This window comes from Anolis sagrei, chromosome 2 (assembly GCF_037176765.1).
Source record: "Anolis sagrei isolate rAnoSag1 chromosome 2, rAnoSag1.mat, whole genome shotgun sequence".
In the NCBI taxonomy this organism is placed as follows: Eukaryota; Metazoa; Chordata; class Lepidosauria; order Squamata; family Dactyloidae; genus Anolis; species Anolis sagrei.
The window spans coordinates 280040584-280328224 of NC_090022.1; the positions used below are offsets into that span (position 1 = coordinate 280040584).

A 287641-nucleotide genomic window follows, 5' to 3' on the forward strand; every position below is an offset into this window, starting at 1 on the left:
CTTACTTCTTGGGAGGAGAGCAATGTCCAATCTCGATAAAATAGTAAAGAGTAGAGACATCACAATGGCAACAAAGATCCGCATAGTCAAAGCCATGGTATTCCCTGTAGTCACCTACGGATGTGAGAGCTGGACCTTAGGGAAGGCTGAGTGAAGGAAGATAGATGCTTTTGAACTGTGGTGCTGGAGGAAAGTTCTGAGAGTGCCTTGGACCGCGAGAAGATCCAACCAGTCCATTCTCCAGGAAATAAAGCCTGACTGCTCACTGGAGGGAAGGAGACTAGAGGCCAAGATGAAGTATTTTGGCCACATCATGAGAAGGAAAGGAAAGCTTAGAGAAGACAATAATGCTGGGGAAAATGGAAGGAAAAAGGAAGCAAGATGGATGGATGGCATCCTTGAAGTGACTGGATTGACCTTGAAGGAGCTGGGGGTGGTGACAGCTGACAGGGAGCTTTGGCGTGGACTGGTCCATGAAGTCATGAAGAATCGGAAACGACTGAACAAACAAACAACAAATATATATAAATAAAAATGTAATGTTCATTTGTGGGATTAACATAACTCAAAAACCACTGGGTGAATTGACACCAAATTTGGACACAATACACCTATCAGGCCAACGAATGACTATCACTCATAAAAACACTAAAAAACACAGCAGAAAAGACTTAAAAAGTGGGGGGAGGGGGAAACCCACATTACAACACATGTGCAAAACTACACACACACACATATACATACACGTATACAGAAATATATATACACAAAAACACATATACACAGACTGGGCCACAGCAACATGTGGCAGGGGACAGCTTGTTATATGTTTATATTACATGTAATATTACTAATACATAGTATAATGACATAGTGTAATATATAATACTAATATTGTTCTATGGCAATAATGTAATACATTGTATTTACATATTACTTGTAAGCCGCTCTGAGTCCCCTTTGGGGTGAGAAAGGGTGACATATAAATGTTGTAAATAGATAAAACCACTTGGATGGCTGAAAGTGAGGAGTTGATGAGAAGTCTTGTAACCAAACTGAAAGAAGAAAGGGCAAAAGCTGGGTTGCAGTTAAACATAAAAAACCCCTCAAGATTATGACAACCAGACTGATTGATAACTGGCAGTGTAATGATGCAGTAATAGGGAACCTACTCCACTGACCGGAACCAGGATGGCGTCTTGAGATGGTTTAAAACAGCTCATTTTAAAGTAGATATGACTGATTGTAATGTTTGTGTATATTTATAGTTATTTTATGTCCTGGCATGGAAGGTTTGCTGTTTGCATATTGTGCTCTGCCCTGAGTTCCCTTTGCTTTAAGAAGAGCAGAATATAAATGTTTCAAATAAATAAATGACTGGCACAACCTGGGGATCACAACCACACAGTGAAGGCATCTGCCCTTGTGCTTTGCTATTCTGCTGCCGAATAGGCATGCCCAGTGTGGAACACATCTGACCATGTTAAAACAGTAGATGTGGCTCTTAATGAGACATGTCGCATTATCATAGGATGTCTACGCCCCACGCTGCTAGAGAAATTATACTGTTTAGCCAGTATTGCACCACCTGATATCTGAAAGGCCCAAGGCGTTGACATATCTGGTCCATCCCCTTTGGATATCCGCCAGCATGCCAACACTTTAAATCAAGAAATAGCTTCCTAAGATCTACAGAGATACATGTAGGAACACCTCAGCAAACCAGAGTCCAAAAGTGGCAGGCTAAAACCCTAAATCAGTGGCTGATACCAGATGAGAAACTCCCTCCTGGGCACACAGAAGACTGGGTGACTTGGAAGGCGCTGAACAGACTGCGCTGTGGCACTACGAGGTGCAGAGCCAAACTTAAGAAATGGGGCTACAAAGTTGAGTCTACGACACGTGAGTGTGGAGAAGAACAAACCTTATTACAATGCAGCCTGAGCCCTGCCACAATGGAAGAACTTCTCATGGCAACACCAAAGGCACTCCAAGTGGCTAGCTACTGTTCAAAGGACAAGCCCCCACATTGGCAGTCTTTAGGAGGAGCCTGAAAACGTGGCTGTTCCAGTGTGCCTTCCCTGAATAAAGGAAACAATTCCCTGCAAAATATCCTGAGAAGCACTTTAATTACCCGTTGGGCTGCTCTCTACTTTTCGTTTAAAATCCTCCTACTAGATACATCCTCTGATCGTGTCCAGCATTTATTTTTAAGTTTTAAATATTACATCTGGATATCCGGCCATAGGTTTTAAAATCCTTGTGTGTTATTGTCTTATGTGTGAGTTATATTAATTGTATTGTTTATTTTGCTTATTCCATTGTTTTTATTGATGTGATGTTGGGCTTGGCCTCATGTAAGCCACTCCGAGCCCCTTGGGGAGATGGTGGCAGGGTATAAATAAAGATTATTATTATTATTATTATTATTATTATTATTATTATTATTATTTAGTATAACGCATAATGTTTGTGGGTTTTTTTATATTATAGCTGTATTCAAATTTGTTTCTGACACGATAAATACATCAGCAGAACATATGACAGTCTCCATGGCACAACATTAAAACTCTTAGCAGGCTGGGATCCAAGAGAAGATAAAGAAAGCATAGGAAGATATTTTTACCTAATTTAGTGCTTGCTGCATTTTTCCAAGGCATGTAATGAATAAAGAAGATGTAAATTTTCTGCTGTGTTTCCAGTATATTAATGCTTCACACCAAAACCAATGATTTCATTTTTGTTTTCTTAATTGTCACAGATGGAAACTGTTGCTCTCTTTTCTGTTCTGCTGATACAGAGCTTAGATCAATGAACTGTTTCATTGAAAACAGATACTTCAATGGGAACATCTTCAAAGCTGTGCTTCATGTATTTTTTTGTTGAAGGCAACACACATTTTAGAAGCCAAGTTAGCGTATTTAATAAAAGGCAACCCAGAAATGTTGTTTGACAAAATTTTATGAGCCCAATCCTCAGCTGTTAATCTTTATAAAGTTATACACAAATTACAAAAAAAGTATTAATAAAAATGATTAAATGTCCACATTATGAAGTCCCAATTAATCATTCCTCTCCCCTTTCTGGCCTACTCTCCAATTCTACCAAGTTTCTTCTTCAACTTCCTTGCTCGCTGGTGAGGCTTCTTCTTTTTCAAGCTAATCTTTGGCTCTGGTTTCACGAGTTCTATCGTTACGGGTTTTTCTTCAGCCGGGACATCAAAAACCTGTTCTGTTGGATCTTGTGGAATAAGAACCTTCTCTTCCCCTTTAGTTAGTCTCTGCAAGTCTTTCATTTGTTGCTTCTCTCTGAATTTTGCTGCTGTGGCCAATCTTATTGCCCGCCGATGCTGAAAACAGAAAATAAACCTAATTAATAAATCAGTTATGGCATACCCACCCAAGTTCCAATTTAAAAGTCAAACTACATTTAGCTGAGCTGTACATAATGACTTGTGGGGAAAAAATCTCAGACTTGGATGTGACAAGGATTGAAACCAGGACTTCCAATGCACAAAGTACAACACTGGAGAGCTGCATCAATTCAACTGACAACAAGCTTTAGTGTTAGCAGCCATCTTAATATAAATATCTGTAGCTGTGCAAATGATGTTGTCTACAAACAACTTACACAACACTGTATGACTGTATGATACACTTGCTTTAGGTGGCTATATAAGGACACATTTCCCCCCATCCTTGCACTAAAGCATTGTACCCATAAAGCCACAAGCATTAGCTAGACTAGATTGTAAGCGGATGTTCAGTCAGAGATCTTACCATATTTGGAGACTGGTAATGAGGATTTTCATACAGTGTTGGTCCTCCAAAGCTGCCCTGGAAGATCTTAATAAGATTTAATACAAAACGAGGCCCAATTTCTACAAGGGCTGTGTCTTCTTCTACTATCTGCAAAAGAGTGGCAAGAATTTATAAGCAAACCACCTACCACACTAATGGGAGCATGAACAATTTTAGATTAAATACTCCCAATGTAATATTAACTATCTGGACATAGTCAAATTTATTTATTTATTTCGAGATTTTATATTCCGTCCTATCTCAACCTCCAAAGAGGGACTCAGGACGGCTCTATATCTTTATATCTTTTCCCAACTATACACAAGTACACACCTGCTAAATTGCCTTTCTTAGCATACATGACATTGGCTCCAGATTGTCCTTGGCTCCATTAAATGGCTGCTTACATGTTTTGAAGCTTTAACAGTTCTAACTGGTCCAAAAAAAAAACACCTCAGATCAAACTGGGATAAGGGAAGCTTAAATGTGGACTAATACAATCCACATTTAAGCTTCCCTTATCCCAGTTTGATCTGAGGTTTTTTTGGACCAGTTAGAACTGTTAAAGCTTCAAAACATGTAAGCAGCCATTTAATGGAGCCAAAGACAATCTGGAGCCAATGTCATGTATGCTAAGAAAGGCAATTTAGCAGGTGTGTACTTGTGTATAGTTGGGAAAGAGTCTTCCCTTACATACCAGATCAGTATAACAACCAGGCTTCTTCCTTAAGCTTATCTGAGCCTCTCTTTAATGTAGATACACAATTTGTTCATAAGCGTAAGGTGAAACATTTACAGGGGCATGTAGATAGTTTACATTCAAAGGCCAGTCTGTGCCAGACAAAAGCACTTAAGGTAATATTTCAGTTAGGTGTTTCTGAGGAAGTGCAATTCACATCACATAAGGAAAAGAACAAACCTGGTAATTTCGAAACCAAATCCTATTATCTGTAACAGAAAATGTGAAAACATGATCCACAAATGGCTGGCTTTTGGGATGATACTGCGGAGTACTAAAGATCTGAAAGAGAGAAAGTTTTTGAGAAATCAAGATGCTTGGAAAGGCAATACATAGCCCATATGTATTGAAACTTGAATGTAAGTATGGCTATTTTGGATTCTGCCGTGGCATGACTTCACACTGACGTGTTTGTCTTACAGAGCAATGGCGTAGTAACAATGCAGCGCATATCTACATTACAACAGTAGACACAGAGATGAATTCAGAATTGGCAAAGTCAACTAGATTCCTTTCAAGTCCCCAACTTCAATCTTCTGATTGTTAGTTAAAGACCCAAGTTTTGCCAACATATATCAATGTTTAGCAAAACACAATGAATCTTAAAGACCATCACTTTTTATTCAACATAGCATTGAATTCTGTCCATAAAAGCTCACACCAAAGAAATCTAGTTAGTATTTAAGGTGCTGCAAAACTCAGACTACATGCCTGAAAATGTCTACATTTAACATACAGATCATCTAAAAGCAGAAACATGAGATCTGGTTTGGCCTGAGTTTAACAACAGACCCAAGCTCATCCAATATACAGAGAAGTAGCTGCTTGCATATCAGACCCGTTTCATTTTTTTGCATTTTTCTGCAGAAAGGGTGCAGGGCAAGATGTATTCCTTTAGCCCTCCAGGTATTTTGATCGATAGGTTCTTACCACTGGATAAACAGTAGAGACAGATAGGATTGAAACCCAAAACATCTGGAAGAACAAAGTTCTTCTCATGCTCCACTTCTTGGCTATTTAAAATACACAAAACACTAAAGCTATGTTCTGATCAAAGGAGGCACACACTGAATAAAGTTCACTCCTGTCTGTTCAATTCCTCTCCTGCTCTTGGAACAGAAATGCATTCCCCACCAGCAGTTGTTCTCACTTCAGCACTATTATTTAGTGGTTGAAAGGGAAGAAGGACATATTACCCTTCTCCACATAAATATTTGAAAAAAAATTACAAGGATCCCAGTTTCTGCCATTACCATACCACTATGCACTGAGAGCATGCTGTTTTCTGAACAATAAAACAAAGAAAAACAGTCATGGAACAGGAAAAAAATTAATCTGAAAGCTGCTGAACACTGACCTGAATAAACAGCTCTTTCAGTAAAGCGTAATGTGGCTCCCGATCAAAAGCCTGTAAGAAAACATGTTTTAGATACAAGTGAAAAGCAACAGTATAACTGACCATAAAACAATGAAAAGTTACTTGCAGATCTATACTTACGGGATCAAAAGACAGAATTGGTCGGGAGCCTCGCAAACAATTTCCAGTCATCTTCAGCTCAGCTAGTGTGTGAACTGCAAAGATATTAAGCAGAATAAAGAACAATCAATTGGTTCCGTTCCATTTTAAAATAATAAAACAAAAAAGGGAACAGTGGTACAAGTGGTTTGGACAGAAACATTTACGAATTGTGTCTTTTAGAGTATTTAGGAGTGAATTTGGTTAACAGCTGAGAGCAATAAAATATATTTGATGAGACATCTGAACTTACTGTTCTGCACTAAAAATTTGGCTGATGGTCCATGGGGTACATTTGAAAGCCTGAAACAGATAACAAACATCATTAGAGAGGGAAATCTAATTTTCTTAAGTTACGCAGTTTGGTTCAAGGTGTAGCCATCTAGCCATAAATAAAACCAGTTAAACCTTACCAAAGTTACTGAGGTGTCACATAACAGAAGGAATATCTATCTACCAAGAGTGACCTTAAAAGTGCTGTAAATAAGTATTTGCTTGGCTGAACATGAAATATCATCAAGTGGACACATCAACTCCCTTTCTATCCTGTGCAAATTTATTAGATCTTTAAAATTACATGGCAGGAGACACAACAGCAAAGAAGCCTCAGAGCACTGCAACCCAATCTGTATACTGGTTATTTCCTCACCCTTTCAGGAAGAGGAAAAGAAACAGCTCCATATACCACATTCAGAATTCAGCTTTAAAGCATCTACAGAACACTTCTCTGCTAGCAAATAAAATAAATAATAGAGAAGCAAACATGTTTGTTTCTTGGAGCTTCAGAAAAGTTGAGAACTTTCTTTATTATGCCCTCTCACCTCCTCACCCTTCCCAGAATGGCAGAAATGTGAGATACCTTCAGAAACAAGTCCCATTTAAAGAATGGTCAAAGTCTAATTCGAGTTCAACCAAGGAAACCAGAGTGTAAGGGCCTTTTTAAAGCCACCCCACCTTACTTCCTAGCTATGTTTTAAAAAGAGGTCAGTCTCCCTCAAAAGGGAGCAGGGCCAGTGAATCATGATATTTGGAATTTGTTTCCTAATTTTCTCACACATTTTAGGTTATGTTAAGAATCTACAAGAAGAGAAACAGTTAGGTATCCGGCAAAAAACAAGGTTCTTTCTCCACTTTTTACTTCTTCTCAAGCCCTTTCCACACTGCCCCTATATCCCAGGATCTGATCCTAGATTATCTGTTTATCCCAGAATATCTGGCAGTGGAGACTCATATAATCCAAATTAAAGCAGATAATCTAGGATCAGATCCTGGGATATAGGGGCAATGTGGAAGGGGCTCCAGAAATGTCTGTATATCATAAATTAGAAGATACTGAAATAAACTTCCCAATTTAAATATTTTTCTCACCATATGTAAAGATCCTGCTTCTTTTTCGCTTCAAAGAATATGCATTTGTTGCAATTTTTCATTTCACAAACCTGTATGAAGAAGAAGAATCAAAATCACTGATTCTGAAACACTTTAATCAATCCAGAAGCAAATGATGATGTTTTTCTGGTTAGTCTCCAGAGTGCAACAGAAGAGAGTCAATTGATGTAGATGCAGTTTACATGTGCTGTACTAAACAAGTGGTCTCCAGTCATTCATTTCTTAAATTCTGCTAATCACTGTATTAAAGTACCTGGGAGCCATTATGATATGTTTTTAACTGTCATGTTTTTTAACTGTCATGTGTTTTAATGGCTTCACTGACAATAAATGTTAAGAACATAAAAAAGAGAAGTGTTGTTGGATGTAAACATTAAAACTCCCAAATAACTCCATTAGGAGTAAAGGTTCTAACACCACTGAGCATAAATTTACTGCAACATGAACTGTAGAACACAAAAGATTTTTAAAAAAACTATAGTAGCATTATTTGGAATAGTTTTATTGCTATGACTAAAACACCAGTGTCCCATCAGTGATAATTTACTCATTATAAGCAAACTACGGTCATTGACAATACTAATACTTGCTATATTTTATTTACATGTTCATTCTTCTTATATTGATGTTAACTCGGTCAAAAGCCAATGCAGGGTATAGTAGAAAGTTTAGGGTATGGACAGGAGCAAGCTGAATTCCAATGAACAGTCAGTATATTCAAGGTAGCTCTGAGAAAACAGAACTAACATAACTTACCTCATTAATAACAAAGAGCTTGTCTTTTCTATCCATTTTGGTATCTGCAGAACCAATGAAAATATTTATTAAACTAACTTAAATAATATTGTTCAGCAGCTTCTACTTTCGAATTCAACTGCTGGGATTACATGTATACAGCCCTCTCCACAAAGCACTAGTGTTATCCATCAGATTTGTGAAGCAATTGCCATTTTTTTAAAAAGATCTTGGCACATTCAGCCCCAACAGCTGGATCTAGAGAGACCCACAAATGTGAAATGAACCTCATCCAACAGAATATTCAATGTTACTTTTCATGCCAAGGGTATTTTGAAAGGCAGGTGAAGCAGCTCAACTGTGAATGAAATAGAAACAAAAATAGCAAGAAATGGGAACTGTGCAGACTGAGGGCTCTTCACACTGCCTCTATATCCCAGGATCTGATCCCAGATTATCTGCTTATCCCAGGTTTTCTGGCAGTGGAGACCCATATAATCCAGTTTAAAGCAGATAATCTGGGATTAGATCCTGGGATATAGGGTAGTGTGGAAGGGGCCTGAGAAGCAGTGCTTTTGGATACTTCAACATTTACATATTTTTAATTAAGAATCATGTCTCTAGGAGACACAAGTCTTCATCAATAGCTACTTTTGAAAGGGGGGCAAACAGAGGTTTGACAATGTGAGAAACAGAAATTAAGTGACTAGAAAATGCTAAAGGCACCGAAAATATGCCCATTGCAACCCTTGGATCCTCCGTACCTCAAAGTAAATCAAATCTATTAAGTAAGCCTTGAACTGTATTTTAGCACCCTCTGATAAAAAAAAAAATGTCAGCAATATTTTTGCACAGATGTTTGTACACATAAGTCAGCATCACTGAATCAAAGAATTGGAAGATCCCACAAGGGCCTTTCCAGTCCAAACCCCTTCTGTCATAAAGGAAAAACACAATAAAAGCACTCCAGACAAATGGCCGTTCAGTTTCTGAATAAAAAGTTCAACCATGTTCTGAGGAAGCATATTCCACAGCTTAACTTAACATCAGGATATTCTAATTTTCCTGCAATTTGAATCCATTGCTCTGTGTCCTGCTGTCCAGAGCCACAGAAAACAAGCTTGCCCTCTCCCTCAATGTGACATCGGCAAAAGTATGATAGCTAGGACCCAACGAACCCTATGGCAGTTGCACAACCCACGTCGGAATTAATGAAGGGAAGTCTGCTTGGACTGTTTCCAGCTGCTGGGGCTGCTTTCTTCGAAGGGCAAAAAGTGTGCTGGTGGCCCGGAAGGTTTTTACAGGCCCTAGTGCAAACAGAGTGGCAGGCACGGGATCCCACCAACCCTTCCCCTTTTCTTCTGCTTTTCCCCACCCGCTTTCTGACAGTGGAGGAGCCAGGGCTACGGGAGGGCTGGATGTGTGAGCCCTACAACAGATGTGATTGGTGGGAACGAGAGACAGGGCCTTCTCAGTGGTGGCCCCTCGGCTATGGACCGCCTTCTCTAGGGATATTAGATTTGCCCCCTCCCTCCTAACATTCCGAAAGAGAGTTAAAACCTGGCTGTTTGAGCAGGCATTTGCAGACACAGTATAACTTATTAATTAAGACTCATGGAACAATTGGACGACGTGACGGAAAAATGATTTTAATGATGGGACGCTGAGGACTTGTGCTTTATGGCTTTATTCTTTTATTGCTTTTATGTTTTGTATTATACGTAATGTTTTTGACTGTATTTTATGTTCTGGGGCATTGACTGCCGACTGTAAACACCTCACGTCGCCTCCGGGCTGAGAGGAGTGGTATACAACTATAGTAAATAAATACTATATTTACAAATATAGTAAATAAATATTATTGTTTATTTATTTAAATAAATAAATAAAAAAACACAGCTCCTCCTTCCCTTGCAGCTGCATCTCTGACTTGCTGCGCTGTCTCGCGCACGTCTTCCCTTCATGAATTCTGGCCCACGGTGCGCAACCAGCGTAGGGTCCCAGCTATCATACTTTTGCTGTTACATTCTTTCAAATATTTAAACACGACTCTCATGTCTCTTTCTCCAAGCCTTTCCTCATAGGGCTTGGTTTCCAGACCTTTCTGCTTACTAGAGAAACACCACTGGAGAAATTACACTGTTTAGCCAGTACTGCACGATCTGACATCTGCCATGAAGTAGCAACCAATAGTGAAAGGGCCAAGGTAGTGACATCTCCAGCTCATCCCCTGTTTGGATGAGCTGGAGTCAGCACATCAACGACTTAAATCAAGAAATAGTTTTGTAAGATCTACAGAGACACTCGCTGCAACACCTCAGCAAGCGAGAGTCCAAAAATGGCAGGCTCAAACCCAGAACGTCAATCAATGGCTGATATGTAATGAGAGACTCCCCCCTGAGTACACAGAGGACTGGGCAACTTGGAAGGCGCTGAACAGATTGCGCTCTGGCACCACGATATCATAGAATCAAAGAGTTGGAAGAGACCTCATGGGCCATCCAGTCCAACCCCCTGCCAAGAAGCAGGAATATTGAATTCAAATGCAGAGCCAACCTTCAGAAATGGGGCCACAAAGTGGAATCCATGACCTGCGAGTGTGGAGAAGAGCAAACCACAGACCACCTACTGCCCTGCTACATGCACAATGGAGGACCTTCTTGCAGCAACACCAGAGGCACTCCAAGTGGCCAGCTACTGGTCAAAGGACATTTAATCCTATGAACCAGTTAGGACATTAAGATTGTCTGGGGAGGCCCTGCTCTCGATCCCGCCAGCTTCACAAGCACGCCTGGTGAGACGAGAGACAGGGCCTTCTCAGTGGTGGCCCCTCGGCTGTGGAACGCCCTTCTTGCGGATATTAGATCGACCCCCTCCTTACTGGCATTCCGGAGGAAAGTAAAGACCTAGCTGTTTAAGGCATTCGACTAAGCAGTGTGACTAATTGACTGATTATCGGAACACGGAATAATGGATAATGAGTTTGGATTCTGATTTCATTGATGAGACCTGATGGATTTGTTATATTGATGTACTGATGTATTGATGCTGATGTTTAATGATTTGTGATGCTATTGCTTTTAAATGCCTAATGATTTTGTATTGTGTATACCTAAACTGTTGTAAACCGCTCTGAGTCGCCTAAGGGCTGAGAAGAGCGGTATACAAATAAAGTAAGTAAGTAAATAAATAAAATAATAAATTAATCAACTACCAAGCTTGCAAACTTTGTGTTTTGTTTGTTTGTTTGTTTAAAAATGCAATGCAACTGTTCGGTCTGCCCCTGACACGATAAATAAACAGCTTACTAGAAACCAAATACATGCAATATCTGAAATTACCTGCTTTGGAGTGAGGCATCAGTGTTCGCAGGTCTTTCATCAGGTGCCTTGTCCTAAAATTTATGCCTCTGGAGGAAAAAATGAGCACCCTCTCTTTGTTTTTCCATTTGCCCTGAAAGATACAAGGACGATACAGATCAGTTCTGGGAAGAGGGGGAATCGCCTTGAACATTACATCTCTAGATACCACATGAGGTGCATCTACACTATATGGCTGAATGGTATAGAACAGTACTGGGCCAACTTGGGCCCTCTCTCCAGGTGTTTTGGACTTCAACTCCCACAATAGGCTGGTAGGCTGTTAGGAATTGTGGGAGTTGAAGTCCAAAACACCTGGAGGGAGGGCCCAAGTTGGCCCAGGCCTGGTGTAGGTGGAATCTCCGTCTCACCTGCGAGACCGGGGCCGGGATGTGGTGCTCCTCTGGGCCCGGCCCTCCGGCAGGAACTTCTTTCTCTTCCCTCTTGGCTTTGGCCTCCGGAGCCTTCTTCGCCCGCTTCCTTTTCGGCCCCGCCGCGTTGCCTTGCCCGGCGCCTCCACGCTGCCTCTTGCCCGCCGCCATCTTTGCCTGCCGCCCTCAGAGGAAGCGGAAGTGGCGTCACCAAGCGGACGCTCCAAGAATTCATCAACCAGAGAGTTCCATCCCTAGGCACACACTTCCGGCTTGATCAGAGGCTGAGAGCAGGAGGGAAATATGGGTTCATATTAGGTCGAATGGCATTGTGAGTTTCTTAAGAGAATTTCAGCAAGAGTTGCTTGTGACCTGGGAGGCATCTACACTGTGGAATTAATGCGGTTTGGTCCCGCTTTAACTGCCATGGCTCCAGGGATTTGTATTTTAGTGCAGTGACTGGCAGAGAAGGCTAAAGAGCCTTAGCTTTGCACGTTTCTCAGTCTCTCTGCAATTTATGGCGACCCCATAGGTTTCAGAGGGCTTTCTTTGGCAAGGGACACAGAGAGGAAGCTTTGCTGCTCCTCCCCCTGTCGCTGCAGAGCGAATGAGAGGCTCTTTTACAACTTGTCGTAAAGCAACTACTACCAGTTGCTTTGCATTTCCCTGTCGTGCCTTTTCCACCTTTCAACCAATAGGCTGGCAATTCCTCTTTGGCTGCTACCTTCCAGCTGTCAAGCAGGTAAGGCTCACTTATCATAGAATCAAAGAGTTGGAAGAGACCTCATGGGCCATCCATTCCAACCCCCTGCCAAGAAGCAGGAATATTGCATTCAAATCACCCCTGACAGATGGCCATCCAGCCTCTGTTTAAAAGCTTCCAAAGAAGGAGCCTCTGCCACACTCCAGGGCAGAGAGTTCCACTGCTGAATGGCTCTCACAGTCAGGAAGTTTTTCCTCATGTTCAGATGGAATCTCCTCTCTTGTAGTTTGAAGCCATTGTTCTGCGTCCTAGTCTCCAGGGAGGCAGAAAACAAGCTTGCTCCCTCCTCCCTGTGGCTTCCTCTCCCATATTTATACATGGCTATCATATCCCCTGTCAGCCATCTCTTCTTCAGGCTAAACATGCCCAGCTCCTTAAGTCGCTCCTCATAGGGCTTGTTCTCCAGACCCTTGATCATTTTAGTCGCCCTCCTCTGGACACATTCCGGCTTGTCAATATCTCTCTTGAATTGAGGTGCCCAGAATTGGACACAATATTCCAGGTGTGGTCTAACCAAGGCAGAATAGAGAGGTAGCATGACTTCCCTAGATCTAGACACTATGCTCCTATTGATGCAGGCCAAAATGCCATTGGCTTTTTTTGCCGCCACATCACATTGTTGGCTCATGTTTAACTTGTTGTCCACGAGGACTCCAAGATCTTTTTCACTCGTACTGCTCTCAAGCCAGGCGTCCCCCATTTTGTATCTTTGCATTTCGTTTTTCCTGCCAAAGTGGAGTATCTTGCATTTGTCACTGTTGAACTTCATTTTGTTTGTTGAATTTTTGCCTGGCTTTGGATGCATCTACAGTGTAATATTAATGTAGTTCAGCATCTTTATTAATAACTTTGATCAGGGGTCCTCAAACTTTTTAAACAGAAGGCCAGGTCACAGTCCCTCAAACTGTTGGAGGGCCGGATTATAATTTGAAAAACACATGAATGAATTCCTTTGTGCACTGCACATGTCTTATTTGTAGTGCAGAAAACAATTAAAACAATATAATAATTAAAATTAAGAACAATTTTAACAAATATAAACTTATTAGTATTTCAATGGGAAGTGTGGGCCTGCTTTTGGCTGATGAGATAGGATTGTTGTTGTTGTTGTGTGCTTTCAAATAATTTCAGATTTAGGTTGACCCTGAGCGAGGGCCGGGTAAATGACTTGGAGGGCCATATCTGGCCCCCGGGCCTTAGTTTGAGGACCCCTGACTTAGATGAAGGGTTAGAAGGCAGGATCATCAAGTTTGCAGACGACACCAAATTGGGAGGGAGAGCCAATACTCCAGAGAACAGGAGCAGGATTCAAAACGATCTTGACAGATAAGAGAGATGGGCCAAAACTAACAAATGAAGTTCAACAGTGACGAATGGAAGATACTCCACTTAGGCAGAAAAAATGAAATGCAAAGATACAGAATGGGGGATGCCTGGCTCGAGAGCAGTACGTATGAAAAAGATCTTGGAGTTCTCGTAGACAACAAGTTAAACATGAGCCAACAATGTGATTTGGTTCCAAAAAAAAAAAAAAAGCCAATGGGATTTTGGACTGCATCAATAGGAGTATAGTGTCTACATCCAGTGAAGTCATGCTCCCCCTCTGTTCTGCCTTGGTCAGACCACACCTGGAATCACACTGTGTCCAGTTCTGGGCACCACAATTGAAGGGAGATGTTGACAAGCTGGAATGTGTCCAGAGGAGGGCAACTAGAATGATCAAGGGTCTGGAGAACAAGCCCTGTGAAGAGCGGCTTAAAGAGCATGTTTAGCTTTCAGAAGATAAGGCTGAGAGGAGACATGATGAGGGCCATGCATAAATATGTGAGGGGAAGTCATAGGGAGGAGGGAGCAAGCTTGTTTTCTGCTGCCCTGGAGACTAGGGCGAGGAACACTGGCTTCAAACTACAAGAAAGGAGATTCCATCTGAACATTAGGAAGAACTTCGTGTGAGAGCTGTTCAGCAGTGGAACTCTCTGCCCCGGAGTGTGGTAGAGGCTCCTTCTTTGGAAGCTTTTAAACAGAGGCTGGATGGCCATATGTCAGGGTTGCTTTGAATGCAATTTTCCTGCTTCTTGGCAAGGGGTTGGACTGGATGGCCCATGAGGTCTCTTCCAGCTCAATGATTCTATGATTCTAGTTTCATACTGCCATGGCTCAATGCTATGGGATCCTGGGAGTTGTAGTTTGGTGAGGCACCAGCATTCTTTAGCAGATAAAGCTAAAGACCTCCCATGGTCTCATTGAGCCATGGCTGTTAAAGTTGTGTTGATCTGCATTAATGTGCAAACTTCAGCCCTCTGGGTGTTTTGGACTTCAACTCCCACAGTTCCTAACAGCCTACTTGCTGTTCGGAATTGTGGGAGTTGAAGTCCAAAATACCCTGAGGGCCAAAGTTTGCCCATGCTTGGTGTAGTAGATGCACCCTGTGCCTCCCAAAAGCGGTGAAAGTATAATAGCTTGGACCCAGTGGTTGCATAACGCGGCTCTGAATTAGAGAAGGGAACACGTGCACCAGACACAGCACCATGTGTGCGAGAGACTGCACTTAGTGAAAGATGAAGCTACGATGGAGTCAACAAGGTAGTTTGGTAGAAAGGGGGGGAGGCACAGCCAAGCATACTGATGTAGGCTATCTGGAGATATTCAAAAACGTTGTTGCATTGGAAGGAAGGATAAAAAGGAAGGGAGAAATATGAGGAGCGGTGAAAAATGAATTAAATGCGGTCACTCTTACATTACTTCACTGGTATCCTGCCGCAGCTGCGTCTCTCACTCGGTGCACTGTTTCGCACATGTTTTCCCTTTTCTAATTCAGAGCAACTGGGTCCCTGATGCTCATATAATATTTTATGACTTCTCAATTTAACTATAATGCAATTGGATCTTTACAGGTCTCCTCTGGGAATCCCTGCCCTTGGAGGGGAGACTGTGGAGTGACTTCTCCAAGCCATGCCTCTATCGACTCAAGCAGAAACAGGTGAAGAACAGAACGTTTTGGTAGCAAATCTTGACAATGTCAGGAACCTGTCCAATATCCTGAAAGCCATTCATTTTAAAGATCACGCCACCTGTGTTGCTACTACAAATGGACTCAAAGTGACAGTCGAAAATGCAAAGTGTTTGCAGGCCAATGCATTTATACAGGTGAGATGGCAGCATTTCCTTTCCTTTTAGTGCTCTGGAATGACTTGGATTCAGGAGGAGGAATTAAAGGAACATTGGGAATAACATGTGAAAGTCCTATGGGAGATAGCAGTATCTGGCAAACTAAGGGCCCTGCCAGACAGGCTCTATATCCCAGGATCAGATCCCAAGTTTTCTGCTTTAAACTGGATTATATGAGAGCCCCTTCCACACAGCTGAATAAAATCCCACATTATCTGCTTTGAACTGGAATATGTGGCAGTGTAGACTCAGGTAACCCAGTTCAAAGCAGATATTCTGGGATGTTGTGCCTTGGTATTTTGGGTTATATGGCTGTGTGGAAGGGCCCTGAGTTTGCACTGCCATATAATCTGGGATAAACAGAAAACCTGGGATTAGATCCTGGGATATAGGGCCTGTCTTAAAGGGCTTTAAGGTTCCTTCTATACAGCCATATATTAGGGCCCTTCCACACAGCCATATAACCAAGAATATCAAGGCAGATAATCCATAATATCTCCTTTGAACTGAATTATCTGAGTCCACACTGCCATATATTCCAGCTCAATGTTGCTTTTATACAGCTGTGTGGAAGGGGCCTTAGTCTACAATACCATATAATCCAGTTTAAAGCAGATAATCCAGATTTTATATGACAATGTAGATGGGGCCATAGAGTACTGTACTGTGATAGTAATGAGATAATACGATCGAATGAGGAAAAGGGAGTTTTGTTTAGAAAAAAAAATCCCATTTTCTTTTTTGGTTTTGTTATTCTGAGTTGGGTTACAAGGACACATGCATGGTAAATTGCCAATTTAATTGTCTTACTATAATGTTGGTACCGGTTGAAATTTTTCAAGTTTCTTGTCTTTCCAATTTACAGGCAGGTATTTTCCAAGAGTTTATGGTTCAGGAAGAATCTGTGATGTTCAGAATCAACCTGTCTGTTCTTTTAGACTGCTTGACCATCTTTGGAACAAGTTCGTCCCCAGGTATTTCCTCTATGTGGGTTTTGGTAGATTACATTCACCAAGCCTATTATACAAGATGCTCAACTTGTAATGTACTTAGATGGAGACTGGTGGATTGCATCAGAAATGCTTCTTTGAAATAATAAAATTGTTCCCAGTGCCTAGTGAACAGGTTAAGCAGGAAAACCTTATTTTGATATATTAATATTATTTCTGCCATCTTGGGTCCCTCAAAATGATATCCAATAAAAGATATTAAAAACATGCTTTTGGATCAGGTTTTAAAAGCCAACTTGAGAAACTAAAGGCTAGGTTAAATTGTAGAGTTTGGCTACCTATTTAGAAGCTCATCAAAGATGGATTGTCTGATCATTAGGAGTTCCACAACTGAAGTGTTGTTCCACCATGGAGCCACGGTGGCACGATGGGTTAAACCCTTGGGCTGCTGAACTATTGATCTGAAGGTTGGCTGAACTGCTGACTTGAAGGTTGGCAGTTTGATCCTCAAGACTGGATGAGCTCCCGTCTTGTTAGCTTTAGTTCCTGCCAACTTAGCAGTTGAAAAGCATGTAATGTGAGTAGATAAATAGGTACCACTTTGGTGGGAAAAGGCAAAGAGACACTCCAGGCAATCTTGCCGGCCACACAATCAGGAGATAACAATGCAGGCTCCTCAGCTTGAAAATGGAGGAAAGCACTTCCCAGAGGCAGAGATGAGTACCGCCTCCAGAAGCCAGAAATGAAAGGAGAAATCTTTGCCTTTGTTTGTGTGTATCATTGTATATAATTGTAAAGGCACTGAATGTTTGCCTCTGTATGGAAATGCTGTAATCCGCTCTGAGTCCCGAGGGTAGAAGGGCAAAATATAAATAAAGTGTATTATTATTATTATTATTATTATTATTATATAAAAATCCTGCCTTATGTAGACATCTGCCTAACTACAGGGCCTCTGCTAAAGATCTCAGGTTTTCTACGTGTTTATATGAGGGGAGATAGTCTTCTAGCTATTCCTCCCCAAACTGTTCTTACTGTTTCACACCACAATAACATGCATGTTAATTCAGAAATAAATGTATTCAGTGATGCTTATGGTCAGAGGCATGTGCACAGCGAAAATCACAAAATGGCAGGTGTTTTCTTCTTTGTAAGGTTTTTTTCTTCTTCATTTTAGGAACTCAGACAGCCCTTCGGATGTGTTATCAGGGTTATGGCTATCCTCTGACACTTTTCCTTGAAGAAGGGGGTGTGGTGACGGTGTGCAAAATCAACACCCAGGAACCCGAAGAAATTCTTGATTTTGATTTCTGCAGCACAAATGTTGTAAACAAAATTATTCTGCAGTCTGAAGGGCTGCGAGAGGCATTTTCTGAGCTGGACATGACCAGCGAGGTCCTACAGATTACGATGTCTCCAGACAAGCCTTATTTTAGGTACTATATAGTAGTTATAACTCGCCATTCTATGATCATGATTTAGAACACAATAGTCAGTTCTGCCAAAAATATAGTCATCTTCAGGATGGGCCTTATGCTCTTCAGAAAAAAATGTCCCTGATTGATCCCTGGTAATATGAGAGAACAATCTTGCACATATGAAATACATCCCATTAAGTTTCCTGTATATAGTCATGTATAGGTTTATCTCCTGTATAAGTTGAGAGAGGTTTTGGGGGCTAAACCCCAGTGAGGTTGTTGGGACTCATTCTAACTGTATTTAGGCTCAAAGGTGTTACAGTATGAGCCTGATAAGCAGTTGTAACAGCAGATATCCACAGACTTTCAGACGCTTTGATAATGAACAACATAATAACATTAGAACATCTAGAACTAATGTGGAAACAATTTATAACATGTAGAAGGACTCCTCTCCTACATGCTTGTAGTGAATTAGTAAATAGACAAATTTTCAAGCATTTATTTTATGTTTGGATTGCTGTGAGTTTTCCAGGCTGTATGGCCATGTTCCAGAAGCATTCTCTCCTGACATTTCACCCACATCTGTGGCAGGCATCCTCAGGAGTTGTGAGGTCTGTTGGAAACTAGGCAAGTGAGGTTTATCAATCTGTGGTATGTCCAGAGTGGGAGAAATAATTCTTATCTGTTTGAGGCAAGTGTGAATGTTGCAATTGACCACCTTGATTAGCATTGAATGTCCTCGCAGCTTCAAAGCCTGGTTGCTTCCTATCTGGGGGAATCCTTTGTTGTCAATTGCAACATTCACAGTTTTCTCCGACAGACAAGAGTTCTTTCTCCCACTCTTGACATTTCACAGATATATAAACCTCACTTGCCTAGTTTCCAACAGACCTCACAACCTTTGAGGATGCCTGCCATAGATGTGGGTGAAACGTCAGGAGAGAATGCTTCTAGAATATGGCCATACAGCCCAGAAAACTTACAGAAACCCAGTGACTCTGGCCAGGAAAGCCTTCAACAACATATATTTTATATTTATTGTTTTAGTTTTAGTTTTGGTCCGTTATTGTATGGAACAATTTTTGCATGCTCAATATTTTATTTTTCCCCAAGATTATCCACATTTGGGAATGCTGGAAGTGCATATCTAGATTACCCCAAAGATTCTGACCTGATTGAATCTTTTCACTGTAACCAGACCCAGACAAACAGGTGAGCCAGAACAGTTCACAAACTTCCATGGCAATACTATTTATTTTAAAGTCCTGCTTTTAAAGTTTGAATTCAGACAGGCATTTTGTGTTATTGGCTTTTTTTTTTTTTTTTGCATTTTCTAATGCACTTGCTTTGCTGAAATCTGACCTATATTGTTGATTCAAAAATATTGTGTTGATGAGAGCCGTTCAGCAGTGGAACTCTCTGCCCCGGAGTGTGGTGGAGGTTCCTTCTCTGGAAGCTTTTAAACAGAGACTGGATGGACATCTGTCGGGGGTGCTTTGAATGCAATTTTCTTGCTTTTTGGCAGGGGGTTGGGCTGGATGTCCCATGAGGTCTCTTCCAACTCTTTAAGGGAGAATGTGGGAATTCAAACAGTCTTTCTCATAATTCCCTTTTGGTCGATTGATTTTTGTCAGTTTGAGACCAACCTTGGTCAATAAGCTGTTAATCATTGTTATTGACGAGACACATTTGCTTTTTTACAGATACAAGATTGCATTGCTCAAGCCATCTATTAAAGCATTAGCCTTGTCATGCAAAGTGTCAATTCGGACAGATAACCGAGGCTTTCTCTCATTACAATACATGATCAGGAATGAGGATGGACAGATCTGCTTTGTGGAGTATTACTGTTGCCCGGATGAGGACATTACTGAGCAAGAAATATAACTGGGAGATGCAATTCGTTTGTTATTTTCTTCCTCTATTAAAAGCCATCTAGAATATTCAGTTCTGAATGCAAGAAGACTCGTGATGGTAGGTATGCAGAGCAATGGGAAAGAGACCAAAATTCAAGCCTCTCTTGGATTATAGAAGCAAAATCTGTTGAAATGAACTTGGGTTCCTTGATACTAGAAAGATGAAATAACCTTTCTAACACCTTTCATTTGATGCATTAGACATAGTATTGAAATGCGGCTTATTCCTGGTTATTTAACCACTACCTCAAGTACAGCTGTACATCTTTGTTCAAATACAGCTTTATATCTAATTGTCAAGCCAAGAGTCATTGAATTTTCTATAAATCCCATTGTTTTGGAGGAGAAGGTGTCCTTTAGCTGGAACCAGTAATCAATGTTAAGTAAAAGTAATACTACAGTGTCTTTAGATTCAGAAGGGAGTAAAAAGAATGGATAGTCCAGCAGCATTCTTGGGGAATCACCTATCAAAGGCAAATAGATTGTATCTGGGGAATGTGTAACCCTTTTCCTGGGACACAAACTTCTGAATTCTACATCCATTTGGAAAAGCACTAAGCTTCCAGAGCAGTTTTTTAAAAAAAATATTTTTATTGGTTTCTGGTGCATACAGAAAACAAAACTGACACCAGAGGAAAACAAAACAACCCCCCAACCCCCCCCCCCCCCAGGAATGATGAAAAAAAGTATACAAAAGAGTACGCAAGTTTACAGAATGGAATACAGTCAGCGCTCGTTAAACATATGAAAAATTAACTGACCGTACAGTTATTATACCTTAACATTTATTGATTGAGCAGTTAAAGTTTCCTATGATAAGCAGCAACCAGTTATCAGTCCAATTCCTTTTTTCTCCCCACCTGTCTGAACCCTGCAAATTCTCAGTGACATGCTGCGCCATGCTATTGATGTCAAAACATCCCTGCTCTTTGATGGGCATCTTGCTAAGTGTATACTAGTAGTCCAATAGAATTCATTTGATGGACATCTTGCTAACTGCATAATAGAAGTCCAATAGAATTCATACTAAAATTGCACAGATGACTAAAAATATATAAAAAAACTATATGTTTACTTTTGTTGTTTAGGATATCTTTCCTGGTTTCCAATATCTTAGAAATCTAGTATTGGGAAATCTAGTGTCCCCTTTCTCTTCTGCTTTGAACGCGTAGACGTTTCGTGTACAGCAGAGACCCTGCAGCAAAAAAATAAAGAGTTTTTTATACTTATACAAATTTTGGAATTTATTTTTTAAAACAATATAATAATTTTTATATCATCAGTTGGGAAGCCCCTCCCCACTCTGGCACCAACTGCTCCTCTGGCCAGAGTGAAGACAGAGGGGAGCAGAAGACAGTTCCATCTTGTCTTTACTAATAATATAATATAGTATATTGTATATACATATAATAGTTATAATATTATAATGCAATACAATATAATACTAGTAATAATAATACATTATTATAATTATAATTATATATTTACATTACATGTAATATTACTAATAATATTACAATATAATGGTATAATGCAATTTAATAATATATAATACTGATATTGTACTATGCTAATAATATAATATATTGTATGAAATATATATCTTGTAAGCCGCTCTGAGTCCCCTTTGGGGTGAGAAGGGCGGCATATAAATGCCGTAAATAAATAAATACAATAAATAAGGTTGTTGAAGGCTTTCATGGCCGGAATCACTGGGTTGCTGTGAGTTTTCTGGGCTCTATGGCCATGTGTCAGAATCATTCTCCCCTGACATTTCGCTCACATCTATGGCAGGCATCCTCAGATGTTGTGAGGTCTGTTGGAAACTAGGAAAAGTGGGTTTCTATATCTGTGGAATATCCAGGGTTGGAGAAAGAACTCTTGTCTGCTTGAGACAAGTGTGAATGTTGTAGTTGGCCACCTTGATTAGCATTCAAAGACCTTGCAGCTTCAAAGCCAGGCTGGTTGCAGCCTGAGGACATTCGTTGTTGAGAAGTGTTAGCTGGATCTAATTGATTATTGTCTGGAATTCCTCTGCTTTTTTAGTGTTGCTCTTTATTTACTGTCCTGATTTTAGAGTTTTTAATACTACAAAACAAAATCTGGCTACCAGTATTTTTTCCTTGGCCAGCAATGCCAACTAGAAACCAGAAGCCTGTTCAAACATTGAATAATTCATTAATGCATGCATATTATATTATTTGACCAGCACATAATATGATATGATTTTCAGCACATCCAGAATTCTTTGGTTGCTTGTTTTTTTGCAGTTGTCCACAATGGTCTTGTTGTGCCAATGGGCAACAAAGAATGCAACATGTAGTAGTTTTACATTCACCATTTGCACCAAAAGACATATCTGAATACATTTGCTTTGAATGCTTTTAAATTTTGGAGAGGGATTTGTATCAGCTTTGATCCTAATCAAAATGTTGACTCTTCCAAAACATACAAAATCGCTCTGACTGGTTTTGACTAAAGATTATTTTCTCCCAACAAATTTCCTTAGAATCACTGGTTAAATTGTTAAATGTTCCATAGTTGGAGAAAGATCTTTGCTGAGGTTTCTGATTGACAAGCACACCTTTATGAAGCACGTGAGATCCATGCCTAAGTAACCTCTTATCTGTGATTTTACTTATCCAGTGCTATGCCATAAATACTTACCTCACCAATCTGTCCAGTAGCTCTTGTATCTTTTTAGTTTTTCTATGATGAGAGCCATAAATAGCAATTTGAATCTGCGCACACTGCATAGAAGATAAGTGAAAGATAATATTATTACAGTATTATTGAATTACTGATTTGTTATTTTGTGCATTCCTCTGCATAGGTTTATGAACTTTCTTTATCAGTTTAGATAGAGAAAAATTGAATAACAGGCCTGTGATCTATCATGATTAGGAGGCTGCTGTTGAACTAGCTGATCTTGTAATTCCCTTTCTTAACCAAGGTGAGGTGGTTGTTCACAAACTGATTCATAGACCATGGACGAGTTTCCAGAACCACAATACCCCAAATCAAACAACAACTCTAGCTATAAGATTCTAGAAATTAGTCCAAAAAAGGGACATTTCCAGCTTTTCTTGTCACAGGTCTGCATTTGGATGCTTTATAGTAGTTAAACCCTGACGTGACGGCTTTTATGGAACTGACTGACTGCTACTTGGACAATGACTTAAACCAGCAACTGTTGACTGTTTGATTGTTTTTATACTCTTTTACACTGTTTTATACTGTTTTATTGCTATGTTGTTTTTTAAATTGTATATTTCTGTTCTTGGTTGTGGACACCATGGGGTGCTGGTTTGTTAGCCACCCTGAGTTCCTCTGCAGAGGTTGAGTTAGGACAGGATACAAATGTCCGAAATAAATTAAAAAAATAAACGATCTTAATGAGTGCCACATCAGCCTTATGTTTGCCTTTAATGGGCCACTGAATCCATGGATGGAGAATCCCTGGATACAGAAGGCTAACTATAATGGTATTGTCCAGTATTGTCCAATGGTATTGTTCGGGTCCCCAGATGTTATTACATGACAATTCCCACCAGTTTTGATTATCCACCATGCGAACTGGAGATAATGGAAATTGCAATCCAACAGCAACCCCTCTCAACACACCAAACCAGTTCAAAGTGTTGGGGAAGTCACTGAATGAATAAGTCTACTACATACCTACCTACCTACTAAGAAAGCATGCTACATACCTCTTATGAAGCATATGCAGCATTTATTTGATAAAGGCTTCGCAGGAAAACATGATAATGACCTTACTGAGCAGTCGATAAGCTTTTGTTATTTTCTCCTCTGCCAAACAGATGCATCCCATAATGTACAATCTCTCAGTTGCATTTTCATGAAAATCACTGCAGGGATCTTTCTGAGATCTAAAAGACTCTTTGAGTAAGTCATAGGCTAGCTGGGAAAAGAAAGAAATGAAAAAATGATCAAAGAGCATTGATGTAAGTGATTCCTGTTTAAATTCTCATTTAGTAGATAATCAAGGCAAATGTATGGGAGAGGAGTTATAAAATCCAGCATTGCTGTTATATACTGTTGGGTCTTATAGGTAACACATTCAGTTTTGTAATTATCTCTTTCTTAGGTTTTGTAAAGATCGGGTATAGACTGCAAAGACATGGGAAGTTTATACCACAGGATACTGAATCATTTAATATTAGATCTGCATTCAAAACTAGTCAAACTTTATTTTAACTGACAGTGGCTGCTTTATATTTTTCTCTGATTTGCTCATGCCTCACCAATAAGATAAAAATGCTACATTTTAAGGGGGAATAGGGATGCAGACTGTGGCCAGGAAATCAGAAGACGCTTACTTCTTGGGAGGAGAACAATGTCCAATCTCGATAAAATAGTAAAGAGTAGAGACATCAGACTGGCAACAAAGATCCGCATAGTCAAAGCCATGGTATTCCCTGTAGTAACCTACGGATGTGAGAGCTGGACCTTAGGGAAGGCTGAGCGAAGGAAGATAGATGCTTTTGAGCTGTGGTGTTGGAGGAAAGTTCTGAGAGTGCCTTGGACTGCGAGAAGATCCAACCAGTCCATCCTCCAGGAAATAAAGCCCGGCTGCTCACTGGAGGGAAGGATACTAAAGACAAAGTTGAAGTACTTTGGCCACATCATGAGGAGACAGCAAAGCTTAGAGAAGATAATTATGCTGGGGAAAGTGGAAGGCAAAAGGAAGAGGGGCCGACCAAGGGCAAGATGGATGGATGGCATCCTTGAAGTGACTGGACTGATCTTGAAGGAGCTGGGGGTGGTGACGGCTGACAGGGAGCTCTGGCGTGGGCTGGTCCATGAGGTCACGAAGAGTCAGCGACGACTGAACGAATGAACAACAAGAGATGGCGAGGAGTGCTTCTTGGCACCCTAAAGACATCTAAGGACCGGTATACATACTTCGTAGTGGCCACAAACCTGACTCATGACATTCATGATGATTTCAATCTCAACCAACCCCTTAAACTGCTTTAAACACAATTGGCTTTTTGTAACTCATTTAACAAAAAGTTCAGGGTGGCATTACATAGCACTGTTAATGTTGCAAGTGCAACCCTTAATCCCTAGGACAGTCTTTCCCAAAGTGCCGTCTTCCAGATGTTGTGGCGGTTTATAGCTTCCATTAGCTTCCATGGTAAGCAATGGCCTGAGTTGATGGAATTTGTAGTTCAAAACAAATAGACTACAGAAAGTGCCTGGTTGAAGAAGACTGCTCTAGGCAATTATCATATTGAAACAAGCAGATCAACAGTGCTTGCCGGATGTGAATCCCCTCCTTGCCTTCTTCTGCAGGATTATAATCCAAATAAATATGTAGTTACCTTTCTTTTTCCCGTCCGTGCTAACCATTTGCTGTAGTCTTCCACAACATGAATTGTCTGAGAATGGTCTGTGCCAAGTGCCTCTTGATAAGCCGCGAGACCCTCAGTGAAATATTTTTCAGCAGCTTCTAAAATATGAATGCAATATATGTTTAGTATTGAGCAGTTGCCCGCCCTCAAGAACAGTACACTTGAAAGTTTAATTAAAGGAGATGGGATACATTATTTTTCCTCTTTTCTTAAAAAGTTGAAAGCAAAAATCTAGCTCCTTCTAACATTCATGGCATTTATGGGGGAAGGAGGGGGAAATTTCATCCACCACATGAACCATAATTCCAAAGTCCCAGGCTTTCGCATAAAGCTAAATAACAGGTGTCTAGTATGCCCTCATATATTTCATAGAGAAACACAAGGATATATGTGGCTAAGTAGGTCCGAATTCCTATTTCCATGAATCTCGCTTTGGCAGAAGTGGGATATACATTCAGTCAATCAATCAATCAATCAATCAATAAGTAACACCAGCATGAGGCCAAGATGGCAAAATGGATTAATGACAAAGAACATACAAGCTTGGAGGCAGGTGACTCTTTTCCCCTTGCAAACTGAACTGAATTCATATTACTCTTACGCTTTGAACTAATTTCGCAGCAATTGAAGTTAGCTGTGTGCAAATGAGGAAACAAGAACCAGGACATTTTTAAACAGCTGGAAAAGTGGGGATATCAGAGTATTAATTGGACTATTCCTGCCAAATGAAGATAGTTGGGGAGCTTGTTTTGGGCCTCGGAAAAACCAAGATAAAACCCAAGACATAAGGTAAGGCATGGAGGCAGTATACTATCCAATTATTTAGTGAGAAAGGAGCATACTTAGCCAATTCATGATGTCTTTTCATATCAGTATCTGGCAAAGTTCATTCTAAAGTCATGTGGAGATAGATAGGAGCCAGTAAAAGGTAAAGGTTTCCCTCGACATTAAGTCTAGTTGTGTCCAACCCTGGAGGGTTGTGCTCATCTCAATTTCTAAGCCAAAGAGCCGGTGTTGTCCATAGACACCTCCAAGGTCATGTGGTCAGCATGACTGGAGCGCCGTTACCTTCCCGCAGAACTGGTACCTATTGATCTACTCACATTTGCATGTTTTTTAACTGCTAAGTTGGCAGAAGCTGGCCCTAACAGTGGGAACTCACCCTGCTCCTCAGATTTGAACTGCCAACCTTTTGGTCATCAAGTTCAGCAGCTCAGTGGTTTAACCCGCTGCATCACCAGCCAGACTCCACAGTAAAACAAAACAATCCAATTTCATGTGACCACTTGGAAAAGAAATAAAAAGACTTTTTCCTATGCCTTGCTATTTACTTACCAAAATATTTTTCTTCTCCTGTCGCAGCATAAGCCTTAGCCAGCAACAAAGCTATTGATGCCACTTGTGTGCTGAATTTGTTGCCCATAGCTGTTGAAACCGAATAGGCCTATCAAGAAGAAATTGACATTGGCACTACAATACATAGTTTTGTAGTGTTACTGTCTTGATTCATATTTTTTATTTGTTCCCTGAAATATCTGGCAGCCCATGTTCACATTTATGATAGTGGCACCACCCCCATGATCCCACCATAAAAGTCAGGTAGCCACGCGAACCAAAGGGTGCTGAAAACGAGACATTCAGATCCCTCCTGCATCAAAGCCACAGCATAACAAACAATTGCAGTAGGAGTTTTCAGGGGTTCCTACAATTATGTGTTGCACTGTGACTGGCTGGTATTAGGAATCCTCTTTCAGCTCAACAGCAGAACACCTTGGATTGTTGTGGCTACCTAGCTTTTGAGGTGCGTTTTAGAAGAGCAGATCAGGGGTTTAAGTGGAACGATTCCATGGAAAATGGTGTTTCAAAACGTATGCCTGTTTTAAATGCTGTACTGGTATGCTTGAAGTACTTGAGCTAGAAAGAGGAGGAGGTAATCCTGTGTGATGGGGTGAGTAAATTCTTCATCTTCTTTAAAGACAAAACCGTATGCTTCCCCCTGCCCCCTTTGAAGGATAAAGTTCTTGGTTGTAATTGTTGCAATGCACTTTTATATGTTATCGCTATAAAAAAATACCTGCTGGTTTCAAACAATAAACTGAGTTGATAGAACAGTTTAGCAGTTACCATACAGGATTGACAATTGGCAGAACAAATCTCAAGCTGTTGCTGAGATGTGAAACTCACTAGGTGACTTTAGACCAGTGGTTCCCAACCTTTTTTTGACCAGGGACCACTTGACCAGGGACCATTTTGACCAGGGACCACTCTCCAACATGAGTACCAAAAGGGTTACGAATCTATTTTTGGTCAACTTTAGATTCAGTTTGGGGTGCTGATTCAGAAAATTGCATTGGATAAACCACATCAGCTCTAGTTTCTGATACAAAACATATGCCATGGTCAGTGACAGGGAAGAAGTGGCAGGCAATGTGAAAGGAGTGGAAATAAGATAAAATAAATAAGAGGAAGGAGGCTTGCGGACCAGATTTTCGTCCTCACGGCCCACTGGTGGTCTGCGGCCCATAGGTTAAGAAGCACTGCTTTAGGCAGTCACTCTCTCTCAGACAAGGATTGCAGCATTAATAAAATACTTAGGTCAATCATAAATTTCTATCTAATGCTTATATTTTATAAAGTTCCCTACCTTTAATAAGTACATGATGGCTTCTTCGTGGTTTTTCTGTTTTTGTTTAGTTTTAGCCATTTCCTGATAAATATCTATCAGTTCTGGTGACATCTCTCCTCCAGCTGATATTGTAGTTTCAATTGTCCTCTCAAAGTACCTAGCAGCCAATTCTAACTTCTTACGCTGTAAACTTGCCCTAGAAAGAAAAACTGTGTGATGATTTTTCAAGCAACTTCTAAATAGTTGCTTTTGAAAACATGAAACACATATACTAGAAATTTCATTTGATTCTGCATCTAATGCTGCTTGCTTGGACTATGAAAGACAATCACAGCATATAACACTCTTATTTGTAACAATGGGAAAACAGTTGTTAGAGTATTGTTGTTAAGAGTATTGGTTTGGAATTTGGGCAATCCAGACTCTATTCCCCACAGAGGCTCCATATACACTGCCATAAGATGCAGCTTGAAACTGTCTGGCCCAAACGACTTGTTCGAACATATCTGTCAGGAGAGGCCCTGCTCTCAATCCCACCACTCTCGCAAATGCGGTTGGTGGGAACGAGAGACAGGGCCTTCTTGGCAGTGGCCCCCCGTCTGTGGAACTCCCTCCCTAAGGACATCAGATGGCCACCTCCCTCCTGTCCTTTAGAAGACAACTGAAGACTTGGCTCTCAGGCCAGGTGTTTGATTAGAAGATAGTGATAATAGGAAAGGAATTTGGGTTATGACACTGGATTTCTCAGTTTGATTTTATTGGCATTTTAATATTATCTGGTAAATGAATGCATTGGCTGATGTGTTTGATGTTTTAAGACGATTTTATTGTTTTACTGTTTTATTGTATTCTTTGATGTATATGTTGTAAGCATCGTTGATGCCTATGTGAGGCCGCTCTGAGTCCCCTTGTGGGGAGAAGGGCAGGATAGAAATGTACGAATTAAATAAAATAAATAAATTATATAATTAGTGTCTAGACTCATATAGGCCCCCCTGGTGTCGCAGCTGGTTAAAGCACAGAGCTGCTGAACTTGCTGACCGAAAGGTTGGCAGTTCAAATCCAGGGAGTGGGGTAAACTCCCGCTGTTAGCCCAAGCTTCTGCCAACCTAGCAGTTGAAAAACATGCAAATGTGAGTAGATCAATAGGAGCCACTCTGGTGGAAGGTAACTGCTCTCCACGCAGTCATGCTGGCCTCATGATCTTGGAGGTGTCTATGGACAATGCCAGCTCTTCAGCTTAGAAATGGAGATGAGCACCACCCTCTGAGTCAGACATGAATAGACTTAATGTCAAGGGGAAACTTTTATCTTTTTTAGACTCATAATGCAGTTTAGCTGCATTGAAATGCATTGCTCATACAACGTAGTTTCAAACTCAGTGACCTTGAACTGGTCACTCTCCCTCAGCCTGACTAATACAGGTTTTTCATTTTGGAATGAGAAAGTTCAGTAAATATCCTCACCAGGAACATATATTAAAAATATAAACGACTGTGGAAAGTTTCCAATAAACTGACAACAAGTATATCTGCCTGGAAATTCACATGAAATAATATGTTTCATCTCCCCATGCCAAATAGCTGTTGGGATTGGCAAATAGGAATAAGTATTTGAATGTGACAACTTGTTATTAGAAATCAAATGAAACTACATAAAACAAGAATGTCACGTACCAGAGGCTTACTTTAGATATGGGAATTTCTCCAATGGTTCACGATGCCTATGATCTCAAGTACAAAAATATGAAATGGACGTGACACTAACATCTTGAAATATCTGCGCTAGGAGTTCATTAATAGGACATTCATATCTAGCAGAACTAAGTCCCACTGGGTTTAATGGTGCTTACTCCAGATATAGTTGTTCTTTCAATATGCAGCTGAGCTTTTCTTTGCCAGCTCAGGATCAGGCTGTTGATCTCTTCCTTACCTGCCCAATGCCATCATAAGTTCTCTCTCAGATACTTTAAGTTTAACTGTCTCTGTCCAATATGGTCCTTGTAATTCTTCCATAACCTTTTCTGCCTTCTTCAGATTGCAGTAGGATTTTTTTCCAGTGGAAAAGTCAAGGAAACTTTTAAAAGTAGCTATTTTTTTTTAAAAAAAAATCAAGTGCAAGTGTATACAAAAAAGAGTGATCATGATCTAGACCAGAGGAACTCCAAGGAAGTTATAAAAACATCTTACCCCCACAAGTAACTTTGAATGGTAGACCCAAATAATCATTCTCAGAGATCGACATGATGAGTTTCAAAGCTCGGCACAAGTTTCTCAAATCTATGTGTACAACCTCATTCCGCTTTGTGTCTCCCCACCACCACCACCACCACCCCAGGAGTGAGAAAGGTGGTATATAAATACTGTAAATAAATAAATGAAATAATAAATACTGCAAGGATATTTTTTCTGCATCAGGTTTGCTTCACCCAAGGTATAGTAGATGGTGAGGAGAGTGCTCAAGATTTCTCCTCTTTCTTCTGTAGAAGCTGGAGGAGCTCCCTTCTCCATGAAAATAATATATTTGGCTGAGTCTGCATGTTTCATAGCTTGAATAGGGAGACCTGGACAAATCAACAAGATTACCTTAAAACATTGGTTCTCAACCTATGGGTCCCCAGGTGTTTTGGCCTACAACTCCCAGAAATCCCAGCCAGTTCACCAGCTGTTAGGATTTCTGGAAGTTGAAGGCCAAAACATCCGGGGACCCACAGGTTGAGAATCACTGCTTTAAACATCGGCCAAACTAGAATACACTTCTATCTCTATTCAAAAGGCTTAGTCATGTTATTGTAAACTACAGTTGAGATTTTGCAAATGGTCCAAGAACAACCACTGTCCATTTTCATATACCTCTGGGCAGGCATTTAGCCGGGAGGGGGGGGGGCTTGAGGGGCTTCAGCCCCCCCCCCCGAAATTCTCATGGTGGTTCGCGAAAAGGCCTTACTGGTGCATTATTTAAACTGTTATGTTTATTCATATCATGATCTGATCACCATACTCAATATATCCCATATGCATGGGGGTATTGGGGTAATGATACAAAAGGTTTGCTAGGCTAGACCCTCTTTCACTCAGACTCAGCCCCCCCCCGAAACTCAGCCCTCCCCCGAAACCCCCCCTGAAAAAAATTCACCCCCCCCCCCGAAACGAAATTCTGGCTACAGGCCTGCCTCTGGGCCTTGGGAGGCTGCACCAAGTCCCTTCTAATTTGGATTGGCCAGTCTCATCCCTGAAGACTTATGATGGCACAGATATTAATTTTGAATCTGGATTGGGATGGGAGTTCAGGAGGGGCCTGGGAGCTGAAACAAGACCTTGATGGGCAATATTAATCATCTTAGAAGAAAGGTATCCTTAAAATCTGTTTTGCTGGTTGAATTTAAAAAAAATGTAAGCCTCAAAGAGCTTAGACTTTCAAAGATATAAAATATTTTGGGCATTAATTATTTGGCTCATGGGTCATCTGAATCAATTAGGTAAGTCAGCTGTAAAATTGGAGACTTAGTAGTAGTGGCCTCATAATTGTGGCATTCTCTCCCAAATGATACCTACTTGTGCTCACCATTTTGGCTTTTTATTCAAGTTAGCTTGTTTTGTTGCTGTTCAAGTTATTACAGACTTATGGGCAACCTTAAGGTGATTTTACCATGGGACTGTTTTGGCAAGATTTGTTCAGAAAGGGTTTGCTCTTGTCTTCTACCAAGAGCATGGGATTTGCCCAAAGTCACCCAATGGATTTCTATGGCCAAGTGGGAATTAGAGCCCCGATATCCACAGTCATGGTCCAATGCTCAGACCATTACAACTTAATTGTTTTAAAAACTTTGAGGTGAATGCTGTAATTGGCTGTACAATTTTCTAAACTGCATTTTAGTGATTCCATAATTATGTGTTTTAGTTTCCTCAAAATTCAGTATTTTAATTTTATACTTTATGATGTATGTTATTCATGCTGTGAGGGCTTTGGGTTGAACTACCCATGGTATTTCTTGTTGGTTATTACAATCCAGCAACTGGATGAAATGCCAGCAGCTTCAATTTGAGGTTTTGCATGCTATCTGAATTATTGGATCACATCTCCTAATGGGAATGCTCAATGAAAGTTCCCAATACAGTGCAAAAGTATTGATTAGCTGCTCTAAAGCAAATTGATAACTGAGCAGGGTGACAGGAGGACAAAATCCTCAGGCTGAAAGCTCTCTGTGTCATTGTGATAACAGCAATGATGACCCTAAAGTAAGGTATGGACAAAAAGAAGTTCTCACTAAAAGAGTTGGGCTGTAATTCCTATCAGCTCCAGACACCTTATCCATTGACAAGGAATGCTGAAAATTGTAGTTCAGCAACATCTCAGAGTCCTCATTTTGCATATTCGTGTTCTGAGGACTCACAAATTTACTGTGCATCAGGAAATCTATCAGCATTTCCATTCTCTGCTTGCTTTGTCACTGGAAATTATGGGAGTTATCACCCATGAGAAACTAACATGCGGGGAAAGCTTTTCTTAACGTGCTGTATGTTTTTGCTGGTTTTTTTTTGTGACACACAACTATCCCTTCTGTAATAATGGAATTATGAAATGGCCAGTAGGTGGCAGCTTTATTCCATTTACAAACTGGACCCTAAAATATGTTTCCCATAACTCTTCGAGCTAGGTAAAGTTGCTCTTTTGCACTTTGTGTGCCTCCAAGTTGTTTCTGAGTTATGGCAATCCATCAGTGGGTTTTCTTGGCAAGGTTTGTTCAGAGTGGGTTTGCCTTTGCCTTCCCCAGAGGCTGAGAGAGAGTGACTTGCCTGAAATCACTCGGTGTTACAATTCCCAACATTCCCTACCCAAACTCAGCTTGTTTCCAAGTGAAGCTGCATTACAACATGCCACAGAGGATGAGACAGGCAGAGAGTGAAAGCAAACCCTAAAAAATACAAACAAATTATTGCTATGTGAGACCTAAGAATGAATTTTTACATCTCTGATTCCATTCTAATCATAGAGAGGTATCAGTCATGCACCAAAGTGCTGTTCCAGCAGTCACCAGCCGTCCCCTCTCCAATGCCAGAGATACAGCTTAATGGTGTAACATTAGAAAATGTCGACCATTTCCGCTACCTTGGCAGCCACCTCTCCACCAAAGTCAACATCGACGCCGAAATACAACACCGCCTGAGCTCTGCAAGTGCAGCATTTTCCCGAATGAAGCAGAGAGTGTTTGAGGACCGGGACATCCGTAGGGATACTAAGATGCTTGTCTATAAAGCTATTGTCCTCCCAACCCTGCTATATGCCTGTGAGACATGGACTGTCTACAGACGTCACATGCAGCTCCTGGAACGATTCCATCAGCGCTGCCTCCGGAAAATCCTGCAAATCTCCTGGGAAGACAAGCGGACAAACGTCAGCGTGCTGGAGGAAGCAAAGACCACCAGCATTGAAGCGATGGTCCTCCAACATCAACTCCGCTGGACAGGCCACGTTGTCCGGATGCCTGACCACCGTCTCCCAAAGCAGTTGCTCTACTCCGAACTCAAGAACGGAAAACGGAATGTTGGTGGACAGGAAAAGAGATTTAAAGATGGGCTCAAAGCCAACCTTAAAAACTCTGGCATAGACACTGAGAACTGGGAGGCCCTGGCCCTTGAGCGCTCCAGCTGGAGGTCAGCTGTGACCAGCAGTGCTGCAGAATTCGAGGAGGCACGAGTGGAGGGTGAAAGAGAGAAACGTGCCAGGAGGAAGGCGCGTCAAGCCAACCCCGACCGGGACCGCCTTCCACCTGGAAACCAATGCCCTCACTGCGGAAGAAGATGCAGAGCAAGAATAGGGCTCCACAGCCACATGCGGACCCACAAGGAAACCCATGATGGAAGACCATCTTACTCGTCCAACGAGGGATCGCCTAAGTATCAGTCATGCTTTTCTAAGACAAGGGAATACAACTAGAATTGCTCCAGGGTAAGCTATATTTCAACTGTTTCCTTGATACAATTGCTCCAAGGCCCAGTGCAGTAGGAAAAATGCTCATCAATACTTTGTAAGAACCTCATCACACTGGAGAATGAATCCACTTTAAATCTGGTTTCTGCCACCTGCAGAATTGTGGGGTTTATAGTTTAGGGAGGTTGTTAAAGGCTCCTCCCTAAACTACAAACCCCAGAATTCTGCAGGTGGCAGAAACCAGATTTAAAGTGGATTCATTCTCCAGTGTGATTAAGTACTTTGTGTCATTTAAAATGAATTTTAATGTTTTATGTTCATGACATGCAAGATGTAATTGTACTGTTTTTATTTTAGTTTCACATTTTAATGCATTTGCCCAGTTTTAATTATTTTGTGTCATGCCAGCCTTTTTGAGTCTCAGTATTGGGAGATGAGTGGGATAAAAATAAAGCAAATAATAAATTAAGACTTTGGGTATATCCACATTACACCATTATAACATTTTGAAATCACTTTAACTTGTTCTGGCTGGGTGCAACGGAATCCTGGGAGTTGTAGTTTTGCTGAGGAAATTGAAAGGGGCTATAGTGTTCAGGGATTGGAGAATACTTAATATCTTCCTAAACTACCAATTCTACAGATCATTAGGAAAAAGCCATGGTATATAAAGTGGAATAAAATTGTTATTCTTGTGCAGTGTGGAAACCACATTGGATCTCATCAGTGTTTTATGCTACTTGAGTAAGTAAGGAAAATGCATTTGATTAGTCTGCAGTAATTGAAAACATCCTCACATGTAATTTTCTGTCACTGTCTTTTGTACTTGCTTCCTTATTAATGCATTCATTTATTTTGCTTCTATGCCACACATGTGAACAAGGGGTCCCAATTTCCGTAATTCCTCTTGGCCTTAATTGCCTTTATTTGGCTTTCTCTTCAGAAGTTACAACTGATGTCAGGATCAAATTGTATCTCTTTTTCCGTATTTTGTTTAGAACAACCTGTGGATGCTTTACCTTGGAGCACAAGATAGCCGTGAGCAAGGTTGGCAAATGCTTGCCCCAACCGCCAGTGCCCATTTCCATAGATAATTCGAGTGAGAGCAATACATTGGATTAGTTCTTTGCAGGCATTTTGTGCCTGGGGAAAAGAAAAAGATAACATACAAATTAGATTTGTTGTGAAAAATAAAACATGTGAGTGGGTTGCTGTGAGTTTTCTGGCCATGTTCCAGAAGACCTCCCAACCTCTGAAGATGCCTGCCATAGATGTGGGCAAAACGTTAGGAGAGAATGCTTCTGGAACATGGTCATACAGCCCAGAAAACACACAGTAACCCAGTGATTCCGGCCATGAAAACCCTCAACAACACATAAAACATTTGAGGCCGGAGGAAAGTGTGTATTTTTCTTTCCCAACTCAGGGCATCATTGCATGATGCTGTTCTCCTGCAGCATTTACACAATCACGGATATGCCTTGCATGGACATTGTGCTTGACCCCCCTCTGTCTTCCACAAATTCGCAGCTGTTATTCCTTCCTTCATCTTGATCTCACAACAACCCACTGAGTCTCGTGGCCGATTGGACATTTTGATTCCAAATCTTGATCCCTCTTAAAGATTTAGAAACCACTCGTATCATCCCTCCCATTCCTTGAGGGAAACCTGAGCAAATGTTAAAAGCAACTCTTATTCTAACGCTTCTACATCGTTGAACCCGTCAGCTTGTATCACTGTGCACATGAAAAGGGAAATGTTACCTCTTTTTCTTCAGCAAACCTGTCTGCCTTTTTCTGTGCTTTCATTAACTTATCTAGCGGTGTAGCAAACAGCTTGAACTTCATTTCCTCTCCTTCACAGTTGCCCTTAATTTCCTCCATGTGTTCGATCGTTTCTTATTCTGTAGTCTTAAATGTTATAAAATTGGAGTTAACAACTAAGAGTCAACAGACCAAAAATGTCCTTTCTGCAGAGGAGTAGCAGTCACTACTTCAGAGACAAATAACTCAAGCCGACAAGGATTTTTCATCAGATATAATTTTCAGTCATTCTTATAGAGTTTTTCACACTGAATGAAGATCTGTGTTTAGGTTTTTCTCTATCATATGTAGAGAAGACAATTATGCTGGTGAAAGTGGAAAGTAAAAGGAAGAGGGGCCGACCAGGGGCAAGATGGATGGATGGCATCCTTGAAATGACTGGACTGACCTTGAAGGAGCTGGGGGTGGTGACGGCCAACAGGGAGCTCTGGCGTGAGGTGGTCCATGAGGTCACGAAGAGTCGGAGACAACTGAACGAATGAACAACAATGTAGTTTCTGCAATGAGGCAAATCAAATAATTAATGCATTTACACACCGATATCAATAGAATCTAATTATTCAATTAGCTTCATTGTAATAGAGAAAAAATAAACACAGATCTGCATTCCGTGTGAAAAACTCTATAAGAATGATCTAAAATTATATCTGATGGAAAATACTTGTTGGCTTGTGTTACACGAATATGATGTGAAATGTGCAGACTTTACAGTAGTCCACTATAATGCACCATTCATCATATTAAAAAAATTGATGTGATAAAAAAGACATTTTTAAAATCAGCATAAAAATTGATTTAAACTGTGCTACTCTCATTTCTGATGATTACAAAAAGTTAGATTTTGTTGGATTGTGTAATTGTCATTATAAAGAGAACTAACAGTTCAGTTGTGGTTTGGATTAACCTCTGGATTCAACCACGTTTGTATAAATGACTTTCTGACAAAGCTATCAATTGAGGTAAACTATATGATCACCACCTTAAAAAAGTGGCTGAAATTAAAATGAATACATGCTTCTTTTTTGGAAACTCTGCACCACATGCCTGAGATGGAAGCAGTGGTGTTACCTGCAAATGGTGGGCAAAGAAAAGGAACAAGTGGTTGGAGTGCTGGCAGATGAAATATACAATAGTTGGGCAAAAGATAAACTTTTAGTGGAATAACCTCTGGGAAAAACATACTCATGTGGGAGTATCTCCAACCCAACTAAAAGTACCACCTCTTTACATCCAAGAAAATTCAGCCACCTTTTCAACCTGTTCCAGCAAGTTCAATGCCTCCATCCACTCCTTCTGCTCCAGCTCATCCCTTTTGCTCCCCACTCCACCAAAATTGCCACTTTCTTACTCCTACAAGAAAACAGCCACCTTTTAAATCTGTTCCCAGTGAATCCATGACCAAATAAGAATTTGAAAGTATGTTGCTGGTTGATGTCCTTAGTTTTACTGAGTCTGAATGTGCATATGTGTTTTATCTCATTGTACTTTATATTCTGCTTCATTTTTATGTTTGTTTTTAGGCACTTTGTAAGCTGCCCACAGTCCCTTCGGGGAGATGATGGCGGGATATAAGAATAAAGTAGTAGTAGTAGTTGTTGTTGTTATTGTTGTTGTTGTTGTTATTATTATTATTATTATTATTATTATTAGTAGTAGTAGTAGTATTGCTGTTTCAAACCCAGCACTAAGAAACATCATCATCATCATCATCATCATCATCATCATCATCATCATCATTGCTGTTTCAAATCCAGCACTAAGAAACATTATTCTACTGGTTCTCTTGTAAGAGCAGTTCTGGTCGAAGCTGACCATGGAGTCACTCTGAAGACTGTAGAGATTTCTAGTGAGAAAATTTAAATCAAATCCTCAAATGATCACATTCAAAAAGGTCAAACCTGCAAATGTGGAGGACTGATTATATTGCTCTGGAAGAACTTTTTTTTGTACATATGAGTAATCTAGATCTGCGTCATTTGGGAAAGGTTGGACTAGATCATGGCACAGCTAGTTAGTAGCCAGCTGTATTAAATCACTACTGATCAAGAGGTCATGAGTTTGAAGCCAGCCTGGGTCGGAGTGAGCTCCTGATCATTAATAGTCTACTTGCTGTTGACCTATGTAGCCCGAAAGACAGCTGCATCTGTCAAGTAGGAAATTTAGGTACCACTTTATGCAGGGGAGGCTAATTTAGCTAATTTACAACACCATAAAACCTTCCAGCAGCATGTGTAAGAATGAGGAAGTACTCCATCAAGGACTCGATGTCACAAGTGGACGGTGAAGTGGCAGCTCCTCCTGTGGCCGAAATCAAGCATACCCTCATGAAGCTGGAAAGTTGGAATGTTAAATTGCCTCTGTGTCTGTCTATATATGTTGTATGTCTATGACACTGAATGTTTGCCATGTATATGTGCATTGTAATCCTCCCTGAGTCTCCTACAGGGTGAGGAGGGTGGAATATAAATACTGTAAATAAAATAAATAAAATAATAGTATCTATTGCTGGGGTTGGATCATAGTTCAGTGACAAAGCACAAGCTTTGAATGCAAATCTTTCTTGGTAGAATCATTGGAAAACTCAGTTTAAGAGATGTTGGCAGAAGTCTCTGGGTAAGGCCTTGTTTTAGATGGCACTGGACTGGCATCTGCATGCAACTGAAGTTTGCTCCAAAGTCAGGGCAAGGTCTTGCAGTTCACAGATTTGCTGTCACCTTGAGCTTTTCCATTGTATCCACAGTCTCTCTTCTAAATCTATAGAAACTGCATGCCCTTGATCTCCAAACTTTGTAAGAATGGTCCCAATCCCCATCCTTTTTGCATATCCCCTCTTCCACGTTGGATTATGAAGATGGTTTCATCCCAACCCTATAGTTGCAGGGCGGAAATTGCTAAAGCTATTTACATTAAAGAATTACTATGTGAAACAAATAGCAGTTTCAAGGAATGGTAGCTTTTTAAAGCCATTTGTGATGTTAGGAAGATTTTTGGGTTGTTGTAGCATTTTCAGGCTATATGGCTAGAAGCATTTTCTCCTGACTTTTCATCTGCATCTATGGCAGGCGTCCTCAGAGGTTATGAGGTCCACAACCTCTGAGGATGCCTGCCATAGATGCAGGCAAAACGTTAGGAGAGAATGCTTCTAAAACATGGCCATATAGCCCAAAAAACCTACAACAACCCAGTGGTTTTGGCCATGAAAGCCTTAGACAGTACAAGGAACATTTTTATTTGACTCCTGCTCTCTGACCCAGTGTTGGTTTTCTCTCTCAGCATCTTTTCATATCCATGTTCCCCTTTCTAATATACTAAATATAAAAGCTGTTCCTGGAATGGTATCAAACACCCTAATTTTGATTCCCAACAAGGAAATTGGCTCAGAAGAAGTTCCTCCTACCTCTGCACCAGGCCAGGAACAGAGTGAAAAGACCTCTTCCCCTCACTTGCCTTTGGCCTCTGGTAGCCCTTTGTAGGGTTCACTTTCACTGGGCACGCAAGGCAAAGGGCATCTTGTTCCTTTCCCACAGCAAATCCAAGGTCCCCCTTCCAAGCCGTAGCCAGGGTGACAGCTTGTTGCCGGAGTTGTCCTGGTGACAAAATGCTTTCCTCACGCTTGAAAGAGAGTGCCTTTCTTTCCTTTGTAACCAGAAGCAATTGAACTCAACGGAGCTGGCAGGCTGTCCTCTGTGATGGATCATTAGAACAAAAAAGCAACACTATTTGAGCCATTGAGTCTGTTAGGCCCACTTCCAAATCCAAGCTGTATTTTATTTTCACAAGAATGTTGTAAGGATGTTTGCTTATGGTCTGTCTGTCTTTGCATACACGCAATTGGTATGGTCCAAACACAGCCAGGCAAAATGCAATTTGGAGAGCAGAAAAAGGTTCAAGTTAAAATTTGATATCCTTGGTAACCAACCTTCTATGTACAGTTGGCATCCCATATTTGTTAATTTCACTGTTTGTGAATTTGATTATTTATATGTTTAATTTATATGTTCTCTCAAGGAATCTCTCTCAATGTACTATTCATGGCTGCAATCACAGGGTTGTTATGTGTTTTCCGGGCAATATGGTCATGTTCCAGAAGCATTCTCTCCTAATGTTTCACCTGCATCTATGGCAGGCACCCTCAGAGGTTGTGAGGTCTGTTGGTTGTATTTATTTATTTATCGTGTCATCTGCAACCAGAACAATGTTCTGTTGGTTGTGAGGCCTAGCGGCTTTCAAGGTCAAGCTTCTTACTGCCTGGGGGAATACTTTGTTGAAAAGTGATTAGCTGGCCCTGATTGTTTCTTGTCTGGAATTCCCGTTTTTGAGTGTTGCTCTTTATTAACTGTTATGATTTTAGAGTTTATAGGTATAAATACGTTATAGGTATAAAAGTATAAAAATCAAACAGTTACTGATAATAAATCAGCATCAGCAAGGCTTGCTAAACAAGGTTTTTCTTTTTCATGGAGTACAGCTGAAGTATTTTCTGCAGAGTCTGCTGTAAATACTGCATGTTATGCTTAACACATTTGTGTAAATGTGTGGTGTCCAAAAAACTTTTACGGTTAACAAAATTTTTATGACCCCAACACTGAGCTAAGTGGACCCCTTTTTGGGTCTGGACCCACAGTTTAAGAAGCAGTGCTCTAGAGCTTCCTAGAAAGAACATTTATGTAGACATTTGAATGTTTTTAAATGCAGTGTGTTGTCAAAGGCTTTGATGGTCAGAATCAATGGGTTGCAGTGAGTTTTCTAGGCTGTATGGCCATAGTCCAGATGCATTCTCTCCTGGTGTTTCACCCACATCAATGGCAGGCATCCTCAGAGGTTGAGAGGTCTGTTGGAAATTAGGCAAGTGGGGTTTACATATCTTTGGAATGCCCAGGGTGGGAGAAAGTACTCTTGTCTGCTTGAGGCAAGTGTGAATGTTGCAGTTGGCCACTCTGATTAGCATTTGATGGCCTTGCAACTTCAAAGTCTGGCTGGTTGCTGTCTGGGGGAATCCTTTGTTGGGAGGTTAGCTGGCCCTGATTGATTCTTGTCTGGGATTCCCCTGCTTTTTGAGTGTTGCTCTTTATTTACTGTCCTGATTTTAGAGGACAACTACCATGTCAGACTATGCAGAGAAGCCATTGAGATCCACAAACATGTGGATAATTTTAACAGAAAGGAGGAAACCATGAAAATGAACAAAATCTCACTACCAGTATTAAAAAAGCTCTAAAAAGACAGTAATTAATTGAATTGAATTTAAATCTGACTTTTACAAAATGGTTATATTCATTTTACAATTACTTCTGTGGAGCCCCCGGTGGCGCACTAGGTTAAACTCCTATGCAGGCAGGACTGAAGACCGACAGGTCCCAGGTTCAAATCTGGGAAGAGCGCGGATGAGCTCCCTGTTTCAGTTCCAGCTTCGCATGCGGGGGCATGAGAGAAGCCTCCCACAACGATGATAAAACATCAAAACATCCGGGCGTCCTGTGGGCAACATCCTTGCAGACGGCCAATTCTCTCACACCAGAAGCAACTTGCAGTTTCTCAAGTTGCTCCTGACACAACCAAAAAACAAAACAAAACAAAACAACCCCCCCCCCACTTCTTCTACATTTTCAGTATAATTTTTCTATTCGTAGGCTACAATGTGATCACAAAATAAGGGCAGGACAGCAGTACTGTAATAAACAAATAAAACATCAGTCAGAAAAAGGATTATTTTTTAAAAAACTGTTTATTTGCGAATAAGGTAACTTTTGTAAAATTACATACAAAGGGCAATCACTATGCTATCGTATACAATTTCCAATGTTTCACAAAGATAATTGCAATAAATACACATAACAAAACAAGGTAAAAAGCTATGTTTGTCAGGCAGCCTACAAAACAGTTCCTCAAGTTTTACTATTGGCAGCATTTATTGGCATATTTTAGATTTCTGGATTTGTTTCTGTAACGTTTTCACATTTCTTTGGAGCGTTAGAATTATGAAATATTGTCCAAAATTAACAGGTATTTGTTAAACCAAGGTCTCACACATTCACTCCCACACTGACTGGGTCATATACTTTTAAATCTATGTAAGTTTGGCCATTGTAAAAAGAGGGGCTGATATTTAGTGGATAATGAAATTGGAAGCCTTGAGGCATTCCAATTTCATTATCCAGGTTGCTCATCTCTATGTTTAAGCCAAAGAACCGGAGCTGTCCTTAGACACCTCCAAGGTCATGTGGCCAGCATGACTGCATGGAGCACCGTTTCTTTTCCCTTAGAAGCATTACCTATTGACCTACTCACACTTGAATGTTTTCGAACTGTTAGGTTGACAGAAGCTGGGCCTAACAGCAGGAGCTCACCCTGCTCCCCAGATTCGAAATGCCAACCTTTCGGTCAGCAAGTCCAGCAGCTCAGCAGTTTAACCCACTGCACAACCAGGGGGCCCTAATAACCCATACTACATAGAGAATAACTACAGCCAACGTAGCTCCATCAATAGGATTTTTAAAAAAAAAATTGCATAAATTGAATTGGCATGGCAATCACAAATGGCTATTCCCTTTCAGCACAAAGTAATTTATTGAGGCTTCTGGAGTGTTCCAGCTTATGGAAAGCCCAAATCTAATTGCCAGATCCAACTAAAGTAGATTCACTGAATAAACTTCTGAGTGGTAATCAGTGCTTCAATAAATCTGACTTTCAGTGGGCTGATTTTAGTTGGAAATAGCAGCTGGATTCAGACTACAGACAGCTGGTTTGATGCACAAATGGTGTTACAAATTCTGCTTAAAAGTAAATATTTCCCCTTGACATTAAGTCTAGTTGTGTCAGACTCTGGGGGGTGGTGCTCATCTCCATTTTTAAGCCGAAAAGTCGGCATTGTCCAGAGATACCTCCGAGGTCATGTGGTCAGCATGACTGCATGGAGCACCATTACCTTCCTGCAGAAGCGGTACCTATTGATCTATTCACATTTGCATGTTTTCGAACTGCTAGGTTGGCAGAAGCAGGGGCTAACAGTGGGAGCTTACCCCACTCCCTGGATTTGAACCGCTGACCTACCGGTCAGCAAGTTCAGCAGTTCAGCGGTTTAACATGCTGTGCCACTTGGGGCAGAATTCTCCTTATGGGATTTAAGTAAGAGTCTCTTATTCCCAAAAGTGATATCTCACCATCAAGGTTTTGAAATATAGGACTGCTTCTGCCAGCACCATCTTGACATTAGATGTCTTTTCTAGCTTTAGGTGAAATGCTCCAAATAGAAGAACTCACAACAGCCTACAACTTCCATAGTGCCTTATGAGACATCACTGCAGCTGGAAAACTACTGCAAAATCCCAATCCATTTATTAAAAAGCCTCCAAGCAAAGCATTAGCTCGCACAATTTTTTATTCCACTTGCATGAAAGGGGACACTCAGACCCCTTCCACACAGCTGAATAAAATCCCACATTTTCTGCTTTGAACTGGAACATATGGCAGTGTGGACTTAAATAACTCAGTTCAAAGCAGATATTGTGGGATTTTCTGCCTTGCTATTGTGGGTTATATGGTTGTGTGTAATTGCATTGCTGAGCACTTCCATGTTTGCCTGTAACACTCGTGTAGTTCTATGTACCAGCTGTTCTAAATGATCTTTAGAGGCACAAATACAATTTGGGTTGTTGTAGGTTTTTCCGGGCTATATGGCCATGTTCTGGAGGCAATTTTTCTCCTGACCTTTCGCCTGCATCTACGGCAAGCATCCTCAGAGGTAGTGAGGTCTGTTGGAAGTAGGAAGAGGGGAAACAAACAGGCACATAAAATCACTCTCAACAAAAGATTCCCCCCAGGCACTTCCAAGCCATTGAATGCTAATCAAGGTGATCAGCTGAAACATTCCCAGCTAGCCCCAGCAGACAAAAGTCCTTTGTCTCACCCTGGTCATTCCACAGATATATAAACCCATTTTTCCTATTTCCAACAGACCTCGCTACCTCTGAGGATGCTTGCCATAGATGCAGGCGAAACGTCAGGAGAAAAATTGCCTCCAGAACATGGCCATATAGCCCGGAAAAACCTACAACAACCCAGTGATTCCAGCCATGAAAGCCTTCGAGAATACACAAATACAATTTGCCGGATCATTCTTGCATGACATACATTGAATACGTCTTTGCGGGAAGAAAAAAAACAAGGCTTCTCTGTGGTATAGATGGTACAAGATTTGGCAACAAAAATGAGAGAAGACTAAATATTTAATCATCCTCTTTTATTCTAGGATGTATGGACCATTTCAGTATAACGTTTTCCAGGGATACTTCCACTGCAGTTTACAACACGGCAGGACTAAGGGAGTAAGACAGAGAAAAGGACAACTACCCAAACCTTTCCTTATGGAAGCTTATTGCAAAATAACAAAAGAAAAAAAACCTCCCTGTTACATGGCAAATGGCTTTAGTTACAAAAGAAGTTTTCTAAATTTGAGGGCCAGTAAAAATATATTGTAGAGAAGATCTGTTACAAAAGTGAGGTTCAGAATTGTGAGGCAAACAGTGCTCACTGTAAACATCATGAGTTCATTCAGATCCCTTGTTTACCATTTGGAACATGGGCTTGTTTTTTTGTTTTCCTCCTGAGCTCCACGGCCAATAGCACTGCAAGGATTTGCATAGATAGCTTGACCTACTACTTGATAAAGAAATTGAGGTTGTAGCAGAGTTACCATTTACTGGCTTTTAGTACATGGCTATGCTTTAGGTTATGTGATTAGTACATACCACTGGCCTGGCATTTTTGTAATCCATACATGCCTTGGTTAGATATATTCTAAAAAACGGCATAGCTGGGTTTAGCCAATTAGCGGCTTTGTCGAATAATGCTGGCTTTCCTTCCTTTCGTTTAACAAGGCCAAAAGGTTGCAGAATCAGCTGCGCCTACCATTATAATGGACATCTGAGGGTCTTAAAACATATATAAGGTTGCTTCTCCCTCTATCTTAACAAGGAACTGAAAAATTCTCACCTTCCAATGGTGCAAATATTCATTTCCAAAATGGGGCACTGCATGCTGGGACTTCCATGGTTTGCACCAAAGAGTGATAACCAATGGAAGCACGGAGACACTCTCTAATACTGTAGGTCAGACTTTTGACCTCCCCTGATTTAAAGTAGTTGCAATTTCTGGAGAACTGTGCATGTCTCTACGACGCACAAACAGCACTCTGGGAAACACTAGGGTAAGGGAAGACACGACAACACATTAGCTCCTACAACATAAAAAGGAAATGGGAAGTTTGGCCGGGATCCACGGCGATTCCCTGAAAGGGGCTGCCCATCCGATTTCATGTTAAGGCGAGACTCTAGCTCTACAGCAGCACCATCACGGATCGACAAAAACGGTTTCACCTTTCTTTTGTGACTGAGTTTTGCACATGGTTAAAATCTGTTTCAGCACTTTCTGGACATCTTCATCCATTTGGCCCTGTGGATGGGAGGGGAAACAGAATTTCAAATACTATTCTCACTGATAAATTACAGAAACAAGTTAGATCTCTGAGTGTTTCATGGCTCAATTGGACCAATAAGAACCAGGAATCACAAAATCTTAGAGTTGGAAGGAACCACAAAGATTATTTTGTCCAATGTAGTTAATAAGCAAGACTACACAGTTACAGCACATCTTGAAGAGGTCAATCTAACATCTGCTTAAAAATCTCCAGATATGGAGTGTCCACCACCCTCTGAGGCAGTCTATTCCACTGTTGAACAGCTTTGTACGGTAAAGACGTTCTTTGTAATATTTAGATTTCTTGTAGTAATCTATTGAAGAACAGAAAACAGGTTGGCTCCATCATCTATCTGGTAAAATCCAATTGAACTGGATTATAACTTTCATTATGCCTTAGTCACATCCTGTTTGGACTACTGCAATCCTCTCTATGTGGGGCTGCCTTTGAAGATAGTTCAGAAGCTGCAATTAGTGCAGAGATTGGTGGCTAGATTGCTAACTGGAGCACTGTATTGTGAGAAGGTAACTCCCATGCTGCAACAGCTCCACTGGTTGCTGGTTCGCTTCTGTGCAGTTGACAGATCGTGATTTTGTCAATGTTCATTGTTTCTAAATGCTGGCTGAGATCTTTTGGCATGGCACCAGTGTGCCAATGACCACTGGGGCCACCTATACTGGTTTATGCCAGAACCTTTGCACTTCGATTTTGAGGTCCTGATAACAGCTGAGTTTTCCCTGTTGTTTTTCCTCAATGTGACTGTTACTTGGTATGGCAACATCAATAATTCAAACTTTTTTTCTATTGTTGTTGTTGTTGTTTTTATTACAGACCCAAGTAAGGTGGCCTTTTGCAGTTGACAGATCATGATTTTGTCAATGTTCATTGTTTTTAAATGCTGGCTGAAATCTTTTGGCATGGCATGTTGCCTATATTTAATGGGACACCCAGTGGATAACGACTTGCAGAATATCAATTAAAGGTCCACTTTGCTCCTTAGAAAAAGCACTTCTCCTTCTGTGCCCCCATGCATGTGCTTTCTAAAATGTTTCATTTACTGTTCAGTACTTCTAGATTTTCAACCATTAATGTATTTCTAAGTGACAGCCTGGGTGAAAAAAAACAAAGAAAAATGTTGGAAAAACCATTACCTGTACAGCATAGAGCAGGTGTGTCCTGTAAACAGATACAATATCCTGGTGCTGTTTCTTTGTTTCCTATAAAGAAAGATGTTGAGGAGTGAACACATGCATAATTTTGTCTTTATGCTGGCATTTTAATAGAAATATCATTTCATTTTTTTGGCAAGGAGGCACTGGCTGTGTAATCCTGAATGAAGAATTTATTCGCACACTAGAATCTACTTCATTGCAGTCAGTAGCAGCATTTCTACTGGAATAATAACCACTCTACGTGAGCCTGGATAAAGAACCTTAGATTTAGAGAAACTCTGTAAACATGAAGCAAAAGCCAGGGTTTGAGCTTCACCGGATACATGGTTCACAAAAGTTTGTAGTAAATTAAACTTGTCTTTAAGGTACCCAAATATTTTTGGTTGTTTTTGATGGAACAGATTGACATAGCCAGCCCTCTAGAAACAGACTGTCATTGAGACAGCCTACGAATACTCTGGAAACCACTGCCCATTCTTATGTAAGCAGAGGATACAGAAACCTCCTGAAACCTAGCACTTGTGCCAGGGAAGGATGTCATACTCTACTTGCAGTTATAGAAAGCTGGCTCCACTGTGCATTCATGTTCAGGTTACTTGTCTATAACTTGTGTGCCAACTTAGAAATGTCAAAGTACAAACATTCTATATTCAAGTCACCATTAGATACCTCAAGCAGAGCAAATCAACAACAACAAACACATGTGCAATGATGTAATACCATATGCAACAAGGCTTCTCAAAAAATAAAACTTTAGGAAAGCTGTGTGTCTTTCTCTATCTCGCCTTTCCCCTATTACTGAGCAATTGTGACTTTTAAGCGTTTTTTACTTGCCAGAAGATCTTAAAGAGCAACATGAAATCAGACCTTTCAACTTTCTACAATGATTTGGAAACTATCAACCAGAGATTTCATAAGAGAACCAACAAATTGTCCACTGGAACTCATGGTTTTGCAGCAATGTTTTGCACTGTAACTGGGTTTGCAAGCTGCAGGACTCCACAGAACACACTGCAAGGGGAAGGTAACCATATGTTGCATCTTTAGCAGAGCTTCTACTAAAACAACCCACAGCATCGTTGTCAAAAAGGGGTTAGGCTGAGTTATACAGCCTTCCAATCAATTTATAGAAAAATGTAACTTTGAGGCCATGCTGAATGTACTACAGAGGAAACTTTTCCAAACTTTGATTTTGTCAATAGTTTAATTTACAGCCATCATCAGGTCATGGTGATATTTCAGAACCGGTTCAGAGCAAAGAGGTGCCACAGCAATGACATTATTTCTGCTACCTCACATATTCATACGTGATTTTAAAAGCACGAGATGTCATAGAGAAGGAGATGGAATCTCATGGGCATTAAGATGAAGGAGCCAATTCTCCAGTCGTGCCAGGTAGCAGCAGCTGCAAAACTGAAGTAATTTGCTATTTAAAACATGTGAAGCAGAGTTTGCATTCTGCTGGACCCCAAAGGGGGAGATGGATTTACATGACACATGCTACCATGATAATAACATGGGCAAGCAGCAAGGACCCTCCTTCTAGATTACTCTGTTCTGGTTCATCCATTACCAGGGTCTTCATGTGATGGAACAGCTAACATCCCCATTCACCACATGCGCTATAGTCAGATATATCTGCTGAGATCAGCAAAGGGCCCTACAGAGGTCTTTGCAGATTATGCAATTATTTTGCATCTGGCTACTGCATTATAGCCTGAAGCTTTTCTGCAACAAGTCCCAGCCCTCCACCAGTCAATGAAAAGCTGTGGGGTGGCTGCAAGGCTAAACGATAAGTCAGGGGTAGGATGTGTGTTCACTAAAGAGAGTGAAGAGAATATGAACCCCTGTAACAAAATGCAAAGGCATATGTTGAACGCAGGCCTCCATATGTCACTAACAATGACAGCTAAATTTTTGCTTGAAATCCTTATTCTCTAGCAGTCATTCAAAGTAATGTGTTTTTATAACTTGTTACTTCCAAGATGTGCTCAGCAGGGACATGACAAGAAAGACTTGTGGAAGGAGGCTGTTATACTATTCACTGCTCGTTTATATGAAGTCTACTCTACTATGAAAAATAGGTAGGTGGGGGAATGTTCATCCTGCAACTCCCCATCAGACCTGGCCAACACAGTTAATAGTAAGGAAGAATGTGAGTTGCAGCACTACAACCATTTCCCTAAACATGAGATCTTAATGGGATGCATTCCCCAACATCCGGAAGACATATCACAAGTGCTTGCTGCCTATTGCCTCTTTCCCTAGGTGTGATAGATTGCCTCCCTCTTTGCTGTCCTTTCATCAGCAGCTTAAGACTTACTTTTTTCATTCCTATAGGCTTTTGGGAACAGACTGTTTTGTAAGTTCAGCAGTGTGCTAAACAATTATTTCTTGCTTTTTTAACAAAGTTATTACAATGCCTTTGTGCTCAATAGCAAGTGTGATACATAAACTTTTTGTATGAGTATAGCACACTCCAGCATGTGTTTCAATTCTGTAAGTCCCAGCTATGCGAAAGAGAGGAACATAACAAAAAGGAGTGGCAATGATAATAATGATGATGATAGTCTCATGAGCATTTCTGCATCCTATTTTTACCACACAATTTTCCCCCTGTAATTAGAACATATCTGTGTAAGTAACCTATTAACTTACAGCCAGCTGGTTTTGTAGCTGCTTGACTTGCTGTTGTAGCAGCTCCAGCTGCTGGCTTTGCCTTTTCGGCGTGCCAGATGCATAAGACAGCTGGGAGAGACTGTTCAGTGCTTCCTTCAGTTTGATAACTTCTTTAGACATGTCTGTTATCTGGTGAGAAGCAGAAAAAAAAGGGACAAATTGCATCAGACGGCGATCCTCTGGTTCCAAACAGATCTTATATTTTAGAAAATGCAATTCATTGCTTGTCAACCTTCATCTTCAGTGGCTTACAAGCCAACTTTGGACCATTGTTTCAGTATTCAGAGTTAAGTATTCAGGGTTAAACATTATGCCTATGGAATATCTACATGTCTTCTCTTTCTAGTCAATGAAAGAATATAAATAAAAAATTGAAAAGCCCAAGGCTCATTCCCAAGAGGATGAGTATTCACTATGCCCCATTTATATTAGTTTTGCATGCACTTTCTTCCGAGTTGGTATTGCATAACTAAAACTCCATCTTAGTACTACTAGTTAATCCTGATCTACTGACTGATAATTCTATTCTTTTTTCATTCCTTTGCTTCACCTATTTCTGTAGGTTCAGACAAAGATTCAAGGTGAATATATTCATCATGTGCAGTGCAAAGAAGAAGAATACTTTCTGATCCCATGTGCATGCTCCTCTCCTTCCTTTGCTTAGCCAACAAAATAGGGATGCAGGGTTCCCAATCATGTAATGAGTACTTCTGAATACATATTCAGCACTTCCAATGGGTTGCTGAATACAAGGAAGTGCAGATATGGATTTCCTTTCCAACTGTTGGACATATACACATATATGACCAGTTTCATTTGCTCTTTTATTTTAACAACAGAGAAAGTAATTGTCTAATTTCTTCAGAAACTGAAGTTCATGCAAGGGCCACAATAATTTTTGTCTGTGGGGAACTGTTTAGTGACAGGGTTGTTGTGAGTTTTCCAGGCTGTATGGCCATATTCCAGAAGCATTCTCTCCTGACATTTCGCCTGCATTTCTGGCAGGCATCCTCAGAGGTTTTGAGGTCTGTTGGAAAACTAGGAAAATGGGGTTTATATATCTGTGGAATGTCCAAGGTGGGAGAAAGAATTCTTATCTGTTTGACATAGGTGTGAATGTTTCAACTGGCCACCATGATTAGCATTTAACAGCCTAACAGTTTCAAGGTCTGGCTTCTTACTGCCTGGGGGAATCCTTTGTTGGGAGGTGATTAGCTAATCACCTCCCAACAAAGGATTCCCTGAGGCAGGGAGAACCCCATTTTCCTAGGTTCCAAGAGACCTCACAACCTCAGAGGATGCCTGAAATAGATGCAGGCGAAACGTCAGGTGAGAACGCTTCTGGAACACAGCCATATGGCCCAGAAAACTCACAACAACCCAGTGATTCTGGCCATGAAAGCCTTCGGTAATACACTATTTAGTGACAATTGGTTACCTTAATTACCAGTATGACCAAATGATCTTGCTTTTCAGTCTCTGAATGAACTTTGTCCGGGTTCCAATTCTCAACCGAGAGAATAATAAGTGACCATGATTTGGAGGCATTAGATTTACCAACCTTTTTATCCTTGTCCTCTTCCATTTTTGAGGAATTTTCAGAAGCCTTTTTCATTTCAAGCAGCTCTTCCTGAGCATGATGGTATTGTTGAAGCAGTCCTTTTATCTCATGTTCCTTTGCGTCAAGGATCGCTCGCAGATTCTCTTTCTCCCCTTTCACTTGGAGAATTTCCTTCCTCAACAGTGACACATCTGTAGACAGGTTCTCCTTCCCTTTCATCATGTCCTTCAGTTTGGCTGTCAAGGTCTTGACTTCCACCTCTGACTTGGACCGAAGCTCCTCATAGAGCGACCTGGGCACCATGGCTTCACAAACAGCCTCTTCTTCTTCCAACAGTTCCTTCTGCAGTCGTTGCACCTCACTTTCTTTGTAAAGAAGCTGCTCTTTGAGATCATTTATTTGCTCTTCCATTTCCTTCACTGAGCTTCTGAGAGCAGTGACCACCTGGAGATGCTCTGTGATGGAGACGGAGTTCTTCTTCTGCGAGTCAACCAGGTTCTGCAATTGTGTTGCTTCACTCAACACCTTAGCATACTGAGCCTTCATTTCCATCAATGCACTCTCTGCTTGCTCTCTCTGTAAGGCAGTGACCTCCAATAGCTTCTCATGTTCCTCCAGAGGTATGCCCACTGGGCTGGCATCTTCTGAAGTACTCTTTTTCCTGAAGTCCTCAAGTTCTGTTTGCGCTTCTTTGTATAGCCGAGAAAGTTCACTGACCTGCTTGTTCAGCTCGCTTATTATCTTGTTCTTTGCATCTCTCATTTCTGCATCTTCTTCACCTTGCCCTGACTCCATCTGACTTTTCAATTTTCCTTGCAACCTTTTAATCTCTTCCTGTCCTTCCTTGTATCTCTCAATTAGCAAAGCCTTCTCTTGGTTGATGTTCTCGATAACCAAGCAATAGGAACTCTTCATCTCCTCACACTCTTCTGCCGACATGCTGCCCGCTGCATTCCTTTCTTTCTCTTCCAACTTTTCCTCTAGCTCTCTCACTTTCTCTCTCAACTTACTGCTTTCTTCCTGAGCTTTCTGTAACTCTTCCTTCAACACTTCAATTTCCTCACACGTCGCTCGGAGTTCCTGCAGATCAGCTTCTTTGCTCTCCGAAGCTACCAGGCCCAGTTTCATTTGCCTCTGAACATTCAGGACCTCCTTCATTGCTTCTTCATACTTGCTTTGGGTTTCTTTCAGTTTCTGATTGAGATCAGAGCCATTCTCTGAAATCTCTGAACTGTTCAACAGGTGATCTCTTTCTGCTGCGCCAGACTGGAGCTGATTCTCCAAGTGCCGCCTCTTTACTTCCGAACTGTCCAGTCTCTTCTGGACTTCCTTTAAATTGTCTTGTAGCTGTTTCATTTTTACTTCATTATTGGCTGCTTCTTCCTGAGCCTGCATTAAGCTCAGGGAAGAGGAGTTTATCTCCTGAGCTGCTGCTGCAGAGCTCTCGCTCAGCCCATCTGTAGAGTAATCAAACTCTGTGTGTGTGGAACGACAAGAATCCAGCGTGGTGTCCCCATCTTCTGTTTTGAATCCTCTCGCCTGTAGATACAGCAGATGGCAGTATTAGACTAAGGCATATGAGTCTGACATGCTAAAACATAGGCTTTAAAACACTTCTCAAGCAGGCTGACAAAGAAAAGAAGCTAGACTTCTGCCCCAAGGACTCTGGTAGGTAAATGTGATCTCACAACATCTGTGTATAAGACTTGCCCTGCAGGGCTAATACCAACACTCATTTTCCAATGCAGGTCAAGCAGATGATAACTTCTACTACTACTACTCTAAGGCAGAGCTTTCCAAACTGTGGGCTGTGACAAGTTAGTGTGTCGGCTGCAGTGTGTAGGCGTCCCATGTGAAGATTATGAGAAGCCTCTGAATCTATGTGAAATTGTTGTTGTTCACTCGTTCAGTCGCTTCTGACTCTTTGTGACCTCATGGACCAGCCCACACCAGAGCTCCCTGTCAGCTGTCACCACCCCAGCTCCTTCAAGGTCAAGTCAGTCACTTCAAGAATACCATCCATCTATCCATCTTGCCCTTGGTTGGCCCCTCTTCCTTTTTCCCTTCCATTTTACCCAGCATAATTGTATTCTCTAAGCCAGTGGTTCTCAACTTGTGGGTCCCCAGGTGTTTTGGCCTACAACTCCCAGAAATCCCAGCCAGTTTTCCAGCTGTTAGGATTTCTGGGATTTGAAGGCCAAAACATATGGGGACCCACAGGTTGAGAATCACAGGTTGAGAATCACTTTCCTATCTTCTCATTATGTGGCCAAAATACTTCATCTTTGCCTCTAATATCCTTCCCTCCAATGAGCAGTTGCTACGAGAAATAATCAATACCAATCTGCATGCATGCATTAAATATGCCAATTAATATTAGTAACATTCTTAATTCTCTTAAATAACTATAATCGTTGAACTATACGTTATTATTTTACAAATAATATATTTTTAAAAATAAAAAATAAAGTTTTTTGTCATATATGTTGTTGTTGTTGTTTTGTCGTGTCAGGAGCGACCTGAGAAACTGCAAGTCACTCCTGTTGTGAGAGAATTGGCCGTCTGCAAGGACGTTGCCCAGGGGACGCCGGGATTATCTGATGATATATGTTGTACCCCTCATACATTTTGTTATTACAATTTATGTATGTATCTGTTATCTCTTATAAGGGGCTAATTTAACCTCCAGTTTGCTAGTCAAACTGAATTACTGTGTCACAATATGCTGCATGTCTAAAACGTGTCACTAACACAAAATGTTTGGAAAGCTGTACTGTAAAGTTTATGTCCCAATAAAATATGATGGAAATTTTGGGAGTGAAACCATTTAAGAGTAATGTCAGGACTGGCCCTACCCTACCATTAGGCACAGTGTTTCAGCACTGCACATTGTAGAACAGAGACCTCAAGATCTTTTGGATTTCAACTACCACAATTCCTAACAGCTGGTAAGCTGGCTGGGATTTTGCAGATCTGAAGCCCAAAACCCCTGGAGGAACACAGTTTGCTAAAAACTTCCCTAGACCCATTTCAAATTTCCAAAATGTTCTGACACCTGGTGACTATGCAACATTTCTATTGTTGTTGTGTGCCTTCAAGTCATTTAGGACTTAATATGAGCCTATTATGAGGATTTCTTGGCACAAATTGTTCAGAGGATATTTGCCATTGCCTTTCTCTGAAACTAAGGAAGTGTGACTTGTCCAAGCTAACCCAGTAGTTTTCCATGGCCAAGCAGAGATTTGAACCCATAACTCAGGCTTTCCATACCATTAACCATATTATCCTTCTGGAATGCCTGGAGGGACCAGGAATTGGAGTCACTGTGTTGCAGAGGTTCCTCCAGGCAGGTTCCAGATGATGGTGCTTGGGAATAGCTGCTCCTAAAAAAGGAGCTGTTATACAGCATCCCACAAGGGGTCATTCTATCCCCAATGCTTTTTGATATTTACATGAAACCTCTGAGAGAGATGATCCAGGGGCATGAGATGGGGTGTTATTAGTATGCTGATGACATCCAAATATATTTCCCTATGCCTTCAAAAACAGCCTCAGCTAAGGATAGCATGTCTCTTCTGAATGAATGCTTGGAGGAGGAAATGGGCTGGATAAGGAAAAACAAACTGAAACTGAATCCAGACAAAACAGAGGTGCTTTCCATCAAGGGTCATAATCTCGGGATGTCCTGGATGGGTTACACTCCCACTGGAAGACTGTGCTCCTGGATCCAGCTCTCCAAATGTCATGATAGTTTTAAAAAAATACCATCACTGTTTCATTTCATGAGATGTTCCAAAACATACCTGTAATTTTTCTTGCAGTTTCTTGTTATGCACAGTCAAAGAAGCAATTTTTGCTTGTAGTACTATGAGTAGGTCTTGCTGGTCTGTTTCTGAACTTAGATCCAATAAACTATCAGCACCTTTTAAAATTAAAAGAAAAGGAATGAGAAGAAACAAGTCATTTATTATTCCAGTTTCCAATGCAGTTATTGATTTCTGTCAATTTATGTTAAGTGTATATATTTAAAAATCCAAACAATATATATATACAGTAAAAACAACAAAAAACCTCACAGATATTAGAGACTTATTGTTCTGCAATAACAGCTTACAAGGATGAATGGCAATCTGTCTTACAAATACATCTAGAAGACTGTGGAGGACAGACACTGAAGAGCCACCTTTACTATATCTTACCCGCAGTGCTATCACTTATCCCATCCTTGCAATCGGACTGAATTGCACTGATTTCTCCCTGCTGAAAGAGAGATGCACAAAGTTTTGTTTACAAACAAGAAGGAAAACATCACTGAGACTTCTAATCAACAAGCGCAAATTCCTGAAAAGAATAATGTCTTTGCAAAAGAACAGTTTATCTTTTCAACAGATAGAGCCGAAAGCCAACTGGAGATTTTGCAACATACCAACTGGTAAAGAGGCAGAGGTTGAATTGATTATATTTGTGTATCAAATGTAAACATGCTCTTTCTAGTATTTAGTTGCTGATCTTGTTAAAAACATGCTGGATTTATACAGAAAGTACTTTCTGTAAATGTGAAAGTTAACCAAGAAAAGAGAGCCAGTACGGTGTAGTAATTAGAGCACTGGACTAAAACTTTGGAAGTCAGGGTTCGAATTTCCACCTGACCATGGAAACTGATTGGATGACCTTGAGACCCACTCTCTCAGAGAAAGGCAAGGCAGACCCCCTCCCAACAAATTTTGTCAAGAACATCCTGTGACAGACTAGTCTTAGGGACACCGTTAATCAGAAATGTCCTGAAGGCAGACTCCAACAACACAACCAAGAAAAGATGCTAAAGCAAATGTAAATTAACTTTCATATGAACAGTACGATAACACAAAAACCATGTTAATTATTCTTGGAAGAAGTAGTCATTTTTAATATGGTACTTTAATTTAAATTTATGATTGCTTCAAAAATCTAGTAATTAAAACAACTGAAGAGCATCATCATCATCATCATCATCATCATCATCATTATCAACAACTGTATTTATACCTCGCCTTTCTTATCCCAAAGGGGAGTTAGAGCAGCCTTACAATAGGCAACAATTCAATGCCATATAAAACTCACATGTAAAAATAACACACACATTAAAAACACAAAATTAAAAAGCATATAAACATTAAAATCAATTATTAAAAACCACACATTTGTTAAAAAACACACAATTTATTGTCGAAGGCTTTCATGGCTGGAATCTCTGGGTTGTTGTAGGTTTTTTGGGCTGTATGGCCATGTTCTAGAAGCATTCTCTCCTGACGTTTCGCCTGCATCTATGGCAGGCATCCTCAGAGGTTGTAAGGTCTACCTCTGAGGATGCCTACCATAGATGCAGGCAAAATGTCAGGAGAGAATGCTTCTAGACATGGCCATACAGCACGAAAAACCTACAACAAACCACACAATTTGTTTTTAGTAAAGCATCTCGAGGGTGTAGCAAAGGTAAACGTTTCCCCTTGACATTAAGTCTAGTCGACTCTGACTGAGGGGTGGTGCTCATCTCCATTTCTAAGCAGTAGGCACCTCCAAGGTCATGTGGCCAGCATGACTGCATGGAGCGCCTTTACCTTCCTGCTGGAGCAGTACCTATTGATCTACTCTAGGTCCGCAAGGCTAAAGCAAAAAACGAGCTCAGACTTGCCAGGGACATTAAAAACAATAAAAAGGGCTTCTATTCTTAGGTCAGTAGAAAAAGGAAAAACAAGGAGGCGATAGGACCTCTTTGAGGAGAAGATGGGGCAATGCTGACAGGGGATAGGGAAAAGGCAGAACTACTTAATGCCTTCTTTGCCTCGGTCTTCTCACAAAAAGAGAGTCTTCAACCTCAGCAAGATGGAGTGGATGAGGGATTGGAGGACATCCAACCCCAAATTGGGAAAGAAGTCGTCCAGGAATACCTGGCCGCTCTTAATGAGTTCAAGTCCCCAGGGCCAGATCAACTACACCCAAGAGTATTGAAGGAACTAGCGGAAGTCATTTCGGAACCATTGGCAACCATCTTTGAGAGTTCTTGGAGAACGGGAGAAGTTCCAGCAGATTGGAGGAGGGCCAATGTGGTCCCAATCTTCAAGAAGGGAAAAAAGGACGACCCAAACAACTACCGTCCGGTCAGCCTCACGTCGATACCGGGCAAGATTCTGGAAAAGATTGTTAAGGAAGCGGTCTGCAAACACTTAGAAACAAATGCAGTCATCGCTAATAGTCAACATGGATTTATCAAAAACAAGTCATGCCAGACTAATCTGATCTCTTTCTTCGATAGAGCTACAAGCTGGGTAGATGCGGGGAATGCCGTGGATGTAGCGTACCTGGATTTCAGTAAGGCCTTCGACAAGGTCCCCCATGACCTTCTGGCAAGGAAACTAGTCCAATGTGGGCTAGGCAAAACTACGGTGAGGTGGATCTGTAATTGGTTAAGTGGACGAACACAGAGAGTGCTCACTAATGCTTCCTCTTCATCTTGGAAAGAAGTGACGAGCGGAGTGCCGCAGGGTTCCGTCCTGGGCCCGGTCCTGTTCAACATCTTTATTAATGACTTAGATGAAGGGCTAGAAGGCATGATCATCAAGTTTGCAGACGACACCAAATTGGGAGGAATAGCCAATAGTCCAGAGGACAGGAGCAGAATTCAAAACGATCTTGACAGATTAGAGAGATGGGCCAAAACTAACAAAATAAAGTTCAACAGTGACAAATGCAAGATACTCCACTTTGGCAGAAAAAATGAAATGCAAAGATACAGAATGGGGGATGCCTGGCTCGAGAGCAGTACGTGTGAAAAAGATCTTGGAGTCCTCGTGGACAACAAGTTAAACATGAGCCAACAATGTGATGTGGCGGCAAAAAAAGCCAATGGGATTTTGGCCTGCATCAATAGGAGCATAGTGTCTAGATCTAAGGAAGTAATGCTACCCCTCTATTCTGCTTTGGTTAGACCACATCTGGAATATTGTGTCCAATTCTGGGCACCACAATTCAAGAGAGATATTGACAAGCTGGAATGTGTCCAGAGGAGGGCGACTAAAATGATCAAGGGTCTGGAGAACAAGCCCTATGAGGAGCGGCTTAGGGAACTGGGCATGTTTAGCCTGAAGAAGAGAAGGCTGAGAGGAGATATGATAGCCATGTATAAATATGTGAGAGGAAGCCACAGGGAGGAGGGAGCAAGCTTGTTTTCTGCTTCCTTGGAGACTAGGACGCGGAACAATGGCTTCAAACTACAAGAGAGGAGATTCCATCTGAACATGAGGAAGAACTTCCTGACTGTGAGAGCCGTTCAGCAGTGGAACTCTCTGCCCCGGAGTGTGGTGGAGGCTCCTTCTTTGGAAGCTTTTAAGCAGAGGCTGGATGGCCATTTGTCAGGGGTGATTTGAATGCAATATTCCTGCTTCTTGGCAGGGGGTTGGACTGGATGGCCCTTGAGGTCTCTTCCAACTCTTTGATTCTATGATTCTATGATTCTATACTCACATGCCGCTTGGAGTAGCACACAAGTCTCTATTTATAACAGTGTTGGGCTGCATTTTTACCAGGATCATGTCATAGAAGCACTAAGCCTCCCCCTGTGTGATACTGTGGAACCAATCCATTCAACACAGTAAGTGGGATGTATTTACATTGCACAATCATAGCAGTTTGATAGCACTTTTACTGTCATGGCTCCAAATAAGGAATAATGACATACGTAATTGTTTGAGGGATTTGGAAATGTCTACTGCACTCCCTGTTATACCATGGGAACTCTCTGGCAGAGAAATCACAAAACTACAAATCTCAGAATTCTACAGGATGGAGTCATGGTGTTGAAATGCTATAATTTTGTACTCCGAATACACCTCAGCTATATTTAAGAGACAATCACCGTCTTTCTTTTTACGATCACTTTTGGCCAAAAGGCAACAAAGACGTAGGTACAGTACTTCTGTATTGCCTCCAAGTCGACAAGGGCACTTGGGCTGATGAACAAATTAAAACATTCATGTTTAAATCAGAAGTGAGACTGGACAATGAATATTACCTTGGATCCTTGCTCGGCAAACAACGGCTGGCATTTCCCAGAAATTGGAGTTGAAGTTGTTGAATGCGGAGAGGACAGGTCATTAAACTGAAAAAGATGAATGCATTTGAGGGACACATACTGCTTCTTGGTAGGAGAGGTCATTGCTCTTGGTTAGTTCCAAACAAGCGAAGACTACACATCAGTGATCTTTAGTTGGCAGGAAACATGCAGCCAGAGAGTCACCGAAGTAACGGTTCTGCTCAATATTGAACTTCTGGTTCAATTGCTATGCACCCCCATGCACAAAGCCATTTATACGAGTCCAAGAATTTTAAGCAAGTGGTTGAAAGGCAAAGGCTGTCAAGCATTGGGATGAAAGGGGAACTTTTATAAGCTCCGCTTGCTCCAAACTTAGGATCCTGTCACATTCCCAACAGCCCTCCTGGAAAGCATTAACTAATCAGGGTTTTCAAAATCAGGCCACCCTATTTCTATCCTTGCAAGAATTCACTCATGAGTAACACATTTAAAAAAGGAACTGCGCAACCAGAAGCACCCCAGTCTATTCCCGACCGGACATTTCTGCTCCGTCCGCCACCCCGCCCCATCTATACATAGCAACGTGTTGGAAGTTGGACTTGGCTCTTTACCTGGATAGGACTGACTGGAGGTGGTGGTGGGGCTTTGCGTTTTTTTGGAGTTCCACTTCTTTCTGAACTTAATCTAGAGACTTGATCATGCTGGAAAGTTTCACAGGCCAGAAAAGGGAAGTATGTTAGTTGGTTAGTAAGGTCTGCGTTAAAAAGTTATTTTTTTCTCCTTTTATTGGGAAAAACTTTTAAAAGTTGCAAGAAATGTTCAAAAACCATACATGCCTTTGCTGGTATAGCACACTGCTGTTATGACACATGCTTAACTATGAGCTCAACCTGCCTCCTTCCGATATTCATGCTTCAGCAAATGGAGTGAATAAAAGCACGCACTTTCCCCACTGGATGGTGAGCTCAGATGCAAGGCTATTCATATCCCCAAGCAGTTTGCTAATCTTCCTGACGAATGCCAAACTCTCCCAGCAAAGCCAGAAAAAGGAGGTCTTCCTCCCTCTTATTCCAAGGTCATTCATGCTTCTGATTTTTTAAAGCTTCCCACATTGTTGTGAGTTTTGCAAAACATACAGCTAGATAAACCCCAACTGTTTTGGTAATTGTTAAAATCCTCAAGTTAGGGACAAAGGAACTTGTCATAAGAAAAAATAATACACAAATATATTCTGTTAGGTCAGTGTTTCTCAACCTTCCTAATGCTGCGACCCCTTAATACAATTCCACATGTTGTGGTGACCCCCAACCATAACGTTATTTTTGTTGCTACTTCGTAACTAATTTTGCTACTGTTATGAATTGTAATGTAAATATCTGATATGCAAGATATATTTTCATTCACTGGATCAAATTTGGCACAAATATCCAACATGTACAAATTTGAATACTGGCGGGGTTGGGTTGATTTTGTCATTTGGGAGTTATAGTTGCTGGGATTAATAGTTCACCTACAATCAAAGAGCATTCTGAACTCCACCAATGATGGAATTGAACCAAACTTGGCACACAGAACTCCCATGACCAACGGAAAATACTGGAAGGGTTTGGTGGGCATTGATCTTGAGTTTTGGAGTTGTAGTTCACCTACATGCAGAGAGCACCGTGGACTCAAACAATGATAGATCTGGACCAAACTTGGCATGAATACTTAATATGCCCAAATGTGAACACTCATGGAGTTTGGGGAAAATAGATCTTGGCATCTGGGTGTTGTAGGTGCTGGGAATCAAAGAGCATTCTGAACGCCATCAGTGATAGAATTGGGCCAAACGTCTCACACATACAACCCCTATGATCAACAGAAATACTGTGTTTTCTGATGGTCTTTGGCAAGTCCTCTGACACTCCCATGTGAACCCCCCAAGGGTCCTGAACTTAAGGTTGAGAAACACTGTGTTAAGTCTTCATCACAACTTCTTTGCAGCATTTTTCATTCATGATTGGTAAGATGTACATGTATCTTAGTCCTTGGCCAAGTAAGTGATTAAATTTAATACACCACAATAAACTATTTTGAGCTTTCTGATGTTACATTGAATTGGCTTAAACACAATGCTAAAATAATGTTAAGTTTGGAATACAGATGGAAAATCTCAGCTTTACCGATATTGCTCTACTGCAACTGGCATCATTCCTACTGAGGTCATGCTGCCTGGGGCTCACAGAAGCTGGAATCTTACAACATATGGTAGACCACTGGTTCTCCACCTCTAACTCTTGAGCCTTGGGTCATGTGCTGCTTCATCTACTTTTCTCTTCTTGTGTGGGTAAGGTGGGATTTGAAACTTTTTGCAATAGTTAATTGTTACATCTGAACCTGAAACTGTAGCTAATCTTTAATTATGCTTTAGGTAGGACACATATGTCAAACGCAAGTCCTGTGGTACAAATCCTGCCCACCACATTATTTTATGCGGTCTGTGAGTCTTTCACTGCCAGGGCAATGTAGCTACATTTATTAAGTTTTACAATTACAAATGGCTCTTTGAAGGCAACCATAAGGCTGATGTGGCCGTCAGTGAAAATGAGTTTGACAACCCTAGGTTTATGGGAAAAATTCAGCAGAAGATTGTATGCTGTCTTACTTCCCCTATTCATAAAGGTAAAGGTAATGGGTTTCCCCTGACATTAAGTCCAGCTGTGTCCAACTCTGGAGGATGGTTCTCATCTCCTTTTCTAAACCGAAGAGCCGGCGTTGTCCGTAGACAACTCCAAGCTCATGTGGCCGGCATGACTGCATGGAGTGCGGTTACCTTCCCACCAGAGCTGTACTGGGGGGTGGTGCTCATCCCCATTTCTAAGTCGAAGAGCCAGCATTGTCCTCCAAGGTCATGTGGACAGCATGACTGCATGGAGAGCCGTTACCTTCTTGCTGAAGCGGTATCTATTGATCTACTCACATTTTTATGTTTTAGAACTGCTAGGTTGACAGAAGCTGGGCTAACAGCGGGAGCTCACCCCAGATTTGAACTTGCAACCTGTTGATTCGCTATTTCAGCATCTCAGCGGTTTAACCTACTGCGCCCTTATCCATAGCTAATAACAAACATGATTTGGTACAAATTTGGGGTTTTTATAGTTCCAATTAGGGTATATTTAGAGGAAGGAAACTGTGGTGGAGTTTCAATTTTCCTCGTTATGAGATGCATAACGAGGAAAATCTCAGTTGCATGATGCTTTTATTGTAGGACACCCATCAGCCCCCCGTGTTTTTGCACTATCACCTGTTACTAGTCATTCTGTTCTGATACCATAGCAAGCCAGAGACTGCTTCTGGATAATGAGAAAATAGGGATGATGATAACCTATGGTCCACAATCCATGTTCTATATTCGCATGCATGTTATGCCTTTGCTCAGTGGATTTGAACATCACATTGTTAGCCCAATTTGGTTAAGTGCTGTCCAAACAGCCTCAACTCCAATTTCTGCACACAAAGTGGAATCATACACCACAAAATGGCATAAGAAATCAGCCCATATTAGTAAACTAATTTTGTGCTTCCAAAGTCCTTTGCAACTTACAGTAACCTGAAGGCAAACCTATCATGGGGTTTTCTTGGCCAAGTTTGTTTAGGAAGGATTTGCCATTGCCTTCCATTCAATCCTGATACAATCACAATCAGTTTGCAGGAGCCAATAAAGGAATTCAATAAAGCTGCACATAGAGCTCAAAACATTGGCAGATTGGAATTCCTAAGAATTTCTTTATCTAAAAGTGCAAGTGTCTTAGTTCGTTTTACCTGTTTTGACCTTGCTGGTGACTTGGCATCTGCAAAAGAGAAAGAGAATACTACGCTTTATACATACAATATGAGATATTTGAGAGATATTTGATATATTTACAGTTTAACCTTAAACCCATGGTTATTTAGAAGTCAATCACACTGATATCAACAACATTCAACTTGATATCAATATTGTTTATTATTTATCTGCTTTTATTTTTAATTATTATTTAAAACCTATCTAAAGACCTATTTCTTCCAGCAGGCCTACTCAGCTAATTTGAAGCATGAATTTTAAACTCGTTTCTTGTGGTACTTAATTTGTGTATCTTAATATGTATTTTATAGAAATACGATTTAAATATGTATTTTTATAGAATATATTTTAATTTAAAAATGTTTTTGCGTTTTAATTATGCTGAAATCTGCCTCGAGCCATGAGGAGAAGTAAGTAAGAAATTAAATTATTATTATTTGATACAAGAGTAGTACACAGCAAACAAGATCACTATGCTGGCTTTTGTATTCGTTCACATGTTGGACACTTCCCAAGTGTCTAGGACTGTGTGATATATCAGTGAATAATGTGTGCAGATCCCAGTAGGGTGGCCTTTTGCAGCTGACAGATGGCAATTGTTTTTAAGTGCAGGCCAAAGTCTTTAGGCACTGCACCCATTGTGCCGATCACCACTGGCACCACCTTTACTTGGCTTGTACCAGAGTCTTTTCAGTTCTATATTTAAATCCTCATATCATGTAAGCTTTTCTAGTTGCTTCTCGTCAATTCTGCTGTCACCTGGGATTGCAACATTGATGATCCATATTTGTTTTTTCCCCACGATTGTGAGGTCAGGAGTATTGTGCTCCAATTATCAGTCTGAATTCAGAAGTCCCCAAGTAGTTCATTTTCTGTAGCTTTTTCAGGCTTGTGATTCCACCAGTTCTTTGTCACTGGCAGATGGTATTTGTGGTACAAGTTCCAATGGATCATCTGAGCAACGGTGTTATGCCTCTGCTTGTAGTCCATCTGCGTGATCTTCTTGCAGCAGTTGAGCATGTGATCCATCATTTCTTCTGCTACCTTACAGACTACACTTGGGATCTGTTGCTGACTTTTCAATTCTAGCTTTGATGGCATTTGTTCTAATTGCTTGTTCTCGGACTGCAAGAATCAGGCCCTCGGTCTCCTTTTTCTATTTGTGAGCCACATCCATGTTTTTTCCATTATTATAAAAAAAAGTAAAGGTGAAGATTCTCCCCTGACTTTAAGTCCGGTCGTGTCTGACTCTGGGGTGTGGTGCTCATCTCCATTTCTAAGCTGGAGAGCTGGCGTTGTCCATAGACACCTCCAATGTCATATGGCTGGCATGACTGCATGGAGCAGCGTTACCTTTCCGCTGGAGCGGTACCTATTGATCTACTCACATTTGCATGTTTTCGAACTGCTAGGTTGGCAGAAGCTGGGGCTGACAGCAGAAGCTCATGCTGCTCCCCGAATTCGAACCTGAAACCTTTCTGTCAACAAGCTCAGCAGCTCAGCAGTTTAACCCACTGCACCACCAGGGGCTCCATTGTTATTATTCCTTGTAAATTTTGCTCTCATTTATTTCCAGGAACTGTTATTATTATTTATCCAAACGATATCCTGCTTTTCTGCTTATGCAGGACTCATGGTATGCTGCAGGATTTATAGAGAAATGCATGTAGAAACTTACAGACTCACAACCGAACCTCTGTGTGCTTTATATAATGCATCTATCCTTCAGCAAACACTTTTTGGAGTAAGTTCTTGTAGATTTTTTTGGGCTATATGGCCATGTAGAGGCATTTCTCCTGACGTTTCGCCTGCATCTATGGCAAGCATCCTCAGAGGTGAGGTCTGTTGGAACTGGGAAAAAGGGTTTATATATCTGTGGAATGACCAGGGTGAGACAAAGCACTTTTGTCAGTTGGGCTAGGTGTGAATATTTCAAATGACCACTTTTTGGAGTCTAATCAAATTATTTGTTACAATAGCCCACTGTAAACAATCTATTATAAAACTGCTTTTCATTGTAACCCCTAAACTTGCTCTCCCCAGTTGTCTTCAATTATGCTAAAAGAAGCATTTGTCACAAAGTTTTAATCATAATTCTTCTTGATAACCAATACTGGAAGATTTTGTAGTTCATCTGAAGCTTGGTTCAGTGTGAAACATAACTTTGCTGAAACATTAAGTAAGGCAAGCAAAACAGACTAGGGAGCAAGAGAACGCAGACACAGCTAGTGCCATTTTAGGAAGAGTTGAAGAAACTTAGACATACCAGCGTCTTGAACAATTTTTGACTGAAGGAGGCTCTGAACACTGGTATTTTCAGAGAGCATGGCATAATGTAGGGCATTGTGTCCAAGTGCGTCAGCCAAATTTACATCCGCGCCTTTTCGGATCAGGGCTTCCACAATGCTGAGATTTCCAGCTTCACATGCCAGCATGAGAGCAGTTCTGGAGAAAGTAGGAAGACAGGAAACATAAAGAAGAGAAATGGGGATAGGAGGCTAACTTCTTTAAGAGAACTCCTACAGGTCAAACATATCCAAGTTCAAAACAGTGCAAAAGTCTACCCATCTGATTCACTTCTAGCCGGAAGAGAGCTCACAGACAGAGAAAATGTCTGAGAACAGGACCAGTGTGTATAAACATCTATGGCATGCATACATATATGCATGTATATATGTTTTGTTTATAAACAGCATCTCTTAGGCAGGGCTGTGGAGTTGGATTTGGAGTCAAGGAACTGGAAGCACTTCTGGGCAGTTTGAGTTGATAGGAATATACTAATTTTGATTCCAGCCTCAAAATAACAACTTACATTATTCCATGTCTATTTTGTTGCACACTTCATTGGAATGCTGGAAAGTGTTCTTGTTCAGAAAATGTAATTAAATAAATATATATCCTATGTTTAAACATATAATGTCTAAATGTGTTTTTATTACTACTGTAGTTGTCGTCATCTAATGAGTGCCGGTTGTGAGCCTCCCTGAGTCAACCCTCAAGGGTGAGAAGGATAGGATATAAATGTCTGAAATAATAATAATAATAATAATAATAATAATAATAATATGATTCTAATGGTGAATTGTCCCATGCTACCGCTTTGCTGCAGGAAATTTGTCATTACCAATTAATATACATTTGCCATTTATGAAGAAGTGAGAGTTGGGACAGGAGAAATGGCGATGAGTTATAATCTAAGTCAGGGATCCACAAACTTTTTGAACAGAGGACCAGGTCACAGTCCTTCAAACTGTTGGAGGGCCAGATTATAATTTGAATATATATATATATATATATATATATATATATATATATATATATGTGTGTGTGTGTGTGTGTGTGTGTGTGTGTGTGTGTGTATGTATGAATAAATTCCTATGCACACATCACATATCTTATTTGTAGTGCAAAAAAACCCAATAATTAAAATGAAGAACAATTTTAACAAATATAAACTTATTAGTATTTCAATGGAAAGTGTGGACCTGCTTTTGGCTGATGAGAGAAGGATTGTTGTTTTTGTGGTGTGCTTTCAAGTCATTTCAGACTTAGGTTGACCCTGAGCAAGGACCGGGTAAATGACCTTGGAGGGCCGTATCCGGCCCCCAGGCCCTAGTTTGAGGACCCCTGATCTAAGTTTTGGTGGGTGAACCCCACAGCCTTGATCTTGGGGTGGAACCTTATTAGAATGTGTGTTTCAATCTCTGCATAGGGAAATGCCTTATACTCAGTCAGATCCATGGTCCACCTAATGTAACATCTCAATATTGTTGGCATTGACTGGAAGCTGCTTTTCAGGATTTCATGGTAGATTCTCTCCAACTTCTACCTGTAAGAAGCTAGAGCAGGCATGGGCAAACCTGAAATTTTGGACTTCAACTCCCAAAAATCTCAGCCAGTTTACCAGCTGTTAGGAATTGTGGAAGTTGAAGTCCAAAACATGCCTGCTCTAGCTTCCACAGGTAGAACTGAGAGAGCATTGGGCATGAAATCTTGAAAAGCTGCTTCCCGTCAATGCCAACAATATTGGTATGTTATGTTAGATGGACCATGTCTCTGACTGTGTATAAGGCTTTACCATACGCAGACCCAAACTCTTGTCTCAACTGTATTTAGCTGTAAAGGATTACAGGCTTAGATCCAATACAAGCATAGCTTTTGCATGTTAGCATGTAAGCCTGGAATGGTTTTATCTTGGCAAGATGTCATGGGGATGAGGCCATATTTTGGCCTACAGCTCCCTCAACCAACATGGCCAATGATAAGAGACAGCACACAGAACTCTATTTTAACTTTTGTGGTAATACCTTCTTGGCAAAAAACCCGTTAAAAGCATAGTTGGCATTACATACTTCAGTATACCAGAAGCCTGTTGGGAGGTGCAAAGAGCACACAAAAAGAGTGAAAATATTGAAATGGAGAACTATGGTGATAATGCTGAATTTTTCCAAAATGGGTTTCTCACCAAGAAGAAAGAAATAGCTTTTACAAAGGCATCATTTTGCACATAGCTTTCAAGCCAACGTACCAAAGGCAGTTAAGAGCTAGTTTATTCACATCTAAGTCATGGTGTAAAACACTTCTAGTGAGCGAATGAATAAGATAAACAGCACAAAGTACACAGTAAAGAAAAATAAGCTCTTCTTGTCCAAATATTTTAATTATGGATCAAGCAAAAGCTACTTCTCCAAAATCTGAAAAAAACAGTTAGGGCACAAATCTGGTTTGCATATGTCGGGGACAACCTAGATGTCAAGAGAAGTTACTTTTCTGTTGCTAATACAGTTGAGGTTTTATTACCTATCTTACATTGTCTCTTGTCCCTATTTCTCAAGTGGCTGAAAAAGACTTCTGACTGCATTGAAATCCCTCCAGAGTCCAGACCATCTTAACTGACAGGAGGTGACATCTGAGGCAAAATGTTACCTAATTCAGACAGTAGTAAAGTTTTGAAAGCTTGGAATTTTTTTTGGTACATTTTAGTTGGCCCAGTAAAAGTTATTACTGTTTGGTGTATTTTGTTTCATTTTGTTGCAATTCAGTGAAGTTCATGCAAATATCAGCTATACTATTTGACTAAAACTGAAAAGGTTCCGAAAAAGCCCAAGAAAAGTAAGTTACTTTAGTATTGCATGCCTTTTAAACTTTTTTTTTACTTACAGCAACCCCCCAAAAACAAAAACAAAACTATTGTGGGGTTTTCTTGGCAAGACTTGTTCAAAGGGGTTTGCCTTTGCCTTCCTCTGAGGCTGAGAGAGTACGACTTGCCAAGATCACCCATTGGTTTTCTATGTCTGAATGGGTATTTGAACCAGTCCCCAGAATCGCAATCCAATACTCGAACCACTACATTGCACAGGCTCAGGTTTAGTAATACCTTCCATTTTTGTCCCTGGAATTGATATCTGCTCCATGTTCCAGAAGGTATTTGCATGCTTCTGTGTGCCCATTTTGTACTGTAAGTAACAAAGAGATATTCCCATCCTAGCAGAAGGAAAAAGAGATGAAACACTGTAAGTTAGTCATTTAAGCAAATTTTAAGATATTATGGTTAGTTCAGAAGCATATACAGTGTTCCCTCACTTATTGCTGGGGTTACGTTCCAGGACCTAATGATGTAGGGATGCTCTATTTGTTTTAATATTCATACATTTAATATTCATACATTATTTTAGTAGTTATACACTATTTTAAGTCTTTATAAACTTAAAATAAAGTGAAGGAAAGGAAGAAAAGGCCCTTCAAGGCTGGAGGGAGGACTGAGGAGGGAAAGTGCCTCGGAGAGCGGCGGTGGCAAAACCCCACAAAACAGCAAAAATACCATGATATTTATTTTAAATTAATATTTTTTTAAATCCGTGAAACAGCGATTCTGCAATAAGCGAACCACAAAGTAGCAAGGGAACACTGTACTACAAACCAGAACCATACTTCATATGTATGAGAAACTATCACGTATACACAAAACTGTATTGTGGGGACATTTCTAGAAATGCATGAAAATATTGGTGTGCACAATTTATTTATTTATTTTATTCTGGTCATGGACTGTAATAAATGTTTATTATTATTAATTTGTCTTCTTTTGCCGAAATCTGTGGATTACAATAGATGGGTTTTTTTTAGAAGTTTAACCAAACAAATTGCTCAATCACTGAGTAAGAGCTAGTCAAGGACCAACTGATACTAATTTTGACAAGGTCTTTGTGCACAATTGACTGACTTAGAAGAAGCAGCTATCTGCAGACTCATCTGGTTCCTTCTCTTTCAGTTCAAACTGGTCATTATAAAACACTGACATTTTTAAGAAACGGGCTGAATTGGTTTCTGAGCTTTAGCACAGCTGGTTAATCGCCAGCAGCAATAGATCTTACCAGTCAAAAGGTTGGCAGTTAGAAGCCCGGGTCAGGGTGAGCACCCGACCTTCAGCCCGGCTTACTATCCACTAAGCAGTTCAAAAACAGTTTTGAGCTGTGAGTAGAGAAATTAAGCACCACTTAAGTGGGGAGGTATTTTACGGCACCATAAAGGAAATACAACCGGGATTGTGGTGCAGCTGGCTGAGTGTCAGCTGCATTAAGATCACTCTGACCAAAAGGTCATGAGTTCGAAGCCAGCCCGGGCTGGAGTGGGTGTCCAGCCATTGTGTAGCCTGTTGTCAACCTTTGCAACCCGAAAGACAGTTGTATCTGTCAAGTAGGAAAATAAGGTACCACCTTGTGTGGGAGGCTAAATTAACTAATTTATAAAGAAAAAAGACTCTGGGGAATGTGGAATGCGGAAGAACTTCATCACTGTCGCTGATGGACGATGAAAAGCAGCAGCTCCCCTGGCGGCCAGAAAAAAAAAAGTTAAATAGCCTTGGTGTATTGTCTGTTATATGTTGTTTGTCAAACTGGCATTGAATGTTTGCCATATATGTGTATACTGTAATCCGCCCTGAGTCCCCTGCGGGGTGAGAAGGGCGGAATATAAAAACTGTAAATAAATAAATAAATACCAGAACATGCTGGCAATCAAAGGAAGGAGGAAGTCTGTGATGAAAGGCTCTTCATCATAGAGGATGGAGCGACAGCACCCCCTGTGGCTGAAATTGAGCACAACCTCCAGGACGCCGAAGTTGTGAAAAGTGCTGATATAATACCATCTGTTGTCTGTCCCGTCTGTTTAACGGCATTGAATGTTTGCCGTGTATGTGTTCTGTGATCCACTCTGAGTCCCCTTTGGAGTGAAAAGAGTGGAATATAAATACTGTAAATAAATTTCCTTCCTTTCTCCTCATCCCTTGTTGCTTTCATGTCACAACAACTTGTGGTTGAAGAGTAGGGTAAAAATCGTTCTTTCCAATGGAGCCACTCTCACAGAGCAAGTGTGAAAACACAAAATCAACCACTCATAATCTCTGTAACTCCCATGTTGTAACTCCAATGTCGGAGATCCCTGTTAAGGCAGGCTGATAGTTTATATAGGAGGCGAATCTACTGTTTGAAAGGGGCAATAAGCTATGCAATATACAGATACAGGTTTCTTTTCCAGACACTCTGCAGGCTAACTGGAAGTCATGTAGGGGACCAGCAAGAAGTTAATTTACCATAAAGAAAAGAAAAGAAATTGAATTAACCGCAAGCAACAATCCTAAAAGTTTCTAGAACAAGTTTTCATGAATAGAAATATAAGTAATAGCTTTCCCCCCAAAAATCTCTGTTTCCCGAGAGAATGAATACACACCGCATCTTTGACGTTAATTGGACATTTGTGTTCACACAAGAACTGAATTCCTTGAAGGCAGCCACACGCAGCTTAAAAACAACAAGAGTTGAAGAATTAAAAGGTTAAAAAAACACCTGTCAGATATACAAAAATACAATGAAAAGTATAGCATTACCCTAAAGATTATAAAATGAATGATAGTATGAATGAATGATTTTAATGGGTTATGCCATAACTCAGAGGTAAACAAGTTTTGCCCACCAGATATTTTGCACTGTAACTCCCCTGATCCTTGACTACTGATCATGGTGGTTAAGGCATTTTATATGGCTTGAAATATTTAAAGGGTACTAGGTGATCTACTCCTGTCACAATATATTTGTTCTTCTTCATGGTTTAGTAAGGTACTTAGTTCAACGCAAAGGTGCTTATGAGATACTTAGAAAAGAGCCCATTCAATTGCATTTTTTTTTTGCATTGGCTCCTATAGGTATGTTAATATTAAGAAAAAGGCTTATAAAGGACTGCAATTGCACTCTTATCCTACACAAAAATAAAACAAATTAGGAATGCTGATTGAGCCTTTCAGTCTGTCTCCAGCAGTGACCAACCAAAAATTAAGGTCATCATCATTACATCTGATATTCATTAAAGTTGGAAAAATTACTTATTGGATTACAATTCCAAGAATCTCCAAAGCAATGGGTATCTGGGAATTGTTGTCACCCAAGAAAAGAATGCAACTGGGGAACCATGCTTGTATACTTCCTGGTTGCAAAATTGGGTTGTTCGTTCTTCAACTTGTGTAAGGAGGTATTAAATTCCTCTATATCTCTAGCAATGCAATGATAGAACATGCACATTGATCCAGCAAGTGTACACAGCTTTGCTTTCCCTTTCCACAGACTGTCTTGTGAGGTGCACTGTAATGTTCCCACCCACAAGATAGAACTACCTGCTGCATCACCATCAGGTCAGGCACTTCTACCCTACCTCTTAAGGCAGTGGTTCTCAACTTGTGGGTCCCCAGATTTTTTGGCCTTTCAACTCCCATAAATCCTAACAGCTGGTAAGTTGGCTGGGATTTCTGGGTGTTGTAGGCCAAGGTTTGTCCTAAGGTTTGTTTTAGATCTTCCAATTCCACATATTTATCTTGACCAGAGCTTTCTGCTCCACAGGACCTCAATCCCTAGCCCCAAAGAACTTAAACCATCTTGGGTCCCATGTTGAGAGAAAAGTGGGAGAAAAATAAAAGGGAATCCAATTTTCCAAACCCAAATGAAATTGAAAACATGGACGAAGCAAGGGCAGGGATCTAACAAGAATGTAATGGTACAGGCAAGGTACCTGCATAATGTAAAGCTGTTTTCCCAGAGTTGTCTATGTTCTCAGTTGGACATTTAGCCTGTAGAAAAGGAGACAAAAAAAGGTGAGGTAAGGAAAGAAAAGCATTTTTGTAATAAGTACATTTTCTTTTGTCTTCCAAAGAACAACAAAAAATCCTTCCAATAATCAGTACGAAAAGGGGGAAAAGAAGGGTAAGATGGGGACCATAAAAAGATATAGCATATATGTTGTGGAGCCATGCAAGTTAAGATCATTTGGCTGCAAAGAATTTTCAAGTTTCCTATCATTTTTGGTGAATTGCTTTTATGAAGGTACCGAAGAAGTTCTGAATGGCACTGAAATCTTCTTAATGAGTGCTACTTGAGCCATATGAGCCCCCAGTGATGCATCGGGTTAAACGACTGAGCTGCTAAACTTGCTGACCAAAAGATCAGTGGTTTGAATCTGCAGAGGAATGTCAGCTCCCGCTGTTAGCCCTAGCTTCTGCCAACCTAGCAGTTTGGAAACATGCAAATGTGAGTAGATTAATAGGTACTGCTTTGGCAGGAAGGTAACAGCGCTCCATGTAGTCATGCCAGCCACATGCCCTTGGAGGTGTCTATGGACAACGGCGGCACTTTGGCTTAGAAATGGAGATGAGCACCAACCCAGAGTCAGACTTGACTAGACTTAATGTCAGGGGAAACTTTTACCTTTACTTGAGCTACATAATGTGGGGGACCAGCAGAAGTTTCCTTCCAGTTTTCCAATAATTTAGGAATACAACTGTTTCTTTCTTCCTTGTGGATAGACAGCCAATAACTAGCAGACTAGCACAGATTGCCACTTTGAGCAGCACTGTTTTAGAAGACTGGCACAAATATGGTTTTAGGGTGGAAACTTAGGACACCTCTACAACAGGAATGGGCAAACTTGGGCTGTCCAGGTGTTTTGGACTTCAACTCCCACAATTCCTAACAGCCTCAGACACTTTCCCTTTCCCCCTCAGCCGCTTAAGTGACTGAGGCAGTTAGGAATTGTGGGAGTTGAAGTCCAAAACACCCAGATGGCCCAAGTTTGCCCATGCCTGATCTATACTGTAGAATTAATGCAGTTCGACACCACTTAAATTGCCATGGCTCAATCATTTGGAATCATGTGCATTGTAGTTTTGTAGGATCTTTAGCTTTCTCTTCCAAAGAGTGCTGATACCTCAGCAGACTATAAATCCCAGGATCCCATAGCACTGAGCCATTTCAGGAAAGTATTGTCAAACTCCAATAATTTACAATGTTGAGGTAACCTTGCTTTATTTTGTAGCCTTAGTGTTGAAGGAAGAGCTTGAAAATGCTATTTTGGGAAGCTGAAATTCTCAGAACGCTCCAGTCAGCATGGTTAAGGGAATTCTGGGGGTTGTAATCCCCCCACCACCACTATTCTTCCAAGCACTTGATCTACAAGGACGATGAGCAGATTATCCTTGGCTTGTTAAAAGTGGAAGTACAGCCTAAGCAAGAGATGTGAGTAATGGCATAAAAATGGACTCGAAAATCTGTAGAGAAAACATAAGGTCTGTCTTATGTCTAATAGTTCTTTCCAAAAAGAAAATGAAACCCTTCTCACAGGTAAACATGAGGAAGGTATTTGAATATCAATATACATACAAATATAGAGGCCAATCCATCATTTCAGACACACTACCAAATGCATTAGCAGACAAATCAGACAAGAACTATTTTTAGTTGGGAAACTGAACCATCTTCCAGAATAAACACGGTGTTTGTTTTGGCAACTACAACACTCATTACTCTTTAGTCCCACATTCAAACAGTTCTCCCAGATGCTACATCGTGTATACATACCATATGTATCTATAGTGGATCCCTACCTACTAGATCGTCATAGCCAACATCAAGCTGTGGCTCAGGCTTCAAGATCAATCCTACCTTTCTCTGTTGGCAGACAAAGCTCTGCATACTACACAAAGTATTTTGAGTTTCCTTGCAAACTAGTCTGTTGTGGATACTTTCTTATTGCCAGTAGTAGAATAAGACTATTGGATACCAAACTATTGGATACCAAACCAAGAAACATCAAGGTTGGTTTGACAAAAATGACAACGAAATCCAACAGCTATTTGACAAGAAAAGGAAAGCCTTCCAAACATTGCAGAGAGACATCAACTGTGCTGCTAAAAAAAAAAAAAAGATCTACGCCAGTGCAAAAGCTGAGGTCCAAGAAAGGACAAGAGAACTCAAGAACATCTGGTGGACAAAGAAGACTGAAGAAATCCAACACCTGGCGGGTAAACATGATGCTCAGGGATTTTTCAAAGTCACAAAGGTCATCTATGGACCAAGAAACCATGGCATACAGCCTCTACACTCATCAGATGGAACCAAACTTCTGAAGGACAAAAATCAATTGCACTACGTTTGAAAGAACACTACCAAAGTCTCCTGAATTGCAGCTCCAATGTGGTCAAAGAGGTTCTCTCACAAATCTCACAACAACAAACTAGGGATGAGCTTGCAGTACTGCCTAGTTTGGAAGAAGTCAGCAATGCCATCAGCCAACAAAAAATAACAAAACAAAACGAAAACCAAGTAAAGTAAGAGCACTCCAATCAACTTCTATGCATGCATTATGGAGACTGACTGCATCTTATCCTCAGAAAGCCAAAGTCTTGTTTCACTCCTACCGACATCATTTAACTAGTTTTCAATAACTGAAGGAAACCAACGAAGGACAACTTTGTTTAAGGCTCTCTTGATTCTCATGGTCACAGGGTGCTTTATTAACACGATGAAGGATTTGACGGCAGACTCTTTTAACTCCCCCTTAAGGCTGTCTTAAAGAAAAACTTAAAAGCCTCCTTGTGTTTACCAGGAAATGGAAGTGTTACTGGAGAGAAACAAATGTAGATACTTCACCTGAAGCAGCCTCTTGATGCAATCTGGGTGTCTGTTCTTGGCAGCAAGATGTAAAGCGCTGTGCCCTGTGTAAACAGAAATCGATTTTAGATACTGAAAGTACAGTGAGATGTGTACAAAAATGGCACTTAGAATTTGGAGTAATGTGCAAGGAGTTTGCAGAGGACGACTGTGCCTCTCCAGAATAGGAGAACTTGCTTGTTCTCTGTTTAAGTGTACTGGTGATAAGGTGGTCAGTAGAGACCATGTTGGTTGGAGGATTTGAGGAGCTACAGCTCTCTCAAACTCCTTTTTCAAGTGATGTGTGTGTCCTGGATATGGGGGTAAATAAATGTATGTCAGGGAAGTCTTTTAATAAATAACAATTAAAATAGCTTTTAATTGTTATTTATTAATACGTATGTTATTTTTTTAATTGTATTAAGTTGATAACTCTTTATTGTTTGTTGTTTTTCCTACACTATTTTTGTATCTGTCACTTGTTGTAAGCCACCCCAAGTCCCTTCAGGAAGAGGAGTATAAATAAAATTGTATTATTATTATTATTATTATTATTATTATTAGTGCAACAAAAGTTCGGTATAATAATGTCTTAAAATAGTCACAAAAGGAATCCATTTGCGCATGCAGCTTGCTAAAAATTAAAGTTTAATGCATCTAGCGTGCCAAAAACTCACTACCTCCCTTCAAACCATTGCTAATGGATTAGAATTTGTGTATATCTATCATAATTCATCAGCTTCTCTTTCCAATATTCCTTTAATTTTGTTGCTGCCACCGAAGAATTGCTAACTTGGAGATCTGATCTGATGTCTGGGAAGGCTCAGCCTTCTACAACTGCTTTTGAGAATATTCCAATTTCTAACGTCATATTTGTTTCTCATTTATCCTCTGACATACAGAATACTTTTGGTCAGCATGTGTGTGTCTGTGCCTTCAACCTGCCTGTCAACTTACAGCAAACCCATGCATTTCATAGGGTTTTCTTAGGCAAGGAATACTCAGAGGTGGTTTTTGCAAGTTCCTTCCTCTGAAATATAGCCTACAGCATCTGGCCTTCATTAATGGTCTCCCATGTCTACTCCAGGCTATACATGGGGTCAAAATGAAAATGCTATTAGTCCCTCTCATCAATTTAAGCAGAGGTCCACTTAAAGTATCTGACAAAACCATGCTGACTGAGCTTAAATCATTGCGCATTTAAAAATTTACATTTACAGATCTGCATTAAAAAAAACCCAGTGGTTCTGTAGTTCTTAGACCAAAAAGAGGCTAGCGTGGATTTGAAGAACCTGCACTCAGTTGTCAATTCTTGTAGAATACAGGAACTGATTTCTGTCACTCAGACCTCAATGCACATTTTTGAAAAATTGAGTCCAAACGGTTTTTTTGGGGAAAAGACATGCTTGGGTGCTGTAGTTCATAAGAGGAGTGTGTGATGCTTTTATTTGAGATGACTAGAGAGATCGCACCCTGAAGAGCAGTTACTGATTAGAGGAAATAACCATGACTAAGGCACCTTAACAACTCAATCCAAAATATTCTCTCTCAATCTGATGGTAACTAGATGTGTTGGACATGCTGGCTGGAGGTGATGAGGTTGTAATTCAGGGCGTATTACAATCAGTTGGGGAAGATTGATGTAAGGCACCTGCATATGTTCATATATAAGTCTAGCCTGAAAAAGTCAACTATTTGTATATGCTGAGAAAAATAAAAGTGAGAGAAACACATACAAACACATGCATACCTGTCCCATCCTGTGAAGTTACATCCGCACCATGTGCCAACATGACCCTGATGCATTCTCCATGACCTTTGGAAGCAGCCAGGTGAAAACTGGAAAGGAAAGGAAAGGTTACAACTCATCTGGTTGTACCAGCTCATATGCATCTTCATCTTATCTTAGATCACTACAATATAAAAAAAAAACCAATATGCAGTATTTGCAATACACAATATCCTCAGACAAATAAAACAATGCATGAAATAAATATATGATAATTTATTTTTGGTCTATATCAGTGGTTCTCAACCTGTAGATCTCCAGGTGTTTTGGCCTACAACTCCCAGATATCCCAGCCAGTTTACCAGCTGTTTGGATGTCTGGGAGTTGAAGGTCAAAACATCTGGGGACCCAGAGGTTGAGAACCACTGGTCTATATGGAATGCATGGGAGGCTGCAACTGTAATACAAAAAATACTTAAGAACCTAAGAATTTGTCATCAGGTCAGTTCCAATATCACAAAGACAGTCATTCCACGAGCGACTTGAGGAATTGCAAGTCACTTCTGGTGTGAGAGAACTGGCTGTCTGCAAGGACATTGCCCAAGGGACTCCCGGATGTTTGATGTTTTACCATCCTTGTGGGAGGATTCTCTCATGTCCCCGCATGGGGAGCTGGGGCTGACATAGGGAGTTCATCCACGCTCTCCCTAGATTCGAACCGTCAACCTGTCCGTCTTCGGTCCTGCCGGCACTAGAGTTTAACCCATTATGCCACTGTGGGCTCCTCACAAAGTGGGTGTCAACTCATTAAATGTCCTGCTATGAAAACTGAAATTAGACCCAGTATCACACAGAACCATGAAGGTGGGACACTCCAGATGACTCACGGACAAAGCAGGACTACAAAGGAGAAGACAGTTCTCTTGTGATTTTAAATTCTTCACACATCTATTCTCAGTATTCTCACCCTTACGATTACAGTTGCATTGCTTTTCAATACAGAGCACTCCTTGGAAAAATGCAAAGGCTTTGTAGTAAGCTGTGTAGTTCAGTTTAACATAGATTAAGATGTCTGGGAACCATTGCCACTCGTCTCTTTCAGGAAGGGAGTTGTCAAGTGCACAGGGTTCATATATAATATCAAGCTTACTACTCAATACATTCTTGAGTATACTTATTGCTAACCTGACTCAAGAGCAGAGTATAGTCAGGTGTTTATAAAAGCCTACAAATCGCTATCAGGGGAAAATGAGTAATTTACACACACATGCAATGTTGATCCCTGATCAGCTTAACAGTCCTTTTTAGGTATTTCACGGTCTAGAAACTCTCTCCACAACTCCCACCCACTCTCCCTTGGGATGGGCAGGCTTTTCCAAATTCAACTGCAAGGAGCCTCATTGTTCATGTGGGTTATGGAGCAGAGAGGGTAATTTCCTTCATATCGAAGGTGGAGGGCTGAAGCAAGAAAGGCAATGACTCAGCTCAAGACCACCTACAGAGATGGGATTTTCACCGGTTTTCAAATGCTGGGAGGAAACGCTTGTGTGTTTTGTAAGAAAGGAAGAGTAAAAGTCCTACACAAGAGGAAAGGAATGTTTGAAACACAACGTAACAGTAATTATACAACAGAATCCAAATGGAAAATATGGAATGGCTCTGTACCTCTAGACTCATCTAAAGCTAAATATCTGTGGACTTGGTCATGTACAAGAAAACAAGTGACAACTTCATGAAAAAGTGTCACATAAATATACAGATAATGCACACACACATATAACACAGAATCAGCTTCCAAGTAGCATATTAAAAGTGACAGCACTATCAGTAATGTCATTTTTTGGGAGGTGACACACAATTCACTGCATAAATACAGTTAATGTTGAGTTGTTTTGCTGTAATGTAAACGTTACTTGTTTTTAGATGATCCTTTTGTAGGGGATTTCTTGAAGTTCTGCTATTTTAATGGCTTAAAAATGATGATACATTAACCCAAAATTTACAAATGTTGCAACTGGGTAGGACTGGAACCTGGATCTCTCAAATACCAGTTTAACCACCAATACTGGCTCACTTACCAATTAAATATAAGACTAAAAGGTAGTATCTAAAATTATTTTCTGTGTTGTAGTTTCACTTCGCATTTCCTCACCTCTAATGAAGCAACAGAAACATGCAATGGCAATGCATGTGTTATGAAGGGGGAACTGTCAGTGGTAGGGGGATAGCAGTAACTATAGCAGTGGGACCCTGGAGACCCACTGCAAATCATGCCTTCAATGAACATTATAATAGGTTAAGTCTGATGGGGAGGTATCCAAAAAGGAAAAGATTTTTAGATTTCCATGTTTTGCCTGTCCCTAATGCATATGACCTTATACATTACAGGATAGGGTTCATCATGAGGAAGGATGTGAATTTGGTGGCAGCTCCATGGTATGCTCAGCACCTAGTTACAAACACTACTTCAAGTTATCCTGGGTACTTCAGAGGTAGTGAGGATGCTTGCCATAGATGCAGGTGAAACGTCAGGAGAAAATGCCTCTAGACCATGACCATATAGCCCGAAAAAACCTACAACAACCCAGTGATTCCGGCCATGAAAGCCTTTGACACTACTTCAACTACTCACACAAGATGGCAAATAATAGTTTGAGACAAACCAAACAGCAAAATTTTCAAACATAAGCTGGGCCCCACATGCTTGCTGTTGCCATATATTGGGGTAGACAACTGCCCCTCCAGGGGCTTAAGGACTACAATTCCCAGAATTTCCCAACATCATCTATGTTGATTTTTTTATTGTGTCAGAAGTGACTTGAGAACACTCTGCAAGTTGCTTCTGGTGTGAGAGAATTGGCCATATACAGAGATGTTACACAGGGGATGCCCAGATGTATTGCTATTCTGCTGGGAGGCTTCTCTTATGTCCCCGGAAGCTAGAACTGACAAATGGGAGCTCACCCTATCTCACAGATTCAAACTGGCAACCTTCAGGTCAGCAACCCAACCTTCAGGTCAGCACTCCAGATGGCACAAGAGTTTAACCAATTGCGCCACCGTGGCTCCCATCTATGTTGATGAGGACTGATCACAGTTGTGAGCCAAAAAAATCCTGATGACCACAGTTGCCCACTCCTGCCATAGATAATGAGCAAATTAAGTGTTCAAAACCTATCTCATTCTTTGAAAAGAAAAATAATACGTGTTAAGATGCAATGGAGTCCAATGAAAGAATGCAATTTTGGATGGGAATTGATTTGGGCACAGCTGAGAACGAAAACTTTCTCATCATGGCACAAACAAATTCAAATATATAAACAGTTTGTTCTCAATGTTCCCCGAACCCTCACAACTTGCTTGGGCAAGAAGATACCACAAGATCCCAGCCAAAGGTACAACTCCTGACTTTGCTAGGAGAAGACATGGGGTAAACATTCAAACAAAAATCAAATCCATTAAACTCAAGAGAAGTTTACAAAAAGAAAGAGGAGCTGAAACGTGGAAACCACACTTCTAGGGTGTTTATATTTCAACAGCATTTGCTATAATTAAAACACTTGTATAGTAAAAACTTGGCTAAAGCAATGACAGCATTAAACTTTATGGCCAATTCCTTTGTTTGCATAGGGAACATTGCCAAGTGCAACACACTTCACTGTAATGGCTTGATTTCCACTTAAATACAAACAAGGGCAACAGAGGGCGAGAGAAGCCTCAGTGAAAGCTAAGTAAGAAAGCTCCCTTATTATCCATAATTCAGAGATCTGAGGATAACATGGTATTTGTCCATAATGCTAAATTGCTGAAGGGAAGGAAGATATTAATAAGACAGAAATCAGTTATCTGAATAGAATGCACCTTTTTCATTCTGGGATCTTTTCAGAAGACAGTATTTACTTGTGTGGATGCCTGCAAGATTTCCCAAATCTAATGCAAGTCTGAAAGTATGTCTAAGGAAAACAGTCCATCTGCCATCGTTAATTTTATCAGATTTCTACAGATCACACTAGACCTGAAGATCAACCACCCAGGAAAGGCTTGGCTTTGGTTTGGATATCACCAATAGATCAATCAAATCTTGTTTACAGGTACAGTAGTATAAGCTACTTTGTGAACTGACAGACTCTCAAGTCAGCATAGCCTCTGGCCACAAAGTTTAACAAGCTTATCTGCACAAGGAAAGTGAAAATAACTTCAGTACTCAGAAATCTATAAACTGAGTATCATTGGAATTTGTTATGATCTCGCACCAGCATTCTACATTATCCTGAAAGAATAATATTGTAGGTCTGGAGAACTAGAAAGTCTCTCTTCTGGCAACCCTTCCACACTTTACTCCAAAGTGGAACATCCATGGTAGGAAATACTTGCCTCCGCAGCAGCTAACAATGCCAACCAAACCAGAAGGAGTTTGGTTGCCATTCAATGTCATGAACTGAGTAAGCGTTGCTCACTCAGGCCAATGTGGTCCAGGAAACAATGCTAAAGTGATAACAGGGCAGCTTACAACAGAGGTACAATTCGATGCCGTAAATACATATAAAAACAAAACAACACATACTTTAAAATCACATAATTAAAACAATGAATCACATAATGAAACAATTACTTAAAATCACACAAGCCAAAAACATATACCAGGAGCCATTCCAATTGCCATTTGTATTGTTCATTATTTGCACCGAGACAACGATTATTGCACTGGGAATCACTGTGCAAACGCTTGGTTCCACAACCAGGATTTAACATGACCTTTGGCAGCCAGCCAATGTTGTTCATTTTGTAGAGGGCACAAATCAAGGGTGTATCCACACTGTAGAATTAATGCAGTTTGATACCACTTTAATGGCCATGGCTCAATGCTATGAAATTCTAGGAGCCATCAGCACACAACCTCAATGTTTCCGTAACATTCAGCCATGGCAGTTGAAGTGGTCTCAAACTGCATTAATTCTACCATGTTGAGGCTTTTCTGATTTTCTTAGTTGTGTGTGTGTCAAAACATTGTTTGACAAATCTGATTTTAAACATTACTTTTAGCTTGTTTTGTCTGCTTTGATTTGCTGTACATTTCCCTGGGAGATCTTGGCAGCTGAGAAGCAATAAACAAATACTTATGTAAGTAAATAAACTCTACAATTCTATGAATCTGGGTTGAGCTCTAGATATATTTAGTTTCAAATAAGCACCCTTTGGAGTACATGCTAGTTTCTGAGTGAAATCATCCCCTCTATAAAGCAAACTGTTTTCATCTCCGCTCCCTTCCCCCTTTTTCCTGATGTGTATGTATGCTCAGTCTCTTTTCAAAGATGCAGGATTTGCTTGCCAACAACTCCCCTGATTGATGGCCTCCTGAAGGACAAATAGCTCGACACAAGCAGACAAGATTGGAAAAAGAAAGATGCCAGGGCTGTCAGAGCCTCTACAACAGTGGTGATGATAAACTAGGATAAACCCCAAGAGACAGGAGTTGCTTATCACTATTTTAAGGATAGCCGGCCATATATATTAAGGCGTGCTCCCTTTTTCAGCTGCTATGGCTCTGAGCCCTTGGGCTTCCAGGAGAGTTGAAGGAAAGGACAGAATTCAGCCCCTTCCACTTTCTGCCTTTCACTCTAAGCTCAAGGACTCTTTTCGTCTGCAACTTACATTTCAACATGGCCAAACTAGTTGAAATCTCAATCCCATTCCAGCAACATAATAATACTACTGCTACTACTACTAATAATAATCATCATCATCAACATCTGCCTGCGTCAAAGAGCTGGTGGGATCACAAGCTGAAAAAGTTACAGAAAATGAACTACTCTGGGACTTCTGAATTCAGACAGACAGAGTTTTGGAGCACAATACTCCAGACCTCACAATCGTGTTAAAAAAGAAAATATGGATAGTTGATGTTGCAATCCCAGGCGACAGCAAGATTGAAGAGAAACAACTGGAAAAGCTGACATGATATGAGGATTTAAAGATCGAACTGCAAAGGCTCTGGCACAAGCCAGTAAAGGAGGTCCCAGTGGGGATCGGCATCCTGGGTGCAGTGCCTAAAGACCTTGGCCTGCACTTAAATACAATCGGTGCTGACAAAATTATTATCTGCCAGCTGCAAAAGGACACCTTACTGGGATCTACACTCATTATTCGCCAATACATCACACAGTCCTAGACACTTGGGAAGCATCCAACGTGTGATCCAATACAACAGCCAGCAGAATGATCTTGTTTGCTTTGGATTCATCTTGTGTTTCAAATAATAATAATAATAATAATAATAATAATAATAATAACAACAACACTTTATTTATATTCCACTCTTCTCACCCTGAAGGGGACTCAGGACGGATCACAACACACATACACAGCAAACATTCAATGCTGCTTTGTATAGACAGAACAGAAAGGAGATGTTGTCGACTCAAGTGTCCAGCTGTTTTTGGTGCCAAGGAAGGTGAGTCCAGCCACAGGGGGTGCTGCTGCAACCATTCTCTATGACAAAGGGCCATCAGGACTTCCTTCTTCCTTTTTGGTCACCCAGCATTTTCTGATCTTTTTTCTTTATGGCGTCATAAAACACCTCCCCTGCTTTTTAGTGGTACCTAATTTCTCTAATTATAGCTAAAACTGTTTTCGACTGCTTAGATAAACAGTGAGCAGGGCTAACAGTTGGCAGCTCACGCCAACCCAGGGCTTCAAACTTGCAACCTTTCCATTGACAGATCTTATAGCTGCTGGTGATTTACCAGCTGTGCTAAAACTCCAGCCCCTAATAACATTATCCCTCTTTAGCAAATGTGATTAATCTAAAAGCATTCTCTTTAGGCCAGTTTGCACATAGATGCTCTTTGTTCACTGACCACATCTAGTAAATACTGCACCTGAAGGCGTCATCTATTTTGAGGTCACCACTATTTGTCACTAAGTAGATCAGATGTCACAATAAATTAATTATATAATGCTACAGGACTGGGACAGTTCAAGACACGGACCTGCATTCTCCCCCACCACATATAGCGTTAGTTTTTGGATTGCGTCTATGTCTTGTTTTACTGACTTAACCCAAACTGCATTTAATATGAGCTACAGTTTGCTCATATTATCAACTCAGCTTGTTTTGCACAAGTCATATTTAAAATGAAATATAATCAAGGATTAGATGTAACACTGATTAACTACAACAGAAGCAAAAATGTCTCATTCCTCTAAACAGTAAGGGTGCAGCGATGTGCACATGCAGATGACACATCAAGTTCACATAAACTGTGGTTAGCCTCAACTATGATGTAGGGCAAAGAAGTATCCATATTAAGTAAACTGCCAGTCAACAACAATGTTATTTTAACTTTAAATTTCTTATATAATTATATTAAATTATTGTTCTTTCTGGTATTTAACGGTTTTATTTATATTTCATCTTTCCTCCAACACTGGGGGCTCAAGATGGTTTATACATATACAAAAAATTGAAAATTAAAAATGTACAGAAAGTGGAGAGTGGGGTGAGCTCCTGCTGTTTGCCCCAGCTTCTGCCAACCTAGCAGTTCGAAAACATGCAAAATGTAAGTAGATCAATAGGTACAGTTTCTGCAAGAAGGCACTCCATGAAGTCATGCTGGCCACATGACCTTGGAGGCTTCTACGGACAATACCGGCTTTTTGGCTTAGAAATGGATAAGCACCATCCCCCAGAGTTGGACTCGACTAGACTTAATGTCAAGAGGAAACCTTTACCTTTTCCTTTTTTTTACAGAAAGCCAACATTAAAATGAACTAAATTATTAAACATATTAAAACATACACTTTAAAGGATTTTGAAGAAAGAAAACTCAAAACATTGGGCAGATTGGTGGACGATACATCATTGCATTCCCTGAGCACTCTGTCCAAAAGCAACAATTGTGCATATCCAACATCCACACCATAGGATCCTCATTCTCTTTTGCATCCTTTATTTAGCCCTTTCAATCTGAATGTCCTAGTGAATATTGATTAAAAAAAACATTAATGAGCTGAAGTAATCCTTGGCTCATCTGATTCTTAACTGACTTGTCAAGCAGTACTAAATTACTGAGCACAAATCCTGTCTCAGAAGTTGGCAAACACACAAGAGCTACCATACAGCTGTGTTGTTACTTTGATCTGCACAAAGCACTGCAAGAGTCTACTGATTTTAAGCCAATTGTTGAAACTTCATATTTTACTCAATTACCTTCATGAGAACTGGATGGCATAGCAGGCATTAATACACTACATCAAACAGAAACAGAAGCTTTGAATAAAAACAGAATAATCTCCTTCTTCCAATATGAAAAGAGGCTCCTGATTAAGTCACAGAAGTTAAAGACAGCACCTCATATTTCTCTTACTTAAAAAACAAAAACAAAAGCTTGTTTGGGTATTACATTTTCAACAGCGTACAAGTAGCAATTTCTGAAGCACTTCTCTAGGAAAATATTGAATGGGAGTAAGTGAGGAAGAAAAATGTGTTCGTTATACCTTGGACAATTAATCGAGGGGTGAAAAGAATATTCAAATACATTTGAAAAATGGTCAAATCCCATATTTTCTAAGTGTTGAGAAACCATGACAAAAAGAATCCTGAACTGACGCAAAGCTTTATATTTCAGGACATGCTCCAAAAAAATTGCAGATGGTTGCTTTTGCGCAGAAAACAGCATTTTCCACATAGAAAATGTTATTCAGTGGTTCTCAACCTGGGATCCCCAGATGGCTTTGGCCTTACAACTCCCAGAAATCCCAGCCAGTTTACCAGCTGGCACAGTGGGTTAAACCCCTGTGCTGGCAGGACTGAAGACAGATAGGTTGCAGGTTCGAATCCGGGGAGAGGCGGATGAGCTCCCTCTATCAGCTCCAGCTCTTCATGCAGGGACATAAGAGAAGCCTCCCACAAGGATGATAAAAACATCAAATCATCCAGGCGCCCCCTTGGCAACATCCTTGTAGATGGCCAATTCTCTCACACCAGAAGCGACTTGCTCCTGACGTGACAAAAAAACCAAAACCAAAAAAAAAAACCAGCTGTTAGGATTTCTGGGAGTTGAAGGCCAAAAACATCTGGGGATCCCAGGCTGAGAACCATTGGTTTAAATGCATAAATACTAAGTCTTGAATGGAGAATGCTGTACTTGCCACTACAAATGCTTTAACTGGGGATTTATTCTACATAAAATCCATGCATAGTTGATTTGCACTGAAAAGAGAATTTTCTGCACAAAACAACCATGAATTTTCCACAGAATCAGTGGACTTTTTCTGCACAAAACCATGAATTTTTCACATAATCACACATAAACAGTGTGGTTCTCATATACTTTTCTTCCAGAAGGAAGGAGATAACTGAAATTACTTATTATTACCTTAGAGAAGTAACTGCATATGTGGAGAGTTGACCATATTAATCAGCATTACGACAGAAGCCTCTGACTTCAGTTTGAAATCTTTAGACCTTAGGACAATAACTCTTTTGAACTATATCTCCTGCAATCCATCCCAAAACAAACTGGAAAAGTTTCTTTATTGTATAACAGCCCAACTGGGTCTTCACCCTTCACCTCTATTCATTTCCAACTAGGATCTGGAGCTGCATTTCCCAGACTGTTCAGTAGATGCTGCTGTTGTACAATGAGCTTTTCTGTAGTTGGTTCTTTTGATAACAATAACTTTTGAAACCCTCACTGAACCTGGCTGGAAATTAAACTTTTAAAGAAAGGATGTGTTTAGACTTGAGCAAAGGTTGCAGAGACAGCAACTTGGTTCTTCCCACTCAGAGCCAAGAAATGGGCAGAGAGCTCTTTAACCCTCCTCTACTCTTAAGAGCAAACAGTAATACAAAACAGTTGGCAGACTGCTTATTATGTGATTCAGATGCTTACAACTAATGCGAGCCAAGATGTTGGGGTGGGAAAGAGGGGAAAGAAACCCAAGGGCATGTGAGGAGAATCTCTGTTGGGGTGCAGAGAAGGGAGGGCACAACAAATGAACCCATTTTGTGCTCACTAAAACTTAATTATGCAGTCAACTGTTGGGTTGTCGTTTTTTGTTTCTAAACCATTCTGACAAGTTTAGGGCACGAACATCTAGTCTTAACATGCCTTGGATGAGGAAGAAACTCAACGTTCTCATGCAATGCTTTCACTACTGAAAAACTTGCTCTTCCTTTGAGCTAGAACTTGGCATTTCTTGTTTTGACCAAAATGGACAGCTTTGTTGTCATCCTCTGTGCAATACCTAAAGCACTTTTGAGACATGCTTCTGGAACATGGCCATACAGCCCGAAATACTCACAGCTACCCACTTTGAGACAGTGAGGACAAGGATATGGAAAGTGATGCAAGAATCGGAAATCTACAATGCTGTCAGGGGATGATGGGAATCATGGCCCAATACACACTGTTGGCGCTGGCATGAGGGGAGGAATTAAACTGAAATTGCAATGGTCAGTTGCTACAGTAAACATCCTGACATATGCCAAGGACATTCTGGAAACGGTGGTGTTAAAAAATAAAACATTCCCCAAATTTTATAGTTTAGCATATTTACACCTACAGTTCAGCCAAGAAAGCTCCCACAATTCTGGGAATCTTTGTTTTGTTTTTTATTCAAGAAAGAAAAAAACACAATAGAAAGTAAAATGTTATGATAGCTAATGCTGAAACTACACAGCCACAGTCTACCAATTACAACTAACTACAAGTCAAGTCAAGTCCACTTTGTTACGGTCAAGAACTACAAGCCTACATTAAATCAAAAATATAAAAACAAAACACAAACACTTGTGCACACAAACTAACAAAAAAGAACATTTTATGGGCCCCACATTCAGTATCTAATGGTTTTTAAAATCATTCCTTGTTCTACTGCTTTTAAGTAGCATAATATACCAACATTTGTATATTTTGTAACACACTTTTAATTCAAAAATTCTAAAACTATCAGTTACTTCAGTTATTGTTGTGAAAAGATAATACATGAATAATTCTGGAGAATATTTTTTGGAATCTACTAGATTCTGGAGGAAAGCCTTTCTTTTATTTTAGCTAACTCAATGCAGACAAAGAACAATCTTGCTTGGCACTGAATTTTGGAGACTTTGAAAGCTATTCAAATCTCCTTTCTGGGATTAAGGGTGTGTGTGCTGGATAATCTCCCACTTATGAACTAAGTTTTGGAGAGAGGCAAATGAACGGAGAGATTCTCACAGCTTCTTGATGTCTTCAAAACTTTGGATAAAGGAAGAAACCGAGCCCTCCTCCCCTCTCAATCCTCCCTGTGTCCCAAGTGACTCTGGTAAGGAGCTGCCTAAATAACACTGACAACAAAGAAAAGCCAAATCTGGTAGCGGCCAGTTCTTTGGCTCTTCTAAGTCTCTCTCCACTGGAAAAGTAGACTGGGAGGAAAAGTAGTCATTTTGCAGAGAGCAGTAAGTAGTTCACTTCCTTGCTGTTGTTTGTCTTCAAGCTGTAGCCAACTAAGGGGAATCCTAAGGTGAATCTATCATAGGGTTTTCTTGGCAAGATTTGTTATGCAGAGTTTTTGCTACTGCCTTCCTCTGAGGTCGAGAGAGCGTGATGTGCCCAAGATCACCCAGTGGGTTTCCATGACTGAGTGGGGATTTCAACCAAGTTCTAAAGGGTCATAATCCAATGGTTAAAACACTACACCGGCTCCCCTGCTCACACATATGTGAGTCAGGTGCAGAATAAAAGGAAAATAAATGTGAAAAATTACAACACTTGTATTACAACCTGAATAGGAATTCTCAAGTGTGGAATGCAACAAGGCATCACTTTTACAGTCTGGGGTGACTGTGATAATGGCAGCAAATGCATAGTCTTCCTTTCAGCCAAGAACTACAATGAACTGTATCTGGATTCCCTGGGAAGGAGGCGAGAATGTGGGACAGTAAATCACAATCAACCACAGAGCTAAACAATTGTGATGAGGAGTTTGAATTGTCCCACTACCAAATATAAGGGTGCATTTACAATGTAGAATTAATGCAGTTCTACATCACTTGAAGTTTGGAGAGGCACCAGCAGTCTTTGGGAGAGAAGGCTGCAATTCCCATGATTCCACATTATTGAGCCCTGACAGTTAAAGTGGTGTCAAACTCCCATTAATTCTACAGTGTAGACGCACCTTGTATTTTGACAACCTGCACCCTACGTCTCAGTCACATTTCAGAATTCTAGTAATGAGATACCCCCTTAAGTGCCACAGCTACATCCTGGGATTTATAGTGTGGCGAGACACTAGCAGAGGACTGTAAGTATTTCATAGAACTAGCCATCTTTGGATGCCACAAGATGAAGCAATGGCAGTTAAACTGGTGTTCAAAGTGCTATATTTTAGGGCTGGGCGGTTTCGTTTTGTTAATTCGTAATTCGTTAAAAATTCGTTATTTTTTTTATAACGAAGCAATAACGAACCATTTTGGAGCAACTTAAAAACGAAACGAATTTTTAAATTCGTTTCGTAAATGCTTCGGATTCGTTATGTATTCGTTTCGTTATCGGTTTGAGGTCGTTTCGTTATTATTTCCGCATGTCTGGGGCAAGTTTTATAGTTGTTTTTTGTTTAATTAGTGAAAAAAATAATAATATCACACCAACAGTCAACAACAGAGGGAGAGAGAAGCTTCAGAAGTTCCCCTTGTCCCATTTGGAGGTTTTTTAGTGTATTGCACGGTCGCGTCCGCCATTAACGAATCGATTCGTTATTGTTTCGTATTTGTTTCGTTAATGTTTCGTAATTTTTTTTAACATTTACGAAATTTCGTAAATATCGAACTTTTTAAAAGAAAAAAATCAGAATTCTTTTAAATATCGAAACGCAACCCCCCCCCAAAAACGAATCGATTTTAGAAACAAATTTTTCCGTTGTTACCCAGGCCTACTATATTTGTATAATGTCAATGAATGTATTATTTATTTTATTTATTTACTGTATTTGTATACTACCTTTCTCAGCCCATAGGCAACTCATGGCAGTTAATAGGGCAAAATTCAAGACTTACAATGTCATAAATATAATTAAAAACATAACATATAATAAAAACTAAGCAAATCAATAAAATATAAATTCATAATGTCTCCTTGTTAAAAACATCATCTGGACTCATTGTTCCATTTTCCTATGTCAGTTACTCTGCATTTGTAAACGCTTGTTCAAAAAGTCACGTCTTGACTTTTTTCCGGATTGTTAAAAGGGAGATGGCCGATCTAATATCTATAGAGAGGGCTTTCCACAGCCGAGGGGCCACCTCCGAGAAGGCCCTGTCTCTCATCTCTGTCAAACGTACTTGTGACGAAGACGGTAATGAGAGCAGGGCCTCCCCAGATGATCTTAAGGTCCTAGATGGTTCATAAGGGAGATGCGTTTGGACATGTAAGTTGGGACAGAACCATTTAGGGCTTTATAGGCTAAAGCCAGCACTTTGAATTGTGCCCGGTAGCAAACTGGCAGCCAATGGAGCTGGCGCAACAGAGGAATTGTACGCTCCTGTTAGCAATCTGGCTGCCGTTTGTTGGACTATTTGAAGCTTCTGGACAGTCTTCAAAGGCAGCCCCACGTAGAGTTTGAATCCCTAGTTTGATATTCTAATCTCTATGTCGTTTTATACAGAAACTAAGTAAATTACAGTTGGGAACCACAGATTATGAAAAGCTCTAAATACTTAAAAAAATACTTTACTAAATCTCAAATTTTCCCTACCCACCAACTTTATATTAATCTCTCAAATGAGAATCTCACCATGTTTCACTCTGTCCATGCCTACAGGGGACCTTACCTCTTGTATAAAATTAGATCTGATTCTAAGCATAGCTTAAGCAGCCACCACCAAAACCAGTTTCGTATATACGACATCTGGCTGTTACAGAACATGGGGCCTCATGCATTCATGAGTAGCTGCTGGTTTCAATCTTAGCACTCTTTTGTAGTGCAGCATGTAAACATAATTTGTTTTGTGCTCCAACACAAATTACATTGGCTGAATCTTCTTTGATTTTTCTGCTTATGCAACTGGGTCCTGTTGAGGCAGAATTCAAAACGCTGGTTATGACCTTTAAAGACCTACATGGCTTGGGGAGAGACTCTCTCTAACAGACTGCATCTCCCTACATGAGCCGGACTGAATTTTCAGATGTTCAGGTTTCCTTTAGGTTCCACGCTATCACAAGGAAGTCTAGCGAAGACGTGGGAGGGAGACCTTTCAGTGGCTGCTCCAAGGTTGTGAAACCCCCTTCTACAGAAAGTTTGATCTCCCCCTCTCTATTCTCTTTCTGAGGGCAGACAAAGACCTTTTTATTTCACCAGGCCTTTGGTGCTTTGAAGGGTGTTTTCAATGTAGTGTGCTATGCTTCTATCTGTTAGCTATTATCTGTTTTAACTTGGTATTTTTAAAAACAAACTTGCCTTTTTAATTGCATTTTGAAACTTTTGAATATAGGATTTTAGCTGGATTTTAGTTTGAATTTTTAAGACACATTATCCACTAATATTCACACCTTCCTGAATAAACAAATTGAGAGGGATATTTTTTTCTCTATCCACTAGTTATGCTGTCTTCAAACTTGACAACATGGTGATAATCCATGCAATTTCAATCACAGCTAGCTTTTTAAAGCTAAACCAATTGACAGCAAAAGAAAATAGATATAAATAAAAATGTAATGTTCATTTGTGGGCTTAACAGAACTCAAAAACCACTGGGGGAATTGACACCAAATTTGGACAGCATACACCTAACAATCCAATGTATGCCCTTCACTCAAAAAAACTGAGTTTGTCATTTGGAAGTTGTAGTTGCTGGGATTTATAGTTTACCTACAATCAACGAGCATTCTGAACTCCGCCAATGATGACATTGAACCAAACATGGCACACAGGACTCCCATGACCAACAGAACACACTATGAGGGTTTGGTGGACATTGACCTTGAGTTTGGGAGTTGTAGTTCATTTATATCAAGAGAGCACAGTGGACTCAAACAATGACGGATCTGGACCAAACTTGGCAAGAATATTCCATATGCCCAAATATGGACACAGATAGAGTTTGGGGAAATAGACCCTGACATTTGGGAGTTGGAGTTACTGGGATTTATAGTTCACTTATAATTAAAATATAGATAGATAGATATGATTCACCCACACAGATATAGCATCATAGATTTGAAAGGGACCCCTAAAATAGGACAATGATATGTTGCGCGTTCCAGAGGAGGCAAACCAGACAATCTCCACATCAACACTGACAAAGAAGCAGTAAGAATTACTGTTTAACCATAAGCATAAAGAAATTATATATATTAGAAACCAACACTTTCTCATTACTTTATTTTCCAGATCACCAGACAGGGCCACAGCAATACGTGGCAAGGGACGGCTAGTTGTAAATAAAAAACTTAAGTTCGGAATCATTGACAGAACAGGGGTGATGACTTTATGTCACTCCAGATATCATATGACTGCAACTGTCATCAAGTTTAGATTGGAAACCCCATAAAAGAACATGCTCCAGTGGCGCAGTGGGTTAAACCACTGAGCTGCTGAACTTGCTGACCGAAAGGTTGGCGGTTCAAATCCGGGGAGTGGAGTGTGCTTCTACTGTTAGCCCCAGCTTTTGCCAACCTAGAAGTCCAAAAACATGCAAATGTGAGTAGATAAATAGGTACCACTCCGGCAGGAAGATAACGGTGCTCCATGCAGCCATGTGACCTTGGAGGTGAATACAGACAATGCCGTCTCTTTGGCTTAGAAATGGAGATGAGTACCACCCCCCAGGCATGGGGGGGTGGTACCCGGACATAGCAAGACTTAATATCAGGGAAAACCTTTACCTTTACATTTAAAGTTTTTATATTCTCAAAAAGTATTTTTCAAAAACATAATGTTTTTCAGTCCCAAAATATTGTGGAGTAAGAGCTTTTTAAACATCATGCTGGAGGAGGGGTCTACAGATACCATGGAGTGCCAAAACATTAAATTAATGGGTCAAAGAATATATGAAAACTCAACTCTCCTTAGAAGCCAAGTTGATAAAAAATAAAATGGTCATCCTCTGGACATATCATGAGAAGATGAGACTCACTGAAAAACAAAGCAACAACCCGTAGGAAAAGATGACTGCATTACAGACGGACAAAGGCCCTGAGTCTGCAAGATTGGAACAGGACTATTGATAGAAGGGCAACTTGAAGGTGTCTCATTCATAGGATCGCCATAAATCAAGTAAACTCTACTACAATTAAGAGCTTTTGGCAACTGCTGTGGGATCTCAAGGGCTCTATATGGCTCACAGGTCACATGATTCACACCTCTGATATAATTACTCTTAAATGCCTCCTGCATTTAACAGTCATGAAAATGCTCCTCCAAGCTGTGTCTTGTTCTCACCTCACTAGCAGTGCCTTCTTTTCCATCAGCATATTATGGTTTTGATTCATATCAAGCCAAATGTGTTCAGGCAAGCTTACCACATTGGCCCAGAAAGCTACAATTATCTTTAAATACCCTTGTAATTTTTACAAAACTGACAATGTTCTAGTTTATGCACAGACGTTAATCACTAGAAGACATGAAGCTTTCTTATACGGAATCTGATTACTGGCCCATCTAGCCCTATGTTGTCCAGCACTGACTGGCAGCTCCACTCCACGGTTTCTGGAAGGAGTTTTCCCAGCCTTGTCTGAAGACTTCTAAGTTTGAACTCAGATCCTTCTGCATGGAAAACACCTTTTTCATTGAACCACCCAACTGCTGCCTGTTTCGGGTACAACTCTCAATACTTCTTTATTCTCAAGTGTTACTATCTTATCCGATTTGTCATTGATCCACTCGTTTGGGCTTCACGCAAATGTATCATTTGCCAAAATATATGATCCTGTGCTTTTCTTTTCAATTTCTGGCCAAATAGCATAACCATTGGTTTGTTCCACCAAGTACGAGGTCTGCCCAAGAGCTGCTTGTGGTCTCTGGGTGTCTAGTTCATTAGTCAATATGGCCATTGGTTGTTTTGTTTGTGCTCTATGCCCTGCCCATCTTCTTTCTGCCTCATAGATTTCATTGACCACACCATGTACCCCGGTTACTAGCAAACATGAAAAAAAAAAAAGGAAACAGAGCTCATATTAATGTATTGTCGAAGGCTTTCATGGCTGGAATCACTGGGTTGTTGCGGGCTTTTCAGGCTATATGGCCATGTTAAGGAAACATTCTCTCCTAGCATTTTGCCTGCATCTATGGCAGGCATCCTCAAAGGTTGTGAGGTCTTATTTTTGTGTGATTAATGGCAAAAACTCCATAGGGATGTACTAGTAAACTATGAATAGTAAATTCCCACAAGGATACCATGTTTTATCATTCAGATAAAGTATAATGATAAATTTTAAGGTGAAGACACACAGCATGAGTCTTCATGGCTACTCTATAAGAAAACTGCCAAAAGCTCTATTTGACCCATATATACAAACCAATTCTAGCAGTTTTCTAATTCATCAGAACCCAGTCCTTTGTAAAGCAGATGGGTCTTAGTTTCTTATTTTAGCCCCAGCCCTCCAAAGTTGTGATGTTGTGTTTGTCATTCCTTCCTCATGGTATCCACTATGAAGTCTTCAAACATATCATAGGGTTTTCTTGGTAAGATTTGTTCAGAAGGGCTTTGCTTTTTTACTTTCCTCTGTGACTTTTCCAAGGTTACTCAAGCAAAGGATGAACCCTGGTCTCTAGAATCACAATCTGATGCACACACCACTATAACATACTAACTCGTCTAAAACTATCAATTATAATTCACAATGGTAATGTTCCAAGACAACTCCATACACTCCAAGATCCCTTACAGTTACTCTGGAGATTACAAAAGAGAAGTTCAAGATACTTAGTGCCTTTCTCTCAATTAAATAATCCCAATGCTTTGACTAAGGGAGTCCTCACTCCACTACACCAGTGGGACTATAAATCACTAGGCAGTTGGATAATATGAATGAAATACAAGGATATAATCTGTTTTTATCATTATGCTCTTAAGAAAAAGAGGCAAGGTTACACTTTTGAAATGTTTGCCTCATCTAAATACAATGTTTTATCCCACTAGGCAAGCTAATTACATAACTAACATACTCTGTCGCTTGTTTTTTGATCTATTTGTCACCTCTAGATTAATTATGTAAACACAAACAGAAGAGGAAGGGAGTCAGCTACAGGATCAATAACGCATTCATCCATTGCTGCACCATAAAACAAGCCTGTACGGATCTAAAGTTGCATAATCAAAGCAAACTATAACTACAGTCAGCTAGTCACATCTGCTGGAATTAAAACCACAGGATCCCAATGAAAATGAAAAAAATCCAAATAAAGAAAATACTTTTTTTAACCAGAGAGACTATCTCTAGAAATTTCAGAGTTTTCTAGCATGACACTCTGGCTAACGTCTGCTAAAAGCTGTCCATAGAATTGCCTTTCTATGAGGCATGCTTTCTAGAAATCTCTAGGTCAATGGTTCTCAACCTGTGGGTCCCCAGATGTTTTGACCTTCAACTCCCAGAAATCCTAACAGTTGGTAAACTGGTGGGATTTATGGGAGTTGTCGGCCAAAACATCTGGGGACCCACAGGTTGGAAACCACTGCTCTAGGTCCTCCATCATGACAGGGGAGTTGTCCACAATGTCACTAGATTGCCCACATTGTCACACTGGGTGTGTGTGTGTGTGTGTAGATATTCTTAGAGAGAATATCTTAATCAAATCCATGAATGATCAAATCTGCAAAAGTCAAAACTGCAAATGTGGAGTGATGATTTTGCTATTGAGTGGCAGAATTCATTTTGACCTCCACTGTGGAGTAACCTCACATCTTGACACCACACTGGGTTGGTGATCCAAAGACTTGGTGTTTTGTGTTCAACCTGTTAACAAGATTGTTTACATCTATGACCTAAAGTCATCGTTTTCCATAAGGTCTAAAGCCATAGATAGTACTGAATAAAATGACAGGTGTGGAAAAAATGACGGAGAAATGGATTTAAAAACTTCTATGTAACCAACAAATATAACAGATAAAAATCCAAAACCTCTCTCCTCTCCTTTAAAGCAGAAAACTGGCACATCAATGAAAGTGCTGAGGTGTGGACAAACATGTGTACACACACCTGTGAATGCTTTATTTTTCCACTTGTAGGGAAAGAACAATTTTAAAGATCAAGGAAGCATTCAGAAATGCCATCAGGGAGGAGGGAGCAAGCTTGTTTTTTGCTTCCCTGGAGACTAGGATGCGGAACAATGGCTTCAAACTACAAGAGAGGAGATTCCATCTGAACATTAGGAAGAATTTCCTGACTGTGAGAGCCGTTCAGCAGTGGAACTCTCTGCCCCGGAGTGTGGTGGAGGCTCCTTCTTTGGAAGCTTTTAAACAGAGGCTGGATGGCCATCTGTCAGGGGTGATTTGAATGCAATACTCCTGCTTCTTGGCAGGGAGTTGGACTGGATGGCCCATGAGGTCTCTTCCAACTCTTTGATTCTATGATCTTTCACATGAAGCATGAAATGTTGCAGGACATTGTCCCATTCATTTACGTCTTAAGAAATGAGGTGAGACATTTGACTTTATCCTATCAGATTATGTAAGAGCATATGTGTGTTTCTGTCACAAAGCAGGTTGATCAGACAGAGAACTAAAAGATCTCAATCGCATCTGGGGTTTTATTAAATGCACAACATGGTTCAAATGTAGGGAACCATTAAAACTTAGCAGGATTTCTTAAAAATGATTAAATGCTCTAGAGTGCTAAATATAGATTTACATGTTAATTAAAATGATGATGTTCTTAAAAATAGGTGTTAGTACAAAAAGTACCAACGTGGGTACAAGATATATCGATGCTCTCTCTGTTTAATCATTGTTTTGTTCGCTGCTGGAAGGGGAAGGAACGGGAACTAGGCAACTGCCACACTTCTCAGATTTTATTTTGAAGTCACTGTTTGTTACTTCTGATAAGAAGCATCTCTAGAGGGATGCTCACCTGCAAGAAAAATTAATAAATGTCTATGATTGTAGCTCAAAGGCAACACTAACCAAAATCCCTTGCTCCTATAGCCTGGAGACCCAGAAATCTACTGACTCATTCAGTATAATCCACGGAAAATATACCTGTCCAGGCATAACTCACCATACTTGACTAAACAACTAAAACTCGTGTGCCAGCTGCAACCATACCTTGTGAAGCCCAATTTGACCATGGTTGTCCATGCCTTAGTTACCTCTAGATTGGACTACTGCAATGCACTCTATGTGGGGCTGCCCTTGAAGACGGCCTGTAAATTTGAACTGGTCCATCAGCAGCCAGATTGTTAACTGGTGCGAATTACAGGGAGCGGTCCACCCCCCTGGTTTAAGGAGCTCCACTGGCTGCCATTTGTTTTCAGAGTCCAATTCAAGGTGCAGGTTATCACCTACAAAGCCCTTCTATGAACTTGCACAACTCCTTCGATCTTCTGGGGAGGCCTTTCTCTCACTTCCTCCTCCATCACAAGTGCAACTTGTGGGGACAAGAGAATGGGCCTTCTCTGTGGTGACCCCACAGCTTTGGAACTTGTTACCTGGAGAGATAAGGCAAGCACCCACCCTGGCAGCTTTCAGGAAGAGCCTAAAACCTAGATATTCCATTGTGCCTTTGAGGAATAAATCCAAATCCCCATTCCACAACCAGCTCAGTACAATATGCCCCTCGATGCACTTTATCACATCCTTTAGTGAAACTCACCCAATTGCTTGTCCCATCTGAGATCTCCCACCAGACACACTGCCCTATTCCTTCTTCTCACCTAGCGTTTTTATACTTTACATTTTTAACTGGCCCTGCCCGCTATGTTCACCTTACTATTTTATTTTATTTTCAGTTCCTGTGTTTGACTCTGTATTAATTTTGCTATTTATTTTTATTTTTATGTTATTCTTATTTGATGTTATTATTTGCTGTGTATTTGATTTTGATCTGTTGTAATTTGTTGGGCCTTGGTCTCATGTTAGCTGCCCCGAGTCCCCTTTGGGAAGATGGTGGCGGGGTATAAATAAAGTTTATTATAATATTGTTATTAAACAATGAACTGCTTTCCTCACATGAAAAGAGACATGTTCAAGGAAAGGATGTTTCTCGTATGTGGAAGCTCTTCCATTGTGAGGAAGGATATGAAGGAAAAAGTAGGGCTGAGGACTCCCTTCCTTCCATGTTGAAAAACCATGGATAATACCTAGATAAGAGTACCATCTTAAACTCTTTTTAGATGTTTCCCAGGATGGTACGCAAGACTCACACACAAACAGCATCCATAAGACTCTACAGCAGTGATTCTCAACCTGTGGGTCCCCAGATGTTTTGGACTTCAACTCCAAGAAATCCTAACAGTTGGTTAACTGGCTGGGATTTCTGGGAGTTGTAGACCAAAACACCTGGGGACCCACAGGTTGAGAACCACTGCTCTACAGCTAGCATTTTGGATCTGCCACCTTCCCGCACAGCTGGCCTAACTTAAGATCAGGTTTTCCCCCCATAAAAACCAGAAGTACTTTTTTTCCTTGGCCAAAAATGGAGGAAACAGAAGACTGCATGCCATGCATGGACTTCAATTAACCTATTCCCAAACTATTTAAGAGCTTTGAGTTCAGGCATCATGATTCCATGTCTTAATCCACACAGAAATCAATCGAAGGCAGCAAAACCCAACCATATCAGACTCTCATCCCCCAAGGAACCAGGAACTTGAGTCCATAAATAAAGTTGGAAAGCTGGGCTTTTCATTTTTCTGGTTTGCCATAAATTGTCCAAGAGTCCTTCACACTGGATATGGCTGCTTCTTCTTTCCCTGTCTGACCACAGTTTAAAACCTTTCCTTTTTCCATGTGACACGACAGCATCAAGCTATTTTTCAACCACCCAGTAAATCGATTCTTTCCACTGCTGTAAGAAGAATACCAAAAAATCTCATGTTGCCATTTTTAAAAAGAAAGCAAAGAAAGACAGAACAGAAAGGCTCCAGGAAGCATCTGATCTCAAACGAGAACAACATACACTAATCTCTCAGTTCTTGTGGGTTTTTTCGGGCTATATGGCCATGTTCTAGAGGCATTTCTCCTGACGTTTCGCCTGCATCTATGGCAAGCATCCTCAGAGGGTGAGGTCAGAGACCTCACCCTCTGAGGATGCTTGCCATAGATGCAGGCGAAACATCAGGAGAAATGCCTCTAGAACATGGCCATATAGCCCGAAAAAACCCACAAGAACTGAGTGATTCCAGCCATGAAAGCCTTCGACAATACAACATACACTAATGTTTGTGTAGTTTCAAGTTTGGATTCAAACAAGCAGAATAAATCTTTTACTACATAATTCATTGCAAAAGAGAAGGATCGTTTCACATAACACATGTAACGAGAACTGTAGACAAAAACTAGAGCTACTCAAAATAATGGTTTCTGGACCAGTGCCCACTCCAGAGCCACTGGCTGTTGGACCCTGGCAAATTTCCATGAAAGGAAGAAACAACTCTACCCAATGGGCATAAATATTTTTGACTAATTGAAATAAAATAATTGCTAGTCTCCGACTTCAGGACAGCCTGAAAAGCACTGCTCAAAGCCTATCACAATTACAAAAGGAGTGGGTAGGCATGAGGATGTAATGTATGCATAAAACCAGGAGGAAAAAAACAGCCTTGCCTATAAGTCTATTTTAATGACTATCTTTTTTAATGTTTTAAAGTAATTTGCATGTCATCGTACATTTTAATTTGTAAGCTGTCTTGAATCAAGCTTTGGAGAAAAGGCAGGGTGGTAAAAACAACCCTTCTTCTGGGTTGTTGTAGGTTTCTCAGGCTAAATTGCCATGTTCTAGAAGCATTCTCTCATGATGTTTCGCCTGTTGTGAGGTCCTCTGAGGATGCCTGCCATAGGTGCAGGCGAAATGTCCGAGAAGAATGCTTCTAGAACATGGCCATATAGCCCGAAAAACTGACAACAATCGAGTGATTCCGGCCATGAAAGCCGGAATACAGCTCCCCTTCTTCCTCCTCCTCCTTTTTTTAACTCATCCTTTCACACTTGCACCTGATGTTGGAGGACGATGGAGAAAAGCAATCTTGGAAGGATCTGCTATGGAGAATATTTGGAGAATTTGACAACACGGCTCTTCAAACAAGGCCTTTGATCTTGTTTAGGAATCTTTACTTATTATACTTGAGGACGCAGTGATCATTTAACATTGCACTTTATGGGTCTGATATTGATTGCAGTTGTTTTATATCTACAGCTATTTTTGCATTTTATTGATTTTTAACTATTGTTATGCTGTTATGCTGATAGTCATTGCTATTTTGCTATTGTTTCTGTATTTCTTGTATTTTGTGTGTTTGCACTATTGAGTGCTCTTGTGAGCCACCCCGAGTCCCCTTGGGGAGATGGTGGCAGGATATAAATAAAGTTTATTATTATTTATTATTATGATAGCTGAAAAGGGGGTCACTGAATGCCCAACAACATCTATGTAATCTATCTGATCATACAATTGTATGTCTTTTGCGTTTCATGTCATTATGGCAGACCTATGTTTTGACACACTCGCCCAGACATATTATGTGTAATCCGACCCGCAGAAGACCAGGAATGTTACATATGCACCGATCTGTCTACCATAGTTCATAAAAAGGGAATGGGAACAAATAGGAATGCATATTTCCTTCCCCACACTTTTGTACATATTTCTCTTTGACTCCCTCCCACAAGCTAGTTTTAACATTATTACTAGCTATGATTAATTTCTGCTTCAATGACTCTTCCAATTAGTTTGAGAAATGACTCTGCTAACCCTGGATATAACAGAGTGTGGTTAACTCCAATGCAAACTGGACCTCATATTGTGCAAACCAAACACAAACAGAAAAAAATTGCATGGAAGGGAAAAGAAAGAGCCAGTCAAAAGAGTTATATACTTCTAAAAATGCAATGAAGTCAAGATTAAGAGATCACCTCTTTAAGTTGTATCCCCCATTCAAGTAGCTTTCCCAAGCTCTGTCTGGGATAGTAGGGAAGACCACAGCCTCCTAGCTCAATGCCCCACATCCTTTATGAAGGGCCATTTTCTTACAGTTATAACACGCACCATCATATTTCACATGTCTGCAATATGCAGCTGTGCTTAGCCTTTGTTGTGTTTACTAAGCAGTTGTCATACAACGTAGCTGACAGCTTTCAACTATGCTGGTTCAGACGGAAAATGTCAGCTAAAAATAAATGGATTTTAACCATGACTACTCAGATTTGAATCTGGTCAAGAGCTAATGACTTTTAGGGGGCAAAGAGGCTGCCACTTCCTATCCTGGCTTTTTTTTTTTTCATGTCAGAAGCGACTTGAGAAACTATCAGTCATTTCTGGTGTGAGAGAATTGGCCGTCCTCGCAAACACGTTACCCAGGTGACGCCCAATGTTTGATGTTTTGCCATCCTGTAGGAAGCTTCTCTCATGTCCCCGCATAGGAAGCCAGAGCTGAGATGGGAGATCATCCCGCTCCCCAGATTCAAACCGCCAACCTGTTGGTCAGCAGTCCTGCTGGTACAAGGATTCCTGGTTGACTTTATGTTTCAAATGAAGTCTTTCTTGGCCTTAAAATGGCCCTAAGGACCCAACCCAAAACATGGTGAAATTCATTTCTGCCAAAGAGGGTGTTGGAGACCCAACTTCTGACTTACGCTGTCTTGCCTTCACTGTCATGCTTGGTGGCGCTGGCTCCCTTTTTGCCCAACAGTGATGCCACTTTCTCCGCATCTCCATGTTCCACAGCTTGGAGCAAGCGGTCGTCATTCTTGTTCCACTCATTTGCCTGCAAAATGAGAAGAAGAAAACATAAGAACAAAACTCACCAATGAGTGCATTTCACTTCTTCAAACGATTCAGATCTTTTCTGTTTCGCAAAGAATGTCATACTCCCTCACACTCTAGTAATTCTTCTGGGTGCATGAGTGGAGAGAGGGGCCAGGAAGACAGTTCCATCTTGTTTCCTGCGTCATCGGTTGGCAGCCCCTCCCCTCAGCACCAACTGCTGCTCTGGGACCAGAATGAAGAGAGGGGCCAGGAAGACAGTTCTATCTTGTCTCCTGTGTCATCAGTTGGGAGCTCCTCTCCCAGCACCAACTACTGCTCTGGGACCATAGTGTAGAAAGGGGGCCAGGAAGACAGTTCCACCTTGTGTCCTGTACTGTGCTAATAATATAATATAATATAACATATTGTATATACATATAATATTGATAATATTATAATGTAATACAATATAATACTACTACTACTACTACTAATATGATATTATAATTATATATTTTATATTATATGTAATATTACTACATAGTAATGTATAATACTAATATTGTGTTATGATAATAATATAACATATTGTATTTACATATTACTTGTAAGCCGCTTTGAGTCCCCTTCTGGGTGAGAAGGGCGGCATATAAATGTCATAAATGTCATAAATAAATAAATAAAGAACATGAAAGGCCTTGAATGGAGTAGAAGAAAAAACAAAAAAATTGGTCACTTGTGTAAGAAGGTATCCTGTACCTCACTGGGCAAATCAAAGCCCCATCTTTGGCTATAACTATCATTCTATATGCACAATACAGAATGAGGTGATCCAGTGTTAGTATGTCTGCCTGGCTTTCTACCGATCTTCTACTGCTACCATGGGCAAACTTTGGCCCTCCAGGTGTTTTGGACTTCAACTCCCACAACTCCTGAATTGTGGGAGTTGAAGTCCAAAACACCTGGAGGGCTGAAGTTTGCTCATGCCTGCTCTATTGTTTCATATTGTCTTGTATTTCCTCCCCCATTCTTTTTAAATAACCAATGGACACTTATTCATAGGAGGTAACACCTACTCCATTGGGATCTTTCACTCATTTGTGGTCGTTCCCACTCATGCCTTGCACTGCTTGGCCTTTGCTCCCACCCTCCAACTCTGGCAGCTCTCTCTTCACCTGGACAGCCTTCCTAAACCCTACAACCTCCAGAGCCTTTTCTGCTTTGTGTAGCAGAGTGCGGAAGAAATAGCTGCAAACAATCATTTGGAAAGTGACTTCATACACACTCATGTCTACAACTTGCTGGCTCACGTGGGAAACAGAAAGGGTGGGAATCAATTTGCTTGAGAGTATCTTCACTCCATCAAAACCAAACAGAAAGCTAAATCGAAACTACACACACACACACACACACACACACACACACAAATGAGTCTTTTGGTGTCTTCATTCCAATCTGGTTTGCTGTAAATAAAAGGTAAAAGCAACTCTTTCGTGTCGGTAGAATTCATAAATATTGACACACGCCAGGATTTCCACTGCCATAACAGCAAACAAGACAAGGCTGTTTGAAAGCTCAGACTAACCTTTCTTGCAGAAGGGAGTTCCCTTCAGTATTAATTAACTGCACACTCGGATGCAACTGCAAGCCAAACCTATGTATTAGCTATAGGATCCAAGCCACAAACGTTGAAAAAAAAGAAAAAGGAATAAGCTGCTATAGCCCAGTTGCTTACAGTTTAATCTTATTTCAGGCTCCAACTGCATGTCTAGAACAATGATTTTCAAGTGTGTTTTGGATTTCAGCTGCCAGAACTGTCAGTCAGCTTGGCCAACGCTCAGAAATTCTGAGAGTTAAAGTCCCAAAACATCCAGAAGAACCAGGTTGAGAACCTCTACTCTACTGGACAATTGTTTGCTGAAATTGAGACTGAAGAGGGAGATTTTTTAGGCTATATGGCCATGTTCTAGAAGCATTCTCTCCTGACATTTCACCTGCATCTATGGCAAGCATCCTCAGAGGTTGTGAAGTCTCACAACCTCTAAGGATGCTTGCCATAGATGCAAGCGAAATGTCAGGAGAGAATGCTTCTAGAATATAGCCATATAGCCCAAAAAACTTGCAACAACCCAGTGATTCTGGCTATGGAAACTTTTGATAATACACTGAAGAGGGATAATGAGAGAGTTTTTTGTTTAAGCCCACAATCCTGATGCATCATGGGCATTCTTGCTGGAATATGAACAGTAGTTAAAAAAAAAAACCCCCGAAAAGCCTGGTTTCTTATTTCACTTAGAAATCTCTTTCATCTGATTGCTCTTATTTTCTTATTTCAATCTTGTTCAATTTATTTTGTTTGTGCCCCCCCCCCCCACTAAAAGCATGTGATCCACAATTGCAGGTTTTGGCAAAATACATGTTTAGTACGACCACCATATTCACAAGGATTACATTCCTGGTCTTACTTTAGAAATGCGAAATCATGTACAATAGCAAACTCTATTGATATGAATGGTTTCTGGTACAAGCATAACCTAAAATCATGGTGAAAGACCAAGAAATACCAAGAGATAAACATCTCTCAAGGCATCTCTTGGTCCTTTTGTGTAATTCTATGATCAAAATCCGTTGGAAACATACTGCAAAATCCCACTGGAGGACTTACAAAACACCTAGAGAGGACATATCTTTACAGACATGAGTAAGCAATACTTTGGCTCTGTGGATATGGGGATGATTCTGTACTTAGGACTCAACATTAGTTTACCAGTCCTCCCATACAAAAATCCAAACTGGGTTATGTCTTAGCTTTCTTCATTACGGCAGCAAAATTATGGAAGGGAGAAATGCTGTTACAATGAAAATTAAATCTGTGCTGATTGACTACATATTACCTGAGATTTCCTTAGAGATCCGTATCTACTTCCTGCTCACCCTTGCTTAATGTCAGTTTTTGAAGGGAGCCAATCTTTATTTCCCTCTGGTTTTGATCTCCCTATTTACACAATGGATCAAGTACAATCATGTTGAACTGAAATAATTTTGAAGGCGATTACATTTTCATGCTGTCATTCTGGCTCTCTACGATCAACATTATGGTGGCTGGCTTGTTCATCTTCTCCTAAGCCAGTTGCATATTTCAACATGTAAGCATATATATGGATTTAAACTGATGCATAAATTTAAATTTATGATTTTTCCCATCCATAGCCTATGAAAAACCAATAGTCATAATCCAGTGATATGATTTATGCCATATCTGTAATGTCAAAGCAATCAAACACCTTTGGAGGTATGAGGCTGGGCCATCTAATTGCTCAAATATACTTGTTCAACGAATTGTTCATGTACCAAATCATGGCCAAGTAACACTGCATTTAGGTTTACAATATTTCTACATATTTCATATTCCAAAGTACTTCTTATGATTCAAGGAAAAATACCTTTATTAACTAGAGAAATCTGAACAACCTTCACAACGTTCACTAATGATGGTTGACAATTAATAGATGTGAAATTCAAATCTAGAGTATAAAATGTCAAGGTGTTGCACTCCAGGCCTAGAAATACCTATGACCACCACACCATACATGAGTCCAGGAATATATGCAACAGTTTATTGTAAAACACATAAAAAGCATATAAAAAATCAGGATTAAGAAATAAATATATATAATCCTAAAAGGTTTGGCAACAGGTGATAACCAATGAGTAATCCAAATGTCTCATAAAGTTCCAGAGGTGACAAAGTCCAGGAATAGCCAGAAATCAAAGGTACAGTGTAAGTCCATAAGCAAGAAGGTAAAACTAGTAAAAACCTTTGACAGGAACATAGAAAACTTCCAAGATATTAAAACCCAAAACCAAGGCTTGACTTGAACCAAGAACAAGACAACTCGGGCTTAGCTTCTCATTCTAATACAGTGTTGCCTGAACTGACTTTAAGGTAAACAACTTCTTGTTTAATAGACACTCATGAAAGCATTACATCTCCCATGAATTTTCTCCCCAACTTTCCAATGCAATCAGACTGGTGTAATCTATTTTCGGCTCTGATTTGTAAACAAAGACTTTTGTTGATCTCTGTAGCTACAGGTGGTTTCTCCTGGGAACCCTCCTTATTACTCATGTCTTCACTTGATTCCTTATCTGCTGTTGCTACTTCTGGACCTGCACTTTCCAAACCTTCAAAAAGTTTTCTCACTGAAAGAAACATCATTTCCCAGACCTGAATTTCCCAGACTTGAGAGCGCATCACTTTGTGCCACAGGAAAGCCCACAATACATTATAAATCATCAGTGAAATCATCAGCCTCTGGCTGATCTACAACACAAGGTCTCATCACAAAAAAGGAAACACAAACCTCAGGTATTGCTACTTTACATCACAGCTAAACTGATGTTTTACAGCAATTTATCAATGGACTTTGCTTCCTTCAATATGAGTGGAATTTGGGAGCAAAAACAATGTTGCAATGCTATCTGAAACAGCAATGATATACATTCCAGACATTCTTCAACTCCAGTATTGTGTACTTTTTAAAATGTGCATTCGTGGGAGAAATGGATTATTGTATGTAGATTTCATTACGTTTGTGGGAGTTATCTTGGGATTAAGAATCTATAATGCTGAATAGTTTTTCATACTATTATTGGATAGAAAGCTGACTAACGAAAAATAGGAATGGGTTCCTACACCACAAAACAAAGATTGGTTTTATGTGTTTCAGCAAACATTTTCTTGAAAAAGAACATTACGCATAAATGAAATGAAACAAGCAGGTAATCCTTGTATAAACAAATAAACACATTTTGGATCTTATAGATGCCATTAGAAAGCTTCTTCCAAAATGGATTCTGGAATTATTTTTGTTTCTTTAATCAGCCTCTACTTTTCTCATGATTTCCATTTTGGTGGCAAAATGTATAGTTTTATGATTTTCTTAAAAATGCCAGGGGTAGCTAGTGTTGGCACCCTGTTTCCCCCTTTTCTTTCTAGTTTGCTCTTCACACCTTTATAGTTAAGTGATTCTGGAGGGAGATGTTTACCTTGACTATTGTATGTAAACAGACACATCTACAGTGAAATTCCCATTCTTTTCCAGGCCAAACTTTATTGTATTGCTGTTGCAATCCAACAATGAAACCTGATGTTTTCCAGCCCTTCTTTTCATCCACCAAATCCCAATGTTGCAAAAAAAAAAATCTAGCTAGACAGAAGTCAAGAAAAGGAATTGGACTGGGCTCTCATAGAAAGACTTTTTTTTTTAAAAAAGGACCTTCTTTGCCAGATGATTGTTAACTGAGGTATATCATGTATGTTAACTTTTCTTATAGGTTGTGTTTATCTTGTGAATGTGAATTTACTGTGTATGTCATAAACTGGCTGAACGTCAAGCTATGCAAATCCACTTGCTTGAGCCCGCAAACCAAATGTAGTACTTACTGGGACCCTGGTTGTATCTACATTGAAGAATTAATGAGTTTGACACCAAGTGTCATGGCTCAATTATATGGCATCCTGGGAGTTGTAGTTTTGTGAAGCACCTGTACTCTTTGACAGAGAAGGTTAAAGACCTTGTAAAACTACATCTGTCGTTACTGTATAGGATTGAGTCAAGTGGTGTCAAGCTGCATTAATTCTATAGTGTAGATGCACCCCAAGAAGGAAATTAGTAAAGCTTTAGGAACCAGTTCATCACTTTCTCCGGTACTTTCTGGATATCTGTATCCGTTGTCCAGGAAAGCATATTTATAAACAGATTTTTACCCAACTTGTAGACTCTGGTATCCCAAGAATTTTAAGGCAAGTTCAGGACTGATTGCCAAACTTCATGGTTCATGCTGTCCTCAATCCAAAGAAAACAGGCAGCTTAGGTCCATTTTGTAAAGGACCCGGTATAAGTCAAAATTTAAGAAATATAAAAAAGTAAAGGTAAAGGTTTCCTCGAAATTAAGTCTAGTTGTGTCCAACTCTGAGTGGTGGTGCTCATCTCTATTTCTAAGCCAAAAAGCCAGTGTTGTCAGTAGACACCTCCAAGGCCATGTGGCCAGCATGACTGCATGGAGTGCTGTTACCTTCCCGCAGATGCGGTACTTATTGATCTACTGACATTTGCATGTTTTCGAACTGCTAGGTTGGCAGAAACTGGGCCTCCCTGTATTCGAACCGCCAACCTTTTGGTCAGCAAGTTCAGCAGCTCAGCAGTTTAACCCACTGTGCTACAAATCAAAACTTTTCTTTCATTCAAATCAAAACTGAAATGTCATTATCAATCAAAGCTGGCTGAATTTCATTGTTTCTTGTGTAATTTTACCTTTTGTTACAAAACACATGCAATTTTCTGCTGAAAATCAGCAACATTCCAAGGACTGGCAAAGAGTATCTCCTTGAGACAGGTTCGGCAGGCCTGTAATTTGAAATGTTTTGATGGTGGTTTCAACTATTCCCCCAGCTCTGGAAAGAAAACATCTGCGTGTATGTGAAATACTTGCCTCAAATCAACCCACCCTGATCTAATGCAAGCAAAACAGTCCTAGTCACACCATCACACCTATTAGCACTTACAAGGCATTTCAGATTTGCAGATAAGTCAAACTGTATAAATATTTGATTAAATAGTGGCAATGTTAATTTAATGACTAACAGGCATTTCAGCCACGGACCGAATGGGTGATCTTGGGTCAGCCACACTCTCCCATTGCTTACATCACAGTTTTATACTGAATGACATACTTAAAAGGGAAAAAAATCAAAACAAAGTATGAGTTTTCTAACTAGGTTCTTGTGGGTTTTTTTGGGGCTATAGAGCCATGTTCTAGAGGCATTTCTCCTGACATTTCGCCTGCATCTATGGCAAGCATCCTCAGAGGTAGTGAGGTCTGTTGGAATTAGGACAATGGGTTTATATATCTGTGGAATGGCTGGGGTGGGGCAAAGAGCTTTTCTCTGCTGGAGCTAGGTGTGAATGTTTCAACTGATCACCTTCATTCGCATTGAAGGCCTGCTTGAGCCTGGGAAAATCTCTTGCTGAGAGGTGTTAAGATGTGCCTGGTTGTTTCCTCTCTGTTGTTTTGCTGTTGTAATTTTAGAGTTTTTTAATACTGGTAGCCAGATTTTGTTCATTTTCATGGTCTCTTTCTAACTGTTTGGGTCATAGAATGATAGAATTGGAAGGAACAATGCCGCTCTGAGTTGCCTTCAGGCTGATATGAGCGGGGTAGTAATAATGCAAATAAACAACAACAAAAAAGCACATCCGACAGATGGCCATCGAGCCTCTGCTTCAAAACTTCCAGAGCAAGTGATTCCACCGCATTCTCAGGCAGCATATTCCACTACCAAACAGCTCTTACTGTCAAGAGGTTCTTCTTAATATTGTTATGATGACCTCCACTCCCCAGCATGACCCATATGGGTGCATCTAAGGTAAAGGTAAAGGTTTCCCCTGACATTAAGTCTAGTCGAGTTCGACTCTGGAGGGTGATGCTCATCTCCATTTCTAAACCGAAGAGTTGGCGTTGTCCATAGATACCTTCAAGATCATGTGGCCAGGATGACTGCATGGAGTGCTGTTACATTCTTGCAGAAGCAGTACCTATTGATCTACTGACATTTTAATGTTTTCGAACTGCTAGGTTGGCGGAAGCTTGGCCTAATAGCGGGAGCTCATCCTGCTCCCTGGATTCGAACCGCCAACCTTTTGGTCAGCAAGTTCAGCAGCTCAGTGGTTTAACCTGCTGCACCACCAGGGTGCATCTACATAGTAAAATTAATGAAGTAGAGCACCACTTTAATTGTCATGGCCCAATGGTAATGAATCAGTGGAGTTGTAGTTTTATAAGCTTTTTACCTATATAAAGAAGGAACAGTTTCCTGCCCTTTAATTAGAATGAATGTAAAGGAAAAGGTTTTTGAAAGATTAATTATGGAAATAGGGTTATTTGGAAGCAATATATATTTCAGTTCAAGCTGTTCTTAAAGATTTGTTAGTTAGTTAAAACATGTTTTAAAACTAAAATTGCAGTTTTTAAGGTACTACAGACATTAAAATTTCCCCATGGAAAAGGTCAAGATTTTATACACATAATTTACAAAATGGAGTGAGAGGACATTGGAAATAAATATTCTTCTATTTATCCCTCTCTCTCTCTACATATTTTTGGTGTATGAGAGAGCAAGAGGCAAAGCAATATTACTTGAGCATCAGCATTTAATAGTTATTCTTTTCCAATTCAAGTCTCTGATTTCATAAATGAAATGAAAGTAAAACAAGTAGGAATTTTGCAATCATGCAATTGCTGAAAATTACTGAAAGGTTACACATATGCATGACAAGATGCTATGTGCAAAACACTATCCGTTCTAATGATTTGTAAATTCAATTATTACAAAGGACACTACCAACTCTTATCAAATGGAAATTGAGCAACACTTCTTTTCTCAGATTAATTCATTCTATAAAATACTGCATTTCTTCACATAATAGTCGCACTTTCCCACTTTTTTTGTTTGGTTCCAAATCAGTAACTTTTTACTACAACAGTATTGAAAACAACTTGAGAACATATGCAGGAGTGTCCAGAAAACCAATTTACATAGTTAAATATTGTAACCCTTCTTGGAAAACTCCACATCACTCTCATTGTTGTCATAATCTTATGTGCTGTCCTCAGCACTGTTCACAGCAGAAGATGGAAGGGCATCTGAGTGAGTGCGTGTGTGAGTGAGTGAGTATTTTATTTATTTATTTATTATATACCGCTTTTCTCAGCCGCTGGTGGGACCCAAAGCAGTTCACAACAAGGCAAATGGCAAAACTCAATGCCTCACAGAATATAAAATATAACACATAATTAAAATAGCATATAACAAAAGATTAAAACCAGAAACCATAAAACACTGAACATAGAATGAGTGGATGAGTGTTGACAGCAGAGAGGTTGACTAAATCAAGAGTGCAACTATTATGCGATGAATCCTTAAATACCAAAACCAGAACTCAAAAAAGAGGTGTGTGACTCTTATGCAATGAAATATGGTAACCTAAAATCATCCTGCAAATATTATTTGAATATAGCAATCTTGTATCACTAAGAAACAAATCACTCTTCCAGCCTCCTACAGACTGAACATGCCTTATCCTAAAATCCAAAATGCTTGAAAATCCATAGGTTGATGAGAAATTGACATTTTTGCTTTTGGGTGAGGCTATGTATAAAACTTTTGTTTCATGTATAAAATTATTAAAGATATTGTGTGTAAAATCACCTTTTGGCTATGCATATCAGGTATACATGAGACATAAATGAATTTTGTGTATAGACCTGGGTCCCATCTCCAAGTTATCTCAATATGTATTTGCAAACATTTAAAAAAATCCCAAATACCAAACAGTTATGGCCCCAAGTATTTTAGATCATGCCAGAGATGTACATAGATGGCCACAACCAAGAAACTAATCTCTTTCTTCATTTTGTAAAAACTTAGTGTTGTTGAGGGAAATGCCTGATATATTGAAAATGCAAAAATAAAGAGAATAGGATGCATTTCCAGTTAGCTGTCAAGGATCAGAATTCCATTCCTGGACTGGAAACTTACCATTCTAAAAGCCGAATATGTCACACAGATATCTATCTATCTCTCTATCTACACACACACACATTGTATACTTATTTATGAAGGCTGCAGGACCTAGGTTACATTGGCATGGCCATTCACAGCGGTATTTGGCTCTGGAGACCCGGGTTTGAATGCTTGCTCAGCCTTGGTGACTTGGTGAGTCACACACTCTCAGCCCCAGAAAATCCTGTGATAGGCTTCTCCATCTTCTTCTCCCCCTTCTCTCTTTCTTAAAGTGGACTTGAAGGCACACAATGACAACAGAAGCAAAACAAAAACAAAAACCAGTAAATGTTCTATTATTTGAGTACAGAGGGTTCCTCTCTATCAGCCACTTGGTAACAGAGGTGTTTAAATTTCGTAGTTCACCACCTAAGATTTAATCCCTAGCTTTCCTTTCACTGAGACAGTTGTGCTTTTCTCTGCTTTGCTCTGTGCTGTGTGCTTTGCCTAAGGGATGTTTGTTAGAAAATGGCCTCGTTCTAGCCTGATTACGACTTCCAGAGAACTCAAAAGTTTTCACGTTTTTTGTGGCATTTGGGGTGAGTAATGCCCATCTCAGTAGTCTGGGCTTTCTCCTTCCTCATGGAGCAGTACAATTAGCTTTGTGGACATAGCTACTGGCTTCATCTTGACTTATCTCCCCCTCCTTCCCAACGCAACACACAAGGCACAATTAAGAACTGTAGCCAAAAGGGCAGTGCAAACGTAAAGCAGGCCATGTTCTCAAGCCAAGAACGGAAACCCAAGTCTAAATCATTGGCAGCATGCAGCTTGTGTGTTGGAAACCTTTCAGGCGGCTTTCCCATTGTTCAGCAAACTTGCAAGTCAGCAATAAAATGACCGGTGATTTATCTTTGGTACTTCTCAAGAGAAGAGGAGAACAATTAGCACTGCCACACGCAATCGGTCTATCTCAGTAAGTTGGAAGGCAAAATAAATCCCAAGTAATGTGTTTGTTTGCATGGGGAAAAACAAAACACTTTACCTTAACACACACATCCTGTATGAGAGAACAAAAAATTGTTCTCTGAATGTATTTCCCTTTCTAAAAACCTAGCTCTTTCTCTACCCTGAACTGTTTCCCTCTCTCAATTCCCCAAAGCCTCATAATATTGAACATCCATAACAACCATAACATGCCAAAATCTGCTTAAAGCATTAAATGCCACTCAAAACTGGCACAAGTACAATCTGTGCACTTCTACAGAAAATGTGGTGGAAGTGTGCCATGGGCATGAAGACAGATTCTCCAGTTTATCACTTATTATGTTGCTCCTGCAAAACAGCGAAACCTGCACTGCATTTTGTTTCTGCTCTGCTTGGGCTTTCCAACAGCATCAAATAATTATCAGGTATTTGTGGGGCTTAAATGAAAATCCCATCCAACCAGATTCTAGTGATACAGAATGTTGGTTCATAAACAGCACTCTCTCAACATACGATCTAAAGAGACATTTCCTTTGAAAACATACATTAAAACACACTGCCAAACGATATATGTACTAAAGTACTGGTGCTTTGCTCAATGAAGGCTGAGGTTGAAGAGATTCAGCTTCACTGGGCAAGATCTTCCAAACCACAAATATCTATTTTTTAGCATGCTTGCTTCTCTGTTTCTTTCCAGACTTCAAAATGGGAATACTTAAGTGGTTTGCACAGACCGCACAACTAGACTTGATAGAAGATGCCAAGGATTAAAATTAGATCATGAATTTGACTGGATAATATCTTGTTTGGATACACTTCAGTTGTACACAGACCACCACTGTATCCTAATTTTGATAAAATAAGACATACAGGCACAAAATATGAAAACAGCTGGAGCAATTTCAGTGCTTTTCAAAGTCTGAACAGTTGCAAGTACTCATCTGCAAACCAAATTTTGACCTCCTCAAAGAACAACCTCACATGACCTACTTTATGTTTGGAAGCAAACCCCCATCATTAAAGAAAAACCAGAACCATGGTAACATGCTACTAGTTATGAGCAACATGCTGTTCTACACTGATGAATCCATCTTCAAACAAGATCTAAAACCTAAAAGAATGCTTCACACTGACATGACTCAGATAGAAACACAGACCAACATTTGTTACGATGGCTGAAACAAGCCTACCGGGTTTGCCACTGACCATCAAACCAGGTTGAAAACCCAACATTTCAGCATTATTTCCAAATTGCAGATTTCTAAAACTGTGGGTTGATGCTACACACAAACCAACCAAACATGTTTGGGGATGTTGTACTATTCTTACGGGCCAATATCTGCAAATGAATCCGAGATCCTCTGGAAAGGTAAGAAAGAGGAATGCTACCGAAAATAAGATATCTGGAACAGAGAACATCAGTTTAAGTCTTAATTGCAGTTGAGAACAGAAAAATATATAAAAGTGATGCTGAATAAGACCAAAGATTTATCAATTGCAGTATTCTATTCAGTGGCAATCAGTTGCTGATAGAAAGCATGTTGTGAATCCAACAGCTCAATTTCCAGCAAATGATATACAATGGTATACTCTCTGTGGTACTGGAGAGAATATATATCTACAACAAGTAACAACTAATAATCCCCCCTCCCCATTCTCGAAAAGATGTTGTCAAAATTCCCCTAAATCTGTCCATGGAATTATAGATTTGGAAGACACCACAAGGGCCATCTAATGCAGTCACCATTATCTCCATGTTACAAATTCAACAATGTAATGAAAACATAAAAAGTCTACTCTTTTGGACAACCCCAAGCCATAATTGTCATTTTATGTTAAACATTTTAAGGTTAATTATGTACTGTGAATAAGCACGACACAAGCACAGTGCACAACAACAACAACAACAACAACACTTTATTTATATTCTGCTCTACCTCACCGAGGGGACTCAGAGCAGATTACAACATACACAGATAGGCAAACATTCAATGCCTTTAATACAGTGGAATAACAATGACATACAAATACACAGAACAAAGGTAAAGGCTTCCCCTTTCATTTCCGGCTTTCTGGAAGCAGTGCTCATCTCTGGCCATGGAGAGGTGCTCTTGTTCCATTTCCAAGCCAAGGAGCCTGTTGTCTGTAGACACCTCCTAGTCATGGTACTGGCATGGTTACATGGGCGCCTTTACTACCTTCCTGTCAAAGCGGTAGCTATTGATCTACTCACATTTGCATGCTTTCACATTGCTAGGTTGGCGGGAGCTAGAGCTAACAGTGGGAGCTAACCCTGACCCACGGCTTCGAACTGCCAGCTTTTAGGTCAGCAGATTCAATAGTTCAACTTTTTAACCCATTGCGCCATTGCAGCCCCTATAAGCTATTTCCAAGACCCCACTTAATATACAGTTCTCAAACAGGGAACATACCAGATATTAAACTGATAAGAACAAATACTACCCTTGATCTTAGCCAAAAGGCTGAGAAGCGACAACAAACAATCCATGACCACTGACTGAGCAGGGAAGAGCTAGGTCATTCCTACAATCCCTCTGGGAATCGTGAATTTGGAGAAGTATATTTTCTGTTCACTTTGCTTGGGTTAAAAAATGGTGCCTCTGTAAAAAGTTGTGGGTTTTAAAAAAACAGCACTGGGCTATTTTCCAAAAGGATTGCTCAGATTTGACATCTTCCATTCTGCATGATGCAAGGTACACAGATAAATGTTCCAGTATTACTGTTTTTACCCCTCTAGATTCCTCGCTGTCCTTTTTTGAGCACTTTGCCTTCCATCCACAAAGATAAACAGTACAGATATTTATTATCCTGATAATTTTGTCATCTAAAAATTATAACATCCATCTTCCAAATAGTAGAAATTCTGGAGACGCCCTAAGGAATAATTCAAGCTCCTATTAATACACAGGTAACTCTAATATTACAATTTTCCTTTTTGAAAACAGGAAAAAAAACAATTGACTTTCTGGGTGCTCAGCTAAGCCAAGTATGAGCAATTCTCTGGAATCTGGGTGTATTAGTCCTGCCTCGTCATTCAGCAACAGAAAGCAAAAGCTATTCCCAGGAGAGCTTGGAAATTACTGCTGATATACCCATTTGATGACTAGTTACCATCTAAGCTTTCAGAATGGTTCAATTAGGACCACAAGGAACATTTCTTTAAATGACACATACAATCAAAAGCTAGGGAAATAAGAGACACATCTAAGAGGCATCTGAGAAACAAACAGTAGAAAATAACAAAATCAAAAATCCATAAATGAGTGATATTTTTATTGGCCAACTAAAGTGTGTGGCAGAATGCAAAATAAACCACGTGTAGTTCACATTTGATCAGCCCACACACTGCCTTGCCTGAGAAAAAATATATGCTACACAGATAAACAATAAAGAACAAGTAGTTTACACTTCTTAGTTCAGAACTACATATGTACAATGTGATCAGTTGCATCAATTCACATTCCTTTTATGAGAGATTTAAAATAGTCTTTCCTTGTCCTTTTGGATAAACTCCTTCAGAAGCTCATGAAGCAAGAGTACACACCAAATCTGTCCCTCTCTGCTTCTCTCATCAAACTGTCTCTCTCTGTACCTACACAGCTCAAGCTTGAACAAAAATGTAACAGTATCCAAAAGTCCCAGGCTCAGCCATCTCCCTGGGCATTGCCTGACCAATCAGCTACATGCATCTTATTTTCCAGACAAACACACATTAACCGATTCCTTGCGTGCTCCAACAAAGTGAACACAATATGTAGGTTTTCGAAGCTCCAATGGCTTCCTCATCAGGCAAAAAAGTTTAAAAAATAATACAGAACAAGTCAGATGCCAGTCAGAGTCACAGGCCTACACTTTATATCAGACTGTGTTTCTGTTATAATTAAGTTGTTAAAGAAGGATCTCCAAGTAAAAGTCATTCCTCTTCTTGGCTATGCTGGGATTAGGTTCAAAAGAAAATACAAATTGAGTAGTACAATTTCAACTCAATTAGTACCAGCAGAGTAACTTCCACTTGAGACATAGGCTGCCCCTGTTTTGTATAAGATCGTCCGGGGAGGCCCTGCTCTCGGTCCTGCCTGCATCACAGGCGCGGTTGGCGGGGACGAGGGACAGGGCCTTCTCGGTGGTGGCCCCTCGGCTATGGAATGCCCTACCTGTAGACATCAGACAGGCCCCTTTGCTGCTGGCATTTCGGAAGAAGGTCAAGACCTGGCTCTACGAACAAGCGTTTGGCTAAACAGTGCAACTGAACACAGGATGACGGTAAAATTGAACTTAGGAAATGGTACAAGGATTACGAGAATGGATTCTGATTTCTTATTGAGGCATTATGAATTGTTAATGATTGTTTGATTTGTCTGCTGTATATGATGTGTTTTAATCGCTTAAGATATTGTTGTGATATTATTGATATTGTTGTGATAATCTTCATTATGTAAACCGCATTGAGTCGCCTTATCAGGCTAAAAAATGCGGTATAGAAATAAAGCAAATAAATAAATAAATAAATAAATTTCCCAAGTAAAGAACGTTCAATTTCTCAAGAAATTGGTAGAAGAGTTTATTAGAGGTGTGCGAGGACATACATTTCAAATGGAATAGGAAGATGACTGCTTTGTACCAATCCATGTAGCTATGTATAAAAAAGTGTTTGAACTTGGTGGCCTCTTTTTGGTAGTCAAAGGGAATGAGTCACATCTGGCTAATAACAAAAATCAAAGCAATTTCATCATAAGCAGATAGTGAGTTCAAGCAGGGTAACAACAGCATTAACACACCCACATTTGAAATGGATCACTTCATCGTTCTGTTCAAATGTATAACCATGTTAGTTTGGAATATCAGTATGCAAAGGGATCTTTTAGCATTTTAGAGAATGAGAGAACCAAGATGGTGGCATAAGTTTTAATAGACTAAGAATGTGTCTGCACTGAAGAATTAATGTAATTTAAATTTAACTCTCATGGCCCAATATTATGAAATCATTGGAGTTGTAGTTTGGTAAGGCACCAGCATTTTTTTTAGCAGGGAAGGCTAAAGACTTTGTGAAGCAATAGCTCCCATGATTCCATGGCATTGAGTCCTAGCAATTAAAGTGGTGTGAAACTTAAATAACACTATAGTGTAGATCAGGGGTCCTCAAACCAAGGCCCGGGGGCCGGATGTGGCCCTCCAAGGTCATTTACCCAGCCCTTGCTCAGGGTCAACCTAAGTCTGAAACTACTTGAAAGCTCACAACAACAACAACAAAAACAATCCTATCTCATCAGCCAAAAACAGGCCCACACTTCCCACTGGAATACTAATAAGTTTATATTTGTTAACATTATTTCTCATTTTAATTATTGTATTGTTTTTAAGTGTTTTACACTACAAATAAGATATGTGCAGCATATCTTATTCCAAATAAGATATGCTGTACATCCTCAGCCATCTCCCCTCCCATATCTTTGCCCTGCTCCAGATCAGGTGACCCCAAATTTACTGAAAAGATATACAGTAGGTTTTTCTGGAGAACCCAGATGCCCAAAATCACCAGGAATCCTCAAATTCCATTTGACCCTTCTCCATTATTTAGCACTTCTTGACCCTTCTCCGTTATTTAGCACCCAGTCCAATATCAATGGCAATAAACTCCTCAGCAACATAAGCAACAATCTAATAACGCGTGGTTTTTCTTGTCTAGTAGCCTTTAATCTGGGTGGTAGTTGTATAGCAGGTTTCTCTCAACCTTGCTTCTCAGGCTGGATCTACACTGCCCAACATTCTAGGATCTGATCCTAGATTTTCTGCTTTAAACTGGATAATATGAGTCTACACTGCCAGGTAATCTGGGATAAATCAATAATGTGGGGTTAGATTTTGGGATTTAGGGCAATGTAGATCCAGCCTCACTTGGAAAAGTTACTTTTTGGACTACAATTCTTAGAAGCCCCCAGTCACTATGTTGGTTGGGCACATTAGGAGAACTATAGTCTAAACGAGTTACTTTTTCCAACTTAGAAGCAGTTTAAGTCACCAAATGCAGAACCCTGAAAATGTAAAAGCTAATGTTGGACCATTACCATTGCCCAAATACAAGCTGTTGAAAAGTTTCCAAATTTACAATCTGAAATTTGACAGGAGAGAAAACAAAGAGAAGCAGAAAAAAAAAAACTTACAACATGAAACCATAGGTTAAAAGAGGTGGATTTCAGACACACAGAAACTAGAGAGCTTTTATAAAGCATCAAACAAGCCAGGGAAAGACTGACTGATTTGAACAGTTTCCAGAAGCAGATGGGAAGGTAATGACTAATTTAGTGCCTCCCACTCAAAATTATTTATTCAAGTATGCTTTTGAAAGAGAAAAAATTCTACAAGCTGAAATACGTGTGGCCTTCAATATCCCATTTTATTCCTACATAGATGAAGAAACCTATCCTAATTTAAGATTTTTTCTCATAGTGCAACTGAGATAACGCTATTATTTTATCCATCATTTTGAATTAAATTACATGTCCCACCCGTATAGACAGCGAGACTCCTTTGAGCTTTAAAGGGTTAGTTTTCTTTTTCTAATGTTTCCTAACCTTTGGAAGTGCATAAGCCTCCCCAAACCAGGCGATGGAGCAGATGACTCAACCATATGGCAGAAATCCATTAAAAATGCTGTATTGTAATCATAAAATATGCACTGCAGCATGGCCCCAAGGGGCAAGAAAGGTGTCAGATATATGTGACATGGACAAGTATTCCTGGAAGCCAGCTGCTCAGTCATTTTTTAAAAGATACTGCAGTCATGCGTTTTAAAAACACATCATGTGTTTTAAAAACATATCAAATCAAAAACAAACACTTTGAAGACTCTTCTTGGAGATATGTGTGTGTGTGTGTGTGTGTGTGTGTGTGTATGAGAGATAGGGAAATTGCGGGTTTTAAAAACACTTAAAAAAGAATTCTGCACAAGTGTCACAAATAAATGACTTTGTATCTCATACCACATTTGCCAATTTGGTTTCCTTACAATTTGGTTTCCTTACTTCCCCATTAGGTGAAGAAACACAAGTATCATTCTGCAAAAGAGGGGATATACCAACTCAAATCTAAATTGGAAGAAGCAGGCACTCACTTGCACAAAGAAACTCTTCCATAAATATTCACTCTCTGCCCCTTCCCCATGCATCGTGGGAGAGTTCAGTGTGATTCAAAGGACTAATTCCAGCATTTTAATGTCTTCACATATGATGATGATTACTATTGAAAATAATATTGAAAAGTATTGTCGAAGGCTTTCATGGCCAGAATCACTGGGTTGTTGTAGGTTTTTTTCTATGCTTCTATGATGCAGGCGAAACGTCAGGAGAGAATGCCTCTAGACCACGGCCATATAGCCCGAAAAAACCTACAACAACCCAATATTGAAAAGAATTGAAAAGTCGATGACAGATCCCAAGTGTAGACTCTGCAAGAAAGCAGATGAAACAATAGATCACATCTTCAGCTGCTGCAAGAAGATTGCGCAGACAGACTACAAGCAGAGGCATAACACCGTTGCTCAGATGATTCATTGGAACTTCTGCCACAAACACCATCTACTTGTGACAAAGAGCTGGTGGGATCACAAGCTGGAAAAAGTTACAGAAAATGAACACGTCAAACTACTCTGGGACTTCCAAATTCAGACTGACAGAGGTCTGGAGCACAATACTCCTGACCTCACAACCATGTTAAAAAACCAAGTATGGATGTTGCAATTCCAGGTGACAGCAGGATTGAAGAGAAACAACTGGAAAAGCTGACACGATATGAGGATTTAAAGATTGAACTGCAAAGACTCTGGCACAAGCCAGTAAAGGTAGTCCCACTGGTGATCAGCACACTGGGTGCAATGCCTAAAGACCTTGGCCTGCAATTAAAAACAATTGGCGCTGACAAAATTATAATCTGTCAGCTGCAAAAGGCCACCCTACTGGGATCTGCACGCATTATTCACTGATACATCACACAGTCCTAGACACAAATGGGAAGTGTCTGATGTGTGATCCAATACAACAACCAGCATGGTGGTTCTTGACCTGTGGGTCCCCCAGATGTTTTGGCCTTCAACTCCCAGAATCCTAACAGCTGGTAAACTGGCTGGGATTTATGGGAGTCATAGGCCAAAACACCTGAGGGATGCACAGGTCAAGAACCACTGGCCTAGACTCTACCAAGCCTGAACTCACCCCATTGTTTAAGCATCAAGTAAGAAGACTTATCAGGATCATGATTTTTGTACCTGCAGTACAAAGCCACCAGACACAATGTATGTTTTCTGTCTTACTAGTGACTTGTTGTTTAAGTTCTATGAAGCAATCCTGTAAACCATAACATAGTCCTCGGGCATTTTATCTTATTAATCATCTGCTTTTCCTTAGCTCACTCCAGCTTGGCACTTCATCCAAAAACAAACCATTAAATAAGGGGGAGATGTTAGAAAAACAGAGAGGAACGCATGCCTCCCTTTGCATGCAAAAGTATCCAAATCTGTTAATGAAGTCTAATAATACAACTTCCTGTTTTAACTACCCCTCAATCCCTTTTTTGTTTAAAGCACAGTGACCGCAAGGTCACTTGGATGAAATGTCCAAGGAGACCAAGACATTTCTCAGCTGGTGTTTCTGTACGTTCTCATTTCCAGTGTCCGATGTGTGCCAGTTTGTTCTCCCAAGCAGAGTTTGTTCTTCTTAGCCCACGTACATGGGCACTTCTGACAACCCCAGAGGCCATGCTGATGTTGGAAGAGCCAATCAGAGTGATGCTGAAACACAGCTTAGAAAGTGACCTGACCTAACAGCTTACTCTAAGAAGAAAGCACGGCCATGTATGCTACCTTGAATTCGGTGTAAAGATGACAGGGTATAAATGTAACAAACAAACAAATGAGCATGGACCTTTTATTCTAAAACACAGCCAGCCCTCCACATTTCCTTGTGTTAAGGGCACAGGACCCCATGAAAGTGAAAAACTGTGGATTACTATTTCTTAACCTGAAATAATACCTGCCAAGGAACATCTAGGTACAACTTCTGCTGGAAGCTGACCACAGTATTGTATTGGAGGACATGGAGATTTCTAGAGAGAACACTTTAATCAAACCCCAAAATAAGCAAATTCACAAATATCAAACCCACAAATGCGGAGGACTAACTGCAGTGTAACTTCAATAAAGCTGCATCTGCTCCCAATCTGCTCACGATCATTGGGATGGGTGGTATAACTTTTCTGTTGACATAGACATTTCCTTTACATTGCTGTCAGTTCTCTGTATCCACAAATCCCAATGCCTGAAACTATCCATCACCACCCCAAAAATTACAAGAAGCAGATCTTGATTTTGCCATTTTATATAAAGGATACCATTTTATTCCCCATTGTATATAACAAGACTCAAGCATCCACATTTTTTGGTATCCATAGGAGGTCTTGGAATCGAACCTCAGCAGTATTTCAAATAAAAAAGACAGGTATCATAAAACCATCACCTTTAATTTTTCTCCCCTATATAGTTTCCTGTCTTATTTATTTACTTTCCTTCCTGATGAGGAAACCTGTGAAATTCAAAAGCTAGAAGGACAGATTTTTGATTGTTTGGATGGGCAAAGGCATCACCAAATTATGGACTTTATAGATCTTGTTTTATGGGCAACATGGCTGCCTTTGCAATGTGTTTGATCCGCAATATGTTATTATGCGAGGCTATTGCATGTTCACAGTTACACAAGTTTCAAGACGGATTAGTAGGTAGAGATTGGAACTGGGTTTTACATACATCCAAATTGCATTCTGGCCACTGAATCACACTGACTCACAAAAAAAGTACAGGAAGCAATGCAAGGCAATATAGATCTCACTTAGAGGTCAGTCCCAGGCCATTGCAGAAGATGCAAAAACAGCACCAGATTTTGTTGTAGGAGGTACAGTACAACAGGGCAGGAAGAGATCTGATAAATCTGTGGTGTAATGTAAAAATAAACCACATGTAGTTCATGTTTGATCAGAGAAAGAAAATATGCCCCACAGAAGAACAAGTAGTTTACTCTTCGTAGTTCAGAACAACATATGTACAATGTGGTCACTTGCACCAACTCACATAATGTTCTTTTATGGGAGATTTACAATGGTCTTTCTTTGTCCATGTGGACAAACTCCTTCAGCAGCTCATGAAGCAAGAGTACACTCTAAACTCCGTCTCTCTCTGCTTCACTCTGTTCTCTCTGACATGTGCATAGCTTGGGCCTGAAAAATGTAACAGTAATCAAAAGTCCCAGGCTCAGCCATGTCTCCGCATGAAGCTCAACCAATCAGCTTCATGCATCTTATTTTACAGTTGACACACACACACACTAACTGATTCCTTGCATGCTCGAATAAAATCTGTCTGTTGGGAATCAACCTGTGTTTGTGTTTCATGATGCTCAGGATCATGATGCTCTTGATATGGGACATGATGAGGCAAATGATGGTGCTGAAGCTGCGGGGCAAGATGGAGACGGTTTGGTCAATGATTTTCATGCAGACAATGACAGAGAGGCCCCAGTGCAAAGGGCAGTTTCTCATGAGAATATTCCTGTTGGGCTTAAGGAAGATGATTTACTCCCTCTTTCTGTGAGCTCTCAAGATTTGAGTTTGGAAAAAAATCTGACACCTGGAAATTTTAATGAGCAGCCAGAAAGGGAGTTGAAAAATAGTCGGCTAGAGTTCAGCCAGGATCGACAACAAACTCAATGTTTACGTTGCTTCAAAAGGCTTCGTCAGATAAGAGGCAAGAGTGGGGGAAAACAAAACCAATTTTTGGGCTTTGGGATATAAGGTTTGCTTCAAGGGAAAGCCTGTTAGATCAGGCATCATTTGGAAACCATGTGCACGTGCCTTGGAAATCCTGTTCAAGGGGTCTTGTTCTTATAGAGATTTTTAAGCATTTTGCTGTGGTCTAGTACCTTCTAGATTATTTTTACAACCTGTTGATTCCTGTCTGGATAAATACTGCCTTGGATTGTTTTTATGTCTTTTGTGGACATTGCTCTGAATTACTGCATTTTACTGATCTTTTACATTTTGAAATTTTCCTATTTTTACAAGCATTTCTTTCTACTGGCAATTTTACTCAGCTTCAATAAAAAGGATTGGTTTTTCACTCAACGGGTGGTGGGTTTTAAAGTCAGAGGGCATCATTTCTGTTCTGGAGTGCAACACTACCTTAAAAACTGGATCCAAGTGTACAGCCAAGAAATAAAAGATACTGTTTGAGTTCTAATTATATATGGAGTTTACATGGGAAGAGTAGTAAAGACAAGAAAAAGTAGGGAGATGAGGGATGGGTTGGCACAGAAAAACAAGGACAGGGTTGCCTTGGGCTACTGGCAACCATTGAAAATCAGCAGCTGCACATGGTTGGAAAAAAGCACTTTTGTGAAGCACGGTTGGCTCAGGTGTTCTAATGCAAACAACAGAGTAAAGCAGCACATTTTAATGGAGAGGAACAATATGTGCTTTGTTCAACACACTGCTCTCTATTTTGTGAATATTATGCTAGGGGTCCTGGTCCTCCAAAGGTCACCATAATAAACCTAATCACTCCAATATGAAGCTAAACTGTCAAGGGCAAAAGAAACAGAAGTGGCAGCAAGCTGGTGAAGAGAATATGAATATATACCTCCCTCCCCCAGTAATGTAATTTCAAGAACGCAAAACAGAAACGGAGCACATAAAGCATGCAAGGCAATAACCTCAAGGCGTCCAAGTGATTTAAATTCCGCACTTGGAATGCGTAATGTTTCATTTATTCACTTCTCTTGTACAAGCTGCAATTATGACTTTCTTTCAGCAGTACACAACAGATGGATACTATATTGTGGTTTTGCTTATACATCTCCAGCCTGAAAGGGGGTTCTATCTAGACCTGAGAGCTTTTTACTGCCCTCTCGCCTTCCTGGGAACAGGGCTTGAAAGCCACTGGATTGTACTCTTGAAGCTCTGCACTCCTTGACCTCCTGTATGCCACCCATCTTTTATTTACAAATAGTATTCTGCTATACTTTCCAGACAGATTTACATTCCCAGAGCAGCTGGTGTAGTAGTCAGGAAAAAAATATAACTGCAGAATAAAAATAAAGCATACAATCGAACCTACAAAATGAAAACAGAATCAGCATACGCAAACAAATAAAACAACATTGTTTTTAAATTTACAATGTAAACATGAGCTGATCTTTAAGGACTGGGGTAAAAAAAGGCAAGTATAGTATGATCTCTGTGTCTGTGTCAGATTCATTACTGGATTTTGTGTGGACAAACGAAACTGCAGATACTAGTGAACTGAAATGAAGGACTCTTGTCCCAAAAATGTCACAGTGTCATGCTGGAGCACCTAGAAAATGCCTGTTTTGTTGGATGGGGACAACCAAAGCCACATATACTGGTCCTTCAGGTATAATAATAATAATAATAATAATAATTATAATTATATATTTACATTATTCCCCATCTTCCTGAGGGAACTCTGGGTGGATTCAAGCATATATACAGACACAGGCAAACATTCAATGCCTAGAAACAACCAAACACAGATAAAGGCAAAGGCTTCCCCTTCTGGCTCTGGGAGATGTTGCTCATCTGAGAACAGTACTCCAGATATGTGGACAGTACTATGTATTTTTTCCCAGTAATCAAATGCTAGCACACTAGCCTTCTTGAGAAGGGTATTCAAAGGCAAAGAGTAACCACTACATTTTGGACAGTACTGGGCACCAGGAAAAAGGCTTCATATGATGGACTGTTGATGGAGAAGTTGATGGACTGTTGATGGAGAAGATGTGGGAAATCGGGAAATATCAAGCCCCAAATGGGAGCCCTTTCTGACTCTAGGACCCAGGTTTCCCAACAATCCCTCTCAAGCCATTGCATAGTGCAATTACTGAGAAAATGCACTTCTCTTTCAAGAGAAAGCCATCCAAAATCCATTCAGATCCTGACTTGTTTCAAATCAACTCAAGTTATTCTTTGAGTTTCCCAGGAATGACGTGGATAAAACACAACAGCCAGGCAGCTATATCATAAGGGAGATTAAAATAATTGATTTCTGTTGCCATAAAAGAGTTTATTGTTATTTAATTTGTATATGTACTGCTAGGAATAGGGAGATGTTTTTGAGGGATTATTTACCTCATGTGCCAAAATAATTTAGCTGGCACCAAGTACTGTGAACTTTTTTCTTTGGGTGAGCTGGGCACGCCAGGAACTGTTTGCCTCAGGCAGCCGGATATCTTAGGGCAGTCCTGATCTTGCAAACATACCCTTAAAAGGGGACAGGCACAATATGAAAATACTTTGCTGTTCACTTCTTTGCTGTTATGAGTGGACATAATGTCTCTGCATAACAGGAGCCCTAAGAAATGAGCTGCTCATAGGCATGTGGGAGGCAAAGCCGTCAAATCCTACCAATGTTTGCTCACCTTTTCCTCAAAAGGCAAAGAGAATGGCTTCTTATCATGACGGCAACCTATACTGACTATAGAAACTTGCCATTTAGAAAGCACAACTGGCAGACAAAACCAGGTTAAGATTTCCCTGCCGAAAGGGATAAAGCATTGTGACAGCTCATTAACTGAGCAGATCCAATGGTTGCGATTTATTTGCAAAATATCCCTAAGATGCCCCTGGATACAACAGAATTGTTGACAGAGTGGAAACTAAAACACTTTTTATTTTGTCATGTCAGGAGCAACTTGAGGAACTGCAAGTCACTTCTGGTGTGAGAGAATTGGCTGTCTGCAAGGATGTTGCCCAGGGGACGCCTGGATGATTTGGTGTTTTTATCATCCTTGTGGGAGGCTTCACTCATGTCCCTGCATGACGAGCTGGAGCTGATAGAGGGAGCTCATCCGCCTCTCCCCGGATTTGAACCTGTGACCTGTCGGTCTTCAGTTCTGCCGGTACAGGGGTTTAACCCACTGCGCCACTAGGGGCTCCATAGTGCTATGGAATTAAAACTAAAACACTGTGATATGTGCATCGGAAAGCCACAACAAGTTCAGTCTTCTGCCTGCAACTCTCTGGGCATTTTATTCAACTTGCAACATTGCAGGCTGTCTCTAGCTACCAGGTGAACTAGGGTGCATCTACACTGCAGAATTAATACAGTTCGACACCACTTTAACTGCCATGGCTCAATGCTGTGGAATTTTGTGATTTGTAGTTTGGTGAGGCACCCACACACTTTGGAAGAGAAGGCTAATGACTACAACTCCAACAATTCCATAGCACTGAACCATGGCTGTTGAAGTGGTGTCAAACGACATTAATTCTACAGTGTAGAGCCATTCCTAGTGAACAGAGTAGCAGCTCTCACAAAAGACCCATCTACACTGCAGACACATCTACACTTCAGACACATCTACACTGCATTCTGCCTTCCACTTAACACTGGGAAGTCTAATTTTGTGAGGAAACTAAAAAAAGATTAACTCACTTCTATCAGTGCATCTTAAAATCTGTGGAACTGGAACCCAACTGTAAAATCACTCAACTGTACAAAGCCCACTTGGAAACTTTAATGCCTTGTCTTTTTTGTTGTTCATTCGTTCAGTCATCTCCGACTCTTCGTGACCTCATGGACCAGCGCACGCCAGAGCTCCCTGTCGGCCGTCACCACCCCCAGCTCCTTCAAGGTCAGTCCAGTCACTTCAAGGATGCCATCCATCCATCTTGCCCTTGGTCGGCCCCTCTTCCTTTTGCCTTCCACTTTCCCCAGCATAATTGTCTTCTCTAGGCTTTGCTGTCTCCTCATGATGTGGCCAAAGTACTTCAACTTTGTCTCTAGTATCCTTCCCTCCAGTGAGCAGCCGGGCTTTATTTCTTGGAGGATGGACTGGTTGGATCTTCTCGCAGTCCAAGGCACTCTCAGAACTTTCCTCCAACACCACAGTTCAAAAGCATCGATCTTCCTTCGCCCGGCCTTCCCTAAGGTCCAGCTCTCACATCCGTAGGTTACTACAGGGAATACCATGGCTTTGACTAGGCGGATCTTGTCTTGTCTTTTACTTCATAACAAAAAAAAAAATCAGTATTTTTGTTCTTTCACATTAGAACTTAAAACATTATGAAGCAGTTTCAGGGGAAGTCACCCTGAGTCCCTTCGGTGAGATGGTAGGATACAAACATAAAATTATTATTATTGTTATTCATGGTGTTACTATAAGTCAAAGTTGACAACAACAAATAACAACCTAGCTTTCTTTCAATGACTTCAAGGTGGTGGAAATGATTCCCTTCTTCTCAACTTCATCCCCAGAACAATAATGATGAACCAGAGTGATTGGCCCAAGGACATTCAAGGAGTTCCTTGGCTGAAAATGGACTAGAATCTGGATCTTCAAAGTCCCAGTTCAATATTCTAACCACTAAACCACATTAGCTCTCCAATTTCACACACTTTGCCCCCATTTCAGATTTGTCCATATAGAAAGCAAGTTTGAGAAACATCTTTGAACTCTACACAATTCAAGTGTTTAAAGGACATACATACACATACCACATAACTAGCAGAAGTCTTTGTTCCAAATCTTTTTGAAAACAGTATATAACTGAAATTACAGATATAATTGCATGCATTCCCTGCAAACTAGATAGCTCATTTACGTCTTTTTCAATTTTTAAAATATTTTTATTTTGGAAAGCATGTCTTTGAAGAAGGCTTCTCCCAAAGAGTTAATGTCAAAACAGGAAGATTCAAGCGGAAGATGGATGACAGCCAGTCTAACTTGAGCTTTATCAACTCTCAACATACATCCTGACATTATACAAAATGACATTACTGGAAGCCCTGCAGACAGAGTCTATGGCAGCCACTGCATCTATGGCTCAGTGCATAAAACACAACTGGGAATCACATTTCAGACCAAATATTGGATAGTCTTGCAGATTCCTATAAATAGTCAGCTGGTTCTGTAAAGACTTTCAAGAACAGCATTGACAATCTCACCCCATAAATCTGTACAGACTTATGAGCTGCTCTTCTTTCAACTGGGCTGCCATTTCCTCCCCTTCCTCAGGTCAATCCCTAGTGTCCTCCTCAAACCAGCAACAAGGTGTCACAGAATTTTATTTAATTTTTTTTTAGCAAACAAGAGAAGTCTGGAGACATTGAATCACTGGGAATTTTGATCCATAACGCAGGTTGCTAGCTCTGCACCGCTGTGCAGAAATGAGGCTATAAAATCTACAGAAATCATGCCAGTAAATCCATGATCATTCCTCCCCTGAAAGAGAGAGAGGGAAGGAGAGCTAAAAGGAGTGATTTAAAGGTCCCTTCCATTGCTATGTACAAGCAAAGCTGTACTCCTCTGTCTTGATCACAGAACTATGTACAGCACTTCATAACTATGGCACTTCATCTATCGTTCCTTTGAGAGTAAAAGAACATAAAAACATCAAGTAAGAACTCTATCCTTGTGCAGATTTCTCAGATGGCTAAGGGCAACTTTGGTTAAAGCCTGGGGGAGATGGGGACAACCTCCACTCCTGATCCTCTCACACGGATAGGAAAGCTGGGGAAAGGGAGTGGAGGTCCATCCAGTCCAGACATTGGAAAGTTGCTTTTTATAAGTAATTTCTTCTTGGCAATCATTATAGTGTTTGCAAAATAATCAATGGTGGCAACTTGTTGTGCTTTCTCCATTCAAACAAGAATCTTGTTCTGCCACTTTTTGTTTAGAATTGATAACAGAAGGGGAAAAAATGTGAAAAAACTGTCTGTTTGGAAATATGTCTTTTCCAAACATTTTTCCATACAAAAATGGGGAGGGGGGGGGGAGTAAAAATGAAATAAAAATCAGATTTTGGAATGTTTTATTTTGCTATGATGCAAAGGCTATTTAAGACAATGCACTCATACATTCCACCTCCTCACTCCATTCCTGGCTGAATCATAGTGTCCATCTCTGGTCACCTTGACTGTATGTTGATGTCATTTATTAGTTCATTTTAATATGGCGACTGAAATTGAATCTCAATCAGCATCTCCATGTGGTTTATCTGTTTGTAAGTTAAATTCATGGTCCCTTAGTGGTGCAGTGGGTTAAATCGCCGAGCTGCTGAACACGCTGACTGAAAGGTTGGTGGTTCGAATCCAGGAAGCTGACAGAGCTCTTGCTGTTAGCTACAGCTTCTGCCAACCTAGCAGTTTGAAAACATGCAAATTCAATAGGTACTGCTTCTGCAGGAAGGTAACAGTGCTCCACACTGTCATGCTGGCCACATGACCTTGGAGGCATCAATGGACAACGTCGACTCTTCAATTTAGAAATGGAGATGAGCACCACCACCCCAGAATCAGACACGACTAGACTTGAGGTCAGGGGAAAACTTTACTTTTACTAAGTTAAATTCAACTACTCTTAGCATTCTTGAACAGAGCGTCAAAAGTGATTTAACTGCGAGCTTGATGCTGCTAAACTAAAGAGCATATAAAGCAGATCTGGGATGAAAACAAGCCTGTTTTTCCATATGCAATGACTGTGGTTTAAACTGATCCTCAGGCTTGCAAATGAATATTTTGGAATGCAGTGAATTCAAACCATGTTTGTTGCATTTCAGAATGAATGTGTGGTCCTCATGCTGATATTTCAGCCCAGATTCCTAAACAATCTTAATGATGAGAAAGCAAAAAGGACTTAGATGCCACCTTCTATAAAAGCTGCTTCATGCTAGCTCTGGATTATGCTATGGTACCATACCAGCTCTATATATTTGTATTTTATTTTTTTTCCTTGTGGCATTTTTCAACATTAACTGGTCCAAGGATGACTTGCACAATAAAAACACAAACACTATTTATTTTAGGTATTTATCATGCTAGAAACTAATTGAGAATACAGTTAAAATACATACAAAAACCACAAACAAAGTTTAAAAGTTTAGCACTGTACTAAATTTCCTTTGAGCAGAAACTGGCCACTTTGAGTGCCTCTGTTGTGGCTGTAAGAAGGTCCTCCATTGTGCACTGTGCTCAGACTGCATTATATTAAGTACTCTGTGGTTTGCTTTTCTCTGCACTTGTATGTTGTAGACTCCACTTTATAGCCCCATTTCTTAAGGTTAACCTGAATCTCGTGGTGCCAGAGCGTAGTCTGTTCAGCACCGTCCAAGTCATCCCATCTTCTGTGTGCCCAAAAGGGAATCTCTCATCTGGTATCAGCCACTGACTGAGGTTCCGGGTTATAACCTGCCACTTTTGGACTCTTGCTTACTGAGGTGTTCCTGCAAGTATCACTGTAGATCTTAGAATACTATTTCTTGATTTAAAACGTTGGCATGCTGAGTGATATCTGAACAGAGGATGAGTCAGAGATGTGAATGCTTTGGTCTTTTCATTGCTGGCTGCCACTTCCCGGCCAATATCAGGTGGTGCAATACCGAACAACATACGTTCTCCAGTGGTGTAGGGCATAGGCATCTGTGATAATGCTGCATGTCTCATTAAGAGCCACATCCACTAACTAAACTAACTCAAGAAAGATGGGGATGACAATGCAAAATACTGAAGAGAATAACAAAAGTAAAGCTCAGATGCTGGCAAGGTACACATCAATCTGGATCGCTCTATGATTCAATGTGTGCAAACGTTTTCAAGAAAATGCCCTCTCCAAGCCCAGAGGAATTTTTTTAATTAATCATGCAGTGGAACACAACATTAACAACTTTTAAAAATGTGAAGCTGGAAGGCTAACAGACTTGCAGTTGAACAAATAAGGGTCGTGACGGGACAGACACATATCCCATTGCCCTATGGGAGACAAAGCTATGAAGCTGAGTGGATTTTTTATTTAACAGGACAGTTGCCATAAAAGAGTTTGCAGAAAGCCATGCCAAAGCCATTAAAAGCATTCAGGAATTTCCGCAAACTGGCGGGTGTTTAAAATGTGCCAGTTCTGGAAAGCATGTTATCTCAGGCTGCAGTAACTTAATTGCTGAACTAAAGCAAATTCACAAATTAATTGTCTCTAGAGTAAAAGAAAAGTTTTTCCCTGACATTAAGTCTAGTAGAGGCCAACTCTGGGGGGTGGTGCTCATCTCCATTTCTAAGCCAAAGAGCCAGCGTTGTCCATAGATGCCGCCAAGGTCATGTGGGCAGCATGACTGCATGGAGAACCATTACCTTTCTTTTGAAGCGGTACCTATTAATCTACTCACATTTCCATGTTTTCGAACTGTTAGGTTGGCAGAAGCTGGGGCTAACAGCAGGAGCTTGCCCTGCTCCCCGGATTCAAGCTGCCAACCTTTTGTTCAGCACCAGTTTAACCCACTGCAGCACCAAATTGTCTCTATATTGGAGATAAAATCTTTTGCCAGGATGGGGCATTAATGCAATTGATATATATATATATATATATATAGAGAGAGAGAGAGAGAGAGAGAGAGAGGGAGGGAGGGAGGGAGAGGGGGGGGGGCTCCACGGGGTTATAAATAAGCTGTAAGCATCACTTGGAGGAAGTGGGGCAAAAAGCAAAGCACAGTTGCAATTTAAAGAAGGATTATTTTCATGTGAAATAGCTAGACATTCTGGAAGAGCTGGGTCTATTTTATGCTCCATAGTCCAGCAAGAAGAGAGAAGGCGAGAGTGAGAAAACAAGACAGAAATGGGGGCGGGGAGAGACTATTTATTCATTCCCCAGAGCTGTTGTATTTGAAGAAGTGAGGACAGGAAAATTTATGTGCACGAGAGAGTATAGCCAGACTCAGAAACATTTGCTAGATGCTATTTAAAAAGCTCTTGGGGACAGCAGGCATAAATCCCCATCAGCGTTCATAAATCCCCTCATTCCCCAGTTGAGAATCAATAAGCCAGAAGTCACTGGGTCACAATGAGCCAAATGCTGCTCTACATAAGAGGTCACATATGCACTTAATTCCTTTTGCATAAACAACTTGCAAAGATAATGGCCAGAGCCCAACATCTAAGTCGGGCTTATAGACTACAGAAGTTCTCTTACGGAGGATTGTCTTCCATGGGTGACAATGGAGTCCGTCTGGCCACATGTTCCTCTGGATTACTGCCCAAATATTCCACGCTTTTAATAAAAATGATTTGTTTGAATTGCCAAATCTTTGTGCTGAATCTCACACTAAAACTAAAACAGCATTCATTTGCTGTTATGTGGACAGGAAAGGGTTTCTTATTAGAACCATACCAAATGTTTTCAGGATAACTGTAATGGAATCCATGCCATCGGTTTCCACTTCCTGCCAGGAGCAAATTCCTGCATAGCAGGAATTCAAGAAAGGAGCTGACCACAACACACACACACACACACACACACACACACACACACACACAAGCATTTAGTGCTATGTACCCAGCACAACCCCCTCCAGACTGCCCAATGGCAGTCTGGAGGGGGTTGTGCTGGGTACATAGGAGATTGTTCCAAGTTGCACCAGGTCGCTAGGATATTGAAAACATAATGAGAGATGTATATGGCCTATGAAATCCTGGGTTATCTGGCATGAGTTAAAGATCTTGTTTGCCCAAGGGCCTTCAGCAATGCAAGGAGTGCTGGACTACACATCTGGAAGGGAAGGAGAATTGCAAGAAACATGAAGATTGGAGCCTTGCAGAGTACTAATCTCATGGTAAATCTTCAAGCCCACTTTACAGCATATTTGCCCATCTTTACAATGTATTATCTTCGCTGTACTGCAAATACTGCTTTAAATATTACAGCATGTATTGTTACCAAAATAGATCAAAACCTATTTATCCAATTGTGAATTGCTTGATGCACAGTGAAGGCTGCAAGAATTCACTGGTGTTTAGAGGAGAGGGATTCAGAAATGTGGCTTCATGTGAACATCACAACTCTCAGCCTTTCTTCTAACATCCAAGATCTAGAATTTATTTATTTATTTATTTATTTATTTACTTCGTTTGTATACCGCCAATCTCAGCACTAAGGCGACTCATAGCGGTTTACAACAAGCAAAAACAAGGCAAACAATCAAGGCAAAAATTCAATGCGGCATCAACAAGGTACTTAAAAACAGTTAACACAGAAACAAATTAAACAATTTAACAGTAATAAACATTCAGTGGCGTCTCATAACTAGAATCATGATCCAAACTCGTCAGTCGTAGTTCCATTTCCTGAAATTCATTGCACTGCTTATTTAAACGCCTGTTCAAATAACCAAGTTTTCACTTTCCTCCGGAATACCATCAATGAGGGGGCCAATCTGATGTCCGTGGGAAGGGCGTTCCACAGAAGTATTTGACCACAACACTCGCTATTCAGAAAAGGAGCCAAACCATACGTTACCTGCCATTCTTTTCTGGAGCCAAACTTGAACCTACATGGAGTTGCTATGTGCCTTCAAGTCAACTTTGATTTAGATGTGGCCCTACTTAGCAAATTGTATTTAGAAGAGATTTCCCATTGCCTTCCTTGAAGGCAGTGGTTCCCAACGTTTGGTCCTCTAGGTGTTTTGGACTTCAGCTCCCATGATTCCTAACAGACCGTAGCCAGGATTTTGATTCGGGGGGGGGGGGAGGGGGCTGAGTTTGATTTGGGGGGAGGGGCTGAGGATCTACCCTAGCAAACCTTTTGTATCGTGATCCCAATACCCCCATGCATATGGGATATACTGAGCATGGTGATCAGATCATGATATGAATAAACATAACAGTTTAAATAATGTACCAGTAAGGCCTTCTTGCGGACTACCCTGAGAATTATAGCCCCCCCCCCCCCATCTACATGCTTGCTAACAGATGGATTTCTGGGAGCTGAAGTCCAGAACACCTGGAGGAACAAAGGTTGGAAACCACTGTGTCATGAAATCTACCTTTCAGTCGACTAGGCCGAAGCCTGCATGACAGTGGCTGTCATCTTGGAAGGCTGGCAGGACAGGAGGAGGAGTCAAGCCAACTCCTGATTGGGTATAGCAATTGGGGGAGGAGTCGGTTGAGAGAGGGAAATAAGCTGTCAGCTTTTGACAGAGGGAGAGAAGTGTTTTGACAAGGGAGAGAGAAGGAAGGGATTTTTAGGAGAGGAAGATAGATAGAGCAGGGATCTGACAGAAAAGGAAGAGCTTTTAGTGAGCCTTAAGTTTAGGGAATAGGCTGAGACAAAGGCTAGGATTTTACTGTGTTGTGAGAGCCAGTAAAAGAAAGATTTGTCTCCTTATACTTGGGATAGTATAAGGGAGCTTACTGCCCTGTGGTGGAGACAGATAGGAGTCTGTTCTCCAGTTGACACTGTTTCTAAGGGTAGAGCAGTGAGTTTTAAGGAGTCTCACAGTTGTTAAAAGCTTTTCTGTCAGGGGAACTATTTGTTTAAGTAACCAAGTTTCTGCAACTGAATCACGCTTCTCTACCACTCATTTCTATGAGTTGTTGTTAATATAAAGTTCAATAAACCATTCTTAGTTTACTTTTAACTGGTGTATGCCTCAGTCTATTAATCGCCTCAGAACTCTTTCTGTCAAACCATTTTAAAGTCCAGTCAGCCAGTGAGGAAGCCATAGAAGAACAAGGGCACAAACACCCCTTATCTAAAACACATTCACACCTTTGGTTCCTCAGGCCAATAGAAGCTGAGGTGGTGGCAGTAATACCTAACAAGAACATTCGGTCACTTGTATATATAACATATGCTCAACCCTTAAATTGTATTACACACTGCTTTAAGGGTATGAGAATGCAACATGCCCTATGTCACCCAGTGGGTTTCCATGGTTGAATAGGGATTTGAAACTTGAGTCTCTTTGAATCCTCATCCAACTCCCACAGGATTGGAAAACATCCAGGCATCACCTGGGCAATGTCCTTGCAGATGGCCAATTCTCTCACACCAGAAGTTTCTCAAGTCACTCCACACACACACACATATACACACAAAATCAAACTCAAACCAATGCAACATACTGGCTCTGTCCTACGTTTGTTTACATATTATTAGTTTTTTATTCTGTAGTAGCTTCAAGGGTTACACCGTTCTCCATATCCACATTTTATCTTCAACAATTCTCCAAGGCTGATCAGGCTGAGAATGATAGGCCCAAGGTCATCCAGTGAGTTTCATGGCTCTGGGAAGTCTAGAACACAAATATCCATAATTCTGGTCCACTATTGCAACCACTGTCTCATGCATGGATATGCACATATGGCTATCATAAATGTCCTGAATGCTGACAGAGAAAGATGCACTGAACGAAGGTCAAAATCTACTCATGTATTTGTCCTGAACCACTGCAACAGGAACCAAACTTACATTGTGGCTTCACAAGCTCCTTCTCTCTGTGTTGTGTGTCTGTCTGTCTCTGTCTCTCTCTCACACACACACACATGCATGTATAAACACATCTTCAAAGCGGTTTACCAACAAGCATAAGGGGCTATTGAGTAAAAGCAATCTAAAGCCTTTCAGGCTCATGGAACAAGTTTCCTAATTCTCTGGATCCTGGCCAGTATCTCTTTCTGCCAAGCCCTTTCACAAATTTGCAAGTAAATCTTGCAATTATTGTCCTATCCTTAGACTGCTGAGGTTTTGCTGCTTCTCTCAAGTCCTTCCTCCGAATTCAACCACTGCAAAGCATTCCTTTAACTCTTCCACCGCCTGCCTCCCGTCTGCTCCCAAGGTCTTTTTGGTTAACATTTCAGGGCCTGATGTCATGAAGGAGGCATCTGACCCTGACTGGAGACTCCCAAGTGGATTGCAATGGTATTGAAACTTAGCCAGTCCATGTTAATTATTGCTGTCGGTGTTGGGTTACAGGAATTGAGCCCCTTGCCCTCTCTAATAATTGCGGCTCCACAAGCACAACTTACTTTTGTAAACATTGTTTCTTGACATTATCTGGACCTGGTCAGTGAACTCAGAAAAAAAGAAAACCCACATCTGGTATGGCAGTTCCCACCCCCCTCCCAAGCTTTCCCTTCAGTTACTACACAGCTTCTTTGTAAGTTAGACCAAAGATAAAATATTAACTATTTCCATATGCACAATATAACGAAGCTGGATTTGATTGGACTAGATGGCCCTTGTGGCCTCTTCCAACCCTATGATTCCATGATAATGATTTAAATATGACTTTAAATCAATGGGAAAGGTTGTACCTAATCAAAAATATATTATTGTTTTGATATGGAGCCAGCATTATGTAGTCATTTGAGCGCTGCACTATGACTCCGGGACAGAAGAGTTCAAATCCCCACTAGGCCATGGAAACCAATGCTAATTCACCACACTAGAGAAAAAATCCACTTAAAATCCAGTTTCTGTCTCCTGCAGATTTCTCGGGTTTGTAGTTTAGTGATGCTGTTAAAGGCTCCTCCCTAGACTACAAAACCCAGAATTCTGTAGGAGACAGAAACCGAATTTTAAGTGGATTTTTTCTCTAGTGTGATGAAGGAGCAAGTGAGGATTTGAACCCCGCACAAAAGCAGTGTGAATAGTTAAAAACAATATATCTTTATCTATGTGTTGACACACCATTCAACAACTGAGCCCCTGGTGGCACAATGGGTTAAACCCTTGTGCTGGTAGGACTGCTGACCGATAGGTCAGCGGTTCGAATCCAGGGAGAGCGTGGATGAGCTATCTATCAGCTCCAGTTCCCCATGCGGGGACATGAGAGAAGCCTCCCACAAAGATGGTAAAACATCAAACATCTGGGCATCCCCTGGGCAACATCCTTGCAGACAGCCAATTCTCTCACACCAGAAGTGACTTGCAGTTTCTCAAGTCACTTCTGACACAAAAAACAAAAATCCTGGAACAGGGAGTGGCAGCCTCTTTGTCCCTAAAAGTAATTAGCTCTTGACCAAATGCAAATTTGAGTAGTCATGGTTAAAATCCATTTATTTTTGACATGAAAAAATTCAACAATTGATGGAATGGGTGTCTACTGTAACGGGACTCACCACATGCCAGCCAGTCACTGCTAACACAATGTTTAATGAGCAACAGTTGGATTTACCTGCAGAAGTCAAGACCTCAGTTTCTGCTTCCAGTTCTATACCAGAACATCACAAATGAATCCCATGCAAAACTAACCCCCACAAAAATCCCTTAACCCATCTGGATTCCAAGGTAGAAAGAAGACCTCGAAAGTTACACAACCCACAGCTGTCTGTAGCAACTATAAAGTCAAGTCTTCCACTTATCACAACAGAATCCAGGCGCTGGAACACCAGACAGACAAAACACTTAAACAGGAAGAGTTTATTTTCCCTCCCTGAATGCCAGAGCCACCCTTAATCCTTGTTTGAGCCCTGAAAGAGACAGTAAGGTTTCAAACACCAGTTCCATAAAGTTCACTTTCAAGCTCCTCTTTTGAAGCGATTCCCAAAATTGAAGCATCGCCTTCAAACATCCTTTTTCTGCAGAGATGTTTGCTTACTTTTGTGATATTTGGAAGCCCTGACAAAGAACCGTGATATCTGACCACAGACCATATATTAATAGCTCCCAACCAACCCTGTGCACCAAAATATTTTAATTCACAGCACACCCTGTAAATCAGAACCCGCTACACCATTCCCGTAATTTGTAGCCTTACAGATTTGGCATGGAACTCTAAGCAGCTTTTCAAATTCCCAGGGTTTAGTATCCCTTTGCGTTGGATGAATCTGTGCACACAAGCAGATTATTCTGAGAAAAGACCAGCTATGAGGGGTTTTTTAACAGGAGGCAGAGAAAAATGAAACTCAAAGGTTAGGCAAGAGATCCCAAAGGATAAATGTTACTTTGGGAAACTGTGATGTCCTTCGCCTTTCCAATAAATGGGGATTAATCATAAATCCTCATTAAGAGTTTGTTTAGTTAATGATGTATTCTACTAATAAATCAGACACATGTGCCCAAAACATGCCTTCCTACTTCAAAGCGCTGGCCGGGGCGCACAATTATTTTGAAAAGCATATCAAAATTATTTCTTGAAGTACAGCAAACAAATTCAGGAGTGATACAACTTTCTGGATCTGCCCCATAAGTCTTTCCTAAACTAGTATTCTAAATGTGGCTGCTTTCAGTTCTCTAAAGTGAAATGACTATTCTTATAACCAATTAAATGGCCTGTGTACAGGCTAAATATCCTATCCTAAAGGCACCCAATCCTGTCTGATCTAGGAAACAAAGCAAAGTCAACTCTAGTTGATATTTCAGTGGGAGATTACAATGCATACAATAGGATAAATATCAGAGGAAGGTATTAGCAAACCACCTTGATATTCCCTGCCTAATGAAATTCATTTGTGATGGATCAACAGGTGATTTGAAGATACCTACACTCCCACACTAGAGATGCATGTCTCAAGGATATAACCTCCTTAGTTTTTATTACAATTGGGGGGGGGGAGGTGACATAAGAACATGGTAACAAAGGAAGGGTCATGCAACATCGTATCAAAGGTACCAATACTTGGCTTACACAGTGGGCAACCAGTCACCTAGAACAAAATTTTCAGATTTCCCAGCAAGCTTCTAACTCTTTGTGACCTCATGGACCTGCCCATGCCAGAGCTCCCTGTTGGCTGTCACCACTTCCAGCTCCTTCAAGGTCTAGCCAGTCCCTTCAAGGATACCATACATCCATCTTGCCCTTGGTCGCCCCCTCTTCCTTTTTCCTTCCATTTTCCTCAGCACTATTATCTTCTCCAAGCTTTCCTGTCTTCTCATGATGTGACCAAAGTACCTCATCTTTGCCTCTAATATCCTTCCTCCAGTGAGCACTCGGGCTTTATTTCCTAGAGTATGGACTGGTTTGATCTTCTTGCAGTCCAAGGCACTCTCAGAATTTGCCTCCAGGCCCACAGTTCAAAAGCATCTATCTTCCTTCGCTCAGCCTTCCTTATGGTCCAGCTCTCACATCCATAGGTTTCTACAGGGAATACCTTGGTTGCCAGTGTGATGTGTCGACTCTTCACTATTTTATCAAGATTGGCCATTGCTCTCATCCCAAGAAATAAGTGTCTCCTGATTTCCTGGCCTTAGTCTGCATCTGCAGAAATACAAAGTCTGTTACTGCCTCCACATTTTCTCCCTCTATTTGCCAGTTATCAATCATTCTGGTTGCTATCATCTTGGTTTTTTGATGTTTAACTGCAACCCAGCTTTTGAACTTTGTTCTTTCACCTTGGTTAGAAGGCTCCTCAGCGCCACCTCACTTCCAGGTCCAATCACTTTTTAAACCAATTTAAGCAATATTTCCTCTCTTCTGTGTCAGATTTCCCATGATTAAGCTTCAATGGATGATGCTAGGTTCTAATATTATGAGAAAGAAAAGTTTCTCCTTATTTACTTTCTCCATGATACATAATTTCATATATTTCTATCACGTTTCCCTTTATTTGCCTTTCCCCCCAAAACAAAACAGCCCAAAATGTAGTAATCTCTCCACAACAAAAAATAGCTCCAATTCTTTGATGACTATGGCTGTCCTCTTCTCACTTTTTCCATCTCTCCAATATCGTTTTGGAGAGACAGTACCAAAGCTTTACATTATAAAGGAATGTCATAAAATGTTCTCAATCCATGGCTTTTCCATGTGAACCTTTCATTCTATGCATCAGTAGGGATTCATATCTTTCTGGATTTCACTCTGCCTTAAGTCTTCTCGCCTCCTTTCTTACACTAAAATTAGTAATAGCTCCTTTCCATCCTAAAAACAACCCAGTTTACACCTTGTATTGCAAATACACAAGCCTACAAGGGAGACGGTACTGCATCTCAAATCAAGACAGCAAATTTACTTGGAGATATGGTGGAAATTAATAAGAGCTTTGATTTCCCTCAAGAGACAGGGTCATAGACAAGGCCACTTCCTGTCTGCGTGTTTCCGCAGACATGTGTCTTACGACAAAAGGCCCGATTCATTTCAAAGATAGGGCGGCCACAACGGCAGCGTGCGGCCAGACCACATTCCTTTCCCATCTCCTTTTTGCTTGATCATTGCAGATTATTCGGAAAACATATTCGTGACAGAAAGGAAGGTTTCTCTTGGGTTACCCACATCTGAAAACTCTTGACATGCTGAAAATACATACTTTAAAAGCTTGGCCCAGCTCTGATCATGCAAGAATGACAAGGAAGATTCAGCCTGCAATAAATCATTTCAGATGAACCATATGTGCACATATGGATTTCTGCATGGGGCTATCAACTCCCCAATTGCTTTTACATTCCCTAATATCTTGTGTAGTTGTATCCATCAGGAATTTACACAGAGTCAGATACTGATTTCCTCCTATATATATTGAGGAGCAAACATTGCCACTCTAAAATACACAGGTGCTGATTAAATTTTTTGAAGGCACTGTCCCAAACTGGCAAGATGCTAAGAAACAATGGGAAAAAGCAATGAAGGAAGGACCGGCATAGCACGGATTAGCACTAGAGAGAATTACCTTGCTAGAGAAGACCTAAGTCCATCTAGGTTTTTCAACAGATGCTGACCAGATGGTTTTGGAAAGGGGCAAAGCATCAGTCCTGCACACCTCAGGACATCGCATGCTCTGTGCATTTTGCTCTTTAGACCAACAGTACCAACTATTACACAAAGGACTTTGCAAAGCATCAGCCTAAAAGATTAGCCAAAGATTGAAAGTGAACATGCAATGGAAGTGTTCACTTTTGCCTGGAAGCTCTCAAATAATCTGGTTCAAAGGCTCAACTTCAACTTGCAGGTTTCTATTCCTCCAAATAGTTCAATCATAAAAACGCATATGCCGAAATTGCTAAATAGAAATTAGATCGTATGACCCCCATATCTGTGGGACTGGTATCTGTGGTTTCAGTTATACTCAGCCAACAAAATAGGCCCTCCCCAGGAATTTTTGAGATCAGTAGTTCCCAACCTGTGGTCCGTGGACTACCAGTGGTTCTCAAGAACTAAAATATAGTCTGCCATCTCACCATTACTATACCATTGCAACGAGAGTGACTGGTCTCGCAAACCCCCTTATAGTGCCAAGGCTTATTAAATATGGTTTTCTGTGGCTGAGCAGAGGGTGACTACTGGATGCATATGTTCTGTATCAGAAACTAGAGCTGATGTGGTCTATCCAATGCGATTTTCTGAATCAGCACCCCAAATAACCAAACCGAATCTAAAGTTAACCAAAAACTGATTCGTAACCCTTTTGGTACTAATGTTGGGAGAGTGGTCCCTGGTCAAAGTGGTCCTTGGTCAAATGGTCGCTGGTTAAGTGGTTCCTGGTCAAAAAAGGTTGGGAACCACTGTTCTAGATCCTCCGGTGTGACTCTATGGCATTCTTGAGCCAGAAATCCTGCATTTCAATAGGGTTCACTGCAAGTCACTTATTTTCTGAGCCCTGCCACATGCCTTTGACCAGCTTCTGATCAAAGGAAATTTAGCATAATGCCAAGTTTTCAACTTCATGGTTTTTTATACATTGTAACTGTATCCTCAATTTGCTTCTGACATGACAAAAAATAGGGTTCACAATTTTCCTTGGTCTTGCATATCCACACAAAGTCCAGAAATGTATTCATTGTAGATACTGGGGTTGTACTGTATATGAAGTGAGCTTTGGACAGCTCTGCAGTGAACACTGGATGAAAGGACCCCAAGACATCTTCAGACAATGTTATCTTTTGTGCTTCTAAACCTTACCAACTTAAAAAAAAAACCCTACATGCCATATTATGAATTTCAAAACAATTTTATGCAGTTTTAAAACAGCTGGCTCTTCACATTAGTAGGTTTGACTTTTTCAAATTTGATTATTCACCGATTTGAGTAAAAATGTTACCTTGGGAAACCTATAGGCTTTCCAATTGGATTCCAGGGAAGTTGGCCATAGGATCACATGCAATTTCTAGAAAGACCACCTCTAGGAATGTCTAGATCCACCAGCATGATTAAGAAGTTCATTAGAGAGTTGAGCTGGAGGCCCTAGAAATTCCCAGAGAATTGTTCTCTCTCAAAATGTTTTTTATTTGCAATTTTATTTATTTCCACAGAAGCTGTGTGCCTTAGATCCCAGAAAACGTGGAGGGCTGAATGAAGTGCAGGGTTCTTCTCCCAACAAAATTTAGATTTTATTTTAGAAAATTATAAATTCTTTCCCCTGCTCTAATTTTTTTCTGTGTTTGGTCTTTCGTTTTAAATATCTGTGTTTTTAAATGAGTTTTTATTTTAGGGATAAAGGTAAAGGTAAAGATTTCCCTTTGACATTAAGTCTAGTTGAGTCCAACTCTGGGGGATGGTGCTCATCTCCAATTCTAAGTCGAAGAGCCGGTGTTGTCCGTAGACGCCTCCAAGGTTATGTGGCCGGCATGATTGCATGGAGCACTGTCACCTTCACGCAGAAGCAGTACCTATTGATCTACTGAGATTTGCATGTTTTCGAACTGCTAGGTTGGCAGAATCTGAGGCTAGCAATGGGAGCTCACCCTGTCCACAGATTCAAACTGCTGATCTTTCAATCAGCAAGTTCTGCAGCTTAGTGATTTAACCTGCTGTGCCACCACAGCCCTTATTTTAGGGATAGTTTAATGATATTTTTCACTTGTGTGTTTGGTATCTCTCAAAATTGTGTTTCTTTTACTTGTGGAAGTCACTTTGAGTTTTAGAAGGGAAAAATAATGATATAGTAGTAGAAACAGTCCTAAAGTGTCCATATGTTATCAAAGAATGTATAAAGGCAAATTCTAGACACCAGCACATGGTGACACAGAACAAGGCAGGCCAAAATCTCAAGCATGTATGTTTACTTCTGGGTGATTTCAGTGTGCGGATATATTTTTAAAACTATATCCAGCTAGCTTATTACATTCAATTGAGGGAACGGAGGTAGTGGGGAAACCTCAGTGGAAACTCTCTTAAATCACTGGTCATGATAGAAAAATGTTTTTAACATCTGCTTTAAAGGGGTGGTAAGGAAACCCAGAAAGCTTAGTGTATTAAATGCAAGGGCTTACTATAAAGGTGAATTTCCATTTAAGAAGCATTTCAGAGACAGAAATATACAGCTGTTCTATTTTAAGGCAGCTCTTGCTGAAGTTATAGTTTCTAAAACAATCATTTTGAGACCGTGTCAAAGGAAGAGGGGACTTACAGCAAGGTCAAGTAGCATGATTCATTGCAAGGGTGAAACACACAGAGGGACACAATATGAAACAGTTCTAAGTTTCCGTACATGGAAACTCCCTGGTATGCAGAGGAAAAATACATAATGGCTGAACAATTGCATTCCAGCTTTACCCAAAGGAAAGAAAAACCAAGGAACGCCAACATTTCAATGACAGCTTAACTCCTTCACGTTTCCTTTGCAGTGGGATAACTATCTTGGACTCACTGAAAGTTTGCCATTTCAGTGTTGTCCAGAGATGCATGATCTTAAAGGAGACATTAGAACAGAGGCCCCCAGGCCTAATTTAAATTTATTGGATCAAGTTTAAATAAGTTCACACTGTAAAAACAACAACAACAAAAACACTTTAGGTGTTTGATTCTAAACACTTTAAATGTACAAGAGGTATCCAGAAAATAAGGTTGCAAGACTTTTTAAAAAATACAAAGAATGAATATATTTTAATAAAACTTACATGGATTGCAGAATAGGTATTACATTATTTTCCCACATAATCACCCATTCAGCTCAATACATTTTGTCATCAGTGCAACAAGTTTTTTGATGCCTGTGTCATAGAAGTTTCCCACCATCTTTTTCAGCCGGTTCGTCACTTCAATTTTCGCCTCATTGTCATTGGAAAAGTGTTTTCCACCCAAGTGTTCCTTTAATTTAGTAAACAGATAATAGTGACTGAATGTGAGATCAGGACTATGAGAGGGGTGGCTTAAAACATCCCAACCCAATGAAGTCAACAACTCTTGTGTGTTGTGCGGACACACATTGTCATGGAGATAGACAGAAGGGAAAGGAATGAGGACGCTCATCTCTAACTTTCACTACAATGCCTGTTGATGAGCTACTGATGACTGGCACTGTTCGTTCACTTCCGCTGGCTTCCCGCTAAACGGCAGTGATACCAGCTTCCCCTGAGAAAATTCCCCATGAGAGCTACATGCCTTGTAACCTTACTTTCTGGATAACCTTCCTACATTTGCATTGGATTTTATATATTTAAAGAATTGTGTGTATACATTAGCCATATATATCTATTGGGGGTGGACATGCACGATTCTTCAGCAAAATGTGAAGTGGGAAAAACCCAATCAGCCTCACAAACTGATTAGGACAATAGCCACAGACTATTCTGGTGTTTCATGATGGCTGTCGGGTGATGGATGGTGCACTTGAACATATCTGGAGAACACAAGTTTGATGAAAGTTGGAATATACTCTGAAAAGAGACTTAAAGCAAATCTACCTTCCTGGAGTGATGGTTCACTGACCCAGCATTCCTCAAGAATGTTTTTGCAGGGATCATTCCTCCATTCCCACCCAATCAATGAACCATAGGGATTTGGTGCAAATTCCTCTCTAGTGGGAGGGAAATGCCTGGATCTAAACAGATGAACATGAAAACCCAGCCACACCAGACCAATCATTTGTCTAGTGCAAGAGCATATTTCCCACAGTAGTCATCCAGATGCCTCTAGGAAATCCATAGGTATAATAAAGACAGGAGCACTGTCTCACTGTCTGCTCTCCCACAACTGGTATCTAGTGATACATTGCCTCTGTAACTGGAACAAATTATATAATTAATATAGAAGGCTCAGCTGGCTTAAACTTCCTAATGGCATCTGATCTTAGAAGCTAAGCAGGCTCAGCTCTGGTTAGGACCTTGATGGGAGATTGCCACCAAATATCAGATACTGTAGGCTAGATTTCAGAAGCACTGGCAAAACCATGTCTAAGGATTTCTTGCCTAAGAAAATTCTTTGAAATCCATGGGGTTGCCATGAGTTGACAGATAACATGTGCATGCATACAAGCACAGAGGAGGTACTCTTACAACACAGTTAGGTTATTTTCCCATCTAGCCATTGGGTGGGAACTTACAGCCATCTGGGTTTTGTTGTACTGCAACTCCTATTATCCCTAAACAGCACAGCCACTGGTTGACCGGTTGAAAAAGTAAGGAGTAGCAAGTCAGCAACATCCAGAAAATTGCTCAATTTGCACCCGACAATAACCGTACAGCAGAAAAAGAACTTTAACCGTACAGCAGAAAAAGAACTTTCCCATCTCCTCCAATTCAGTCCATTTAAATGGAAATGCTATAAGTTTTTATATAAAAAGATGTGGTCTCTTACAGAAAAGGAAGCAAACTACCAGCAATGTTGAATGACTGAAAACAGACTTTTAAGAAGCATCCCAACATCCCAAGTTGCATTTCAGCCTTGATAATTGAGTTAAAATGTATATATCGCAACAGTCTAACAGCAAGGATATTGAATGACAAAAATATTGGATCACAAAATGCATCCATCCTCTCCCACAAGGTTTTGAAAGGGATGAGATTGAGCTTCACCAAGTATGCAAACAGTTCTCAAAGCAGCTGATGTGAGAACCCACAGACATGAGGGGCACTGCCCCATATCTCATACTTGTCATGTATACCATGCCCAGTCTCATTAGACCACTGGTTCTCAACCTGTGGGTCCCTAGATGTTTTGGCCTTCCACTCCCAGAAATCCTAACAGCTGGTAAACTCGCTGGGATTTCTGGGAGGTGTAAGCCAAAACATCTGGGGACCCACAGGTTGAGAACCATAATACTTGATGAACATTTCATGGAATAGCAATGGTAAGATTCTTCAAAAAGTTGTCTTTAATGCAGGTATCCTCCTCAAACTGTGCCCCCCGAGCTGTTTGGGTCTCCAACTCCTAGAAGCCCTAGCCAGCTTCTTCAATGGTCAGGAGTTCGAGGCCCAAAAGGCTGGAGGACCACAGTTTGAGGATACCTGCTTTAATATATCCAAGCAGAAAACCTATAAACTGTTCAGACCAGCAGCTCTCTTTCCTTTATCCAGACAGGTAACTAGTTATGTCAACCACTGCTTCTTAAACTTAAGCAATTTTAAACATCTTCTAGATCACTCAAATGCAAACATGTTTTCCTGTTCCCTTGACAGCCCCACACAGAAGGACAAGGACCAGAAAGCAAAGATTATGAATGTAACATAATTTTGGGGAGGACAGACTGAGTGGGATCAGATAGGGTACCCAAAACATTCAGGAGACTAACACCTTGGTGCTTTAAGTAAGCATTTTACTGAAGTATTCTGCTTCTCACATTTAATAATCACCTTTCAAAACACAAAACAAAGGGCTCCATTCACTGCAACCCTTTCCCCTTTCCCTCACTGTGATTGATCCATGTACTTTACTTCCACTTGCAGATGAGAGCTTCCAATGGCCATCTGTGTTGTGAATCAATTCATGGCCTGCAGGCTGGGAACCATTACTTGAGACCTTATGGTGACTTATCACAGCCTTAGTGTAGACATTGATTTTATTTCAAGGAAGGGACTTGGGCATGCATTTCTAGTAATGAAGTTATGGGGCAAAGTAGGGCCTTCCAAATCTGCTTTTTGCAAGCCTTGCCTCCTCCAAACTTCCTGGGCCATCAATTTTTTAAAAGGAGACGGGAGGTTAAATTATCTGTCCCAGAAACTTGCAGGAAGGACAATTTACCTTTTAAGTTGCTGGGTCACTGTGCATGGTTTAACATTTAAAAAGCCACTGTTTTGCAAAACCAGAGGTAAGATTCTTGTCAATTCCGGGGGGGGGGGGGGGGGGGCATTTTTTTGGAAGACTGCATGATTCCTGAAGTGTCCTGGCTCCCAAAATTGGCCTACAAACCCAATGCAGTTGCCTAAACCTGATATATTGTGTTGGTGCCCTTGAAATACGAAAAGAACTTTCTTCTGTTAACTGTCTACCATGGAGTGTGGTGGAAGCTCCTTCTTTGGAGGCTTTTAAATAGATGCTGGATGGCCATCTGTCGGGGGTGCCTTGAGTGTGATTTTCCTGCTTCTTGGCAGGGGGTTGGACTGGATGGCCCACGAGGTCTCTTCCAACTCAATGATTCTATGATAAGGATGTGATAGGAGAAAATACGAATGTTTCTTCTGAGAAGAACAGAGAAAACAGAGGTGGCATGAAAGCTGTCTTTAAATACCTGATGGGAAGTCATGTTGGAGATAGAAGACACTTGTTTTCTGCAACTCCAGAGATTAGAACTGATTGATTCAAATTATCGAAACAAGAAAGATCCCACTTAAGCATTAGGAAACAAAGAATTTTTTTTTACCCAAAAGTCCTAATCAAAAATAGAGCAGATTGCTTTGAAGGATGGAAGATTCTATATCTTTGGAAATCTTTAATTAGAACAGTCATTCCCAACCATTTTTTTGACCAGAGACCACTTTGACCAGGGGCTACTTGACCAGAGACCACTCTCCAACATTAGTACCAAAAGGATCAACTTTAGATTCGGTTTGAGGCAGGCCCGTAGCCAGGATTTTGATTTGGGGGGGGGGGAGGGCTGAGTTTGTTTCGGGGGGGGCAAGTCTGAGTGAAAGAGGGTCAACCCTAGCAAACCTTTTGTATCATTTCCCCAATAGCCCTATGCATATGGGATATATTGAGTATAGTGATCAGATCATGATATGAATAAACATAACAGTTTAAGTAATGCACAAGTAAGGCCTTTTCGCGAACCACCATGAGAATTTCGGGGGGTGGGTGGGCTGAAGCCCCCCAAGCCCCCCCCCCCACCCGGCTACATGTCTGGTTTGAGGTGATGATTCAGAAAATTGCATTGGATAGACCACATCAGCTCCAGTTTCTGATACAGAACACATGTCATGGTCAGTGACAGGGAAGGAGCAGCAGGTGGCACGAAAAGGAGCAGAAATAAAATAAATAAAATAAAATAATAAACTAAATAAATAAATGAAGAGGAAGGAGGCTTGCGGACCAGATTTTCATCCTCACAGCCCACTAGTGGTCCATGGCCCACAGGTTAAGAACCACTGAATTAGTGGTTGGATGGGCATCTTTCATGAATGTTTTAGTTGTACATTTCTGCTTGGCAAGAGGTTGGGTAGACAAGCTTCTGTGTCCCCTTCCACATCTAAAATTGTATGTGTGTGTGTGTACAATTCACACACACACACACACACACACACACAGAGTTGAGGAAACTCTGTCAAGAGATCCATGTCAGTGGTGGGTCTGGAGGTACGTAGTTCAGCCCCTTTCTCTCTCCTTGTTGATTGTTTCTTCTATCACTCCATCCCCTTTGGTTCTTCTATGCCCACCTCCTTTCGTTCTACGTTCCCTCATCTACATACAATTAATTTGGTGGCCACAGGCAGTTTGCCCAACACAGAACCTGCAAACTGAACAGAAAAAGACAGCTTCTTGGGGATAAACACAGCTGGTTACAAACAGAAGGCGGCTCTCATTAGGCGATACTGCTGTAATATCAAGAGAAGGGAGTTGTACAGACAACCCATTAAAAGTGTGATTTTCAGAAAACTTTAAATAGCCCATGTCAACACTCAAATTCTGCATTAAAACTATGGCAACAGTAGAAAACAGAACCAAACCTTCAGCAGGCTGCTTTCTGAATATGTTCTTATTAAAAAGAAATGAAGAGCCACACTGCAACTGTGAGCTTAGCAGTTATAAATTACCAGAAGGCTATAACCACAATGGTTAGCCAAGCTAAACATGACGTAGTGGAGGGGGAAGAGCAATGGTGACCATTTGACAAGAAGAACATGCTAACTACATCGTTTATAGGCTAAAAGGGAAAATAAAATCCATTCAAAAGCCCTTCTGCGCCAGCACTTTTTGTGTCCAAATCTGGCAGTGTATGGTCATTTCTTCTCCGTTATACACCAGATTTTGTTGAATTATAGTCCTAGAATCATAAATCATGGACTATGTCAGCTGGAATTTCTGGAAGGTCTAGGAGACCATGGCTATATTTTATGGATAAACGAATAAATCATCATCATCACCATCATCATCATCTTTATTTGTACCCCACCACCATCTCCCCAAAGGGACTCGGGGTGGCTCACAGAAGCATTCTAAGTGCAGACAACAATACATAAGTATAAATACAATGACATAAGAATAATCAACAGTGCATAAAAATCTTATTAATAAAATTATAGAAATTTGACATGTATAAAATTCCTAAAACACAGTGGAACCTGCCGTCCAGCTATGTGTCATAACAATCAATCAAAGTGTGAGCCAGTACTATCAATGATTCATCACATTGGCCATGGATTACTCAGGATCAAAGGTCTGTCTGAAGAGCCATGTTTTTAGATTCACTTGGAAGGCCTGAAGAGAGGGAGCTAATCTAATTTCCTTAGGGAGGGTATTCCAGAGCTGGGGAGCCACCACCGAGAAGGCTCTCTCTCTCATCCCCATCATCCATGCTTGAGACGGTGGTGGAATCGAAAGAAGGGCCTCCCTAGCATATTTTAGTGCCCGTGCTGGTTCATAGAAGGAGATACGGTCTCAAGTACCAATATATGGCCTTGTTCCAGGAGCATTATCTCCTGACAATTTGCCTACATCTATGGCAGGCATCCTCAGAGGTTGTGAGGACCTCACAACCTCTGAGGTTGCCTGCCATAGATATGGGTGAAATGTCAGGAGAGAATGCTTCTGGAATATGACTATACAGCCCTGAAAATTCACAGCAATCCAGTTATTCTGGCCATGAAAGCCTTCGAATTCCAATGTATTTGTTTTTCTCACAGCCAATTGGCATACTGCTCTATGAAGCGTATTTTACAAGTCCAGAGCACGCCTGGTGTAGCATCTGCTCCGACAAGAATCTGAAACCAGAACTGTGTCCCTGCACCTATTGTAGCATAGCAGCAGGGTGCAATGCCATCCTTTTATTCCATTTGTCATTCTTGGTGAACAGGGAGAATGGAGAGAGCAAGTGGCCTAGCAGAAAGACAGTAGCAATCTGTTTGCACTATTGCTAAAAGTAGGGCAGGAGGATCAGCTGGTTAACAAAATGTCAACAACCAGGAGGTGATATATTCTGGAGGTGGGAGGAAGCAGCAGCAGATGTCCTCTTACAATTAGCACTAGAAGGAACAGGTCAAAGGGGCAACAACATGTTACATTCTTCTGACTTGTAAAATGCTTATTATTGTAACTGACAGGCTGTAAATGTGGGCAGAAAGACAGAGGCTGCAGAGAGAACAAGACCAACTTCTTCCTGTAGCGGCACAAACAGAATTGCTCTATTGGACAAATTCTGTTTCACAAAACCTCAGATTTGAGGAAATTCATTGGAGGTAAACTCAGAGACGACTCAGCTCGACACAACAGAGTTGGGAAATTACTATAGCAGACAATTCGCTTTTCACAGTATTGGTGCATACTAGGCAATTCCATACAAGCAGGAGGAGATCAAGGACGTTATCATCATGTCCAGGAGTCTAACAGGGAAAAGCAGCTGAGGAAGTGGGACTGCAGATCCAGAACTGCATTTCAAAGACAAAGACAGGCAGCATTTCAGATTTGTGGAACACTTTCATCCTTTGCGTGATATCTCTCACTAATGGGGTTCTGGATGAGTTGCAACAGAAGGAGCAAATTAATAATGCAAACGTTTGGCCCAGAGTTGAAAACAGTGACGCAATCAAGGATGGGAAATCTGCAACCTTTCAGATTATTTTATGGTCCCTTTGAGTATTGGTCAACGAACCAGTGCCAGTCCTTTAGCCATCTGGAGGAAGAAACCGTTGTAGCCAAAGGACCCAAATATGGTACCAGTCCCTGGCACACTAGGGGGAAAGGTGCAGTTCTCAACGTAATATCTGTGTGTGTGTGTGTGTGTATGTATATATACGTGTGTGTGCATGTGTATGTATGTGTACATGTGTGTGTGTATGTGTGTGTGTGTATATATATATATATATATAGAGAGAGAGAGAGAGAGAGAGAGAGAGAGAGAGAGAGAGGCCCCTGGTGGCACAGCAGGTTAAACCACTGAGCTGCTGAACTTGCTAACCAAAAGGTTGCCAGTTCGAATCTGGAGAGCAGGGTGAGCTCCCACAGTTAGGCCCAGCTTCTGCCAACCTAGCAGTTCAAAACCATGCAAATGTGAATAGATCAATAGGTACTGCTTCTGCAGGAAGGTAACGGCACTACATGTAGTCATGCTGGCCACAAGACCTTGGAGGTGTCTACGGACTAAGCTCTTCGGCTTAGAAATGGACCACCTCCCAGAGTCAGACATGACTGGACTTAATGTCAGGGGAAAGCTTTACCTTTACATCTATATCTATATTTGTGAATTGTGAGATTCTCCATTGTTGCTGGAATGCAATTCCAACCCTTTTTATTCACTGGCTATGCCTGCAATCGCATTCCAACAAATGGTGGACTGCCCATTTTTCTTAAATTTAGAAGGCAAAGATTCTGGCAATATTAATTTAAGATATTGCACGTGAGATGGCAACAAAATTCAGGATTTAAGCAACCCATCTGTAGTGAGTTTAGAATACTCTGTGAAACACAGATGACTATCACTGGTTTATTTTATAAATGTGTTATAAAACAGCCTCTCCAGAAGTAGTTTATAACTTCTGAAGTTCAAGGTCCACGGAGCAGCTGATGAAATGGAATCTTAGAGAGAATAGGAACCGGAAGTGCAAAGAGAAAGTACTATTCTTCTGACAAGCAGGATCAAAAGTCAGTTTCAATTGTACTCTGAATCTAATCAACTCTGAGGCATATTCAGTCAGCCCTCCACATTTGCTGGGGTTAAAAGCACAAAATGCCCACGAAAGTGAAAAAGTGCAAATAAAGAAATTGCAATTTTTTTAATCTGAGAGAATAATCCTCTAGGAATTTCTAGGTATTCCAGAATTATTCTATTGACTACTTTTGCTGAAAGCTGACCACATAATTGTATTTGAGAATTTAGAGATTCCCAGAGAGCTCTTCTTTCTAGAAGTAGGATCAGAGGAAGGTGACCACAGAGACACAGTGGAAGGCCTAGAGATTCCTCAAGAGAGCAGTTTTAATCAAACCTGCAAATAGTCAAACTTGCAAATGTACAGAGACAACTATATCACCTAACAGCAAAGGCCACTGTTAAGATGCTCAGACATTTGGCTGAAGCATGCATCAGTGTACCTCTAAAGATGGCTTCAAGACAATAAATGTACATAGAAAAGGGTCACATCATCTTCAGCCATTTAGATTGCTGGTTCGTGTCCTGGAATAACCAACATTGGATTCATCTACACCAGTGTTTCTCAACCTTCCTAATGCCGTGACCCCCAACCATAAAATTATTTTTGTTGCTATTTCATAACTGTCATTTTGCTACTGTTATAAATCGTAATGGAAATATCTGTTACACAGGATGTATTTTCATTCACTGGACGAAATTTGGCACAAATGCCCAATATGCCCAAATTTGAATACTGGTAGGGTTGGGAAGGGGGGTTGATTTTGTCATTTGGGAGCACTCTGAATTCCATCATGATGGAATTGAATCAAACTTGGCACACAGAACTCTCCTGACTAACAGAAAATACTGGAAGGGTTTGGCGGGCATTGACCTTCAGTTTTGGAGTTGTAGTTCACCTATATCCAGAGAGGACAGTGGACTCCAATGATGGATCTGGATGAAACTTGGCATGAATATTCAATATGCCCAAATGTGAAAACTGGTGGAGTTTGGAGAAAATAGACCTTGACATTTGGAAGTTGTAGTTGCTAGGATTTATAGTTCACTTACAATCAAAGAGCAACGATAGAACTGTGCCAAACCTTCCACACAGAACCCTCATGATCAACAGAAAGTACTGTGTTTTCTGATGGGTTTTGGTGACCCCTCTGACACCCCCCACTGCGACCCCTCCAGGGCCCCCAAGGTTGAGAAACACTGATCTACATTCACCTGAATGTATGTAGCGCTAAAATCAAAGATGTGAATGTCAGCATGCATATTAGCCATCAACACTCATGAGTGGAAACTCTGATATGAGCGGGATCCTATTCATGGGAGCTTTATAGCCATATTCAGCCCAACATTAGGGTGCCCTTTACAGATCTTTGTACTCAATGCACAAAAGGTCTCTCTTTCTTCCTTGTGCTTGAAAACACTGAGGGATTACAAGGACACTTCCATTTTCACCACTTATTTTAATTCTCTATGTTTACGTTTCAGTCTACACCTGTGTTTCAAGCATTCTACATTCCAAAAACGACAAAACGTATAATAACAAGTACAACACAAAGCTCCTTCTATGGACTTAATCACAATATTTACAGGGAAAATGTACACTGTTTTCACAAAACCCTACATAATTAAAAACAAATCTCACTTTGTTTCTAAAACACCTACAGAAACAGCTGGCTATTTTTATTTGATTATATTTAGAATTGAAAACCCTAATAGCAGCCCCATGCTTTTAAGCAGAATCAAAGACTGCAGGCTACCATAGACTCAATACATTGCTAACGTACCAGGTTGCAAAGACTAAAGACAACTTACAATGAAAACCAGACCTTTCCTTCAAGTGATTCATAATATGAAAGCAGTACAGAGTACAAGAAATTGGCAATTTCAGGAGTACTGCAGCAGAGAGGTAGGGGCTTTTTATACTTACAGCCAGGTCCTGCTTGAGTTGCTTATAAATAGTTGGTTTGCTTGTTAGCGACACCCTACCATACATTCCCTTCAATCCATCAGGAGCTCAAAGCTGGGGACCATGGTTTAAATCTGACACACAAACCCCACATACAATTCTGGCTTCTCAAAAATGATAAAAAGCGAGCCCCAGTTCCCCTTGAGACAAGGGAGGAGTGTTGCTGATTTTTTACAATGAAGTCCATTTTGGAGGTTAGGGGACTACCACAAAGAATTAAATTGACCAAAAGATGTTTACTTTCGTCTGAGTGTTGGTTATTGTCTTTACTGGGTGTGGTTTAGCTTGCAGGTTGATCTCTCCTACATGAAATTATTGGTCACTTTGATACATGCCTAGATTTGGGGACACTTCTATTTGAAGAATAATAGATAAGCAGTTACAGAAGACAAGTATTACCGTTTACTTTTGTTCTTTATTCTGACTCCTTTCAAAGTAAGAATGAGTTTATGGTCACTTTACCAGTTTGGCTTGGGGGGGGGGGGTGCCCTTGATAAAGGTCAGAATGATCCAAAGTAAAATCTCTTCCATCCATGATTTAATTATGGATGGTGCTGACACTCTTATATTTATGAATGGGAATGTAGTGAAAGACCACAGAAGACTCAGCCTTTTGCAGCCACGTTCTCCTAGATCACTGATCCCTAGGTTGTTTTGGCCTACAACTCCCAGAAATCCCAGCCAGTTTACCAGCTGTCAGGATTTCTGAGAGTTGAAGCCCAAAACATCTGGGGACCCACAGGTGGAGAACCACTGGACTAGTGCATCACCAATGACTAACTCATCAGTCTCTGAGGAGGTCAACAAAGATGAGTTCAACCACCTACAGAATGAGACTTATATTCTTCTGGGTTCAGACAACAGTGTGATTAAGCAGACTTAGGGGGCATAAACAACAGGCCCCTCAAGCACCACATACTGAAATTCCTGTGGCCTGAGTAGGAGTTAAAAACCTGTTCAATTCCTGGAGCTTAGACTACAACTCTCATAAATCTTTATCATTGTGGAAGTTGTTAACCAAAACATCTGTGGATCACAAGTTTGCCTGTCCTTGGCCTGGAGAGCTGCTCATTTATTTTGAAAGAAGCAACAAGAGGGAAGGAAGTTACTTCTAGGTATTTTAATGGGAATGAGAAAATCTATTTATAACTAATTCCCTGTCTGAAATGTTGAGAAAACTATGTGCAACACTACTGCTGGAAGTTGAATATGAAAGAAAATTCACAGTGTTCACACAAGGCAATCTTAACAAGCATGATATTAAGATACAATGGGTGCATTCATTTCAACAGTAACATCTTTATCCAAGCACTTTGTTAATTAAGATTGTCTGTACTTGGTTACTGATAACATTCGAAGTTACAAAGGCACTAAGAACATTTTGCTTGATTTGATTTGCTCTAAATTGTTACATAAAGTTGTTATTGGAGACAATGAAACTATTTGGCTGCTCTTCAGAGCTCGACACAGCAATATTTAGCAGCTGGTTGCCTTAACCCAAGCTTTTTTTAAAAAAAAGAATCAACTTTAAATCCAACTTCAATTATCAATATCACACACCGACATTTCAATAGGTGTTGTCACCTGAATTTCTCATCAATGCAGGCTAGCAATTAATGTCCCATGTTAACTATGTCTGGAGGAAAGTTTCCAGACAGTGTTCATCCAGACAACCAGCAATCTCCATCCATGAGGAATATACATACTATAAGGCCCAAATACCCTAAAGACACCAGATCCTGTCTAATCTTGGAAGCTAAGCAGGGTCAGCTCTGGCTAATACAGTACTTGGATGGGAACCCACAGGTGCTGTAGGCTATTTTTCAGAGGAAGGAACTGATAAAACCCATCTCTGAGTATCCTTGCCTAGGAAAGCTCTATGAAATTCAAGGGGTCACCATCAGTCGATGGGCAACTTATAGATGGGCAACACAAGCTCGAAAGACTAGGAGGTTGAAATTAAAGTGTCTCTGTGTGGGTCTATGACTATTCCTTTGAATGTCAAAGCAAATTAACACTAACTGTAGACAGGCACAGTTATCAAAGGTGTACTCTACTTTTCGGTGGCTGCTCCCAGACTGTGGAGCTTCCTCTCAAGAGAAACCAGAATGGCCCCATCCCTGTAGGCCTTCAGCGATCAGGTCAAGACTTTCCTCTGCCAAGAGGCTTTTGGGGAAGAGTAAGGAGAGGCTGTGGGGTGTGGGGTGGGATTGGGAGGGATATGAGTTTTAAAAGCCATTTTAATGTATTTGATGAATGTTAATTCTGTTTTTACCACAGTGCTGTTTAATTATTTTTTAACTTTTGTATTGCTCTTTTAAAACTGTTTAGTATGGATAGATGTTAGCCACCTTGAGTCCTCATGGGGAGAAAGGCAGGATATAAATAAAGATTATTCATTCATTCATTCATTTATTTACCATAGTTATGCTCCGCCCCTTCTCACCCTGGAGAGGACTCAAGGTGGCCTTACAACAGGCAACAATTGGATGCCATACACACATATATTAAAAATAGGCAATTACAATTAAAACCAAACAATTGAAACATAAATTATTAAAAATATTGAAACAATTGAATGTGTGATGTATCACTAATAATGCGTGCAGATCCCAGTAAGGTGGCCTTTTGCAGCTGGAAGGTGGTAATTTTGTCAGCACCAATTGTATTTAAGAGAGGGCCAAGGTCTTTAGGCACTGCATTCAGTGTGCCAATCACCACTGGGACCACCTTTAGTGGCTTGTGCCAGAATCTTTGCAATTCAATCTTTAAATCCTTGTATCGTGTCTGCTTTTCTAGTTGTTTCTATTATTATTATTATTATTACTACTACTACTACAATAATAATAACAACAACAACAACACTCTACTGGAATAGCAAGGCATTGCCACTGGAGTGAACCTGAACTACTAGTTTAAAGGGGCTTGGTACTGATACCTGTTCTAACCTCAAATTCTGTCACCTATCTATTAGGGGACCATATGGAAAAGGCAGATATCCAGTATGCCAAATGAGTTGCCTCTCTTGTTCCCTTCCTAGTCTTACTTTGGCCACCAGCTATCAGACAAAAACATAAGCATCCTTCTATGCTTTACTTTCAAAAACTTCCACCCAGCCACACCAGTTCCCACCACACTGGCCTTCTGATCTCATCCTCAGCCATCTTGGGCCACTTTTTTGACTCCCTGCTTCTGGTGCTGAACTTGTCTGCTTTGCATTGACAAAGTGTGTAGGAGACATAGGGCAAAATCAGGCTGTTGAACAGGAGAAGAAGCAGGTGGAAGCCACCATGAGCTCCAGTTCTGCCTTCCCTTAAACTTAGGGAAGTTCACTTGTATTTCTTTTATCTAGCGAGCCATGCCCCTGTATTTAATGCAAAGTTAAAAGTATTGTTGCTGTATAACAAAAACTAGACACAGTACATGAAGAAAGGTTCAAATTGACTTAAGAACCAGGTCTGTGCTGCCACTGTTTATGATGCACGCTGCTAATTTTATTGTTAGCAGGTTTCAGAGCTCTTTAATGTCACTCTGAATATCTATTCCTGTCTCTCTCACATACACAGTCACTTCCCCACTTCATCTCAATCATCCTTCAATCCTGAAATAAAAAAGTGGGGGAAATGCACCAATGCTGGTGTTTTCTCAAGAGGAACCTTTCAAAGGCTGCACAGTTTGCCTGATTAATGGATCTCAACATCCCCCTTAATGGCCAACTGGGTACAGAAAAGTGGCAAGGAAAGCATCCAGGGAACAAAGGGCAAGCCCAGAAGGAAAGCAGGGTGTGTTGTCGGCAAAAAGTCATTGAGACCTTGAGAAGCATTAAATGCAAAACCTGCCTGTCAAAGGAAGGTTTTCTTTTTTTGTTTTACTGCTCAAATCTACCTCCAGCAAATGGAATAGATAAACTTTGTACCAGAGATGATGAACAGTTAAAAGATTGCAGAGAGAAATGGAGCTAAGGTCTTCTTTGAAAACATTAGCATGGCAGCTTGAAAACTACAACTGCAATCTCACAGGCCAAAAACAAACACCAAGTGACAGTAAAGGTGATTATCTCAAGGCAATTATGAAATAGATTGGCACATGGCACAATAGTACATGATTTATAGCAAAGCTACACTAAAGCACTTCAAAAGCCAAAAAAGGGAGCATGGTTTGCAATGGTGATTTTTTTTGTTCCGAAGGGCAATTCTTCCCATCCTTAAATTCTTAAGGGTTCAAGCACAAATGAGTAATTACACTAATGTACTGTAACTCTAAAAATGTTAAAGAGAGAAGAGAAGAAGTCTTCTTTTTGCTGTCAGTACATCTCAGCATTAAAAGGAGTGTAAATAAAATCTTTCAGCTGCTGCTGGAAATTCCCACAAAATAATCAAGGACAAAAAAACAAAACACTGAGAACATGAGCAAGACATACTGATAATTTCTTGATACACATGACCTGTGTGGAGGAGTCCCAGTGAGCAACTTTTTTTCACCAGGCTTCAACCATATCCCTTCATCTTGAAAGATGATACAGCCACCAAGAAGTTCAAGATTTCTCAGAGACCCAAGAGGCAAGTGATGTCCTTCATGACCACAAGGCAATTCAAGACATCACCTGAGTACTAACAAAAGATCTTGGAGCCCATGTGGGCAACAAGTTAAACATAAGTCAACATATGGCAGCTAAAAAAGCCAATGGGATTTGGCCTGCATAAAGAGGAGTCTAGTGTCCAGATCCAGGGAAGTCATGGTACCCCTCTATTCTGCCTTGATCAGACCACACCTGGAATCACACTGTATCCAATTCTGGGCACTGCAATTGAAGGGCAATGTTGACAAGCTGGAATGTGTCCAGAGGAGGGCAATTAAAATGATCATGGGTCTGGAGAACAAGCCCTATGAGGAGAGGCTTAAAGAGCCAAGTATATTTAGCCTGCAGAAGAGAAAGCTGAGAGGAGACATGATGAGGGCCATGTATAAATTTGTGAGGGGAAGTCATAGGGAGGAGGGAGCAGGCTTGTTTTCTGCTGCCCTGGAAACTAGGACACGGAACAATGGCTTCAAACTAAAGGAAAGGAGATTCCACCTGAACATTAGTAAGTGCTTCCTGACTGTGAGAGCGGTTCAGCAGTGGAACTCTCTGCCCCAGAGTGTGGTAGAGGCTCCTTCTTTGGAGGCTTTTAAACAGAGGCTAGATGGCCATCTATTGGGGGTGCTTGGAAGGGGATTTTCATGCTTCTTGGACTGGGTGGGCCACGAGGTCTCTCCTCTATTGTTCAAAAAGAGGTTTTTAAAGAATTTTGTACCTTAAGATGCGGTCAACTTGCATAGCAAGTCCTGAACCTTTCAACTAGTATTTAGGAAAAGTATTTAATAATCTTGCTTTAACTCATCCTAACCTGATACTTCAATATGTATTGAATTACAATTACCATCAAATACATTCTAGCCACCACTGCCAATGGTCACAGAAACTACAAGGCTGAAGTTGGAAGGGAGGCTGAGTAAATAGAATCTGAATCCAGAATGAGTAAAGTATTCTTTTATCATTATTTGGTTCTCATTTCTGCCTCAACTAACAGGAACTTTATAAACCTTGTTTCTTAGTGGACAAAAACCACCTCCTGTATCTCATCTCTTCCATCCTGGAACTACACATTTATTTTGATGCCAGTGAATAGTAATCTTTAAGGCCAGCTATTTTAATAAATCAACTCCATCCTCATGTAAACAAAAACAGGATGAATGTATTGTGGCTGGACTAAAAGGAAGTCTTTCATAAGAGGTGTTGATAAGATCGGGCCAAGCTGTCCTTCAAAGTCCTACTTAGAAGTTAAGCCTTCTCCTACACCAAAAGGAATGCTATTTTCCTTGTTCTGTTACCCATTTGTTAATACTGGCCATTTAAATTTTCTATTATAAAAACTATTTTCCATTTGTTAAGCAGATACCACATTATAACCTATTTATGCAAGACATGAATAGAAAACTTTTAAAGCAGGATTAATAGGTTCCCTCACAAGGATAAAATGTATACAGGGGTAGAGGACACAATGCAATGCTGAAAATGTATGTTTTGCAACTAGATGGACCTAATTTTAATCCTCTACTGAAAGCCATCAAGGATACATCATGGGATAATTTAGGCAAACAGGACCTATTGCTTGTATTTAAAATCATAGAATAAAAGAGTTCAAACAGACCACGTGGGCCATCTAGTCAAACCCCTTGCAATGAAGGAAAAACACAATCAAAGCACCCCTGACAAATGGCCATCCAGTCTCTGTTTAAAGACTTCCAAGAAAGGAGATTCTACCACACTCCGAAGCAGGGAGTTCCACTGCTGAACAGCTTGTATGGTCAGGAAGCTCTTCCTAATGTTCAGATGGAATCTTCTTTCCTATAATCTGAACCCACTGCTCTGAATCCTAGTTTCCAGGGCAGCAGAATACAAGCCTGCTTCCTCTTCTTTATGACATCCTTTCACATATTTATACATGGCTATCATGTCTCCTCTCAACCTTGTCTTCTGCCAGCTAAATATGTCCAGCTCTTTAAGATGCTCCACATAGGGCATGGTCTCCAGACTCTTGATCATTTTAGTTGCCCTACTCTGGATACCTTCCAGCTTGTCAATATCTCTATTGAACTGTGGTGCCCAGAACTGGACACATTATTCCAAGTGAGGTCTAACCAAAGCAGAATACAGAGGCACCATAACTTCCCTTAATCTAGATGCTATACTCCTTTTGATGCAGCCCAAAATCTATTGGCTTTTTAAGCTACTGCATCACGCTGTTGGCTCAAGTTGTTGTCCACAAGATCTTTCTCACATGGACTGTTGTCGAGCCAGGTGTCACCCATCCTGTATCTTTGCATTTCATTTTACTGCCTAAGTGTTTTACATTTGTCCTTGTATAAATTCATTTATTTAGTTTTGGCCCAGCTTCCTATTCTGTTAAGGTTATTTTGAATTCTGATCCTCTGGAGTATTAGCTATCCCTTCTAATTTGGTGTCATCTACAAACTTGATAAGCACATCCTCTAAACCAGGGGTCCTCGAACTAAGGCCCGGATACGGCCCTCCAAGGTCATTTACCCAGCCCTTGCTCAGAGTCAACCTAAGCCTGAAACGACTTGAAAGAACACAATAACAACAATCCTATCTCATCAGCCAAAGGCAGGCCCACACTTCCCACTGAAATACTAATAAATTTATATTCATTAAAATTGTTTTTCATTTTAATTATATTGTTTTAAAGTGTTTTTTGCACTACAAATAAGATACGTGCAGTGTGCATAGGAATTCATTTTTTTCATATTATAATCCGTCCCTCCAACAGTTTGAGGGACTGTGACCTGGCCCTCTGTTTAAAATGTTTGAGGATCCCTGCTCTAAACCTTCATCTAAGTCAGTGGTTCTCAACCTGTAGGTCCCCAGGTGTTTTAGCCTACAACTCCCAGAAATTCCAGCCAGTTTACCAGCTGTTAGGATTTCTGGGAGTTGAAGGCCAAAACATCTGGATATCCACAGGTTGAGAACCACTGATAAGTCATTAATAAAGAAGTTGAAAAGTACTGGAACTGAACTCTGTGGCAATAAACTAGTCACTTCTTTCCAGGATGAAGTGGAAACATCGATGAGCACCCTTTGTGTTCAGTTGCTTACCCAATCCACCGAATAGTAGCATTGCCTAGCCCACATTTGACTAGTTTGTTTGCAGAAAGTTCATGGAGGACTTTGTTGAAGGCCTCACTGAAATCAAGATATTCTACATCCATAGCATTCCCTGCATGTACCAAGCTTGTAACTCTATCAAAAAAGATAAAAGATTAGTCTGGCATGACTTGTTTATGGGAAATCCATGTCGACTTTTAGTAATCACAGCATTCCTTTCTAAGTGATTGCAGACTGCCTCCTTCATGATCTGGAAGGAAGTCACACCAACACCCTCATATTCATGATGTTTCCGGTGGACGTTGACAACAAAATCACAACTGAGGACCTAGAGATTGCTAGAGAGGTGTTCCCCCAGGTAAAAGAAAAACATTTATTCATATTTATTCATTATTAGGTCTTCCACTTTTGTGGTGATCCTAACTCCAGCAAATATGTAAGGACAATTATAATTCCTCATGGGTAGAAACAGACTTCTGGCTGCTTCCATCTTCCCATCTTCCCAATTTTACAAGTATTTCTGGTGATGAGTGCAGCTCCCAGGAAGTTCAAAGCATAAGTAACTGACCTCCAGATCCATAGAAACTCCTCATCTATGGCATATCACAACATTCTACATGTTCAGTGATGCTTGCTTCCAAGAAAGTACACTTAAGGATGCAGTTTTAGAAAGAATCCTTAAGTGTACTTGGAACTGTTTGAAGTTGGATCATCAACTTAAAAGCAGAGCACAACAGATTTTTCTCATACCTACTTTTCTACATTTAAGGTCTGTGAAAGTGTTCATGAACCAATAGCTCTGAGTAAGTAAATATGCCAAATTTGGAGTAGTCTTTTTAAACTGGGCATCAAAAGCAAAGCATTATCTGCATGTGATAGCTATGGCTGGCTCAGTTCATTTGTCATGGAGGCCACTGAAGGAAAACACAGTCTGCCTTTCTGAGTGACTTGAATGAAGGGACTAACATTTAACCTACTGATGCCTCAATTCATGTAACTGTATTGGTATCTATTTTTATTTTGAAATTTACGAGTAGCTGCTACATTTCCCACCCTCGGCTTATACTCGAGTCAATAACGTTTCTCCATTTTTTGTGGTAAAATTAAGTGCCTCAGCTTATATTCGGGTCAGCATATAGGAACATATACACATAGACTTCAAAGACAGCAGCTAGAATTGAATGCCAGGCTTCCACCTTTTGCTATGATCTGTCGACTATTGCTTGAAATCTCTGGTAAACAAACCTGTTCAATACAGGACATTGGTTTCATTCAGCCTCACATGCTCAGCAAACCCATGAAAACATTTGTTTTTGCAATCAAATATAAAGAAGGACCCTAACTGAGCTACTATAAAACTGTTTCCCTAAATTAGTTTAGCTGAATTTGAATTTAGAAGTTTATTGCAAAACTGTACTTGAAGAATTCTAGTAACTTAACCATCATAATCGTTTCACAACAGCCCCTGAACAGCAGGGTGTCCTCTGTATTGTCGAAGGCTTTCATGGCCGGAATCACTCAGTTCTTGTGGGTTTTTTCGGGCTATATGGCCATGTTCTAGAGGCATTTCTCCTGACGTTTCGCCTGCATCTATGGCAAGCATCCTCAGAGGTTGAGAAGGTCTGTTGGAAGTGTGGGTTTATATATCTGTGGAATGGCTGGGGTGGGGCAAGGAGCTCTTCCCTGCTGCAGTTAGGTGTGAATGTTTAGCTAATCACCTTCATTAGCATTTGAAGGCCTGCTTGAACCTGGGAAAATCTGTTGCTGGGAGGTGTTAATCTGTGCCTGGTTTCTTCCTCTCTGTTGTTTAGCTGTTATAATTTTAGAGTTCTTTAATACTGGCAGCCAGATTTTGTTCATTTTCATGGTCTCTTCCTTTCTGTTGAAATTGTCCACATGCTTGTGGATTTCAATGGCTTCTCTGTGTAGTCTGACATGGTGGTTGTTTGTGTGGTCCAGCATTTCTGTGTTCTCAAATAATATGCTGTGTCCAGGCTGGTTCATCAGGTGCTCTGCTATGGCTGACTTCTCTGGCTGAAGTAGTCTGCAGTGCCTTTCATGTTCCTTGATGCGTGTCTGGGCGCTGCGTTTGGTGGTCCCTATGTAGACTTGTCCACAGCTGCATGGTATACGGTAGACTCCTGCAGAGGTGAGAGGATCCCTCTTGTCCTTTGCTGAACGTAGCATTTGTTGGATTTTCTTGGTGGGTTTGTAGATAGTTTGTATGTTGTGTTTCCTCATCAGCTTCCCTATGCGGTCAGTGGTTCCCTTGATGTATGGCAGGAACACTTTCCCTCTGCCATACATCAAGGGAACCACTGACCGCATAGGGAAGCTGATGAGGAAACACAACATACAAACTATCTACAAACCCACCAAGAAAATCCAACAAATGGTACGTTTGTTGACTTCCGGTGGAGGCAGGAATGGCGGCAGACGCGGTTTCTGAGGCTCTCTAAGCCTTGGGGACCTATGCTTCCTTCACAAGGGGTAGGAGGACGGGAAAGTCCCCACAAGCCGTTGGATGAGAGGACGGCTTGTTTGCTAAACCTACCGTCACTGCGGGGGCAGAGGAGCGGTTTCCCCTCAAGGGAGGCAGGCACCTCTTGCCTGGCAGGACAGTAGGCGTGCGCCCCGAGGAAAGCACAGCCCGAAAGGACTGTTTTGGCCGCCAGCCTCCATTTTCTTGTTTATCAAACAAAATGACAAACTAAACAGAAGAGAACAGAAGAAAGCAACAGGAGCGAGGTGAATAGAAGAGGCGTCAACAAAAGAAGAATAACAAAGACACAGAAAGCGGAAAGGGCAAAAGAAGAAAGAAGCGAAACCCCAAGGAGAGAGTGGTTGCATGATACCCAGATATACAGAAATTCCAAGAGCAAAGAGCTAAAGAAGAACAAAGAAGGAGAAGAAGAATAAAGGTAGGCCCAAGGGCCCCCAAAGGCTAAGGTTTCAGGTGGGCTTCAGGGCATCCGCCGGTAGCACCCTCCCTCAGCCTTTCCCTCAGCCTTTCCCTCCACCAGTCTTTCCCCTCGGAAAAACTTGACATAAGTGCCCCCTACCTCCTACCTAACTCCCCCACAACCCAGCCTACACCCCCTCCTATAATCCCCCTGCATTAACGAGTAGAAAAAGGAGCAGGGGTACCTTTAAGAAGAAGACGAGGAGGAGACTCCAGGGGACGCGCGCAGGGCGTGAAGACGCTGGGACGCAGAGACGCAGGGACGCTGCATCGTGGGTCGGCGCGCCTGGGAGAAGGCGGCGCAGGCGCACAGACACGCCGCAGCAGCGACAGGAAGAGAAAAAGAAACTCAGAGGAGAGGCAGAGCGGGGCAGGACAAGGAGGAGGAGACAGGAGGCAAAAAAATAAAGAACAACAAAGAACACAAAGGATTGGTAAGGAAAACAACGGGAGCAGCAAGAAGGGAGGAGGAAGGGAGGGAGGAAGGAGGGAAGGGGCGAGGACCGGCTTAATGTTTTAAAACGGAAGGAAGAGGACAAGAAGAGGAGAGAATAGACTGAAGACCCACGGACTTAATAGGCTAGTGAGAGGGACAAGAAGGGCTACAAGTAACAAGTGTCTGTTGAAAGACTGGAGAATCAATCTAAGGGACCAGGCAAAATACCCGCGACAGCATGGCGGAGGGCAACTTGGACAAATTCCTGATAGCATCCAAGCAGAACAAAACCATAAGTACTCAATCAGGGGCAGCTTCCCCCCTATCCATGCAGGGAGCAACCCCGATTTCAATCCCAATCCCAACTCCTGCAAGGCGATATTCCACACAAGGGGATTTATCTCTAAAGGACATCATGACAGAAATGTGGAAATTACAAGAAAACATTGAAAAGAAAATTGAAGACAATCAAGCCAAAACACAAAATAATTTGGAAAAATTATTTCAGAAAAAATTGGGAAAGCTTAGACAGGAAATAAAGGAAGATATGGACTCGATGAAAAGAGACATGGAAGGTGCCCAGAAGGAGATCAAGGAGTTAAAAAAGGAGAATGTACAATTAAAGAGAGCTCAAGAAACAGCAGAAGCCAAAATGAAAAAACTCGAGGAAAAAAGCGGAAAAATGGAGAAACAACAGGAGATGAGGGCAAGTAAGGACACGGACTTCCAGTTGAGATATAGAAACATAGAGGAAACAGATCACGAACTTCTTATTGCTCAATTTAGAATAAAACTAAAGAGATCAGGGAAAATACACAGACCAGTTAGATATGATCTCACTAACATTCCTAGCGAATATACAGTGGAAGTGAAGAACAGATTTGAAGGACTAGATTTAGTAAACAGAGTCCCAGAAGAACTATGGACAGAAGTCCGCGACATTGTTCAGGAGGCGGCAACAAAGTACGTCCCAAAGAAAAAGAAAACCAAGAAGGCAAAATGGTTGTCTGCTGAGACAGTGGAAGTAGCCCAAGAAAGGAGGAAAGCAAAAGGAAACAGGGATAAGGGGAGATATGCCCAGTTAAATGCGCAATTCCAGAGGTTAGCCAGAAGAGATAAGGAACTATTTTTAAATAAGCAATGCATGGAAGTGGAAGAAGACAACAGAATAGGAAGGACAAGAGACCTCTTCCAGAAAATTAGAAACATTGGAGGTAAATTTCAGGCAAAAATTGGTATGATAAGAAACAAAGATGGCAGGGACCTAACAGAAGCTGAAGAGATCAAGAGAAGGTGGCGAGACTATACAGAAGATCTGTATAGGAAGGATAATAATATTGAGAATAGTTTTGACGGTATGGTGAATGAATTAGAACCAGACATCCTGAGGAGTGAGGTTGAATGGGCCTTAAGAAGCATTGCTAACAACAAGGCAGCAGGAGACGACGGGATCCCAGCTGAACTGTTTAAAATCTTAAAAGATGATGCTGTCAAGGTGATGCATGCCATTTGCCAGCAAATATGGAAAACACAAGAATGGCCATCAGACTGGAAAAAATCAACTTATATCCCCATACCAAAAAAGGGAAATGCGAAAGACTGCTCAAACTTCCGTACAGTGGCCCTTATTTCTCATGCCAGTAAGGTAATGCTCAAGATCCTGCAAGGAAGACTCCAGCAATACATGGAGCGAGAGTTGCCAGATATTCAAGCTGGGTTCAGAAAAGGCAGAGGAACGAGAGACCAGATTGCCAATATCCGCTGGATAATGGAGAAAGGCAGGGAGTTTCAGAAAAACATCTACTTCTGCTTCATTGACTATTCTAAAGCCTTTGACTGTGTGGATCATAATAAATTGTGGCAAGTTCTTAGTGGGATGGGCATCCCAAGCCACCTTGTCTCTCTCCTGAGGAATCTGTACAAGGACCAAGTAGCAACAGTCAGAACTGACCACGGAACAACAGACTGGTTCAAGATTGGGAAAGGCGTACGGCAAGGCTGCATCCTCTCACCCAACCTTTTTAACTTGTATGCAGAACACATCATGCGATGTGCGGGGCTTGATGAATGCAAGGCTGGGGTGAAAATTGCTGGAAGAAACATTAACAACCTCAGATATGCAGATGACACCACCCTGATGGCCGAAAGCGAGGAGGAGCTGAGGAGCCTTCTAATCAAGGTGAAAGAAGAAAGCGCAAAAGCCGGGTTGCAGCTAAACGTCAAAAAAACCAAGATTATGGCAACAAGAATGATTGACAACTGGAAAATAGAGGGAGAAACCGTGGAGGCCGTGACAGACTTTGTATTTCTAGGTGCAAAGATGACTGCAGATGCAGACTGTAGCCAGGAAATCAGAAGACGCTTACTTCTTGGGAGGAGAGCAATGTCCAGTCTCGATAAAATAGTGAAGAGTAGAGACATCAGACTGGCAACAAAGATCCGCCTAGTCAAAGCCATGGTATTCCCTGTAGTAACCTACGGATGTGAGAGCTGGACCTTAGGGAAGGCTGAGCGAAGGAAGATCGATGCTTTTGAGCTGTGGTGTTGGAGGAAAGTGCTGAGAGTGCCTTGGACTGCAAGAAGATCCAACCAGTCCATCCTCCAGGAAATAAAGCCCGACTGCTCACTGGAGGGAAAGATACTAGAGACAAAGTTGAAGTACTTTGGCCACATCATGAGGAGACAGGAAAGCCTAGAGAAGACAATTATGCTGGGGAAAGTGGAAGGCAAAAGGAAGAGGGGCCGACCAAGGGCAAGATGGATGGATGGCATCCTTGAAGTGACTGGACTGACCTTGAGGGAGCTGGGGGTGGTAACGGCTGACAGGGAGCTCTGGCGTGGGCTGGTCCATGAGGTCACGAAGAGTCGGAGACGACTGAACGAATGAACAACAACAACAACAGAGGAAACAGAAGGAGAAAACCTCAGAAGTATCGTGGTAGAGATAACAGCAGCTATATTAAAGATAACCCCGGAAGAAATGAGCAAAGAGATTGACTCCATTAGGAGGGTAAATTCCAACTACGCGAGAAGAAACAACGTCCCAAGAGACACGGTAGTCAATTTTTCTAGGAGATGTGTGAGGGAAGAAATTTTGAAACTAAAATCGAACGGTCAAACAACGTACAAAGGGAAAAAAGTGATTATACTTAAGGAGTTCTCGCCCGCATCTATGAATAACAGGAAAAAATACTACTTCCTCACAGATGAGCTCAAAAAACACAAAATAAGATTCCGATGGGAACGCGTAGAAGGAATCTTAGTCACCTATAAAGAAAATAAACTGTGGATTACCTCGGAAAGTAAGGCAAAAGAATTCTACCGAGAATTGATGAAAGATCTAGAAAGTGATTCAAACCATGAAAGAGCTAAAGGCACAAATAAAGGCAATGAGTCATCGAAGAAAGAGACAAGCAAAAAGACAGAATGGTATAAAAAGGACAAGAAAAGACCAAGACCGGATTCGACAGAAGAGGAAGAAGGAGAAAAAGGAATGGGACCTTTAGGACAAGAGCTACAACCTATACAGAATGAAGAACTTATCAATATATAGTTGCAATGTAAACGGGATGAACTCCCCCAATAAAAGGAAGCAAATATTTCATATCTTGAAAAAAGGCTTGTATGATGTTATTGCTTTACAAGAGGCTCACATTATCCCCAAGCACAGTAGTTATCTGGTTCAACCTCAATTGGGTCAGGAATTTATTTCCTTAGCCACACAGAAAAAAAGGGGGGTTATTATATATGTGAGAAGGACATATAAAGCTACTTTGGCCTTTAAAGATGAGGATGGAAGAGCTATTGGAGTAAAAATCAACATAAATAACCAAGTAACTCTCATCTGTAACATATACGCCCCCAATGGTGCCAAATCCAATTTTGTAAAAACATTAAAAAAAAAACTAGAAGGACAAACATTTGATAACCTGATAATACTGGGGGATTTTAATGGGGTCATGGATAGTACCTGGGACAAGTCAGGGAAAAAGAAGACTCGAGAAAACTGTGGAAGACTCCCTGAAGGCTTCCTAAAACTGAAAAGGGAGTGGGCCCTGCAAGATGTGTGGAGAATTAGAAACCCCTTAGGTAGAGATTATACGTTTTATTCGGACCGACACTCAACGTGGTCCCGTATTGATATGGTGTGGGCATCGAACACAATATCTACCAAAATAAATAAGATCAAGATTTTGCCACGAACGTATTCAGACCACGCTCCGATATTGGTGGAACTCAATGGGGAAACACCGCAAAGAACCTGGAAATTAAACGAATATTTACTGAAAAAAGAGGACGACATAGCTAACTGTAAGATCCAGATTAAAGAATTTTTTGAGCTAAACGCAAATAAGGGCACAAAAGCAGAAGTTGTCTGGGATGCCAGTAAAGCAGTACTCAGAGGATACCTAATTAAGCAAGGAGTAATGCGTAACAGAACAAGAAGAGCAGAACAGGCAGATCTGGTAAAGGAAATAGAGGAAAAAGAGATCACTCTCAAAAAGAAGCCAGGGAATAAGAAGGCAAAAATAGAATTGGAACTCCTGAAAAAACAATGGAAGTCCAGCCAACTAGAACAACTAGCGAAAAACCTAAAGTATCTGAGAGTAAAATATTACGCTCAGGCAAACAAGCCGGGCAAACTTCTAGCGAAGACCCTTAAAGAAAAAAGACAGAGTCAGCACATCACGAAGATAAGTAAGGAAGGAATAGATTACTTTGAAGAAGAGGGGATTAGAAGGCAGTTTACTGAGTTTTATAAAGACCTATATAAAAGAGACAAGATACCGGAGGAAGAGATAATAAGCTATCTGGAGAAGCACAAATTAGAAAAAATAACTGAGGCCCAAAGGGAAATACTGAATAAACAGATAGGAGAGAGTGAGATAAATAAAGCCATCAAAAATCTCCCTATGGAAAAGGCACCAGGCCCAGACGGGTTTACTGCTCTTTACTATAAGCTATACCAAGAAGAACTAATACCATATATGAAGGAGATATTCAATAATATATTAACAGAGGCAAGAATCCCAGACTCCTGGCGTGAGGCGACCATCACCCTAATACACAAAGTGGGTTCTGAAGAAGATAATGTAAAAAATTACAGGCCTATTGCATTGCTAAACACCGATTACAAGATATTCGCGCAAATAATGGCCACCAGATTAAAAACCTATCTGAGTGAGACCATCAAGGAAGATCAAACAGGTTTCCTACCGAAAAGGCAAATGAATGAGAACGTAAGAACTATATTAAACATAATCGAGTTACATGAGCAGAACCATCAAAGAGAATTAGGACTCCTGTTTTTGGACGCCGAAAAGGCCTTTGACCGGGTGAACTGGGATTTTATGCTTCATTTAGCTAAAGAAAAAGATATGGGCTTCCAATTTAATAATATGCTAAGGGCAGTGTATAGGGAGCAAAGCGCCAGAATAAGAATTAACGGTCAACTCACGGAATATTTTAAAATAGAGAAAGGTACTAGACAGGGCTGCCCCCTCGCCCCACTTCTGTATATTATGACATCGGAAATTCTGTTAGAGGATATAAGATCAGATGACAATTTGAAGGGTATAAAAGTAAGAAAAGACGAATTTAAAATAAAAGCCTACGCAGACGATATTGTCTGCCTAATAGAGAATCCGGTCGAGACCATCGCAAAATGGACAGGGAAAATAGAGGAATATGGGCGAGTTGCAGGACTAAGAATAAACCGCCACAAAACTAAATTCCTAACGAAGAACATTAGTAACAGTAAGAAATTAGAACTTGAGAAGATCTCACACTTCACCATTGCTAACAAAGTAAAATACCTGGGGATAACCCTAACGGCCAATAATGCACAATTGGTCAAGAATAACTATGAGCAGACGTGGAAGGAGGTCACCAGGAAATTAGACAGCTGGAAACATCTAAATCTAAGTCTAATGGGAAGAGTGGCTATGGTGAAGATGAACATCCTGCCGAAAATGAACTTTCTGTTCCAGATGATACCGATCCTAAGGACAAATCATTGTTTTACTAGGTGGAAAAGAGACATTCTGAGATTCATCTGGCAGGGGAAGAAGGCAAGGATCAAATACACAACCCTGGTGGACACGAAAGACAGAGGAGGCTTGGGGTTACCAAACTTACAATGGTATTTTGAGGCCTGTGCTTTGACATGGGTAAAGGACTGGGCCACCTTAAAGAAGAAAAAAATGTTAAATTTGGAGGGAGCGGAGTTAAGAAGGGGCTGGCATGCCTATCTATGGCATGGGAAAGCCCAAATTGAAAAAGGTTTTGCTAACCACTTTGTCAGAGCTGCTCTGCTGAAGGTGTGGGAGAAGTATAAAACTAGGTTTTATAATAAAACACCACTCTGGGTCTCCCCCATCGAAGCATTTCATAAAAGGGAGTTCCCCAGCAGTTCCTGGTACCCATACAGTATGCTTCTGGAAAAGGAAGGTGCACAGTATAGGTTAAAATCAATGGAAGATTTGAGGACCTTAGACGAAAAGTTTTCGTGGTTCCAGTACCACCAGGTGTCAGATAGCTTTAAAGAGGACAACAAAAAAGGCTTCGCCCCAAAAGAAGCCTTGTGGGATACAATTATGCGGAAAGAGAGGAAGTTGATCAAAGTCCTCTACTTAAATTTAGTGGAATGGGGGACAGAAAAAGAACTGATAAAGGAAAACATGATTTCCTGGGCAGTGGACCTGGGACACTCTATTTTGCTTAAGGAATGGGAGGACATCTGGAAAGTAAAAATTAAATTTGCCAAATCGATAAACATCACAGAGAGTTGGTATAAGATGTTTGTGCGATGGCACCTGACGCCACAGAGATTAGCGAAATTCTATAAGGGCACAAATAACATTTGCTGGAAATGTAGTAAGAAAGTGGGCACGTACCTACATATTTGGTGGCTGTGCAAAAGAACAAGGATATTCTGGAGGGAGATACATCTGCATGTACAGGGCATACTACAAATAAAATTCGAGTTAAAGGCAGAATATTATCTACTACATTTATTAGACTTCGGACTGGAGCGAAATAAGGAAATGTTATTATACCACCTCTCAGCAGCGGCAAGAACTGTATTCGCAGGCAGATGGAAATCCAGCGAGCTGCCCTCAGTGGAAGATTGGCTTCTAAAAATAAGGGATTTCATGGAGCTAGACTCACTAGCGAATATGGTATATGATGTAAGCAAAAAGAGAAGGGTAGATTGGCAACCACTTAGGCGATATTTCAAAGAAAGGAAAAATATTAAGGTATGAAAAACATGATGTTGGCGGAAGCTAGGAAGAATAGAGATATCAATGTAACAAGCAAGAAATAGTCACCTCACAAATGTTGGGAAGTCAATTGGATGTATGGTACACAACCGCACTTTCCCCCTCCAATTCCCCCCTTCCCTCCACGTCCCTTCCTCATACCCATACCCACTCCCCCCCTTTCCCATCTCCCAGGTATGCGTGGAATTGCATGGTTGCATAAGTAGAGACAGATATAAATCATGACTGCTATCTATGTTGTACTTACGGGATTATAAGTGTAATTATAATTGTAATGAACAACTTGCAACCCTACTGTATGTAAGTACGTATGAAAGTATGTATTTGTTTAAAAAATGTGCAATAAATATTTATACAAAAAAAAAAAGAAAATGAACAAAATCTGGCTACCAGTATTAAAGAACTCTAAAATTATAACAGCTAAACAACAGAGAGGAAGAAACCAGGCACAGATTAACACCTCCCAGCAACAGATTTTCCCAGGTTCAAGCAGGCCTTCAAATGCTAATGAAGGTGATTAGCTAAACATTCACACCTAACTGCAGCAGGGAAGAGCTCCTTGCCCCACCCCAGCCATTCCACAGATATATAAACCCACACTTCCAACAGACCTTCTCAACCTCTGAGGATGCTTGCCATAGATGCAGGCGAAACGTCAGGAGAAATGCCTCTAGAACATGGCCATATAGCCCGAAAAAACCCACAAGAACTGAGGGTGTCCTCTGTTTGAAGGTAGCTGAATGCAAGCTTAAGTATCTGCTTCAGGCATCATTCCAAATTAAGAAAGTAGATTTAAAGTAGTCTGTAGTGATGTCTAATTACCCGTCATTAACCAAACTCTGAAGTATATTTCAAAAGAAACAAGGTAAGATATGCCCCAAGTGTTTTCTTTTTTAAAAAAGAGTACAGTTTGAACTTGCTGTGAAACTTATTTAATTAGACAGTAGTGCTGAAGTTAATTAAAAATGCCTTAGAAGGAAATATAATTCATGTTACATCCCAAATTTCTGGATTACACAGCCCTATCTATCTATCTATCTATCTATCTATCTATCTATCTATATCTTCAAGTATTGGTTTTTAGGACTGTTCCTGGGGTTATTTGGGACACTGGTTCAGAAGATTGCATTGGATAGACAGCAAGATCCTCCACTTAGGCAGAAAAAATGAAATTCAAAGATACAGAATGGGGGGCACTTGGCTTGACAGCAGTACGTGTGAAAAAGGTCTTTGAGTCCTCATGGACAGCAAGTTAAACATGAGCCAACAATGTCATGTGGCAGCTTTAAAAGCCAATGGGATTTTGGCCTGCATAAATAGGAGTCTAGGGTCTAGATCCAAGGAAGTCATGCTACCCTTCTATTCTGCCTTGGTCAGACTACACCTGGAATCACACTGTGTCTGGTTCTGGGCACCACAATTGAAGGGAGATGTTGATAAGCTGGAATGTATGCAGAGGAGGTCAACTAAAATGATCAAGGGTCTGGAGAACAAGGGGCGGCTTAAAGAGCTGGATGTGTTTATCCTTCAGAAGAGAAGGTTGAGAGGAGACATGATGAGAGCCATGTATAAATATGTGAGGGAAAGTCATAGGGAGGAGGGAGCAGGCTCCTCCCTATGCTGCCCTGGAAACTAGGAACAGAACAATGGCTTCAAACTACAGGAAAGGAGATTCCACCTGAACATTAGGAAGAACTTCCTGACTGTGGGAGGTGTTCAGCAGTGGAACTCTCTGCCCCGGATTGTGGTGGAGGCTCCTTCTTTGGAGACTTTTAAGCAGAGACAGGATGGCCATCTGTCATAGGTGCTTTGAATGTGATTTTCCTGCTTCTTGGCAGGCGGTTGGACTAGATGACCTACGAGGTCTCTTCCAATGCTGGGATTCTATGCATCAGCTCTAGTTTCTTAGATATGGTTATCATTATTCTCTATGAGTGAGCAGAGGAAGACTGGTACATGGCATATGTCCTGTATCTCAAAAACTAGAGCTCATAGAGGAGAACTAGTGTCATTTTTGGAATCTGCAGGTACAAAAATTTGAGGCACCAAAATGTTCATTGGCCAGTTTAATTGTCTGACCCTGCTTTGTTTCTATCAATACATAAACACCATTGTAAAGCACTGAACGAAACAAACTGGGTGGGTATGAAATAAACCACGTGGCTATTCAAAGTCCCCTATCCCTGGCTATAAGGCCATTACATCCAGAACCCAAAGGTGCACAGTTATACCAGAGTGTCAAACAAGTGCATCTGACAACAAACCAGGCATCAGCTCACAGTCAGGCTTAATTTGAAACCAAACGTGGGTGGACTGCTGCACAATGTGTGAAACACAGAAATCAGGCCTGTTACTCTTTGGGAGAATAACTCCAAAGCACTTTTCCAAGGTGTACAAATAACTCTGACTTCAGCATTCAAGACCGCTTAATACAGTTCCTCATGTTGTGGTGACTCCCAACCATAACATTTTTTTGTTGCTACTTCATAACTGTAATTTTGCTACTGTTATGAATCGTAATGTAAATATCTGAAATGCAGGATATAGTTTCATTCACTGGACCAAATTTGGCACAAATTACACGATATGCCCAAATTTGAATCCTGGTGGAGTTGGGGGGGGGGGGGGGTGGTGATTTTGTCATTTGGGAGTTGTAGTTGCTGGGATTTATAGTTAACCTACAATCAAAGAGCATTCTGAACTCCACCAATGATGGAATTGAACCAAACTTGGCACATAGAACTCCCACGGAATTCCAACAAAAATACTGGAAGGGTATGGTGGGCATTGACCTTGAGTTTTGGAGTTGTAGTTCACCCTCATCCAGAGAACACTGTGGATTCAAACAATGATGGATCTAGACCAAACTTGGCACGAATACTCATGTGAACACTGGGGGAGTTTGGAGAAAATAGATTTGACATTTTGGAGTTGTAGTTGTTGGGATTTATAGTTCACCTACAATCAAAGAGCATTCTGAAGCCCACCAATGACAGAATTGGGCCAAACTTCCCACACGCCAAATTTCTTTGGCGATACCTCTGACATCCCCCCCCCCCTCCAGGGGTCCTGACCCCAAGGTTGAGAAACACTGCTCTAACTAGATATTTTTAAGTCTGTTGACAAATGATTCATAATGCATCTGAACTTATCTAGTGTCATCAGTACTGGATGATGCATCCATGCTCAAAAAAGCTTACTATCTAAAATATGATGCAAGGGAAGCAAGAGAGGAAGAGGATATTACTGGTCATGAGGTAAACAAGGAATCAGTATGCAGATTTTTCAGCTGCACAATCTCAAACCAAATTACAGAGCCTTAGGGCAACCGGAGATTGGTATCAAAGTTGTGTATCATGGAAAAAGAAGGCTAGGCTTGAGAACAGTAAGAAGGTATCTAGGAAGCAACATACACTTAACACAGGACACAAAAATATGCTGAACTTTTTTCCCAAGCCATTGCTATTAGTCATTTTGCACCATATTTCCCCTTCAGCTTAAATGCACCAAGAGCCAAAGAAGACAGGAAGTGGCTCATTATATCTTTTTGGTTTTACTATTTCTTTTTCAAAACACTGTAAGCAAATAGCAGATCCTTCAAGACAGGATTAAGGAGTCATCGGACACCCTACCCCCCCCCCCCCGAAATCTGACATAGCCTGTGGTTTTAAAAAAGTAACATTTCCAAACTGTGGTTTTAAAAAAGTAACATTTCCAAACTATGAGAAGGATAGAAAAGCTCAATAGCTTTTAGTTTGTGGTTCTTCCTCCAGCTAAAAAGACCACAATCAAAATTGTTAGCCATATTCAAGCTTGAATGGAATTTATGGTAAGCTGTTTGCACACACAATAAAATTCATGTTTTCCATTTCAAAAAGAATAAAGTCAGAGTCTAGCATGAACCATTCATAGGTCTAAATATTACATGAAAAGCAGATGATTTTTTGAAAAGAATGGGCAAACTTTCTAACTTGGGGGTCGCATGGCAGGTCTGAATGGGGTTGGCGGGCCTCCCTGCCCTTTCCTCCCCTTTCTCTTCTCTTTTGGAGGCAGAAAGTGGAGGAAAGACAGGAAACATTTAGTAGTGTTTGACACTACTTCAATGGTGTCAATGCTATGGAATCCTGGGATTTATAGTTTGGCAACCTTGTAAAACTCCAATTCTCAGAATTCCAAATTACTGAGCCACAGCAGTGAAAGTAGTGTCAGACTGCATTCAATCTAGAGTAGATGACCCCAAAGAGAGCAAATATGTGTGAGTGCGTATAGAAGTTCCTTCTTCTGTGATTAAGGAACAATATCCTTGATCACTATTGGGATTTTTTTTGGAGGGGGGGGACGGGACAAGTTCCACCTCTCCTCAGCTATACATAATCAATTCATCTGAATGGAATGGAAAACAATGATGCCCATAAGTATTTCCTTAATCACATTGGTGGATATATCCAACATCTATATAAATAAAAATGTAATGTTCGTTTGTGGGATTAACAGAACTCAAAAACCACTGGACGAATTGACACCAAATTTGGACACAATACACCTATCAGGCCAACAAGTGACCACCACTCATAAAAACACTGAAAAACACAGTAGAAGAAACTTAAAAAGCTAAAAAATAAAAAAATACATTATAATGCATGCACAAAAACCATACATATATGCACATAAACACAAATATATACACACACAAAACACATATACACAAACTGGGCCACAGCAACGCATGGCAGGGGACGGCTAGGTCAATAATATTTCTGGAATGCTGATTACTTCACAACCCTTGCAGTTACTCAAAGAGTACAAGGTCATCATTTCCATTTTACAAGCAGGGAACTAATGCATTGCTGAGGCACCGCAAATTAAATCATAGCCACCTCAATGAATATTATGACTAAGCTGAGTTCAGGCAGCCCTTCCTTGATTATATCCCACACATTATTCACTGAATGACTTAATATCCCCTGGGGATACTCTCAGGAACATCTGCTGGTCGCAACGCACTGTCCCGCCCTTGTGGGTCTGGACACACTCCCCAGTCCCCCTGAGTCCAGCCATCTGCAGGGAGAGTCCGAGATAAGCAGAGCTGGGAACTCCTCAGACCATAAGCTGAGATATTCAGATATGAAAGAGAGGGAGGGAGAGAGAAAGATAATCTCTGGTGCTATCCTCACCCTACAATAAAGATGGCTGATTGTCAGAAACAGCTTGCAATGAGATGGAAAAACCCTGCAAGTCAGCAGCATTACAAAAGAAAAAGTCTAACATTGGAAAGGCTGTAGTAAATGTCCCAGATCTATGGTGTCATTTATCCATATCTGAAAAAGATGCAATCTCCAGGCATTTTCTAGCTCCTCTAGCACGACACTAGGAGCTTCCAGTGGCACAGTGGTTTAAACCCTTGTGCTAGTAGGACTGGACATTTGAATCCGGGGAGAGCGCGGATGAGCTCCCTCTGTCAGCTCCAGCTCCTCATGCAGGGACATGTGAGAAGCCTCCCACAAAGATGGTAAAACATCAAACATCTGGGCGTCTCCTAGGCAACATCCTTGCAGAGGGCCAATTCTCTCACACCAGAAGCGACTTGCAGTTATTCAAGTTGCTCCTGACACAAAAAAAGCATGCACTATGATATTCTTGGGACAGAAATCTTTAGTTTCAGAATGGTTCACCATTACCCCCAAATGAATACAATACAAGTATCTCCAAGCATTTTCTATGTCCTCCACTATGGTTTTCTTGGGCCAGAACACCTTCAATTCCATGTTGTTGTTGTTCATTCGTTCAGTCGTCTCCGACTCTTCGTGACCTCATGGACCAGCCCACGCCAGAGCTCCCTGTCGGCCGTTACCACCCCCAGCTCCCTCAAGGTCAGTCCAGTCACTTCAAGGATGCCATCCATCCATCTTGCCCTTGGTCGGCCCCTCTTCCTTTTGCCTTCCACTTTCCCCAGCATAATTGTCTTCTCTAGGCTTTCCTGTCTCCTCATGATGTGGCCAAAGTACTTCAACTTTGTCTCTAGTATCTTTCCCTCCAGTGAGCAGTCGGGCTTTATTTCCTGGAGGATGGACTGGTTGGATCTTCTCGCAGTCCAAGGCACTCTCAGCACTTTCCTCCAACACCACAGCTCAAAAGCATCGATCTTCCTTCGCTCAGCCTTCCCTAAGGTCCAGCTCTCACATCCGTAGGTGACTACAGGGAATACCATGGCTTTGACTAGGCGGATCTTTGTTGTCAGTCTGATGTCTCTACTCTTCACTATTTTATCGAGACTGGACATTGCTCTCCTCCCAAGAAGTAAGCGTCTTCTGATTTCCTGGCTACAGTCTGCATCTGCAGTAATCTTTGCCCCTAGAAATACAAAGTCTGTCACGGCCTCCACGGTTTCTCCTTCTATTTTCCAGTTGTCAATCATTCTTGTTGCCATAATCTTGGGTTTTTTTTACGTTTAGCTGCAACCCGGCTTTTGCGCTTTCTTCTTTCACCTTGATTAGAAGGCTCCTCAGCTCCTCCTCACTTTCAGCCATCAGGGTGGTGTCATCTGCATATCTGAGGTTGTTAATGTTCCTTCCAGCAATTTTCACCCCAGCCTTGCATTCATCAAGCCCCGCACATCGCATGATGTGTTCTGCATACAAGTTAAAAAGGTTGGGTGAGAGGATGCAGCCTTGCCGTACGCCTTTCCCAATCTTGAACCAGTCTGTTGTTCCGTGGTCAGTTCTGACTGTTGCTACTTGGTCCTTGTACAGATTCCTCAGGAGAGAGACAAGGTGGCTTGGGATGCCCATCCCACTAAGAACTTGCCACAATTTATTATGATCCACACAGTCAAAGGCTTTAGAATAGTCAATGAAGCAGAAGTAGATGTTTTTCTGAAACTCCCTGCCTTTCTCCATTATCCAGCGGATATTGGCAATCTGGTCTCTCGTTCCTCTGCCTTTTCTGAACCCAGCTTGAACATCTGGCATCTCTCGCTCCATGTATTGCTGGATTCTTCCTTGAAGGATCTTGAGCATTACCTTACTGGCATGAGAAATAAGGGCCACTGTACGGAAGTTTGAGCACTCTTTCGCATTTCCCTTTTTTGGTATGGGGATATAAGTTGATTTTTTCCAGTCTGATGGCCATTCTTGGGTTTTCCATATTTGCTGGCAAATGGCATGCATCACCTTGACAGCATCATCTTTTAAGATTTTAAACAGTTCAGCTGGGATCCCGTCGTCTCCTGCTGCCTTGTTGTTAGCAATGCTTCTTAAGGCCCATTCCACCTCACTCCTCAGGATGTCTGGTTCTAATTCATTCACCACACCGTCAAAACTATCCTCAATATTATTATCCTTCCTATACAGATCTTCTGTATAGTCTCGCCACCTTCTCTTGATCACTTCAGCTTCTGTTAGGTCCCTGCCATCTTTGTTTCTTATCATACCAATTTTTGCCTGAAATTTACCTCCAATGTTTCTAATTTTCTGGAAGAAGTCTCTTGTCCTTCCTATTCTGTTGTCTTCTTCCACTTCCATGCATTGCTTATTTAAAAATAGTTCCTTATCTCTTCTGGCTAACCTCTGGAATTGCGCATTTAACTGGGCATATCTCCCCTTATCCCTGTTTCCTTTTGCTTTCCTCCTTTCTTGGGCTACTTCCAGTGTCTCAGCAGACAACCATTTTGCCTTCTTGGTTTTCTTTTTCTTTGGGACGTACTTTGTTGCTGCCTCCTGAACAATGTCGCGGACTTCTGTCCATAGTTCTTCTGGGATTCTGTTTACTAAATCTAGTCCTTCAAATCTGTTCTTCACTTCCACTGGATATTCGCTAGGAATGTTAGTGAGATCATATCTAACTGGTCTGTGTATTTTCCCTGATCTCTTTAGTTTTATTCTAAATTGAGCAGTAAGAAGTTCGTGATCTGAGCTACAGTCAGCCCCAGGTCTTGTTTTCACCGACTGGATGGATGTCCGCCACCTTTGGCTGCAAAGGATGTAGTCAATCTGATTTCGGTGTTGACCATCTGGTGAGGTCCATGTATAAAGCCGTCTTTTAGGTTGTTGGAAGAGAGTATTCGTTATACACAGCGAGTTTTCCTGGCAAAATTCTATCAGCCTGCGTCCCGCTTCATTTCAATTCCATAGGCTTTACTATTATCCACAATTTTGCAAGTCCACACAAAGTCCAGGAAAATAATAAAATGCAGACCTTTCCAAACTGTGTGTTGTGACCCACAACACACAGTTTGGAAAACTGTGCCCACAACAGCATAGTGTGCCCACAACAGCGTATAGGTGTGTTGCGCAAATGTAAAAAGAAACCTCTGAGTCTATGTGAAACAAACAATACATCAAATATTATTTGAAATATAAAGGAAAGACATGCTATGTCCCTATACATTTTGTTATTGCAATCCATGCATGTGCCCATATCTCTTATAAGATATCTATTTAACCTTAGGTTTGCTAGAAAATTGAATTACTGTGTCACAAAATGATGCATGTCTAAAAAGTGTGTCACCAACATGAAATGTTTGGAAAGCTCTGTCTGAACGTATTAGGTGTTATCTGGAATAAGCTTTCATGGGCTGCAGACCACTTCATCAGAAACAGTGACTACTTCTGTTGGCAGATTTATATGCATCCTGGGAGAGAGGCAGAATGTGGGTCGAAGTGAAATGCAAAATATACAAACACTGATTATTATCTTAACAGGAATTCTTAGGGGTGGAATATAAGATTTACAGTCTAATGCAGTCTTTTGCGCTCTCTCTCTCTCTATATATATATATAGAGAGAGAGAGAGCGCAAAATATAGAAACACTGCAAAATATAGAAACACTTATTATCTTAACAGAAATTCTTAGGGTGGAATATAAGATTTACACTCTATTGCAATCTTTTTCTCTCTCTCTATATATATATGAGTGAGTGTGTGTGTTTTACTCTGAGATGTTTCTATAATGGATTCTTGTAGTAGTTACTGCATATAACTAATGTTCGTATTATTTCTGTATTGTGTCAATATTGAAACATCATCCATACAAAAGTGTAATAAAAGAATACAAACACCAATTCCTATTCAGTGACAACAAAAGTGTGCAAAAGCACACAGCAGCTCATAAAGCTTGGGAGTGATCCTGGATTCATCGCGGAGCCTGGAACCACAGGTTTTGGCAGTGGCCAGGGGAGCTTTTGCACAGTTAAACTTGTGCACCAGCTGCACCTGTATCTTGGGAAGTCTGACTTGGCCACAGTGGTCCATGTTCTGGTTACATCCTGTATAGATTACTGCAACACGCTCTACGTGGGGTTGCCCTTGAAGACTGTTCACAAGCTCCAAGTAGTCCAGCGAGTGGCAGCCAGGTTGCTCACTGGAGCGGTGCTCAGGGAGCATACCCCCCCCCCCCCCGTTTGCGTCAGCTGCACTGGCTATCAGTTTGCTACTAAGAACAATTCAAAGTGCTATCTTTAGCCTATAAAGCCCTAAATGGTTCTGGCCTAGGCTACCTATCCGAATGTATTGCCCCCTACGAACCAGCATGGAGACTAAGATCATGAGATGCTAATGAGATGTTTTATTGATTTATATATTGACTGTTTATTATGCTACTGTTTTAATTGTTTTTAACTATTTTATGATGTTTTTGAGCATTGAATTTTGAGTCACCCGAGGGCTGAGAAGAGGGGTATACAAATATAGTAAACAAACAAACAAACAAATAAATAAATCTGGGTTGTTGTAGGTTTTTTCGGGCTATATGGCCATGTTCTGGAGGCAATTTTTCTCCTGATGTTTCGCCTGCATCTATGGCAAGCATCCTCAGAGGTAATAAATAAATCATCTGGGGAGGCCCTGGTCTCGGTCCCACCGGCCTCACAAGTGCGGCTGGCGGGAACGAGAGACAGGGCCTTCTAAGTGGTGGCCCCTTGGTTGTGGAACTCCCTCCCTAGTGACATCAGAGCAGCCCCCTCCCTATTAGCCTTTAGGAAAAGAGTCAAAGCCTGGCTCTTGGAGCAGGCTTTTGGAAACAAGGGCAATGCAGTATTCTGAACTGAAACTTTGTGCAATTTGACCTTGGAATGGACTCAGACCATGAGCTTTGGATGGTGTGTTTTTAACATCAAATCTGTTTTAACTCTATTTAATATGTTACACTTTAAAAAGATTTAGGTAATTGTAGGCAACCACTGTAGGCCGCCTTGTGGCCCCCTGTTTGGGGTAGAGAAGGGGTCGGGTATAAATAAATACAGGACTTCCAGAACAGAATCAGTCTCAAGTCCTGACTATTCTCTCTACCCACATTTTACAAGTTGTTTCAATTTCCGCCTTTGTAGTTTATTAACTGGCTGCTTTATCAAGCTGGGAGTGAAGGAACGTTTCTGCAATCGAGACTAACATACATTCAGGCACTGAATACTTACATCACTTTTCCTGAACTTTGCTTTCAAGCTCTTCATGCTTTTTCCATTCAAACTTCCAAACCTTGAATGTTTTCAACACCTAGGAAAAAAAGATAAAAATATGTAAGTGTCCAGCCATATTCACCTAGGTTCAACAGATTGAAATTTGGAACGAGAGTTCACAAAATATTCCTGAAATCCCATGTATTAGTTTGTAGAACATTTCTAGAATTTATTTCTAGGAGCCTATCACCTTACATATTTGTTCACAAGGAATTACAGGAAACAATACCAAGCTGTAGAAGTCTGTTTTATAATAAAGTAAGTCCATATGGCCACATTTCTACATACTAGCAAAGGAAGCAGATTTACCTCTGAGTGCACATTTTGAAAATAGTGTTGGCAAGCTTTACTTAAGTTTTGCACGGTAACAACTGTATAAACATATTACCTCACTTACTTCATTAGTTTGTGTCATATATGCATGTATATGACACGCAGGCATAGTTGATTATGTGAGTATCAAGTCTATCTATAAAACATATAAACAAGACAATGCGGAAACACAAATATGAACCCAGCCACATTTATTTTGCATGACTCTACTTCTCAATATCATTCTCCATTTTTTATTGTGTCAGAAACGAATTGAGAATATACTGCAAGCCACTTCTGGTGTGAGAGAATTGGCTGTCTGCAAGGCTATTGACCAGGAGATGCCCAGATGTGTCACCATCCTGTGGGAGGCTTCTCTCATGTCCCTGCATGGGAAGCTGGGGCTGACCGATGGGAGCTCACCCCATCTCATGGATTCAAACCATCAACCTTCAAGTCTCAGGTCAGCAGTACAGCCACCACCACTGTGGCTCATCATTCTCCATGAGGAAAAGATATTTGATTTCGCAACTACCAAAACATCCATCGCTTTCCAATGAGCAAAATATCTATCTATCTATCTATCTATCTATCTATTTATTTACAGTATTTATATTCCACCCTTCTCACCTCAAAGGGGACTCAGGGCGGATTACAATGCACATATGCATGGCAAACATTCAATGCCATTTAGACATACAAGATATATAGACAGACATAGAGGCAATTGTAACATTCCAGCGTTTCTGGCTCCATGAGCATATGCTTGGTTCCAGCCACAAGGGGAGCTGCCGCTCCACTGTCCATTTGTGAGATCGGGTCCTTTGTTGGAGTACTTCCTCATTCTTCTGCACATTGCTGGAAGGTTTTATGGTTTTATGGCATTGTAAATTAGTTAAATTAGCCTCCCCGCATAAAGCGGTACCTAAATTTCCTACTTGACAGATGCAACTGTCTTTCAGGCTGCATAGCTCGACAGCAAGCTAGACTATTAATGGTCGGGAGCTTACTCTGACCCGAGCTGGCTTCGAACTCATGACCTCTCGGTCAGTAGTGACTTAATGCAGCTGGCTACTAACTAGTTATGCCACAGCCCAGTCCATCTATCGCTCTTACAATCCATAGTATAAGAGAACTATATTAATAATGTAGTTTCATACTGCTTTAATTATCATGGAATATGGAAGTTGTAGTTTGATGACGCACCAGATCTATTTGGTAGAGAAGGCATATGACCTTGTAAAACTACAATTCCCATGATTCCAAAGCACTGACCCAGACAGTTGAAATGGTGTCAAACTGTATTCATTTCACAACTTGGGTCTCCAAAAAGGACTGAACTGCCAGCAAGGTCATATTTGCTTCTTACTGTCTCACCAACCAAGGTGCCAGCATGAGAACTGACCCAAGCAAAAGCTGTGCCCTCCCACCTACCAACGTTCTTCTGACCATTGACTAATATCATAGAAAATTTGAGACCATGGGGGCATCTACACTGAAGAATTAATGCAGTTTGACACCACTTTAACTGCCATGGCTCAATGCTATGGAATTCTGGGGGATGTAGTTTCATTAGGTCTTTAGCCTTCTCTTCCAAATAGATCCGGTGCCTCACCAAACTACAGCTCCTAGGATTCTATAGCATTAAGCTGTGGCAGTTAAAGTAATGTCAAACTGCATTAATTCTACAATGCAGATGCACCCTAAGTGAGAAGAAATTTCTAGCATAGGTTTCCATTGACTCGATCTGCTTCATCAGTTGCATTTTGGAACAGATATTCACAACATATATATACACAAACTGGAGGGAAGGGGATTGTGAAAAGTAATGAAACCGCAAAACACATTTGAGGGGTGATAAGTATTCATTTAAGAATAATCCTGAAGAGTGGTTGAAAGGGAAGAGGTGAGAAACAGGCTTTGGATATAAGTGGAAATAAGAAGCTAAATAAATGTATAGGGGAGAAATCTTGGTCTCTAGTGCAGTACATTGTATCAAATATAATAATGACTTAAAATAGGCACAAGGGAAATCCATTTGAGCACGCGGCTTGCTAATATATCTAATGTGCCAAGAAACCACTACCTCTCTACAAACCATTGCTAATGGATTAGACTTGTGCATATATCACAATTCAGCAGTTTCGCTTTCCATTATTCCTTCAATTTTGTTGCCGCTGTCCAAGAATTGCTGATGTCCAGGAAGGCTGGAGCCCTTTGTAACTGCTTTTGAGCATATTCTAATTTCCAATATCAGATTTGTGTCCATTTATCTTATGGCAAAGAGGATAGGCTCTGTCCAACGCACATGGGCAATGTCAGCATTTGTGTGCATATGCTTTTAACTACCTTGTTGAATTACGTTAACCTCATGAAGTTCATACGGATTTTTTTCCTTTCATATGAAATACAATTTACATTGTGGCAAGTTCTTGGTGGTATGGGCATACCAAATCACCTTGTCCCTCTCATGAGGAATCTGTATAAGGACCAAGTAGCAACAGTAAGACCTGACCATGAAGCAACAAACTGGTTCAAGATTGGGAAAAGCGTACGGCAGGGTTGTATACTCTCACCCAACCTATTCAACTTGCATGCAGAACACATCATGCGATGTGCAGGGCTTGATGAATGCAAGGCTGGGGTAAAAATTGCTGGAAGAAACATTAACAACCTTAGATATGCAGATGATATCACTTTGATGGCTGAAAGCGAGGAGGAGCTGAGGAGCCTTCTAATCAAGGTGAAAGAAGAAAGCGCAAAAGCTGGGTTGCAGCTAAACATTTAAAAAACCCAAGATTATGGGAACAAGAATGATTGACAACTGGGAAATAGAGGGAGAAAACATGGAGGCAGTGACAGACTTTGTATTTCTAGGTGCAAAGATTACTGCAGATGCAGACTGCAACCAAGAAATCAGGAGACGCTTACTTCTTGGGAGGAGAATGTCCAATCTCAATAAAATAGTGAAGAGTAGAGACATCACACTGGCAACGAAGATCTGCATAGTTAAAACAATGGTATTCCCCATAGTCACCTACGGACGTGAGAGCTGGACCATAGGGAAGGCTGAGCGAAGGAAGATAGATGCTTTTGAACTGTGGTGTTGGAGGAAAGTTCTGAGAGTGCCTTGCGCCGCCAGAAGATCCAACCAGTCCATACATCAAGAAATAAAGCCCGACTGCTCATTGGAGGGAAAGATAATAGGGGCCAAGATGAAGTACTTTGGCCACATCATGAGAAGAAAGGAAAGCTCAGAGAAGATAATTATGCTAGGGAAAATGGAAGGAAAAAGGAAAAGGAGACGACCAAAGGCAAGATAGATGGATGGTATACTTGGATTGACTGGATTGACCTTGAAAGAGCTGGGGGTGGTGACAGCCGACAGGGAGCTCTGGCGTGATCTGGTCCATGAGGTCACAAAGAGTCGGAAACGACTGAACGACAGAAACAACAACAACCATCTACATCACCTACTATTTATTGGTGATCTTCCATCCAAGTACCTAGAGCTGCTTACCTTCCAAGATCAGACAAGATCTGGTATCTTTAAGGATTTAGGTCCTACCTATTACAATGGATGCACTTTAAAGAAAGAGAAAGGGATGGCACTTTTGATGTTTTCTGTGATATTAAAGGTAAAGGTTTCCCCCGACATTAAGTCTAGTTGTGTCTAACTCTGGGGGTTTGTGCTCATCTCCATTTTTAAGCTGAAGAACCACCATTGTCCATAGACATCTCCAAGGTCATGTGGCTAGCATGACTGCCTGAAGCGCCATTACCTTCCCTCCAAGGCGGTACCTATTGATCTGCTCACATTTGCATGTTTTCGAATGCTAGGTTGGCGGGAGGTGGGGCTAACAGCGGAAGCTCATTCCGCTCCCCAGATTCAAACCGCTGACCTTTCGGTCAGCAAGTTCAACAACTCAGCAGTTTAACCTGCTGCACTACTGGGCCATGAAAACTCTGCCAGAGATGTATTGAAAACACACGATAAGAACAAGTCTCTTTTCTAGAGCCTAATCTTGCACTGAGGTTCTGGGGAGCAGACAGCTCTGCAACTTCCCTTTTGAGTCATAATGAGCATTAATTCAATGTCATAATGAGCATTAAATCAATGCAATAGTTAGGCTTACTTCTCCTGTCGAGAAAGCCTCAAAGTAGGTTTGGAAAGATTCTAGTTATCTCCTACCAAGGTAGCACCAGTGCATCATATTACTCTTTGGTATGTATTTAAAAGCAAAGATCCCATTGCAAGGAATCTGCTTAGCCTAAGCTGGTTTTGTTTTCACACCTCCTGAAATTATTTATCCTTCAGTGCTTCAATGCCCAAGGTTGTGAATGAACCTTAAAACCAAACAAGAGATTTTACCTATGTTTGATTATTAGTTCCCTACATTATTTCTACTAAATTTCTCAGTATAAGTGCTGGCACTTTACTTTTTTCCTCCTCTCTCCTCCTCCCTCCTTCCTTGTGTGTCATGCCTTAATTTTGGATTGTAAACCTGAAGGAAGAAAGGAAGTCATACCTCTTAACTGACAAGATGCTTCAGATGAGCCCTTTTGAATCAAGGGTGGAGTATAACAGTTATAAATAAATAAGTACATAAACAAGAATTGCTGACTTGTAGAAACATTTTAGTGACCAAAGCAAAGGATGTAGTGTTTTGTTTTGTTTTATTCACGGGAAGCTATCCTTTAACTTATTCAGTGCTGTAAGTTGGACTGTGCTGGTTGCGTATAGGAAATAACTTTTCTGCATGTTACTACCCAGAGCCAACATTGTCCATAGACACCTCCAAGGTCACATGGCCAGCATGACTGCATGGAGTGCTGTTACCTTCCCATCAAGCCAGTCCCTATTGATCTACTCACATTTGCATGTTTTCAAGCTGCTAAGTTGGCAGAAGCTGGGCCTAACAGCAGGAGCTTACTCTGCTCCCTGGATTTGAACCGTCAACCTTGTCAGCAAGTTCAGCGGATTAACCCACTGCCCCACCTGGGGGCTCATGTGATATTATACAACTCTGTAATGTTGCTGGTGGAATAAATACGGGGGAAGAGTTGATATTGGTGTTCGTAGCAAGATTTTGTTGAAGCTTAAAGGGGGCAGAGAGAGTAAAGCCTGACACGTTGTGACTTGGGTTTACACCCACCACTGCAGAAATTGCAGGGAAATGTAAGATGATGGTATCTACATCTCACAAGAATAGTGTAATGCATTGCACAACCTTGCAAATGCCATTGCTGAGAGGTTATTCCTGTTCTTGCATCACAAAATAAAATCCTTCATTGTTAAACACACCAAAACCAGTCAAGTGCTACTTGGCAGGCAAAACTCTTATTCATGAATTCTTAAGAGCAGAACTAACAAGGATAATCTTGTGAAACTAGAAACCCAATAAGCTCCTTTTAAAGTGACCTCTAAGAGGGAAAGAGGCCATAAAAATATGGAAACCGTGATTTTGTTCCCTCGTTACTTTTTACATTTATTTATCAAGAATGATTTGCCAACAGATCCAGCTGCTTCAAGACTAAAGACTATGAGTTCCTTGAAGTCTCAGCACTGACTTGCATTTGCATATGTGAAACTCCATGTCTGTGTATTTGATGATTAGCAGATGAATATGTAAGGTGAGATGAGAAATTAAATGCTTGCAGACATCAAGGAATGCATCTATATGTATTTCAGGCTTTGCATTTAAGATTCTTCCTGTGTGCTATAGGCCAGAAGTGGAGAATGCATGACCCTCCGGATGTTTCACAACTACTCCCATAAATATACCAGCATAACCAATGGCTAATAAATTGAAGGCCAACAGAATTTGGAGGATCCACAAGTTCACAATCCCTACTTATGGGTGCAAGTAAAAATCAGGCCCAACGAAGGAGGGATGGAGCACTATTGCATCTTATTATGTTGAAAATAGCAACCTTCTTCAAGCCTGGCCTAGCCATTTGTTTTGTATATGATTCTGTTTGCTTACTGTATTGCATTCTGTATGTATGTTTTGGCATGCAGCTCTCCCTTTACTCTATGTTTCTTGAGGTTGTTGGAGGGGCAGTAGACCACATGATCGGATCTGGCACTGCTCAATGCTCAAACTCCATTTTAGAACATGATCAGATCTGGGATTGCTCACAGCTCAGACTCCATTTGAGATATTAAACTTTGGACTGTTAAGAGCAAACTCGTGGTGCTGTTGATAAAAAAGATGCCCTACTTCAAAACCTATCAGTAACTGGATTGAAAGGTTATGTACCTGTATGATGAATACATGAAGGCTGTGAGTAAACCGAATGTTACTTTTAACAAAGTTTATTTTATCTCTTGAGAGCATGATATAGAACAAGATATTTTATGGGAGAGTAGATGTTTTTGGGCACTGAAATGAAAACTTCTGAACTGTTATATTTTGTGCATTGGTATAATCTCTGATCCTAAAAGATCAGAGACAACCAGGTTACCAGTCTAACAACTGAAAACCAAGTTGCCTTGCATAGTACAAGTGGATATATACCACTGAAGAGAAGATTTTACACAAATGAGTTTTTGGCTCTTCTTGGAAAATCATACTTTTACTAAAAGTTATGATTTTCAAATGGTTATGAATGTCATTTTTCTCCAAAAGGTTATGGAGACTCTGGTTTTCCAAAAGGTTATGATCTCTAAAAGGTCATGCCTTTCCAAAATATTTAGTTTCCAAAAGACATGCTGTGAAACACACCTTCCAATAAAGCCACGACCACTGATCCCACATTTTCAATTAGGGCAGAGTTTCTCAAACTGTGTTCCTCCAGATGTTTTGAACTTCAGCTCTCACAATTCCTAACATCTGGTAAGCTGGCTGGGATTTCTGGGAGCTGAAGTACAAAATACCTGGAGGAGCAGAGTTTGAGAAACACTGAATTTGGAGTATTTTTCAGTCCCATTCAGAGATGCTTCAAATAAGAGGTATATCTCAGTCGTTTGGAGATGCCTCAAGTAAAAGATATATTTTAAAAGAGCAAAATACCTGGAAATGGTAGCTGGTAGATGCCCAAGTGGGTAGGAATATAAATATTCTACATCCAGTAATTGAGTGTGTCTTGTATTAGCATTGCCAGGGTGAAAACTGGAGAGGAATTGTGTGTCTTTAATGGTTGTGCAGATGGGAGAATTCCAATAGGTCTTGCTTGTCACATTTCTACAAAATGATTAACATCACAGAAGCCTTCTTGAGTTTCCATCCGGGTAAACCGAGCCTGCATCTAATCTCCTTTCAGAGTGGCTTGTTCTTCTCTCCCACCTCCTTCTCTTTATGCATTTGTTTCATGAGACACCGCTTAAACTGCTGGTTAACATATCCCCTTAGAGCAGTGGTTCTCAAACTTCGGTCTCCAAGTTATTTTGGATTCTAGCTCCCAGAAGCCCCAGCCATTTTCACCAACAGTCAGGAATTCTGGGAGATGAAGTCCAAAACACCTGGAGGACTGTGGATTTGAATCAGCCAGGAAAACAGGGATCATGTCGAAAATCCAGTCCATGAGCTGAATGTGTAGGCCTGGGAATTTCTACAAATGAACACAAGAGTGCATCGGAGCAATTCTGCCGTGTTTTTGCCGCCTCCCCCCCACCCTCCAGAAGACTGTTTGCTTGTTTGTTTTTCAAAGGCTTCCCTTAGGAATATAAATATTCTACATCCAGTAATTGAGTGTGTCTTGTATAAAATACCTCATGAGGTGGGCAAAACATGGAAAAATGACCAATGCTTACTGGGGGGGGGGGGGGGGGGAGGAAGTTAAAAAGAAATATAATTTTGTGGTGGCTGCAAGGAGATGTTGATATCTAATATCTCCTGAAGGTCAGTATAACTCCCTAAACAGTTACAGGAAGCAGGATGGCTAAACAAGTTTGGAATCCCAAAATCTTAAAGTCCAAAATCCAAAACTGTCCATATAGCTGGAAGAGATAATGGAGGTCATGACACCTTTGCTTTCCTATGGTTCAGTGTGCATGAGTATATGTGTGTGAACTTTGTTTTTATGCACAATTTTTTAAAAATACCACCAGGCAAAAAAATAGCATGTATATTGTCATGATGTATATTGTCATGATTCATCTCTACCCAGGTAGAGATGAATCAAACACACACCAAGTTTGTATCAAACAGTTAATAAAAACAGCACTAACTTTCTAGCTGTTTTAATAGTTTAAAATATAAATATAAAGATAGCACTCAGCAACAGAATATAAAATAAAAGGCGAAAGATTTATACGATCTGAAGAGAAACCAGAGTAAAAACCCAGAGACCTGGGGGAAAACCAGCAGCATCTACCACCAAAATAAAACAATACTTTTCTCCCAAAGATCAACCTCAAGGTTAGCTCCTTAAATACAGTAACACCCAGCTGCAACCTATCCCTTGAATGCCTCCACCCTTAATTGCTTTTACTTGTAAACTGTTACTTACCAATTACTCACCCCTTTAGAACAAAGACTTATATTAACCCTTCCATCACCAAATGCTAGGTCTACTACCACCAACCACCACCAACTGCGGGACATCATACATGACATATATGAAATAAAAATTGTTTTTTTTTCATTTAGACTTGGGTCCCACCTCCAAAGTATCTCATTATATATGTATATGGAAATAAAACTTTCCAAAATCTGAAAAAAAAATCTAAATCTAAACCCCTTCCAGTACCAAACATTTTGGATAGAGATACTCAATCTGTATCTCATTATATTGCGCCTCTTCTTCTCCCATCCTCTCAAATCACTACGAAAAAGCCTTGCTCTGCTTGGAGCATCCCATCCCATCACTCAAGTTTTAAAAGGAGCTGCTTCCTTCCATGATTGCCTGGTTACACATTTCAGAGTAGCTCATGTGAGTCACCGTCTTGTCAGAACTGTCAGCATGTAACGCAGGTTTCTCAGCACCTATGAGTCATGACAAAACTGATTTCACCAGGAGACGTGGAAAGATCCCCGATGAGATTGTTTTTTCCTGTGTTGGGGTTATACTGGACTATTAATATTTAGAAAGATCTTATCTCCCATAAAAGGTTCCAGAAATCACAGAAATTACTAGACAACAAAGGAGGAATTTTATGGTCTCCTTGTGGTAGCCCCTGGCTTTTTCAACTGTGGCGCTCAAGCTTTGCATGCATCCTTGGTTCAATCTGTTTGCATTCTATAAGAAAGGATCTGAGATGACAGCCTTGAGAGGACCAGATATTGCTTCCAGAATCATAGAATCATAGAATCAAAGAGTTAGAAAAAACCTCATGGGCCATCCAGTCCAACCCCCTGCCAAGAAGCAGGAATATTGCATTCCTGCTTCTTGGCAGGGGGTTGGACTGGATGGTTGTGGAGCATGAGAGAACATATTTTACACGTGGAACGTCCCAGAATCAATCCCTAGCACCTTCAGAACAGAAAGTTGTTTTTAGGACAATCAGTCTCAGAATCATCCAGCAAGTATGGCCAACAGACACATTGGCTGGGGAATACTGGGGGTTGTAGCACAACCAAGTTAACCTATAGACACAGTCTCCAATTTGGAATTAGTAATAAACACAAGGAGATTAAGGCGTAAAAGAGAGGTGGGACAGTCAATGGGTACACTTTTTGTTCATGCCAGGAGCGACTTGAGAAACTGTAGGTGATATCTGGTGTGAGAGAATTGACCATCTGCAAGGATGGTGCCCAGGGGATGCCCAGATGTTTGATGTTTTACCATCTTTGTGGAAGGCTTTCCTCATGTCCCCACATGGGGAGCTGGAGCTGAACCTGCTCTCCCCAGAATCGAACCACTATCCTGTTGGTCAGCAGTCCTGCCAGCACAAGGGTTTAACTCATTACGCCACCAGGGATTCTGACATGGGCTGAGAATGGGGGTACAAGCACCACAGCCATCAGTCCAACCCACAGCCACACATCAATGCATAAATCACACCATACAGATAGCCTTCAGGGGACACTTCCATCATTTCATAATGTATAGAGATAGGCCCCTGGTGGCACAGTGGGTTAAACCACTCAACTGCTAAATTTGCTAACCGAAAGGTCACAAGTTTGAATCTGTGGAGTGGGGTGAGCTCCCGCTGTTAGCCCAAGCTCCTGCTAACCTAGCAGTTCAAAAACATGGAAATGTGAGTAGATCAATAGGTACCGCTCCGACGGGAAGGTAATGGTGCTCCATGTAGTCATGCCAGCCACATGTCCTTGGAGGTGTGTATGGACAACGCTGGCTCTTCCGCTTAGAAATGGAAATGAGCACCAATCCCCAGAGTCTGACATGACTGGACTTCATGTCAAAGGTAAACCTTTACCATTACCTTTTTAGGCCACCTAGTACTTTCCAGATATTTTGGGCCTCAACTCCAACCGCCCACAGCCAGCACAATCCATAGTCAGGGATTATGCAATACAGTCTGGAATATCCATAGAACTCTGGATTGCCATCCTGGTTTTACTCAATAAAAACCAGGTTGGGACCACATGTATGGAGCTCTCTTCTGCTTAAACCACCAGAATCAGCTCCAGCCTTTGCTGCAATGGAATATCTGAGGATAACGTTTGCATTTTCCCACAGCTTCCATTCATTCCCAAAACGAACAAGTCAACCCATGCAGGTGGGGGCATGTGTACAGAAAGCAAAACCAAGACCCTGAATACTAAGGAGCAAGACTTTAAGTCAAGCCCTTGGGGTCTATAGTGTTCTGGGTTCTGTTTTCTGCAGAGCACACATTACAAAAGCCCATCTGAACACACACAGCCTGCCTAAGTCCCTTTCGGGGTGGGAAGGACTGGGTATAAATAAAGTAAATACATATATATAATACATATCACAAAAGTGAGCATTTGCTAGCAAACTGAAGAAAACACCAAATTCATAAATGGAGACTTATCAGAATGTGCACATATACATATGGGGATACAGTAGAGTCTCACTTATCCAACATAAATTGTCCGGCAGAACATTGTATAAGCTAAAATATTGGATAATAAGGAGGGATTAGGGAAAAACCTATTAAATGTCAAATTACATTATGATTTTATAAATAAAGCACCAAAACATCATGTTTTACAACAAATCAACAAACAAAGCAGTTCAATATATGGTAAAGTTATGTAGTGATTATTGTATTTACGAATTTAGCACCAAAACATCACAATATATTGAAACAGGTGTGGATCTGGGCGGGAGGCAGAATGTGCTGAATACAGAATGTTGGATGAGCAAAGGTTGAATAAGCAAGACTCTACTGTATATATTTCAACCTCCATTTCGGCAGGGAATGCACTCCTGAACAGGAAATAGAAAACAATGAACAACAGCAAATCCTACTGAAATGAACAACTTCCACTGGAAGTTGTCACAGTGAGGACCTGGAAAATGACTAGACAGATATCTTCTCTAGGAATGTGTTGGGTGTCCAAAGCAATTCTATGTGAGTAGAAGAATTCTATAGAATTTAGAAAATTTCTACAGAGCACATATTTGTCAGATGTGAGTAGGTGAAATGATGGGAACCAGTGCTATGGGCACAAGAGTAATACTGTACATCCACACATCTGCCACATACATAATCTGTACATTTTCTCTTATCTCACCACTGCAGAGATATCCAGGGCATTAAGATGGGGATTATGAGGCACTAATTCCTATTATCCTTCAACTACCAAAGATGCTGAAAACCCATGTAAAACAATAAGAGATGGGTCCCTCTGTGTGCATTAGAGTATTACGCTCTTAAAAAATTCAATTCTGGCATTATTAACAGAGAAGAGATCCATGTACTAAGCTCCACAGAATGAGGGCAAATGCACATTTGCCAAAGAAAATGGAATAATCCTAACATTTGAAGAACAAGGAAACATGGGGATATCCTAGGCAATTCATCAGTCGGCACTTCTGTAGACATCATCATCACAATTTAATATAGTACAGTACATTCAATTTTCCAACTTCAGAGGTGAAGGAAATAGGAAACGGGATGTACACGCAAGTCCAACTGATGCTCTTGGCTGAGATTCAAAGAGTTTGGCTGTTTGCTTTAGAATTTTTTAAAACGATCTGGAAGTGCTTTCCTGTCAAAATATAATGTTTGTCCCAGAACAAAGTCGCATTTTCAAATTATCAAAGGCAATGAAAAATATTATGAAATCCCCTCCCCTTCATTAGAAACATTCACTTGTAGGAGGAAGGGCTCCATCCTTCTTGAAAAAGATCTGAATTTTAAAAACTCCAGACCTCTTCACAAATCATATATCATGCTAGCGGTGCAGTTTTGGAGAGGAAAGTCCTCTTCTCAGCTCTAAATAGCTTCTGTAAATGCAGTTCAACTCCCCGGTGCCAAGCCAAGGGTAAAATGTGGCCAACCACAAAATACCAAGACCATAAAATGGCTCACTAGGGTAGCAGTTCCTAAACCTTGTTCAAATTTTCCAGAGAAGGCTCCTTTCCTTTATCTACTGCCAGCATTCCTTTTCCCTGTTTCATTTCACAGAAAATTGTCCCTAGTATTTCTGTATTTCACTTATCTAAAGCAAAATAAAATCCATTCTTTTCATGATGAAGATGAGGTTTTCAAATCAGGGGACAGTGCTGTATCTAAGGCAAGGATGAGGAACCCTGTGGTCCCCCAGATGGTTTCGGATTCTAATTCCCATTGCCCTTAGCCAGCATAGGCAATGCTTAAGAATGATGGGAGATGTACTCAAACAAAATCCAGACAAAAATATGTTCCTTACTCATGAAAGCTACCTACCAGTTGATGTGACATTTGAATGAATAAGTTCACTTAACCACAACTATGCACACCAACTATTAGGGAGGATTGAAGGGGCTGGACTTTAGCACAGTGGGTTGGGGTGAGCTCTCAACAATCAGCCCAGCTTCTGCTCACCTAGCAGTTCGAAAACAGTAATGTAAGCAGATAAATAGGTACCACATTGGCGGGTAGGTAACAGAATGCGCCCATGCAGGCATGCCAGCGATTTGATAGGGAGATCGTCTAAAGATAACAAAGCTCCTCGACATGCAAGATGGATCCACAGCACCCCTCTATGGCCGGAGTCAAACACAGCCTCCAGATGCCGAGGATGGAAAAAGATGGGAAGGGTTTACCTCTGTTTACGTACTGTCTGTCTTTGTTAACTGTATAATGGCATTGGATGCTTTCCGTATATATGTACTGTAATCGGTCCTGAGTCTTCTCACGGACATAGGGCAGAATATAAATAAAGTATATTATTATTGAAGGGACAGGTTGCAACTCAAGTCATGGTGGACAAAAAAGTGAACCTACAACCACATGCATCTGTATTATTTAAATGTTTTTACTCTGCTCTTCAACATTATTAATTCCCAATAAGGCTCCTGTCCTCTAAGACACAGCACAAAAGAAAAAGGAAGCAGGAGAAGGCAAAATGAAAAGCTCAAAACTTAAGTAACAGTTATGAGAGGGGTACCCAAAGAGAAGAGAAACAAAAAGCTCGCATAGGGAAGCTGATGAAGAAACACAACATACAAACGATCTACAGACACACTAAGAAAATCCAACAAATGCTACATTCAGCAAAGGACAAGAGGGATCCTCTCACCTCTGCAGGAATTTATCATATTCCATGCAACTGTGGACAAGTCTACATAGGGACCACCAAACACAAATCAAGGATCATGAAAGGCACTGCAGACTACTTCAACCAGAGATATCAGTCTAAGCAGAGCACCCGATGAACCAACCTAAACACAGCATATTACTTGAGAACACAGAAATGCTGGACCACTCTAACAACCACCATGTCAGACGACGCAGAGAAGCCATTGAAATCCACAAGCATGTGGACAAAAAAGGAGGAAACCATGAAAATGAACAAAACCTGGTTACCAGTATTAAAAATAAAATCTAAAATCAGGACAGTAAATAAAGCAACACTCAAAAAGCAGTAGAATTCCATACACGAAACAATCTGGGCCAACTAACACCTCCCAATAAAGGATTCTCCCAGGCAGCAACCTGCCAGGCTTTGGAGCTGCAAGGCCATTAAATGCTAATCAAGGTGGCCATTTGAGACATTCACACTTGCCATAAGCAGAGTTCTTTCTTCCACCCTGGACATTTCATAGATAGATAAACTTCATTTGCCTAGTTTCCAACAGACCTCACAACCTCTTAAGATGCCCTGCCATCGATGTGGGTGAAACATCAGGAGAGAATGCTTCTGGAATATAGCCATACAGCTCGGAGAGCTCATAGCAACCCAAAAAGCTCACAGTCTCAACAACTGCTTTCCATCTATTCTTCTGCCATAGAATGATATTATTACTACTGCTGTTATTATTATTATTATTATTATTATTATTATTATTTTATTGGACCTTAAAGGTCACAATCAGATATGATAGCATCATTGAATGTGTTGCCTGAAACCCAGCATGCCACCCTTTCTTTTGAGCACATATAAACAGGCATATTTAAAGTTCATGTTTTTGAAGCACATTCAAAGTTCTTATTTTAGCTAATATGTGCCCTATCTAGAACATCTTTACTTCTCTTTAAAAAGAGACTCCAAGTGGGGGAGGGGACAGCTGGCGTGCTGCATGGCAGCATGGTGTACATGTGCAGGCAAGGGAGAGCATGTGAGGCCGGAGGGAGGCTCGTGCCAGAGAGGTTCTATGTTGGAAATTTGGCCCAATTCTATCGTTGGTGGGGTTCAGAATGCTCTTTGATTGTAGGTGTACTATAAATCCCAGTAACTACAACTCCCAAATGTCAAGGTCTATTTTCCCCAAACTCCACGAGTGTTTGCAATTGGACATATTGAGTATTTGTGCCAAGTTTGGCCCAGATCGTTTGAATCCACAGTACTCTCTGGAGGTATGTGAACTACAACTCCAAAACTCAAGTTCAATGCCCACCAAACTCTTCCAGTATTGGGAGTTCTGTGTGCCAAGTTTGGTTCAATTCCATCATTTGTGGAGTTCAGAATACTCTTTGATTGTAGGTTAACTATAAATCCCAGCAACTACATTTCCCAAATGACAAAATCAACCCCACCAATATTCAAATTTGGGTGTATTGGGTATTTGTGCCAAACTTGGTCAAGTGAATGAAAATACATCCAGAATATTAGATATTTACATTGCAATTCATAACAGTAGCAATGTAGCAACAAAATAATATTATGGTTGGGAGTCACCACAACACGAGAACTGTATTAAGAGGTCACAGCATTAGGAAGGTTGAGAAACACTGCTCTACGGTTAAGAGAAAGTGGCATGCCTATGGATACCCAATGGGTTTCCATGGATGAGCATGGATCTGAACCCTTGTCCCCAGAGCCCTAGTCCAATATTAAACCACAACACTATGAGCTGTGACAAACCCCTTCTGAAAAAATCTTTTCAAGAAAACCTTGCCATAAATTGGAAACAACTTGAGGACATGCAACATTTGTGTAAGTTAAGTGAGGTGAGTCTTTTTGAAAGGCTTCTTTAATAGGGTACACGGCAGCCTTGTGGGTGGCACGTTCTAGTTTTTAACAACAGAAGCAGAGATGTTCTTGATATTAAAAGCCTATTATTCCCTCTCTCAAAGGTTGGAATAAGAACCCTTGAAAAGATTTTCCTGTCTCTCGATCATTACTTCTCCTTTTGGTTCATTAAATGATAACATTCCTTCTGAGCCACTAACCCAGTTTTTATCTTCAAATGCAAGTTCTGCCGCTCCATCAATTAGCCACAGGCCTGCTCTTGCTCGGCTCAGTTGTCGACCCGAATATCCAGCCCTGTCAAATCTATCACACAGTCCCCCTCCAGTCAAATGAAAGCAGCACCAAATCTTCTATCAGGACTGCTGCTCAACCAAAGCACTCAAAACCGTCACGTTATGGGTCAGCCATTGCTCATTCTCATATAAGATTTTGTCATATCTAAAGAGGGAAAGCCCTTCAGTCACTCGTTATCATTCTTGTACCCTCTTATTGATTGTTATATATTCCAAGTTGATATAATTTTCTGCCATTTCAATTCAAACTGTTGAATCGAAATGGCTCACCAATGCTTCCTCTTCATCTTGGAAAGAAGTGACACGAGTGGAGTGCCATAAGCAGGATTCCATCCTGGGCCCGGTTCTGTTCAACATCTTCACTAATGACTTAGATTGGAAAAGGGTTAGAAAAGATAATCATCAAGTTTGCACCAAATTGGGAGGGATAGGTAATACTCCAGAAGACAGGAGCAGAATTCAACATGATCTTAACAGATTAGAGAGATGGCTCGACAGCTGTACATGTGAAAAAGAACTTGGGAGTCCTCATGGACAACAAGTTAAACAGGAGCCAACAATGTCATGTGGCGGTAAAGAAAGCCAATTTGAGTTTGGCCTTCATAAGTAGGAGTCGAGCATTTAGATCCAGGGAAGTCATACTACCCTTCTATTCTGCCTTGGTTAGACCACATCTGGAACACTGTTTCCAATGGTGAGCAACACAATTACAGGGAGCTGTTGACAAGCTGGAAGAGGGTGACAAAAATGATCAAGGGTCTGGAGAACAAGCCCTATGAGGAAAGGCTTAAAGAGCTGGGCATGTTTAGCCTGAAGAAGAGAAAGCTGAGGGGAGACATGATGAGGGCCATGTATAAATATGTGAGGGGAACTCATAGGGAGGAGGGAGCAAGCTTGTTTTCTGATGCCCTGGAGACTAGGATGCAGAACAATGGCTTCAAACGACAGGATAGAAAGGAGATTCCACCTGAACATTAAGAAGAACTTCCTAACAGTGAGAGCTGTTCAGCAGTGGAACTCTCTGAAGGCTCCTTCTTTGGAGGCTTTTAAACAGAGGCATGATGGCCATATGTTGGGGGTGCTTTGAATATGATTTCCCTGTTTCTTGGCAGGTGGTTGGACTGGATGGCACATGAGGTCTCTTCCAACTCTCTGATTCTATGATTTTAGTCCAAATGATAGGCACTCCAATTTCTAATTCCACTTAATCCATATTAGGAAGTAGAGTTTAGTAAACTTAATACTACAATGATTTGTGAAAAAGAAAAAAAAACCTAAATCTCTATGTTCCAAACATGGAGATTATCAAGAATCTTATAGCACAGTAAAGCACATTTCAGTGCTCCTGATTGTTTCCTTTTACCTTATCAAACTCTTCTCTTTTCCCATGCACTGTGCTTAGTTCAGGGGCAAACAGATTCCAGAAAGGAATGAACAAAATCTGGCTACCAGTATTAAAAAAAGTCTCTAAAGACAGTAAATAAAGAACAACACTCTGAAAACTGGGGAATTCCAGACATGAAATAATCAGGGCCAGCCAACAAAGGATTCCCCCAGGCAGAAACCAACCAGGCCTTGAAGCTGCAAGGCTTTTCAATGCTAATCAAGGTGATTAATTGCAACATTCACAGTTGTCTCCAACAGACAAGAGTTCTTCCTCCCACCCTCGACCTGCCTAGTTCCCAATACACCCACAACCTCTGAGGATGTCTGCCATAGTTGTGGGCGAAACGTCAGGAGAGACTGTTTCTGGAACATCATCATATAGCCCGGAAAACTCACAGCAGCCCAGTGGTTCTGGCCATGAAAGCCTTTGACATGCTGTCCACAGTCATGCTGACCACATGACCTTGGAGGTGTCTAAGGACAATGCCGGCTTTTTGGCTTAGAAATGGAGATGAGCACCAACCCCCAGAGTTGGACATGATTGGACTTAATATCAGGGGAAAACCTTTACCTTTATTATAATACCAAAAAAGAGAGTTGCAGTGAAGATTAAAAATAAGCAACTTACATACTGATTAATTCTGCAATTGTTCCCAAATGAACAAAATACTGATGAAATAATAAAAGCCACTATGCTGTGCATATATGACAATCTGCTAAAAGTATGATTCCAAGACCTGATTGAAGCTTCATTCCAGAAATGCATATTTATGTTTGAAGATGCAAAGATTAATGCTATTTGCACCACGCAAACACCATGCCCTTCGCAAGACTTTCATAGAGCCAATTAACCATCATAATGAACCATATCTTTCATCTGCACCACCAGGTCATACTGTGTTTGACAGAAGATGTGCCAAGAGAGCAAATTGTGAATCTCCAAGAATAGATTCAGTGATTTTAATCCACTATAATGGGTAATACTCCCAGGTTTCTGTTCAAACTGTTTTCAGACAGCTATGTTGGAGAGCAATGCTTAAAGGGCCAACTGCTTCTGAGCCCAGTGAACTGCACCCTGGTCAAGCTGTTGAGAGATGGGGATAAGTATTGCTCAAAATGTCTGGAGGGTATATCTCCTGAAGCTATCAAATGCATATTTTAATTCTATGATTCCCTCATCGTTAATCAGCAAATGCATGCCTTCACCAGTATGTCAAGGCTGAACATGGCTTTTTGTAGTTATCTAGACACTTGTAAAACATATCACCAATTCAACATCCCCTCAGTGGATTGCGAGGATCTACAAGTGGGTCTACACAAGGCTGAGCCTTACAATCATCCTCAACCTATTGACACGGTCCCAAAGCTGCCATATAGATCAGTTACCTGGTCCATAGGGAGCAGGAAAGATAGCAGCATGTGGCTCATACCCAAATGCAAAGTGATGACATCAGGACTGAGATCACCCGAGGATTCCAGCAGATCTCAGTGCTGATGTCACTATTTCACATATGGCCACACAGAGCAGGGAAAAGACATGCAAGGTGGCATCAGGGACCTTTCAGTATGTTTTGGTGGACAGCCTGAAATCCCTGTAGTGCCCGAAAGGGGCATCCACACATAAGGGTGACATGTGTTTGTGGATCTTTCTAGCAGGATGCTTGTAAGGGATAAGTTCAAGGACATGGACAAGATGGATGCAGTTGCTTTCACTCGTAATAGATGCACTAGGACATAGATTCCTAGATAAGAATTATCTCAAGTTTTAAAAACCAATGGCTTGTTTTAGTTTTCCCACTTTTGCAGGGTTCTGCATCCCTAACCCTAGTGAATGTGAGAAGCTGACTGTCTTTTCACAAGAGTGCCCAAAGCTGCAACCATGTAATGTTACCTGGTATTCTGCCTGTGTGTGCACTCCAAGATGAACAGCTGTCATAAGAAACTTCATCTTCTTAATAAAGTTCTCCCAAATATACCCTCTTTTAGTCTGTCACTGCTACATTTGCCAACCAGAAAAAGAAACATTTGGCTTAGCACCAAAATGCAAGGTGAAAGGATGGTTGAGAGCCATCCATTCAAGCACGTTAGCTCCTTTGTACCCTTTAGCTGTGCCTGCAGAAACTTATCTATATTTCACCACCTTGAAGATCCAACAGGCAAAAAAAAATGTTCCTTCATACTGTAGGAGATTATGGATTCAACATGCAATTGAGTTCCACATGCAACTGACTTCCTTGGTCCGTTTTCACATCACATGTTTTAATTGAACACGGGGTGTGAATGTGACAAAGACACGGTAACCTGCCTACAGATCTTTCAACTCCTGGTCCAGTGCTCTAATCAATAAACCACACTGCTTTATTAATGTAAGTACAGTTAACACTGCAGAATTAATGTCATTTGACACCACTTTAAATGCGATGCCCTAATGCTATGGAATCATGAGAGTTGTAGATTTTTTACCCTTCTTTGTCAATCTGTAGCTCTCAGTATTCCATAGCACTGAAGTAGTAAGAAGTGCCAAACTGCATTTATTCTACAGTGTAGATGTATCAGCAATTAGCAGAGAAGGTTAAACCATCAGCTATAGAAAATCTTGTCGACTGGAATGTTGGGATGAGCTCCCACTGTCAGCCCTAGCTTCTGCTTACTAGCGGTTTGAAAACAGAAATGTGAGTAGATAAATAGGTACCACTCTAGCAGGGAGGTAAAAGGCGCCCCTGAAAACATGCCAGAAATCCGATCAGGAAGGCGTCCACAGACAATAGGCCCCTTGGCATGGAAAAATTCTCCGTAGCAACCTATGGATGTGAGAGCTGGGCCATAAGTAAGGCTGAGCGAAGGAAGACAACACGCTTTTGAACAGTGGTGCTGGAGGAAAATTCTGAGAGTGCCTTGGACCGCGAGAAGATCTAACCAGGCCATACTCCAGGAAATAAAGCCCGACTGCTCACTGGAGGGAAGGATATTAGAGACAAAGATGAAGTACTTTGGCCACATAATGAGAAGATAGGAAAGCTTGGAGATGATAATGATGCTGGGGAAAATGGAAGGAAAAAGGAAGAGGGGCTGACAGGGAGCTATGGTGTGTGCTGGCCCATAAGGTCATGAAGAGTCGGAAGCGACTGAACAAATAAACAACAAAGCACCACCTCATGGCCGAGTCAAGCACAGCCTCCAGATGCCAGAAATGAAAAAGAGGGAAGCCTTGCCTCTGTCTATGTACTGTCTGTCTTTGTTAATTATATAAGGGTATTGAACGTCTGCCTTATATGTATTCTGTAATTCGCTTTGAGTTCCCTTGGGGAAATAGAATGGAATATAAATAAAGTATATTATCCAAAACTGTCCGCCAATGAAGTCTTTTTATACTGGCCCAGTCCCGTTTTTCCTCCTCAATCTCAGTGGAAGTCTTTATAGCAACATTAGTACTAAGAGCGCAGAAGAAACACAGATTTTGGGTCCTGGGTTGCAGCTGCACATATGAATTAAACAATATAATATAGTTTTGAGTTGGAGAAGAATGAGGTTCAATTCTAGCCAATCCTACTACAGTTGTATGTGCCAGTCTGCAACTGGCAAAGTAAACAACAGTGGCCAGCAGAGCCTCTTAATTTACTATGTATGAAACGAAAAAGGAATGCATGTAGAATTGTATCTCCAGGCACTCACAGCATGTTCAGCAACACAGCTAGTTAAATCTGGCCATCAAATGGAAAACCCTAACAAAAGTGGCTGGTGAAAAACAAAGAATTATCCCTAGATGCACTTTGTAGGAAGCTTTCAAACGGTTTCTAGAAAACATTGTTTTCAACTTATGCAAAGTTTATCTGATCTGACCGATTCATTTCACAGCTGCATGTTGTTAGTGGTAGATAAAAAGTTTGGTACAACATGCTCTTGTTTTTGTGGTGTAGGAAGTGATCGTATTCTCACCAAGTTATTTCTGGGACCAAAACTTCTGTTAAAGTAGTAACACCCAGAGAAGTATTTCCTATACCCAACCAGCACAGTCCAACTTACAGCACCGAATAAGTTAAAGGATAGCTTCCTGTGAATAAAAAAAAAACTACATCCTTTGCTTCGGTCACTAAAACATTTCTACAAGCCGGCAATTCTTGTTTATGTACATATTTATTTATAACTTTTATACTCCACCCTTGATTCAAAAGGGCTCATCTTGTCAGTTAAGAGGTATGACTTCCTTTCTTCCTTCAGGTTTACAATCCAAAATTAAGGCATGACACACAAGGAAGGAGGAAGGAGAAGAGAGGAGGAAAAACAGTAAAGTGCCAGCGCTTATACTGAGAAATTTAGTAGAAATAATTCAGGAAACCAATAATCAAATGTAGGTAAAATCTCTTGTTTGGTTTTAAGGCTCATCCACAACCTTGGGAATTGAAGGATAAATCATTTCAGGAAGTGTGAAAACAAAACCAGCTTAGGCTAAGCAGATTCCTTGCAATGGGATCTTTGCTTTTAAATACATACCAGAGAGAAATATGATGCTCTGGTGCTACCTTGGTAGAAGCTAACTAGGATCATTCCTAACCAAAATACCTACTTTGAGGCTTTCTTGACAGGAGAAGCAAGCCTAATGATTTGAATTTCTTTTAGAATTTAACACTCATTATGTCTCAAAGGGAAGTTGAAGAGCTATCTGCTTCCCAGAAGCTCAGCGCAAGGTTAGGCTCTAGAAAAGACTTGTTCTTATCGTGTGTTTTCAATACATTTCCAGCAGAGTTTTCTTGGCCTGGTGGTGCAGCAGGTCAAACCGCTGAGTTGCTGAACTTGCTGACTGAAAGGTCAGCATTTTGAATCCAGGGAGCGGAGTGAGCTTCCGCTGTTAGCCCCAGCTTCTGCCAACCTAGCAGTTTGAAAACATGCAAATGTGAGTAGATCAATAGGTACCTCTTCTGCAGGAAAGTAATAGTGCTCCGTGCAGTCATGCTGGCCACATGACCTTGGAGGTGTCTATGGACAATACTTGCTCTTCGGCTTAGAAATGGAAATGAGTACCATCCCCCAGTTAGACACGACTAGACTTAATGTCACGGGGAAACCTCTACCTTTATTGGCAAAATTTATTTGTGGAAGAAGCCTCTGCCTTCCTCTGAGGCTGAGAAAGTGTGGCTTGCTCAAGGCTGAGCTGCAATTTGAATCCAAGTCTCCTGATGCCTAAGGTGCATCTAGACTGTCAAAGTAATGCATTCCGACACTACTTTACTGGCACAGCTCAATGCTATGGAATCCTGGGAGTGATAGTTTTACAAAGTCTTGGGCCTTCTATGCCAAAGTGCACCAAACTACAACTCCCAGGATTCCATAGCACTGAGCCATGGCAGCTAAAGTGATGCCAAACTACATTATTTATACAGTGCAGACGGTATAGTTTTTACTAAAAATACACTAAGGTTCCAATCACACTGATCTTTTAGAGGAAATGTATCAACAATCCTGGGTTGGGACAGGGAATGAATGAGAGAGAGAAAAGCAGGAGGAAAAGACTCTTTCTCCGGGACAGAGCTTGCAACACCCTTCTGCTTTCAATACGTTTTAGGTCTATATCATTTTGGAGTCCCTGGTGATGCAGTGGGTTAAAAAACTGAGTTGCTGAACTTGCTGGCTGATAGGTTAGCGTTTCAAATCTGGGGAGTGAGGTGAGCTCCCACTGTTACCCCAGCTTCTGCCAACATAACAGTTCGAAAACAAGAAAAAGTGAGATCAATAGGTACCACTCCGGTGGGAAGGTAACAGCACTCCATGCAGTCATGCTGGCCACATGATCTTGGAGGTGTCTAAGGACAACGCCTGCTCTTCGGCTTAGAAATGGAGATGAGCACCACCCTATGGAGTTGGACACGACTGGACTTAATGTCAAGGGGAAACCTTTACCTATCTATATCTTCCAATAGTCTCTGTCTTTTAATAGTGTCTAATAATAATAATAATTTTAATGGTCTTATGTTTTCATCTACGCATCATACCTTACTTGAAGCCTTAGAGTGACAGGTAAAAAAATAATCCATTGTTATTGTTGTTACTACTATCTTCCTGGAGGAACTTTTGCACTTTCTTTCCAGGAAAAGTTAGTCAAAGGCACACACATGCAGTCACTCCAGACCAAATGCCTGATTTAATACTTTAAAGGGAAACAATAGGAGGGAAAGAAATCTTGATGGGGTTTCATGGCTTGACCCTTGCGTGATTTCGCCACTGAGAGATTCCTTTCCCCACATCACCATCTCCTTAATCTCTTTCCGGAAAATAAAGGGAAATTCCCTCCACAATGAAGAGCAAAGCGGACTATAAACTGAATACATGAAAGAAGTAAATATGGTGCTCACATTTACCCTTTAGACCAGACATGGACCAACTTGGGACCTCTGGGTGTTTTGGACTCCAACTCCCACAATTCCTAACAGCCTCAGGCCCCAATTGTGGGAGTTGGAGTCCAAAAGACCCAGAGGTCCCAAGTTTGCCCATGCTTGCTTTAGACCTTCAAATGCACCAAATTGCAACTCCCATCATCCCTCTAACAGATGAAAGATACCAGTGAACACGTAATACATAAACATTCAGTAAATACGCTTGGGAGATACGTTGCTCCATGCACACTTATCCCCCTTCCTCCTGTAGACCCAGATTGCAACCCCCATCATCTCCTTAACAGCTGTGAACACATAGATATTCAGTAAATACACTGGGGAAGCCATCACTTCACTCGCACTTATCTCACTTCCTCCTCTAGGACCTCCCGATACTTTGTACTGTAACTACCATCATCCCCAGAATTGCTGGAGGATACAATTGAATGTTGATACCGTGGGAGAAGGGATTTAATTCCCTTTGACATATCTCCCCCTTCCAGCAACGTCCAGATGTGTCAGACTGCAATTCCCATCATTCCCCCAACAGCTGGAGGGCACCACTGAGTAGTTAAATACAGTAAATGTGTAAATATCCAGAAGGAAGAAGGGCATAGGTCTGTGAACAACTGCAACCCCCTTTCCTGGTGACCTCCAGTTGGACTGCAACTCCCATCATCCCCCAACACCTGGAGGACGCAACTGAGTATGTAAATACAGTAAACATTCAATAAATATGGTGGAAGGAGGGACAACATTCCCTCCCACTAATTCCTTCCTTCCCAGTGACCTCCAGATGTGTCGGACTGCAACTCCCATCATCCCCTTAACAGCTGGAGGACACAACTGAATATGTAAATACAGTAAATATTCAATAAATATTGTGGAAGGAGTGACAACATTCCCTCCTGGCAATTCCTTCCTTCCTGGGCACCTCCAGATGCGCAGGACTGCAATTCCCATCATCCCCTTAACAGCTGTGAGTACTAAGAAATGTAGTACTGGAAATGTAGTAAATATGCAAAAATTCATGGAGAACAGGGTTATGGCTCTGCGCAATATTGCACCCCCCTTTTCCTGGCAACTTCCAATTGGTCTGCAACTCCTATCATCCCCTTAATAGTGGGAGAACACAACTGAATGTGTAAATACAGTAAATATTCAATAAATATGGAGGAAGAAGGGACATCATCCCTTCCTGCTAATTCCTTCCTTCCTGGGGACCTCCAGATGTGCCGGACTGCAACTCCCATCATCCCCTTAACAGCTGGAGGACACAACTGAGTATGTAAATACAGTAAATATTCAATAAATATGGTGGAAGGAAGGGACATCATTCCCTCCTGCTAGTTCCTTCTTTTCCAGGGTACTCCAGATGCGCGGGACTGCAACTCCCATCATCCCCTTAACAGCTGTGAGTACTGGAAATGTGGTAAATATGTAAAAATTCAAGAGGGGAAGACATGTATGGCTCCATGCACCATTGCATTCCCCCTTTCCTAGCGACCACCAGTTGGACTGCAACTCCCATCATCCCCCAACATCTGGAGAACACAACTGAATATGTAAATACAGTAAATATTCAATAATTGTGGAGGGAATTCCCTTTGACTAATTCTTTCCTTCCAAGGTATCTCCAGACGTGCAAGACTGCAACTCCCATCATCTCCTTAACAGCTGTGAGTACTAAATACCGGAAATGTGGTAAATATATGAAAATTCAAAGGGGAAGAGGGTTATGGCTCCAGGCACCATTGCACCCCATATTTCCTGGCAATTCCACTGAAACTCCCATCATCCCCCTGAAGACTGGATGAACACCAATGCATACTAAATATGTACATATGAGGGAAGTGGGAATATCATTACCTTGCTCCGTGGGTACTTATCCCCTCCCCTCCAGAACCATTGCACCCTCTATTTCCCGTTGGATTGCAACTCCAATCATCCCCCTGAAGACTGGATGAACACCAATGCATACTAAATATGTACATATTCGGTACACATGAGGGAAATGGCAATATCATTACCTTGCTCCGTGGGTACTTATCCCCTCCCTTCCTATTTCCCGTTGGACTGCAACTCCCATCATCCCCCGAAGACTGGAGGAACACCAATGGATACGAAATATGTACATGTTTGGTAAATACGGGGGGAAAGGGAGCATCATTACCTTATCCCATCCCCTCCCCTCCCAGAGGCGCCAGATTGTAAGTCCCATCATTCCCCTTAACAGCTGGGGGAACCCACGGAAGGCAAGGCGGCTCTGAGCTGCCAGCTGCCTGTCTCCCTTCCTTGCCTGCTTGCCCTTCTTTCCTTCCCTGAGACAAAGCTGCCATTCATCGCCTCCGACGGGGGTCCCCCGGCCACAAAAGAGGGAGAGAGACAGAAGGAGAAGAGGGGGGGAGAAAGAGGGAGAGCCAAGGAGGGAGGCCAAAGTGGGGAAGAGAAGAGAAGCACGCGAGATTCCGAGCAGACTCCCAAGAAAACACCAAAGTTGGGAGGAGAAGCGCTCACCCCATGGAAGAGCCGCCCGTCCTGCTCCGGGATGGACTCGCGAGTGGGGAAGGAGGAAGCCCATTCACGGCAGGCGGCGAGTTGCAAGGAGGAGGAGGAGGAGGAGGAGGAGTGGCCACGGAGGAAGAAGGGGAGGAGGAGGAGGCGACTGGGCGAGCGAGCGGCATCCCCGCCCACGCGGCCAAAGGCGCCGCTCCCGCCGCTCCGCCTGCAGGGCTCGGCTCTGGGGCGAGCAGCCCCACATTCTGGGAAAGGGGTCACGTGGGCACAGAGGGGGTGGGATTACTCACTCCACTACCTCCCCCCCCCCCTTCGCCGCCCCACGCGGCTTCCCTTGCGCCAGTAGTTGCTTGCGCCGCCGCCGGGCCACGCGTGGTTGTTCTCTAGCGCCCCCCGTGGCAGCGGGTGGTGTTGCAGTTTCGTTTCAAACCTCGCTAGAGAGACCAAAGGGGCACTCTATAGGACAATTACACTATGGCAGTGGTCCCCAAGCTTTTTTTCCCCTCAATGTATTGTCAAAGGCTTTCATGGCTGGAATCACTCAGTTCTTGTGGGTTTTTTCGGGCTATATGGCCATGTTCTAGAGGCATTTCTCCTGACGTTTCGCCTGCATCTATGGCAAGCATCCTCAGAGGTGAGGTCTGCTGGAACTGGGAAAAAAATCTGTGGAATGATCAGGGTGAGACAAAGGGCTTTTGTAAGTTGAGCTAGGTGTGAATCTTTCAACTGATCACCTTGATTAGCATACAATGGGCTGACTGTGCCTGGAGCAAACTCTTCTTGAAAGGTGATTAGATGTCCCTGCCTGTTTTTCTCTCTGCTGTTTTTGCTGTTGCAATTTTAGAATTTTTTAATACTGGTAGCCAGATTTTGTTCATTTTCATGGTTTCTTCCTTTCTGTTGAAATTGTCCACATGCTTGTGGATTTCAATGGCTTCTCTGTGTAGTCTGACATGGTGGTTGTGAGAGTGGTCCAGCATTTTTGTGTTCTCAAATAAAATGCTGTGTCCAGGTTGGTTCATCAGGTGCTCTGCTATGGCTGATTTCACTGGTTGGAGTAGTCTGCAGTGCCTTTCATGTTCCTGGATTCGTTTTTGGGCAATGCTGCGTTTGGTGGTCCCTATGTAGACTTGTCCACAGCTGCATGATACACGGTAGACTCCTGCAGAGGTGAGAGGATCCCTCTTGTCCTTTGCTGAACGTAGCATTTGTTGGATTTTCTTGGTGGGTTTGTAGATTGTTTGTATGTTGTGTTTCCTCATCAGCTTCCCTATGCGGTCAGTGGTTCCCTTGATGTATGGCAGGAACACTTTTCCTCTGGGTGGATCTTCATCTTGACTCTTGTGGCTTGTTCTTGGTCTTGCAGCTCTTCTGATGTCTGAGGTGGAGTCTCCATTGGCCTGGAGAGCCCAGTTGAGGTGGTTCAGTTCATCTTGGAGGAGGTGGGGTTCACAGATTTTTTTTTGATTTTTTTTTTTTACCAAGGACCACTTGACTCTCTGCCCCAGAGTGTGATGGCGACTCCTTCTTTGGAGACTTTTAAACAGAGGTTGGATGGCCATCTGTCGGAAGTGTTTTGAATGCAATTTCCAGCTTCTTGGCAGGGGGTTGGACCCATGAGGTCTCTTCCAACTCTTCCAATTCTAATATCCTTATTTTTTATCCCAACTGTTTTCCAATATAGGGACTCAATGACAAACTTGACACAATACAATTAAAACAGAGCAAATGCATTGCAATATGGATATAAAATCTTTAAAAAAACACCGATTAAAACCTTTGTGTCATGGAATAAAAGCATATTAAAATACATTTAACACTACACCCCAACCCCAAGATTCCATTCACACGATAACAATAACAACAACAGCAGCAACAATAATGTTATTTCTTCCCTGCCTCTCTTCGTGGCTTGAGATTGGATACAACATAAGGTGCATCTACACTGTAGATTTAATGCAGTTTGGCATGCATTAACTTCCATGGCGCAATGCTGTTGAATCATGGAAATGACACTGGTGAAATCATAGGAATTGTTGGTACCAGCACTCTTTGGCAGTGAAGGATAAAGGCCTTGTAAAACTACATCTCCTAGGATTCCGTAGCTTCGAGCAATGGCGGCTAAAGCAATGCCAAACTGCATTCATTCTACAGTGTTGATGCAGATTCAGTGGTGGGAGGGGAAATGGGAGAGAATCTTTGCCCTCCTTTCCTCAGGCAAAAGCAAACTGTTGCAACCTCTCATATCTTCTGTTTACTTCCGCTTTAATAACTTTTGTCATCTTGAACACACTCTGATACATGTTTGGTCACATGTGATATTGAGCTAGAATTTAGTGGCTCCCACCGAGGAGAGAGGAGCCCTCAGACCCACCAACGAGAGTCCGATACTCTGGCGAGCAAATGAAAGAGCCAATAGAATTTTCCCAGATTTTTCCCAAATAAATCTCACCAAAGTTGAAGAAAAGCCACCAAGTTGTATTTATTTCGTCCAGCTGGAACCGATGTCAAACCGCGATAATTCATCAGCAGAGACATACATGCAGTGAATTTCAGTACATTTTAATAGAAAAAAAGAGCTGTCAAAGTTTAAATTTCCCACCCGTGGCCCCTCAGCCGGCATCTCCCTGATTGGCTGTTGTCATCAGCTGGAGGGGAGGCGCTGCTGACGAAGCCGCACCTTAGCCAATCAGAAAGCCAGCGCCGCTTCAAGCTTTCAGCCAATGGGAACAGAGAAGGTGGTCCTTGTGAAGAACAATGAAGCAAATGTCCAGATGATTGAATTAAAGTGACTTAATGTGTCCAAATGGCTGGCGATAAATCTGTGAATAGATTCCTCAAGCTGGTCAGGTTTCCTGAAAGGTTGAGATATGCAGATATGGCTGGCACGATCGCCCAGCCCTGGTATTTCCTGGTCACAGATATGAGTTCATTGTGTTGTCTTATGTTTTTCTCGGTCCATAGGGAAATGACAAAAGGGAAGAAAGCTAGGGCATCCTGGCTTCCTTTGAAAGCAGGATGCCTCTTTGTTGGGAGATGACTGGTTTATCAAGGGGGTTCCCCCAAGTGATCCTGCTCTGAAAATTGAGGGGGCCAGGTTATTATCATGCAATCAGTCTTTGTTTGAAACCTTGAATCAATAGGGAAATGTATTGGGAAATGGGCTACCCAAGGCTGATGTCATGCTGGAGGTCACGAAAAGGTGGCGTCCCATATTTTATATACAGAAATACATACAGGGGTCAGGGAAATACATAAGGAAAAATAAAGCTAAGGGAATCTCATATGCACCCATCCCACCCACCAGAGTCCAAAAGAATAAGCATGAAATCATATCATCCCTTAATCATGAGAAGGGGGTCCGTAGGGCTTGCAGAAAAGTTCCATAAAGTTTTCGAAAGTCCTGGAAAGTTTGGGAAAGTTGTCCAAAGTTATAAAATTCAGAAAAAGGCAAGCGGGGAAAGGTGTCCCAGTATCCACAGGGTCCCTATGAACCGGCTGTTGACGTTGAAGATCGAGATCTGCCAGGAGAACTACAGATCCCTCCATGTCAAGGACCCAGGCGGCCAGTCGACATCTTAGGTTCCCTCTGGGGTGACCGCGACAGTTGCCCAAGATCGGCAGGCTCCCTGGACATCCACAAAATGGTGGCAGTGAGGTAACATCCTTGGAAGAACAGCTGGGCTCCAGGTTGAAGTTTTAGGAACAAAAAATGTTATTTCCGGGGCAGAAAGGGTAGCGGAGCGAAACCTAGATAGCCATTAGTCTTAGAATTCTCCCAGGAGAAGATTGGCACCATTTTCGAAGCGATTCGTTGACTCGCAGATATGGGGGCCCGAGGGGTTTCCGTATTTGTGGTTCAAGGGAACGCAGTTTTGGCCTCCCCAGGATGCAAGAATCGCATTCCAGGAGGGCCGGCAGCCATCTGCAGCCCGGGAGAAGAAAGGTTTATTAAAAAGGAAGTTTGAGGCAGTAAAAGGACACAAAGTAACACTATGGAGAGGGAAAGGTTACAATTAATTAATACTTTTTATTGGAGGGATTAGTTACAATGTTAGGAAGGGGACAAAGGAAAGAAATGAGAAGGCTTCTGAGTTGCAGCTGCTGCTGTGGCCATGTTCATGCGGTTGACCCAAATGGGACATTGGAGAACTGAGGAACTCCCTGCTGCAGGTCAGATCAGCTTGAAGGCAGGGAGTTCTGCATGCGGCCTCACATGTATCCTTGCTTTTATTTGTGACACGTTGGAGGAAATGTATGGGATTCTCACCTTTTGCTAAATGATAATGTGTACTGGCTCACAATGTTGCTTTGCAACCTTTTTTGCTCATATATAGGAAAGGCAATCCTGTTCTGCAGAGTCCTGTCCCGAGAGCATCCTCACCTTGCTATCAGGTTTCATCTTTTCTGAACTCAGCCAATTCAACAGAGAAGAGGAAGTACTTTATTGCAATGTCACCCAGGATTATTTACTCCAAATCCACAGCTACTTAGTACAAGTGTTTTAAACAAATGCAAATAAATATTATGTCAGAGGAGGCCGTGAGGCTAGCATTGTATTCCACCTTATAAATAAGTCCCAATGAGCTTTAGAATAAATAGGCACACTTTGAGTAAATATGGCCGCTTGACTGTAATTCTATGCAGGCCGACCTGGGAGCAAGTCTCACTGAACTAAATGGGAATACTTCCTTCCAAAGAATCATTTTCATGATTGTTCAGCGTGCTCAAAATCTAAACTGTTTCTTTGGCAGTGATGGTCATTTAAATAAGCAGGGAGCTGCTTCTGAGTAAACTTGGTTAGGCTCCAACTGCAAAACTTCCAGGAGATAATCTGATGTCATGGAAGTGACTGAAATAACAATCCTTTTGAGTTGTACAGAATGATGGGTAAACAAACCATTGTGATCTCTCTGGGTGCCAAGTCTGATTCATCCAAGGAGAGGGCTCTGCGCTGCCAACTCCCATTGGCAATGATGGTTAGGACCCAGCTGAAGACATAGGGTGCATCTACACTGTAGAATAAATACTGTTTGATACCACTTTAAATGACATTGCTCAATGCTATGGAATCAGTTTGGTAAGGAGCTAGCACTCTTTGGTGAGAGGACTGAAGACCTTGTAAAACTACAACTCCCACACACTTCCACTCTCTCCAAATGCCTCCCTACAAGACTGTCCCTAAGAGCTACACCTATCATAGAAAGTTGCCAGCATAGCTCTATTCAGACCAATATAAACTATGATGTAGTGATAACATTTGAACTGCAGGCCATCACCATCCAGGACTCTTATTCTCAATGCTTGGAACCAGCAGTGATTTCCTCTTTTTTCAAATTATGGAATACCTCTACTTCCATATATGAACAGAATGAAATATTTTGGAGATGGACCCAAGTCTAAACATGAAATTTAGGTTTCATACACACCTTATAAATATAAGTCAAATGCAATTTTATACAATAATTGGGTGCATGGAACAACATTTGTATATGTAAAGCCATCAGAAAGCAAAACTGTCACTATCCCATCTATCTGGACAATTTTGGAGAATTTTGGATTTTAGAATTCCACATAAAGGATACTCAACTTGTATTTCTTTTCATCTATAATCCACATTGAATCTCACACTTGAGAAAAAGCCATGGATATAAATGAAATGACTGATTGGAAAAACCCTGTTATGGAAGATGAGAGCTAGAATCCAAAACATCTGAAGGATTACAGGCTTCCCACATACAACTTAATGCAACCTAAAATGAGAGCCCCTTTTTGCAGAAATCTGGTAAGCTCTCTCATAGTTGTACAGGGTGTCCACACCTCATCCTTCCATGAGATGAGCTGGAGAGGTCTGCTGTGTGTCCTGTGTTTTGCCGGAATGCAATTGCGGAGGACACAAAAACAGTCTCCTTGGTGGCAACACTCACTTTCTAGGTGTTAACAATATTTTTCTTGTCCAGTCTTGTAATTCTGGTGGAAAGTAAAAGGTTTCCTTTTAATAGCATTTCTCCTTTGTCATTTATAAGAAAGAGCATTTGTTGTTAATGGTGGCTACATCAGAGATCTCAGATTTCTTGCTTTAAAGGATTGCTTAAGTCTCTAATATCCTGAGGTTTTTTAAAACGGTTGTTTTTATTGTGCTTATATTGGTGGTTTGAGTGCCTCTTTGGCAGAAAATACAGTCTATAAATATCTGCAGTCAATAAATACAGCATAAGATTGGACTGCATGGACCAAGTCCATTTGAAAATAGTGGTACAGTATAGTCAATAGAATAAGTGGGTGTGACTTGTTTAGAAAGGAAATTTCATTTTGCTAAGGCATGGTTAGAGTAGTTGCATTTGGTAATTCCCCCTTCTATGCTGCTCCTAAATAAGACTCGTTTTTTTTTTTCAGGAAGGATTTCTATGTTTTCAAGAGGGATCCATTTTGGGACCTTTTGCATAATATCTGGAACTCTTTCCCCCAGCTGGTATGTCACTGAAAGTAGAAAAAACTGTACACAGTCAGAATATTCCCCTGCTCACTTGCTGCCCTGCGGAGGGGAGAGTGTCTGAAGAGAAGACTCAACCTATTGGGGCATAGTCTTCCTATGCTGAACAACCAAAGACAACCACCTCCTTGGGTGCGAAATCCTGTAGGAATCCCAGCTGTACAAAGTCAGAATGTCTCCCCATTGAAAAAGGAACCTGTCTTTTTCCTCTACAGAGAGAAGCAACTGAAGTCTGGCTGCATTTCTCTCCCCAGAGAAAGGAGTCTCCTTTTCTCAGCAGGCAGAAATACAGCTAAGCTTTGGTATGTTCTGTTGACCAAGAAAGAGAGCTCATTTTTCCATGAATAGAAGTGACTGAAGCCCAGCTGTGTTTCTGTCTGCGAAGAAAGAAAGTGAACCATTTTCTCGATGGACAGAAACGATGGCAGTCCAGTTGAATTTCTGTCCACTGAGAAATAAGTAGATGTCTTTCTTGGTGGAAAGAAGCGACTAAAGCTTCTGAGAAAAGATATAGCCTCATTTCTCAGTAGAGAGAGATTTTGGCTCCACACAGCCAGGCTTCTCATCAGATTTGGCACTGGAGGGTGTGTGTGTGTGATTTTTGGGAGCTCAGTGCAGGCAGCAGGCCCAACGATAAACTACAGGCAGTCCCCGAGTTACAAACAGCCAACTTAGGTACAACTTATAGTGAAGAGTGGGGGGTGAGACAGCAAGAAGTGAGAGAAATCTACCCCTAAAATTCACTCCTGAAAGAGTTATCATGGGGAAAAGGAATCTTATCAATCCTTGTTTCCACAACAAACTATTTTTTTTCCAAAATCCAATGATCACAGGGACAGAAAGTGAAGTGAAATCTTTTGACCAGGGGCACAGACAACAAAACAAACACCGCAGGGTGTTAATCCTTCCTGATGCTATCCAAACTGTGTGTGTGGAGATTCATTTTTAAAATACACCTGTTCCAATTAACATACAAATTCAATCTATGAACAAAGCTCCAGAACTGATCCTGTTCATAATTTGCAGATTGCCTGTATATTGCAAAATGCACGTCAACAAAACCTGGAGTTACAGTTTCCTTATTCTTATTCCAGGCTGTTCAGTACCCAAATGTGAGAGTCATACTGTGCAAACACTAGCCTCTCCATTTTTTAAGGGAAAGCAGCCTATGTTCTCAACCCATGATTCAATGCTCATCCAATGTATGAAATTCAGGCAATGGCTGACACATTTGTTGTCTGGAGAAGAAACTTTTAAAAATACATATTTAAAGCTATTTTGAAAAATGTCCCTAATGGAGAAATTATCACTATTCTCCCCAAAATCTAATCAGAAGTGGTTGTGATTGGGAAGCAAAGTAAAGATGCTACCATAAAGCAAAAGGTTGCAGTGAAGACAAAATTATCTTGAAAATTGATATAAATTCATCATTATTATAGCAGAATTGCAAGTGGAAAAGCTGTAATTCAGGCAGTGCTGCAAAGTAGCTCTGTGTGGTTATAACAATTTTCAGGTAGCTAGAACACTATACATATCATCCATAGTGGCAATTTCCCTAATCACCATATTTTATTGACTGGTGAAATGCAGGGCCGTTCCACACAGCCACATAACAAAATATCAAGGCAGCAAATCCCACAATATCTGCTATGAACTGGGTTATCTGAGTCCACACTGCCATATATTCCAGTTCAAAGCAGAAAATGTGGGATTTTATTCAGCTGTGTGGAAGGGGTCTCAGAGGCAGCTACAGACACACCAGCCTTCTTTGCAGACAGAAATGTAGATTAATCACCATCAGCTGTTTCAGTTCTGGAGGAACTGAAAACCTCAAGGCTTATTAAATGTGGGGGAAACCCTGATGCAAATATATTATGATAGCCTTATTTGGACATGTTACATATCCTTGCTTATTTCATACTCCAGTAGCTGTTGTAAAGTCCCTCATTTTAAGCATTTTGTTATAGTAAAACTAGTTTTTTTTGGGGTACATCTTGATGGAGATATTCTAGGGCTTGTGTTTTATTCCATAAGCCCTGAAGGATCTCCACCAAGAAGTGCCCAAATATTTTCTCCATCTGCCATTTGGACTATTCCTGGCCTATCATAGGAAGTGTGCACTTCCTCAAGAAAGTCAAATTGTTTAGATCGACCACAGTCTAGTATCAGAGGAAGTACATGTACCTACAAAGGCAATCTCTGTATTACATAGCAGCCTTTTTCAAAACCACAAGAATGTCCGCAACTGAAATGAGTCTCCATAATTTTCCTCATTTTAGATATGTTTTTGGTTGGTTTCTGTACTCTTAGCTTTCACTTTAGCATTGCAGTGCAACAGGCTCCATTCCAGGAAGGAAACCATATGAGGTCCAAAGCTAGGCAAAACCACGGGGATATACGCCCACCCCATTCCACTTATAGAGCCCATCTAGACTGGACACTGAATCCTACATCTGTGCATTGCTAACTGGTGTTTGTAATTCATTTTGTATTTAAATTGTATAACAATAATAAAATAATGAAGTTGGAAGACACCACATGGGCCATCTAGTCCAACCCTCTGTCATGCAGGAAAAGCACAATCAAAGTACACCTGACAGATGACCATCCAGACTCTGTTTAAAAGCCTCCAGGGAAGGGGCTTCCACCAGTTTTAGTTTTATTTATTGCTCCCTTGAGTACCATCTTTGATGAAAAGACCAGGTATCCATTTCATAGGGAGTAACTTACAAAAGGGAGAGGTTCAATTTATCTAATGCAGTGGTTCCCAACCTTTTTTTTTTTTTTGACTCACTAACATTATTACCAAAAGGGTTACAAATCAGTTTTTGGTCAGCTTCAGATTTGGGGTGCTGATTCAGAAAATTGCATTGGATATACCACATCAGCTCTGGTTTCTGGTATAGAAGATATGCCATCCAGTAGTTGTCATCTACTCACCCACAGAAAACCATATTTAATAATCTAGAGCTGATGTGGTGGTAGTAATCTTTTGTGGGTAGTCAGTCTCTCCCTCCCTCCCAACATCCCCATTGCCTTGGCACTATAAGAGGGTTTTGCAAGACCAGTCGCTCTCATTGCTGCGTGATTTTGAGGCAATGGTGTAGTAATGGTGAGGCTGCGGACCATATTTTCATTCTTGAGGACTACAGACTACAGGTTGGGAACCACTCATCTAATGGTTGGAGTGGCCCAGCAGGCAGAAATCATTCAACCAACTAGCACAGTGGTTCTCAACCTGGGGTCCCCAGATGTTTTTGGCCTTCAACTCCCAGAAATCCTAACAGCTGGTAAACTGGCTGGGATTTCTGGGAGTTGTAGGCCAAAAACATCTGGGGACCCCAGGTTGAGAACCACTGAACTAGCAGTACAAAACCAGTCTAGGCAAAGAAAAGTGGCACCTTCTCACCTATTACCACTCTCATCAACTTGTCTGCTGGTTGGAGAAAGGTCTGCACATGTGTGAGCACACAGGTCCTAGGATACCTCAAAACATACATTAAAGAAAGCGGCATTTTTTTACAACAAGGAAAAGAGGAGAGATTAATTTTCTGGGAGAAAAAGTCCCCTTTCAATTACAGCCCTTTCTGGCTGGAAAGGCACCCTTGAAGCAGTATTTGGTTACACTTGCTGATTTTGGATGTATCTACATTGCATGATTTCTAGCAATTGGATACCTCTTGCCCTGGCTGCATTCCATGGGATCCTGGGGTGTATAGTTTTTTGATATATCTAGAATTGTCTGCCATAGACGTCTAGTGCTATAGTTCAGGGAAGATGCATTACACCGAACTAAAAACTCCAGGGTCCCCATATGATAGAATCATGTCACTTTTAACTAGTTTTTTTTTGTCGTGTCAGGAGTTGCTCCTGTTGTGAGAGAATTGGCCATCTGCAAGGACGTTGCCCAGGGGACGCCCGGATGATTTGATGTTTTTCTTATCCTTGGGGGAGGCTTCTCTCATGTCCCCGCATGAGGAGCTGGAGCTGATAGAGGGAGCTCATCCACCTCTCCCCGGATTCAAACCTGCGACCTGTCGGTCTTCAGTCCTGCTGGCACAGGGCTTTAACCCACTGCGCTACCGGGGGCTCCATTTTTAACTAGTGATATCAAACTGCAATAACTGAGCAGTAAGGCAATGCTCGAGATAACTTCAGTTTCAAAACCTGCAAGATTTCTGTTACACACTTATGAGTAGACATGTTGAATTTTACTCTACTAGCTTTTGGATTTTGCTAATACTCACCACTGAACAGATATGTAGGTATTGTCAAAGGCTTTCATGGTTGGAATCACTAGGTTGTTGTGAGTTTTCTAGGCTGTATGGCCATGTTCTAGAAGCATTCTCTCCTGACATTTCACCTGTATCTATGGCAGGCAACCTCAGAGGTTTTCAGGTCTGTTGGAAACTGGGCAAGTGTAGTTTATATATCTGTGAATTGTCCAGGTTGGGAGAAAGAACTCTTGTCTGTTTGAGGTAGGTGTGATTGTTTCCACCCTGGACTTTCCACAGATATATAAATCCCATTTTCCTAGTTTTCAATGGACGTCACAACCTCTGAGGATTCCTGCCATAGATGCAGGCAAAACATCAGGAGAGAATGCTTCTGGGACATAGCTATACAGCCCAGAAAACTCACAACAACCCAGACATGCAGGTCTTTCATATTTGGACAGCACCTTTGAAAGGATTGCTGAGTAATTCATCTCTGTTTGATTCATGGTGTTTTTGAGACAAACTTTCATGCTTGTTCTCATGAGTAATGTTTTAATGAAATGACGCCAACAACAAAAAAATCATTTACTGTAAGTACACAGCAACAATTGAACTGAAAAAAATGCAGTCAGGCCTTTAAGTCAACTTTCTTTGTGGATTGCTCTAAGACAAGAACAATAGCTGAGGATTAGCAAGACAAACCATGTTTTCGTTAAAAAATAAAAATACCTGAACCAGTCCAGCAAGAGAGAGCGGCAATTCAAGGGAATTAGTTTAGACAGTATTGCTCTAGAAGGAACCAAAGAGGGTGTTTTCCCTTGTAAACATTTTCTGGCAAAAACTACAATTTGTTTCTCATGTCCTAACAAGAGCAAATCAAAGCATTATGTTTGCAATAAGAACTGCATCGAGCCAATTCTGCAAATAAATCCTTTAAAAAGACTTCCCCCTAACATGTTTGAATATCACATGGAAACAAGAAATTCTGTTCTGCCTCAAACAGACAAGAGTTCTTTCTCCCACCCTGGACAATCCACAGATATAGAAGCCACACTTGCCCTGGTGGCGCAGTGGATGAGTTCCCTCTATCAGCTCCAGCTCCCCATGTGGGGACATGAAAGAAACCTCCCAAAAGGGTGATAAAACATCAAAAACGTCTGGCCATCCCCTGGGCAATGTCCTTGCAGACGGCCAATTCTCTCACAGCAGAAGCAACTTGAAGTTTCTCAAGTCGCTCCTGACATGAAAAAGAAAACTTGCCCAGTTTCCAACAGACCTGAAAACCTCTGAGGATGCCTGCCATAGATGTGGGCAAAACGTCAGGAGATAATGCTTCCGGAACATGGCCATAAAGCCTGGAAAACTCACAGCAACCTAAACAAGAAATCCTTCATTGATATTTTCAAACCAGAAGAGGATGACCCCATGGAAAAGAAGTCAGAGCCTCTGAACCTTTAATAGTTATATGGAAGATAACATTTCTCATTCTCTCAACCTATTTTGCAGTTTTGTCCTAAGCATGTATACCCAAATTTATGTTTGGAAAAGTACAATGTAAATACATGATGCTTGCCATATGATTGGAATACCAGATGATGAATATGTCTGTCTCACCATTATCATGTCACAATTGCAGCAATACTCAGTTCGGATTCAGATTACAAAATATATGAGAGATTGTCTTGCACTATTTTCCACCATCCCTATCTTCTGAAGATGCCATTTGCATCAATTGCACTTTTGGGGGTCAATTTGGTAGAGGAAAAAAAACTATATGGACACAAACAAGTTCACGCCTTGTAATATTGTCTTTAGCATCAACTTCTTTTTGAAATGAACAAGGGCTGGATCATGTGCCAACACAATTATCTGCTCAAGGGCTCACTTCCAGGTAGCTGAAGCCTTGAATGTGCCTCTCCTACACAATTCAAAACACCTGTGATGACCATAGAGATACGGCCATTGTTCTGGTTTTTCTCTGGGCTGTTGTTACCAATGAAAGGGAGGAATATGACTGGCAAGTAGCTATGGTGGCTGCTTGAGAAACAAACAAGAGGAGAAAAAACAAAACAATTCACACAGGTATAGCTTCCAAGAAAAGCTTTACTGGTGAAATGCCCTCTTTCAGACAACTATTAAAGGTAAGGGAACCCTGTCCTTTTTTCTATGTACTTACACAATAATCAGTCCAAGCTTTGGAAAACTCAGTGCACCTTTTTGGACACTGGGGTGACCAACTGTAATTCTTCCTCACATTTTGGTTTGCAAATCTTATCAGCAGTAGCCAGCCTAAACAGTGGTCAAGGACTATGGGAAGTGCAGTCCCAAAATATCTAGAGGACATACAGTTGCAAGATTAGAATTCCTACAAGTATTGAGATTCAGAGACAAAGCCTGAGTCCTAACAGTTAAGTCCTGGTGATGTCATTAAGCATTCTTTATTAGTCATCACTCATGGTTAAAGTAAAGGTAAACATTTCCCCTGATGTTAAGTCTAGCCGTGTCTGACTCTGGGGGGTGGTGCTCATCTCAAATTCTAAGCCAAAGAGCTAGCGTTGTCCACAGACATCTTCAAGGTCATGTGGCCAGCATGACTGCATGGACCACCATTACCATCCTGCAGAGGCGGTACCTATTGATCTACTCACATTTGCATGTTTTAGAACTGCTAGGTTGGCAGAAGCTGGGGCTAACAGTGGGAGCTCACCCCACTACCCAGATTCGAACCACCAACCATTTGGTCCGCAAGTTCATCAGCTTAGTGGTTTAACCTGCTGCACCACCAGGGAGCCCTCATTCATGGTTACTTGGAGCATATAATTCAATGAAGTTTAACAAAGGAGGGACACATATACTTTTCAAAACCATGATATTCTGGTAAAAGTATGATAGCTGGGACCCAGTGCTGGTAGCGTTACACTGGTTGGCAATGGGGCTCTGAATTAGAGAAGGGAACACGTGCGTGAGGCAGCACACCAAGTGAGAGACGCAGCTGCGGCAGGATATCAGTGAAGTAATCTAACGCAGGTGGGACAGGATAACAGTGAAGTAACATAAGAGTGACTGGATTTGATTCCTTTTTCACCATTGCCCATATTTCTCCCCTCCTTTTAATACTTCCTTCCAATGCAACAATGTTTTTGAACGTGTTTGCATAGGATCTCCTGATATCCTACATCAGTATGCTTGGCTGTTTCCCCTCCCCCTTTGTAACAAAACTACCTTGCACAGGATCTCTGGATAGCCTACATCAGTATGCTTGACTGCCCCCCCCCCCCGCCTTTCTACCGAACTACCTTGTTGACTCTGTTGTAGCTGCGTCTCTCACTATGTACGGTCTCTTGCACATGTGGTGCTGTGTCTGGAGCGCATGTTCCCTTCTCTAATTCAGAGTCACATTACGCAACCAGCGTAGTGCCAGCACTTGGTCCCAGCTATCACACTTTCACCGCGATTCTTCTCTTGAGGTCTGGAGAACCCAGGATCTGAGATCTGGAGATTCTTGGAGGTACATGAAATGGGTGGATCTTGTGAGTCATTTCAAACAAGGCTGGTTAGGAGGCTGAGTCAGTCAAAGCACCTAACCAGCCTCATATTTCCCAGCTGGACACCTTTAACCTCTCCTGCTGTTGTTCTCAAATGACTTATATTCAGCATCATGTTGTCACTGATCCTGTAGAGATCATGATTTGAAGCTGTAAAGTCCATTAGAAAGATAGAAGCTTCGATTCAAACAGGCAGATGATAGGGTATTATTGTGAATTTTTAAATTGCCTTGTCCTTCTCAAAGCTTGAAAATGTTACTTCTTGGATTATAGAACCCCTTGCAAACATAGTAACTTGGGGATTCTGAGAGCTGTAGTAAAAATAGCTTTCATAGATCCTGATCCCACATTGAAAACTATTGCTCATCTCTTTTGGAATAAGGAAAAACTAACACTAAAAGGAAAGAGAAAGAATGGGCTCATCCAGTGAGTAAAAGAAGCTTGCTGACTCCTCCCTTGCGAAAATATCTTAGAAAGAAGTGAGTAGAAAAAGCTCTGGATTTATTCCATGATGTAAGATAGAATATATTTCTTGATAAATCAAGTCAGTGAACTGTGAGAATAACTCTGGGGTGAGGGGTGGGGAGAATGATTACTCTTGCTCAACTAGGTGTCCCTTGTAATAAATGAATATTTTGAGGCATCAAAAATTCACATTCAATGAAACTCCCTTGAGAACAGCCCAATATACTAAACTACCCTTGGTGCAATATCAATTTCCTAAGGAAGAAGTTACACAAATCTCTGCCAGTTATAGGGAATCCTCCCCTTTCTCCATGGCAACTACTCTCCCTTAGAAACTGGGATGCCATTTCTGGCTCCAAAATTATTACCCTTTCCGTGAAGTGAGCGTGAGTAGGAGGAATTGATACTGCTTTAAATTCTGCAACAATCACCTAGCACAAGGAGCAACTAGATCCTGAAAAACGTTGCTACAGAAAGCAATGGCTCCACTCTGTTTATCTATACCCTGTAGATCTACCAGGATTTGATTCAGAGGTGTGCTTTTTCCTTTTAAGACCTCTGAGCCACCAAAGGTGTGGTGGGCAGCCTGATCAGTACAAACCCATGTTGGTAATCCATCTTCCTTTCACTCACTTTCTATGAAAAGTCAGCAATTGCCCTTTGACAGAGGAGGCAGTAATACCAGAGAGTAAACAGTTATCTATATATACTATATATACTTAGTGCCTTGGGGCAAAGATAAAGAGACAGATTGGCACCATCTCTAAACGAATGGACCAGAAGATCCTGTCTATGTACAGATCTTTATAATTCTGTAATGGTTGCCAGTGGTGGTTAGAGACTTCCCTGTCAATGGACTGAATCTGTTTTTGGTTTTGGTCTAAACCTCAAAGATGTTGTCCAATGTCTTTAGCTCTACCCTCAAAGTAATTTTTTGCATAGCTATTCTTTGAGAGAAAGCAGTGTGATGTGGTTTCAACTGGACCAAAGGTTGCAACCCTGTAGTTTGCTTCTCTAGTTTCTTCTTTAATTTGCATTCAGAAGACCTACAAGCCACTCCAAACACCTTCGCAGACACATACGAGAAGCTCAGCCTGTCATTGAACATCGAGAAAACCAAAGTCCTCTTCCAGCAGGCACCAACCAATACCTTTGCAATGCCAGAAATTCTGCTTAATGGTGTGACGTTAGAAAATGTTGACAATTTCTGCTACCTTGGCAGCCACCTCGCCACAAAAGTCAACATTGATACTGAAATAAAACACTCCCTGAGCTCTGCGAGTGCAGTATTTTCCCTAATGAAGCACAGAGTGTTTGAGGACCGGGACATCCATAGGGATACCAAGGTGCTTGTTTATAAAGCTATTGTCCTCCCAAACCTGCTATATGCCTGTGAGACGTGGAAAGTCTACAGACGTCACTTTTTTTTTTTTTTTTGGTCGTGTCAGGAGCAACTGCTCCTGTTGTGAGAGAATTGGCCGTCTGCAAGGACGTTGCCCAGGGGACGCCTGGATGATTTTTGATGTTTTATCATCCTTGTGGGAGACTTCTCTCATGTCCCCGCATGAGGAGCTGGAGCTAATAGAGGGAAGCTCATCCACCTCTCCCTGGATTCGAACCTGCGACCTGTCGGTCTTCAGTCCTGTCGGCACAGTGCTTTAACCCACTGCGCCACCGGGGGCTCCTACAGACGTCACATGCAACTCCTGGATTCCATCAGCGTTGCCTCCGAAAAATCTGCAAATCTCTTGGGAAGACAAGCAGACAAATGTCAGTGTGCTGAAAGAATCAAAGACCACCAGCACTGAAGCAATGGTTTTCCACCATCAACTCTGCTGGACTGGCCACGTTGTCCGGATGCCCGACCACCGTCTCTCAAAGCAGTAACTATACTCTGAACTCAAAAATGGAAAATGGGATGTTGGTGGGCAGGAAAAGAGATTTAGCAATGGGCTTAAAGCCAACCTTAAAAACTGTGACATAGACACTAAGAACTGGAAAGCCCTGACCCTTGAGGACTCAAGCTGGAGGTCAACTGTGACCAGCAGTGCTGTAGAATTTGAAGAGGCACAAATGGAGGGCGAAAGAGAGAAACATGCCAAGAGGAAGGCGCGTCAAGCCAATCCCAACCGGGACCGCCTTCTATCTGGAAACTAATGTCCTCACTGCAGGAGAACATGTGGGTCAAGAATAGGACCCCACAGTGACCTATATACCCACTGCCAGGACATCACACTTGGAGGGCAATCTTATTCAGACAATGAGGGATCACCTTAGTAAGTAAGTAAGTAAGTAAAATAAGCAGTTGGTGTCTTTGCTCCTTAACAAAAACCTTAGTAATACCTATCTTGGTGACTGTGAAACATGCCATACTGTTACAGGGGATCATAAAGTGCCCATTCTATCTATATGTTATCAAAAACAGAAGAGGCATGAATGGAGGGCAAAAGGGAGAAACGTGTCAAGAGGAAGGTGCATCAAGCCAACCCTTGTTAGGACCACCTTCCATCTGGAAATGTATATCCTCACTGCAAAAGATGATGTGGATCCTGAATAGGTCTCTACAATCACTTATGGACCCACCATCAAGACTCTACCCTTGGAAGACAATCGTATTTGGCCACAATGGATAGCCTATGATGATGCAACATTAATAATGACTCTCATGTTAGAAATTCTATCCCAGAATAGCAACATCTGGAGAGGCCCTGCTCTCGGTCCCACCGGCCTCGCAAGCGCGCCTGGTGGGGACGAGGGACAGGGCCTTCTCGGTGGTGGCCCCGCGACTCTGGAACTCTCTCCCTCTGGAGGCCAGAACCGCCCCATCCATCCTAACATTTAGGAAACGGGTGAAGACGTGGCTGTGGAGTCAGGCCTTCGATGAATGAGACAACACCATAGGACCCTGGATGGAAGTTGATGTAGATCCATCTTAATAGGATGACTGACCACTGTAGTTTTATATATAGTGTTTTTAAAGTTGTTTTTGTAATTGTGATATATGATATTTTAATGAGTGTATATGTTTTTTATGGCTGGAAACCGGGCTGAGTCCCTCAATGAGGTTGAGAAGCTCAGTATAGAAAACTGTGAAATAAATAAATAAATAAATAAATAAACATGTTATTATTGTGTTGTGGTTTCCATTCCTCGAGTTGTGACAATGGCAAACCCTCATCTGAACAAATTCTGCCAAGAAAACCTTGTGATAGGGTCATCTTAGGGTCATCAAAAATTGGCATATGAGCAATCTGCTATGAGTGGGTTTAGACAAACAAGAGTGGAAGATTAATTATACATTCTACGTAATATTTAACAATATGATAAATGTAAGCTTGGGGAGAAAAGTCAATATTTGGAACATTTGTTGCTTGAGCAAAAGGAGACAATGTTTTCATGGGAAGCAGTGAGTAACAGTCCAATTCTGAACATGTTTACTTCGAAGTAAGTTTTGTGTTCAACTGGGCTAACTCCCAAGGTAAATATGCATTGGAGAATAGGCTCAGAAGTGTATTTTCCCCTTGTTGTGGGGTGATACGCTCTGTTTGCCATGTGATGGATGTTTCTCTTGTGAGACAATCCATGTCTCGTAGTCTTCATATCTGACGTCTTTTGAATAAAGACCATTACAAGTTCACACCATTGTTAAGCTATTCAAAGAGTGAGAGTCCCAGAGGATTTTGTAGAGGATTTTAGATGAACACCATGATTGGAAATGGCCATGAAATACAAATTAACTGAAGCTCTGGTAATATATTTTTATTCATTATAGACCATTCAAGTCAACCTTTTACAGCAATCTCAAGAAAGCTGTGCTTTTATAGTTTTTGATAGAATTGGCCTGTACACAGCACTAATTGGCTGAAACCTGTAACGTCATATGGTCATCCCTCCCACCTGCTCAATTTTTGCAAGTCTTTTAAATGTGTTCAAGGTTGTTGGAGAATGCAAGGAATCAGTTAATGTGTGTGTGTCAACAATAAAATAGGATGCATGAAGCTGATTGGTCAGGCAATGACTGGGGAGCAGGCTGAGCCTGGGACTTTTGGATACTGTTACATTTTTTCCAGGCTTGAGCTATGCAGATGCAGCGAAGAGAAGAAGTGAGAAGCAGAGAGAGAGAGACAGATTTTGGAGTGTACTCTTGCTTCATGAGCTGCTGGAGAAGGTCTCTCATATGGACACAAAAAGGACCATTTTAAATCTCTCATTAAAGGACATAATGTGAGTTGTTGCAACTGCTCACACTGTACATATGTTCTGAACTACGAAGAGCAAACGACTTTTTTTTACTGTTCACCTGCATGGCGTATTTTCTTTCGCTGGCAAGGCAATGTGTGGGCTGATCAAACGTGAACTACATTTGGTTTATTTTACATTACGCCACAAAGGTTACGTAAGCAATATATATTAAGGTATCTTTAAAAAAAAATAGAAAGGTAAAAAATATGCAAAACATAGAGAAAGCTAATAATAAAGCCAGCTCTCACTTCCTTGGTGCCTTTGACTATATCCACACTGTAGAATTATAGCAGTCTAGTTGCCATGGCTCAATTCAATGGAATTCTGGGATTTATAGTTTCGCAAGATATTTACTCTTTCCTGGCTGGGAGCTCTGGTGTCACAACAAGCTACAAATTCCAGGATACTATAGGACCGTGCCATGACAAAGTGGTATCTTATTGTTCTAATTCTTCAATGTGATTGGCTTTGAAGTCTGCCAGTGAGCTGAGATGAAGCCAAAATGCACAGGCTTGGAAGGGTGGGCAATCCCCTGTAAATTCAGTTGAAATGCTATGCTTGTACTTACTCTCAGTATGCTCATAGCTGTTAATAGCCTAAACTAGCCCCCTTGCTCCTTTCTCTGTATATAATATGAACTGGCAATCCTTGCCAGTGAATGATAAGATTCTCATCACCCGACTATGGTACAAATTGGCAATTATAAATTGCTTGGTCCTCTAGCCAGTTGGATGGTAGCAGAATGGCCAGTTTAGGAAATTCATCTGTGCAAAATATGCATGTGCCAAGGTAACAAAAACAACATCTTTTAATCAAGATAAAGAACAGCTTGATATTTCTGGAATATTTTGGCAGAAGATGCGTTGGAGGATGGGAGACTGCTGCTGTCATCCTGGAACTGTTGCTGCTATGAATCTGACATTTTCAACTACGTGCTTATGTGCTGTCTCTACATTTATAAAAAAATACATGGTTAAAGAAGCAATCCACAGAAATGTTTTGTGTGCTCTTATTTGGGAATGGGTCTTACTGAATTGATTATTTCCTCCAATTGCATCTTTAGGGATGGTCAGGAAGTCTTCCATACTCTAGTTATGCTAAACTTTCATATTATGTTGGGATGAGGAGAAGCCAAATTATGTGGTATATGGGTTGTCAAAGGCTTTCATGGCCGGAATCATTGGGTTGCTGTGAGTTTTCCGGGCTGTATGGCCATGTTCAGGAAGAGAACATGTTCCATGTTCTCTTCTGATGTTTCACCCACATATATGGCAGGCATTCTCAGAGGTGGTGAGGTTTGTCGGAGACTAGGCATGTGGGGTTTACATATCTGTGGAATGTCCAGGGTGGGAGAAAGAACTCTTGTCTGTTCCAGGCAACTGTGAATGTTGCAATTGATCACTTTGATTAGCATTGAATAGCCTTGCAGCTTCAAAAGAGGGAACCATGAAAATGAAGAAAATCTGGCTACCAGTATTTAAAAGCTCTAATATCAGGACAGTAAATAAAGAACAACACTCAAAAACAGGGGAATTCCAGACAAGAAACAATCTGGTCCACTAATCACCTCCCAACATTCCCCCAGGCAGGAAGCAGCCAAGCTTTGAAGCTATTAAATGCTCATCAAGGTGATCAGTTGCAACATTCACACTTGTCTTGAACAGACAAGAGTTCTTTCTCCCATCCTGGACATTCCACAGATCTATAAATTCCACTTGCCTAGTTTCCAACAAACCTCATGCCCTCTGAGATGCCTGCCATCGATGTGGGTGAAACACAAGGAGAGAATGCTTCTGGAACATGGAAAACTCACAGTCACTCTGTGTGATAGATGTTCAGGGTTACACTGATGAAACGTATTTACTACTTTCTAGATACTCTAGTTCTCTAGTTCTATTCTACATTACACTATTATATAGCACTTTCATCTCATTTAAACTGCCCTGACCTTTTCCTTTGGAATTTTGGATTATTTAGTTTTGTGAAATATCCATCCCAACTGGCCTCAGAGAGAGAAAAGAAGAAGAGGCAGAGTCTGCTGGACCTAATCCCTTTATTCACTGCCATCCCCTTTTTCTTTTGTGTCATACCTTCATTAGATTATACAACTGAGGGCAAGGACATGTTTAGTTGTTCTTCCACTTGCAAAGTGCCATGTTCAGTAATGATGTTATGTGACGATGACGATAGAATCACAAATTGGAAGAGACCATAAGGGCCATCTAGTCCAACCCCTGCCATGTAGGAACACATAATCAAAGCACTCCCAATAGATGGCCACCCAGCTTCTGTTAAAAAACCTCCAGAGAAGGAGACTCCATCCATTACAAGGCAGAATATTTCACTGTCCAACATGGTGATAATGCTTATTGGGATCAAGCATGATGTAGTAGTTTGAGTGCTGTAATATGACACAGCCACAAAAACATCTGGGTGACCTTGAGCAAATCACAGTCTTTCAGCCTCAGTGGAAGTCAAGGCAAACCACTTCTGCACAAATCCTGCCAATAAAACTGGATTGGTTCACCTGAAGGTTGCCATAAACTGGAAAAAACGTAAAAGATTTAAGGATTTGGCGGTAAGCCAAGTGTGACAGCATGTCCAGGTAGTTAATTGCTAGGCCAGGATGACAAGGCAAGTTTAAGTGTCTGATGCAATACTGTTTTATTAGGTACCTTCTTACTACTCAGAAACTTAGAGCTAGCTTTCCTCGCTCATAGAAAAAGTACACAAAATATTCTAACAAAAGATACACAACAACAAATTATTATTATTTTACAGACACAAAAACACAGTATGACACAGCAAACGAAATATATATGCTGGATTTCGTATCACAAAATCACAAGTCGAACACTTCTGGCAGGTGGTACTTGTGACATAAGTTCCAATGAATCATTTGGGCCACAGAGTTGTGCCTCTGTTTGTAGTCTGTCTGTGTGGTTTTCTTGCAGCAGCTGAGGATATGATCAATGGGTTCATCAGCTTCCTTGCAGAGTCTGCATTTTGGGTCATCAACTGATTTTTGGCCTTAATGGCATTTTCTGATGGCTTTCTTCTGGGCTGCAAGAATCAGGCCTTCTGTCTCCTCCTTTAGTGTTCCATTCATGAGCCATAACCAGGTCTTCTCCCTGTCAACTTTTCTTTCAATTTGTCAAGGAACTGCCCATGCAATGCTTTGTTGTGCCAGCTGTCAGCTCTGGTTTGTAGTGCAGTTTTCTTGTACAAATTCTTTGCCTGCTGTGCTTTGTGAAGTTTTCCTATTATTGTTGTTGTTGTTATGCCAGAGAACTCCTATGCCTCACAAATGAACAAATGCTAGGATTCTGCAGGTTGCAGCAATGGCAGCTAAAGCAGTGAAAGTGAGATTCATCACAAGATCTTTGCAGTGCACCACTATTCCAAATGGAAAAAGGTCTGCTATTCATTCAAAAGCAATAGTGGATCCTAAGTTATAAGACGCTAATCACATGGAATGTTTGATATGTTTGAATCTTGATTCATTTGTAAACCACAGGAAACCAGCACTTGGTTTGTGCATGTGCAAATATGTGCATAACAACTGCTTTCCCTGATGGCTTGCTTAGTTACTTGCCACAAGAATAGGGATGCATGCACACTGATCAACAAGATCCTGCCAATTTGTCCAAATTGTTGCTGATTGAAAACCTATCAGGAGAGTCAGCATGGTGTAGTGCAGCGTTTCTCAGTCTAAGGGTTGGGACCCGGGGGCGGGTGCGAAGGGGGTGTTAGAGGGGTCACCAAAGACCAATTTTCTGTTGGTCATAGGGGTTCTGTGTTGGAAGTTTGGCCCAATTCTATCGTTTGTGGCTTCAGAATACTCTGATTGTAGGTGAACTATAAATCCCAGCAACTACAACTCCCAAATGTCAAGTCTATTTTCCCCAAACTCCAGTAGTGTTCACATTTGGGCATATTGAGTATTCATGCCAAATTTGGTCCAGATTCATCATTGTTTGAGTCCACAGTGCTTCCTGGATGTAGGTGAACCACAACTCCAAAACTCAAAGTCAATGTCCGCCAAACCCTTCCAGTATTTTTTGTTTGCCATGGGAGTTCTGTGTGCCAAGTTTGGTTCATTTCCATAGTTGGTGGAGTTCAGAATGCTCTCTGATTGTATGTGAACTATAAATCCCAGCAACTACAACTCCCAAATGACAAGATTCAAACCAGTATTCAAATTTGGGCATATTGGGTATTTGTTCCAAATTTGTTCCAGAGAATGAAAACAAATCCTGCATATCAGATATTTACATTATGATTCACAACAGTAGCAAAATTACAGTTATTAAGTAACAACGAAAATAATTTTATGGTTGGGGGGTCACCACAGCATGAATCATAGAATCATAAAATCAAAGAGTTGGAAGAGATCTCATGGGCCATCCAGTCCAACCCCCTGCCAAGAAGCAGGAATATTGCATTCAAATCACCCCGGACAGATGGCCATCCAGCCTCTGTTTAAAATCTTCCAAAGAAGGAGCCTCCACCAGACTCCGGGGCAGAGAGTTCCACTGCTGAACGGCTCTTACAGTCAGGAAGTTCTTCCTCATGTTCAGATGGAATCTCCTGTATTAAGGGGTCGCAGCATTAGGAAGGTTGAAAATCACTGTAGTGGTTTGGGTATTGGATGAGGTCTAGGGTTCAAAGTTTTGCTTGGACATGAGACCTACTGGGTGACCTTGTACAAGGGCCCTTCCACACAGCCATATAACCAAGAATATCAAGACAGAAAATCACACAATATTTGCTTTGAACTGGATTATCTGAGTCCACACTGCCATATATTTCCGTTCAAAGCATAAAATGTGGGATTTTATTTTGCTGTGTGGAAGGGGCCGCATCTCTCAGCTTGCAAAGCTGCAGATCCTGCAAAGCATATCAGATGCTTGTTACATTTCACACATGTATATTGTTAGTTTTGAATAAAAACTCTGTGAAACTATTCTTTTCATGGAAACTCTGCTACCAATTTTTCTATTACAGTACAAATGTGCGTACCCATGTACTTCACTAACTGAGATGTAACATCCTATGAGTTGTGAAGTTTCTCTTTCCTTTTTGACAAAATGAAGGAGATAAGGGTTAAGCTTTACTATTATTATTTTTAACTTTTTATTTCAGTTGTAACATATTCTCAAAATAACCCTGATATTAGCAAAATAGCAATTAAATTCTCCCTTGCCCTCCCTGAGGAGGGAAAGCCATATATATATATATATATATATATATATATATATATATATATATATATTTGTATTACGAGTATGATTGACAATCAGTAATTTTAATGGCCTAGTCAGAAGGAAGAAGAAAAAACACGACCTTTGGCAAACATCCAAATAGCATCTGATATATTGTCTCGGGGAAACGAATTCTAGCCCTTAGGAATAGCTGAAGTCGGCAATTTAATGCAGTCTTTCATTGCTACTCATAACATGACTAATTTAAGAATGCTTCATTCTTAAATTAGTCTAAGACTATGTTGTTCTGCAAGGTCATGAGCATGAATATTGCACACATACAAGGAACACATTGCAACTAAACCTCTACTAGATATGTTTTTAGAATGAAAACTCATTGCAAACCTTCTCAGTTTGAATTGTGCACAAACTTCCAGATTTTGCTTGGTGTGAACAAGACATATAACAAGCAGGTACTCCAAGCAAGCCAGAACCCGACTGGCAACTGTCACCCAGGGGATGGTTTCATTGGCTGCCCCAAGACTGTGGAATTACTTGCCAGAAGAGGTTTGACAGCTAAATGAATTTAAAACACAATTAAAGACCCATCTCTTCTGACAGGCCTACCCAGTCAACTTTCAATCATGAGTTTTAATTTGCATTCTATTACCACTATATGTCAATTATGTAGTTGCATTTGGTATAAGTTTTCATATATATCTGTGTATGTGGTTTTTTTTATCTATGTCATTTAGTAATGTATTGTATTTTTATGTTCATTTGTTTTTTAATTTGTTGTACTCGAGCCATCAGGAGAGGCAAGTAATAAATATGTAAAAAAAATGTATTACTACTGCTGCTGCTACTACTACTGCTATTTGATGCACAAAAAGATTAGTACACAGCAAACAAGGTCACTATGCTGGCTTTTGTATTGGATCACATGCTGGACACTTCCCAAGTGTCTAGGACTGTGTGATGTATCGGCGAATAATGCGTGCAGATCCAAGTAGGGTGGCCTTTTGCAGCTGACATATGGTAATTTTGTCAGCACCAATTGTTTTAAAGTGCAGGCCAAGGTCTTTAGGCACTGTATCCAGTGTGCCAATCACCACTTGGACCACCTTTTCTGACTTGTGCCAGAGTCTTTGCAGTTTGATCTTTAAATCCTAATATCGTTTCAGCTTTTCCAATTGCTTCTCGTCAATTCTGCTATCACCTGGGATTGCAACATTGACAATCCATACTCATGACCATGAGGTCAGGAGTATTGTGCTGTAAAACTCTGTCAGTCTGAATCCAGAAGTCCCAGAGTAGTTTGACGTGTTCATTTTCTGTAACTTTTTCGGGCTTGTGATCCCACCAGTTCTTTTGTCACAGGCAGATGGTTTTTGTGGCACAAGTTCCAATGGATCATCTGAGCAACAATATTATGCCTCGGTTTGTAGTCCGTTTGTTGTTGTTGCTGCTGCTGTTTTTATTGTTGTATTTGGGCTCGGTCTCTTGTAAGCTGCACCGAGTCCTTCGGGAGATGGTAGCGGGGTACAAGTAGCGGGGTAAATATTATTATTATTATTACCACTACTACTACTTGTAGTATTATTTGAGGCCTTTCTGATTTTTCCAGAATTAAACCTTATTGGTTGAGTAATATCTCCTAACATTAGTTTTGACCATGCTGCTTTTAGAAGCTAAAATGACATAAAGAGGTGAATCATTATCTAAGTGGAACTCAGAACTACTACAGTATCTTTTTAAAAAACTCTGATATTGCATGTCCTGAAGCACTAGAGGCAAATATCAAAGGCTTGGAAAGTGAGATGCAATTTGAAGATTTAACCTTTATGATTTACAAATTGATTTAAGGTACAGATATGCTTCACACAACCCTAATGCAATCCTTCTTTATCTAAGAGGTTTGGATAAAGTTACTTTACAATGACGTGGTAATGGCCAAAGGGGCTGACTGTATGTCTCTTGTAAACCGCTTTCCTGAGATGGTGAACATTAAGTTTTAGAACTTCAGCATCTATATTTGGAGATCAGCTGAGTGAGTTACCATGGAGAATGTGCGTTTTGCAGAGCTTGGGATGTAACTAGTGGAAAATGATAACTAGTTGTGAATAATTAATTTGATTCCCCTTTATATAATTGTGGTTGCAGCAGAACAAGGGATACCTTCACACCTTTTGTTATGCAATGGTATAATTTTAGTTACATTTATAGTTGTAATGTGATTGGACTAAATGGTGGAATAAGAAACACCCATATTTCAAATGCTGGTTCATGATGTGTTGTGGCTGTTGAAGCAACAGTGACGTGAACAGAAGAATAGTGTGTCGTGAACCAGAGCTTATAGCATTCAAATCATTTTAAAATTTAGCTATTTTAATTACCTTTGAGAAATTGAGTAAATTCATTAAAAATTCAATGATAATAGTAAATAATTACCTCTTATTGGGACTGTGGTGTGATTTCAGCTTCCTCAAGAACTATGGGTTCCAAAAAGGTTGAATGAGACACAGACAGGTAGAAGGCAAAATCAAATGTTCAATGGTCAGCGGAGAAAGCACTCCAAAGAACTGGCACCCCTCAGTTGCAAAAACAGAGCATATTTATTACATTTGACAGCTGCTCAAGATTCCCGCATTAGCCTCTGATTGATTCAAGACGTGTCCGGCTAGGATCTGTTCCCTGAGTGGTCCAGGGCTCTGTCCATCATCATCACCTGGTTGGTTTATTCTGTGGCAGGAAACTTTAATAAAAATATCACTGGATTATTGGAAAAGACTGTCTGCTTATTGATCCACCCCTGAGAGGGGTATGATCAGAAAGGAAGGTGGTATGACAATTGATAATTGGCTTAATATTTTGACTGGTAGATACCATGGAATCAGTCTAGATAAACAATGGGTGCTTTAGGGTGATTGCCATCTCAATGAGTGTCACAAGGATGGGTCAAGCTGGGCACACAAGACAAGAAGACATCCCCAGATCAAATCAGGTGAAACAGGAAAAAGGAACCCAGGATCTGACACAAACCCCACTGTGTGTTCCCCGGTCATCCTCGCAGACTTCAGAGGCCATCACCCTTTTCAAAAAGAACAAACTGTGGAAACTATCAAGGGTTCTCCTTCTAACTTCCGCTGGGAAAATCCTCACAAGAATCCTTGCAAACCGCCTTCTTCTTATCTCAGAAGACAACCACCCAGAATTCTGGAACAGCTTCTGCCCCTCCAGAAAAACAGTGGATATGATCTTCACTGCACAACATCTCCAAGAAATATGCAGGGAACAAATCAACCTTTTTACATGGCATTTATTGATCTTGGGAAGGAATTCACTATACTGAATTGCAATGTTCTCTGGACCATCCCCTTAAAAATTGGATGCCTTGATAAATTTGTGAACATCATTTGTCTCCTCCATGATGACATGATAGCAACCGTCTTAGACAGCAAAGTGACCCATTTAAGGTGGAATCAGGTGTCAAACAGGGATGTGTTATTACCCCAACCTTATTCTCCTTCTTCATAGCTATGATTCTGTGTCTTTGGTCCATGTCCTCAATAATGGATGTGGACCAAACTTGTCACACAGACCCAACATGTCCAACTGCGAATACAGACAGAGTTTTGGGGTGATGGTCCTGGGAATCTGGGAGTTGTAGTTTACCTGCATCCAGAGAAACTGACACTGACAATGGACTGGGACCAAACTTGGCACAGAAAAGCACCATGGCCAACTTAACATACTGCTGGGATTTGTGGGAATTGAATTTGATTTTGGGAGTTGTAGTTCACCGGCATCCAGAGAGCCAATGTTGGCTCTGGACCAAACTTGACACACAGATGTAAAATGGCCGACTGTGCATACAGATCTGGTTTGAGGAGGACTGACCCACGGTTTTGGGAATTGTAGTTCTCCCACATCCTTATGCATTTTCTAATGGGAACATTCATAAAAAACCAAATCCAAAACTGGTTCCCCCCCCTAATAAACAGTGTTACTAATTAACTAAATGATATTACCTAACACCCCAAAACAAACAATGCGTTTTTCAAATAACCCAGGCATTGCCGGGTACTCAAGCTAGTATATTAATAAAAGAGTGCTTGCTCCTGAAACAAAAGGAATATTCTCAGAAAATATTTAGAACCCATGTTCAAAACCTTTCTGTAAGCAGATACATTGCCTTCACACATCAGTATTAACTGTTTCCTGTAAATGTTTGAAAGACACAAATCACCTTTTGCATCCTTGGAAAACTTAAGGGAGGAATAATGATTTGTGTCCTTTGGATCCTATTAAACTCCATCCACTCCCACAACTGTGTAAATATGGTGTATATTTGAGCATTTATTATCCAAAGAAGTGGATGCAACACAGAAAACTCATGTACATGTGCTACTAGCTGTTAGGAATTATGAGAGTGGAAGTCCAAAACACGTGGAGGGCCAATATTTGCCCATGCCTGACAAAAACTCATGCACACATAAAAACTAATTAGTCTTAAAGATGCTGCTATATTCCTTTCCACACACACACCCTTCCTCTTTTTTATGCTGCAAAAGACTAATATGGCCACTACTTTGAAAACTGCTACGTAGGATACTGAGAGGAATTATTTCAGCAAAAGATGTAAACATTCACAAGCATAAGGTTTCACAATAGCTGTTGACCAAAATACGGGAGACCCAATTACAGGTAACTATCCTATTGAGCAGTTTGGCTCTTAGAAAATAAATGAGGGAGCAATGAAAAGATGGGAGTTGGTGCTAGATGAGTTGCCAGAGGAAACTAAGAGGCCTGTCATACTAATTGCCCCAATCAATTAATTGATTAATGCTTTCTGCCTAACCAAGGAGATGAGCCTTCTATGTAGTGTCTCCTGAGATAGATATGGTGTGATGAGGGAAAGGAGAGGAGGAAATGAAACAAAGGACAGGTGAAGACAGACACAATTAGCCCAGATGGTGTAGGGGATTCAATGTTGGACAGCAACTCTAAAAAACAAAACTGAATCTCCAATCAGTTGTGGAAACCCACTGAATAACTTGGAGCAAATCACATTCTTTCAGCCTCAGAGGAAGGCAAAGGCAAAACCATTTGATAGATTCACCTTAAGGTCAGAAATGACTTGACGGTACATAACACAAAGGCACAAAGAAGATAAATACAAAAGAGAGATTTGAAATTACAAACACAGTTGTGATTACATTGTCAGCTTCTACGAATCTTCACAGAGTAAATACTGAGTCTGGATCAAGATGAGGACAAATAGAATCAGATTTTCTCTAGTATATACTCCAGAGAACAGCCTGGTCGGTGGACTGAATTGTTGGCGTAACTGAAATTAATTTGTATACCTGAAATGAAAATGGATTCCTCAGTCATTAGTGTCATATCCTTAGGGCATTGTATGAGGCAAGACAGATAATATGTATTTTATTAGGGATTGTCCGGTACAATCAGTTGCCGTGCTATGAATTCCTAATCTAATCCTCACTTTAATGGAAACCATCCTAGAATAATAGATGCTGTTATTGATTAGAATGGATCTGTAGAATTCAAGAGATAACAGATAGGCAAATGCATGTATGAGAACAGTTCCTTTCTGCGGAAAGAGAGACGCGCTCTATGCTTTTATGGCAAATCGAAACCTTATGTTAAGGAAAGTATGTTCAGCCTTGTAAATCAGAAGGCGGCTCACCAACCACATATGGGGGCTCACTTGGAGATCAGTTAACTATTGTTCTTACTGACTGCCTGAGACTATAAAAATGGGGAGCAGGACTATTTCAAAAGGTTGTATTCAGTATGGTGAGTCACAAACATAGTGGGCCTGTGTTGTGGCAACTGGCCTACATAAAGGGACAATGCATTACAGCAGAAGGGTGCCATTGTTGCTTCAGAGGTTTGCACAACCCACTTGTATGCTTGCTTTCAAGCAACTATAATGCTTTCCTATGTAACCATTATACATAAACACATACTTCTAATAACACCATATGATTCCAGGGCTTTCTCTTCTCTAGTAAAAAATGACTACCTTAAAAAATTCCCATCCATCTGAGAAGATTAATCAACTGGTGGCTGGCTATGCAGGCTGAGAGATTTGAAGAATTGTAGTGCAAAAAAGTACCCCCCCACCCACCCACCCAGCCCACCCTCACTATTCAAGAGCCAAGGCTTCCCAGTTCTCGGTGTCTATGCCACAATTTTAAAGGTTAGCTTAATACCATCTTTAAATCTCTTTTGCTGTCCACCAACATTCCATTTTCTCTTCTTCAGAGTACAGTAACTGCTTTGGGAGATGGTGTTCAGGCATTCGAACAATATCACCAGTCCAGCGAAGTTGGTGGTGGAGGATCATTGCTTCAGTGTTGGTGGTCTGTGCTTCTTCCAGAACACTGACATTTGTTTGCCTGTCTTCCCAAGAAATTTGTAGGATTTTTCAGAGGCAACACTGATGGAAACTTTCCAGAAGTTGCGTGTGATGTCTATAGATGGTCCATGATTTGCAAGTGTATAACAGGGTTGGGAAGACAATAGCTTTATGAACAAGCATCTTGGTATGCCTACAAATCTCCCGATCCTCAAATACTCTTTGCTTCATTCAGAAGGTTGCTGCACTCACAGAGCTTAGACGGTGTTGTATTTCAGTATCAATGTTGACTTTTGTGGAGAAGTGGCTGCCAAAGGTAACAGAAATTGTCAACATTTTCTAACGTCACACCATTAAGCTGAATTTCTGGTATTGCAAAGGCATTAGTTGGTGCCTGCTGACACAACACTTGGGGTTTACTCACTGTTCCGTGAGAGGTCAAGCTATTTGTATGCTTCTGCAAAGGTGTTTAAAGTGGCTTGTAGATCTTCTTCTATAATAGATATTTTTGTGACCTTGGTTTTGGCTTTCAGCCTGCTGAGGTGCTCTAGATGCAGGTGTAGTACAACTCCCATGTGGGTGGTTAATTCCCTCCCCAACCTCTTCAGTATGTTCTGTTGGCCATTTGGGTTCTGTGTGCCACATGTGTTCTAGATCCACCATTGGGGACTTCAGAATGCTCTCTGGGTGTAGGGCGAACTACAACTCCCATGTGGGTGGGTTAGTCCTCCTCCAAACTCTTACAGTATGTTGTGTTGGTCACCAGGATTCCACGTGCCATGTTTGGTCCAGATTTGTCATGGGTGAGGTTCAAAGTGCTATGGGTGCAGAGTGAAGTACATTTCCCACATGAGTGGGTTGGTCCCCCCACAAACACCTCCAGTATGTTGTGTTGATAAGCAGGGTTCTGTGTGCCATGTTTGGTCCAAATCCGTCATTGGTGGGGTTCAGAGTGGTCTGGATGGTATTGGTGATGTTATTGGCACACATAATATTGCTCCCGTCATTGTATAGTGAGTTTAAAAAGGAATGCTGTTTTTATTAAAAGCCACTGTGTATTTATCAAAAATGAGTCATGTCATCCTGTTTTTTGATAGAATTACAAGCTTGGGTACATTAAGCAAATGCTGTGGGTGTAATACATCTTGTTTTCATTACGGCTTTTGAAAAATTCCCCCAAGATATTCTTGCAGACAAAACTATAAAGTGGGCTAGACAATGCTACTACTAGGTGAATTTGTAACTGTTGATATACCAAAACTCAAAGATTTATCACATCTTCATATCTGAAAGTGGTGACTAGTGGGGTGCCTCAGGAATCCATTGTTCAACGTCTTTATAAATTACTTAGATGACATAACAATAGGCATGTTTACCATATTTGCAGATAACTTTAAATTAGAAGTAGTAGCTTGTAGGGATAGAATTCAAAATGGCCCTAATAGGTTGGAGACATGAGCCAAAACTAACAAAGTGAATTTCAACAAAGAGAAATGTACAGTATTATTTTAGGGGGAAAACAGGTGGTTTTAACAAAAGTCTATCTGAAAAAGAACTAGTGGACTACAAACAAATATGAGTTGATATTGTAAAGTGGTAGCAAAAAATATGATGAAGTTCTAGGCTGTATCTCAACAGGGTTATTGGCGGGAAAGACAGTACTACTCTATTCTGCTTTTATTAGATCTCACTTGGACAGTGTCCAGTTCTGGACACCAGTTTAGGAAGGATATTGATAAGCTGGAACATGACAGAGGAGAGGAATTAAATAAAATTCTGAAAATCAAAACTTACGAGAAATGGCTTAAAGAGCTGTGTCTGTTTTGCTTGAGGAAGATTGAGAGGTGATATAATAGTCATCTTTATATATCTAGAGACAGGCATGTAGCCAGGGGGGGGCTTTGGGGGCTTCACCCCCCCCCCCCCAATTTTCATGGTGGTCTGCGAAAAGGCCTTACTGGTACATTATTTAAACTGTTACGTTTATTCATATCATGATCTGATCACCATGCTCAGTATATCTCATATGCATGGGGGTATTGGGGTAACTATACAAAGGGTTTGCTAGGGTAGACCCTCTTTCACTCATATTCAGCCCCCCCAAATCAAATTCAGCCCCCCCCCTCGAGTCAAAATCCTGGGTACGGGCCTGTCAAGAGGAATGTTATGTGGAAGAAGGAGCAAGTTTGTTTTATTGTTTCCCTAGAATACAAAAACAATGGATTCAACTAGAAGAAAAGAAATTACACCTCAAATTTAGAAAGAACTTTAACAGCTGAGGAACGGACTGTCTCAGGGAGTGATGGACAAGACACCTTTAAACAGCCTGTTCTCAACCTGTGGGTCCCCAGGTGTTATGACTTACAACTCCCAGAAATCCCAGCCAGTTTACCAGCTGTTAGGATTTCTTGGAATTGAAGGCCAAAACATCTGTGGACTCATAGGTTGAGAGCCACTGGCTTAAGCAGTCTATTCCTACATAGCAGGAAGTTGGACGAGATGGCCTTGATAATCTTTTCTAACTGTGAATTTTTGATTCTACTTATAAAAATTAACTGCAATGAAGAAATGCATTACTTTGAGCAAGATTTTCAAGTTCTGCATTTCAAAAATGGGTCAACTCAAAGCGCTATCTAGTTCATCATCCTCTTTTAACGGTAGCCAACTAGATGCCTAGGGGAAGCCCGCAAGCAGGACGCAGGCATAACTGCACCTTCCTACTCACGTTCCCTGGCAACTCATATTCAGAGGCATATTACAAATTATCCTGATTAGTAAGAGATGACAGACTTAACCTTTTCTGATATGCTTCTGAAGTCTTGCAAGTTGGTAGCCAGTATTACACTGTGTTGCAGAGATTTTCATAGCTGGGCTATGTACACTGTGAAATGCATTTCTTTGTCTGGAATTCTCCACTATTTAGCTTCACAACTGGATAACAACTTTGATATTATGAGATGTGCACAATCCATGTAGTCATAGTTTGTGTGACCAGCCCAGTGTGATGGTCTGAGTGTTGGATTAGGAAGACCAGTTTAAATCCTTGCTCACTATGGAATCCATTGAATTACCTTCCCCACATCACACTGTCCGGACCTTTGAGGAAGGTTACAGCAAACCTCAGAATAAATCCTGTCAATAGATAAACTGGGATTATACTATCAAAGAATTAAAGGCGTTATTATTTATATATATATATATGATTCCCAACAGGAGGCTTTTAAACAGAAGCTGGATGGGTATTTATCGGGATACTTTGAATGTGATTTTCCTGCTTCTTGGCAGGGGTTGGACTGGATGGCCCACGAAGTCTCTTCCAACTCAAGGATTCTATGATTCTATATGATTCTATAGAGAATATGTATTTAAGAGCCAAATTAAGTGTTAAAGTACCATATGGATATGTTGACCCAGGTTTTTCGGGTTGATCTTTTGAATAAAATTTCTAGACTTATACATGAGTGTATTTTCCCTGGCTTGTATCCCATGAGATTTCTTCAAAGATACAAACTTACAAATTATGCCCACAGCCTTCTGGCTGATATGGGCGGGATACAAATGTTGTAAATAAATAAATACATTTATCTTTTAAGGACCAATCATATTAAACACATAGGTGAGAGCATTCACATTCCATGACAAAAACACATAAAGTAAAAATATCATCAAGTTTGATCTCCAGTCAGGCTTTAATAGCACTAGCGTTCAAACCAAGTCAGTAAAACTTACTTCATTTTGCTATGAGTAAACCTTGCCTTAGAAAACCCTATGAAATTCATGAGGTCACACTAAGTTGACAGGCAATTTGAAGGCACAAACCCCATCAATCATAGGCATAAGTAACATTTACACGATTCTGCTGCAGAAACATTTTTAATTAATGATCACAGAATAGTAGAACAAGGCTAAGCTTTAAAGAAAATGCTATGTTTTCCATTCACTATGTACCAGTGGTACACAAGGCCTTTTGTTGTAGTTAGTACAATTTAGAATGAAACAGTTTTTATAACCGTTTACTTAGGCAAAACCTGACCTTTTTATCAGGCACTGGGGATTCATTAATATTCCAAATACTAATTGGAAAAAAATCCTTACCCAAGCAGTCATGCAGAATCCTGAATGGTGATTACCTTATGGGCTGCAAATGATTTATTAGATGTTTTAAGATTTAAGGCAAGCCACACATAAAGATTTGTAAATCATAAGAGAGTCTGGGTTGGAAGACTGAAAAATAAGCAGCCAAGACGCAGTGCATTATCACTCTAAGCAAAACTGCTAGGTAACATAGAAAATGCAAAACAGATTTTCCCCAGATTTACAAGACATTGCTAACAAACATTTCTGGGAGCCAGTATAATAAATCCACTTTGTATTGATTAGTTTCAAAGCAAACCTTCCCTTACATTGATTTCTTGTAGTGTAGACAACTTTCTGATATAAAACAGTACCATTAAGTCTTTAGAAATCTTTGTCTTGGAATCTGGAAAAGCAATCTGAAAGCCTTTTTTTTTTTCATGTGGTGTAAACCTAGTTCCCCCGAGGAGTTAATAAACCATCATTCAGGGAAATCCTTTCCCATCTGCATCAGCCATCACTGGTTGGCAACATAAAATAAGACTCGTCTACAAGACTTAAATTTCATTTGGTTAAATGCAATCCTACCAGTGTTCACAGTTCCAAAAGTATACATTTCTCTTTATCTGTGTTGTGTTGGCAGTAGACAATATTTGCCATTCATGAGTAATTTTTAACCTACCTATTGACTTCATCACATGCAATAAAATCAGCATTTCTACACATTTAAGAAATTGCAACCAATGGTGCCCATCACATGACACTAGTTTCAAATGTGGGGTAGAGTTATCTTGCTGTTTCTAAAGTGTGAGTTTTCCTGATGATTCCTAAGCCAGTTGGCAAGTGACTTATTCCTCAATTCCCCTTGTAGAAACATATGAAAATATTCAATTTAACATGTGATGGGAATTCCCTCTCACCCGTTTGTAAACATAATGATGTCACTATGGAGGGAGGAGCCAAGATGGGCAATATTGATTACTTTCTTCTGCCATTACTGTTTGGGGACTGAGGAGGTATAACAAGCATTCAAAGCTATTCAAAACATTCAGGAGAAAATAGCAAGCATGCAAATCGTGCACATCTTCTAGTGTCTCTTTTTAACTTTAGCAAGCTCTTGCTTTCAACATTCTCAATTGCTTCTCTGAAAGTTATGCTGTGCTGCCAGGCTTTTATTTTGCTTATCAAAAGGCTAGCAGAGAGAGACATGTAAGATTTGACTCAGTGCTAATTCCTGATCCCACAAATTGCAAGGGAGGGGAAGGAGAATGGCTGCTGTGCTCTCTAGAATATCTTTCCACACACGATGTAGCTTTGTCTGTATACTACTCAGTATAGTCGGAATTCCTTCAGTTTACAATTCTTATTTGTCCTAGCCAGTATCATAACATTAAGCATTTCACAGATTAAAACTGGGATACACATGCCCAAGTGTGATCAAAGTAGCAAAAGTTATAAATAAAGAATACACAAACTAGGAAAGATTGCAGCAGTTTTGCCTAAATGTTTAAGGAAGGACAGGATTCTGCCCCTCCCTCTACTCAATTAATAGACTTCATTGTCTATTAATCAGTAATTGAACCAAATCAGTTTCAGTAATTGAACCAAACTGTGGACAAACAGAGGGAAAGAGGGAGAAAGAAACTGAGGCATCTTAAAAGTAGGGAGTGTGATGATAAAGGATTAATCTTGCCATATCAAATTGAGACAGTTGGAGGGTATGCAGTATAACCAAAAGTGAAGTGCATCGATATGGGAGGCTTGAGTTGACCACATCTGCTGTAGCACGTTCATGTGCAAAGAAACATAGATGGGTCCCTTTTATTGTTTACTGTTACAGATAAGCCAGGAATCTTCTGGCCCCACTCAATACTATATACACAAATGGAAGACGCTAGGGTGCATCTGGCAAACATCTTTTCATTTTCTTTGCTTCAGGCACCTTGAATTCAAGGCCAAGTGCTGCCCCAGGAAAACAATCACACCTCCAGCAATTGCATGGAATGCTTTTGCGGTCAAGCCGGCCTTGTGCGCATCCTGTTCGCTGACCCACAAAGCTCCCTGGAATGTCTCCAAGTTTCCTAAGGCAACAGGCATGTTGTGGGCGACACTATCAGATTGAATTTATCCCAAAAGAAACAGCATGGAGAACCAAATCCACTATGGAAAGAGGCAGGGGAAGAGAAATTTCAATAGTTTGTGATGTCCATCTGACTGTGTTTAGAAAAATCTCTGCCCACCCCGTAAGACATGAATTACTCGAGAAACACGAAGCACACATTCCATATGTCCCAGACATCAGAGAAACAAACAAAAGATTAGTATGCCAGCCAGTTCAACATCTCGTTTGAGACAGTGGCAACATGATATTCAGTTGTTACAATGAGCTAAGATGATAAAAATGTTCCAAAAGTAGCCCCACAAATCTATTAGGCTTCCAATTGAAAAAAATAGCAAAAGTGATGAGTTAGTTAATTATTAAAAATATAATAATATAATAATATACTTTATTTATATTTTGCTCTATCTCCCTGAGGGGACTCAGGGTGGCTTACAGAACACATATACGGCAAACATTCAATGGTGTTATACAATTAACAAGGTCAGACAATACATAAACAGAGGTAGCTTTTCCCATCTTTTCCATCTCCGGTATCTGCAGACTGTGCTCGACTCCAGCCATGGGATGGTGCTGTCACTCCATCTTCTATGTGGAGGAGCTTTATTGACTGTCGATGTCCTCCTGATTGAATTGCCAGCATGTTCTTATGGGTGCTTTCTCATTACCTTTCCGCTAAAAGTGGTACCTATTTATCTACTCACATTACTGTTTTTGATCTGCTAGATTTGAAGGGCCTGGGCTGATGGTGGGAGCTCACCCCAACCCAGGCTTGAACTGCCAACCTTTCAATTGGCAAGATTTTCTACAGCTGATGGTTTATTTATTTATTTAAAACATTTATATTCCTCCCTTCTCACCCCGAAAAGGACTCAAGGCGGAGCACAGCATATATACGGCAAACATTCAATGTTGGGACAATAATTCATATATGCATACATAAACATTAAAAACATTTATCTCAATATTAAAATACACCATTTAAAACTGTCCTGGTCATCAGCGTCAAATCCAATTGGCCTGGCAATCTTTCCTATTGCTGCTTTATTGCCCTGTTTTGAAAGCTTGGTCCCACAGCCAAGTTTTTACCATCCTTCTGAAGGACAGGTGGTAGGGGGCCGATCTGGTCTCACCAGGGAGTAAGTTCCATAAGGGGGGGCAATCACCAAGAAGGCCCTGTCTCTCGTCCCTAAAGCCCAGCCCCTTTAATTGCCATCACAAAGACACCAGATCCAGTCTGATCTTGGATGTTCAAGGGGGCTGAATCTGGTTAGTATTTTGGAGAGAGACTGTCAATGAATATCAGGTGTTGTAGACTATATTTCAGAGGAAGGAACTGGTAAAACAATTTCTGCATATTCCTTGCTTAAGAAAACTCTAATGCATGAGGCAGCCATAAGTCAATAGGCAGCTTGAAGGTGCATACAGAAAGGGATAATGATTTGCATAGCTCTTCATGGCAAGCTGGCCACTTAGTTATTACAAAAAAGAGAATACAGATTTTCATAATTTATATGCTGGTTTATATATTTAAAGCCATACAGGAATTCCCCCCACCCCATTTGTTTGACAGATGCTGTTGAGAACCTGAAATTGTCAAAAGATGAAATCCAGGTTGTTTATGGATCACACCTTCACCATTTGGAGTCATGGAGAAGATGAACCAAACAAGTTTCTGGACCACCTCAAAAGCATCCACCCAAACTTCCAATTCATGATGAAAAAAGAAAAGGAAGGAAAACTGCTATTCCTAGATGTCCTAGTCATCTGCAAACTCAATCAACAATTGGGCCACACAGTCTACAGAGAACCCACACATATGGATAGATACCTACATAAAAACTCCAACCATCACCCGTCAAAAAAGAAGCACAATTAAAGCCCCATCAGACTGTGCAAAACGAATCTGCGAAGTCCACCTCCTCCAAGGTGAACAAAACCACCTAAACTGGGCTTTACAGGCCAATGGATACTCCACCTCAGACATCAGAAGAGCTGCAAGACCGAGAACAAGCCACGAGAGTAAAGACAAAGATCCACCCAGAAGAAAAATGGTCTTCCCATACATCAAAGGAACCACTAACCACATAGGGAAGCTGATGAAGAAACAAAACATACAAACTATCTACCGATCCAGTAAGAAAATCCAACAAATTCAGCAAAGGACAAGGTTGATCCTCTCACCTCTGCAGGGGTCTATCGTATTCCATGCAGCTGTGGACAAGTCTACATAGGAACCACCAAATGCAGCATTGCCCAGACACGAATCAAGGAACATGAAAGGCACTGCAGATTCATTGGACCAGAGAAGTCAGCCATAGCAGAGCACCTGATGAACCAACCTGGAGACAGTATAATCGTTGAGAAAACAGAAATGCTGGACCACTCTCACAACCACCATGTCAGACTACACAGAGAAGCCATTGAAATCCACAAGCATGTGGACAATTTCAACAGAAAGGAGGAAACCATGAAAATGAACAAAATCTGGCTACTGGTATTAAAAAAAGTCTAAAATCAGGACAGTAAAGAAAGAACAACTCTCTGAATACAGGGGAACTCCAGTCATGAAACAATCATCCCCAACAAAGGATCCCCCCCCCCAAAGGCAGGAAACAGCCAGACCTTGAAACTGAAAGGCTAATCAATGCTTATCAAAGTGGCCAATTGAAACATTCACATCTGCCTCAAACAGACAAGAGTTTTTTTTCTCCCACCTTGAACATTACACAGATATAAAACCCCCACTTGTATAGTTCCAACATACCACACAATCTCCGAGGATGCCTGCCATAGATGGCACACGAAACGTAGGGAGAAAATGCCTCTGGAACATGGCCATCCAGCTTGGAAAACTCACAGCAATCCAGGTTGTTGGTTTGTTTTAGCAGTGCATAGCCATGGAAAATTGTGGAAACATAACAAAAATGTTAAAATAACAGATCATGCACTGAATGTGTGGGTTCTGGCTACATTTGAAATAAGAGTGGATCATCCAGAAGCAGAGTGTTCATAGGAGAGGGGCACCTGTATTTAGTTAATCCTTACAATAGTTGAAAGACAAAATCAGCAGATCTCCAGGAAGACTTGGATCTTTGCACTACCGTGGCCTGTCCCTTTGTCTAGTTACTCACTCCCATGGACCCTGAAAGGGGAGCGAGGGGGGGGGGATCAGGGGGCTTCATCCCAAAACGCTGTGCTACTCTGCTGCTGAGTATGCATGCCCAGTGTGGAACACATCTCACCACACTAAGACAGTGGATGTGGCTCTGAATGAGACATGCCGCATTATCACGGGGTGTCTGCACCCTACACCACTGGAGAAATTACACTGCTTAGCCAGTATTGCACCACCTGACATCCGCCGGGAAGTAGCAGCCAATAGTGAAAGGACCAAGGCAGAGACATCTCCAGCTCATCCCCTGTTTGGGTATCAGCCAGCACGTCAACGACTTAAATCTAGAAATAGTTTTCTAAGATCTACAGAGACACTAGCTGGAACACCTCAGCAAGCGAGAGTCCAAAAGTGGCAGGTTCAAACCCAGCACCTCAACCAATGGCTGATACCAAATGAGAGACTCCCTCTTGGGCACACAGAAGACTGGGCGACTTGGAAGGCACTGAACAGACTGCGCTCTGGCACCACGAGATGCAGAGCCAACCTTCAGAAATGGGGCTACAAAGTGGAATCCTTGACATGTGAGTGAGGAGAAGAGCAAACCACTGACCACCTGCTGCAATGCAACCTGAGCCCTGCCACATGCACAATGGAGGACCTTCTTGCAGCAACGCCGGAATCACTCCAAGTGGCCAGATACTGGTAAAAGGACATTTAACCAACTACCAAACTCACAAGTTTTGTATTTGTCTGTTTGTTTGGTTTGTTCTGTTAGAAATGTAATATAATGGACTGGTTGCTCTGACACGACAAATAAAAAAATCCCAAAACTTGACTAAAGAAACTGAGCCCTTCTGAAATGCACAAGGGATCAGGACCACCAGGCATTTTGTGTAGGAATCAAAAGAAAAAGAATAGGCAAAGAGACCAAGCAAGCACAGCAAATATAGCAGTTGTAGATGTGATCAATTTTTAACATCTCACTCATTGCAGTGTTAAAATTTGGGGAATGAAGGCCATTTCATTTGAGGGCATAGGATTCTCATTTGGTTGACACAGTCTTTTCACTCTCCACCCCCTGTAGCTGCACCCCTTATTCCACCTTAGAATAATGAATTATTTATCACCCCCTGCTTCTACCCAATCAGTTCATCTCTGCTGGATCTTGTTAGATAAGATGGACCAGGTGTCAAGCTTAGGAGAGACTGATTTACGTGCTTTCTACACATCATTAGGCCACAACAATTGAAACCGATCCCAAGAAACATGACCAGATGGACCACTTGACACTTCTACAGACACTGCAATAATTGTCAGATTTGTCACAGCTGCTTTCCATTGGTTTCATGCTGGCGTTGAATTATGGGTGTTGCAGTCCAGCACAATCCTAAAGTCTGACCATGAAGGTTTAAAGAGAGAAACAAATAGGTAAGGGCTGCAAGATGCAGGGCTAGAATCTGTACTCTTAAAGAAGGGATATAAATAATTGTAATAAGTATACAAAGAAAAATTCGGTCTAAAGTTCAGTTGTATTGAATAGCTGTTGTGAATACCTTTGGTGAATCCCACATCCAGAATTGTCCAGAACACCTGATCCATGTTTATCGGCATTTCACAGATTTTTTTTTTATCTCATCTTTTTGTGAGTCCAAGATAACATGCAGGATGCACAAAACTCCACTGTGCAAACTAGCTAGCGTAGTGTAGATCCATGTTATTATTCTTACAATACAGTAATAAAAATACAGCAACAACTATTTCAGCAAATGCATCCCTATTTCAGAAATTATTCTCCCTCTTCTTCAAAACAAACGTTATCTGACTCAGATTCAAGGGTGCCATCTGCAGGCAGCAATTGGTGGCACAAAGGGAATAAATAGCCCTGAACTCTTCTAGAGGCCAAGATGGCTAAACTGAGGCTGTTGTAGTATGGACATATAACAAGAAGAGGGTTTTTGTGTGTCAGAGGTGACTTGAGAAACTGCAAATTGTTCCTGGTATGACATGAGAAGAAGTGATTCATTAGAAAAGATAATGTTACTTGGCAAAGAGGAAGGCGGCAGGAAAAGAGCAAAAGAGAAAAACCACATTCCAGGTGACCCCATGGCATTGAGTTTATTGAGGACAGGGTAAGTTGCAGTTCTCTTATTCATAGAGTCACCATAAATCAAAGATGACTTCAAAGCAGATAACAACAACAAGGATGCAAGCTCCATACTGTTATCTGTGAAATGTCTCCTGATGTTCTCAGTCCAGATCAAAGACAGCATGATATAGTGGTTTGAACATTGGATTATGACTCTGGAGACCAAAGCGTGATTCCCTGCTCAGTCATGGGAACCTAGTGAGTGGCCTTGGGTAAGTCACACACTCTCAGAAGATCTCATGATAGGGTCACTTTAGGGTTGCCATTAAGAAATGACTTGAAAGCACACAACAAGAACAAAAGAGCACAGGAACAACAACTGGGACTTTCAATCAGTCTGAATGCAACCTTTTTAGTGTCATGGGGAGCAGGACATGAGAACCATATGGTGGGACTTGTTGAATCATGTTTGGGGTATGGCAGAACATTTCTTCCTCATTAGACTTCTGGAAGAAAGAAAAAAAATAAGAGGGACATCTTTACTTGTCTGTGGGCGAGCATTTCCTTTTCCCTGTTGTGGTAATGTCTTAGTGACATATGCAAATGTAAATCCACCTTTTGCCTGTGTATGTCTTTGGTTTTGGGGGCCATTGCATTGGCTGGTGTTACTTTCCGCCTCTGTAGTGACCAAAACCTCACAAGGACTCATTGTTGCACTGTGATAGTCCCATCTCTACAACCATTCTGTTGCTGGTGAAGACTGATGATCAAAGAGACATCTCTCCATATTTCCTTAGTTAGATGGAAACGGATGACACAATCTGCTGATTTCTCAGCAGGTTATATCCTCATTCTGTAGCAGTCTATGGGGACATAAGTGGTCCTCCAATCCACCCTGCTCTCCAACACTATTAGAATATAGCAATAAGTGAAGGGGGAGCTATAGTGGAGTCTCATATGAAGAACCCTTGTGCTATATACAAACATGCAGGATTTCATCTTATCTCATATCTACCCTTACAGCAGTTTTAACTCATGTTACCTGTTATGGCTTCATCTTATGGAATAATGGGTCATTTGGCAAGGGAGTCAAAGAATTCTATCTAAACTAAACCAAAGGGATTCTGTAGGATGGAGCCATGGCTGTTAAGGTGGATCTACATGACAGAATCATGGAAATGGCATTATGATTCCATAGTGTAGATCTACCTCACATTTCCATGACTTCACCAGAAGAATAATTGAGAACACATGCTTGCAAAACTTACATCTAACTGAGTCCTAAGAATGTGTGAATATAAAAACCCCAGTTGTGTTCACTGAAAGAAAAGAAATGGTTTCAGCTGTCTGCAAGAAACTTGTGATGGAAACAAAAACAAAAAAGTCTATAGAGTTTTACACTAGCATGCAAAGCATCTGCCAAATCCATTTGATTTGGAGCAACTCAAATAACAAAGACATTCCAGAGAACTGTGAGACCTTTCTCCTTTCTTTTGCTTTTTGTTTGGAAGTGTGAAGTCACGCAGAGCTATATGCCAAGCTACACAGTAAATATTACAGTTACTGAATTCCACTAGAGGTGTGATTCCATTGGAAACATGCAGTCTCATCAAAAACTGGATAGTATCTTGAAAAACTAGGAGGCGGCTTCCAATTACTGTATATACTCAGTCATAAGTCTAGAAATTTTAATTGTATATGACTATTTATGGGACATCCAATGTGTTTATGGCCTTCCATCTGCAAATTATCATGCATTTTTGTATCCTCCTTGCAATATTTTAACCTTTTCAGATCAATACTTGCTCTTTCAATCTGGATTAAACGCCCTTTTCCCAAGACAGTTCATGCAATCAGTGTAATTATTGGATTGGTGCAATTCTATGATCCAGTTTCTATAATCTAATTGATAATTATATGATATGGTTGCTCTATGTTATGTTTTATATGTATGCTAGGCATTACATTTTGCCATAAATATGTTGGAGACTGCTTCGAGTCTCTCCCCCCCCCCCCCCCGATGAGAAAAGCGGTATACAAATGAAGTAAATCTATATAAATAAAAATGTAATGTTCGTTTGTGGGATTAATATAACTGAAAAAACACTGGATTAATTGACACCAAATTTGGACACAATACACCAGTCAGGCCTATGAGTGACCATCACTCATAAAAACACTGAAAAACACAGGAGAAGAGACTTAAAAAGCCAAAACAAAAACAAAAAATACATTACAAGTCATGTGCAAAACCATGTATATATATGCAAACACACATATATACACACATACACAAATATATATACACACAAAACACGTATACATAGACTGGTATGGCAGGGGACAGCTAGTAAATAATAAACAGTGATGTTCAGTCCACAGAAAAATTCCAGGAAAGAAAGAAAGAAAGAAAGAAAGAAAGAAAGAAAGAAAGAAAGAGAAGGAAGGAAGGAAGGAAGGAAGGAAGGAAGGAAGGAAGGAAGGAAGGAAGGAAGGAAGGAAGGAAGGAAGAGTCATAGCCAATGGGCGCAAATGTAGTCCTCATCTTTGACCCACTTGAAGGAAAACTCCTGGTCTTCAACATCAGAAACACTACTCTAGAGACTACACAAAATGCAATGTGATTCTGATGAATGCAACCACATGTGAAAACACCCCAGCAGTTATTAATAATTAAAGGATAACATTCTTTTGGTATGGAAACCTACTGCTGAGGTTAGAAAAATCTTTACAAAACCCATTTGTCAAGCAAATGTCACACACCTCTCGCAAATAGTAGGGAGGAAAGGCAGAAGGTTATCGCTCCCAACATTATCTCTCCTCCAGTCCTTACATCACTTATCTTAACAGCAGGACTCACCCTTCTCTCTACAGATATATAGAAAGTGAATTCTCCTTAGGGAGAGACACAACGGATTCACACACTCCAGCATTTTATATGAAAATTGGGATATATCTGGCAAGCAATGCTAGAGTATAGTCAAGATGGGAAAGGTTGTTAATGAAGAAGAGCACACAAACTTTGCAGAGGCTATAGTTGTGGGGTTTTTTTTGCCTGAGGCTGCATCTACACTATAGTATTAATGCAGTTTGACATCACTTTTATCTGCCATGGCTCAATGCTATGGCATCATGGGATATATCTGCAGCTTGGTGAAATGCCAGCACCCTTTGATACAGAAGGCTAAAGATATTGTGAACTCCTCCCACGATTCCCTAGCATTGAGCTGTGGCAGTTGATGTGGCATCAAACTGCATTCACTCTACAGTGTAGATCAGGTATGGGCAAACTTGGGTCCTCCAGGTGTTTTGGACTTCAAATCCTACAATTGCCAACAGCATACCGGTGACATACCAGCACCCTTAATGAAATACCAGCAGTTTTCAAAAGGGAAAGCTAAAGATATTGTAAACTACCCCAACAATTCCCTAGCACTGAGCTATGTGGCATCAAACTGCATTCATTCTACAGTGTAGATCAGGCATGGGCAAACTTCAATCCTCCAGGTGTTTTGGACTTCAACTCCCACAATTCCTAATAGCCTACAGCTATTAGGAATCATGGGAGATGAAGTCCAAAACATCCAGAGGGCTGAAGTTTGTCCATGACTGGTGTAGATGCATCCAACTGGGAAGTGCAAAATTCTTCCCCTTCCTCTCCTCCATACTGACTTAATTGAGTACTAAATATAACAGCTAAACAACAGAGAGGAAGAAACCAGGCACAGATTAACACCTCCCAGCAACAGGCTTTCCCAGGTTCAAGCAGGCCTTCAAATGCTAATGAAGGTGATTAGCCAAACACTCACACCTAATTGCAGCAGGGAAGAGCTCCTTGCCCCACCCCAGCCATTCCACAGATATATAAACCCAGTTGTCCTAATTCCAACAGACCTCTGAGGATGCTTGCCATAGATGCAGGCGAAACGTCAGGAGAAATGCCTCTAGAACATGGCCATATAGCCCGAAAAAACCCACAAGAACTGAGTGAGTACTAAATACTTTGAATGTTGACACGAGTCTCTTTTTAGAAGCTACAGCAACCACAGCAACAAATACTTTGGCATCCAATACATATGACCCATATGGAGATGCCCACAGAGTCGCCTTACAATTAAGGAGATGCTTTTTTGGTAAGGACCAAGACAAACCAAAAATTACTACAGGGACAGCTCATCAAAATCTATGGCAGCTTGGAAAATCTAATTTATCCCCCGCTCCTTCTACACCAAATGCAGCTAAACTCAGAAGGAAAGGGAAAGGGTGGGGGAGAGATGATGTCACCATTCCTGCTAATCCAAATGTTCTGGCACATTGACCCTGACAGCCCTGGTCTCATTACAGCCGGGCAAATAAGAGAATGAGCATGTCTTTCTAAAGAAAACAAACAAGAAAGGGCTCCAGTCTCCCAACAGTTTCTCCTGGCTGCAAACTTAATTGCACGTTTTGGCCACAGGAAGATCCAAGCTGCACTTTTTCGAGTAGTACAAAGATGCATCCTGTACTCACGCTGATTTCAGGAAAGGGCTTATTCGAATCAGTTGCATTTTCTTCCCAGCACACATAGTTCATGAAAACATTTTGTCATTTGGTAATCAGCCATCAAGGGTGGAAGGAAATTAAATTCACTGAAACAAAATCATATACTTCGAGAACAGGGAGGGGAGGGGGGATTATTGTTTTAAGATAGATCATTTAAAAATGACTAAATTTACAAGGTAGAATTTCTTGGGGAGGAAATTGTGAAAGATGAGTGCAACCTGACATTTAGCCTAACATGTACCCCTCAGTTGTCCACATTATTATTATTATTATTATTATTATTATTATTATTACTTATTTGCAGCAGTTCTACCCTGCATTTTCCTACCCCAGAAGGGACTCAAAGCAGCTTACACTTAGGCAACTATTCGATGCCTTCAACAATATACATTTCAAAAAAGCATTTAAATAGAATTATAAAATACATTAAAACATTTAAACATATAAAACAGTGCCTCCACTGTTAACTACATGATCCAAAGTCATAGTCTGGGCCATTCCACAACCTCTGAGGATGCCTGCCATAGATGCAAAAGAAACATGAGGAGAGAATGCTTCTAGAACATGGCCATATAGCCTGAAAAACCTACAACAACCCAATGATTCTGGCCATGAAAGCCTTCGGTAATACATTCCAATGGTCATTTCACTTACTTCCATATTTATCTATTGCACGAGATCTTCAAAGGCTTGATCAAAAAGCCACATTTTTACTTTCTTACAGAAGGTCAGGAGGGGGGGGGGTATCTAATATCCCTATGGAGGAAATTCCACAGCTGAGGGGCCACCACTGAGAAGGCCCTGTCTCTTGTTCCAGCCAATCGTGCCTGCAAAAGAGGCGGAACCGAGAGGAGGGTCTCCCCAGATAATCTTAACCTCCTAGCTGGCTCATGGAGGGAGATACGTTCAGACAGGTAAGCTGGGCCAGAACCTGAGACCTGAGGATCCAGGCTTAGTAATGAGTTCAGGAGAACTCCCAAGCTGCAAAGCTATGTGTGCTGAGATCTTCTTTCAATGTTCTGAAAGCATTTCTTCACAAAATCTTCCTAGTTTCATCACAGATGCCTATCTTCATATTCTTGCTACGTGTCATTTTTGAAAATGTGTTGGTTCAATTAATGGAAAATAAACAATGAGACACCAAGGAAGACAGGAGAGGGGAAATCCACAAACTTACCTTCTTGGAACTTGAGGGCACTTGTGACTATGAATTACATTTCCATTCCCTCTTGGCCAAATACCATATGATATACATGATATTCTCAACGGGGATATTGTTACTTCAATGTCCACAATCCATTTGGAAGTTATCCAAGATCTTGTTGGCTTGAAGAAAGTAATTTCTTGTAGGTGAAATATGTTTCTATCCCCTTTACTTGGCAAAGAAAAACATTTTGGAAACACATTTCTGCATGTAAGTGTTAACAGAAATACTGGAGTGTGTATATTTGTGCATTGCTATACTACAGACCGTGATACGAGCCAGACAATGTTATGAAGATACGGTCTGCTGGTAACAGGGCCCTTTTAATCAAGAGCTGCAAAAAGCATGCATTAATTACTATAACCTTTGGTTCCCATATGGCAGTTTGCCATACAAGCCTTCTCATAATGCTATGATTTACCACGGAGAAAGAGAACCGTGCTAAATGACTATGCAAATCCATCCATCAGTTTCCTTCCCTCGAAGGTTTTTCTTGATTAACTCACTTTAGGACTCTTATTGATTGCAGACCTTTCTAGTTTCTTATTTCTTACACAGGACTGGGAAGCATGGCACTCTGTTCATCCAGTGTTTATCTTGGGTTTTTCATTGTTCGCTATGCAATGTGAAGATCAAAGCAAAGTATACCCTTGGAGTTATTTGAGATTTTGGACTACATCCATCCGGAAAATTAGAATTAAGATTGACTGCAATTCAATATACTGAAAACACTCCAGATGAATGAGTGTGGACGGTATACAGTTACTAAAAGATCAAAGGAATGCTCCCCTCCATTTTGCTTTTTTGGGATATCTTACAACAAAGATAGGAAATGTGCCTCTTAACTAACAACTTCATCCCACAAGGGGAAGGGGAAAGTGAGGCAAATCATCTTCCTATTGTTTCTATTCACTTTAAAGATGGAGTCCCATGGTGAAATTTGTCTTTAAAGTGTAAAGACTTGTAAAGCCTTGAGGAATGCCTCCACTGTTCTCCCTGCACATATAAACTACTGAAACTGGGCATTTAAGATGCGATGTTGTATTTTAAGGTGAGGTGGAAACTTTTGGGCTGAGCTTTAGCACAGCTGGTAAATCACCCGCAACTATAAGATCTACCAACCGAAAGGTTGCCAATTGGAAGCCCCGGGTTGGCGTGAGCATACGACAGTCAGCCCAGCTCACTGTTTACCTAAGCAGTTTGAAAACAGCTTAGAGCGGTAAGTACAGAAATTATATACCACTAAAAAGCGTGGGAGGTATTTTACGACACCATAAAAGAAAAAGTTCAGAAAATGCCCAGTGACCAAAAGGAAGGAGGAAGTCCTGATGGCTCTTTGTCATAGAGGATGGAGTGACAGCACCCTCCTGTGGTTGGACTCGAGCACAACCTCCAAGGTGCCATAAAGCTGGACATTGACATAACGTACCTCTTTTCTGCCTGTTTCTGTCCTGTCTGTCCAAACTGCATTGAATGTTTGCTGTGTATGTGTACTGTGATCCTCCCTGAGTCCCCTTGTGGAGATAGGGCAGAATATACATAAAGTTTTATTATTATTATTGTGTTATTATTATTATTACTATTATGTTAAATTCTTCATTTTCTTTGGAAATGGAAGGCCACCGATTGCCACACTTAGAAGACAATTTCCCCCATCACCACCTTGTTGGATGAGGTCCCTTCTCTTCTCTAGGTGAAACATATCCAGCTCCCAAAGCCGCTCTTCATAGGGCTTGCCTTCCAGACCTTTTACCAGTTTAAACACCCTCTGGGCACATTCCAGCTTGTAAATATCCTCTTTGAATTGTGGTGCTCAGAACCGGAAACAGTATTCCAGTTGAAATCTGACCAAAGGAGAATCACATGGTGACAGAGCACCTAGTACACACACACACATACTCAATAGCCAGAAAGAAAAAGGAGATAGAATGGTGATGGACATTACTGAATTGTTTTAAAGCTGCAACTTTTGCATTACAAGCCTTGCCCTGCCTGGGCCATTTTGGAAAAGAACAAGAACATTGACAATCCTTGCCAACAAACACATATCCTGTTCTCGATTGAGACTTCAGGCTAGTTGCAGTGTTGTTTCATTTAAGGAAGTCATTCCCAACCATGTTTTGACCAGGGCCCAGTTGACCAGGGCCATTTTCACCAGGACCCACTTGACCAGTGCAAACTTTGACCAGGGCCCACTTGATCAGGGCTCACTTTGACCAGGATCCACTTTGACCAGGGACCACTTAGCTCAGGGACCACTTGACCAGGGACCACTTTGACCAAAGTCCACTTTGACCAGGGCTCACTTTGACCAGGATTCACTTTGACGAGGGACCACTTAGCTCAGGGACCACTTGACCAGGGGACACTTTGACTAGAGTCCACTTTGACCAGGGCTCAATTGACCAAGGCTCACTTGACCAGGACCCACTTTGACCAGAGCACACTTTGTCCAGGGCCCACTTGACCAGAGCCCACTTTGACCAGGGCCCACTTGACCAGAGCCCACTTTGTCCAGGGCCCACTTGACCAGAGCCCACTTTGACCAGGGACCACTTGGACCAGGGACCACTCTCCAACTTTAGTTCTAAAACTGGTGGGGCTGGTCAGCAGAAGTAATAAATAAAATAAAATAAAATAAAGAGGAAGGAGGTTCTTGGACTGGATTTTCATTCTCACAGGTTGAGAACCACTGATTTAAGAGTTTGAGTGAAGCAAACAATCCAGAGGTTGAAAGTTAATTTTGGACTACAGCTCCCAGACATTTCCAACCTCCATTATGGCTGTGGGATTCTGATAGTTCTAATACAAAAAAGTACCTTCCTCCAATCTCAGATCAAATCCCATAACTACAGATATCAGTGGCCAATAAAGTAAAACATCACCATCTTTGTTTTCTACTCTTTTACCCATACTGACAGACTTTTGGTAGTCAGCTCAAAAGTTGTTTTCCTTCTGAGCTGCTTCAAAGGCACAATATTGTCATTTCAGAACTCTTTTTAATCTTGTTTGTGCTCTTCCTAGATACCATTTAACTGGATTATCTCCATGGTGATTCCCTAACCCATCTGCTGCTCTTTTTGTCATTTCTGGTGGATTATTTTCCTGTGACAAGAACTGTTTCTAAATGAGAATGAGCAAAAACTTTAAGCAGACCGCATTATCAAATCTCCCTTCACGTTTGTCTTCTCTTCATCCCTATGACTTCATGAAAAAATGACAAAACAAACCCAAAAGGGCAAGAATAAATAAGAGAAGTGGCATTAATATATTTCCTGTCCTCAGATTTTGTTTATTAGACTTCTATCCTGCCCTTCTATCAAAATGGACAACTCACTCCCATTTCTAGTCTCTCAATTCCCTAGGGTTGCCGTCTTTTAAATTTTCCCTGTTCTGGTGCCCTTTTGAACAACTTTTTGTTAGCTGGAAAAAAAATTCTTGCATTGGATTTATGGTGTACTTTACCTTCTATAAGCATTGTGTTTAAAGACATAGGAGCACAGCTAGCACACAGGATAAGAAAAGTGGTAGCTGTAACCAAGGACTTTACTGCATGAGCCTCCTATTCTATTTCAGTTGCATTATCACTTATGGCATATACATACCAGTTGAACATCTTTGATATTGCATCTCTCTGCATTTGTGTAATTGTGCCAATTGCTGTTCCTGCAGTTGTACTTCTACACATCCTCATGATCCCACCTTCCCTCACTTCTGCTGTTCCTTAATTTTGAATTTTTATTGTAAGTACAATTGCAGCATTTAAAAACAAAATAATAGCAAATATAATCATAAAAAAGGAAAATAGCTAGCTTGGGAATAGGAAGTGGGAGAGGATGAGAATCCTACCTGCTAATGTCTATTTATTGGTGACATGCTGGCACAGAAGCAGAAGCGACCTACTGAAATAGAGCAATTTAGAGTAGTTGTAGATAGTGAGATTCAGGCCACTAGGTTGCTGTAGATGGAGCCTGACGAAGAAGACAATGTTCCAGAAGAAATCTCACCAAGTGGAAGAAGCCACCGAGGTATTTTATTCAAACAGCTGAAAGTGATGCCACAGTAATCCGCGAAAGTAAGCTGAGATATTATACATAGTAAAAACAAGCATTTTATACAGTACATATTCAAAGTTTCCGCCACTGGCTTTGCCTGAATGATTGGCCAAGCCTGAATGACGTCAAAGGGACTTCCCTGTGGAGGAGAGAGTATGGTGCGTGCCAGCTAATGGGAGAGCGTTCTCTGCTCTTGATATAGATTTCTTCTTTCCAATGAAGAAAGAGAGGCTTGCTATCCACTGAACAATAGGTGTCGAACTGTCTCCTGATGGGATTATGTGGTCCCGGTATAGGAAAACAAAAGGACTTAATGGGTCCCAAAAACTTTATTGTGACACAGATGGCAATCTGGTTGAGTCTAGTGCCTACAGCACTGTAATTCATCAAGTCCAAGGCAGGCAATATTGTCCATCCTGAAAGGATTAAATGGTCAGTCATTGGGAACAAGGAAAAAGGGGAAATGTCCTTGCCGGGAAAAACAGGGTATGGCTTTCTCATTCTTTAGGAACTGCCATAACAAATAATTATAGTCTTTGTGTGTCCAGATAGCTGCACCAATGACGGGCAGCTCGTACCTCAGGATCTTGATGTCTTTGGTACAGCTGGAGTTAGGTGTCACAATTAGATCCAATTTGATGAAAATTGAGCCTAGGAAGACAGTTGGCTTGTTTTCCAGGACAGGAAAATGTAGGCAAAAAGGTCACCAGAGGATTGAGTTGGTGGCAAGGCTTTTCCAATATATTATGTAAAGGTGTAAAACATAAAAAGATTAAACATAAACACACAAAAGGAGCCTGTGGTTATGGGAACCCATTAACCTGAAGACCAGAGCCCCATGGGGAGTGGGCACATACATGGAGGGACACATGGGTGTCTAAGGGGATTCAATCTCACCCTGGGCATCCCATGGGGAACAAGAGTGGAATAAAGGCAAAAATAGGATAAACATTAGGCATGGGCAATCCATGGTTCTAAATTGTTCTAAAGTACTTACAAAACTAGGGGTCACCGGTCCTTTGCTTCTAAAGTGTTGCTAAAGTTTTGGTGGTGAAAATTTCAGAACTCTAACAAAACTTTCAAAATTTCATTATAAATGGCAGTTCCTAATTGGTTCTGTCATAAACATCGCCAATAACGAAATAACAATGAAATTTTGAAAGTTTTGAAATTTTCACCACCAGAACTTTCCAACACTGTAGAAGCAAAGCACCAGCACCCCCTAGTTTTGTAAGTACTTTAGAACCATTTAAAACCATGGATTCTCTATGCTTAATAAACATGCACACAAGGGTCCCGTGGGTAGACTGATACCCATGGGAGAGAGGAACATATGTTGCAGTTTTGGGTGCTATTGATGGATTTTACCCATTAATAGCTAGGGACAGGAGAATTATAGGAAGGAGGTAGACAAGCAGCCTGCCTCGTGTGATAAAGACCCAGGTGTGGGACCACCAAACAGCCTCTGTGCACTGTAACCCACCCAGTTCATGCCTGCCAACATATCTTCTGCCAGTGGCACATTCACTATGGCTCACAGCTTCATTCAGCTTTCTCTCAGGGTGAGCTACTTCTTTCACCAATATCAAAGCTAAGCATTTATGGCCAAGCTCCAATCTTCCTGCCTGTAGCATTTTATTTTTTTTGCAAAAGCAAAGCCTGTCCTGCTGTTAAGACATCAAAATAGCTCCTGCTGGTTTCCCATTCTGCTCCTGGCAGGCTTTGTGGCTGGGCAGGGCACCATGACTTTCATCACATGGCCGGTGGTGGTGCTCTTAATCCTCTCTGCTGTCCACATTACCAGTAATAAATGACGACGAACCCCCTTCCTTTCTTGGAACAGTCAAGAATTTGCATCCAAGTCTCAAATGCATGCAGAGAGGGAGATAAATCTCATCGATTTAAATGAACCTCTAAGAAACCATGTCTAAGTTCAGCTGATTTTAGTGGGAGAGATTTACAGTGCAATCCATGCCTATCTACACTGAGTTCAGAGGAACCTATTCTAAGTTAGGTGTGCAAGGGACTACATAAACACATATGTATTGTCAAAGGCTTTCATGGGCAGAATCACTAGGTTGTTATAGGATTTTTCGGGCTATATGGCCATGTTCTAGAGGCATTCTCTACTGACGTTTCACCTGCATCTATGGCAAGCATCCTCAGAGGTAGTGAGGTCTGTTGGAACTAGGGGAAAGGGTTTATATATCTGTGGAATGGCCAGGGTGGGACAAAGAACTCTTGTCTGCTGGAGCTAGGTGTGAATGTTTCAACTGACCGCCTTGATTAGCATTTGATGGCCTGGCAATGCCTGGGGCAATCTTTTGTTGAGAGGAAATTAGATGTCATAGATTGTTTCCTCTCTGTTGTTTTGCTGTTGTAATTTTAGAGTTTTTTAAATACTGGTAGCCAGGTTTTGTTCATTTTATGGTTTCCTCCTTTCTGTTGAAATTGTCCACATGCTTGTGGATTTCAACACATACTTTATTTTTTATTTTGCTTGTTGTATTTCTTACTGGCACAAGGTTGCAGTCCCTTGCACACCTACCTCAGAATACATTCTATGTTTAGAATTTATTTTACCCCACTGAAGTAAGTGAAGAAACAGAATTATTTATTTATTTACTTCATTTCTACCCGGCCTTTCTGATCTGAAGGGACTCAAGGCAACTTACAATTCAGGCAAAAATTAAATGCCGGTAAAAACCAGTACTAACAATAAAAATTAAAGTTAAAGTTAAAAAAGATTAACATTAAGCAATAAAACATATAAAACATCAGTATACAAAATTTGAAAGTACATAAAGTTCATAGTTCCATTCGTCCATAACGCTGCTCATAATCCTTAATCCAGACCATGTTGAAACCATAGAAACGTATTTTTCGAATGCTTGTGAGCAGAGCCAAGTCTTCAGATTTTTCCTAAAACCCAGAAGGGATGGGGCCTGTCTGATGTCACTGAGGAGAGAGTTCCACAGCCGAGGGATCACCACAGAGAAGGTCCTGTCTCCGTCCCCACCAGTCATGCTTGCAAAAAAAGTGGGACCAAAAACAGGGCCTCCCCAGATCATAAAGTTCTAATAGGCTCATGAGAGGAGATGCGTTCAGACAGATAAACTGGACCAGAACCTTCTTTCTGTGTCCTTCCTCAGTGATCCCCATACATGATGCTTTTACCACCAGAAGGAGCTTCAGCTAGATACATGATGCTTTCATTGCTATATCAAATTGGAGTGGAGGGAGAGTACAAACTGGAGAGTATCTCGTGAAATCCAGGAGAGATTAGAAGATAAGAGTTTAAGTGAGACAATATACAAAGAACTCACTTAGCAGCCGTGTATTATGTAGTCTTCCAAAATTCAGCCCTAACTTTATATAATACATGGGGCTGAATTTTGAATTTTGCAGTTTATCATGTCCACAAATAACACTGGATGAACATGTTATATAGGGCAAACTCTATTACACTTTAAACATAGAATTCGATCACAACTAGTCTAACAACTAGGAATCTTTAATAATAAATACATGACTGCCCTCTAGTGTCATGTCAGCTTGATAGCTCAAACCATAAAAATCTGTTTTAGATGCCCACTCTATTCACTTGTGTGCCCACACCATGTACAGCTCTCATATTGTATTTGGCTGAATTTAAAATTGTAGTGTTTTCATCTGGATCAAACTAAAATACCCTGCAACATCTGTAGATTGTTTAATGATAAATGGCATTTTTAATTGAATAGCAGAAATAGTGTTTTGTTATTCTAATAATCCTCCTTGCTAATTACTCTGTTTCTTACATTTTGTATTGATATGAGTGTGTGTACATAAAAATAGAAAAAGAAAAGTGATTTAAAAGTAAAAACCAACACTTCTTACTAGTTTGATCCTGGTAGGATCAATTTATTGCAGTGTTTAACAAACAGAAATCTAAGGTTCACGCTTTTGTGATTCTAAGCATTACATCACCTACTATGTATCTTAGCCACTTTTAGGGACACTGCTGATATGTGATATCAGCATCCACAAGAACCACGGGTTTGGACACCTACTAATCCAGAAGATCAAATCTGATGCAGATAGGTTAGAAGGAAAAACCAGAGGTTTATTCCCGATGGCCAAAGAGGATGTCAGCGGAAAGAGCACAAAGAGGATGTCAGCGGAAATTAGCAGACACACATAGTCAAGAAATCCACGCCATTTTCTGATTGGCTGAAAAACTGTCCTGGTAGGATGTACGTCCTGAGTGGCCCATGACTTCCTTGATTGACTCTTCATATGTAGGAAACTAAATAAACTGTCATTGGATCATTTGAAGTGTCAGTCCATTTATTGATCCACCTCCAAGAGGGATGTGATCCCAAAGAAAATGAGACTTGAGCCAGTTGGCTGCAGAGGAAAGAAGGAAACTTGCTGACAGGCTTCCTCATGTTCTTCTTCAGCCAAGGCTGTGGTGCAGGGTGAGGGAGGCTGGAAAGAAGCCAAGGCTCCCCAGCTTCACCTGGAGACAAGGGACGAAGGAGACTATTGCCAGCTTCCTTTGCCAGCCTCCTTGACTTTGGTTGGAGAGGAACAGGGAGAGAGCTCCACTCCCCAGCTAACCATTCATACCTTCGAGTTGTTTGTAAGTTGGATGTTCATAACTCGGGGACTGCCTGTATATGAAAGAGGCCAGTATATTATCCATTTAAGTATGGTACTGATGGAGTGTCTTAAAATGCCACCTTGACAACAAATTCATTCTTAATCAACCAAGGAAGGTAGAGGCCGAAACCTTTTGCATATATTTGAACCATTCCATTCATTAATCACACTTCTCTCTCTCTCTCTCTCTCTCTCTCTCTCTCTTTCTCTCTCAATATTTTACTGTGATACTTTGTTAGTGACTTTAATTGCATCCCAAAAAATGGGTTGTTAAATGTATACATAAAGTGAAAAACCAGATAATTGCTTCTATAATAATACCCCATATTTTTCAAGGATTCTGTAGCTTGATAAATATTTTGTACTATCTGTCAGGGTGCAAAACCCACAACAATTATTCTTATAAGTACAACATTTTAAAAATCCAACACCTCACCATCCTAAGTGTACAGTCTATGCAAGACAGTTTGTTTTGGATGTAGGACTCACAACCTTATCTTATGAAATTAATGTCTATTGCATACTATTTCCAACTCTTAACACCAGCTGTCTAACACAAAAGTTAACTTTCTAACTTCTTCTAGTGTTCTAACCTCCAATTCAAAATGTTTTTGCTGCCCTGATTTACACTGAGAAATGTGTCTAAGAAAAGCTGGCAGAGCTTGGTCTCTGAACATTAAGAAAATTATCCATTCATTCTGGGTCTTTGCATGCTTTTGCCCAATATACAATCTCATCCAAAATGATCAAAGAGACAGCTCACAACACTATAATGGGTTTAGCTATGTGCAGCACTGCAAAGGGCATAAAGACATTGACTGAGCTCCAAATCTATGATTATCTATCCTAATGATGTCATCAGTGAGCCCCATAAAAAGCAATCTAGTATTAAGACTGAAGAGAGATTTCAAGAAGCCAATAAAAAAGACAAGGAAATGCAAGGAAAACAAGATAATCAACCATGATTTTAAATCTTCTCCATTGTCATCACTCAGAACTAGCAATATTTAATTTAGGGACAGTTGTAGTCAATATCACACTCAATTTTAGTTTATGGAATTGTCTTGAATAGGACTGAATAATCTGACTGTCTAATCAGAGATGTAAGGTCACATTCAAAAGATAAGGTCTAGTTGTAGTTCCTACAAAGTAGGCTCATAAAATGTTAGAGCAACTTTTACTTTCTTTAACTGGAATAATCACTTAAGTCACTTTTAAAAATATCTGGTAGCTATAAGTTGGATTACGATAAAAGTTATACCCTTGTTAGGGAATTTGTCTGGATGTGGGTGAGGAACACAGACGGACAACAGAAAATGTGTTGTTGAAGGCTTTTATGGCCAGAATCAATGGGTTGTTGTGAGTTTTCCAGGCTGCGTGGCCATGTTCCAGAAGCATTCTCTCCTGACGTTTCACCCACATCTCTTCCATTTCTCTGAGAGTTTATAAATACAATTAATCATTTAAAAGCAGCTCTTAACCCCCCACTCTCTCCAATTAACTTCAGTGTTGTGTTCTCCTTCATAGAATCATAGAGTTGGAAGAGACCTCAGGGCCATCTAGTCCAACCCCCTGCCAAGAAGCAGGAAAATTGCATTCAAGGCACATATGATTCTAGTGGCATGATCATTGTATGTGCACAGATGGAAGAACAAAACTCTACCTTCTACAGAAAACTGGCTGTTAAAAATTAAGGAATTAACAGAATTAGATAAATTATCCAAATTAATACAGAGAATTTGCTATCTCTAATAACGTTTTAAAAGATTGGAAACCCGTTTTTCAAAAAAAAGAGAGCAGATGATTGTATGACCACTGGTTTTCATCATTAGTTTTGAGTTCAGTATAAGAAATGTAAGACCAAATTTATTTAGAATGAAGTGAGCATATTGGATATATGTATATAACTCTGGAAAAAGTAGTTGATAGATACTTTTAGATGGTTTTGAAGTTTATATTGTAATATTGGTAGTAACTGCATAATTCCATGATCTTAAAGATATTCTTTGCCTTCTTGGTACAGGAACTGGGTGGTTATTCCCAGCACTGCAACAGAAACCAGTGATCTTTAACATTTGCTTAACCTTCTGTCTTGCACCAAGACTGCTTCAGGCGACTTGATTTTAAGATAGTGTCCAGGACTGACATCAAACATGTTGCTGGCTAAAGTAAAGGTCAAGATGGTATCTTCCTCATTCCATAGGCAATCCTGATCAGACCAGAAGCTGAAATTTATTTTCATCTGTAACAAGACATCTTCTACTGCACCGCAAGGCAGCATGCTGACTCGAGTAGGAATAAGCACTCTATTAATTCCATGCTTCTGGCATTTCCTTCCTGAAGCAACTGGTTCACTCTGTCTACCTCATAACAGGTAGAGATCACCCATTTTAAGAGAAAAGGGAAAAGAAGCTAATCCCCAATCCCCAAACATTATCCCCAGTCCTTGTTTCTTTAACAAGCCAATTTTTTCAAAATCCAATTATCATCAGGGACAGAAAGTGAGGTGAAATTTTCTGAAGAGAGGCACAGACAATAAAACAAACATCACAGGGCTGTTATGCCTTCCTTGCTGGATTTCTATTTCCCCAAATTGTAATAAAATAAAAGTACTATCTGCTTTAGACAGTAGGTGGCAATATCTATACTTAGCTGTGGTTTGAAGCTTTTTAGTCTGATGCTCACTTTATTTCAATCCACTTGAATGTACTTTACTTTGTGAAACTGCAGTTTCTTTTCACGGAGGTGTATTATTTGCTTTTATACAGTGTCATTACAGGAACTGCATTTAGCCTGAAGTAATGAACCTGGCCTCTGCTTCCCAACAGGGAGATTTTTTTTAAAATGAAAACAATTAAGATAACATCATTAAGACTTCTGAGGATGCTTGTTCCCATTGAGAGTTGCTGTTTGCATGGCCAGCTGTTAGGGTGGATAATCACGGTTCTAAACTTTATGGGACAATAAACACATGTTCAATTAATCTTTAGTCACTATAAACAGCATACTCAAGATGGGTACATGCACAGTCATTATCAGGGCTACAACTCAATTTGCATAACATGCGACTATGGACAGGAATCTTGGAGAAAGGCACCACACGTCTGTTAGATCCCTGTTCCTCTTGACTTTGGTCATGTACGTGAAGGGTACAGCCAATGTGTTGTTGAAGATTTTCATTGCCGGAAACACTGGGTTGCTGTGTGTTTTCTGGGCTGTGTGGCTGTAGGGCTGTAGGGCCATGTTCCAGAAGCATTCTCTCCAGGATTGGCTCAGAAACCTCCAGGCTGTATGGCTGGAACAACAATGTGTCCTTACAACAAGGCAGAAAACCAACATTTCTAAAAGAGGCAGCTGCAAGACCTCTATTGAAAAAGTTTTCCCTGGGTCTCTCCATAATTGATAACTATGGGCAATTTGCAACATTTGATTTTTGGACAAAGTAATCAAATGTGATCTGGCTCCAGGGTTTTCTGGATTGAATCAATTATCTGGGTCCATTTCAATCTGTTTTAAGGACTGGTTATAGGGCAGATACTATTTTGGTTACCTTGGCAGATAACGTTCACCAGGAACTGGAAAGCAGAGTGTATCATTATTGGTTCTACTTGCCCTCAGCCATTTTCAGTAACGTCAATTACGGTATCAATCTGGATCATCCTGCTGGGATGGATCTGAGGGCACTGTTTTTCATTATTCACTCCTTGGTCATTGATATGTGGGATCTACCTCATTTTGCCCTCACCCCCAACCCAATACTGATGGAAGAAGTTGTTTGGAGTTTTGTGCCAAGATGGTGATGCCCAGCTCTATGGTGACACATGCCTTCATTACGTACTGTAACTGTACATGGGACTGCATTTGGAAACTTCAGCTGGTACAAGGAGCTGCTGCCAGATTGTTAGTGGAAGCACAAAATTTACTGGCTATAACAGATTGACCAGCTGCTGTTCTGTTTCTGAGAACATCTCAAAGTTTTAGTTCTTGTTATGTCTGACAGCTTCCCATCGCTTGGCCCTGAGATCCTTAGAAGATGACTTTTTTTCAATTCCACAATCTTCATTAACCCGATTATGTCAGATGCACAATGGGGCCTTCTAAATGACTGCCTAACCTCTGGAGCTCCCTTTGTAGGGAATCTGGGCTGTCCTTCTGTGGAAGTCACTTCCCTCATTTGGCCGGGTTTTGAGAACTGAAAGAAAGCAAAGGGAAAACTTATCTGGATGAATATTACCATGAAACCCCCATGATGAGTCCTCTGTTGTTGTGTGCCTTCAAGCTATTTGTAATCTATGGCATTCTTAAAGTGAACATATGCTGTTGGGGAAGTGTGTGGGTGGGGGGATTGCAAATTTCAAAGGCTGTTTTAAGTGTCCAGTAGAGTCTCGCTTATCCAACCTTCGCTCATCCAACATTCTGTATTATCAAACACAGTCTGCCTCCTGCCCAGATCCACAGATGTTTCAATGCATTACCATGTTTTGGTGCTAAATTCGTAAGTACAGTAATTAGTACATAACGTCACTGTGTACTGAACTGCTTTTTCTGTCGATTTGTTGTAAAATATGATGTTTTGGTGCTTAATTTGTAAAATCATAACATAATTTGATGTTTAATAGGCTTTTTCTTAATCCCTCCTTCTTATCCAACATTTTCGCTTATCCAACATTTGGCCATCCCGTTCATGTTGGATAAGCAAGACTTTAACATTATTTAATTGGTTTTTTTTATTTTTGCATTGTGCTTTTAAAAAATATGACCAAAACATGGGATGGTTAACTGGCTTGAGTCTCCATGGGAAGAAAGGCAGGGCATAAAGTAAATAATAATAATAATGGGATTCTTTTTGCAAAATTTGTTCATGGGAGTGCTTTTGGTTCTCTCTGTGGCTGAGACAATAGGACTTGCTCATGGTCCCCACATGGGTTTCCATGCTTTGAGTGAGGATTTGAATCTTGGTGCCCCAGAGTCCTAATTCAACACTAAATCTATGATTCTATGATGCTAAGATAACCCAAAATGTGGTGAGGATAAGAAGTGGAGAGTAGGCTGAACTAGAGCTCTATTTAATTTCATTTCTGCCAAAAGAAATGAGTTCCACTAAAAATGTAAGTCATATTCCGTTTTAATTAGCACCTGTATATATTTTTAATCAAGTCATTAAAACCATTAATTTTAAAAGGCATTAAAAACCCATTAGATGACAATAATTATTAGATTAATAATTTCATTACTTTGGGGGAAATTTGGTTTTTGAAAAATAATTTTAATTAGTTTCTTACAATTTTAAGCTAAGGCATTATTAAAGTGTTATTAACAATCAAAATAATAAATAGATGCTATTAATTTCACTAAAATGATTGATGCTGACAAATTAATTCATATTTTAGCATTAACATTCAGATCAGTCAACACTAATGTTTCCAAGTCCTCATGTAGGCCGCCCACCCAGCCTTCCCTTGGTTGCTAAACAACATTTGCATAGTTAGTCATATATCACAGAATCGGAAGGGACATCAAGTCCAACCTGCAGACAGTAAAGGAATCCGTTGTTATCTTCCATCTGTTAGATGTCCTTCCAACCTCTACTTTTAAAAGTCCCAACAAAAGGGAGTCCACTGTTCTACATAGCAGTATTTCCAATGTCAGACAGCTTTCACAATGAGAAATTTTGAATCCGTTGGTTCAGGTCCTATCCTTCGATTCAGCAGAAAACAAGCTCACCCCATCATGTAAAGGCCTTCAGATTTTCAATGGTGACTATTAGGGTTGTGCAGGAGTCATTTGTGCATCGTATGTCAAATCTATTTCATAAGATGTAGTTTTCAAACTGTGAGTGGCACCCATGCAAACAACTTAACATTCAAAACAGGAGATGAAATCTTGCCCTTCTCAGTTGGCTCAGGCAAAAGTAAATGGAGCAACCTCTCCTGATTTTAACTAAAGTTTTATAATGCTTATTGTTTAATTTTGTTTACTCATACTTTGGCTTTTTTTGTCTTATATTGATCTGATGTGATATTATTTAGTTTATTTTTTTATTTTTCTATGTATTTTTATTGTGTTTATCCATGTTGTTCACTGACCGAGTCCCTTTGGAGTATAAATAAAGATGATGATTATTATTATTATTTGATACACAACAAGATTAGTACACAGCAAACAAGATCATTATGCTGGCCTTTGTATTCTATCACTTGTCAGACACTTCCCTAGGACTATGTATTGGTGAATAATGCATGCAGATACAAGTAGGGTGGCCCCTTGAAGCTGACAGATCGTAATTTTGTCAGCACTGATTGTTTTCAAGTGCTGGCCAAGGTGTTTAGGCATTGTACCCAGTGTGCGAATGACAACTGGGACCACTTTTACTGACTTGTGCCAGAATCTTTGCAGTTCGATCTTTAAATCCTCATATCATGTAAGCTTTTCCAGTTGCTTCTCGTCCATTCTGGTGTCACCTGGGATTGCAACATTGACAATCCATACTTTGTTTTTTCCCATGATCATGAGATCAGGAGTATTGTGCTCCAAAATGTTGTCAGTTTGAATTTGGAAGTCCCAGAGTAATTTGACGTATTCATTTTGTGTAACCTTTTCAGGCTTGTGATCCCACCAGTTCTTTGTGGCACAAGTTCCAATGGATGATCTGAGCAATTGTGTTATGCCTCTGCTTGTAGTCTGTCTGCCCGATCTTCTTGCAGCAGCTGAATATGTGATCCATCATTTCGACTGCTTCCTTGTAGAGTCTACACTTGAAATCTGTTGTCAACTTTTCATTTCTGGCTTTGATTGCATTTCTTCTTATTGCTTGCTTTTGGTCTGCAAGAATCAGGCTCTCTGTCTCCTTTTTCAAAGTTCCATTTGTGAGCCACATCCATGTTTTTTCCTTGTCAGTTTTGCTCTCAGTGTTTTCCAGGAACTGTCCATGGAGAGCCTTCTTTTTGCCAATTTTCTCTTCTGTTCTGTATTGTATTTTTACGGTATTCGCTCTGTGTTTTGCATTTAAGCAGTTTTCTGCTGTTGACTTCCATCAATGTTGGTAGTTGTTGTTGTTGTTGTTAGCTTGGGTGTTGGGGGTTAATAACTTTGTTTGGCCAGATATTTCCAAGTTGTCTTTGTTTTTATACTCTGTCTACCATTTTCTTCCATAGCACCAAAATGTAAAATGATTGAGAAGTAAAAATAAAAACGTATACAATGCCTTCTAATTGCTTCAGTAGAGGACACACCACCAGCTGCATTCCAAAACAAGGTTGCGTAATATCTCACTGGTCACGGAGACACCAGTTGCTCACCTGTAGATAATTAACTTGCTGGACTCTGTTCTTTAAACAATTACATGCAAAAGTATATTCAATGGAACTCTACTCCCCCTTCTTTGAACTGCCTACTCCTCCTGCCCTATATATTTTCGGAGGAAAATGGTTGTAGCCTAGAAGCTACTTGAAAGCTAACCATTATCTCTCTTTCATTTAAACTGACATTTTGTCAAAGAAAAGAGTAAGAAGTAATACCTTCGACAAGTTACATGTTATTAGAGGAATCACTTCATGTTCTTTTCTTTTTAAAATGTATCAGTTTCAATGAAATGGGGATAATGAGTTTTTCCAGGAACAATTCCCAGCACTTCGGATTTTTTTTGCTCACGGTCGCTATTCTATAGCAGGAGTGCCATCATAAATAGCAGGTACATGTTGGGATGAGCACCCTTCAGTCCCACAATTGTGCTAATTTGACAAACAATGTTTTTGTAATTCTGTATGCCCTTGTATACCTGCCTTCCACTGCCTTAAATTTCTGCATGCCCTTTGATTTATATTAGTTCATGTTCTTGTATTCTAGGAAGAAGAATATCTACTCAATAAGCTTTGATTACTTAGATCCAATCTACAGCCTGCCATTAGGATGTGGGATCTATTTCTGTAAGTTTGACACTGCCCTAACATTTTTGAAGAGGAACCATATGGATTGCACAAAAGACATGCTGTTATCCTTCATCTGTGGGAACCAGCAATGCCAAAATCAAGTCATTTGTCTCTGACTCACATTGTTTCCTCATTGTCAACATGACTGGATGGAAAGACATGGGATAAAACCACAGCAAAGTCACTCAGACATCATTAACTGGTGGATACAAAGAATTTCCTTGTCGACTTATGGCAACTGAATGAATTTCATGATGGTTCCTTAGGCAATTAATACTGGTGGTTTTGCCAGTTCCTTCCTGTGAAATAGACCTCACAGTACCAGAAATTCATTGACAATCCCCCCACTCAAGTATTAACTAGGGCTGAACTTGCATGGTTTCCAAGATCAGACAGGATCTGCTGCCTTTACAATAGGGTTTTTTTTTTCCATGTCAGGAGTGACTTGAGAAAATGCAAGTCGCTTCTGGTGTGAGAGAATTGGCCGTCTGTAAGGATGTTGCCCAGGGGACACCTGGATGTTGTTTTTTTTTTGATGTTTTACCATCCTTGTGGGAGGCTTCTTTAATGTCCCCGCATGGAGAGCTGGAGCTAATAGAGGGAGCTCATCTGCACTCTCCCTGGATTCAAACCTGTGACCTGTAGGTCTTTAGTCCTGCCTGCAAAAGGGTTTAACCCACTGTGCCACTGGGTGTCAAACTCATTTTCATCAAGGGCACATAAGCCTTATGGTTGTCATCAAAGGGACATTGAATCCATGGATGGAGAATTTGTGGATACAGAGGACCAACTATGAATTTTTGCATAGTGATTGGCACTGCTTTATCCAATTGTTACTAAACGACAGCTCCTATTAGTTTTTGCAACCCAAAACTTGTGGCTCTGAGGCAGGGGAAAGGTTAATGAACATTTTAAAGTCAGACATCGTACCTAAAACCTTGTATCTAAATTTAAATTGCACTATCTTGACTAAACAGAACAAACTTCAACCTCCCACATGTTACTGTATTACAACTCCCATCAGCTCTAGTGATGATGATTAATGATGAGGAAGATAGGAGTTGAAGTCCAGCATCTGGAAGCCACATAAAATGGCATAGTGGGTTGAATTCAGCACACAAGCCTTGAGTGCTTTAGGGTATTTAATAACTTTGTCAGGTAGCCATCTGAGGTGCTCCGCTTTGTAGAGGGGAGTGGGGAACCTGGTGCCCCATGCCCCGCATTGACCAGCTCCAGCCAAGGGCAATCAGATGGGGAGGAGCGTAAGCATGCATGGTGCATGTGGATTCCCCCTATGCATTCCAATGGCAACATGGGAGCCCTCCCGTGTTGCCCTGGTGGTGGCATGAGCTATCTTCACCCTCCTTCATCCATGGATCTGGCCAGCATCATGTGATGGGAATCAGCAGGCTAGGTGGGTGATCGGAGCTAAATCGACGCATACCGTCGAATTTAGCCCTGTGTGAAGAGGTGATATCATCACTAGAATGTGGCCATCCTAGCCAGTATTTGCATCTTGTTCTATATTGTTAAGATATTGGCCTCTCTATCTTGAAGTTGGCTGCTTGTTCCCATTATAGATTACTGGTATCACTGGAGTATAAATTATGACCCTCTTATCCATGGATTTAATTTCCACAATTTAATTACCCAAATGTATGCAACCACAATTGGAAGTGTTTGTGGGCTTCTTTAAGGCCTCCTGTAACAGATTAGCCTACCTTACAAGGTTGATGTACAAGGTTGGTGTACAGGCAGTAGCTTGGAAAAGCTAAGGAGAACGGTGTGTGTGTGTGTGAGAGTGATCAGGCAGCTTCATAGCTGGAAATGCAGTCTAATTGGCTGATGAAATTGGAGGGAGTTGCTTAGCAATTGGAGATAGGTGGAGCTAGAGGGAAAGAAAGGAATGAATGCAGCCAGAGTTTTGTCAGTTTGGCGTTTGAAGAGTTAGTTTGGGAGATTTGAAGGAAGGAAGGAAGAGTTTGGGAACTGTTATTAGAAAGATATCTCTTTGAGGAAAGTAATTAAAACCTTCAAGAAGAAGGAAAATAGATATAGTGAGCCTCTATAGTGTTAGAATGCCGGTATGGAAAGAGCATTCAAAAGGTTTAAAACAACCTGTTTGTATTTCTGTGTGTGGAAGCTACTCCACTTAGGCAGAAAAAATGAAATGCAAAGATACAGAATGGGGGATGCATGGCTCAACAGCAGTACATGTGAAAAAGATCTTGAAGTGCTTGTGGAAAACAAGTTAAACATGAGCCAACAATGTGATGCTGCATCTAAAAAAGCCAATGGGATTGTGGCCTGCATTAATAGGAGTATAGTGTCTAGACCCAGGGAAGTCATGCTACCCCTCTATTCTGCCTTGGTTAGACCATACCTGGAATACTGTGTCGAATTCTGAGCACCACAATTGAAGGGAGATGTTGACAAGCTGGAATGTGTCCAGAGGAGGGCAACTCAAATGATCAAGGGTCTGGAGAACAAGCCCTATGAGGAGCGGCTTAAAGAGCTGGGCATGTTTAGCCTGTAGAAGAGAAGACTGAGTGGAGACATGATGAGGGCCATGTATCAAGATGTGAGGGGGAGTCATAGGGAGGAGGGAGCAAGCTTGTTTTCTGCTTCCTTTGAGACTAGGAGGCGGAACAATGGCTTCAAACTACAAGAAAGAGGACTTCATCTGAACATTAGGAAGAACTTCCTGACTGTGAGAGCTGTTCAGCAGTGGAACTCTCTGCCCCAGAGTGTGGTGGAGGCTCTTTCTTTGGAGATTTTTAAATAGAAGCTGGATGGCCATCTGTCAGGGGTAATTTGAATGCAATTTTCCTGCTTCTTGGCAGCGGGTTGGACTGGATGCCCCATGAGGTCTCTGCCAACTCTATGATTCTAGGTGTCTTCATGATGACCATTCGAGGGATCCGGTTGTAAATCAGTTTTTCTCAGCAAAGTTTAACATAATCATTCTCCAAACAATTGGCAACTGAGAATGCTGAGAATGCAGAGATGACATTCCACAGTTGCTATCGTGATCAGATTTGTGACACACGATTCCAATAGGGAAAGGATGTTTTAATGGAGGAAAAGAGATAAATCCTTCAAACATACATTCTACAAGTTTTTATTGATCTGACAGAGCATACAATGCAATATCCTCATTCTGTAGCGAGAGCAGTTTTACTCCCTTGTGTAACCATTTCTTTGCTGTTGTTGAATAGCTCTTTATGTGCAGTCCTCAATCAAGAGAGCTATAGACTGGGGCCTCTGGGAAACTCTGCTGAAAGACAGAAAAGATAACAGAAAAGACCAGATACATGTTTCCTCATGGGAAAATATGTCAGACAGAGGAGCAAAGTCCTAATCAGTTAAATAACCGCAGTGTACAGATTTGCTCTAGCAGAACAAACATTCAGATTTGATTGAATTCAAACCATGACCATTAGCTACATGGTATCCACAGAATTAATTATTTCTACACAGGGATAAATTATTAATATGTGGCTGCTCATGTTAACTATTTTAGTCCGACACTTTCAAATGAAAAGGTCTGGATCAACCTTTCATATGCAGCTTGCAGAAGAATTGGCACCTGATAATCAATCAATCAATCAATCAATCAATCAATATTAACTAGCTGGACTCAGTTTTTTTTTCTAAAGGGGTAACTTAATTAAATGTATTTTTCATTTCATTTATTGGAATTACTTGAAGTTGGAATTTTAGCATGAACTCAAATCCACAATTAAGTTATTACTTAATTAAGTGAGAGGCAGCACTAAAGAGCAAAGAAAGCTTACAGCTCCCACCTGGCTCTATATTCAAAGTCTCTTGAGGCTCCTCCAGATGAGACAAAAGCCTCTGGATTTGGTGGAAGTTGTACCTGTACTTACTGAGATTTGTAAAAATATCCATATAATGTATCTTCTGTCCTAGGTTTTTTTTTTTTTTTTTTTTTGTGAATTTCTGGTGGTAACTGTGACTTTTGAAATCTAGGCCAGAGAGTAGATTTTTCTTTCTCTTGGGATTTTATGACATAGGCAGGAGTAAATTCCCATACTGGAATTAGTTGTCCCAGTTCCCTTTGCACTGTCAAGGGTCCTGCTAGCAACATGTTGAATGATGTTGCCTGTGGAGGCTTCCCACTTATCTTTTTTTCCTCTTTACATTTCTATTTCAAAACAGAACATTTTCCTCTTTCCCACTATTGGTAACTATGGTGCTCAATTTATATAGTATTTTAGCATCATGATTATATGTCTTTTTATTTTTCCAAAAAAAGATCAAATGTGGGAAGTAAGGAATATGGATACCATGGGAGGAATATGGGAGGGATGGTTTGGATCAAGGAGATGCAAAAGGATGGAGGGGGAAACCTACCCGCACCACATCTCAAGCGGGGCTACCATAATTTGTAAAACAAAAATAAAATTATGCATTTGCTTACCAATTAATTCTAATCACAGATCACTATGAGGGATTTTACTTTAAATTGTGGTTGTTATTGTGTGTCTTCAAGTCTTTCTTGAGTTATGATGACCCTAAGGCAAATCTATCACAAGGTTTTCTGGGACTGAAAAAATGTGGCTCATCCAAGGTCACCTGGTGGGTTTCCATGGCTGAGCAGGGAATCAAACTCTGGTCTCCACAGTTGTACTTTAATACAACATGGGATTTAAGTACACCTACAATACCAGTAGTGATAGTTGTTACTAGAGATATCCTTAACCATCACTGTATTTCAGTAGCAACCATTTTAACTGATCATGTAGCAATATTCAACAATGTCAACAACTGAGATGGGTACAATTCAATATTCAACACCCAGGTAAAGATAAAGGTTTTCCCCTGACATGAAGTCTACTCATGTCCGACTCTTGGGTGTGGTGCTCATCTCCATTTCTAAGCTGAAGAGCCGGCATTGTCCATAGACACCTCCAAGGTCATGTGGCCGGCATGACTGCATGGAACACCGTTACCTTCCTGCTGAAGGTAACCTATTGATCTACTCACATTTGCATGTTTTTGAACTGGTAGGTTAGCAGAAGCTGGAGCTGTCGGCGGAAGTTCATGCTGCTCCCCAGAATCGAACCTGCGACCTTTCGATCAACAAGCTCAGCAGCTCAGTGCTTTAACGCACTGCGCCACCGGGAGATCCCAAATTCAACACCCAACTAACTGTAAAAAGAAGTATGATGAAATGATCACAAATAATATACCATGAAACACACACTAGTGATAAGTCTCTTTCAGGTACACTTTGTGAAATACATCTCACCACTCCAAAACAATGGATGTGGCTCTTAATGAGCTATGCTGCATTATCACAGGATGTCTATGTCCTACACCACTGGAGTAATTATACTGTTTAGCCGGTATTGCATCACCTGACATCCACTGGGAAGTCAGCCAATAATGAAAGGACCAAGGTAGTGACATCTCTGTCCCATCCTGTGTTCAGATATCAGCCAGCATGCCAATGCCTTAAATCAAGAAACAGCTTCCTACAGATCTACAGAGATACTCGCAGGAACACCTCAGCAAACGAGAGTCCAAAAGTGGCAGGTGAGAACCTCAATCCATGGCTGATACCGGATGAGAAACTTGCCCCTGGCCACACAATAGACTGGGTGACTTGAAAGGCTCTGAACAGACTGTGCTCTGGCTCTATGAGATGCAGAGCCAATCTTAAGCAGAGTTAAAAATGGAGTCTACAACATACGAGTGCAGATGAGAACAAACCACAGACCACCTACTACAATGCGACCTGAAACCTGCCACATGCACAATGGAGGACCTTCTCACAGCAACACCAGAAGCACTCCAAGTGGCCAGCCTCTTGGATCAAAGGAAATCTAGTATAATACCAAGTTTTTCACTTTGTGTGTGTGTTTAAATACATTATAATTGTACCCTGAATTTTCTTCTGACACAATAAATAAATAAAGTATACTTTGTTTTTCCACATGATTAATCTGTGGTTTTTTTGTTTGTGTCAGGAGCAACTTTGAGAAACTGCAAGTCGCTTCTGGTATGAGAGAATTGGCCATCTGCAAGGACATTGCTCAGGGGACGCCCAGATGTTTTGATGTGTTACTATCCTTGTGGGATGCTTCTCTCATGTCCCTGCATGAGGAGCTGGAGCTGACAGAGGGAGCTCATCTGCGCTCTCCCCGGATTCGAACCTGCAACCTGTTGGTGTTCAGTCCTGCTGGCACAGGGGTTTAACCCACTGCGTCACTGGGGGCTCCAATTAATCCATGCTGACTTCACTACAGATCTTATATTTCTCAATAATTCTTATTGCTTTACAGATAGATGTGGAACTCCTTGTATGTAATGTCACTGTACAACAACCCTCTATACCACAGCCCAATGTCTCTATAATTGTACTGGGCCAGTAATAGTCTTTGAAGTTGTTCCAAGGATGGTACTTTTTATTTGCAAAGAGGAGAGAAGGAAGGCCTCCGGAAAGGCTTAGCTAGGATGGAGACTTACCTTTCCCATTCAGCTCCGGTCTCTTTCATTAACCAACTCAGTTGGAAGTCAATGAGTCATTCACTACTTTAGAAGTAGTTGAATAGCACTGGGTCTAGGACAAAACCCTTCTTGAGTGTGACATTCCTCTCTTCCAGCCCCTCAGAGTTTTACTACCCAATCACTCATTTCCTCCAGTCCAGACCTTATTTAAAAACCCATACATTCTTAAAAAATCTACCCAGACAGAAAATTTTGCTGTGAAAAAGAAGACATGTCTGGGGAAAATATGTATGCAAACGCAAATGAGGAGCATGACATGAAGAAACAGAGTAGCCCAATATTCACAGGAGCTATTGAATGTCAGGAGAGAATGCCTCTAGACCATGGCCATATAGCCCAAAAAAAACCTACAACAACCCAGTGATTCCGACCTGAAAGCCTTCGACAATATATTGAACTTGTGTTTTTTCAAAACAAAACTGAAGGAAGACTTTGTAAAAGTTTGATGGATAATTGGGTTTTCAAAAAATCATGCACTTTTTCCTCCTTCCTTAGGCTCAAACTAGGGTAGTGGAAGTAAAATAATGGATTGCATTTTTCATTCTGGAAATGCTTTTAATGTAGCAATTTTTGTTAAATTCAAAAGGCAATTTCGCATAGATTTAACAGTTAATGTTTTTGTTCCATCTTATGTAGATGCAATTAATTTTCCCATCTCTGTCCTTGAATACATTGGCTGGATAAAATGTAACAGAAATGCAGCCAGCTTAGTTGTAGTGCATCAGGAGAGCAATTTTGTCAAATAGTAACCTCATGCGCTTGAGAGGGTTAATTTAATAGCATTACAGCCTTGTTTTCTTTAGCCGTTTCACAGATTTCATAGGACTTTTTGAGACTGAGTTCTCATGTTGTTCATTGGACTTTCTCCCATAATATGGTTTGGATAGTCTCAGGAAGGAACTGAGGAAATTTGCTTTTTTGAAGTCCAGGTGTGTGTCAACATAGCCAAGCTCCTGTTGTATATAGGAAATAGGTTTTGAGTTGCACCACATGGTAAAATTTCAGATTAGAGAGCCCTTTTCTAATGGATTGGTTCCAGTATATCTGTTTATGTCTGACCAGTTATCTTCCACTAGATTTTTGCTAGACTTTAAATAATTCATAAAGATCTCCTTTCGCTTGTCAGTATATACATTGAAGACCATGTCTTTGTCGGAAAAGCTATAGTCCTTGTTCTTGGTAATTGAACAGTCATACCTCTGAGGATGCTTGCCATAGATGCAGGCAAAATGCCAGGAGAAAATGCCTCTAGACCATGGCCATATAGCCCGAAAAAACCTACAACAACCCAGTGATTCTGGCCATGAAAGCCTTCGACAATACATTGAACAGTCATATGTTTCCCTCTACACACATGTTTTTCAACATACTCTTCTAAGCTTCTATGCCTGATTGCAATGTGCAGAACACTCAGATTTCCAGATGATGCAAATGGATAAGGAATTGATCTGGAAGACATGGATGTTTATAGTTTTAATGGTTTTATATGGATTTTTATTATGTTATATTAAATGTTTTTAATTGACATGTATGTATGTTGTGGCATCAAATTGTTGCCAATCTGTACGCTGCCTTGAGTTGCCTTCGGGCTGAGAAAGGCAGGATAAAAATGTTGCAAATAATAGATAAATAAATATACAAATGCACAAACTGAAGATTCAGTTCTGCTATAGTACACATTATACACTAGTACTGGGAGCATAGGCAATATATGACATTCCAGTTGCTGTGGGATTGCTATGCATAGCATTCTTCACCATTTATTAGGTAACTGGCTATTAGGAGTTGCGGTGACATGATATTTAGAGGCTGCATAATTCCCATCCCAAGGCTAAAGAGTGAGGTTGATGGGCAGAAGAGGGATGAGAACTGTTCTTGATCTTCCATCTGGGAACAGTTTTGTATCTATGGAGATACAAAAAAAAAATCAATTTGCTAAATTAAGAACTTCAAGTACACAACAAATGGGAATATATTTCCAAATGCATGGCTGTGTTAAAATTGATGTTCATGCTTTCTTGTCAGTTCTGACACACAGTTACCCTAAGGTGACTCTTTCCCAGGGTTCCCTTGGCAAGCTTTGTTCAGAAAAGATTTACCATTTTCTTCCTCTGACACAGTCTGACTTGCCCAAGATCACTCAATCGGTTGCATGGCTGAGCAGAGATTCAAAGCCTAGTCTCCAGAGTCCAATGCTATGCATTAAAAAAAAACCTGAAGCATGTAGTCTAGCCCCTGACAAGACTGGAAACGTGTTCACATTCCCTGTTAAGTGCAAAATAGTTTTCATTTTCACATAACAATATTTTAATGGGCTGTTCAAATAGATACAACACTTTCAGTATCATATTAGATAGCAACTTACATCTCATTGTCCAAAAAGGGAACCCAATCTATCCAGTACAAGACAGTATACCTGTGGCACTAAAGTAGCCCATAAGCACCTACATCAAGCCAACCATCCGTTACTACTGTGAAGTTACCAAAGCAAGGTAGATACAGGACTGATTAGACCAGTGTTTCTCAATCTTCCTAATTCCACAACCCCTTAATACAGTTTCTCATGTTGTGGTGACCCCCAACCATAAAATTATTTTTGTTGCTACTTTATAACTGCAATTTCACTACTGTTATGAATTGTAATGTCAATATCTGATATGCAGAATGTATTTTCATGCACTGGATCAAATTTGGCACAAATACCTGATATGACCAAATTTGAATACCGGTGGGGTTGGGGGGAATTGATTTTGTCATTTGTAGTTGCTGGGATTTACAGTTAACCTACAATCAGAGATCATTCTGAACTACACCAACGATAGAATTGAACCAAACTTGGCTCACAGAACTCCCATGACCAACAGAAAATACTGGAAGTGTTTGGTAGGCATTGACCTTGGGTTTTGGAGTTGAAGTTCACCTTCATCCAGAGAGCACTGTGGAATCAAACCATGATGGATCTTTACCAAACTTGACACAAATACTGGTAGAGTTTGGGGAAAATAGACTTGACATTTGGGAGTTGTAGTTGCTGGGATTTATAGTTCACCTACAATCAAAGAGCATTCTGAACCCCACCAATGATATATTGGGCCAAACTTCCCACACAGAACCCCATGACCAACAGAAAATACCATGTTTTCTGATGGTCTTTGGCGACCACTCTGACACCTTCTCATCACTCTCCCCCCCCCCCCCCCCTGGTCCCAACCCTCAGGTTTAGAAATGCTGTCATATAATATCTCTTAGAGCTTATGTAGAGAAAGGCGAGATATATTCATGTCAGAATTTTGCTTCTCTGAAGAATTTGTTTCTAAATTTTACTTTTAAATAGATTATGTATATGCTTTTACATTCCAAAAAAAAACCAAACAAAAATAAAACAAAAATAAAACAGAGACTTAGCATAATGCTTTCTTTTAAATGCAAGTAACAAAGATTGTTGTGGAACATATTACAATATGTAATAAAATTTGGAAAACAAGTTGTTCTTGGTTTGATAGTGTTATTCCCAGTTTAATGGTGAATATAGTATTTTTGGGGATAAGATAATTTATAAATGGGGAAACTATTCCAAATAACAATTCAGGTCAACATGGAACTTATGTTAATGGCAATTTTAGGGAACAATAACATTGCTGAGAAGAACCAAGATCTATTTAAAGCAATGATTCTAGCAGGGAAGGTGGTAATAGCTTGGGGATGGAGAGATGAACAAAATGGAATTTGGAAAATTGGAACAACTATTTATTTAAGCAAGTCCAATCAGATATTATTACATGTTTAACCAAAGAAGGCTCACAGGAAGACCAAAGAGAAATGAGCAATTTATATGAAATGGATAGAAGGCAAAGCCAGCATAGATATTGCACAAAGATTTAAAAGTTTGTGTTTGTGGTTAAAGATAAAGATGTGAAGTCTTGGCACTGCCTTTTCCTCTGCTTCAGTTCCCTCTGTTCATAGATTTCCTTTTTGTATTAATTTTTGGGTGGAGCATAACACCCCCCAGAGGTCGGCCTTAGTTGGTCTATTCCATTTCCCTGTAGAGAGCTCTCTTTCTGGACTCCCTTTTCTACAGTCACTAGAGGCTTGGGGCATTGTCTGGTAATCCTAGGCTAAGCAATCCAAAAACAGGCATTCTTCGCACCTGCATTTAGCAGTATTTTTATACCAGCAGTCCAAAGGACAACAGAAGCTTTTGGCTGAGATTGGGCAATGTTTAAACTAGGAGACGCAAATGATTTATGTCTTACTGATCTTGTTATGGTTTTTATTATATGTTAATGTTTTCAAATGTTTTAAATGTTTTTATTGTGTCTTATTGATCTTGTTACAGTTTTATATTATATGTTAATGTTTTTAAATGTTTCAAATGTTTTATGATGTTGTTGGGCATTGAATTGTTGCCTCTGTAAACTGCCTTGAGTGGCCTGCGGGATGAGAAGTGTGGTATACAAATATAGTAAATAAATAAATTTACAAGGAAGAAGATTGAAACAGTTTATAATCATTGCTTTGCACCAGAGGCAAGAGACTTTCAAAGATTCCATTACCATCTTGTAATGTATTGTTTTAAGTTACCTTATAATAGTCCTGGGTGGAGTTAACCTTTTATTCATTTTGTTTAAGTAAACTCATTTGGTTATCTTTTCACCTTGCCTAAATTGCCTCTGTCTGCTAAGGCTCTTAATCTTAACAGAAGGTATACAGATAGGCCCCAAGTAAAGCCAGACAATATATTTTTTCCAAAGGCTCAGGCGTGCCATCACAAAAGTTATAGAGGAAAATGTGGTGGGTGGGGTAAGGAAGGAAGGTGGAAGGAGGTGGGAGAAAAAAATGAAAATGTAATGAGAACGAACTTGTAAAGAAGGTGAATAGATAATATAGAAATACTTTATCACAATGTAAGCTCACAATACACATCTACTATCTGCACAAAGATTATGTGTTTTTAAAATACAAAATTAAAGAAAAAATCTTGTTTAATTGTGCAGTACTTACTTTGAATGTAGTTGTTAATATACTCCGAAAGATTCATTTTTGTGGCTGCCATTTTTAATCTTTCAGTGTGCTATTTTCAACTTTTCCTCACAAAAAACCCCAAAGTTTTGGCAGTTTAATAAACTTTTTCCTTGTTTTGATGATGGAACCAATTAGGAAGTGATATTTATAACTCAGGAACAAGAAACTGTGTTGCGCAGTGTTATGATTAAAGATTTCAGAACAAGTGTGAGATCTCCTGTTTCACCTCTGCCCTCTGCCTTCTACCTTTCTTCTTTCAAGTCCTGCTTCCGTGCAACTAGATGTACATTCAAGTTACCAAGTGAAGTTTTTTTCTTGCATGAAGCTGGAACAAAGCAAAAGACCAGAACTGATTTTTAAAGTGTCCAGTTTTAATTTGGAGCATCTGATGAAATCTAATGACAAAAGTAGTAGCAAAGTAAATTTGTGATATCAGAGGAGCTCCCTCCCTCCTGATCTTCAGAAGGAGTGAAAACCTGGCTCTGGGGTCAAGTCTTTGGAGATTAACTACAGTGAAATAATAGCTATGGAATTATGTGCAATCAAAGGCGACCCTAGGTAATTTTCAATGGTAAGCAAACAGTATTTTGGCGCCCCTGCCCCCCAACCAATCACTGATATATATTTTCTGTTCATCGTGGTAGTTCTGTGTGCCATATTTGGTTCAATTCCATCATTGGTGGAATTCAGAATGCTCTTTGATTGTAGGTGAACTATACATCACAGTAACTACAACTCGCATATGTCAAGGTCTATTTTCCCCCAAGAGCGCCTCAAGAGCGCCCCTGGGCAAAATCAACTATACTGCAAATGGGTTGAGTAATGGGTTGAGCCGCCCCTGTGTGCAATGACTTTTGGAACGGCCCCAGATTACAATTGTGAATGGCATGATTTTTAATCGTGATTGTAATGTTTTATATGTTTTAATGTGCATTTAATTTCAATTTTAAATCTTTAATTTAATGTATTTTAACTGTTTGTCTTTCAAAGGCATTGAATAGTTGCCATATGTAAAGCCACCTTGAGTCCTCTTCGGGGTAGAGAAAGGTGAGATACAAATAGAGTAGATAAGTAAATAATAAATACATTTTAATCCTGAAAGCTCTTAATCAAAGTCTAATAGATTTTTACGCAAGAGCTAAACCAACTCTGAAAAGCTATTATTTCCCTATTAAATAAAACTCATAACAATGTGGTCTTGTGTTCAGATTGCTGTACACATCTGGCACAATTCGATCAGGGTGCTTCAGATTTTACAGTTCCCGCTCCCATCATCCTGGCAATCCAAGGTCGGACAAAAAGCAATCTGTTATCTCACCACGTGTTTATGGAAGGGCTCACTGCAACTTGCAGATAATGCGGAGAAATATCCAGAGAGCATGAAATTAAGCCTATGAACAAAACTGAACTGTGAATAATAATGATAAAAACAGCCTAGGACAGTGGTTCTCAACCTTCCTAATGCTGCAGCTCCTTAATACAATTCCTCATGTTGTGGTGACCCCCAACCATAAAATTATTTTGTTGCTACTTCACAACTGTAATTTTGCTACTGTTATGAATCGTAATGGAAATATTTGATATGCAGGGTGTATTTTATGCAATGGACCAAATTTGGCACAAATACCTGATATACCCAAATTTGAATATTAGTGGGGTTGGGGGTTTTTGATTTTGTCATTTGGGAGTTGTACTTACTGGGATTTACTGTTAACCTACAATCAAAGAGCATTCTGAACTCCACCAACAATGGTATTGAAACAACTTGGCACACAGAACTCCCATGACCAACAGAAAATACTGGAAGGATTTGGTGGGCATTGACCTTGAATTTTGGAGTTGTAGTTCACCTACATCCAGATAGCACTGTGGACTCAAACCCTGATGGATCTGAAGCAAACTTGGCATGAATACTCAATATGTCCAAATGTGAACATTGGTGGAGTTTGGGGAAACTAGACCTGAACTTGGGAGTTGTAGTTGCTGGGATGTACAATCAGTTCATCTATAATCAAAGAGATTTCTGAACACCACCAACAATAGAATTGGGCCACACTTCCCACACAGAACCCCCCACGACCAGCAGAAAATAGTCTATTTCCTGATGGTCTTTGGTGACTCCTCAGACACCCCCTTGTGACCCCCCCCCACGGTCCCGACCCCCAGGTTGAAAAAAACTGGCCTAGAAAATGCTGGAAAGGTGTACTTTACCATCATTGGATCAATATCTGTCCATAGATCTGTGTGGTTTGTGTATAGTCCTTTCCCCATATTCATTAGTGTTGTTTATATATGCCTAACTGGGGTGATTATTAATAAAAATAAAATGTATTGATCAAACAAGTATCGATCAAACAAGCATACTATAAACTCTGCAAAAGCTTGTGCTAGGACAATTCTGGAGTGGCCTATTTCATTTAATGGATGGAGAATTTCTGTGGTTTAACAGCAAGCGATTTAAAAAAATCTCTCCTATTCCCAATTAGAGATGAAAACTATCCATGGAAATCAATATATAAATCTTGCAGTTGTAATTAGATACAAGTAGAAACAAATTGGAGCTTTTATGCTCAAGAATCCTAGTATTTCCTGCGAAAAAAGGTTATGAAATGTTTGAAAAAGCAACAATAAAATAGCTCTGCCAATATAAATTCCAATTATGCCTGTACTGCAAGTTGAAGGAATAAAGGCGAGAGAGACAGCTTTTTGACAGCTGGAGTCTCAACAACGGTTAATATTGCAGCATGAGCCCCTAATTTGTGGACTCACTCTTCATGGTTTCACTCACCCACACTCCAAAAAAAATTCTCTCTCAAAAGTGTTTATGCCCTTCTCTGGGTTCTTTGGTTCCATTCTATGGTATGCTTCTGGCTCAATTGTAATCAAAATATAGGGTTTGTCATTATCCACAGTTTCAGGTATCCATGGTCTTGGAATGTGCCCCCAGCAGATAAGATGGTCATATTGTAGAAAGAGATGGGGCTGAATATAATTTAAACTTCCAACCAAAAAATATTTAATGCATGTTGCCATAAAGTCCAATCTCCTGGCAAAGGAGTAGTCTTAAGATCCGTAGCCAAATGTTATCCTTTACAAAGAGCAACA

General features: G+C 40.8%; 4 protein-coding genes and 1 pseudogene across 7 annotated transcripts; 1 reads left to right on the forward strand and 4 right to left on the reverse strand.

The window, feature by feature from the left end:
* Positions 1 to 2943: 2943 nt before the first annotated feature.
* On the reverse strand, positions 2944 to 12123 carry BRIX1 (biogenesis of ribosomes BRX1). The gene is made up of 10 exons (XM_060761378.2): positions 11910 to 12123; positions 11521 to 11632; positions 8201 to 8244; positions 7424 to 7494; positions 6309 to 6358; positions 6038 to 6111; positions 5897 to 5947; positions 4720 to 4821; positions 3780 to 3908; positions 2944 to 3349 (listed from the first exon to the last, which is right to left on the reverse strand). The coding sequence occupies exons 1-10, from the start codon at positions 12078 to 12080 to the stop codon at positions 3089 to 3091; spliced, it is 1065 nt and encodes a 354-aa protein (XP_060617361.2). The 5' UTR covers positions 12081 to 12123; the 3' UTR covers positions 2944 to 3088.
* A 14-nt stretch (positions 12124 to 12137) lies between these two features.
* On the forward strand, positions 12138 to 20701 carry RAD1 (RAD1 checkpoint DNA exonuclease). Of its 2 annotated transcripts, none has more exons than XM_060761375.2 (6): positions 12138 to 12651; positions 15567 to 15819; positions 16706 to 16814; positions 17968 to 18226; positions 19325 to 19423; positions 19915 to 20701. In XM_060761375.2, exons 2-6 carry the CDS (start codon positions 15625 to 15627, stop codon positions 20096 to 20098), a joined length of 846 nt encoding a protein of 281 aa, XP_060617358.2. In that variant the 5' UTR covers positions 12138 to 12651; positions 15567 to 15624; the 3' UTR covers positions 20099 to 20701. The 2 variants fall into 2 exon arrangements, with proteins under 2 accessions (XP_060617358.2, XP_060617360.2); XM_060761377.2 differs by having other exon boundaries at positions 12138 to 12240.
* Positions 20702 to 20799: 98 nt separating this feature from the next.
* TTC23L (tetratricopeptide repeat domain 23 like) lies at positions 20800 to 35958 on the reverse strand. The gene is made up of 10 exons (XM_060759660.2): positions 35827 to 35958; positions 35082 to 35205; positions 30535 to 30694; positions 30064 to 30189; positions 28150 to 28327; positions 26841 to 26949; positions 25476 to 25603; positions 23900 to 24049; positions 22795 to 22877; positions 20800 to 21322 (listed from the first exon to the last, which is right to left on the reverse strand). Exons 1-10 carry the CDS (start codon positions 35944 to 35946, stop codon positions 21241 to 21243), a joined length of 1260 nt encoding a protein of 419 aa, XP_060615643.2. The 5' UTR covers positions 35947 to 35958; the 3' UTR covers positions 20800 to 21240.
* A 5634-nt stretch (positions 35959 to 41592) lies between these two features.
* RAI14 (retinoic acid induced 14) lies at positions 41593 to 208871 on the reverse strand. 3 transcript variants are annotated; one of them, XM_060761370.2, is made up of 18 exons: positions 208654 to 208871; positions 182242 to 182320; positions 101129 to 101259; positions 76387 to 76475; positions 74637 to 74701; positions 71725 to 71782; positions 70396 to 70466; positions 68045 to 68151; positions 64934 to 65112; positions 62646 to 62674; positions 59453 to 59542; positions 58821 to 58907; positions 54973 to 55033; positions 54577 to 54695; positions 50774 to 52312; positions 49192 to 49341; positions 46513 to 46578; positions 41593 to 45336 (listed from the first exon to the last, which is right to left on the reverse strand). In XM_060761370.2, the coding sequence occupies exons 2-18, from the start codon at positions 182275 to 182277 to the stop codon at positions 45235 to 45237; spliced, it is 2979 nt and encodes a 992-aa protein (XP_060617353.2). In that variant the 5' UTR covers positions 182278 to 182320; positions 208654 to 208871; the 3' UTR covers positions 41593 to 45234. The 3 variants fall into 3 exon arrangements, with proteins under 3 accessions (XP_060617353.2, XP_060617354.2, XP_060617355.2); XM_060761371.2 differs by lacking the exon at positions 59453 to 59542; XM_060761372.2 differs by lacking the exons at positions 58821 to 58907; positions 59453 to 59542.
* On the reverse strand, positions 114109 to 114287 carry LOC132769508 (U2 spliceosomal RNA; annotated as a pseudogene).
* Positions 208872 to 287641: the final 78770 nt, after the last annotated feature.

Excerpts from the sequence above, each read along its gene's own strand:
- BRIX1 (XM_060761378.2), bottom strand. The coding sequence starts at position 12,080 with ATGGCGGCGGGCAAGAGGCAGCGTGGAGGCGCCGGGCAAGGCAACGCG. Across the intron at positions 7,495-8,200 it reads AGCTCTTTGTTATTAATGAG|GTTTGTGAAATGAAAAATTG; the intron begins GTAAGTTATGTT and ends TTCTTCATACAG. Across the intron at positions 3,350-3,779 it reads ATTACCAGTCTCCAAATATG|CATCGGCGGGCAATAAGATT; the intron begins GTAAGATCTCTG and ends TTCTGTTTTCAG.
- RAD1 (XM_060761375.2), top strand. The coding sequence starts at position 15,625 with ATGCCTCTATCGACTCAAGCAGAAACAGGTGAAGAACAGAACGTTTTG. Across the intron at positions 15,820-16,705 it reads AGGCCAATGCATTTATACAG|GCAGGTATTTTCCAAGAGTT; the intron begins GTGAGATGGCAG and ends TCCAATTTACAG. Across the intron at positions 18,227-19,324 it reads CCAGACAAGCCTTATTTTAG|ATTATCCACATTTGGGAATG; the intron begins GTACTATATAGT and ends TTTTTCCCCAAG.
- TTC23L (XM_060759660.2), bottom strand. The coding sequence starts at position 35,946 with ATGGAGGAAATTAAGGGCAACTGTGAAGGAGAGGAAATGAAGTTCAAG. Across the intron at positions 25,604-26,840 it reads AGGAGAAGAAAAATATTTTG|AAGCTGCTGAAAAATATTTC; the intron begins GTAAGTAAATAG and ends TTCATATTTTAG. Across the intron at positions 21,323-22,794 it reads CTACTGGACAGATTGGTGAG|GGTCTCTGCTGTACACGAAA; the intron begins GTAAGTATTTAT and ends TTTTTGCTGCAG.
- RAI14 (XM_060761370.2), bottom strand. The coding sequence starts at position 182,277 with ATGAAGAGCTTGAAAGCAAAGTTCAGGAAAAGTGAT. Across the intron at positions 74,702-76,386 it reads AACTTCACAGGATGGGACAG|GGCACAGCGCTTTACATCTT; the intron begins GTATGCATGTGT and ends CTGTTTACACAG. Across the intron at positions 45,337-46,512 it reads ACCTGCTCTATGCTGTACAG|GGCCAAATGGATGAAGATGT; the intron begins GTAATGGTTTTT and ends TCCCATCCACAG.